The sequence below is a fragment of the Xenopus tropicalis genome, chromosome 1 (assembly GCF_000004195.4).
Source record: "Xenopus tropicalis strain Nigerian chromosome 1, UCB_Xtro_10.0, whole genome shotgun sequence".
NCBI classification, from domain to species: domain Eukaryota; kingdom Metazoa; phylum Chordata; class Amphibia; order Anura; family Pipidae; genus Xenopus; species Xenopus tropicalis.
In genome coordinates, this window is record NC_030677.2 from 211,568,154 (window position 1) to 211,820,839 (window position 252,686).

At 47.5% G+C, this 252,686-nt stretch overlaps 1 protein-coding gene across 2 annotated transcripts; it reads right to left on the reverse strand.

Moving 5' to 3' along the window:
• Positions 1-60,359: 60,359 nt before the first annotated feature.
• Positions 60,360-215,814, reverse strand: phf24 (PHD finger protein 24). 2 transcript variants are annotated; one of them, XM_031901705.1, is made up of 8 exons: positions 215,664-215,814; positions 139,629-140,032; positions 107,192-107,377; positions 98,659-98,737; positions 96,525-96,727; positions 72,566-72,732; positions 65,956-66,057; positions 60,360-61,441 (listed from the first exon to the last, which is right to left on the reverse strand). In XM_031901705.1, the coding sequence occupies exons 2-8, from the start codon at positions 140,022-140,024 to the stop codon at positions 61,345-61,347; spliced, it is 1,230 nt and encodes a 409-aa protein (XP_031757565.1). In that variant the 5' UTR covers positions 140,025-140,032; positions 215,664-215,814; the 3' UTR covers positions 60,360-61,344.
• Between the last annotated feature and the right edge of the window lie 36,872 nt (positions 215,815-252,686).

Sequence of the window (252,686 nt, forward strand, 5' to 3'; positions counted from 1 at the left end):
TGTCTCCATCTTGCCCTACTGTCCCAATCTTGTCCTACTGTCTCCATCTTGCTCTACTGTCTCCATCTTGCCCTACTGTCTCCATCTTGCCCTACTGTCCCCATCTTGTCCTACTGTCTCCATCTTGTCCTACTGTCTCCATCTTGCCCTACTGTCTCCATCTTGCCCTACTGTCCCCATCTTGTCCTACTGTCTCCATCTTGCTCTACTGTCTCCATCTTGCCCTACTGTCTCCATCTTGCCCTACTGTCCCCATCTTGTCCTACTGTCTCCATCTTGTCCTACTGTCTCCATCTTGCCCTACTGTCTCCATCTTACCCTACTGCCTCCATCTTGCCCTACTGTCCCCATCTTGTCCTACTGTCTCCATCTTGCTCTACTGTCTCCATCTTACCCTACTGCCTCCATCTTGCCCTACTGTCCCCATCTTGTCCTACTGTCTCCATCTTGCTCTACTGTCTCCATCTTACCCTACTGCCTCCATCTTTCTCTACTGTCTCCATCTTGCCCTACTGTCTCCATCTTGCCCTACTGTCCCCATCTTCTCCTACTGTCTCCATCTTGCTCTACTGTCTCCATCTTACCCTACTGCCTCCATCTTGCCCTACTGTCCCCATCTTGTCCTACTGCCTCCATCTTGCTCTACTGTCTCCATCTTACCCTACTGCCTCCATCTTGCTCTACTGTCTCCATCTTGTCCTACTGTCCCCATCTTGCCCTACTGTCCCCATCTTGCCCTACTGTCTCCGTCTTGCCCTACTGTATCCATCTTGCCCTACTGTCTCCATCTTGTCCTACTGTCTCCATCTTGCCCTACTGTCTCCAACTTGCCCTACTGTCTTCAGTTTGTCCTACTGACTCCATCTTGTCCTACTGTCTCCATCTTGACACCTAGACACCTACTGTCTCCATCTTGTCCTACTGACTCCATCTTGTCCTACTGACTCCATTTTGCACTTCTGTCTCCACCTTGCCCTACTGTCTCCATCTTGTCCAATCTCCACCCCTTCCAACAACTACTGCTCTGTCTGGGCCAGTCACCCTTATTGTAACACTTACCAATGTGTATAATGAACCATGCGACAGAGGAGGACTAGTCAGAAGACATTTGAGCAGCAGATTGAATGCTCTATTAACAGAAAAGATGGATAGTTACACAGAGTTAATAGGGATAATAAGACACCAGGAACACAGAAGAGCTTTATGCAGGATTGTTCTTCATGTCACAGCTGCAGAGTCAGCAACCAGATCCCCAGGCAAATCAGTTGTGGTTTCAGCCTTACTGTATCTCCTGTGCCCGTGGGGGTTCCACGCAGGAGTATCTTAACCCAATAACAGGGAGCAATTGCTTTAATCATATTTAGACACTAACACTCAAGGAAACTACAGAACAAACCACAAAAATGTTTAAAAAAATATATAAAATGAAATTTATAACTTTATCTCCTCAGTAGCAGCATTAACCCCAGGAAATCTCCAACTGTGTTTTATAAACATTAATATTCCCAGTTAATACTGTAACTTCTAAACTGCTTTTGCCATTTCCTCATTAATTCATCATTAACTCCGCGTTTACTGGCAGCGGCTTTGTCAGTTTCATTATCAGCCACTAATCACCCCCATTAATATAATTTATCTGACAGGTTTATGAAATCAGCGACCTTGTCTCACCTAATGAACTTGTCGGCCTGATACTAACAAACCAGCCACAATAATAGGGTTACTTTAACCCTTAAGCATGCCAGAGAATGTAGAATCCTGAGCTGGCAGAATGGAAACAGTAGGGCAAGATGGAGACAGTAGGGCAAGATGGAGACAGTAGGGCAAGATGGAGACAGTAGGGCAAGATGGAGACAGTAGGACAAGATGGAGACAGTAGGGCAAGATGAAGACAGTAGGACAATATGGAGACAGTAGGGCAAGATGGAGACAGTAAAACAAGATGGAGACAGTAGGGCAAGATGGAGACAGTAAGGCAAGATGGAGACAGTAGGACAATATGGAGACAGTAGGGCAAGATGGAGACAGTAGGGCAAGATGGAGACAGTAGGGCAAGATGGAGACAGTAGGGCAAGATGGAGACAGTAGGACAAGATGGAGACAGTAGGGCAAGATGAAGACAGTAGGACAATATGGAGACAGTAGGGCAAGATGGAGACAGTAAAACAAGATGGAGACAGTAGGGCAAGATGGAGACAGTAAGGCAAGATGGAGACAGTAGGGAAAGATGGAGACAGTAGGACAATATGGAGACAGTAGGGCAAGATGGAGACAGTAGGGCAAGATGGAGACAGTAGGGCAAGATGGAGACAGTAGGACAAGATGGAGACAGTAGGGCAAGATGAAGACAGTAGGACAATATGGAGACAGTAGGGCAAGATGGAGACAGTAAAACAAGATGGAGACAGTAGGGCAAGATGGAGACAGTAAGGCAAGATGGAGACAGTAGGGAAAGATGGAGACAGTAGGACAATATGGAGACAGTAGGGCAAGATGGAGACAGTAGGGAAAGATGGAGACAGTAGGGCAAGATGGAGACAGTAGGGCAAGATGGAGACAGTAGGACAAGATGGAGACAGTAGGGCAAGATGAAGACAGTAGGACAATATGGAGACAGTAGGGCAAGATGGAGACAGTAGGGCAAGATGGAGACAGTAAGGCAAGATGGAGACAGTAGGGAAAGATGGAGACAGTAGGACAATATGGAGACAGTAGGGCAAGATGGAGACAGTAGGGCAAGATGGAGACAGTAGGGCAAGATGGAGACAGTAGGGCAAGATGGAGACAGTAGGGCAAGATGGAGACAGTAGGGCAAGATGGAGACAGTAGGACAAGATGGAGACAGTAGGGCAAGATGAAGACAGTAGGACAAGATCGAGACAGTAGGGCGAGATGGAGACAGTAGGGCAAGATGGAGACAGTAGAACAAGATGGAGACAGTAGGACAAGATGGAGACAGTAGGGCAAGATGGAGACAGTAGGGCAAGATGGAGACAGTAAAACAAGATGGAGACAGTAGGACAAGATGGAGACAGTAGGGCAAGATGGAGACAGTAAAACAAGATGGAGACAGTAGGGCAAGATGGAGACAGTAAGGCAAGATGGAGACAGTAGGGAAAGATGGAGACAGTAGGACAATATGGAGACAGTAGGGCAAGATGGAGACAGTAGGGCAAGATGGAGACAGTAGGACAATATGGAGACAGTAGGGCAAGATGGAGACAGTAAAACAAGATGGAGACAGTAGGGCAAGATGGAGACAGTAAGGCAAGATGGAGACAGTAGGGCAAGATGGAGACAGTAGGACAAGATGGAGACAGTAGGGCAAGATGGAGATAGTAGGACAAGATGGAGACAGTAGGGAAAGATGGAGACAGTAGGACAAGATGGAGACAGTAGAACCAGATGGAGACAGTAGGGCAAGATGGAGACAGTAAGGCAAGATGGAGACAGTAGGGCAAGATGGAGACAGTAGGGCAAGAATGGAGACAGTAGGACAAAATGGAGACAGTAGGGCAAGATGGAGAGAGTAGGACAACATGGAGGCAGTAGGGCAAGATGGAGACAGTAGGGCAAGATGGAGACAGTAGGACAAGAGGGAGACAGTAGGACAAGATGGAGACAGTAGGGCAAGATGGAGACAGTAGAGCAAGATGGAGTAAGTATGTATGTAAGTATTTATGTATGTATGATTGATATATATACAACTTATATATTATATGATTATATAAGTTGTGCTCACCACTAAATTTTTAAACCAACAAGCGGAAGTGAAATGAAGCTGTGACCACAAAGTTCATACAGAGACGAGCTCTTCTGCAGCAGTAGAGCCAATAAAAGGGCAGCCATTTGGGGGTTTTAACCATGAAAGCAATTAAGTTGCAGGTAAAACTCAGTCCCTTTGTTAAATGTATATTGAAGCAGTAGTATTCTTAGTGAATCAGATAAAAGTGAGTGTAGGACAGGCCAGACCGGGGGTGAGTGAGTGTAGGACAGGCCAGACCGGGGATAAGTGAGTGTAGGACAGGCCAGACTGGGGGTGAGTAAGTGTAGGACAGGCCAGACTGGGGGTGAGTGAGTGTAGGACAGGCCAGACCGGGGGTGAGTGAGTGTAGGACAGGCCAGACCGGGGGTGAGTGAGTGTAGGACAGGCCAGACCGGGGGTGAGTGAGTGTAGGACAGGCCAGACCGGGGGTGAGTGAGTGTAGGACAGGCCAGACCGGGGGTGAGTGAGTGTAGGACAGGCCAGACCGGGGGTGAGTGAGTGTAGGACGGGCCAGACCGGGGGTGAGTGAGTGTAGGACAGGCCAGTCCGGGGGTGAGTGAGTGTAGGACAGGCCAGACCGGGGGTGAGTGAGTGTAGGACAGACCGGGGGTGAGTGAGTGTAGGACAGACCGGGGGTGAGTGAGTGTAGGACAGACCGGGGTGAGTGAGTGTAGGACAGGCCAGACCGGGGGTGAGTGAGTGTAGGACAGGCCAGACCGGGGGTGAGTGAGTGTAGGACAGGCCAGACCGGGGTGAGTGAGTGTAGGACAGGCCAGACCGGGGGGTGAGTGAGTGTAGGACAGGCCAGACCGGGGGTGAGTGAGTGTAGGGCTGGCCAGACCGGGGGTGAGTGAGTGTAGGACAGGCCAGACCGGGGGTGAGTGAGTGTAGGACAGGCCAGACCGGGGGTGAGTGAGTGGTAGGACAGGCCAGACCGGGGGTGAGTGAGTGTAGGACAGGCCAGACCGGGGGTGAGTGAGTGTAGGACAGGCCAGACCGGGGGTGAGTGAGTGTAGGACTGGCCAGACCGGGGGTGAGTGAGTGTAGGACAGGCCAGACCGGGGGTGAGTGAGTGTAGGACAGGCCAGACCGGGGGTGAGTGAGTGTAGGACAGGCCAGACCGGGGGTGAGTGAGTGTAGGACAGACTGGGGGTGAGTGAGTGTAGGACAGGCCAGACCGGGGTGAGTGAGTGTAGGACAGGCCAGACCGGGGGTGAGTGAGTGTAGGACAGGCCAGACCGAGGGGGTGAGTGAGTGTAGGACAGGCCAGGACCGGGGGTGAATGAGTGTAGGACAGGCCAGACCGGGGGTGAGTGAGTGTAGGACAGGCCAGACCCGGGGGTGAGTGAGTGTAGGACTGGCCAGACCGGGGTTTGAGTGAGTGTAGGACAGGCCAGACCGGGGGTGAGTGAGTGTAGGACAGGCCAGACCGGGGGTGAGTGAGTGTAGGCCAGACCGGGGGTGAGTGAGTGTAGGACAGACCGGGGGTGAGTGAGTGTAGGACAGACCGGGGGTGAGTGAGTGTAGGACAGACCGGGGGTGAGTGAGTGTAGGACAGACCGGGGGTGAGTGAGTGTAGGACAGACTGGGGGTGAGTGAGTGTAGGACAGACCGGGGGTGAGTGAGTGTAGGACTGGCCAGACCGGGGTTGAGTGAGTGTAGGACAGGCCAGACCGGGGGTTGAGTGAGTGTAGGGACAGGCCAGACCAGGGGTGAGTGAGTGTAGGACAGACCGGGGGTGAGTGAGTGTAGGACAGACCGGGGGTGAGTGAGTGTAGGACAGGCCAGACCGGGGGTGAAGTGAGTGTAGGACAGACCGGGGGTGAGTGAGTGTAGGACGACCGGGGGTGATGTAGTGTAGGAACAGACCGGGGGTGGAGTGAGTGTAGGACAGGCCAGACCGGGGGTGAGTGAGTGTAGGACAGGCCAGACCGGGGGTGAGTGAGTGTAGGACAGGCAGACCGGGGGGTGAGTGAGTGTAGGACAGGCCAGACCGGGGGTGAGTGAGTGTAGGACAGGCCAGACCGGGGGTGAGTGAGTGTAGGGACAGGCCAGACCGGGGGTGAGTGAGTGTAGGACAGGCCAGACCGGGGGTGAGTGGAGTGTAGGACAGGCCAGACCGGGGGTGAGTGAGTGTAGGACAGGCCAGACCGGGGGTGAGTGAGTGTAGACAGACTGGGGGTGAGTGAGTGTAGGACAGACCGGGGGTGAGTGAGTGTAGGACAGGCCAGACCGGGGGTGAGTGAGTGTAGGACAGGCCAGACCGGGGGTGAGTGAGTGTAGGACAGGCCAGACCGGGGGTGAGTGAGTGTAGGACAGACTGGGGGTGAGTGAGTGTAGGACAGGCCAGACCGGGGGTGAGTGAGTGTAGGACTGGCCAGACTGGGGGTGAGTGAGTGTAGGACAGGCCAGACCGGGGGTGAGTGAGTGTAGGACAGACTGGGGGTGAGTGAGTGTAGGACAGGCCAGACCGGGGGTGAGTGAGTGTAGGACTGGCCAGACTGGGGGTGAGTGAGTGTAGGACAGGCCAGAGTAACATGCTGCACACAAAGCCATGTTTGGACATTAAAGGCCAAGTAACAACACCAGACACACAAAGGGGACTTTCCTATTACAGTAATGGTTCTATGACTGGGGAATTGTGCTGATACAATTAATACAGATCTGATCACCATGAGGGTTTATAGAATGAGCAATAAATGGAGAATTTCATGTTTTTAGGAAATTACTCTTTTAGAAAGTTTTGGATTAAAGGGGCGGCCTAAGTTGGCGATACGGGAATGCTGGGAAACTATTAAAGGGGCGGCCTATGTTGGCTATACGGGAATGCTGGGAAACTATTAAAGGGGCGGCCTAAGTTGGCGATACGGGAATGCTGGGAAACTATTAAAGGGGCGGCCTAAGTTGGCGATACGGGAATGCTGGGAAACTATTAAAGGGGCGGCCTATGTTGGCTATACGGGAATGCTGGGAAACTATTAAAGGGGCGGCCTATGTTGGCTATACGGGAATGCTGGGAAACTATTAAAGGGGCGGCCTATGTTGGCTATACGGGAATGCTGGGAAACTATTAAAGGGGCGGCCTAAGTTGGCGATACGGGAATGCTGGGAAACTATTAAAGGGGCGGCCTAAGTTGGCGATACGGGAATGCTGGGAAACTATTAAAGGGGCGGCCTATGTTGGCTATACCGGAATGCTGGGAAGCTATTAAAGGGGCGGCCTATGTTGGCTATGCGGGAATGCTGGGAAACTATTAAAGGGGCGGCCTATGTTGGCTATGCGGGAATGCTGGGAAACTATTAAAGGGGCGGCCTATGTTGGCTATACGGGAATGCGGGGAAACTATTAAAGGGGAAGTGCAATAAAGCTGTGCAGTTATTTATTAATACAAATATCTATTAGCAGCTGACTGAGCTATAGAGAGACGGAAAGGAAGTCGGGATTATTCCGTTGACAAATAAATCGCTTTGTTTTGGTCTGAAAATCCAACTTGTCGCTATGAATCAAGAGAACATTTGCAGAAACAAACAGAATATATCCATGTAACTCCGGGGGCTCTGCTGGGAACATATGTGTTTGCTCTGCGGTATAACAATAGGTTTGTTTGGTTTCGTCTCATAGAGTGCATTTTATTTTACTATAACCTGCTGTCAGGTCATTATGTTCATCTTTACTGTCCAACTGTCTCTCTCTTGTCCAACTGTCTCTCTCTTGCCCTACTGTCTCCATCCTGTCCTACTGTCTCCATCTTGCCCTACTGTCTCCATCTTGCCCTACTGTCTCCATCCTGTCCTACTGTCTCCATCTTGCCCTACTGTCTCCATCTTGTCCTACTGTCTCCATCCTGTCCTACTGTCTCCATCTTGTCCTACTGTCTCCATCTTGTCCTACTGTCTCCATCCTGTCTTACTGTCTCCATCTTGCCCTACTGTCTCCATCTTTCCCTACTGTCTCCATCTTGCCCTACTGTCTCCATCTTGCCCTACTGTCTCCATCTTGCCCTACTGTCTCCATCTTGCCCTACTGTCTCCATCTTGCCCTACTGTCTCCATCTTGTCCAACTGTCTCCATCTTGCCCTACTGTCTCCATCTTGTCCTACTGTCTCCATCTTGCCCTACTGTCTCCATCTTGTCCTACTGTCTCCATCCTGTCCTACTGTCTCCATCTTGTCCTACTGTCTCCATCTTGTCCTACTGTCTCCATCCTGTCTTACTGTCTCCATCTTGCCCTACTGTCTCCATCTTTCCCTACTGTCTCCATCTTGCCCTACTGTCTCCATCTTTCCCTACTGTCTCCATCTTGCCCTACTGTCTCCATCTTGCCCTGCTGTCTCCTTCTTGTCCTATTGTCTCCATCTTGCCCTACTGTCTCCATCTTGTCCTATTGTCTCCATCTTGCCCTACTGTCTCCATCTTGCCCTACTGTCTCCATCTTGTCCTACTGTCTCCATCTTGTCCTACTGTCTCCATCTTGCCCTACTGTCTCCATCTTGCCCTGCTGTCTCCTTCTTGTCCTATTGTCTCCATCTTGCCCTACTGTCTCCATCTTGTCCTATTGTCTCCATCTTGCCCTACTGTCTCCATCTTGCCCTACTGTCTCCATCTTGTCCTACTGTCTCCATCTTGTCCTGCTGTCTCCATCTTGTCCTACTGTCTCCATCTTGCCCTGCTGTCTCCATCTTGCCCTACTGTCTCCATCTTGCCCTACTGTCTCCATCTTGCCCTGCTGTCTCCATCTTGCCCTGCTGTCTCCATCTTGCCCTACTGTCTCCATCTTGCCCTGCTGTCTCCATCTTGCCCTGCTGTCTCCATCTTGCCCTACTGTCTCCATCTTGTCCTATTGTCTCCATCTTGCCCTACTGTCTCCATCTTGCCCTACTGTCTCCATCTTGTCCTATTGTCTCCATCTTGCCCTGCTGTCTCCATCTTGCCCTACTGTCTCCATCTTGCCCTACTGTCTCCATCTTGCCCTGCTGTCTCCATCTTGTCCTATTGTCTCCATCTTACCCTACTGTCTCCATCTTGCCCTACTGTCTCCATCTTGCCCTATTGTCTCCATCTTGCCCTACTGTCTCCATCTTGCCCTACTGTCTCCATCTTGCCCTGCTGTCTCCATCTTGCCCTACTGTCTCCATCTTGCCCTACTGTCTCCATCTTGTCCTACTGTCCCCATCTTGCCCTACTGTCTCCATCTTGCCCTACTGTCTCCATCTTGTCCTGCTGTCTCCATCTTGTCCTACTGTCTCCATCTTGTCCTACTGTCTCCATCTTGTCCTACTGTCTCCATCTTGCCCTACTGTCTCCATCTTGCCCTACTGTCTCCATCTTGCCCTGCTGTCTCCTTCTTGTCCTATTGTCTCCATCTTGCCCTACTGTCTCCATCTTGTCCTATTGTCTCCATCTTGCCCTACTGTCTCCATCTTGCCCTACTGTCTCCATCTTGTCCTACTGTCTCCATCTTGTCCTACTGTCTCCATCTTGCCCTACTGTCTCCATCTTGCCCTGCTGTCTCCTTCTTGCCCTGCTGTCTCCATCTTGCCCTACTGTCTCCATCTTGTCCTATTGTCTCCATCTTGCCCTACTGTCTCCATCTTGCCCTACTGTCTCCATCTTGTCCTATTGTCTCCATCTTGCCCTGCTGTCTCCATCTTGCCCTACTGTCTCCATCTTGCCCTACTGTCTCCATCTTGCCCTGCTGTCTCCATCTTGTCCTATTGTCTCCATCTTACCCTACTGTCTCCATCTTGCCCTACTGTCTCCATCTTGTCCTATTGTCTCCATCTTGCCCTACTGTCTCCATCTTGCCCTACTGTCTCCATCTTGTCCTACTGTCTCCATCTTGCCCTGCTGTCTCCATCTTGCCCTACTGTCTCCATCTTGCCCTACTGTCTCCATCTTGCCCTGCTGTCTCCATCTTGTCCTATTGTCTCCATCTTACCCTACTGTCTCCATCTTGCCCTACTGTCTCCATCTTGCCCTACTGTCTCCATCTTGCCCTACTGTCTCCATCTTACCCTACTGTCTCCATCTTGCCCTACTGTCTCCATCTTGCCCCACTACCTGCAGTACATGATATTTTCACTGACCCTATTGACATATCTTGCTACATTATTTTACCTTCCAGTGACAGTTTCCTTCGGGAATATAGTTTCTAGCTGACATTTTCTGGAGAAGGAAACGGGATTTAGCAACGTTAGAGAAATAAATAGGGGCTGCCATGCAGAATACGTCCCTTTTGCCCCTCTATTAATGACACAAATGCCCCCACAGCCCAGCTAGGAGGAATCCAATGAGCGATGAGATTATTATTAATAAACGGAGCTGGAGATGTTAATAATATGATGATTTACAGTGAGTAATTACACGCTGCGCGGGGTGTAATTATATTACTGACGGGGTTATCAGCTCAGATCTCATTTTGAGTATTTCTGCTAAAAGCAACCCCCCCCCAGTAATTATCTCGTCATGTTTAACGACTCTCATCCCATTGCTCTCATTGCCTGGGAATCCAAATGCCTGTAAGCCCTGCTGGGAGCCGGCCAAGTGCTGGGGGGAAGAAGCAACTCGTCCCTACAAATTGCCGCGTACCTGCCCCAGTCGGGCGGGGCTAGAGAGAGGCGCTACGGAAGCTCCTGGGGGTCACAATCATGTGGGGTCATTTACCACTGGGAGGGCAAGGTGCAATGTTTCTATTTTTCCCTTTGCCTCATGCCTTCCTGCCTAAATGAATTGCTGCCGCTCTCTCTCTTGATTTCTCAGCACAGTGACTGGGCCGTCCCCATGAATACTGTGGTGCCTGAGTCTGGCAGTGCTGTATTCACTGGGGGGGGGGCGGTGTGGTTTTCTCCTAAAAAGAGCACTGGCCCAGGGTATAAGTAGGGTTGCCACCTCTACTGCCCGGGAACTCTGGGCAGGAAGCCGGAGGGCAGGCCGTGGGCCACATCACCATGAGGGCGGGGCTATGACATGTCCATTGGCGATTGGTCAATCTTCTAGAATCCTGCTCGGTTTTCCAAATTGGCAAAACCACGCAGTACTGATGTGCTAGACCCGCACCTGACCCTAACCCGCCCGCTCCCAGCCCGAACCCGACCCGGCTAATCCCTTCTATTTATAGACCCGTGCCCGACCTGCCCACTGCTGATGTCACAAAAGGGGTGGGGCGTGGGCAGGCATGTGCCTATGAATTAAAGAGCCAGAACCAGGAAACCAGCAGTGTAAGGTCACGGGTGGAGCAGGAAAGCAAAGGAGCTCAACCCAAACCCGCCTGCAACTCGAAAATGTAATGCGGAGGTCGGCCCACCCAACCCGGGGGGTAACGGGCGGTCCGCACATCACTACAGGGCAGGCAGTTTTTGTCCCAGACAGCCCTATGAAAAACCAGGCTGTCCGGACAGGTGGCAACCCTAGGTATAAAGAATACAATCACTGAGGGATACCTAACATATTGGCACCCCCCCCCCCAGTGATTGTGCCTTTCCTTCTCCTATGATCCCAGGGGGCGGTCCTTAATTCTTAAAATGGCAGTTTTCTATTTAGGATTACCCAATAGCACGTACTACTAAAACTGTATATTTCTATGAAAATTGTTTTTTAGATCAATCGGGGCTGGCTTACATATGAGCTGGTTTATTCAGTATATTTTTATAGAAAGCGACATTGTTTGGGGTATAGTTTCCCTTTAAAGCCAGAGTGGCCCTATCTAATTTCAAACGTTCCTTTTCTGGAAATGAGCGTAACAGCCAATCATTGTTCCTTGGTATTTGATGGGTTCACAAAGGGGGGGGACACAGGTGGAGATTTTGGCAAAAAGCACCCGAGAACAAAGCAGGTAAGTCAGAAAATGGCACTTTTGTGAAGCGGAACGTTATGGTTTGCTCAAGAGCTGTACCCAGTCCCATTAGGTAACACGAGAGGCTCCAGTAAAACCCCAGACAATAGCGCCGGGGAAATAGATTCATTTCTGTTCTTTTTTAACCTATTGATGTACCGGGAGCGAGTTGTGACGAGCAGAGCGCAGGGGGATCATCCCATCATCTCACTGACAGTCTAAACCCCATTAATTACAGTTAGAACCATTGTTCCTGCCGTGTAAAAATGGAAATTGCAATTATTTTTTAATCATTTTATTTATATTACACTTTTAATTACCTGGTTTGAAGCGGTTGTGCAGTCTGTCCGGCTGAGGAGCAGCCAATAGAACTTGTGTTCTGCCATAAACCTCCCTGGTTTCCTTTTCAGGCAGATCTGGAATGAATAATGTGGGCCGTGAATGTGCCAGGGCCTGTGTATCGCTGATACCGGGGGGGCGGGGGGAGTTGGCACCGAAGGTTCTTGGCTCCGGTTCTGTTTCATATCTGCCCGAATGATTGAAGAAAGATAAAGGAGAATTAAACGCTCCATTTGTTATAAATAGAAAGATTTTATCTACTGATTTCATGAAGGGGAATGCCAGGTTGAAACATTTTAGTCTTAATCTGAGGCTTGGGGATAAACTTCCACCCAGACTGGGTAAATAGATCAACTGTGCAAAGTAAAACATGTCTCTAATATAATTAGTTAGGCAAAAATGTAATCTATGAAGGCTGGAGAGGGCAGCTGTCTAACATAATAGCCAGAACACTACTTCCTTGTTTGCAGCTCCTTAAGATAGCAGTCAGTAGCCAATCAGTGACCTGAGGGGGGGGCATATGGGACATAACTGTCAGTTTGTGAGCCCGCAGGTCAGATTCAAATGCAAACTAAGTTATGGGAGAGCCGATGCCCATACACAGAGCCGGTCTATACTGATGGGGTTGCTGAGATGGGAAGAATCTGACTGCACAGAACCCCTGACCTCAACCCAACTGAACCCCTATGGGATGAACTGGTACCCCAACTGTGAGCCTGATCCCCAACATCACTGCCCAACCTCACTAATGCCCCTGTGGCTGAATGGGAGCAACTCCCAGCAACACTGTCCCAACATCTAGTGGGAACCTTCCCAGAAGGGCAGGGGCAGTTATAGCAGCAAGGGGAGGGGAAACCCAACTGCCCCCCTGTGGGATGGAACCCAGACTGTGAGCCCAGACTGTGAGCCTGATTCTCAACATCCCTGCCCAACCTCACTAATGCCCTTGTGGCTGAATGGGAGCAACTCCCAGCAACACTGTTCCACCATCTAGTGGGAACCTTCCCAGAAGGGCAGGGGCAGTTACAGCAGGTAGGGTTGGGCAACCCAACTGAACCCCTGTGGGATGAACTGGAACCCCGACTGTGAGCCTGACCCCCAACATCAGTGCCCAACCTCACTAATGTTCTTGTGGCTGAATGGGAGCAACTCCCAGCAACACTGTTCCACCATCTAGTGGGAACCTTCCCAGAAGGGCAGGGGCAGTTATAGCAGGTAGGGTTGGGCAACCCAACTGAATCCCTGTGGGATGGAACCCCGACTGTGAGCCTGATCCCCAACATCACTGCCCAACCTGACTAATGCCCTTGTGGCTGAATGGGAGCAACTCCCAGCAACACTGTTCCAGCATCTAGTGGGAGCCTTTAAGAAGTGTAGAAGTGTGTTAATGCCAAGTTCATGTAGAAGCCAATGGCAGAGGTCCCTTTCCTTGTAGACCCTTCTTTTGTAACAAAACTTTAGATGTTTCGGATTTTTGACGCTGTTTTTTTGTGAGATAACTTGAAAAGGTTGCAGCGACTGTTCCTTTTTAGGTAAATGTTATACATTCAGAGAAATGAGATTAGTTGAGTTTTTAAAAAAAGTTAGAAATTGTAATGTTTTAGTATATGTGCCCCTAAGAGCCAATAAGCATGGTTCTATTATTTTCCGTTTGGCATTTCATATCTGTTATTGCGCCGTGCGGAACAAGGCAGCTTGATAAATGGGATCATCCCAAAAGTAGAAAGCAAAAGAGAAAAACTCCCCAGAGAGCAGTGGTTCTATTCCCAGGGCTCAAGGTAAGGGTATCAAAGGAATAAAGAGGCAGAAGAGGAGAGTAAGAGATAGAATGGACCTTTAGAAACCTTCAAGGATAAAACAAGAAACACATAGGGGCCCATTTACCAACGTTTGGATTTTTTTGTGAAAAAACACATTGTTTACCATTTATTATCCATCAAAACCACTAAAAACACTAATACAAAACTTCCCATGTAAAAGCTATTGAGGCCATGTAGAAGTCAGCGGGAGTTGGTAAATCTAGGGCTTTCTCCTAGTAGTAACTACACATGGCAGGCTTAGTCACTTACACTAGTCCTGGTTACAGATCCTGGCAGATGAGTAGTAGGGGGCTCAACCTAAAGCCAAAGGTGGGTGCTAAGGGCAAATATCACCCCTAGAGCTGTGGGTAAGATCACTCTCTCTGCCATTTTATAGAGAAACAGATAAGAAGCCTTGGGTTCCCTTTGTCTAGGCCAATAAATCTCTTGGTTCCATTACTGCCACTTTAGCTTTTAGAGTCTGCCTAATGCGTGTGCAGAAAGGATTTGACACTTTCAAAATGAAAGTTATAAATCCTTTGAAGGCAAAGATGAGTGGTAATATCAATAAATAAGCCCTTGCGTAGAACCCCAAGGTGCATATCCTTCTCAAGACTTCAGACCCCCTGTCCCCAGAGGCAAATAGGTCTACAAATCATGACTTGAAAAGCCAGAAGGGCACAAATGTGCTGATTCCAATCATAAGATTTTTGCTCGGAAAGTCCCATTAAGCGTAATTAGGAGACCGATTATGTTTATACATGGTGGGATAAATAACCTCTTGAATTTCAATAGTCGCCTGTGGTCTCGCATTCCGAACATCATATGCTTTATAGCTCTTGTTTCCATGGAAGTGAGAAATATGGACCACCTAGTCCCGTGGCACTCATTGTCCAAAAGGACCTTATGTCTCAGTCTATGTAGTGTCTAAGCTTGGGTATGAGCCTAGTTAGTATCCCATCAGTTAATGAGAGACATCTAGGAGCTTCTTTGGGTGTTTTCAACCTCAACCAGCTTCTATTTGTCCATGGGTGCCACCTAATGATAAGGTACAGTGTCCAATAGTGACCACATGGATTTATGGGGGTGATTAAGGTGGAGTAGACAATGGAAAGGAGCAGAATGATTTACCAAGTTTTAAAGGTGAAGCCAAAATATAATTAGGTTCCATATTCTGAACAGAGGAGATTGTTATGTCACTGAGATGTGATGTTCCAGTTCCACCGACGCAGAAGCCAGACCAAGTGCCCCATAGACGATTCTGTCAGCCACAATGAATGTTTCAGCACAAGGAAACCGTTGGGTTCACAAAATCAAGGCTGAAAAACAAAATGGATGGAGCAAATGGCCCAATATTTGCCATTTGCAAGAGCCCCCAGACAATGGTTCTTTCCCCCTGAGAAGTGGGCAGATGCCTCAGCACAGGTCTACACAAGCTTATTACAGGTATAGGACCCATTATCCAGAATTCTCTGGACCAAGGGTATTCCGGATAAGGGGTCTTTCTGTAATTTGGATCTCCATACCTTAAGGCTACTAAAAAATTAATAAAACATTAATTAAACCCAATAGGATTGTTTTGCATCCAATAAGGGGTAATTATATCTTAGTTGGGATCAAGTACAGGTACTGTTTTATTATTACAGAGAAAAGGGAATCATTTAACCATTAAATAAACCCAATAGGGCTGTTCTGCCCCCAATAAGGGGTAATTATATCTTAGTTGGGATCAAGTACAGGTACTGTTTTATTATTACAGAGAAAAGGGAATCATTTAACCATTAAATAAACCCAATAGGGCTGTTCTGCCCCAATAAGGGGTAATTATATCTTAGTTGGGATCAAGTACAGGTACTGTTTTATTATTACAGAGAAAGGGGAATCATTTAACCATTAAATAAACCCAATAGGGCTGTTCTGCCCCCAATAAGGGGTAATTATATCTTAGTTGGGATCAAGTACAGGTACTGTTTTATTATTACAGAGAAAAGGGAATCATTTAACTATTAAATAAACCCAATAGGGCTGTTCTGCCCCCAATAAGGGGTAATTATATCTTAGTTGGGATCAAGTACAGGTACTGTTTTATTATTACAGAGAAAAGGGAATCATTTAACCATTAAATAAACCCAATAGGGCTGTTCTGCCCCAATAAGGGGTAATTATATCTTAGTTGGGATTAATTACAGGTACTGTTTTATTACTACAGAGAAAAAAGAAATCAGTTTTAAAATTTTGAATTATTTGATTAAAATAGAGTCTATGGGAGATGGCCTTTCCGTAATTTGGAGCTTTCTGGATAATGGGTTTCCGGATAAGTGATCCCATACCTGTACTGCAAAATTTCCATGGTAACGCCAGTATCTATAGTTTCCCATTGGAGTCATTTGCAATTTGCAAGTACCGTCAATGACATAGATATATCATATTATATATATTATAATCACAGTTTTGACAGATGTGTGAAATAATAAGCAGTGGATATCAGTGGGGTTCCGCCATAATAATAATAATAGTAACAAGGCAAATAATAGCAGCCATTGAACTGGATGAGTCTATTCAGTAAGAAAGTGACGTTATTACTAAATAACGGATTCAGACCGTAAGGCCTGATATAAACACTTGTATCCTGTCTCTTGGTCCCACAATGGCTGAATTATTAGGCCATTAGCTCTTCCCACCATTCTCTGCAGGAAGATTTATAAACATGTAGGTACAAATCCCAAAGTGGTTCTGAGAAATCCAATAGCCGCTATTCCCAATGGACTGTAGGTATAACTCCTTCAGAGCTGCTCAGGGAAGTATTTATTAACCCTGGTGATGTTGCCCATAGCAACCAATCAGCAATTAGATTTGAACGGTCACCTATAAATAATATATATATAAGTATAAATAATAGCAAATAATATAATAAATATAACCCTGAGGGGTGTATCTATTAACATTGGAGACAACCATCACCAGTGATATTGTTCGTACCATCAGATCCAATCAGATCTTTAATTTTGTTTAAATTTGTTTGCCAAAATAACGACTGGTCCCAGCTGTCAGATCTCATAGAAGGCTAAGGGTGCTCCATTCTTTTGATTTATTCCATTTTGATCAATATTTAATGATTTGCTTGCAGATCGTTCCACCATCAGTCTGAATCTGTCCGAAAGGATTCATTTTACATGATAAATTCCATAATCCCTACATGATCACTGACAGATCGGCTTTATATTTATTCACTAGATTCATCACTTTGGATTTATCACTATTGAATCTCTGCTATTTGAACCATCATTTTGCTAGAAAACCCTGTTGTGTAGAAACTGTGACCCCTAAGGTCTCCCACAGATTCATCACATCCAAAATAAAGTTGTAATTTCATAATATACAAAGGCATTTTGTCTAGCTAGTATTGGAATGAGATATACAGGTATTGTACTCCTTATCCGAAAACCCATTATCCAAAAGTTCCAAATTACGGAAAGGTCATCTCCCATAGACTCCATTTTAATCAAATAATTCACATTTTTGAAACTGGTTTCCTTTTTCTCTGTAATAATAAAACAGTACCTGTACTTGATCCCAACTAAGATATAATTACCCCTTATTGGGGGCAGAACAGCCCTATTGGGTTTATTTCATGGTTAAATGATTCCCTTTTCTCTGTAATAATAAAACAGTACCTGTACTTGATCCCAACTAAGATATAATTACCCCTTATTGGGGGCAGAACAGCCCTATTGGGTTTATTTCATGGTTAAATGATTCCCTTTTCTCTGTAATAATAAAGCAGTACCTGTACTTGATCCCAACTAAGATATAATTACCCCTTATTGGGGGCAGAACAGCCCTATTGGGTTTATTTCATGGTTAAATGATTCCCTTTTCTCTGTAATAATAAAACAGTACCTGTACTTGATCCCAACTAAGATATAATTACCCCTTATTGGGGGCAGAACAGCCCTATTGGGTTTATTTCATGGTTAAATGATTCCCTTTTCTCTGTAATAATAAAACAGTACCTGTACTTGATCCCAACTAAGATATAATTACCCCTTATTGGGGCAGAACAGCCCTATTGGGTTTATTTAATGGTTAAATGATTCCCTTTTCTCTGTAATAATAAAACAGTACCTGTACTTGATCCCAACTAAGATATAATTAATCCTTATTGGAGCCAAAACAATCCTATCGAGTTTTAATTACTGTTTAAATAATTTTTTAGCAGACTTAAGGTAGGAGATCTGAATTACGGAAAACCCCAGGAACCGAGCACTCTGGATAAGGGGTCCCATACCTGTACTAACATACATGCTGCAGGGTCTGCTAATCAGGGACCTGTGCGTTCTGTTCCTGCCATTTCTCTCTCGAGGCGAGTAGGACAGTAAAGTGGCGCCTCTTTATTCTCTATTCCACTCTGCAAACCTAAAATAGGCAGTTCTTTTCTTCTCGTGGCCTCTGTAAATACACGGCCCATTCTGTAATACGGAGTGCGAGGGAGGAAACTTTATGCGCCACGTGTAAATACTGGCTGAGAGGGGGCTTAGTACAAATTAAAAAAAAAAAAGGCATTTTAATCTACAAAGACAAGAGGTGCTGTTCCTGTTCTTCTGTATTAAGAGAAAGAAGGACAAAAATATGTGACGCGGGTAGTGCGGCAAAATGTTTTAGCCACGCCTGCTTTGTGGCCACACGCCCACATGCCACACCCACGTTACATGCCCCAAATGTGCCAGTATAATCACTAAATAAAAAGAATAAAGGGCATATTAACTTCAAATGTGCCAGCATGACTACATTAAATTGATAAAGGGCATATTAACCCCAGACATGCCAGTAAAATTACTAAATGAAACTGATAAAGGGCATATCAGCTTCAGACATGCCAATAGTTCTGTGCATTTGCCAAAGTTATAAACAGGGCCAATTCCAGTGGTAGATAAATCTATGTTATTTCCTTCCATTCTTATTCAGTTGAAAGCAAAACAATATTAATGTACCACTAGAATTTCTAGCCATATTAACAAGGCCTAAGGTTCCTAAACTTATAAGGGCCCCTTTCAAATGTCTGCTAGATTTTGTGAACGGATCAGCGATACCTCTGTTTTCTATTGTGCATGTTGTGCTCTGCCAGAGATTCCCAGGAGTAAGAGATATATGTTAGGGGTGGGAAGGGGAAACTGCAGGGGAGATTCAAGAGTTAAGGGGGGAGCCTGGAAAATGTGAAAAAACTGCTGAAAAATTAGTGAAACGCGGCTACTGTATGACTTTTTGGACACATCTGCGACTTTTCTAACGCAACCATGACTTATTTTAGACACCAAAACTTTTTTGACTTTTTCTAGGCTCCTGTGACTTTTTTTTGGCCCGACCCCAACTTTTTCCTCGCTCGCTGAATTTTAGTTGTGCCAGATTTTTGTGCCCCTTTCATCAATGCCAAAATGTGCATTTTTTTCTGCGAATCTGTGCCTGGGGAAAAATGTGCACAAAGGCAATTTTCAGTCCCATTGTGACTGTTTTTTCAATTAGAGACTTATATTCCCCCATATGGGGGCATCAAGTAGGTGCTGAATAAAATCAATTAGGGAACGAGGCAAATAATGCAAAGCCTTCAAAATAAAACATTATTTCCCTGTAAACTCAGAGTTTGTAAGTAAACACCCATCAACAAATATAAACACTAAAAATCATTTATATCAAAGTGATAAAATATAAAGATAAATGAGAATCTGCTTTAAAAACAAAGCAAAAAGTTATTAATGCAGCAGCTACACACACACAAACTATATATATATACACACACACACACAAACTATATATATATACACACACACACACACACACAAACTATATATATATATATACACACACACACACACAAACTATATATATATATATACACACAGACACACAAACTATATATATATACACACACATATATATATGTGATATATATATGTGTGTGTCTGTGTGTATATATATATATATATATATATATATAGTTTGTGTGTGTGTGTGTATATATATATATAGTTTGTGTGTGTGTGTGTGTATATATATAGTTTATGTGTGTGTGTGTATATATATATATATATATAGTTTGTGTGTGTATGTGTGTATATATATAGTTTATGTGTGTGTGTGTGTGTGTGTATATATATATAGTTTATGTGTGTGTGTGTGTATATATATAGTTTGTGTGTGTGTGTGTGTATATATATAGTTTGTGTGTGTGTGTGTATATATATATATATAGTTTGTGTGTGTGTGTGTGTGTATATATATAGTTTATGTGTGTGTGTATATATATATATATATATATATATATATATATAGTTTGTGTGTGTGTGTGTGTGTATATATATAGTTTATTAGTGATGAGCGAATCTGCGAAAATGTCGTGCGACAAAAAAAATTGTCGCCCGCGGCTATTATTTTGTCGCGCGGCTATTATTTCGTCGCGCAAAGCTCTTGTTTCGTCGCCCGCGGCTATTGTTTTGTCGCGTGGCTATTATTTCGTCGCGCGCGGCTCTTGTTTCGTCGCCCGCGGCTCTTGTTTCGTCGCGCGGCTATTATTTCGTCGCCCGCGGCTATTATTTCGTCGCCCGCAGCTATTATTTTGTCGCACGGCTATTGTTTCGTCGCGCACGCTCTTGTTTCGTCGCCCGCGGCTCTTGTTTCGTCGCGCGGCTCTTGTTTCGTCGCCCGCGGCTATTATTTTGTCGAGCGCTATTGTTTCGTCGCCCGCGGCTATTATTTTGTCGCCCGCGACTATTATTTTGTCGCCCGCGACTATTCTTTTTTTACGCCGGTGACAATTTTTGGACGTGCGGCGAAATTTTTCATCCGTTTCGCGAAACTATCTGCCAATGGCGAAACACGGAAATTCGCCGCGAATCCATGCCTGGCGAAACTTTTCGCCCATCACTATAGTTTATGTGTGTGTGTATATATATATATATAGTTTGTGTGTGTGTGTATATATATATATATATATAGTTTGTGTGTGTGTGTGTGTGTGTATATATATAGTTTATGTGTGTGTGTGTGTGTATATATATATATAGTTTGTGTGTGTGTGTGTGTGTGTATATATATATATATATATAGTTTGTGTGTGTGTGTGTGTGTGTGTATATATATAGTTTATGTGTGTGTGTGTGTGTATATATATATATATATAGTTTGTGTGTGTGTGTGTGTGTGTATATATATAGTTTATGTGTGTGTGTATATATATATATATAGTTTGTGTGTGTGTATATATATAGTTTATGTGTGTGTGTGTGTGTGTGTATATATATATATATATATATATACACACACAGACACACACATAAATATATATATATATATATACACACACACACACACACATAAATATATATACTCACTCACACACATACTATATATATTGTGAATGGGCTCATATATATAAGAAGAAAACAAGAAAGACAAACCGCAGAACATACGGTGCAGCTGATGTCCCTCCGGCGCTCACATTCCAGGGAAATATATTTATATAAGAGGTCGGCACGTGGGGATCAGCCGGAATGTTTGTGGCGCTGCCTTCGCTTCCAGTCAGGGGCTTATTTACCGACGGCGTCATTTATGGGGTGAATCTGAAGTATTTTGCGGCCTCTGGAATGAAAGGTCACTTTATGAGTGTAAAAATGGGATTTTAGCTTCACAAGAGAAAGTGAATTGTATCTAATGATGCAATAACCCCACTTTGGCATCATAATCCTGCTGACATCATTGTGACCACCTCTGATGTCATCATGCCCACATCCAACATCACTGCCCCACCCCCAGTGCCATTAGCCCCGCCCCCCATTGTTTGGGTTTAGCCTCTGGCAAAGGTGGCAACCCTAGCTGTAGTACTGCATATTACCTACAGGGGGGCGCTGCAAGCTCTCCAGCACCAGACCGCTGTATATTTATACATAACAAAAAGTCCAAAGACTGGGGGCCCAAAAGCTTTGTTATGTATAAATATAGAGCGGAAAGCTCCGGAACATTCTGTGATGTATCGTGACGATTGACTCTCTCCCATTTCACTTGCCAAAAATTTTGAGAAACTGCTGAAAAGTTTACAAAACAGTGGAAAATTTGCGAAATGCATTGAAAGTCAATTGGCGGTTTTCACGGCTACTGCGTGACATTTTTTTAAGTAGCCTTACAGGAGGCTCGGTTTGACAGTAACACATGGGGGCTCATTTACTAACCCACGAACGGGCCGAATGCGTCCGATTGCGTTTTTTTCGTAATGATCGGTATTTTGCGATTTTTTCGGAAAATTAACGCGACTTTTTCGTTACCAATACGATTTTTGCGGAAAAACGCGAGTTTTTCGTAGCCATTCCGAAAGTTTCGATTTTTTCGTAGTGTTAAAACTTGCGCGAAACGTCGCGCCTTTTAAGTTTTAACGCTACGAAAAAAGCGCAACTTTTCACGCAAGTTTTAACGCTACGAAAAAATCGCAACTTTCGGAATGGCTACGAAAAACTCGCGTTTTTTCGCGCAAATCGTATTGGTAACGAAAAAGTCGCGATAATTTCCGAAAAGTCGTAAAGGCGCCGAAAAAATCGCAAAAAATACGAAAAAGTCGCAAAACGTTCGTTTCCAATCCGAATTTTTTCCATTCGGACTCGGATTCGACCCATAGTAAATGTGCCCCATGGTCTTTATGCCTCCAAACTTGCCTTCAAGGCAGAAATTCAAAAATGAGCCCCTACTTTGGGACCCCTGGGAGCAACATCCAATGGGTGAGCAACATGTTGCCCCGAGCCCCGGGTTGGGTCACATGAAGCCATATTATCCTGTCCAAATTGCAGGGTTACTAACATGAAGTTGCCCCCCCATTGCTGCTATAACTGCCCCTACACTCCTTAAAGGTCCCCACTAGATGTTGGAACAGTGTTGCTGGAGTTGCTTCCATTAAGCCACAAGAACAGGTTGGGCAGTGATGTTGGGGGTCAGGCTGACAGTTGGGGTTCCATCCCACAGGGGGTCAGTTGGGTTGGGGTCAGGGCTCAGTCAGGTTCCTCCCATCGCAGCAACCCATTCTGTATGGACCTGGCTCTGTGTATGGGGGGCATTATTGTGCTGAAACACAGAAGGGCCCCCCCAAACTGTCCCACAAAGTAGAGTGCACGGAATTGTCAGGGGAGTCCCTGTAGCCTCTCAACTCTGTGTTTTGTTACCAGGCTGACAGATGCGTATCTGCTTTCCCACTATTTCTACATTTCATGTGACCTGCCCTTTTGAATTATTTGTTTTTTAATTATTTCCCTTCTTCTCCTGACTCTTTGCAGCTTTCTAATGGGGGTCACTGACCCCGGCAGCCAAACCCTATTGCTCTGTGAGGCTCCAGTTTTATTGTTATTGTTACTTTTTATTCCTTATCTTTCTATTCAGCCCCTCCCCTATTCATATTCCTGTCTCTCATCCAAACCACTCCCTGGTTGCTAAGGTAACTTGGAGCCTAGCAACCCTGCTGAAATTCTGAACTGCAGAGCTGCTGAACTGAAAATGAAATAACTAAAAAACTACAAATAGTAAAAAATGAAGACCAATTGCAAATTGTCTCAGAATATTACTCTCTACATCTTAATAAACATTAACATCCCGTTTAAGGTTTCACTGGAACCAGAGGCCCAAACCTTGAAAACAGCCCCAGTCCATTATTTGGTTTGAATAAGAGACTGGTATATGAATAGGAAAGGGGCTGAAAAGAAAAAAGTAACAGTAACAATAAAACTGGAGTCTCACAGAGCAATAGGGTTTGGCTGCCGGGGTCAGTGACCCCCATTTGAAAGCTGCAAAGAGGCAGAAGAAGAAGGCAAATAATAAATAAAAAATAAATAATGAATTGAAAAGTTGCTTGGAATTGGCCATTCTATAACATAATAACTTCCAGGTTAACCTCCCCTTTAAAACCCCATAACCACACACACACACACACACATACAGTATATAGTATAAGCCGATCCGAATATAAGCCGAGGTACCTAATTTTACCTAAGAAAACTGGAAAACCTTATTGACTCGAGTATAAGCCTAGGGTGGGAAATGCAGCAGCTACTGCTAAGTTTTAACAATCAAAATAAATACCAATAAAATTACTTAATTGAGGCATCAGTGGGGTAAATGTTTTTCAATATTTATTTCAAAGAAAAACAGTAAACTAGCTCTGTAAGCGGAGAAGAGGGTCAACAAAAACAATATGAGTACTACCCCACGCTCATTGCACATTGGCAAACTGGCAGCAGACCCGCTCCCGGAGGGATGTAAGGGGAAATAAGTGTTGCTAGTGGGAGCCTAGGCCAGGGCACTGGAGGGTCTGGTTGCGGGGGGCCTAATTTGCACACAAAGGACACAGGGTGCTAGTCTAGAGGGACCCATGGCACCCGACTCGAGTATAAGCCGAGGGTGACTTTTTCAGCACATTTTGGGTGCTGAAAAACTAGGCTTATACTCGAGTATATACAGTATATATATATATACACACACAAAGTATATATATTGTGGGGATTTAGCTGGTAGCAGCCGGTAGCGGATGGAAATCTGGGCTTCACAGATGAGACAGACAACTCTTGTTTGCAACCAAAATGATCAGGCTCCTGCCTGTGCTTTATTTTCCACAGTAAAGCAGTACATATCACAACTTGGTATTTTGCAAGTAAACAGTTCAAGAAAACAGAAGTCTCACCAGACTGTCGTTTCAACAAACGGGATTCCCAAACCCTCACTGCCAGTGCCCGGCAGTCCTTTTCTGGAGTCCCAGAATCAGGGGAGCTTGTCGTCAGTCCAGCCTGCCCCTCTCAGTCTCTCTCAGACACTGAACTATCTGGTCGTGACTCCCACTGCTCCCTCACAGTGGCAGGTGGCACCCCCAGCTCCTCTAGGGGTTCCCCAACACAGGCAGCCCCCCTGCTCTGTGCCCTGCTCTGAGAGTGACCTTCAATTAGACCAGGCTCAACCTCCAAGTCTCTCAGCAACTGACGCCTTGCTGCACACCCAGGCTCACCTTAAATGCTTCAGCTGTTGCCTAATTGGCTCCAGCATTCCCTAATTGGCTCCAGCATTCCCTAATTGGCTCCAGCATTCCCTAATTGGCTCCAGCATTCCCTAATTGGCTCCAGCATTCCCTAATTGGCTCCAGCATTCTCTAGCCATACTGCAGGGCACTAGCCTCTCCTGCCCTGGAGATTTAAAGGAGCCAGTACCTCGGCCTGGGTGCTATATACCTGCCATCCAACAGACAAGTCTCACCAAGACAAGCCTTTTTATCACATACCTCCCCCCTCTGTTCGAGCCCGTGGGTTTGGACACTGATTCCCTGGTGGAAACACACCAAATAACGATATTTTCCATTGCCTCTCTCACAATATACACACACAGTATATATATATATACACACGCAGTATATACACACACACACACACAGTATATATATATACACACACAGTATATACACACACACACACACACACACACAGTATATATATATACACACACAGTATATACACACACACACACACAGTATATATATATACACACACAGTATATACACACACACACAGTATATATATATATACACACACACAGTATATATATACACACCCAGTATATATATATATACACACACACACACACACACAGCATATACACACACAGTATATACACACACACACAGTATATATATATACACACACAGTATATACACACACACACACACACACACAGTATATATACACACACACACACAGTATATATATATACACACACACACACACAGTATATATATATACACACACACACAGTATATATATACACACCCAGTATATGTTTGCCTTTGCTGTTGCACAAAATGAATGGGGCTCACAGCAGGTTTGTGTTCCCTAAAGCTCTGATTTCGGTGAATGTTCCATAAAACACGGCGCAGAATTCCTGCCAATGAGTTAAATACACAGAGATTCTGCTTGTTGTTTGTGTATAAATCAGGCTTCTCTGCGCTTTTGCCAAACATTCTTCAGACCATAAACAAGGGAGCTGAATAATTTATGGAGAAAATGGAAAATAATAAATAGATCATAATTTGTATAAACACGGCGGCTTCCATCGATACAAGGGGCGCGACTGAACTGCACCGGGGGCAATTAGCGGGGCAACCCAGCAGGTTTTAGTGCAGAAACCACCAGGGGATAATCTTTCCTTCCATAAACCTGATGTTGAGATTTAATTGGATATTCCCATACACAGTGCTTCTGTGGCCAACGTGGCCCGAGGGATACAGTGTTTTATGGGACTTTTATAAACTAACCACTAATTTAACAGAAACACAGTACTTCAGGTTTCTTCCCTTAGGGACTGTTCCTGCTGAATTGTGCTTAGTACAGGGGAATCCCTATGTGCCATAGTTTTATGGTATCTCTGTACAGGCTATGAGCAAACTTAGGGGGATGTTCCTGCTGAATTGTGCTTAGTACAGGGGAATCCCTATGTGCCATAGTTTTATGGTATCTCTCTGTACAGGCTATGAGCAAACTTAGGGGGCTGTTCCTGCTGAATTGTGCTTAGTACAGGGGAATCCCTATGTGCCATAGTTTTATGGTATCTCTCTGTACAGGCTATGAGCAAACTTAGGGGGCTGTTCCTGCTGAATTGTGCTTAGTACAGGGGAATCCCTATGTGCCATAGTTTTATGGTATCTCTCTGTACAGGCTATGAGCAAACTTAGGGGGCTGTTCCTGCTGAATTGTGCTTAGTACAGGGGAATCCCTATGTGCCATAGTTTTATGGTATCTCTCTGTACAGGCTATGAGCAAACTTAGGGGGCTGTTCCTGCTGAATTGTGCTTAGTACAGGGGAATCCCTATGTGCCATAGTTTTATGGTATCTCTCTGTACAGGCTATGGGCAAACTTAGGGGGCTGTTCCTGCTGAATTGTGCTTAGTACAGGGGAATCCCTATGTGCCATAGTTTTATGGTATCTCTCTGTACAGGTTATGGGCAAACTTAGGGGGCTGTTCCTGCTGAATTGTGCTTAGTACAGGGGAATCCCTATGTGCCATAGTTTTATGGTATCTCTCTGTACAGGTTATGGGCAAACTTAGGGGGCTGTTCCTGCTGAATTGTGCTTCATAGAAGAAAACATAAATCAGGAGAAAGTAATTACAGTAAGAGTACATGTATCTTTCTATCCGCCCCCGGGGCAGCAGCCCTGGTGGCCCCTGCACCCCTCAGTCCAACCCTGCCCCCCCATTATATAGAGCACAGCTGGCTGCAGACAACAGGATGGGGAGTACAGATTTGGGGGGCTTCATGGCCAGTAAAAATGATGCTCGATTTCTATGTTATTGATAGATAAGAAGTTGGTGCTGGTGGGGTACAGGCTTGTAGTGTGTAGGTCGGGACATGATTGGGGGCCACTGCTGTTCTGCAGAGCTGGCAACCCCCCTATTTTTTGGGGAGTTACCCAGATTTACCTTCTTTCACCCAGTATTATTCTCACAATTATTTAGCCTTCCCCGTACTTTTAGGGCGTTTGCGCGTGGCGTCACCTCTGGGTGCGAGGAAAAAAATTCAGGCCCCCAACTTGCTTGTCTCAAGGTTGACAGCTCTGTTTCTGTGATGGAATCTTGGGGGGCCACTGACTGTCATCAAATTCTTTGGGGCCACATTGTATCATGAATTATTTGCAGCCCAACGTGTGTTAATGTGTGTTAACGTGTGTCATGGAATACTGGGGGCCACAATGTTGTTACAACCATGTAAATAAAGTGTGTGTGTTTTTGTTCATTTTGCACAGTATTTTATTAACTAAAAAAGGTACAAAATCGTTAATTGTAAATTGTGCCCCTTTTTAAGTTTTCCAGATGTTGCAGTTATACAGGTATCAATTATTCCCAACAAAATGCATGTTACAAAATAGCCACATCTGTCTCAGAATGGCTGACGTGTGCCGTGTGTGTATCAGATACTTCCAACAGAGGGGGAGACTGGTAACGTATACCCCTTTATCACTGAATTCCAGGGGTCCTGAATGTAATGGGAAGTGAGTCCCTTTTTCCTGGGTCAAAGCATGATGTCTGCAATTCTACAGTTCGGCCACAAGGTGGCAATATAAGGACGATATAAAAAGCTTAGCAGCAGGGCTACCAGGTTGGAGAGTTCTCTGCCAAATTGGCTACTAATTTAAAGCTCAGACAGGTTTTCAAAAGTACATTTTGGAGCCTTGGCTGGTTTGTACTTTGAAAACTAGCCAACTTTTTGCCCCCTGTGTTCCTGGTATGCCTCTCCCAGTGCCTGTTGGGTAATGTAGTTTGTATTGAACAATTAACCTACAGCCAAGGTTAATGTAAAACTACATTACCCAGCATGCAATGGGAAGGGGTAGCCAGAAGCTCCCTTTCTATTCTGCTTTGCTGTTGCTTCTAACCCCTTAGTGCCAAACTGTAAGTGTTACAACATTCTTTGTGTACAGTGATGTACTGGGGGGGGGGGGGGGGTTCGCTGTGGATATTGTGCTGTTTTTGGGCTACTTTTGTTTTGGGCTGGTCTAGGGACTGACGGGCTGGCTTGGCTGCTTAGAAGCCATTTTGTTAGAGATCTCCAGCTGAGCAGGCAGTGGGTAGTGAGAGACCTGGGTGCAAGGTAGGCCGGGTCAGCAAGTTCTGTTATAGGTGCCACTAGGTGCGACAGATAAATAAGCTACAGTTTAAGTTCATGAACCACTGGCACCCATATTTAATGTGAGTTACAGTTGCACAACACCCTGGCCTCCAACACACACAAGGGCTCACACCTGGGAGAAATAGGCTGTACTGGGTAAAGTTGCTGTATGGCAGCACAAGTGCCTAATTTACCATAAACTTACATGTGTTACAGCACAGACTCATAATACATTACATGCAACCAATAAAATGGCTGTGCCACATGTGTATGTGTATTGGATATTTCCAAAAAAAAACACAAGCTCGTAATACATTGGGTACAGCTAATAACATAGACAACGTGCACCCATGTGTCAAGTATGATAAATCTGTGTTATAAAATGGCTGAAGGGCTCCCTGTATCGGGCACAGATCCAAATTGTTGCAAAATGGCCGGGGGAGGTCAGCAAGTGTTACAAAATGGCCGGGGGAGGTCAGCAAGTGTTACAAAATGGCCGGAGGATTCAGTAAGTAATACAAAATGGCCGGAGGATTCAGTAAGTAATACAAAATGGCCGGGGGAGGTCAGTAAGTATTTATTACAAAATGGCCGGGGGAGGTCAGTAAGTGTTACAAAATGGCCGGGGGAGGTCATTAAGTGTTACAAAATGGCCGGGGGAGGTCAGTAAGTGTTACAAAATGGCCGGGGGAGGTCATCAAGTGTTACAAAATGGCCGGAGGATTCAGTAAGTAATACAAAATGGCCGGGGGAGGTCAGTAAGTATTTATTACAAAATGGCCGGGGGAGGTCAGTAAGTGTTACAAAATGGCCGGGGGAGGTCAGTAAGTGTTACAAAATGGCCGGGGGAGGTCAGTAAGTGTTACAAAATGGCCGGGGGAGGTCAGTAAGTGTTACAAAATGGCCGGGGGAGGTCAGTAAGTGTTACAAAATGGCCGGGGGAGGTCAGTAAGTGTTACAAAATGGCCGGGGGAGGTCAGTAAGAGTTACAAAATGGCCGGGGGAGGTCAGTAAGTGTTACAAAATGGCCGGGGGAGGTCAGTAAGTGTTACAAAATGGCTGCTGTGCATAAAATGTCTGTCATATAACTTTCATATACAGCTGACAGGGACAGGATAGGGGGAGGGGAACCTGATTTTAGCCATAAGTACTAATGTCAGCCCTGAGACTTATTATCTTACTTCTTCATGCTTCATTTTCTGCCAGCCAGGAAGTGGGCACAGTCACATGACTCTCAGGTTAGGAAATGGATTCCCCTCATGAAAGCCCAGAAAGGAACAATAAACTATGTATGTATGTATGTATAACTTTATTTATAAAGCGCCACAAGGGTACGCAGCGCTGTGCAATCTTACAATATACACAATTACACACAGGGAGGACGAGTGATATAATAAATAAATACAATAAATACATATATGTATATATATATATAAGTGCCATGGGGTATGAGACACAGTAGGAAGGGGGTCCCTGCCCCATAGAGCTTACAGTCTAAGTGGTTGGGTAACATACAGGCACAAATTGGAAGGTAAGAGGCACCAGGTATGGGCATTTGCCCTTAAGCGCAGATATGTGAAAATATTTATATATAAAATTACACTGGGGCCACATTGTTTTACCCTGTTCAGTTTTGACTTAAAATTGTGGTTTTCAAGCAGGTCAAATTTTATTATGAAAAGTCAAATACAATTTTGTGCATTTTTACAGCATTTTTTAACACAACCAAAACTTTGTTACAGATATTTCCCCCACTTGCCTTTCTGCTCTCAGCAAAAGACCCAAATGGCAAAAACCCCATCACAGGCCCAGTGGGAAAAAGGGCAGAAAAATGTCACATTCTGCCAGTGACCGTAATAAACTGCAAAAAATAAAGTAAAAACTCTCAAAAATATCTTGATAAATTTTCTCTTGATTGTATAAAACGTGACAGTAAACACATTTTAGTCTGGGTTTCTGACAATACATCGTAGTTAAGACCCACATTCAACAAATTCAGCTTTTTAAACCCAAATAACCTGTTTAACTGCAAAAATGTAAACAGTTACTACAGTTCATTAAGATAATTAAGTTTGCGCACAGACTTTATATCATTTCTGATAAAGAGACACAAGCAATAAGAAGTAGTGGAATGTTGCCATCTACTGGCAGTGCAGCAGAATGCGCCCCTGCATACAGATAATATAAGTGCGGCACGTCATAGCCCTGGTACAAGGTTATAGTTCTGAATCCATTACTTTCCCTTCTTGGCTCAGTACTGGGAAAACTGAATTAGACTTCTCTGACGTCTTCTCTTAAAGACGAATTGCCCGTGTCTGAAAGTCAATGCTAATGCCCCACATACAGCAGTAAATCAGATTTCTGAGAACAATACATTGCATTAAGCCTCACACTAACACAGGGGAAGAAAAGTGAATAGAAAACTCAGCTCCTGTAAAGATGAAAGATGGCTGCAATTTGTAAAGGAAAGCACAAATACACAGAATTCTGTATCTATCAATGGACTGTATCTATTTACAAAACTCATTAAAGGAACACTGTCAGGGAAAACATGTTCTTTTCAAAACCCATCAGTTAATAGAGCTTCTCCAGCAGAATCCTGCATTGTAATCTGTTTTTCCCATGGGGCTAGCCATATTCTTAATTTCCCAGGGTGCCACAGCCATGTGACCTGTGCTCTGATAAACTTCAGTCTCACTTTACTGCTGCGCTGCAAGTTGGAGTGATATCCCCCCCCCTCACCCCCAGCAGCCGATCAGCAGAACAATGGGAAGGGAGCAAGATAGCAGCTCCCAGTAGGTATCAGAATAGCACTCAATAGTAAGAAATCCAAGTCCGGCTTGGGACTCCTCCAGTTACATGGGAGTAGGAGAAACAATAGGTTAGCTGAAAGCAGTTCTAATGTGTAGCGCTGGCTGAAAGCTCAGACTCAGGCACACTTTACTGCTGCGCTGCAAGTTGGAGTGATATCCCCCCCCCCTCACCCCCAGCAGCCGATCAGCAGAACAATGGGAAGGGAGCAAGATAGCAGGTCCCAGTAGGTATCAGAATAGCACTCAATAGTAAGAAATCCAAGTCCGGCTTGGGACTCCTCCAGTTACATGGGAGTAGGAGAAACAATAGGTTAGCTGAAAGCAGTTCTAATGTGTAGCGCTGGCTGAAAGCTCAGACTCAGGCACAAGGCACTGAGATGGCGCCTACACACCAATATTACAGCTACAAATACATTTGTTGGTACAAGAATAAAAGGTTAAACGGCAGAGGGAATTTGCTGTGTAACAGTGTCATTTAGAGATAAAAAAATATACCATAAAATCATGGCAGTGTCCCTTTAAGCTACTTGTATTCCTCTTGTGATGATTGGAGCTGGGTGCATCAAATTGTTAACACACAAAGTTAATGCCCTCCAACAACATACAAAATGCACGATTGATCCCAGCAAAGCATTCTGGGAATGGGAAGATGCCTACTTTCATGGCTGCTTGGCTAATGCCATTGGAAGATTCACCATGGCTTTAATCTTTTCTCCTTCACTAAGGAACAGACTTAACGAGCTGCCTCGTTTATTCCTTGCTGATGAACCATCCCACGCAGGAGAGGTATCGGCCTATAGCAGCCATTTTCTCAGACAAACGGTGGGGGGAAGACCCAGGTGGGGTAACCTTTGGGCAGGTCAGAGCTGACTAAATGCCAACACTGGTCATTAAGCCGCTCAGTTTAATGATCTCAAGAGAGGAAATGTCTGGGACTGGGAAGCAAATGTCTCAGAGGAGGTTGATGGTCTCCGTATCGATACAAATGGCGTGAGTTTTGCTCATATCTTTAACCCTACAGAGATCTAGTTAGCGGGTTGTGTTCAGCAGTAAGGCTAGAACCTGACTAACCCGTGTCTGCTGGGAGGAAATGGGTTCCTAGGAGACTGGTTTTTACAAATAAATAGATCAGTATTGAGTTTGAATTAGTCACATGGGCCCTGTCAGGAGTATAGAGAGTCCTATGGCCTTTCAGGTATTGCAGAACTACATTACTCCATATCCACAGACAGCACTTTGTGGTTGCTAAGGTTGTATCTCAGTAATGGCTAAAGGGCCACAGGTTGGTCAGTTTTGGTATAAAATATTACTTCTGCCATCTTGCTCTGCTGCTGACATGTTATTCTAATGTAGTCCATTGGACCTACTTTTACCATCTGTTGCTATCTTACCCTACTGTTGCCACATTGCCTTTCTGTCACCATTTTGTTCTAGTGCCTCCATCTTGTCTTGGTTATGCCATCTTGTCTTGATGTTTCTCTGTTTGACATCCTGATGTACAGTAACAATCCTTCTTTATATTTGCCATCTTTCCCTGCAATAGTTACAATTTTGCCTCAGTCTTGCCCTACTGTCTCAATCCTATTCTACTGTCTCCATCTTGTCGTACTATTTTCCATCTTGCCCTACTGTCTCCATCTTGCCCTACTGCCTCCATCTTGCCCTACTGTCTCCATCTTGCCCTACTGTCTCCATCTTGTCCTACTGCCTCCATCTTGCCCTACTGTCTCCATCTTGCCCTACTGCCTCCATCTTGCCCTACTGCCTCCATCTTTCCCTACTGTCTCCATCTTGCCCTACTGCCTCCATCTTGTCCTACTGTTTCCCAACTTGTCGTACTATTTTCCATCTTGCCCTACTCTCTCCATCTTGCCCTACTGTCTCCATCTTTCCCTACTGTCTCCATCTTGCCCTACTGTCTCCATCTTGTCCTACTGTCTCCATCTTTCCCTACTGTCTCCATCTTGCCCTACTGCCTCCATCTTGTCCTACTGTCTCCATCTTGCCCTACTGCCTCCATCTTGCCCTACTGTCTCCATCTTGCCCTACTGTCCCCATCTTGCCCTACTGTCTCTATCTTGCCCTACTGTCCCCATCTTGCCCTACTGTCCCCATCTTGTCCTACTGTCTCCATCTTGCCCTACTGCCTCCATCTTGCCCTACTGCCTCCATCTTGCCCTACTGTCTCCATCTTGCCCTACTGTCTCCATCTTGCCCTACTGTCTCCATCTTGCCCTACTGTCTCCATCTTGCCCAACTGTCTCCATCTTGCCCTACTGTCTCCATCTTGCCCTACTGTCCCCATCTTGTCCTACTGTCTCCATCTTGCCCTACTCTCTCCATCTTGCCCTACTGTCCCCATCTTGCCCTCCTGTCTCCATCTTGCCCTACTCTCTCCATCTTGCCTTGCTGCCTCAAGAGCCCTACTGTTAAGTTGTCCTACTGCCTCCATCTTGCCCTACTTTTTTCCAACTTGTCTTACTGTCTCCCATTTTGCCCTAATAGTTACATAGTTACATAGGGTTGAAAAAAGACCTGTGTCCATCAAGTTCAACCCATCCAAGTAAACCCAGCACACCTAACCCACACCTACCAATCTATACACTCACATACATAAACTATAAATACACCCACTAGTACTAACTGTAGATATTAGTATCACAATAGCCTTGGATATTCTGATTGATCAAGAACTCATCCAGGCCCCTCTTATAGGCATTAACAGAATCTGCCATTACCCCATCACTAGGGGCATTCCCCAACCCCCTCACTGCCCTCCCCGTGAGGAACCCCCTACCCAACATCCCCCGGCAGGGCATTCCCCAACCCCCCTCACTGCCCTCACCGTGAGGAACCCCCTACCCAACATCCCCCGGCAGGGTATTCCCCAACCCCCCTCACTGCCCTCACCGTGAGGAACCCCCTACGCTGCTTCTAATCTAAAGGGGTGACCTCTGGTGCGTTGATTGTTTTTATGGGAAAAAAGAACATCCCCCAACTGCCTATAATCCCCTCTAATGTACTTGTACAGAGTAATCATGTCCCCTCGCAAGCGCCTCTTTTCCAGAGAAAACAACCCCAACCCTGACAGTCTCACCTCATAGTTTAACCCTTCCATCCCCTTTACCAGTTTAGTTGCAGTCTCTGCACTCTCTCCAGCTCATTAATATCCCTCTTAAGGACTGGAGCCCAAAACTGCCCCCCATACTCACTGTAACTGCCCCCCCCATACTCACTGTAACTGCCCCCCATACTCACTGTAACTGCCCCCATACTCACTGTAACTGCCCCCCATACTCACTGTAACTGCCCCCCATACTCACTGTAACTGCCCCCCATACTCAAGGTGAGGCCTTACCAGGGACCTATAAAGGGGCAAAATTATGTTCTCATCCCTTGAGTCAATGCCCTTTTTATACAAGACAGCACTTTATTTGCTTTAGTAGCCACAGAATGACACTGCCTGGCATTAGACAACTTGTTATCAACAAAAACCCCCAGATCCTTCTCCATTAAGGAAACCCCCAACACACTCCCATTCAGTAGATAGTTTGCGTTTATATTATTTCTACCAAAGTCTCCAACTTGCCTTACTAAAGACATCTCTACATGTTTCCAGCAATGGAGTAATGGATTTCCTTAGTTCCCCCTTAACACAATTAATCTATTCTCTGAAATTACTCTTCTCATTAGTTAAACCTTCCATAACAACCGGGAGTTACAGATTACAAAGGGATAGAGCATGCTGGGAGCTGCAGTTCAGCAACATCTGGGATGGATTCCCAGAAAATCACTGTTCTAACTTGCCCCTCTCTTTCCCCAGGAGTAATGGCTCTGACACCTCTTTATGGCCAATTTTCTATTGGCCCAAACGTTCTTATGAGCTGAATGGAACCTCTGTGTGAAGACTCCTTGCAGCCTGGATGCTGGTGCTTTCGGTATACGGATCCTATGGAGTTTGGCCTTGGTGTCCCCGACGTGATTATGAGAAGGTAGAACAAGAGTTGAGATATATTTATTATACAGCTCTGGCCCCTTTCCCACCTCCCAGTATTATTATCCTTCTCTGCCTCTCTCTCCCTTATTGTAACAGCAGAGACTCCCCCCCCCCCCCCCCCCCGGCTTCATTTCCCCTTTAATTAGTGTGTAATTGGATTGGGAGCCGGGGCGCTCTCTCCCTGACAGGCAATATCTGGGGAGAATGGGGCTGGAGAAGAGGACACGGCAGCTGATAATGAGGGAGCGACTGACATGGCTGCGAGGCACAATAATCACACATTGGGCAGCACGGGGCACACAACATGCACCTGCCCTTGTGGATATTGGAATTTGATTGGGCCAAAGGGAAAGCTGAACATATTGGGATTATCCTGCAATAAGATCAACCATACCAGTCTGAGCGACACTGTGCGGGGGTCCTGTCCCCCAGAGGCCTTTGTATTTAGCAATTTGCTCCTCCGGAACCTCACATTCGGCATCATTTTGCGCTATCATGTTACGCATTAGGCCTTTCATACTTCCATACACACATATATATATATATACAGATCTTTCTATAGACTCACATATATAAATACCAATTGTAACTAACTACACTATAGCCTTGTATATTCTGCTTGTTCAAGAAATCAAGCTCATTTATAGGCATTAATAGAATCTGCCCCGGCAGGGCATTCCCCAACCCCCTCACTGCCCTCACCGTGAGGAACCCCCTACCCAACATCCCCCAGCAGGGCATTCCCCAACCTCCTCACTGCCCTCACCGTGAGGAACCCCCTACCCAACATCCCCCGGCAGGGCATTCCCCAACCCCCTCACTGCCCTCACCGTGAGGAACCCCCTACCCATCATCCCCCGGCAGGGCATTCCCCAACCCCCTCACTGCCCTCACCGTGAGGAACCCCCTACCCAACATCCCCCGGCAGGGCATTCCCCAACCCCCTCACTGCCCTCACCGTGAGGAACCCCCTACCCAACATCCCCCGGCAGGGCATTCCCCAACCCCCTCACTGCCCTCACCGTGAGGAACCCCCTACCCAACATCCCCCGGCAGGGCATTCCCCAACCCCCTCACTGCCCTCACCGTGAGGAACCCCCTACCCAACATCCCCCGGCAGGGCATTCCCCAACCCCCTCACTGCCCTCACCGTGAGGAACCCCCTACCCAACATCCCCCGGCAGGGCATTCCCCAACCCCCTCACTGCCCTCACCGTGAGGAACCCCCTACCCAACATCCCCCGGCAGGGCATTCCCCAACCCCCTCACTGCCCTCCCCGTGAGGAACCCCCTACCCAACATCCCCCGGCAGGGCATTCCCCAACCTCCTCACTGCCCTCACCGTGAGGAACCCCCTACCCAACATCCCCCGGCAGGGCATTCCCCAACCCCCTCACTGCCCTCACCGTGAGGAACCCCCTACCCAACATCCCCCGGCAGGGCATTCCCCAACCCCCTCACTGCCCTCACCGTGAGGAACCCCCTACCCAACATCCCCCGGCAGGGCATTCCCCAACCCCCTCACTGCCCTCACCGTGAGGAACCCCCTACCCAACATCCCCCGGCAGGGCATTCCCCAACCCCCTCACTGCCCTCACCGTGAGGAACCCCCTACCCAACATCCCCCGGCAGGGCATTCCCCAACCCCCTCACTGCCCTCACCGTGAGGAACCCCCTACCCAACATCCCCCGGCAGGGCATTCTCTAACCTTGCCCCTTGCAAGCACCTTTTCTCCAGAGATACAACCCCAACCCTGACAGTCTAACCTCACTACTTTACAGCTGCCCATTGTCCTATTTCCATTTCTATATTCTCTCTCTTAAGAGCTCCTGGCGAGAAGGGTATAAACGCCCCTTCTAAGGGTTATTCTTTGGCTGTCACCCTTGTTTTCTTGCTTGTCTTTCCTCACTTCGCTACCTATGTGCCCTATTGATCCGAGCTCTCCTTCCAGCCCACTTGCCCACAAATTGGCATTCCCTGGGGTTCCTATTGTTGTCAGCCGTGTATTAGTCAATAAAAGCTAAGTATAATCTAATGCATTGCTGCGTATACATAACCAGAAAACAAAAACAAATAATCTTTGGGCTTCCATCAATACTGCCAAGGGCAGGCAGAAACCTGGGGGTGGCATGCCGCCCCGCCGCACCAAAATTGTAAAAGTTTTGTCCCCATACGGAGCAATGGGGACTTCTCCCCACTGCTCCGTATGCATGTTTGGCCTACAGCACATGCGTATGCGTGCGCACCCCCGCCTCCCCTTGTTCGCACACACATGCGCACTGCGGGGGGGGGGGCGTGCGAGCGGGGGCGGCCAATTGGTAAATCCGGCCCTGGCCAAGGGCTCTGTTCAGTTACCTCCAGAGAAAGGGGTAACGTAGCAATGGGATTAGTGTGTGGGATTAGTGTTATACATATTACTCAGACAGACCAGCAATACAGCGTATAAGATCTTTATAGATAGATGGCCCCTGTGGCCCCCCTGGTTCTGACGCCTATGTACAATTTGTTGAATCAAGCTCAGGGCTTCTTTCTATTGTTCATTAATAAATAAAGAATTATTCCTGCCCAGATTTACCTATGGGGTGGACTCACCTAGAAAAGTAAGAGGCCGAGGGACACAAGCCTCAAAACCTTCAGCTTACGGGAAAATTTCAGACCAAACTATATAATGAGAATAGAATGGCACAAAACTGGACCAAAAAACAAAAATTGTGGTCACGGTCGGACTGGGCTGCAGGGGCACCGGGAAATAAATGGTGGGCCCCGGCGGTCCACACCCAATGCCCGCAGGGCGACTCACTGATCTGCCGGTCTCCCTCCCCCAATGCACTGCAGGTACCCGCGTCAGGGGACAGAGTTGGACAGGTGTAAAGGCCTCTGTGAAGGCAGCAACCCCCCCAGTCCGACCCTGATTTTGGTACAGTTTCAACATGTTTAATTTTATTTAAAGAAAAAATATTTCAAACATAGACAGCTTGACGCGTTTCGTGCCAAAAAATGGTAATGATAATTAAGTGCCTTTTTTTGGCATGAAATGCATCAGCATGTCTATGTTTGAGATGTTTTTTCTTTAAATAAAATTAAACATGTTAAAACTGTAACACAATTTTTGTTTTTTTGCTGCAGTTTTGTGCCAGTTTATCTTTATCATCAGGTAATTTGGCCCTACCGTTCGTTGGCGCGCACCGCGCAGGAAATTCAGAAAGCTGAATGGTCCCGTGCTTAATGAAGGCGGAAGCGGCAGCGAGTGAAAGGCTCCATCAAATGAGATTTTTCTAATCCGCTGAATTACTGATACTGCCTTCCTTCTGGCTCGTGTGTCCCCATATTCCTTATTCCCATATTCCCTTTGGGGTGGGGGGGTTAGGAGGCCATTAAGGAAGTCGAGGAGCCATATACATACAGCTATAGAGCTTTCCCATTACATGACCTATTCTACATCATAATGTATGTAGCTAACATTTATGAAATAAAAACATGATTTATCTACTTATTTTATTTACATTCATATATCTTAAATATTAACCCTTAGTTACGCACAAAGCAGCACATACATCATATGCTTAATGCCTCGTGGGATGGCGCAGTAAAAGCAGGGTTGGACTGGGGGTGCAGGGCCCACCGGGGCTACCACCCCAGGGGCCCCGCACCCCCCAAGGTGCCTCCTCCGGCCATGTCCCCTGCAGGGGCCACCGCTGTGCACCTCTAAACCCCCCCACAGGGGCCCTGTCCAACATCCTCCCCTGATCGCGTATGTGAAATGCATCAGGGGAGGACATCGGAGGCCAGAGGAAGCAGCAATAGGGTCGGACTGGGCCGCTGGGGCCCACCAGGTATTTTCCCGGAGTCCCAGCGGCCCAGTCCGACCCTGAGTAAAGGCCATGTAATGGGGGCACTACATATCTGTATGATTTTACCTTTCCTGCTCCTTTAAGTAAAGAAGCAATGGCTGGGGATGGGTAGCACAGAAACTAAATCTATAGGGAGGCTAAAGCGTCCAATAGTGAAAGGACATAACACCAGTACCAGATGTAGGGAGTGTGTGGGGGCCATACCTTTATATTCTGCGCTATATTATAGATTTATATTATAGGGAATGGTGCTTGCTAATGTAACACAAGGGCTGCGCCACACAACCATTGACTTGCATTGCTGGGGGGGTTGCATGTCATTTGTTTATACGTAAAAAGCAGTTGGGGCTGTAAAACATAATAATACAAAAACACAAATACAAAAGTACTGTAGAAATGATCCCTATATTAACAATAACAATACATTGCAAGCTTTCCGAGCCCTAAGGCCCCTTCATCAGGCAAAATATTGTATTATGGGCACTTAGGGCTCGGAAAGTGCACAATGTATTGTTATATGGCCTTATGGCAGGGCAGGGGGCAAAACAGAACGGGGGCCCCTATGTATTCCCCTTTGTACCCCGCACTGTTGTTACCCGTCCCATAGTGCTTAGTGCTACATATCCGGGCAGGTACTAGTAAGCGAGGCTTATTTTGATGGCTTTTCAAGAATGAAAAATGTTATGATAATGTCACAACGCGCCCGTGATTAATGTCAGGCCCAGAAATAATTAGCAAATGTATTTTATTGATTTTTTTGAGGGGGTGGGTTTATTTAACTGACTTCTTTATGAAAGGAAAAGAAGGATAAATAGGGAAAGCAATACAATGGCTCTGTAGTAAAGAGCTGCGGGTTTTATTAGAGTCCCTGGGAGCGGAATTATGTTTGGCTTTACCTGTCCTTATAGTAATATGTTCATTTACAGGGGGGGTCGCATTTAAGTTAAAGTATGTTATAGATTGGCCAAGTTTAAGCAACTTTTTAATTGGTCTTCATTATTTAATTTTTATATTTTTAGTTTATTTTTAATTTTCATATTCATTTTTATTATTGATTATATTATTGATTATTTCCCTTCTACTTCTGACTCTTTCCAGCTTTTAAATGGGGGTCACTGACCACAACATCTACAACACAAATGCTCTGTATGTTACTTTTTATTACACATCTTTCTACCCAGGCCTTCTTCTATTCATATTCCAGTCTCTCATGCAAACAAATGCCTGGTTGCTAGGGTAATTCGATCCCTAGCAACCAGTATTTGAACTGGAGAGCTGGTAAGGGATCAGAGAGGCACAAACAGCTGCTGATGATGTCACAATGGTGCACTGCTGATGATGTCACAATGCGCCTGAAGCTGCTATAGAGCATTCAGTTACACACTGTTGATGATGTCACAATGGTGCACTGCTGATGATGTCACAATGCTGTTGCTCACATGACCTGGTTTCAGAGTTGGCAGCTGAAACATCGCTCATTCTGCTTTGAGAGTTCTTTCAGGCAGAATCTTTGAGCTTTTTCTATTTTGTATTTTGTATTTCAACTTTAAAATGGATAATAACAAAATTCAAATAAATCTACGTAGAAGTGAGAGAATAAAGGAAAGACGAGAAAAACAACAAACTGAGAGATCCGTTGAATGTGTCACCGACTACAGGATCTTCCGGCTCCCACAGAACCTCCATAGGAGCCAATGTCGTGCTACAGAGCCTATGGCAAGTGAGGAGAGCCGCTCTGCCGTATGTGTTACTGGCAAGTGGAAAATTCTGCTCACCCTAAGCCTCTTTATGTTGCTGCTTCTTGGCTACATGGGCACAAGGAAGCAGAGCGTCGGCGCTGAGTTTATCTCCAAGTTGGAGGAATATAAGAAGGATGATACAGTTGATATGCAGAAAGCATCAGAGAAGTATCTGCGAGGGCTGGAGATAATGACCAGTAAACTGACCCAAGGAGAGGGAGATGATGAAGAGGAGCTGAGGCAAACTCTTCTCATGATGATGCAGCTAAAAGAAACCATTAATGGGCTGAAGGCGCAACGACAGGAGGTCAGAGATACTATGCAGAACCTGCACCAGCAACTGGAGGGGTTAAAGGAGGAACAGGGCAGGAATAAAGATGGACTATTAAACCTCCAATGAACAACGAGGAATATGAAGGACAATACATTGCAGGAGAATATGTCAGTGACGTTAAAGAGAACCTGTCGATGGGCCCCGGCAGCCAAGACCCGACCCTTGCCGGCACCCCCCCCCCCTGTCCGACCGTTCCTCCCCTGATACGTTAAACTTACCCGCGCTCAGGGGAGCACAGGGGGGGGTTAGGGGACACGGCTGCCGGGGCCACGGGGATACCATACCGACACTGCATGTACCTGGGGAACGTCTGGGGAACCAGCTGACACTTTGGATCTTTCCAAGAAACATTTTTACTGACAAAACCTGCTGCGAGACCTTCATATTGATATAAAGACCTTTTGTCATTGTTCTTACAGTGTAATGCTGTGTATACGTACAGTAATAAATGATAATACATTGTTTTAAAAATTTAAATTGTTTAATATTTTGTCTCCTTTTTTTTACCAATATTTGTAATTTCGTAGCGTTTTTATAGTTTTGTGACTCGAGTTCCCCTTTAAAGCTGAACATATCATTAGGCCTCCCATTCCATCTGCTATCTAGCCACTGGGGGGATGTGTTTATTAAAGGATATTTCATCTGTGCCTGCACTCATTTATACACAATGATAATCAGACAGCAGGTGGTGCTATTTCAGTGTGTTACTTCTAATATTTCCCTTTATATATAGATATATAGTGGGAAATATAAGCTCTTCTACCCCACAGGTGTCAGTAAAGGGGACGGAAAGCCATTGTCATCCATGGAGTTACAGATTGGAAAGACTTCTATAGTAATTGTACTAATATCAATTATATACAGTATACAGGTATAGGCCGTGTTATCCAGAATGCTCAGGACCAGGGGGTTTTCTGGATAATGGGTCTTTCTGTAATTTGTATCACTATTCCCCAAGTATTGTAATTTAAACAATAGATAAACCCAATAGGGCTGTTCTGCCCCAATAAGGGGTAATTATATCTTAGTTGGGATCAAGTACAGGTACTGTTTTATTATTACAGAGAAAAGGGAATCATTTAACCATTAAATAAACCCAATAGGGCTGTTCTGCCCCAATAAGGGGTAATTATATCTTAGTTGGGATCAAGTACAGGTACTGTTTTATTATTACAGAGAAAAGGGAATCATTTAACCATGAAATAAACCCAATAGGGCTGTTCTGCCCCAATAAGGGGTAATTATATCTTAGTTGGGATCAAGTACAGGTACTGTTTTATTATTACAGAGAAAAGGGAATCATTTAACCATTAAATAAACCCAATAGGGCTGTTCTGCCCCAATAAGGGGTAATTATATCTTAGTTGGGATCAAGTACAGGTACTGTTTTATTATTACAGAGAAAAGGGAATCATTTAACCATGAAATAAACCCAATAGGGCTGTTCTGCCCCCAATAAGGGGTAATTATATCTTAGTTGGGATCAAGTACAGATACTGTTTTATTATTACAGAGAAAAGGGAATCATTTAACCATTAAATAAACCCAATAGGGCTGTTCTGCCCCAATAAGGGGTAATTATATCTTAGTTGGGATCAAGTACAGGTACTGTTTTATTATTACAGAGAAAAGGGAATCATTTAACCATTAAATAAACCCAATAGGGCTGTTCTGCCCCCAATAAGGGGTAATTATATCTTAGTTGGGATCAAGTACAGGTACTGTTTTATTATTACAGAGAAAAGGGAATCATTTAACCATTAAATAAACCCAATAGGGCTGTTCTGCCCCCAATAAGGGGTAATTATATCTTAGTTGGGATCAAGTACAGGTACTGTTTTATTATTACAGAGAAAAGGGAATCATTTAACCATTAAATAAACCCAATAGGGCTGTTCTGCCCCAATAAGGGGTAATTATATCTTAGTTGGGATCAAGTACAGGTACTGTTTTATTATTACAGAGAAAAGGGAATCATTTAACCATTAAATAAACCCAATAGGGCTGTTCTGCCCCAATAAGGGGTAATTATATCTTAGTTGGGATCAAGTACAGGTACTGTTTTATTATTACAGAGAAAAGGGAATCATTTAACCATTAAATAAACCCAATACAGTTTATAAGACCGGCCCTGACTACAAGGAGTAGAAATAAAACATAATGATTCTTGTGGAGAACGTGGAAAGAAAACAGCTTTGAAGAATGGAAAATTGCAAGGGGAATTGCATTAAAAAAGAAAAAGGAAAAGAAAAATGGAAAAGTAGTGGACTCAAGTTACCAGATCACTGGAAAATTCTGAGACAGGTCCAGAAAATCCAGGTAGAAGTGCTGCTGATGTGCCCGTAGCTTCCATGGGGGGTGGGATGGCATTGTAGGAAGTGTGCCCCCTGTCCTCTGCTGCCTATGGATAGATATACAGGCCAGGGGCTACGACATGAGCTTTATGCACATTACCCCACACAGATCAGTAATACAATGTATTTCATGCGCATTATGTACAGTATATTCCCTTGCAGCAATAAAGCACATACAATGGACTTTATACGAATAACCCCAGACAGAGCAGTAATAGAAGCATTAGATGGGCTTTGGATAATAATCCCCCAAATACAGTGGAGGAAATAATGATTTGACCCCTCACTGATTTTGTAAGTTTGTCCAATGACAAAGAAATGAAAAGTCTCAGAACAGTATCATTTCAATGGTAGGTGTAACAGTGGCAGATAGCACATCAAAAGGAAAATGGAAAAAATACCTTTAAATAAAAGATAGCAACTGATTTGCATTTCATTGAGTGAAATAAGTTTTTGAACCCTCTAACAAAAAAAGACTTAATACTTAGTGGAAAAACCCTTGTTTGCAAGCACAGAGGTCAAATGTTTCTTGTAATTGATGAGCAAGTTTGCGCCCATTTTAGGAGGAATGTTGGTCCCACTCCTCTTTGCAGATCATCTCTAAATCCCTAAGGTTTCTGTCTCTGTGCAACTCTGAGCTTGAGCTCCCTCCATAGGTTTTCTATTGGATTAAGGTCGGGAGACTGACTAGGCCACTCCATGACCTTAATGTGCTTCTTCTTGAGCCACTCCTTTGTTGCCTTTGCTGTATGTTTTGGGTCATTGTCGTGCTGGAACACCCATCCACCACCCATTTTCAGTTTCCTGGCAGAGGGAAGGAGGTTGTCGTTCAGGATTTCACGATACGTGGCTCCGTCCATTTTCCCGTTAATGCGAATAAGTTGTCCTGTGCCCTTAGCAGAAAAACACCCCCAAAGCAAAATGTTTCCACCCCCATGCTTGACGGTGGGGACGGTGTTTTGGGGGTCATAGGCAGCATTTTTCTTCCTCCAAACACAGCGAGTTGAGTTAATGCCAAAGAGCTCTATTTTGGTCTCATCAGACCACAGCACCTTCTCCCAGTCACTCACAGAATCATTCAGGTGTTCATTGGCAAACTTCAGGCCTGCACATGTGCCTTCTTGAGCAGGGGGACCTTGCGAGCCCTGCAGGATTTTAATCCATTGCGGTGTAATGTGTTTCCAATGGTTTTCTTGGTGACTGTGGTCCCTGCTAATTTGAGGTAACTAACTCCTCCCGTGTAGTTCTAGGATGCTTTTTCACCTTTCTCAGAATCATTGACACCCCACGAGGTGAGATCTTGCGTGGAGCCCCAGAGCGAGGTCGATTGATGGTCATTTTGTGCTCCTTCCATTTTCCAACAATCGCACCAACAGTTGTCACCTTCTCTCCCAGCTTCTTGCTAATGGTTTTGTAGCCCATTCCAGCCTTGTGCAGGGCTACAATTTTGTCTCTGACATCCTTGGGCAGCTCTTTGGTCTTTCCCATGTTGGAGAGTTTGGAGTCTGCTTGATTGATTGATTCTGTGGACAGGTGTCTTTTATACAGGTGACTAGTTAAGACAGGTGTCCTTAATGAGGTTGACTAATTGAGTAGAAGTGTCTAACCACTCTGTGGGAGCCAGAACTCTTAATGGTTGGTAGGGGTTCAAAAACTTATTTCACTCAATGAAATGCAAATCAGTTGCTATCTTTTATTTCAAGTTATTTTTTCCATTTTCCTTTTGATGTGCTATCTGCCACTGTTAAACCTACCATTGAAATGATACTGTTCTGAGACTTTTCATTTCTTTGTCATTGGACAAACTTACAAAATCAGTGAGGGGTCAAATAATTATTTCCTCCACTGTATAACACAAATTTTGCCTTCTGAGAGACCAGTAATGAGTGGCAAACTCTGGCCTTTGTGCCCCAGCCAGCAATAGACATCCTGAGCTTTATGTATTGAGCCCCAGAGAGCACGGCTATACGGCGCCTTATCAATAATATCAATATTACTCCCAGACAGAAAACAGTTCGATGCAACTGACTGAATGTTTCCAGAAAGACAATCAATAGAGTGCAAAGGGCCAACTGCCAATCTTCTTTTCTTTATAAACTGCCAGACTTTATTGTTCCACAACTGTCAGTAATTACGTGAGCACCCCCTGTACCTGTAACTCAGCCTGAGGAATACTACTGGGTCCCATGTTAGATTCTTACTCGGAGATTCCTCTTTGGTTCCTCTGTATCCTACACCCAACCCCAGTACCTGTAACTCAGCCTGAGGAATACTACTGAGTCCCATGTTAGATTCTTACTCGGAGATTCCTCTTTGGTTCCTCTGTATCCTCCACCCAACCCCAGTACCTGTAACTCAGCCGGATTAATACTACTGGGTCCCATGTTAGTTTCTTACTCGGAGATTCCTCTTTGGTTGCTTTGTATCCTCCACCCAACCCCAGTACCTGTAACTCAGCCTGAGGAATACTACTGGGTCCCATGTTAGTTTCTTACTCGGAGATTCCTCTTTGGTTGCTTTGTATCCTCCACCCAACCCCAGTACCTGTAACTCAGCCTGAGGAATACTACTGAGTCCCATGTTAGATTCTTACTCGGAGATTCCTCTTTGGTTCCTCTGTATCCTCCACCCAACCCCAGTACCTGTAACTCAGCCGGATTAATACTACTGGGTCCCATGTTAGTTTCTTACTCGGAGATTCCTCTTTGGTTGCTTTGTATCCTACACCCAACCCCTGTACCTGTAACTCAGCCTGAGGAATACTACTGGGTCCCATGTTAGATTCTTACTCGGAGATTCCTCTTTGGTTCCTCTGTATCCTACACCCAACCCCAGTACCTGTAGAGACCCATAGGGTTAACGGCCCCTACGTTTTCCTGTTGCTGGGCAGACACCCATGTATCTATTTCTCTATTTACATTTTTGTGTATTATTGGCCTTTAGGGTTATGACAACTTCCTGCCACACTGTAATATAGTCTTTAGCTGGGGTGTATCTTCCTTTGTGGCCTTCAGCATTCAATCTGTGTGGCTGTGCTTCACAGGGTCTGGGTTCCAAATGGCCTAGAAGTGTTCGGCCCTAGATAAGTAATAGCTATTAAGAGCAGCTCCAACCAGGAGAGATAGCAGGGAGTAGTCTCCTAAAAGGGACCACAGTAGTGACAAGGGAATCAGGCTATATTAAATGTGATCCAGGCCATTTTAAGTGGAAACCCTAAGGACATATTTTCCTTCCCGTGCTAGTCTGCGCAGTGGTGCCCCATTGCTTTGCTCTGGTTCACATCAATTGCCTGTACTCCATTACACTGACTATTGTGAGTATGGATTCTCTGTGGATGTTTTTCGTGGACAAAGTAAAGTACAGCTCACTATGTTTTCTTTACATCTGGCAGTGGAGAGGTCTGGTTCAACAACACCATTCTCGCTTGGTATAGCGAAGGCCCACCCTTAGAAAGAGAGTCCAATGTAGCCCATAGCTGGATATAATCTGTGTTACAGCCAATAGGGGGGGTTACAGAGCTCACAGAGCGTTGCGGTGCCTTTGGTTTGACTCATTGGTTTTACCATTAGTTTTCTCATCTTCTTCCTTTCTGATTTTACTTGTGGGGCCTACAACTTGCTCCCAGTTGGTTTTACATTATTGTTATTGTCTTATGGTGTGAAATGTCGCGCGTAGAAAAAAAAATTGTCGCCTGTGACCATTATTTTGACACTGCGACTATTCTTTGATGCCAGCGACTATTCTTTTGGCACGCTATTCTTTTGTCGCTATTTATTTTGATGCCGCAACAATTCTTTGAAGTCCGCGACTAATCTTTTGACACGCAACTATTCTTTTGGCACACACTATTGTTTTGTCGCTATTTATTTTGACGCAGCAACTATTTTTTTTGACGCCACAACAATTCTTTTGACGCCCAACTATTCTTTTGGCATGCTATTTATTTTGACGCCCGCGACTATTCTTTTGACGCAGCGACTATTTATTTTGACACCTGTGACTATTCTTTTGACGCCCAACTATTCTTTTGGCATGCTATTTATTTTGACGCCCGCGACTATTTATTTTGATGCCACGACTATATATTTTGAAACTCGTGACAATTTTTGGACGTGCAGCAAATTTTTTCATCCGTTTCGTGAAACAATACACAATGGCAAAACGCGGAAATTCGCCGCGAATCCATGCCTGGCGAAACATTTTGCCCATCACTGCTTATGGCGGCTTTGTGTCAGGCTGAGGCAGGCAGTGAGCGACAGGGTGGGTCCATATATTGATCTTTACATAAGCAGCTAATAGTAAGTAAAGCTAATGTTGCCTTTAGGATTTACTGTTCCCCGTTGCTGGCACTACTTTGTCTGTAAGTGATTTATTTGATAGCCATGAATGCGGTGCCAGGCCCTGTATATGTTGTTATTGTGCCAAGTAGAAGCACCTGCCTGGCACCGGCCAACGCTCGCTCTCCCCGGGATTTGTTATGATGTCTCTGAATATATTTGTCACCTCCAATTTTTCAATCCATTTTAATCTCCTTTAAATTGACAGTTTAATTTGAAGAACAAAAACACCTCGATAACACATGTTCCCCATCCCACTCACTGAATCTGCATCCAGCAGCAACTCGCAACTCGCAACTGTGGTAAACAAGTTTCCAGCCGGGACTCGAAAATATTCCATTCCGCTCCCATATCGCGGGGCTGGGTGTACTAAACAGCGGCACGGCTTTGGGATTCAGAGGGGAGAGGTGCCAAATCCATAGTGTATCCAACACAAAGTGTATCTCTGTATATGGTGCCCCTCGATTGCCGGATACCTGGGGGCTACAGGGCTCACACTCACTGCCCCAGGACAGGCACTAAATCATTCACATAGTGTGTGTTCCTGGCAGTGAACTAGTTAACTGATTTTGGGCTCATTAATTAGGCTGCAGATGTCAGACATCCCCAAATAATTGCTAATAAGCCAATGCAAAGGAAACGTCCCTGTAGGATTCTGTCTCCGACGGGCGGTTACAGGGCAGCCCACCCTGCTGGGGCTAATTGGTCCGATACAGGGGCAAGTGCCAGGGTTTGTCATTATCTGGCAAGGAGGGATTTTAACCTCTCATATGCTGTTCATGTGTAACAGAATTTTGGTCCAATCCCTCGTGCACATTTGGATGCTCAGGTTGCACCAATCTAGCCACTTGGGCCCCAGTGGAGCGGATCCATTACAAGGGGTCGTATCTGTCCTCCTTACATTCAGTACAGATGATGCTTTTGTGCCACGAGTCCGGATTCCCAGCGTTGGGTTTTACTGAACCATCTACATAGGTAGATAAGTTCTGCTGATCCATTATAGCTCGGTACAACAAACAGAGCCGGGGCAATTACAAGGCAGGGCCAGATGGGCCCAATGGGATACCAGGGACAATCACACTGGAGCCCAAGTCCAAGTGGGCCCTACTTGGTTACCCCAATACCAAGCTGTCAGTGCACTCATTGCACCATTGGCCCATACAGTACCGGCCGCCCAGCACAAATTTCCTTTTAGCCAAGCGCATGTCAGCAGTATGGGGTGGGCCAACCTGCCGCCTCTTAACTGCCTATCATGGTGGATTTTCCAAAATCTAGGCTGTCTGGGTCAAATTTCCCTGCCCAGTTTCCAAATTAGGGAAATTGGGCAGGACCCTCTTAGACTGAGAGTGGCAATCGGGCACTCGTCAATCACTACATATTGACTGATGTCAGTCGCCACGCCCCTGAGACGTTGATGTTCTGCTCTCTGTCCGGGTTTCCCTTCATCCGAAGGTGGTAAACCTAGCTTTGATATACAGGTATGGAACTTGTTATCCAGAATACTCGGGGCCCAGGGCTTTCTGGATAAGGGATCTTTCCAGAATTTGGATCTCCATACCTTAAAGCTACTAAAAAATAATTTATACATCATTTAAACCCAATAGGATTGTTTTGCCCCCAATAAGGGGTAATTATATCTTAGTTGGGATCAAGTACAGGTACTGTTTTATTATTACAGAGAAAAGAAAGGGAATCATTTAACCATTAAATAAACCCAATAGGGCTGTTCTGCCCCCAATAAGGGGTAATTATATCTTAGTTGGGATCAAGTACAGGTACTGTTTTATTATTACAGAGAAAAGGGAATCATTTAACCATGAAATAAACCCAATAGGGCTGTTCTGCCCCAATAAGGGGTAATTATATCTTAGTTGGGATCAAGTACAGGTACTGTTTTATTATTACAGAGAAAAGGGAATCATTTAACCATTAAATAAACCCAATAGGGCTGTTCTGCCCCAATAAGGGGTAATTATATCTTAGTTGGGATCAAGTACAGGTACTGTTTTATTATTACAGAGAAAAGGGAATCATTTAACCATTAAATAAACCCAATAGGGCTGTTCTGCCCCAATAAGGGGTAATTATATCTTAGTTGGGATCAAGTATGGATACAGAGCAAACGCTCCGTGCCAGATTGACTCTTAGATTCCAAATACAAACGGGGGGGGGGGGGGGGGGTTTCTTCTCTCGAGGTACAAGGAGCCCCCCAGCCCCATGCAGTCTCCAAACCTTCAGGATCCTGTTAAAGAACGAGTCCTGTATTTCCCCCCCATATAAACATTCCACCATGTCACCAACATAATGTACGAGAGGCGAGTAATTGGATTCTGTCCCTAGGGACTGGGCAGGGGGTATTCTCATTGAGCTCTACTGGGCAAAGGTCAATGTATGAAACATCATGGCCGTCCATCTCGGGGCCCCTTGCGTGTAACAGGCCCAGCCATTAATGTTCTGTGCTTTGTGCTTTGCCATTGCCTCAGTTCTGTAATTTCAGCCCTGCGGATTGCGATGCCATTATCAAAGCAAAATGTGTCTCCAGTCAATCAGAATGCATCTACATTTACACACACATATGTATAGGCATTGGCCCAAGGGAAATCCCTTTCTCAATAACATTGCTGTTACACTGTCTGTGCCAATTAATGGGAAATGGGTCCCATGTGGGTCTGGGCTGCTGCTATGTTTGCCTGCCTGTAATCTGCCCCTGGGGTAAACATGTTCTGCCTCCGGCTATGAGGGTTTCTTGCAAGTTTGTGTTTGTTTGTAAATTACCCCCGGGGCTGTTTTTAGAGCAGGGGGGAGGCAAAATGTCAATATGTTCTACCATTCAAATCGGGGATCTGCCACCTGTGGCCTCCATCTGTTGTTCAGAATCCCACCTGTAGCTCCTCCAAGCTGGAGTGTAGGGGTCAGTTATACAGGGAACTGTACCCCCTACTGTAAATGGTAAGGATATTAGCAGTCACTGAGGGGTTCTGTGCCCCCCATATAAAGGCACAAGGCTGCAGGCTGAGTTATACAGGGAACTCTGAGTATCACTCATGTATTATAAGGGATAATGTACCCCCTACTGTAAATGATAAGGATATTAGCAGTCACTGAGGGGTTCTGTGCCCCCCATATAAAGGCACAAGGCTGCAGGCTGAGTTATACAGGGAACTCTGAGTATCACTCATGTATTATAAGGGATAATGTACCCCCTACTGTAAATGGTAAGGATATTAGCAGTCACTGAGGGGTTCTGTGCCCCCCATATAAAGGCACAAGGCTGCAGGCTGAGTTATACAGGGAACTCTGAGTATCACTCATGTATTATAAGGGATAATGTACCCCCTACTGTAAATGATAAGGATATTAGCAGTCACTGAGGGGTTCTGTGCCCCCCATATAAAGGCACAAGGCTGCAGGCTGAGTTATACAGGGAACTCTGAGTATCACTCATGTATTATAAGGGATAATGTACCCCCTACTGTAAATGGTAAGGATATTAGCAGTCACTGAGGGGTTCTGTGCCCCCCATATAAAGGCACAAGGCTGCAGGCTGAGTTATACAGGGAACTCTGAGTATCACTCATGTATTATAAGGGATAATGTACCCCCTACTGTAAATGATAAGGATATTAGCAGTCACTGAGGGGTTCTGTGCCCCCCATATAAAGGCACAAGGCTGCAGGCTGAGTTATACAGGGAACTCTGAGTATCACTCATGTATTATAAGGGATACTGTACCCCCTACTGTAAATGATAAGGATATTAGCAGTCACTGAGGGGTTCTGTGCCCCCCATACAAAGGTACAAGGCTGCAGGCTGAGTTATACAGGGAACTTTGAGTATCACTCATGTATTATAAGGGATAATGTACCCCCTACTGTAAATGATAAGGATATTAGCAGTCACTGAGGGGTTCTGTGCCCCCCATACAAAGGCACAAGGCTGCAGGCTGAGTTATACAGGGAACTCTGAGTATCACTCATGTATTATAAGGGATAATGTACCCCCTACAGTAAATGATAAGGATATTAGCAGTCACTGAGGGGTTCTGTGCCCCCCATATAAAGGAACAAGGCTGCAGGCTGAGTTATACAGGGAACTCTGAGTATCACTCATGTATTATAAGGGATAATGTACCCCCTACTGTAAATGATAAGGATATTAGCAGTCACTGAGGGGTTCTGTGCCCCCATATAAAGGCACAAGGCTGCAGGCTGAGTTATACAGGGAACTCTGAGTATCACTCATGTATTATAAGGGATAATGTACCCCCTACTGTAAATGATAAGGATATTAGCAGTCACTGAGGGGTTCTGTGCCCCCCATATAAAGGCACAAGGCTGCAGGCTGAGTTATACAGGGAACTCTGAGTATCACTCATGTATTATAAGGGGTAATGTACCCCCTACTGTAAATAATAAGGATATTAGAAGTCAGTCATGTATTACAGGATGCAATAAACTGCATTAAACTGATTTTTACTTTGATAAGTTGATTTGTTTCCACCAGAAACTCTGCAAGGGGTTAAATAGCTGAATTTCTGCGCAGCCTGATGTTACAGGGGAGCGAGTGGAACGCGTGGTGTTTCTCTGTGCAGCGATGACTTCAGCGGCGTCTCCTCGTGACATTAATAACGCAGTCGGCGCAGTTTCTCATGCGTGCAGATGGCAGGCTGGGGGTTATTCCATCTAAAGGGAATAATGATTTCTCTGCATTACATCTCACTTCTGAATTTTAATGAGATTTTTTTCCTATAATATCTCTCTTTTTCCTGATTACGCCCCCTGGGGAGTCTTTATTGATATACATCGAGTGCATTGGCTTCGCTTTATTCCACCGGTCATTATACAGAATAACCTGAACCTCAGGATCGCGTTTGTATAGAAATATGTTCCAGATTTTGTTGAATTATGAAGCCCTAATGGGTGAATGTGATTATTAGGATTCCATCCCCCCCCCCCCACCTTCTCCTTGGTATAAGCCAAGTCTGTTTGAAGTGAGATAACGACCTCTGTCTAATTAACCCCTGCTTTTCCCTAATATCTAGTTCGGCCCAATGCCCAGGGAATATAACTAATGGCGTAACTATTACTCTCTGGGCCCAATAGAATATTTGTTCCATAGTCATATAGTGGAATCAGGGCCCCTCACATTCTTAACCCCTGAGATTCTAGGGGTTAAAATAGGGAGAATTTTATGAAATACCCTGTCCCCCTCCTGCAGTTGGTCTGAGGAGCCAAACCCATGGAAGTGCATTGTTCTTTACTCAATGGAACGGTAAATAACAGAGAAAATACAAAGTCCTAGTTAGCTGGGGCTTTACTTGGCCTTTAAACCTTCCCTTTCTCCTCGAGGCCCAATCACACGCGTTACTGTTGCTCCTCGGAGCCGATATCGGCAATTCAGAAATCAATGTTGGAAATGGAACGTACGGCTGGATTCCCCAACGCGCCGGTAACCCAGTAACTGATCTGCACGGTCAGTAAAGGCAAACGCGTGGGTTCCTTTATTGCTGCCGAATGCCCTACTTTATCTCTTGCTCCATCGCTTATCAATAGGGAGATTTAATTTGAAAATAAATATATTCCTTGCACCATGGCAACCCCGCGGCTGGTGAATCCTCCTCCCCACACTTACACACATATTATTCCTATTAGCCAGTGTACAAGGCACACTTACTGGGGCGCAGCCTGGCCATGGGCACCCACCCAAATCTCTCAACTCCCAGCGATCTGTTCCCTGTATAACTCAGCCTGCAGCCTTGTGCCTTTATATGGGGGGCACAGAACCCCTCAGTGACTGCTAATATCCTTATCATTTACAGTAGGGGGTACATTATCCCTTATAATACATGAGTGATACTCAGAGTTCCCTGTATAACTCAGCCTGCAGCCTTGTGCCTTTATATGGGGGGCACAGAACCCCTCAGTGACTGCTAATATCCTTATCATTTACAGTAGGGGGTACAGTATCCCTTATAATACATGAGTGATACTCAGAGTTCCCTGTGTAACTCAGCCTGCAGCCCTGTGCCTTTATATGGGGGGCACAGAACCCCTCAGTGACTGCTAATATCCTTATCATTTACAGTAGGGGGTACATTATCCCTTATAATACATGAGTGATACTCAGAGTTCCCTGTATAACTCAGCCTGCAGCCTTGTGCCTTTATATGGGGGGCACAGAACCCCTCAGTGACTGCTAATATCCTTATCATTTACAGTAGGGGGTACATTATCCCTTATAATACATGAGTGATACTCAGAGTTCCCTGTATAACTCAGCCTGCAGCCTTGTGCCTTTATATGGGGGGCACAGAACCCCTCAGTGACTGCTAATATCCTTATCATTTACAGTAGGGGGTACATTATCCCTTATAATACATGAGTGATACTCAGAGTTCCCTGTATAACTCAGCCTGCAGCCTTGTGCCTTTATATGGGGGGCACAGAACCCCTCAGTGACTGCTAATATCCTTATCATTTACAGTAGGGGGTACATTATCCCTTATAATACATGAGTGATACTCAGAGTTCCCTGTATAACTCAGCCTGCAGCCTTGTGCCTTTATATGGGGGGCACAGAACCCCTCAGTGACTGCTAATATCCTTATCATTTACAGTAGGGGGTACATTATCCCTTATAATACATGAGTGATACTCAGAGTTCCCTGTATAACTCAGCCTGCAGCCTTGTGCCTTTATATGGGCACAGAACCCCTCAGTGACTGCTAATATCCTTATCATTTACAGTAGGGGGTACATTATCCCTTATAATACATGAGTGATACTCAGAGTTCCCTGTATAACTCAGCCTGCAGCCTTGTGCCTTTATATGGGGGGCACAGAACCCCTCAGTGACTGCTAATATCCTTATCATTTACAGTAGGGGGTACATTATCCTTATAATACATGAGTGATACTCAGAGTTCCCTGTATAACTCAGCCTGCAGCCTTGTGCCTTTATATGGGGGGCACAGAACCCCTCAGTGACTGCTAATATCCTTATCATTTACAGTAGGGGGTACATTATCCCTTATAATACATGAGTGATACTCAGAGTTCCCTGTATAACTCAGCCTGCAGCCTTGTGCCTTTATATGGGGCACAGAACCCCTCAGTGACTGCTAATATCCTTATCATTTACAGTAGGGGGTACATTATCCCTTATAATACATGAGTGATACTCAGAGTTCCCTGTATAACTCAGCCTGCAGCCTTGTGCCTTTATATGGGGGGCACAGAACCCCTCAGTGACTGCTAATATCCTTATCATTTACAGTAGGGGGTACATTATCCCTTATAATACATGAGTGATACTCAGAGTTCCCTGTATAACTCAGCCTGCAGCCTTGTGCCTTTATATGGGGGGCACAGAACCCCTCAGTGACTGCTAATATCCTTATCATTTACAGTAGGGGGTACATTATCCCTTATAATACATGAGTGATACTCAGAGTTCCCTGTATAACTCAGCCTGCAGCCGTGTGCCTTTATATGGGGGGCACAGAACCCCTCAGTGACTGCTAATATCCTTATCATTTACAGTAGGGGGTACATTATCCCTTATAATACATGAGTGATACTCAGAGTTCCCTGTATAACTCAGCCTGCAGCCTTGTGCCTTTATATGGGCACAGAACCCCTCAGTGACTGCTAATATCCTTATCATTTACAGTAGGGGGTACATTATCCCTTATAATACATGAGTGATACTCAGAGTTCCCTGTATAACTCAGCCTGCAGCCTTGTGCCTTTATATGGGGGGCACAGAACCCCTCAGTGACTGCTAATATCCTTATCATTTACAGTAGGGGGTACATTATCCCTTATAATACATGAGTGATACTCAGAGTTCCCTGTATAACTCAACCTGCAGCCGTGTGCCTTTATATGGGGGGCACAGAACCCCTCAGTGACTGCTAATATCCTTATCATTTACAGTAGGGGGTACATTATCCCTTATAATACATGAGTGATACTCAGAGTTCCCTGTATAACTCAGCCTGCAGCCTTGTGCCTTTATATGGGGGGCACAGAACCCCTCAGTGACTGCTAATATCCTTATCATTTACAGTAGGGGGTACAGTATCCCTTATAATACATGAGTGATATGCACAGGTATTTAATGGAACAGGTCTATAAGGATATATAATGATGGGCAGTGGATGAGAGCAGGAGAGGGATGTTTATGAGTTGCGCACACAGTCACATGTGTGAATGTGAGTCGTTGGCAAATGGGAATTTTTTTTTTATTAATCACTGAATTCCCTTTATAGGAAAACAACTTCAAGATGCCTTTATAATGTTTGGTTTCTAAAGGCCAGACGTTGTGTGAAGCTGCCCGGGCAGGGGCCCTGTATGGGGAATGGCAATGAGGCCCGAGGCCGCCGCGCTCACCCACTAACTATTTGCAGCCGCCGCAATGTTTTTGTTAAAGGGCAGAAATCCAGCAGCGCAGGCTTCTCTAGCGGGGCTCACCCAATCATTTCCCAGGGGCCCCATTAGGGAGATGAGAGGTGCCCTGTATATATATTACATTGAAAGGTTACCATCAGCCTTATCTGAATCCTACCCAGCTCTGAGTATCACTCATGTATTATAAGGGATAATGTACCCCCTACTGTAAATGATAAGGATATTAGCAGTCACTGAGGGGTTCTGTGCCCCCCATATAAAGGCACAAGGCTGCAGGCTGAGTTATACAGGGAACTCTGAGTATCACTCATGTATTATAAGGGATAATGTACCCCCTACTGTAAATGATAAGGATATTAGCAGTCACTGAGGGGTTCTGTGCCCCCCATATAAAGGCACAAGGCTGCAGGCTGAGTTATACAGGGAACTCTGAGTATCACTCATGTATTATAAGGGATACTGTACCCCCTACTGTAAATGATAAGGATATTAGCAGTCACTGAGGGGTTCTGTGCCCATATAAAGGCACAAGGCTGCAGGCTGAGTTATACAGGGAACTCTGAGTATCACTCATGTATTATAAGGGATAATGTACCCCCTACTGTAAATGATAAGGATATTGGCAGTCACTGAGGGGTTCTGTGCCCATATAAAGGCACAAGGCTGCAGGCTGAGTTATACAGGGAACTCTGAGTATCACTCATGTATTATAAGGGATAATGTATCCCCTACTGTAAATGATAAGGATATTAGCAGTCACTGAGGGGTTCTGTGCCCCCCATATAAAGGCACAAGGCTGCAGGCTGAGTTATACAGGGAACTCTGAGTATCACTCATGTATTATAAGGGATAATGTACCCCCTACTGTAAATGATAAGGATATTAGCAGTCACTGAGGGGTTCTGTGCCCCCCATATAAAGGCACAAGGCTGCAGGCTGAGTTATACAGGGAACTCTGAGTATCACTCATGTATTATAAGGGATTATGTACCCCTACTGTAAATGATAAGGATATTAGCAGTCACTGAGGGGTTCTGTGCCCATATAAAGGCACAAGGCTGCAGGCTGAGTTATACAGGGAACTCTGAGTATCACTCATGTATTATAAGGGATAATGTACCCCCTACTGTAAATGATAAGGATATTAGCAGTCACTGAGGGGTTCTGTGCCCCCCATATAAAGGCACAAGGCTGCAGGCTGAGTTATACAGGGAACTCTGAGTATCACTCATGTATTATAAGGGATAATGTACCCCCTACTGTAAATGATAAGGATATTAGCAGTCACTGAGGGGTTCTGTGCCCCCCATATAAAGGCACAAGGCTGCAGGCTGAGTTATACAGGGAACTCTGAGTATCACTCATGTATTATAAGGGATAATGTACCCCCTACTGTAAATGATAAGGATATTAGCAGTCACTGAGGGGTTCTGTGCCCCCCATATAAAGGCACAAGGCTGCAGGGTGAGTTATACAGGGAACTCTGAGTATCACTCATGTATTATAAGGGATAATGTACCCCCTACTGTAAATGATAAGGATATTAGCAGTCACTGAGGGGTTCTGTATGCATGAAGGACAGTGGGGGTGGCAGCCTTGTGCCTTTATATGGGGGGCACAGAACCCCTCAGTGACTGCTAATATCCTTATCATTTACAGTAGGGGGTACATTATCCCTTATAGTGGTGGTGGGGGTTTATGATCTACAACTGTGGCTTTTTTGGGGGAACCATGTGACTGATGATTTCAATGGAGTTTTCTAGGACTGAGGGGCAGTTTCTTGCGATCTCCATGGTTAGCATTTTACCTGTGAATTCCACATGCATAATATGAACTAATTCCATTATTCTGGTTAGTCTACCCATGTGTTAGTTAACCTGATCATAACAAGCTATGGGCCCAACCATTTTTGGGATGGTTGATATAAAAGACCTATACAGTGGAGGAAATAATGATTTGACCCCTCACTGATTTTGTAAGTTTGTCCAATGACAAAGAAATGAAAAGTCTCAGAACAGTATCATTTCAATGGTAGGTTTAACAGTGGCAGATAGCACATCAAAAGGAAAATGGAAAAAATAACTTTAAATAAAAGATAGCAACTGATTTGCATTTCATTGAGTGAAATAAGTTTTTGAACCCCTACCAACCATTAAGAGTTCTGGCTCCCACAGAGTGGTTAGACACTTCTACTCAATTAGTCAACCTCATTAAGGACACCTGTCTTAACTAGTCACCTGTATAAAAGTCACCTGTCCACAGAATCAATCAATCAAGCAGACTCCAAACTCTCCAACATGGGAAAGACCAAAGAGCTGCCCAAGGATGTCAGAGACAAAATTGTAGACCTGCACAAGGCTGGAATGGGCTACAAAACCATTAGCAAGAAGCTGGGAGAGAAGGTGACAACTGTTGGTGCGATTGTTCGAAAATGGAAGGAGCACAAAATGACCATCAATCGACCTCGCTCTGGGGCTCCACGCAAGATCTCACCTCGTGGGGTGTCAATGATTCTGAGAAAAAGCATCCTAGAACTACACGGGAGGAGTTAGTTAATGACCTCAAATTAGCAGGGACCACAGTCACCAAGAAAACCATTGGAAACACATTACACCGCAATGGATTAAAATCCTGCAGGGCTCGCAAGGTCCCCCTGCTCAAGAAGGCACATGTGCAGGCCTGAAGTTTGCCAATGAACACCTGAATGATTCTGTGAGTGACTGGGAGAAGGTGCTGTGGTCTGATGAGACCAAAATAGAGCTCTTTGGCATTAACTCAACTCGCTGTGTTTGGAGGAAGAAAAATGCTGCCTATGACCCCCAAAACACCGTCCCACCGTCAAGCATGGGGGTGGAAACATTTTGCTTTGGGGGTGTTTTTCTGCTAAGGGCACAGGACAACTTATTCGCATTAACGGGAAAATGGACGGAGCCATGTATCGTGAAATCCTGAACGACAACCTCCTTCCCTCTGCCAGGAAACTGAAAATGGGTGGTGGATGGGTGTTCCAGCACGACAATGACCCAAAACATACAGCAAAGGCAACAAAGGAGTGGCTCAAGAAGAAGCACATTAAGGTCATGGAGTGGCCTAGTCAGTCTCCGGACCTTAATCCAATAGAAAACCTATGGAGGGAGCTCAAGCTCAGAGTTGCACAGAGACAGAAACCTTAGGGATTTAGAGATGATCTGCAAAGAGGAGTGGGACCAACATTCCTCCTAAAATGGGCGCAAACTTGCTCATCAATTACAAGAAACGTTTGACCTCTGTGCTTGCAAACAAGGGTTTTTCCACTAAGTATTAAGTCTTTTTTTGTTAGAGGGTTCAAAAACTTATTTCACTCAATGAAATGCAAATCAGTTGCTATCTTTTATTTCAAGTTCTTTTTTCCATTTTCCTTTTGATGTGCTATCTGCCACTGTTAAACCTACCATTGAAATGATACTGTTCTGAGACTTTTCATTTCTTTGTCATTGGACAAACTTACAAAATCAGTGAGGGGTCAAATCATTATTTCCTCCACTGTAAATGTGCTGATGGGGCCAGTTTTTGTGTTGTGTGATTGCAGTTTTAGAATTTCCCCACATGCTACATAATACAGGCAACTGATACAGAGCTGCCTGCAGTACATAACTGCTTTCTGCCCCCGCCTACCTCTTCTACTTCCTGGTTCTATGCTGAGCCAATCTCTGCTCTCCTGAAGGGGAGGGGACAAAGAGTAATTGGCTGGTTTCTGCTAATGGACGTCATTAGCTAGAGCAAATCCCATTGCTTCAAAGGGGTGGAACAAGGGTGGCTAGTCTTTGCCATTAGCTAGATCCGATCCCAGCTGTCCTGAAGACGGAGGGACAGTCAATGATTGGCTGTTGTTTTGTTACAGTGGTTGCCATTTGGTTACAATAAATACAGTGTAGATATTTGTTCCACCCAGAGCTGGGACGAATAGTATTGGGTGCCCAAGGCAATACAACTTGGAAAAGCCAAATAGACTTGCCCAAGTCTGTAGCCTTAGTAGTAACCTGGGCTTTCCAGTGGCCACCAACGCCATGTCTGAGATTTGTCTTCTAAAAGTCGGCACGTTGTGTCGTACAGCAAGAAACACTTCACTACACACAATTTATAGCACATATATCCCTTTTTAATTATATTATACAATTAACTTGAGTTTAAAACAAACATTACAGACCTAAAACTCTCATTTGAAATCAGAAAACCGCCATTCCCCACAGCATCTTTGGGCCAGGACTGGATTTGGGGCAGGGTAGGTTGGCCACGTTTAACCAGACAGGGCTGTTCTTTAAGAGTTGAGGGTTGTGTTTTTCCATTTATGACCACTAGTTGGTGCTGTGGCTATTCCTGTCTATGGGGAAATGTCATATTGTAATCTACCCCATGTAGTGTATCTGTTAGATATTGTTAGTTAATGGTGCTGGCGAAGATCAAACTGGAGGTGTCCGGCCGTCGGGGGGCTTCTGCTTAGTGACAGCATTAGGGGTACATTATAGGTAACAGTGTTATTTCCAAAGTGGGGGGGAACAGCAATGGTACAATGTATAGGGATAGGGGTTTGTGCTTATTAATGTGTCTTGGTGGAGAAGGATCAGACTCCCAACCAATTACAATCTGTTACTGAAACCCTTATAGGCAAAAAAGAAAACCCCTCATTTCATCCCAGGACGTCATTTTGTTCAAAATTCCCTAAAACATCAGCACAAAGCAACATCACAGAAGAAAAATAACCAACGTCGATGAAATAGTTCCACTGCTCTGTAGTCACTCGTCTCTCCTGCTTTGATTCTCAGCTCTTTGGCGTCTTCCAGAGAAGTCCCGACTCATGAAACTACGCGGCCTCTGCTCAGTTTTGGCTACGTTGGCTCCGGAACCTCATGGTCCACGTTCCATCTCGTAAAAACATTGTCCCGTAAAAAAGTCTTTTAGCAAAGGGTGGGGGAAAGCAAGACGTTTATTGAGGGGCATCAAGCTGTTGTGTCATCTCCAGATCATCTACAGCATCCAATGTAGGCATTCCTATCCCCACTTACTCCATCCTCCCCACATGCATCAGGCATCGGTGGGACCTCCCAAACTCTACCATTACATTTTATACTGATGGCTTCAGGTGGATGGCAGGACTATTTGGGCGAGCAGCGAGTATGAAGATGGCGTTCTCCTTTAGGAAAGTGTCCCAGCTGACTTGTCTGTAACACAAAGATAAAGATGGGTATTTGGTGTTAAAGCAAAGTCTTATCATGCAGGGGGTTCAAAGGGTTTCTGTTGAGGGGTCCAACCATTGTATTCTTATTGGCAAAGAAATCAGAATTATTTAATGAATTGACTTTTTTTTATATAGTACTCTGCAGGAGATAAGATGATATCCAATAAGGCTGGACGAGAGGGGATTTCACCATTGACATAGTCTTTATTGTAAGGGAATTAAGGTCCCCATACACCATAAGATCTGCTCGTTTGGCAATGTCACCAAGTGAGCGGAATTTTTCCCGATATCCCCCACCTACGGGTGGGCACATACACCTACGGGTGGGCACATACACCTACGGGTGGGCACATACACCTACGGGTGGGCACATACACCTACGGGTGGGCACATACACCAACGGGTGGGCGATATCTGGAGAATCCAGGGTAATTTGATCGTTTGGCCCTGGGGACAAACCACTGAATTATAACTACGGGTATAGGTAAAGTTGGCATCAACAAGCCGATGCGGTCCCCGATCCGACTAGATTTTCTAACCTGCCGATTGAGATCTGGACGATTTCAGGCCAGATGTCAGTCAGGCAAGCCTGTCGGTAGAGCCCATACACGGGCCGATTAGCTGCCGAATCAGTCCAAGGGACCCATATTGGCAGCTACTATCGGCCTGTGTATGGGGACCTTTAGGGTCATGCAAGTTCCCAATCAAGAAAGGTGGTTACGAGTAACTCATTGGTATGGTCCAAAAATGCATCGGACGCCATCAAAAAGGACATATCTCAGTTTGATATGCAGTAATCTGTGAATTTGAGGGTACATTTCCTGCTTTAATGTGGCCTTAATGTGTCTTTTTCTACCAAAATTGAACCTGCCTTTGATAGGTATAAGAGGAGGCCTTAGTAAGGTTATTACTTCAGGAGGCCTAACTTAGATTAACACTAGAAGGTTGGGTAAGTTGGGTAATTAGTGGAGGTGGAATAGCTTAGGGAAGTATAGGAGGAGGCCTAACACTAGAAGGTTGGGTAGGTTGGGTAATTAGTGGAGGTGGAATAGCTTAGGGAAGTATAGGAGGAGGCCTAACACTAGAAGGTTGGGTAGGTTGGGTAATTAGTGGAGGGGGAATAGCTTAGGGAAGTATAGGAGGAGGCCTAACACTAGAAGGTTGGGTAAGTTGGGTAATTAGTGGAGGTGGAATAGCTTAGGGAAGTATAGGAGGAGGCCTAACACTAGAAGGTTGGGTAGGTTGGGTAATTAGTGGAGGTGGAATAGCTTAGGGAAGTATAGGAGGAGGCCTAACACTAGAAGGTTGGGTAGGTTGGGTAATTAGTGGAGGGGGAATAGCTTAGGGAAGTATAGGAGGAGGCCTAACACTAGAAGGTTGGGTAAGTTGGGTAATTAGTGGAGGTGGAATAGCTTAGGGAAGTATATGAGGAGGCCTAGTTTACTTACACTATCAGCACATGATACAGAGGTAGGTTATGTGTGTAGCCGATGGTACAACAGGATTTATCTGGGGCCCCAAATTCAGCTTCTCTGCACTGTACTCAGGGTCAGACTGGGGGGTGCAGGGCTCACTGGGGCTTCTGAACCCCCCAATGGCCCCTGCCAACCCCCCCCCCCCTGCAGAGGCCCCCAACACCCTTAAACCCGCTCCTCCAATCGCTCCTAAAAGAAACTTGTGGGGCGCCGGGGGAGGGAGATGGTGGATCACAAGAGCGCCCTGGGGGGTTTGGATCTGAGCTGCCGGTGCCCACTGGGTTTTTTCCCATTTGCTGACTGTACTGTATCTGCTGGCCTCCATGGGCTAGCATAGGGAAATTATGTCCAACCCCATATTCTGAGACTGTTGAGATCTATTGTTTAAAACCATAGATGAATTAAGAACAACTGTGGCTCTAGTAAAGCTCTAGTAGTGGTTGGGGGCCCATTCTTTCCAGTACCAATACCGTAGCTCAGTAACTCAGCCACATACACTTTGGTTGCACCACCAGCATCAGAGCCATAGACCTAAAATCAGCGGTTCTCAACCTGTGGGACCCCTTTGGGGAGTCGCCTAAGACCATTGGAAAACACATATTTCCGACGGTCTTGGGAATAATTTTATGGTTGGGGGTCACCACAACATAAGGAACTGTATTAAAGGGTCTCGGCATTAGGAAGGTTGAGAACCACTGACCTAAATTGATCCAAACAGCTGATGTGTCAGGGGGTCTTCCACCCGTGGGGGTCCCTTGAGCGCTGATATGGCCACGGGTAAGTGGCTGAGAAGCCCTGTATATAACTCAGATCTGTTCAGAAGAGCAGCAGTGAAAGGGTCTTGGTGTTTATGAGACGCTGCCCCTTCCGCTGCCCTGCTGTCTGCCAACGGGGAGTAATTGCAGCGGAAGCCAGTGCCATTGCCCATATCCTGTTCCAGGGCCGCGGCCCATACGCCAACTCTGCGAGAGACACCGGCCTTTCCCTCTAATTTCTGTCAGAAACGTCTCATTAGCGGCTAATTTAGCGGCTCCTACATATCCCTACGCTCAGTGATAGATTGGCGCTCCTCCCGACGTTACATCTCGGCACTTTAATTACAGGCAGAAACAAAATGGATGGAAATGAGGTGTTAAATGTAATTACATGTAATGAGTTCCATCTAATATTCCAGATTTGATCTGGGGGCTCAGAACTCCAGAACCTTCTCCCAGCATGCCCTGGGCCGGAATAAAGGGAAAGTCACATTGATCGTCTCACAGTCCTGTTATTAACTGCGCGCTGACTGAATCTAACAGCAACACAAATCCGCTATTATCCTTTATTTACATGAGGGCCACCGTCAGTGTCGGACTGGCCCACCAGGCTACCAGGAAAACTCCCGGTGGGCCCAGGTGCCAGTGGGCTCTTCTGCTCCTGATCATTCAGACTGGCCCACCAGGCTACCAGGAAAACGCCTGTTGGGCCCAGGTGCCAGTGGGCCCTTCTGCTCCTGATCATTCGGACTGGCCCACCAGGCTACCAGGAAAACTCCCGGTGGGACCAGGTGTCGGTGGGCTCTTCTGCTCCTGATCATTCAGACTGGCCCACCAGGCTACCAGGAAAACGCCTGTTGGGCCCAGGTGTCGGTGGGCCCTTCTGCTCCTGATCATTCGGACTGGCCCACCAGGCTACCAGGAAAACTCCCGGTGGGACCAGGTGTCAGTGGGCCCTTCTGCTCCTGATCATTTGGACTGGCCCACCAGGCTACCAGGAAAACTCCCGGTGGGACCAGGTGTCAGTGGGCCCTTCTGCTCCTGACCATTCGGACTGGCCCACCAGGCTACCAGGAAAACGCCTGTTGGGCCCAGGTGTCGGTGAGCCCTTCTGCTCCTGATCATTCAGACTGGCCCACCAGGCTACCAGGAAAACTCCCGGTGGGCCCAGGTGTCAGTGGGCTCTTCTGCTCCTGATCATTCAGACTGGCCCACCAGGCTACCAGGAAAACGCCTGTTGGGCCCAGGTGTCGGTGGGCCCTTCTGCTCCTGATCATTCGGACTGGCCCACCAGGCTACCAGGAAAACTCCCGGTGGGCCTAGGTGCCAGTGGGCCCTTCTGCTCCTGACCATTCAGACTGGCCCACCAGGCTACCAGGAAAACTCCCGGTGGGACCAGTTGTCAGTGGGCCCTTCTGCTCCTGATCATTTGGACTGGCCCACCAGGCTACCAGGAAAACTACCGGTGGGCCCAGGTTTCAGTGGGCCCTTCTGCTCCTGACCATTTGGACTGGCCCACCAGGCTACCAGGAAAACGCCTGTTGGGCCCAGGTGTCGGTGGGCCCTTCTGCTCCTGATCATTCGGACTGGCCCACCAGGCTACCAGGAAAACTCCCGGTGGGCCTAGGTGCCAGTGGGCCCTTCTGCTCCTAACCATTCGGACTGGCCCACCAGGCTACCAGTAAAACTCCCGGTGGGCCTAGGTGCCAGTGGGCCCTTCTGCTCCTAACCATTCGGACTGGCCCACCAGGCTACCAGTAAAACTCCCGGTGGGCCTAGGTGCCAGTGGGCCCTTCTGCTCCTGACCATTCGGACTGGCCCACCAGGCTACCAGGAAAACTCCCGGTGGGCCCAGGTGCCAGTGGACCCTTTGCTCCTGACCATTCAGACTGGCCCACCAGGCTACCAGGAAAACTCCCAGTGGGCCTAGGTGTCAGTGGGCCCTCCTGCCCCTGACCATTTGGCCAGTTTCATGGCCATTCCCTTTTTCTGAATGGGAAGAAAGAGGAGAAATAGATGGAAGAATAGATGCTAGCATGTAAATAAAAGAGACTAGGAGAATAAAGAGGTTGGGTGAGGAAAGAAGGAAAAATAGTTTGGAGAGTGGGCCTATGGTCTATGGTTTTCTGGTGGCCCCTGGGGTCCCAGTTCTACTCTGGCCACCGTATTCCACAGCGCTGCACAGGGATTATGCGCCATTCCCACCAGTCCCGGCCTCAGTGGAGTCTACAAACAAGCGTTGGGTTTGAGCTTTCAGAAGATCTTACCTGCCCTCGTCTGGGTAGGAGGTCAGTGGTGTCTTGTCTTGGCTTTTCCCGCTGGTGCTGCTTGCGGGGCTACTTTCTGACATTGGGCCAACATGGCTTATACTGGGAAAGGAAACAAAAGCATCATATCAACTGGGGCAGTAATACCACCAAAGTATCGGCAACGTGGAACCTACCACTTGTTGCCTTTAGTGTTATCTGATGGGACCAGTTTTTTGTTACTGAAAAGGCCTTGACTAACCCTGTTTCCCTGGCCCATGGTCTGCATTTAGCTTACTGGTCACCCCAAACCTATTTTTTTGGGGTTCTGAGGTCTGATGTTTAATATATATATATGAACCACTGCTGTATAAGCCAATCAGATGTTATCCCATGAATATCTAAACAAGTAAATGAGGGTTTATCCCAAACCTCACTATAAGTTACCTTCTGGATTCCAGAGGTAAATAGATATTCTTCCCAAATCTCATTCTAAGTGGCTTTGGCCTTGGGTTTACCCTGAGCCCTACGGGTGCAGACCCATGGTGCTTGGGAACCAGTGCTTAAAAGCCACCCACAGTCCTCTTATTAAAGAACACATACCATAATGGCCTTTGTATCTACAATGGCATTCTCAGCTTAAAGACCAATTCTTTCTTCACATTTATACAATTAGCCTACAAGATTGTCTCTAGACCTATTGGTTTGTGTCCTCTATTGGTTCTTTGGCCTCGGCTGATCTGCTGGATCTTCTGAAACCTTTCCAACATGTCTTACTGAGCCTCCTGAAGCTCCTGCCTACCCTGATGGCTTCTCATTCATGGTGCAAGACTTGTGTCTAGGATTTAGGTTTAATAAAACAGAAAGGTGTCCAGGGAGATTTGACTGAAACCATTCATGATCTATGTAACGAAGCTCATCAGAAGATGATTAAACATGGACTTGTACAGCTTAGAGATAATTAAGTCCATACCTGGAAACAAAACATGAAGGTGGAGAATTATCTGACAAGATTGTCTCTAGCCCTATTGGTTTATGTCCTCTATTGGTTCTTTGGCCTCAGCTGATCTACTGGTTCTTCTCAAACCTCTCCAACATGTCTAACTGAGCCTTCTGAAGCTCCTGTCTACCCTGATGGCTTCTCATTCATGGTGCAAGACTTGTGCCTTTCAGAGTACTTGTCTTGGATATACTGTAGGTTTAATAAAACAGAAAGGTGTCCAGGGAGATTTGACTGAAACCATTCATGATCTATGTAACGAAGCTCATCAGAAGATGATTAAACATGGACTTGTACAGCTTAGAGATAATTAAGTCCATAACTAGAAACAAAACATGAAGGTGGAGAGAAACACTCCTTAATATAAACCCTGTTTCTAGGGTTAGTCTGTTCCATGTATCTATCTCTTGGGGATATGGCCAAGGAAGACCATAGTAGAGGCAGAAGGCAATGGAGTTGATTGGCAGAACAAAATGGAGTTGATTGGCCGAGAGCAAAACTCAAAAAAACCAGGAAAACAGGAAAGAAGCAGAAGCAGAAGGGAGTAAAACCTAAAGGGAAGAGAATGATAATCAAACAAATCCATTATAGATTCTATGATGATGTTCCTCAGCTAGTCAGCATTACAGGCACATAAACAGCACGGAGGCCATACTCCCCCTACAGCTGGATGGGCCCATCCCTCCCTTCTGAGCTGAATGTAGAGAGAAGCAATTCCCCAGGTACTGATCAGTTTAATTACACGGTGCTGGGGGGGGGGGGTGATTTGCTCTGCCGAGTCTCTATTGTGGCCTACAGTGTATAGTAATGCTGACACAGCATATCTACCCCCCCCCTCCCCAGGCAAGTGCTGGGGCTTCCAACTAAACATAATTCTCTCCCAGAAACCCCTGCAAGGGAACATGAGCTCAGCGGGAGCCCCGGGCGGGGGCAGAAGGGGGAGAGGTAAGGGCAGGTGATTATGGGGCCTGATAGCGATCAGATGTGACTTTTATGGGTCTCTAGCAATTTTCTGCTGCACTGAGTACTGAGTACTGCGAGTATTGCTGGAATGTGACTAGTTATAGGCAGATATACAGAGAGAGACTTGCAGAGACACACAGGGACAGGTAGGGACATAGAAAGAGACACACAGGGACAGGTAGGGACATAGAAAGAGACACACAGAGACAGGTAGGGACATAGAAAGAGACACACAGGGACAGGTAGGGACATAGAAAGAGACACACAGAGACAGGTAGGGACATAGAAAGAGACACACAGGGACAGGTAGGGACATAGAAAGAGACACACAGAGACAGGTAGGGACATAGAAAGAGACACACAGAGACAGGTAGGGACATAGAAAGAGACACACAGGGACGGGTAGGGACATAGAAAGAGACACACAGGGACGGGTAGGGACATAGAAAGAGACACACAGGGACGGGTAGGGACATAGAAAGAGACACACAGGGACGGGTAGGGACATAGAAAGAGACACACCGGGACAGGTAGGGACATAGAAAGAGACACACAGAGACAGGTAGGGACATAGAAAGAGACACACAGAGACAGGTATGGAAATAGAAAGAGACACACAGAGACAGGTATGGAAATAGAAAGAGACACACAGGGACGGGTAGGGACATAGAAAGAGACACACAGGGACAGGTAGGGACATAGAAAGAGACACACAGAGACAGGTAGGGACATAGAAAGAGACACACAGGGACAGGTAGGGACATAGAAAGAGACACACAGGGACAGGTAGGGACATAGAAAGAGACACACAGGGACAGGTAGGGACATAGAAAGAGACACACAGGGACGGGTAGGGACATAGAAAGAGACACACAGAGACAGGTATGGAAATAGAAAGAGACACACAGAGACAGGTATGGAAATAGAAAGAGACACACAGGGACGGGTAGGGACATAGAAAGAGACACACAGGGACAGGTAGGGACATAGAAAGAGACACAGAGACAGGTATGGAAATAGAAAGAGACACACAGGGACAGGTAGGGACATAGAAAGAGACACACAGGGACAGGTAGGGACATAGAAAGAGACACACAGAGACAGGTAGGGACATAGAAAGAGACACACAGGGACAGGTAGGGACATAGAAAGAGACACACAGGGACAGGTAGGGACATAGAAAGAGACACACAGGGACAGGTAGGGACATAGAAAGAGACACACAGGGACGGGTAGGGACATAGAAAGAGACACACAGGGACGGGTAGGGACATAGAAAGAGACACACAGGGACGGGTAGGGACATAGAAAGAGACACACAGGGACAGGTAGGGACATAGAAAGAGACACACAGAGACAGGTAGGGACATAGAAAGAGACACACAGAGACAGGTATGGAAATAGAAAGAGACACACAGAGACAGGTATGGAAATAGAAAGAGACACACAGGGACGGGTAGGGACATAGAAAGAGACACACAGGGACAGGTAGGGACATAGAAAGAGACACACAGAGACAGGTATGGAAATAGAAAGAGACACACAGGGACAGGTAGGGACATAGAAGGAGACACACAGGGACAGGTAGGGACATAGAAAGAGACACACAGAGACAGGTAGGGACATAGAAAGAGACACACAGGGACAGGTATGGAAATAGAAAGAGACACACAGGGACGGGTAGGGACATAGAAAGAGACACACAGAGACAGGTAGGGACATAGAAAGAGACACACAGAGACAGGTATGGAAATAGAAAGAGACACACAGGGACAGGTAGGGACATAGAGAGAGACACACAGAGACAGGTATGGAAATAGAAAGAGACACACAGGGACAGGTAGGGACATAGAAAGAGACACACAGGGACAGGTAGGGACATAGAAAGAGACACACAGAGACAGGTAGGGACATAGAAAGAGACACACAGAGACAGGTATGGAAATAGAAAGAGACACACAGGGACGGGTAGGGACATAGAAAGAGACACGCGTATATGGGTAGGTAGATAGAGAGAGACTCACAGAGATGGGTAGGTATATAGAGAGGGACACACAGAGATAGACAGACAGATAGATAGATAGATAGATAGATAGACAAAGACAGGTAGGTAGATAGAGAGAAAGACACACAGAGATGTATATGTAGGTAGAGAGAGAGAAGCAGGGATAGGTAAGTGGGTAGAGAGACACAAATAGATTCATAATAGATAGAGAGACACACACAGATGGGTAGGTAGAGAGACACACACAGAGATGGGTAGGTAGATAGAGAGCCATACACAGAGATGGGTAGGTAGATAGAGAGCCATACACAGAGATGGGTAGGTAGATAGAGAGACACACAGAGAAGGGTAGGCAGATAGAGAGACACACAGAGATGGGTAGGCAGATAGAGAGCCATACACAGAGATGGGTAGGTAGATAGAGAGCCATACACAGAGATGGGTAGGTAGATAGAGAGACACACAGAGAAGGGTAGGCAGATAGAGAGACACACAGAGATGGGTAGGCAGATAGAGAGACACACAGAGATGGGTAGGCAGATAGACACACAGAGATGGGTAGGCAGATAGAGAGACACACAGAGATGGGTAGGTAGATAGAGAGACACACAGAGATGGGTAGGCAGATAGACACACAGAGATGGGTAGGCAGATAGAGAGACACACAGAGATGGGTAGGTAGATAGAGAGACACACAGAGATGGGTAGGCACATAGACACACAGAGATGGGTAGGTAGATAGAAAGACACACAGAGATGGGTAGGCAGATAGAGAGACACACAGAGATGGGTAGGTAGAGAGACACACAGAGATGGGTAGGCAGATAGAGAGACACACAGAGATGGGTAGGTAGATAGAGAGACACATAGAGATGGGTAGGCAGATAGAGAGACACACAGAGATGGGTAGGTAGATAGAGAGACACATAGAGATGGGTAGGTAGATAGAGAGACACACAGAGATGGGTAGGTAGATAGAGAGACACATAGAGATGGGTAGGTAGATAGAGAGACACATAGAGATGGGTAGGCAGATAGATAGATCTATAGAGAGAGTTGAGAGACTGCTAAATTGTTATAATGAATGAGAGTGATATATGACATAGATAAATACATGAGAGACATATTAATCCCATTATTTGGGGGTCACTAGTTACCCTGGTGCCCACCCATTACCCAGAGGACAAGAGCACTATGGGGTCGTGCCACTCACCCCGTACCCCCATCCCACTGTTGCTGAGTGCTGTACCCCTGCCATTCCCTGCCATTGATCTGCTTCTCAGCCCATCAATCAGACTGGCTGCGCAAATGGGACATTTTAATTAGCCCACTTACTGCTGAAACCCCCCCCCCAGCCATCCATTTGTGCCAGCCAATAGCTTTGAGCCTGGAGAGTATTTATTGGTGGAGCAGCACACAGAGAATCTATTTGCCTCCCCTTAGGCCTCGCAGGGACTGGAGGGTTTGCAGTTGGGGACTTTGTTATATAACTATAGTTATAGGGAACCAAGCGCAATGGGATTCTTATATTTATGTGTATTTTTTTGCCATTAGCCCCTGTAGGAGATGCCCAAGCCGGACTTGGATTTCTTACTATTGAGTGCTATTCTGATACCTACTGGGAGCTGCTATCTTGCTCCCTTCCCATTGTTCTGCTGATTGGCTGCTGGGGGTGAGGGGGGGGGGGATATCACTCCAACTTGCAGCGCAGCAGTAAAGTGTGCCTGAGTCTGAGCTTTCAGCCAGCGCTACACATTAGAACTGCTTTCAGCTAACCTATTGTTTCTCCTACTCCCATGTAACTGGAGGAGTCCCAAGCCGGACTTGGATTTCTTACTATTGAGTGCTATTCTGATACCTACTGGGAGCTGCTATCTTGCTCCCTTCCCATTGTTCTGCTGATCGGCTGCTGGGGGGGAGGGGGGGGGGATATCACTTCAACTTGCAGCGCAGCAGTAAAGTGTGCCTGAGTCTGAGCTTTCAGCCAGCGCTACACATTAGAACTGCTTTCAGCTAACCTATTGTTTCTCCTACTCCCATGTAACTGGAGGAGTCCCAAGCCGGACTTGGATTTCTTACTATTGAGTGCTATTCTGATACCTACTGGGAGCTGCTATCTTGCTCCCTTCCCATTGTTCTGCTGATCGGCTGCTGGGGGGGAGGGGGGGGGATATCACTCCAACTTGCAACGCAGCAGTAAAGTGTGCCTGAGTCTGAGCTTTCAGCCAGCGCTACACATTAGAACTGCTTTCAGCTAACCTATTGTTTCTCCTACTCCCATGTAACTGGAGGAGTCCCAAGCCGGACTTGGAATTCTTACTATTGAGTGCTATTCTGATACCTACTGGGAGCTGCTATCTTGCTCCCTTCCCATTGTTCTGCTGATCGGCTGCTGGGGGGGAGGGGCGGGATATCACTCCAACTTGCAGCGCAGCAGTAAAGTGAGACTGAAGTTTATCAGAGCACAGGTCACATGGCTGTGGCACCCTGGGAAATGAAGAATATGGCTAGCCCCATGGGAAAAACAGATTACAATGCAGGATTCTTCTGGAGAAGCTCTATTAAGGTTACACTGTATCATTTCCAACTTGCCCTTTAACTGTTTCTTCCCCATCCCCTACCTGTGGCCCTCCTGCCATACCACTAGAGGGAGACACACCCACCTGACATTACAGGACACGGCCTCTTTAGACTGTTTGCGGAACCAGCCATGTTGGGCCCTCCGGCACTCGCTGCCGCTGATCACTTTGTCGTTGTCTTGGTCGAGAGACAGGAAGGTGGCCCGGGCCCGCTCTCGCTCCTTGGCTGTGAGAAGCCGCAGCAGGGAATTCTGGGAAGAACAGACAAGAGGCGCATGATTGGATCACAGGTTTGGGGAGAAATGGGTTTGTCTGGTAATAATATGTGTATAACCGTACAGCGGGTATATAGGGCCCATTTATGTCCGGCAATACATAGGCTATAATATGTGTAACCAGACAGCATCCCGCTTACCCTAGCAACCAAACAGCATCCCACTTACCCTAGCAACCAAACAGCATCCCGCTTACCCTAGCAACCAGACAGCATCCCGCTTACCCTAGCAACCAAACAGCATCCCACTTACCCTAGCAACCAAACAGCATCCCGCTTACCCTAGCAACCGGACAGCATCCCACTTACCCTAGCAACCAAACAGCATCCCACTTACCCTAGCAACCAAACAGCATCCCGCTTACCCTAGCAACCAGACAGCATCCCACTTACCCTAGCAACCAGACAGCATCCCGCTTACCCTAGCAACCAGACAGCATCCCGCTTACCCTAGCAACCAGACAGCATCCCTCTTACCCTAGCAACCAGACAGCAGCCCGCTTATCCTAGCAACCAGACAGCATCCCGCTTACCCTAGCAACCAGACAGCATCCCTCTTACCCTAGCAACGAAACAGCATTCCTGCTTACTCTAGCAACAAGACAGCATCCTGCTTATCCAACAAACGAAACAGCATCCCGCTTACCCTAGCAACCAGACAGCATCCCGCTTACCCTAGCAACTAAACAGCATCTCGCTTACCCTAGCAACCAGACAGTATCCCGCTTATCCTAGCAACCATAAAGCATCTCCCTTACCCTAGCCACCCAACAGCATCCCGCTTACCCTAGCAACCAGACAGCATCCCACTTATCCTAGCAACCAGACAGCATCCCGCTTACCCTAGCAACCAGACAGCATCCCGCTTACCCTAGCAACCAGACAGCATTCCCCTTACCCTAGAAACAAGACAGCATCCCGCTTATCCTAGCAACCATACAGCATCCCACTTACCCTAGCAACCAGACAGCATCCCACTTATCCTAGCAACCAGACAGCATCCCGCTTACCCTAGCAACCAGACAGCATCCCGCTTACCCTAGCAACCAGACAGCATGCCTCTTACCCTAGCAACCAAACAGCATTCCTGCTTACTCTAGCAACAAGACAGCATCCTGCTTATCCAACAAACGAAACAGCATCCCGCTTACCCTAGCAACCAGACAGCATCCCGCTTACCCTAGCAACTAAACAGCATCTCGCTTACCCTAGCAACCAGACAGTATCCCGCTTATCCTAGCAACCATAAAGCATCTCCCTTACCCTAGCCACCCAACAGCATCCCGCTTACCCTAGCAACCAGACAGCATCCCACTTATCCTAGCAACCAGACAGCATCCCGCTTACCCTAGCAACCAGACAGCATCCCGCTTACCCTAGCAACCAGACAGCATTCCGCTTACCCTAGCAACAAGACAGCATCCCGCTTATCCTAGCAACCATACAGCATCCCACTTACCCTAGCAACCAGACAGCATCCCGCTTATCCTAGCAACCAGACAGCATCCCGCTTACCCTAGCAACCAGACAGCATCCCGCTTACCCTAGAAACCAGACAGCATCCCGCTTATCCTAGCAACCATACAGCATCCCACTTACCCTAGCAACCAGACAGCATCCCACTTACCCTAGCAACCAGACAGCATCCCACTTATCCTAGCAACCAGACAGCATCCCTCTTACCCTAGCAACCAGACAGCATCCCTCTTACCCTAGCAACCAGACAGCATCCCTCTTACCCTAGCAACCAGACAGCATCCCGCTTATCCTAGCAACCATACAGCATCCCACTTACCCTAGCAACCAGACAGCATCCCGCTTATCCTAGCAACCAGACAACATCCCGCTTACCCTAGCAACCAGACAGCATCCCTCTTACCCTAGCAACCAGACAGCATCCCGCTTACCCTAGCAACCAGACAGCATCCCTCTTACCCTAGCAACCAAACAGCATTCCTGCTTACTCTAGCAACAAGACAGCATCCTGCTTATCCAACAAACGAAACAGCATCCCGCTTACCCTAGCAACCCGACAGCATCCCGCTTACCCTAGCAACCCGACAGCATCCCGCTTACCCTAGCAACTAAACAGCATCTCGCTTACCCTAGCAACCAGACAGTATCCCGCTTATCCTAGCAACCATAAAGCATCTCCCTTACCCTAGCCACCCAACAGCATCCCGCTTACCCTAGCAACCAGACAGCATCCCACTTATCCTAGCAACCAGACAGCATCCCGCTTACCCTAGCAACCAGACAGCATCCCGCTTACCCTAGCAACCAGACAGCATCCCGCTTACCCTAGCAACAAGACAGCATCCCGCTTATCCTAGCAACCATACAGCATCCCACTTACCCTAGCAACCAGACAGCATCCCGCTTATCCTAGCAACCAGACAGCATCCCGCTAACCCTAGCAACCAGACAGCATCCCGCTTACCCTAGCAACCAGACAGCATCCCGCTTATCCTAGCAACCATACAGCATCCCACTTACCCTAGCAACAAGACAGCATCCCGCTTATCCTAGCAACCAGACAGCATCCCGCTTACCCTAGCAACCAGACAGCATCCCGCTTACCCTAGCAACAAGACAGCATCCCGCTTATCCTAGCAACCATACAGCATCCCACTTACCCTAGCAACCAGACAGCATCCCGCTTATCCTAGCAACCAGACAGCATCCCGCTAACCCTAGCAACCAGACAGCATCCCGCTTACCCTAGCAACCAGACAGCATCCCGCTTATCCTAGCAACCATACAGCATCCCACTTACCCTAGCAACAAGACAGCATCCCGCTTATCCTAGCAACCAGACAGCATCCCGCTTACCCTAGCAACCAGACAGCATCCCTTTTACCCTAGCAACCAGACAGCATCCCGCTTATCCTAGCAACCAGACAGCATCCCGCTTACCCTAGCAACCAAACAGCATTCCTGCTTACTCTAGCAACAAGACAGCATCCTGCTTATCCAACAAACGAAACAGCATCCCGCTTACCCTAGCAACCAGACAGCATCCCGCTTATCCTAGCAACCATACAGCATCCCACTTACCCTAGCAACCAGACAGCATCCCGCTTATCCTAGCAACCAGACAGCATTCTGCTTACCCTAGCAACCAGACAGCATCCCTTTTACCCTAGCAACCAGACAGCATCCCGCTTATCCTAGCAACCAGACAGCATCCCGCTTACCCTAGCAACCAGACAGCATCCCTCTTACCCTAGCAACCAAACAGCATTCCTGCTTACTCTAGCAACAAGACAGCATCCTGCTTATCCAACAAACGAAACAGCATCCCGCTTACCCTAGCAACCAGACAGCATCCCGCTTACCCTAGCAACCAGACAGCATCCCGCTTACCCTAGCAACCAAACAGCATCTCGCTTACCCTAGCAACCAGACAGTATCCCGCTTATCCTAGCAACCATAAAGCATCCCCCTTACCCTAGCCACCCAACAGCATCCCGCTTACCCTAGCAACCAGACAGCATCCCGCTTACCCTAGCAACCAGACAGCATCCCGCTTATCCTAGCGACCAGACAGCATCCCGCTTACCCTAGCAACCAGACAGCATCCCGCTTACCCTAGCAACCAGACAGCATCCCACTTACCCTAGCAACCAAACAGCATCTCGCTTACCCTAGCAACAAAACAGAATCCCGCTTACCCTAGCAACCAAACCATCACGCCTACCCTAGCAACCAGAGAGCATCCGAATAACCCTGGCAACCAAAAAGCATCCTCCTTATCTTAGCAACCAAAAAGCATCCCGCTTACCCTAGCAACCAGACAGCATCCCGCTTACCCTAGCAACCAGACAGCATCCCGCTTACCCTAGCAACCAAACAGCATCTCGCTTACCCTAGCAACCAGACAGTATCCCGCTTATCCTAGCAACCATAAAGCATCCCCCTTACCCTAGCCACCCAACAGCATCCCGCTTACCCTAGCAACCAGACAGCATCCCGCTTACCCTAGCAACCAGACAGCATCCCGCTTATCCTAGCGACTAGACAGCATCCCGCTTACCCTAGCAACCAGACAGCATCCCGCTTACCCTAGCAACCAGACAGCATCCCACTTACCCTAGCAACCAAACAGCATCTCGCTTACCCTAGCAACCAAACAGAATCCCGCTTACCCTAGCAACCAAACCATCACGCCTACCCTAGCAACCAGACAGCATCCGAATAACCCTAGCAACCAAACAGCATCCTGCTTATCTTAGCAACCAAACAGCATCCCGCTTACCCTAGCAACCAGACAGTATCTCGCTTATCCTAGCAACCATACAGCATCCCCCTTACCCTAGCAACCCAACAGCATCCCGCTTACCCTAGCAACCAGACAGCATCCCGCTTACCCTAGCAACCAAACAGCATCTTGCTTACCCTAGCAACCAAACAGCATCACGCTTACCCTAGCAACCAAACCATCACGCCTACCCTAGCAATCCGACAGCATCCCGCTTATCCTAGGAACCATACAGCATCCCACTTACACTAGCAACCAGACAGCATCCCGCTTATCCTAGCAACCAGACAGCATCCCTCTTACCCTAGCAACCAGACAGCATCCCGCTTACCCTAGCAACCAAACAGCATTCCTGCTTATCCAACAAACGAAACAGCATCCCGCTTACCCTAGAAACCACACAGCACCCCCCTTACCCTAGCAACCAGACAGCATCCCGCTTATCCTAGCAACCAAACAGCATCCCACTTACCCTAGCAACCTGACAGTATCCCGCTTATCCTAGCAACCATAAAGCATCCCCCTTACCCTAGCAACCCAACAGCATCCCGCTTACCCTAGCAACCAAACCATCACGCCTACCCTAGCATTCCAACAGCATTCCACTTATCCTAGCAACCAGACAGCATCCCGCTTACCCTAGCAACCAGACAGCATCCCGCTTACCCTAGCAACCAAACAGCATCTCGCTTACCCTAGCAACAAGACAGGATCCTGCTTGTCCAACAAATGAAACAGCATCCCCCTTACCCTAGCAACCAGACAGCATCCCGCTTATCCTAGCAACAAGACAGCATCCCGCTTACCCTAGCAACCAGACAGCATCCCACTTACCCTAGCAACCAAACAGCATCTCGCTTACCCTAGCAACCAAACAGAATCCCGCTTACCCTAGCAACCAAACCATCACGCCTACCCTAGCAACCAGACAGCATCCGAATAACCCTAGCAACCAAACAGCATCCTGCTTATCTTAGCAACCAAACAGCATCCCGCTTACCCTAGCAACCAGACAGTATCTCGCTTATCCTAGCAACCATACAGCATCCCCCTTACCCTAGCAACCCAACAGCATCCCGCTTACCCTAGCAACCAGACAGCATCCCGCTTACCCTAGCAACCAAACAGCATCTTGCTTACCCTAGCAACCCAACAGCATCACATTACCCTAGCAACCAGAAAGCATCCCGCTTACCCTAGCAACCAAACAGCATCTTGCTTACCCTAGCAACCAGACAGCATCCCGCTTACCCTAGCAACCAAACAGCATCCCGCTTACCCTAGCAACCAAACCATCACGCCTACCCTAGCAATCCGACAGCATCCCGCTTATCCTAGGAACCATACAGCATCCCACTTACCCTAGCAACCAGACAGCATCCCGCTTATCCTAGCAACCAGACAGCATCCCGCTTACCCTAGCAACCAGACAGCATCCCTCTTACCCTAGCAACCAGACAGCATCCCGCTTACTCTAGCAACCAAACAGCATTCCTGCTTACCCTAGCAACAAGACAGCATCCTGCTTATCCAACAAACGAAACAGCATCCCGCTTACCCTAGAAACCACACAGCACCCCCCTTAACCTAGCAACCAGACAGCATCCTGCTTATCCTAGCAACCAAACAGCATCCCACTTACCCTAGCAACCAGAAAGTATCCCGCTTATCCTAGCAACCATAAAGCATCCCCCTTACCCTAGCAACCCAACAGCATCCCGCTTACCCTAGCAACCAAACCATCACGCCTACCCTAGCATTCCAACAGCATTCCGCTTATCCTAGCAACCAGACAGCATCCCGCTTACCCTAGCAACCAGACAGCATCCCGCTTACCCTAGCAACCAAACAGCATCTCGCTTACCCTAGCAACAAGACAGGATCCTGCTTGTCCAACAAACGAAACAGCATCCCCCTTACCCTAGCAACCAGACAGCATCCCGCTTATCCTAGCAACCAGACAGCATCCCGCTTACCCTAGCAACCAGACAGCATCCCTCTTACCCTAGCAACCAGACAGCATCCCGCTTACCCTAGCATCCAAACAGCATTCCTGCTTACCCTAGCAACAAGACAGCATCCTGCTTATCCAACAAACGAAACAGCATCCCGCTTACCCTAGCAACCAGACAGCACCCCCCTTACCCTAGCAACCAGACAGCATCCCGCTTATCCAAGCATCCAAACAGCATCCCACTTACCCTAGCAACCAGACAGTATCCCACTTATCCTAGCAACCATAAAGCATCCCCCTTACCCTAGCAACCCAACAGCATCCCGCCTACTCTAGCAACCAAACCATCACGCCTACCCTAGCAATCCAACAGCATCCCGCTTATCCTAGCAACCATAAAGCATCCCACTTACCCTAGCAACCCGACAGCATCCCGCTTATCCTAGCAACCAGACAGCATCCCGCTTACCCTAGCAACCAGACAGCATCCTGCTTACCCTAGCAACCAGACAGCATCCCGCTTACCCTAGCAACCAAACAGCATCTCGCTTACCGTAGCAACAAGACCGCATCCTGCTTATCCAACAAACGAAACAGCATCCCCCTTACCCTAGCAACCAGACAGCATCCCAATAACCCTAGCAACCAAACAGCATCCCGCTTATCTTAGCAACCAAACAGCATCCCGCTTACCCTAGCAACCATAAAGCATCCCCCTTACCCTAGCAACCCAACAGCATCCCGCCTACTCTAGCAACCAAACCATCACGCCTACCCTAGCAATCCAACAGCATCCCGCTTATCCTAGCAACCATAAAGCATCCCACTTACCCTAGCAACCCGACAGCATCCCGCTTATCCTAGCAACCAGACAGCATCCCGCTTACCCTAGCAACCAGACAGCATCCTGCTTACCCTAGCAACCAGACAGCATCCCGCTTACCCTAGCAACCAAACAGCATCTCGCTTACCGTAGCAACAAGACAGCATCCTGCTTATCCAACAAACGAAACAGCATCCCCCTTACCCTAGCAACCAGACAGCATCCCAATAACCCTAGCAACCAAACAGCATCCCGCTTATCTTAGCAACCAAACAGCATCCCGCTTACCCTAGCAACCATAAAGCATCCCCCTTACCCTAGCAACCCAACAGCATTCCTGCTTACCCTAGCAACAAGACAGCATCCTGCTTATCCAACAAACGAAACAGCATCCCCCTTACCCTAGCAACCCGACAGCATCCCACTTACCCTAGCAACCAGACAGCATCCTGCTTACCCTAGCAACCATACAGCATCCCAATAACCCTAGCAACCAAACAGCATCCCGCTTATCTTAGCAACCAAACAGCATCCCGCTTACCCTAGCAACCAGACAGTATCCCGCTTATCCTAGCAACCATAAAGCATCCCCTTTACCCTAGCAACCCAACAGCATCCCGCTTACCCTAGCAACCAGACAGCATCCCGCTTAACCTAGCAACCAGACAGCATCCCGCTTACCCTTGCAACCAAACAACATTCCTGCTTACCCTAGCAACAAGACAGCATCCTGCTTATCCAACAAACGAAACAGCATCCCCCTTACCCTAGCAACCCAACAGCATCCCACTTACCCTAGCAACCAGACAGCATCCCAATAACCCTAGCAACCAAACAGCATTCCGCTTATCTTAGCAACCAAACAGCATCCCGCTTACCCTAGCAACCAAACAGCATCCCGCTTACCCTAGCAACCAAACAGCATTCCACTTATCCTAGCAACCAGACAGCATCCCGCTTACCCTAGCAACAAGACAGCATGTCGCTTACCCTAGCAACAAGACAGCATCCCACTTACCCTAGCAACCTAACAGCATCCCACTTACCCTAGCAACCTAACAGCATCCTTTTTACCCTAGCAACCAAACAGCATCCCACTTACCCCAGCAGCCAGACAGTAGTAAGAATGGCAGATGAATGGGAGAAGGGCTAGAGATACAGATATGATACAATATAGCTCGCTTCATTTCTTCATACAATGATAACTGCCTCATACCATAAATACATTCCTCCACTGTAATTATAAAGTAATAACATAAACACGGAGCCGATTGGCTGCACTGTATAATCATTTATAGAGAAATGGGGGCAGGAATGATCCCAGAGACAGCCCCCCGCGCATAGGGAGCGGCACTGTATAATCATTTATAGAGAAATGGGGGCAGGAATGATCCCAGAGACAGTCCCCCGCGCATAGGGAGCGGCACTGTATAATCATTTATAGAGAAATGGGGGCAGGAATGATCCCAGAGACAGCCCCCCGCGCATAGGGAGCGGCACTGTATAATCATTTATAGAGAAATGGGGGCAGGAATGATCCCAGAGACAGTCCCCCGCGCATAGGGAGCGGCACTGTATAATCATTTATAGAGAAATGGGGGCAGGAATGATCCCAGAGACAATCCCCCGCGCATAGGGAGCGGCACTGTATAATCATTTATAGAGAAATGGGGGCAGGAATGATCCCAGAGACAGTCCCCCGCGCATAGGGAGCGGCACTGTATAATCATTTATAGAGAAATGGGGGCAGGAATGATCCCAGAGACAGCCCCCCGCGCATAGGGAGCGGCACTGTATAATCATTTATAGAGAAATGGGGGCAGGAATGATCCCAGAGACAGTCCCCCCGCGCATAGGGAGCGGCACTGTATAATCATTTATAGAGAAATGGGGGCAGGAATGATCCCAGAGACAGCCCCCCGCGCATAGGGAGCGGCACTGTATAATCATTTATAGAGAAATGGGGGCAGGAATGATCCCAGAGACAGTCCCCCGCGCATAGGGAGCGGCACTGTATAATCATTTATAGAGAAATGGGGGCAGGAATGATCCCAGAGACAGCCCCCCGCGCATAGGGAGCGGCACTGTATAATCATTTATAGAGAAATGGGGGCAGGAATGATCCCAGAGACAGCCCCCCGCGCATAGGGAGCGGCACTGTATAATCATTTATAGAGAAATGGGGGCAGGAATGATCCCAGAGACAGCCCCCCGCGCATAGGGAGCGGCACTGTATAATCATTTATAGAGAAATGGGGGCAGGAATGATCCCAGAGACAGTCCCCCGCGCATAGGGAGCGGCACTGTATAATCATTTATAGAGAAATGGGGGCAGGAATGATCCCAGAGACAGCCCCCGCGCATAGGGAGCGGCACTGTATAATCATTTATAGAGAAATGGGGGCAGGAATGATCCCAGAGACAGTCCCCCCGCGCATAGGGAGCGGCACTGTATAATCATTTATAGAGAAATGGGGGCAGGAATGATCCCAGAGACAGTCCCCCGCGCATAGGGAGCGGCACTGTATAATCATTTATAGAGAAATGGGGGCAGGAATGATCCCAGAGACAGTCCCCCCGCGCATAGGGAGCGGCACTGTATAATCATTTATAGAGAAATGGGGGCAGGAATGATCCCAGAGACAGCCCCCCCGCGCATAGGGAGCGGCACTGTATAATCATTTATAGAGAAATGGGGGCAGGAATGATCCCAGAGACAGTCCCCCGCGCATAGGGAGCGGCACTGTATAATCATTTATAGAGAAATGGGGGCAGGAATGATCCCAGAGACAGCCCCCCCGCGCATAGGGAGCGGCACTGTATAATCATTTATAGAGAAATGGGGGCAGGAATGATCCCAGAGACAGTCCCCCGCGCATAGGGAGCGGCACTGTATAATCATTTATAGAGAAATGGGGGCAGGAATGATCCCAGAGACAGCCCCCCGACCATAGGGAGCGGCACTGTATAATCATTTATAGAGAAATGGGGGCAGGAATGATCCCAGAGACAGTCCCCCGCGCATAGGGAGCGGCACTGTATAATCATTTATAGAGAAATGGGGGCAGGAATGATCCCAGAGACAGTCCCCCGCGCATAGGGAGCGGCACTGTATAATCATTTATAGAGAAATGGGGGCAGGAATGATCCCAGAGACAGTCCCCCGCGCATAGGGAGCGGCACTGTATAATCATTTATAGAGAAATGGGGGCAGGAATGATCCCAGAGACAGCCCCCCGCGCATAGGGAGCGGCACTGTATAATCCTTTATAGAGAAATGGGGGCAGGAATGATCCCAGAGACAGTCCCCCCGCGCATAGGGAGCGGCACTGTATAATCATTTATAGAGAAATGGGGGCAGGAATGATCCCAGAGACAGCCCCCCGCGCATAGGGAGCGGCACTGTATAATCATTTATAGAGAAATGGGGGCAGGAATGATCCCAGAGACAGTCCCCCGCGCATAGGGAGCGGCACTGTATAATCATTTATAGAGAAATGGGGGCAGGAATGATCCCAGAGACAGTCCCCCGCGCATAGGGAGCGGCACTGTATAATCATTTATAGAGAAATGGGGGCAGGAATGATCCCAGAGACAGCCCCCGCGCATAGGGAGCGGCACTGTATAATCATTTATAGAGAAATGGGGGCAGGAATGATCCCAGAGACAGTCCCCCGCGCATAGGGAGCGGCACTGTATAATCATTTATAGAGAAATGGGGGCAGGAATGATCCCAGAGACAGTCCCCCGCGCATAGGGAGCGGCACTGTATAATCATTTATAGAGAAATGGGGGCAGGAATGATCCCAGAGACAGTCCCCCGCGCATAGGGAGCGGCACTGTATAATCATTTATAGAGAAATGGGGGCAGGAATGATCCCAGAGACAGTCCCCCGCGCATAGGGAGCGGCACTGTATAATTATTTATAGAGAAATGGGGGCAGGAATGATCCCAGAGACAGTCCCCCGCGCATAGGGAACGGCACTGTATAATCATTTATAGAGAAATGGGGGCAGGAATGATCCCAGAGACAGTCCCCCGCGCATAGGGAGCGGCACTGTATAATCATTTATAGAGAAATGGGGGCAGGAATGATCCCAGAGACAGTCCCCCGCGCATAGGGAGCGGCACTGTATAATCATTTATAGAGAAATGGGGGCAGGAATGATCCCAGAGACAGTCCCCCCGCGCATAGGGAGCGGCACTGTATAATCATTTATAGAGAAATGGGGGCAGGAATGATCCCAGAGACAGCCCCCCGCGCATAGGGAGCGGCACTGTATAATCATTTATAGAGAAATGGGGGCAGGAATGATCCCAGAGACAGTCCCCCCGCGCATAGGGAGCGGCACTGTATAATCATTTATAGAGAAATGGGGGCAGGAATGATCCCAGAGACAGCCCCCCGCGCATAGGGAGCGGCACTGTATAATCATTTATAGAGAAATGGGGGCAGGAATGATCCCAGAGACAGCCCCCCGCGCATAGGGAGCGGCACTGTATAATCATTTATAGAGAAATGGGGGCAGGAATGATCCCAGAGACAGTCCCCCCGCGCATAGGGAGCGGCACTGTATAATCATTTATAGAGAAATGGGGGCAGGAATGATCCCAGAGACAGTCCCCCGCGCATAGGGAGCGGCACTGTATAATCATTTATAGAGAAATGGGGGCAGGAATGATCCCAGAGACAGCCCCCCCGCGCATAGGGAGCGGCACTGTATAATCATTTATAGAGAAATGGGGGCAGGAATGATCCCAGAGACAGCCCCCCGCGCATAGGGAGCGGCACTGTATAATCATTTATAGAGAAATGGGGGCAGGAATGATCCCAGAGACAGCCCCCCGCGCATAGGGAGCGGCACTGTATAATCATTTATAGAGAAATGGGGGCAGGAATGATCCCAGAGACAGTCCCCCGCGCATAGGGAGCGGCACTGTATAATCATTTATAGAGAAATGGGGGCAGGAATGATCCCAGAGACAGCCCCCCGCGCATAGGGAGCGGCACTGTATAATCATTTATAGAGAAATGGGGGCAGGAATGATCCCAGAGACAGCCCCCCGCGCATAGGGAGCGGCACTGTATAATCATTTATAGAGAAATGGGGGCAGGAATGATCCCAGAGACAGCCCCCCGCGCATAGGGAGCGGCACTGTATAATCATTTATAGAGAAATGGGGGCAGGAATGATCCCAGAGACAGCCCCCCGCGCATAGGGAGCGGCACTGTATAATCATTTATAGAGAAATGGGGGCAGGAATGATCCCAGAGACAGCCCCCCGCGCATAGGGAGCGGCACTGTATAATCATTTATAGAGAAATGGGGGCAGGAATGATCCCAGAGACAGTCCCCCGCGCATAGGGAGCGGCACTGTATAATCATTTATAGAGAAATGGGGGCAGGAATGATCCCAGAGACAGTCCCCCGCGCATAGGGAGCGGCACTGTATAATCATTTATAGAGAAATGGGGGCAGGAATGATCCCAGAGACAGTCCCCCGCGCATAGGGAGCGGCACTGTATAATCATTTATAGAGAAATGGGGGCAGGAATGATCCCAGAGACAGCCCCCCGCGCATAGGGAGCGGCACTGTATAATCATTTATAGAGAAATGGGGGCAGGAATGATCCCAGAGACAGTCCCCCGCGCATAGGGAGCGGCACTGTATAATCATTTATAGAGAAATGGGGGCAGGAATGATCCCAGAGACAGTCCCCCCGCGCATAGGGAGCGGCACTGTATAATCATTTATAGAGAAATGGGGGCAGGAATGATCCCAGAGACAGTCCCCCGCGCATAGGGAGCGGCACTGTATAATCATTTATAGAGAAATGGGGGCAGGAATGATCCCAGAGACAGCCCCCCGAGCATAGGGAGCGGCACTGTATAATCATTTATAGAGAAATGGGGGCAGGAATGATCCCAGAGACAGCCCCCCGCGCATAGGGAGCGGCACTGTATAATCATTTATAGAGAAATGGGGGCAGGAATGATCCCAGAGACAGCCCCCCGCGCATAGGGAGCGGCACTGTATAATCATTTATAGAGAAATGGGGGCAGGAATGATCCCAGAGACAGCCCCCCGAGCATAGGGAGCGGCACTGTATAATCATTTATAGAGAAATGGGGGCAGGAATGATCCCAGAGACAGCCCCCCGCGCATAGGGAGCGGCACTGTATAATCATTTATAGAGAAATGGGGGCAGGAATGATCCCAGAGACAGTCCCCCGCGCATAGGGAGCGGCACTGTATAATCATTTATAGAGAAATGGGGGCAGGAATGATCCCAGAGACAGTCCCCCGCGCATAGGGAGCGGCACTGTATAATCATTTATAGAGAAATGGGGGCAGGAATGATCCCAGAGACAGTCCCCCGCGCATAGGGAGCGGCACTGTATAATCATTTATAGAGAAATGGGGGCAGGAATGATCCCAGAGACAGTCCCCCGCGCATAGGGAGCGGCACTGTATAATTATTTATAGAGAAATGGGGGCAGGAATGATCCCAGAGACAGTCCCCCGCGCATAGGGAACGGCACTGTATAATCATTTATAGAGAAATGGGGGCAGGAATGATCCCAGAGACAGTCCCCCGCGCATAGGGAGCGGCACTGTATAATCATTTATAGAGAAATGGGGGCAGGAATGATCCCAGAGACAGTCCCCCGCGCATAGGGAGCGGCACTGTATAATCATTTATAGAGAAATGGGGGCAGGAATGATCCCAGAGACAGTCCCCCGCGCATAGGGAGCGGCACTGTATAATCATTTATAGAGAAATGGGGGCAGGAATGATCCCAGAGACAGCCCCCCGCGCATAGGGAGCGGCACTGTATAATCATTTATAGAGAAATGGGGGCAGGAATGATCCCAGAGACAGTCCCCCCGCGCATAGGGAGCGGCACTGTATAATCATTTATAGAGAAATGGGGGCAGGAATGATCCCAGAGACAGCCCCCCGCGCATAGGGAGCGGCACTGTATAATCATTTATAGAGAAATGGGGGCAGGAATGATCCCAGAGACAGCCCCCCGCGCATAGGGAGCGGCACTGTATAATCATTTATAGAGAAATGGGGGCAGGAATGATCCCAGAGACAGTCCCCCCGCGCATAGGGAGCGGCACTGTATAATCATTTATAGAGAAATGGGGGCAGGAATGATCCCAGAGACAGTCCCCCGCGCATAGGGAGCGGCACTGTATAATCATTTATAGAGAAATGGGGGCAGGAATGATCCCAGAGACAGCCCCCCCGCGCATAGGGAGCGGCACTGTATAATCATTTATAGAGAAATGGGGGCAGGAATGATCCCAGAGACAGCCCCCCGCGCATAGGGAGCGGCACTGTATAATCATTTATAGAGAAATGGGGGCAGGAATGATCCCAGAGACAGCCCCCCGCGCATAGGGAGCGGCACTGTATAATCATTTATAGAGAAATGGGGGCAGGAATGATCCCAGAGACAGTCCCCCGCGCATAGGGAGCGGCACTGTATAATCATTTATAGAGAAATGGGGGCAGGAATGATCCCAGAGACAGCCCCCCGCGCATAGGGAGCGGCACTGTATAATCATTTATAGAGAAATGGGGGCAGGAATGATCCCAGAGACAGCCCCCCGCGCATAGGGAGCGGCACTGTATAATCATTTATAGAGAAATGGGGGCAGGAATGATCCCAGAGACAGCCCCCCGCGCATAGGGAGCGGCACTGTATAATCATTTATAGAGAAATGGGGGCAGGAATGATCCCAGAGACAGCCCCCCGCGCATAGGGAGCGGCACTGTATAATCATTTATAGAGAAATGGGGGCAGGAATGATCCCAGAGACAGCCCCCCGCGCATAGGGAGCGGCACTGTATAATCATTTATAGAGAAATGGGGGCAGGAATGATCCCAGAGACAGTCCCCCGCGCATAGGGAGCGGCACTGTATAATCATTTATAGAGAAATGGGGGCAGGAATGATCCCAGAGACAGTCCCCCGCGCATAGGGAGCGGCACTGTATAATCATTTATAGAGAAATGGGGGCAGGAATGATCCCAGAGACAGTCCCCCGCGCATAGGGAGCGGCACTGTATAATCATTTATAGAGAAATGGGGGCAGGAATGATCCCAGAGACAGCCCCCCGCGCATAGGGAGCGGCACTGTATAATCATTTATAGAGAAATGGGGGCAGGAATGATCCCAGAGACAGTCCCCCGCGCATAGGGAGCGGCACTGTATAATCATTTATAGAGAAATGGGGGCAGGAATGATCCCAGAGACAGTCCCCCCGCGCATAGGGAGCGGCACTGTATAATCATTTATAGAGAAATGGGGGCAGGAATGATCCCAGAGACAGTCCCCCGCGCATAGGGAGCGGCACTGTATAATCATTTATAGAGAAATGGGGGCAGGAATGATCCCAGAGACAGCCCCCCGAGCATAGGGAGCGGCACTGTATAATCATTTATAGAGAAATGGGGGCAGGAATGATCCCAGAGACAGCCCCCCGCGCATAGGGAGCGGCACTGTATAATCATTTATAGAGAAATGGGGGCAGGAATGATCCCAGAGACAGCCCCCCGCGCATAGGGAGCGGCACTGTATAATCATTTATAGAGAAATGGGGGCAGGAATGATCCCAGAGACAGCCCCCCGAGCATAGGGAGCGGCACTGTATAATCATTTATAGAGAAATGGGGGCAGGAATGATCCCAGAGACAGCCCCCCGCGCATAGGGAGCGGCACTGTATAATCATTTATAGAGAAATGGGGGCAGGAATGATCCCAGAGACAGTCCCCCGCGCATAGGGAGCGGCACTGTATAATTATTTATAGAGAAATGGGGGCAGGAATGATCCCAGAGACAGCCCCCCGCGCATAGGGAGCGGCACTGTATAATCATTTATAGAGAAATGGGGGCAGGAATGATCCCAGAGACAGCCCCCCGCGCATAGGGAGCGGCACTGTATAATCATTTATAGAGAAATGGGGGCAGGAATGATCCCAGAGACAGTCCCCCGCGCATAGGGAGCGGCACTGTATAATCATTTATAGAGAAATGGGGGCAGGAATGATCCCAGAGACAGCCCCCCGCGCATAGGGAGCGGCACTGTATAATCATTTATAGAGAAATGGGGGCAGGAATGATCCCAGAGACAGCCCCCCGCGCATAGGGAGCGGCACTGTGTTATATTTGACAATGTTCATTGAATAATATTGGTGAAAAAGACATTGATAGGTATCCAATCAATCTTTGGAAATCAGCGACCAACTGTCACAAACAATAAACAAAGAGATGTTTGGGAAGACAGTGTCACTAAACAAACAAAGAAGAGAGTCACCTTCCCCAACTGAATCCATGTAAACAATATTGACCATCTCCCAGAAAACTGGTTTATCAAGAATATGGTAAGCTTGGAAATCCCATGGGACAGTGACAGCTATGTGTGACATTCAGTATAACAGGTCATTGGAAATGAATGGAGACCTATGGCAAGGGAAATATCCCTTGGTCTACAGCGACTACTACAGGGCAGTGTTTCATTCTAGTTACGGGATGTTTACATGCAAACATTGAGGGGCTGGGGCCTGGTTGTCATGGAGGGCAAGTGGATATAACTTGAAGCCCTTCCACTTGGTGGAGCAGCAGAAGAAGAAAGAAAGGAACAAGGAACAGGTGATGTATCTGGAAGAAACACCTTTAAGAATAGCTGCACAGACATCATACCTTATACATGCACACACAGACAGTAGCGCAGTATAGTTAGAATATATTTATTAGAAGCCTTGTATGCTGGATGCTTCTCTTCCTATAGGATTCAATGTAACTGTGATAATATTGTTTGATTGTACTGACTGTAGTAATTAAAGTTCTATGTTTATAAGATATCAGAGTCATGGATATGTTATCACAGGTTGATAGAATATATGTGTTATTAAACAAAGCCTGACAGGTTAAAGTCGCTAACCCGGTACTTAGGGGGGCTTATATACATATATACAGTGTTCAGAGTCAAGGAAAGCCTGACAAGTTATAGTCAATAACCCGGTATTTAGGGGGGCTTTTTACATTGGCGTAGCCAGGCAGTGAACCCTTCTTCTGAGAAGCATTAAAGAATCTAAGTCAGGATTCTGGAAATCAGATGTATGACCTTAAATTCTATATTTGGACCTAGATCAGCAAATTTAGGGATTTGAAATTAGCAGACGAGATGGAAGCTATAAGTTATTTTGCAGATAATGCTACAGTTAAATATGTGTGTAAGGAAAGTTTAAATGCATTGGAATTGTTAAATGATATGTTACATCAATATGAAAATGCAAACAGTAAAATAGGAAAATTAACATTGCATAAGAAAAGGAAATATGTTGGTAATTTAGCTCAACTTGTGTCTCAGTATAAGACATCATTAGAAAGTAGTAAAGATAACATTGTACCTAACAATAACAAACAAGACGTCTCTTCTGAAAAGTTTAAAGTTGAAGGTGTTTGTCCAATGTGTCATCTTAACAGAGAAGAAGTTGAAATTCTAGGGGAACAGTTTACACAGAGAGGACAAACCATAGCAGCACTTACAGAGCAGCTGGGTGAGGAGAGGTGTAAATATCAGAATAGTTTGCCTGCTGTGACAGAATGGGGAAGACAGTAAATGTTTTTTCCCTCTACATACAGCACAAGTGGCACATCCAGTGACCAGTAGTGTTAGACACTCACCCTCCAGCAACTTACATAGCTCTTCATTTACAGTGGAGGAGCCCCATAAAAGATATGCTAGGGAGATAAAATCCTTAATTACTCCCTTTAATTCCAGTGTTCACATTGCATATAACCTTGTAATATTTGAGCAATTTGTGGCTCAGTACAGTCTAGATGATCAGACTGCCTGCTATCTTTTAAGAATATGGCTACCTCCTCACTACAGTAATGCATTAGCACTTGGGCAGCAGGATAACAGGTGGGCTGATAAAGAGGAGCGCAGCAATCAGATTTTAGCTCTTCCAGGGGTAGATGCTATTGATATTTCGTTCTTAAATGATATTGTCCCTGGAGAAAATGAAGATGCATTTGCTTTCTGTACAACATACCATGCATTATTTTGTATGGTTACCCACAGGCAAGATTTAGAGATAGGAGACCCCAGAATGTTACGAATACTTGCAGGGAAATATGAGGGCATGGATTTCATTACACGCAACCTGCTTGCTAATGCACGCACTTTTCCTGAATTTCTCTATATTTTAAATGACTGGAGAAAGCATAATGCTGTTACATCTTCTTTAACCTTAAAAGAGGCCAACATACCCAAAACAAACCAGGTTTGTTTTGCTTGTAGGAAAATTGGGCACATAAAGAAAGATTGCAGATACAGGAGGGGTAATAATAGACGGAACAGGAAATATGTAGGGAACTGTGATCTCAGTGATCAGAAAAATTATGTAGCATCTAGTGAGGTATCTGACTATGCAGGGAATGATATAACCCATAGTTTCATGCCTCAAAGAATTCCTAGTGTTTCCATTGGCACAATAAGTCAAACAGAGAATTGCCCAATTGTGTTGGAGGAGGAAGTACTGCAAACGAAAATCATTACACAGGTAGCCCCTACAGTAGATATTGGTGGGGAATATGAAGCATTTTCACCAGTTACTCGTAAAAAAGATTTGTTATGCATGGAGGATGGTTTAATTTAGGAAGCAGCAATGAACTTACAAAGTTACCCCAAAATAAAATGAATTTGCAAGATTTAAACAGTCAGTCTTGTAAGGAAAGTGCAGAAAACAGACCAGCATTTTGCATGCAAAAATAATCATTTATAGAGAAATGGGGCAGGAATGATCCAGAGACAGCCCCCCGCGCATAGGGAGCGGCACTGTGTTATATTGACAATGTTCAGAATAATATTGGTGAAAAAGACATTGATAGGATATCCAATCAATCTTTGGAAATCAGCGACCAACTGTCACAAACAATAAAAAAGAGATGTTTGGAAGACACGGCACTGTATAATCATTTATAGAGAAATGGGGCAGGAATGATCCCAGAGACAGCCCCCGCGCATAGGGAGCGGCACTGTATAATCATTTATAGAGAAATGGGGGCAGGAATGATCCCAGAGACAGCCCCCCGCGCATAGGGAGCGGCACTGTATAATCATTTATAGAGAAATGGGGGCAGGAATGATCCAGAGACAGTCCCCCGCGCATAGGGAGCGGCACTGTATAATCATTTATAGAGAAATGGGGGCAGGAATGATCCCAGAGACAGCCCCCCGCGCATAGGGAGCGGCACTGTATAATCATTTATAGAGAAATGGGGGCAGGAATGATCCCAGAGACAGTCCCCCGCGCATAGGGAGCGGCACTGTATAATCATTTATAGAGAAATGGGGGCAGGAATGATCCCAGAGACAGTCCCCCGCGCATAGGGAGCGGCACTGTATAATCATTTATAGAGAAATGGGGCAGGAATGATCCCAGAGACAGCCCCCGCGCATAGGGAGCGGCACTGTATAATCATTTATAGAGAAATGGGGCAGGAATGATCCCAGAGACAGCCCCCCGCGCATAGGGAGCGGCACTGTATAATCATTTATAGAGAAATGGGCATAGGGAGCGGCACTGTATAATCATTTATAGAGAAATGGGGGCAGGAATGATCCCAGAGACAGCCCCCCGCGCATAGGGAGCGGCACTGTATAATCATTTATAGAGAAATGGGGGCAGGAATGATCCCAGAGACAGCCCCCCGCGCATAGGGAGCGGCACTGTATAATCATTTATAGAGAAATGGGGGCAGGAATGATCCCAGAGACAGCCCCCCGCGCATAGGAGCGGCACTGTATAATCATTTATAGAGAAATGGGGGCAGGAATGATCCCAGAGACAGCCCCCCGCGCATAGGGAGCGGCACTGTATAATCATTTATAGAGAAATGGGGGCAGGAATGATCCCAGAGACAGTCCCCCGCGCATAGGGAGCGGCACTGTATAATCATTTATAGAGAAATGGGGGCAGGAATGATCCAGAGACAGCCCCCCGCGCATAGGGAGCGGCACTGTATAATCATTTATAAGAGAAATGGGGGCAGGAATGATCCCAGAGACAGCCCCCCGCGCATAGGGAGCGGCACTGTATAATCATTTATAGAGAAATGGGGCAGGAATGATCCCAGAGACAGCCCCCCGCGCATAGGGAAGCGGGCACTGTATAATCATTTATAGAAGAAATGGGGCAGGAATGTCCCAGAGACAGCCCGCCCCGCGCATAGGGAGCGGCACTGTATAATCATTTATAGAAGAAATGGGGGCAGGAATCGATCCCAGAGACAGTCCCCCGCGCATAGTGGCGGCACTGTATAATTTTTATAGGAGAAATGGGGGCAGGAATGATCCCAGAGACAGTCCCCCCGCGCATAGGGAGCGGCCACTGATAATCATTTATAGAGAAATGGGGCAGGAATGATCCAGAGACAGCCCCCCGCGCATAGGGAGCGCACTGTATAATCATTTATAGAGAAATGGGGCAGGAATATCCCAGAGACAGCCCCCCGCGCATAGGGAGCGGGCACTGTATAATCATTTATAGAGAAATGGGGGCAGGAATGATCCAGAGACAGCCCCCCGCCGCATAGGGAGCGGCACTGTATAATCATTTATAGAGAAATGGGGGCAGGAATGATTCCCAGAGACAGCCCCCGCGCATAGGGAGCGGCACTGTATAATCATTTATAGAGAAAATGGGGCAGGAATGATCCCAAGACAGCCCCCGCGCATAGGGGAGCGGCACTTGCTATAATCATTTATAGAGAAATGGGGGCAGGAATGATCCCAGAGACAGCCCCCCGCGCATAGGAGCGGCACTGTATAATCATTTATAGAGAAATGGGGGCAGGAATGATCCCAGAGACAGTCCCCCGCGCATAGGGAGCGGCACTGTATAATCATTTATAGAAGAATGGGGGCAGGAATGATCCCAGAGACAGTCCCCCGCGCATTAGGGAGCGGCACTGTATAATCATTTATAGAGAAATGGGGCAGGAATGATCCCAGAGACAGCCCCCCCGCGCTAGGGAGCGGCACTGTATAATCATTTATGAGAAAATGGGGGCAGGAATGATCCAGAGACAGCCCCCGCGCATAGGGAGCGGCACTGTATAATCATTTATAGAGAAATGGGGCAGGAATTGATCCCAGAGACAGTCCCCCGCGCATTAGGGAGCGGCACTGTATAATCATTTATAGAGAAATGGGGGCAGGAATGATCCCAGAGACAGCCCCCCGCGCATAGGGAGCGGCACTGTATAATCATTTATAGAGAAATGGGGGGCAGGGAATGATCCCAGAGACAGTCCCCCGCGCATTAGGAGCGGCACTGTATAATCATTTATAGAGAAATGGGGGCAGGAATGATCCCAGAGACAGCCCCCCGCGCATAGGGAGCGGCACTGTAACAGAATGATACTTCAATTAAACTCATTATTATCCTACGAGGGGAACAAGCGACACTCGCTCTTCTGCTAACGAACAGAAAGAAAACCAGTCCTAATAATTAAAAAGGAAAAGAGGCACTTTATCTCTGCTAATTAGCCTTAATTATGAGAATCCGTGCTTCCCGTCCCTCCCCAGCCATTTGTGCCCCTCTCTCCGACAAACGCTGACTATCGGCCAATCAATTATTCATTCCCTGCATATGGCGGCCACTTACAGCTAAGGGTTTACAGGGTAAACATCTAATGTGTAATTAATCATCCTCCTCCATTAACATTAACGTAAATAGACTCTCAAGACTGTATAAAATTAGAAAAAAGGAGACGGTCAGTTCAGCTGGTTTATGCTACATTGTTTCAGGAGTCAGAAACAGCTTGGCGGTGCCAGGCGACTGCTGATTGGGTGCCACGGGATTTAAAGGGGTGGGTTCACCTTTAAGTTAAGCTTTAGAAGACCGTTTACTAAGAATGGAGAGTAATATTCTGAGAAAATTTGCTGTTGGTCTTCATTTTTTATTGTTTGTAGTTTTTTAGTTATTTCATTTTCAGTTCGGCAGCTCTCCAGGTTGGAGTTTCAGCAGCTATTTGGTTGCTAGGGTCAAAGTTACCTTAGCAACCAGGGAGTGGTTTGGATGAGAGACTGGTATATGAATAGGAGAGGGGCTGAAAAGAAAAGAAAGTAATAATAAAACTGGAGCCTCACAGAGCAATAGGGTTTGGCTGCCGGGGTCAGTGACCCCTGTCTAAAAGCTGCAAAGAAGGCAAATAATTAAAAATCTATGACAAATAAATAATGAAGACCAATTGAAAAGTTACTTATAATTGCCCATTTTATAACATACTAAGGGCTGTGTTTACTACGATTGGAGATAAATATCACCAGTGATGTTGCCCATAGCAACCAATTAGGTATTTACTTTGATTTCTAACTTGTAGGTGACTGTTCAAATCTTATTGATGATTGGTTGCTATGGGCAACATCACCGAAGATATTTATTTCCAATCTTAGTAAACACCCCCCTTAGTATGTTATAAAATGGCCTATTCTAAGTAACTTTTCAATTGGTCTTCATTATTTATTTGTCATAGATTTGATCTATTCACCTTCTTCTGACTCTTTGCAGCTTTCAAATGGGGGTCACTGACCCCGGCAGCCAAACCCTATTGCTCTGTGAGGCTCCAGTTTTATTGTTAGTGTTACTTTTTATTCCTTATCTTTCTATTCAGCCCCTCCCCTATTCATATATCAGCCTCTCTTTCAAACAGCTCCCTGGTTGCTAAGGTAATTTGAGCCCTAGCAACAGTATATCTGCCCCCGGCAGCCAAACCCTATTGCTCTGTGAGGCTCCAGTTTTCTTGTTATTGTTACTTTTTATTCCTTATCTTTCTATTCAGCCCCTCCCCTATTCATATATTAGTCTCTCATCCAAACCACTCCCTGGTTGCTAAGGTAACTTTGACCCTAGCAACCAAATAGCTACTAAAACTCCAAGCTGCAGAGCTCCTAAACTCAAAGTGAAATAACTAAAAACACTTCAAATAATAAAAAATGAAGACCAACTGCAAATTGTCCCAGAATATCACTCTCTACTAGTGACGAGTAAATCTGTCCCGTTTTGCTTCGCCATAAAATTTGCAAAACGACAAGAAAATTCGCGAAACAGCGGAAAATTTTCGAAACGTGTTTGTCGCATGTTTTTTTTTTTACCTGTGTCTATTTTTTTTTTGTTGTCCGTGGTTTTTTTTATGCGACTGCGTCCAATTTTGACGCGCCTGTGCCCTTTTTATTTATGCGACCGCGCCCGACTTGACATGGCCGCGCCCTTTTTTGACGCGCAACAAAATCATTATTGGTGCCCGTGGGTTTTTTATGTGATTGCGCCCCAATTTGACGCGTAACAAAAACATTTTTGGCGACCACGCCCAATTTTGGCGCAATGCACCCTTTTTTACGCGACTGACCCGAGTTTACACGGCCACGCCCCTTTTGCCATGACCACGCCCCTTTCGACGCCACCGCGCCCAATTTGACGTGCAGCAAAAAAAAAATAGATGCGCTACAAATTTTTCTGCAGCAAATTTTCACTGAAGTTTCGCAAAACAATTCGCCAATCGCGAAATTGGGAAATTCGCTGCGAATCCATGTCTGGCGAAAAAATTGGCTCATCCCTACTCTCTACATCGTACTAAGTACTCACACGTATGTTCCTTGGCGGCGGGAGCTGAAATGGTATAAAATCCACAGACTCACCTCTGTGCGCAGTTTTTGCATCAGGCAGATGGATTCATGGGAAAGGAAGTCCCCCCACTCCACCTGCCCCTTCTTCTCGGGGTCCATGGAAGAGAACTGGAGGGTCGCCTGCTCCTCGAGGTCGTCGCTCAGCTGCTTCTCCTGCAGCCGCCGGTTCACTAGGTGCTTGTAATGCAGGAAGTCGTCCAGCGTCAGGGGGCATTCTGGGTAAGAGCAGGGGCATTGGGGGAAATACCACTGTTATATTATTGGTAATAATTGGTTATTAATACTAAATACTAACATCTGATTATTTTCTATGTTTCGCCATTTCTGTGTTTTGGCGGTAAACGTTTGTTTCATTTTTGTCTCCAAAATGTCGAGATTTTTTTGTAAAAACCACGAATGTTTGAGATTTATAAAACTTTATGTGACTTTTTTTAGACTGACAGAAAGCGCGTCAGGGTTAATCTGCCGAGTACCATTGAGTCCTATGGGGACAGCCTGTCTTGCACACACTTTCAAGGGGAAGTCAGTCACATTATTGGTTTCTATTTCACACACTTTCAAGGGGAAGTCAGTCACATTATTGGTTTCTATTTCACACACTTTCAAGGGGAAGTTAATCCCATCATTGGTTTCTTTTTCACACATTTCAAGGGGAAGTTAATCCCATCATTGTTTTCTATTTCACACACTTTCAAGGGGAAGTCAGTCACATTATTGGTTTCTATTTCACACACTTTCAAGGGGAAGTTAATCCCATCATTGGTTTCTTTTTCACACATTTCAAGGGGAAGTTAATCCCATCATTGTTTTCTATTTCACACACTTTCAAGGGGAAGTTAATCCCATCATTGTTTTCTATTTCACACACTTTCAAGGGGAACTTAATCCCATCATTGGTTTCTATTTCACACACTTTCAAGGGGAAGTTAATCCCATCATTGTTTTCTATTTCACACACTTTCAAGGGGAAGTCAGTCACATTATTGGTTTCTATTTCACACACTTTCAAGGGGAAGTTAATCCCATCATTGGTTTCTTTTTCACACATTTCAAGGGGAAGTTAATCCCATCATTGTTTTCTATTTCACACACTTTCAAGGGGAAGTTAATCCCATCATTGTTTTCTATTTCACACATTTCAAGGGGAAGTTAATCCCATCATTGGTTTCTATTTCACACACTTTCAAGGGGAAGTTAATCCCATCATTGGTTTCTATTTCACACACTTTCGAGTGAAACTTATATATTCTCAAATGATCGGGGCTATTAATAAACACATCATTGCTGGGATTTTTCTAAGCAAAAAAACTCTTATTTTTGGTAAATCTGCCCCTTAAACAGCATTTTTAGTGCAAGTGGAATCCCTGCTCAGCCTGATATTGGCCTCACTCCCTAAGCTTAGGCCTGGAACCAAGCAGAGGAGGTGCCAGCCTTACTCAGTGCCAGCCTTACTCAGTGCCAGCCTTACTCAATGCCAGCCTTACTCTGTGCCAGACTTAGTGCCAGCCTTACTCAATGCCAGCTTTACTCGGTACCAGCCTTACTCAATGCCAGCCTTACTCTGTGCCAGACTTAGTGCCAGCCTTACTCAATGCCAGCTTTACTCGGTACCAGCCTTACTCAGTGCCAGCCTTACTCAGTGCCAGTTCTGATACCAGGGAAGTGGGCCAGAGCTCCTGGGCCGGTGCTGCTGTTTTTTTGGTGACACTTGGCCTTTACACAGGCCCCTCCTGCCCCTCCGTAATGGTTCCCTTGGGCAGGGGGGGGGCAGCTGTTATGCAGTGATTCTCGCCAGTGAAATGATTGTACTGTGCACGTTGAATGCCGGCTGGAACCCTATTGCCAACGCTAATGAGCAAACAGCAGAGCTTGGCAGCTGGGTTCATTATCAGGCTCATTATCATTCTATGAAATGACTATGATACCTACAATGTCCTAGCAGGGCTCCATGGGCACCGGAGGGCCGGGCACAAGGGCACAGGGGGCACTACAGTACATAGGCGCATTCACATGGGGGCAGTGGGGCCCGAACATTGTGGATACAACAGCCCCCTACTTACCCTTAACTGTAATGGTGCCACAATCCTTAGTGTTGGTTAATGGTCCCTGTAAATGCCCCAAACAGCCCCCAGTCTGAGCTACTCACCGGGAATCACCTTGCAGTGGCTAAAGGTCTCCATCAGGCTGTACATCTCCTCTTCTGTCAGCAGCAGGTTCAGGTTATCCTGGGGGTACAGAGAGATACAGAGAGACATCCAATGGGTGCAAATCCAACATTCCTTCTAATTCCCAAAGGCTGAGCAAATGGTTGGGCAAAACTGGGCAGAACAGTGTTCCGCAGCCCCAGTAACTTGTATGGGACATACATATACAGGCACAAACAGCCCCCCAGCCCAATAAATAGTGACTGTCTGTGGCACCTTACAGCCCCCCTGGCATTCCCAGTACCCAGAGGCACAAACAGCCCCCCCCCCAGCCCAATAAATAGTGACTGTCTGTGGCACCTTACAGCCCCCCTGGCATTCCCAGTACCCAGAGGCACAAACAGCCCCCCCAGCCCAATAAATAGTGACTGTCTGTGGCACCTTACAGCCCCCCTGGCATTCCCAGTACCCAGAGGCACAAACAGCCCCCCCCCCCCAGCCCAATAAATAGTGACTGTCTGTGGCACCTTACAGCCCCCCTGGCATTCCCAGTACCCAGAGGCACAAACAGCCCCCCCAGCCCAATAAATAGTGACTGTCTGTGGCACCTTACAGCCCCCCTGGCATTCCCAGTACCCAGAGGCACAAACAGCCCACCCCCCAGCCCAATAAATAGTGACTGTCTGTGGCACCTTACAGCCCCCCTGGCATTCCCAGTACCCAGAGGCACAAACAGCCCCCCCCAGCCCAATAAATAGTGACTGTCTGTGGCACCTTACAGCCCCCCTGGCATTCCCAGTACCCAGAAGCACAAACAGCCCCCCCAGCCCAATAAATAGTGACTGTCTGTGGCACCTTACAGCCCCCCTGGCATTCCCAGTACCCAGAGGCACAAACAGCCCCCCCAGCCCAATAAATAGTGACTGTCTGTGGCACCTTACAGCCCCCCTGGCATTCCCAGTACCCAGAGGCACAAACAGCCCCCCCCCCCCAGCCCAATAAATAGTGACTGTCTGTGGCACCTTACAGCCCCCCTGGCATTCCCAGTACCCAGAGGCACAAACAGCCCCCCCCCCCCAGCCCAATAAATAGTGACTGTCTGTGGCACCTTACAGCCCCCCTGGCATTCCCAGTACCCAGAGGCACAAACAGCCCCCCAGCCCAATAAATAGTGACTGTCTGTGGCACCTTACAGCCCCCTGGCATTCCCAGTACCCAGAGGCACAAACAGCCCCCCCCCAGCCCAATAAATAGTGACTGTCTGTGGCACCTTACAGCCCCCCTGGCATTCCCAGTACCCCAGAGGCACAAACAGCCCCCCCCCCAGCCCAATAAATAGTGACTGTCTGTGGCACCTTACAGCCCCCCTGGCATTCCCAGTACCCAGAGGCACAAACAGCCCCCCCAGCCCAATAAATAGTGACTGTCTGTGGCACCTTACAGCCCCCCTGGCATTCCCAGTACCCAGAGGCACAAACAGCCCCCCCCCCCAGCCCAATAAATAGTGACTGACTGTGGCACCTTACAGCCCCCCCGGGCATTCCCAGTACCCAGAGGCACAAACAGCCCCCCCCCCCCCAGCCCAATAAATAGTGACTGTCTGTGGCACCTTACAGCCCCCCTGGCATTCCCAGTACCCAGAGGCACAAACAGCCCCCCCCAGCCCAATAAATAGTGACTGTCTGTGGCACCTTACAGCCCCCCTGGCATTCCCAGTACCCAGAGGCACAAACAGCCCCCCCCCAGCCCAATAAATAGTGACTGTCTGTGGCACCTTACAGCCCCCCTGGCATTCCCAGTACCCAGAGGCACAAACAGCCCCCCCCCAGCCCAATAAATAGTGACTGTCTGTGGCACCTTACAGCCCCCCCGGCATTCCCAGTACCCAGAGGCACAAACAGCCCCCCCCCCCAGCCCAATAAATAGTGACTGTCTGTGGCCCACAGATTGACAGTTTGGCCCTGAAATGTGCCCCATTGTGTGTTCCCCATGCCATTGCTGTGCTAGACTCTATAGGCCCAAAGCTGTACGGTCAAAAACTTTTTGTTCTTTTTAACCCCTCGGTTGCTTCATTTGTATATGCAATTTGGGATTCGGATTCAGTTCAGTATTCTGCTATTCGGCCGGAGTCTCCCCCTGAGGGTGCCGAATTCCCCGGGGGGCTGAAGCCAATCACAGTAAGCCGCTGAGGGTACATTACGGGCTCATACATTGGGCAATAATTCCACAAATGTGTCTCTTATTAACAGACTCCGTGGGGCCCGGGCAGAGAATCATGTGTTTCATTAGAAGATTTAATTGGTTCAGAGCCTCCAGAATAGAACTGCCATAAAGATCCCCCACTTATCTGCTGTAATAACGTCTGTAGGGTTATTGTCACCCACAGTATATTGTATTTATCATTTAATAAATGGGAGTTTAGAGCTTGATACATAAAAACTCACCCACGTTCTATTCATTCCTATGGGGTTTGTAGAAGATTATAGGGTTAATAGATTAAAATCCCCGTTCAGCCGCATTCTCTAGATTGTTAGCTGTTTGGTGCAGTGATGCAGCGGCTGCTTGGTGTGTGGGCACCAATATGCCCCGTCCCTGCCGGCACCAGGGGAGATGAAAGCGCATGGAGCAACGTCTTGTGACGCGGGAGGGATAATTACTGGCAGGGAACAGACAGAGCGTAACCGCGGGGCAAGAAAACGACTTTAGTCACCCACCGCCGAGATCCTGCGTCAGGGGCTTCAAAGGCAGATCCAGCTCCCCGGGCTGAATACTGTATGTGTTAACCCTTCCCCGGGCTGAATACTGTATGTGTTAACCCTTCCCCGGGCTGAATACTGTATGTGTTAACCCTTCCCCGGGCTGAATACTGTATGTGTTAACCCTTCCCCGGGCTGAATACTGTATGTGTTAACCCTTCCCTGGGCTGAATACTGTATGTGTTAACCCTTCCCTGGGCTGAATACTGTATGTGTTAACCCTTCCCCGGGCTGAATACTGTATGTGTTAACCCTTCCCCGGGCTGAATACTGTATGTGTTAACCCTTCCGCGGGCTGAATATTGTATGTATGTGTTAACCCTTCCCCGGGGCTCTCAGAGCTTCCAGCACCCAACCTAATAAGCCTTTAATTTGATTATTCCATTCCAGCAGCCCAAGCAGGATCTAAGCACAGCACTGAGGCTTTAATAGCCAGAAGTTCCTACAGCTCTGGTGCCTTCCCCCCCTATCCATACACATGGCTCCCAATGCTATAGCTCCAGGGGTACCCAGGGCACAAATAAGCACTCACCCCAAATCCCCCCCTAACTGGCCTTCAGGCTGGGCCCCCTTAGCCCATAACAAGGTTACAGATATATAGAAACATTGGGGTAACAGTCACCCCGCTATAGTTCCAGGGGTACCCAGGGCACAAATAAGCACTCACCCCAAATCCCCCCCTAACTGGCCTTCAGGCTGGGCCCCCTTAGCCCATAACAAGGTTACAGATATATAGAAACATTGGGGTAACAGTCACCCCGCTATAGTTCCAGGGGTACCCAGGGCACAAATAAGCACTCACCCCAAATCCCCCCTAACTGGCCTTCAGGCTGGGCCCCCTTAGCCCATAACAAGGTTACAGATATATAGATACATTGGGGTAACAGTCACCCTGCTATAGTTCCAGGGGTACCCAGGGCACAAATAAGCACTCACCCCAAATCCCCCCCTAACTGGCCTTCAGGCTGGGCCCCCTTAGCCCATAACAAGGTTACAGATATATAGAAACATTGGGGTAACAGTCACCCCGCTATAGTTCCAGGGGTACCCAGGGCACAAATAAGCACTCACCCCAAATCCCCCCCTAACTGGCCTTCAGGCTGGGCCCCCTTAGCCCATAACAAGGTTACAGATATATAGAAACATTGGGGTAACAGTCACCCTGCTATAGTTCCAGGGGTACCCAGGGCACAAATAAGCACTCACCCCAAATCCCCCCCTAACTGGCCTTCAGGCTGGGCCCCCTTAGCCCATAACAAGGTTACAGATATATAGAAACATTGGGGTAACAATGCCCAAGTTTAGTATGGAGTCAGTGGGCAGCAGTATAATTACAGAATTGGGGATAAACGGGTAGAGACTTTTCCATTCAGCCATTGATGCCCCACATGGGGTGCCAGGCACAAGGGAAGGGTAGGTTTACTGCCCATAGCCCCTATATAGGCATAGGAATTGCAGGGGATCCTGGGTAATGCGGATAGATGAGTATGCAGTTAATGCGAGGGCAGAAGTGCAGCGATTACTGACAAATTGCCCCGTGAGTGCAGAGCCGAGGCTTCTGGTTAGGAAAGCTCTGAGGGGGGGTCTGGCTAATTATTTCCATGCAGAGTGACAGTGACGGCCCCCCCCTGTGAGTCCCCCCGATGCACAATTTCAGCTTTGGAACGTGGGGCCTTGTCTGCCCGTCAGCTCTCGGCATTGATTATTCCATCGCCTGTCAGCTCCGTCCCTTTAAGCAGAGACACTCCAATCTCAGCATGATAATGGCCCATTAATAATGAATCCGTGCAGCGGCAGAATTATCTTTTGGAAAGTGTAGGGCAGAATACTAACTGGGGCAGGCTGGGAAAGAACTGTGGCCCTATACGGACTGCGGCACGTGCCTCCCTAGCCAACACCTTATGGGTTGGGTATCCCCTCGGTATGCCATTCTGTGTAGCTGTAGGGCCCTAGTGAGGGGGGGGGGGGGCACCGCTCTATACTGTGTGTGGGTTGGGTATCCCCTCGGCATGCCATTCTGTGTAGCTGTAGGGCCCTAGTGAGGGGGGGGGGGGCACCGCTCTATACTGTGTGTGGGTTGGGTATCCCCTCGGCATGCCATTCTGTGTAGCTGTAGGGCCCTAGTGAGGGGGGGGGCACCGCTCTATACTGTGTGTGGGTTGGGTATCCCCTCGGCATGCCATTCTGTGTAGCTGTAGGGCCCTAGTGAGGGGGGGCACCGCTCTATACTGTGTGTGGGTTGGGTATCCCCTCGGTATGCCATTCTGTGTAGCTGTAGGGCCCTAGTGAGGGGGGGCACCGCTCTATACTGTGTGTGGGTTGGGTATCCCCTCGGTATGCCATTCTGTGTAGCTGTAGGGCCCTAGTGAGGGGGGGCACCGCTCTATACTGTGTGTGGGTTGGGTATCCCCTCGGTATGCCATTCTGTGTAGCTGTAGGGCCCTAGTGAGGGGGGGCACCGCTCTATACTGTGTGTGGGTTGGGTATCCCCTCGGTATGCCATTCTGTGTAGCTGTAGGGCCCTAGTGAGGGGGGGGCACCGCTCTATACTGTGTGTGGGTTGGGTATCCCCTCGGCATGCCATTCTGTGTAGCTGTAGGGCCCTAGTGAGGGGGGGGCACCGCTCTATACTGTGTGTGGGTTGGGTATCCCCTCGGTATGCCATTCTGTGTAGCTGTAGGGTCCTAGTGAGGGGGGGCACCGCTCTATACTGTGTGTGGGTTGGGTATCCCCTCGGTATGCCATTCTGTGTAGCTGTAGGGCCCTAGTGAGGGGGGGCACCGCTCTATACTGTGTGTGGGTTGGGTATCCCCTCGGTATGCCATTCTGTGTAGCTGTAGGGCCCTAGTGAGGGGGGCACCGCTCTATACTGTGTGTGGGTTGGGTATCCCCTCGGTATGCCATTCTGTGTAGCTGTAGGGCCCTAGTGAGGGGGGGCACTGCTCTATACTGTGTGTGGGTTGGGTATCCCCTCGGCATGCCATTCTGTGTAGCTGTAGGGCCCTAGTGAGGGGGGGCACCGCTCTATACTGTGTGTGGGTTGGGTATCCCCTCGGTATGCCATTCTGTGTAGCTGTAGGGCCCTAGTGAGGGGGGGGCACCGCTCTATACTGTGTGTGGGTTGGGTATCCCCTCGGTATGCCATTCTGTGTAGCTGTAGGGCCCTAGTGAGGGGGGGGCACCGCTCTATACTGTGTGTGGGTTGGGTATCCCCTCGGTATGCCATTCTGTGTAGCTGTAGGGCCCTATTGAGGGGGGGGGCACCGCTCTATACTGTGTGTGGGTTGGGTATCCCCTAATGAATAGGAAACACAATCCTATACTGAGCGCCAGGTTTCCCATTCTATCCCAGTAACACATTGGGAGGTGCCCCAGTAACACATTGGGAGGTGCCCCAGTAACACATTGGGAGGTGCCCCAGTAACACATTGGGAGGTGCCCCAGTAACACATTGGGAGGTGCCCCAGTAACACGTTGGGAGGTGCCCCAGTAACACATTGGGAGGTGCCCCAGTAACACATTGGGAGGTGCCCCAGTAACACATTGGGAGGTGCCCCAGTAACACATTGGAGGTGCCCCAGTAACACATTGGGAGGTGCCCCAGTAACACGTTGGGAGGTGCCCCAGTAACACGTTGGGAGGTGCCCCAGTAACACATTGGGAGGTGCCCCAGTAACACGTTGGGAGGTGCCCCAGTAACACGTTGGGAGGTGCCCCAGTAACACGTTGGGAGGTGCCCCAGTAACACATTGGGAGGTGCCCCAGTAACACATTGGGAGGTGCCCCAGTAACACATTGGGAGGTGCCCCAGTAACACATTGGGAGGTGCCCCAGTAACACATTGGGAGGTGCCCCAGTAACACATTGGGAGGTGCCCCAGTAACACATTGGGAGGTGCCCCAGGTCTGCCTGACTCCATTGCAATCTTTGAAGTTTTAAGGAAACAACTATAATAACAAAAAACCAACGCACCATATAAGCCCATCTATAAAAATCCCATTGTCCCTTTAGAAACCGAAGCAGCTGAAAAGCTTTGAGTCATATCATAATTCCATATAATCTGATTTCCATCCAGACAGGAACGGGGAGAGGTCATTGTGATCCAATTAGAGAGAAGCATCGAAGGGCAGCGAAACAAAATGGCAGAAAGATAAGTGACCCCACTGTTCCCTATCCCTTCCCGACCCCTAATAGATTTCCTTCCTATCTCGGCCTCTGCCCACGTTGGCGTAGGATGAGCGCTTTCGAATGAAACTCCCAGGGTGCCCTGTGGCCCTTTACGGCACATTCTCTCCTTGGGAAATGCATTGGGAATAGATAAAAATAGGCAGAATGTCTTTTCTGGAGAACATTACAGTCTGTGCGAGGATCTCTAATGATCCCGTAACAATGACGGCAAGACTTGCTTTATTCCTTTCTCTGTTCCGAGTACTAATTCCCCCAGTCGTTCCTTTCATTCCTACATTCCCCCCCCCCCCCCCCCGAGGATATTTTGCTCTTTGGCTCCGCTAAGGTTTTATCTACAGAACCAGGCACAGCACATAGTGTTCTCAGCCGCTGGCTCTTATATTATTTAATATGTGATATAAAGAGTGATGAGGAGACACCCCGGCCGTATTCCCATCATAGAGACCTCGCTACACTGCCATGATATTTGATATTGTAATAATAAAGATGTGCAACCCCCGGATAGGGTCCCCTCTAGCAAAACCACCAGCCGGGGCAGAACAGTAAGGGATGATGTAGAGGAAGTGACCATCTACCCTTTATCATTTCTCTTCCTGCCAATCTACATTGCCACCAATGCCCAACAGAGTTTGCTATGGTTCTTTGGTTCTGTAGAAGGAACATATAAACAGTCAGGAATATTGGTGGCTACGAGTTTGTAATTACTTTCCATCTTAAATATATGTAATCGTTAAGAATGGGAGGTGTTATCATTAAAGTGTGCATATCACTGTAAGCCTACTGATACCATGGGGCCTATGTGGAGACACATTGGATAAAGACCACATCAGTGTGTCAATGTGTTCTTTAACCAATGGGATTTTTCAACCCACCCAGCCAATTCTCAGCCAGTAGGCCTGCTCATACCATGGGCCTATGTGGAGGCCATTGGACGAAGACTGCATCAATGCGTCAAAGTGTTCTTTAACCAATGGGATTTTCCAACCTGCCCATACAGTTATTAGCCAGTAGGTCTGATCATAATACGAGTCTATATGGAGACCTGTTGGACGAAGACCACTTCAATGTGCAGGATTTTCTGATCTGACCAGTCAATTCTCAACCAGTAGGTCTGCTCATACCGTGGAGGCTCATACCTATGTGGAGGCTCGTTGGATGAAGACCACATCAATGCGCCAATGTGTTCTTTAACTAATGGGATTTTCTGACCTGCCCAGCCAGTTTTCAGCCAGTAGGTCTGCTCATACCATGGGCCTATGTGGAGACTCATTGGACAATGACTGCATCAGTGTGTAAATGTGTTACCAACGGGATTTTCCAATCTGCCTAGCCAATTTTTAGCCAGTAGGTCTGCTCATACCATGGGGCCTAAGTGGGACCGTTGGATGAAGACCACATCAATGCGCCAATGTGTTCTTTAACCAATGGGATTTTCTATTTACCAATGGGATTTTCCAACCTACCCATCCAATTTTCAGCCAGATATCGGTCAGGCAGGATCAGTCAGTGGGCCCCATGCACGGGCCCATAAACTGCTAGAGGGACCAAGTCAGCTGCTTCTATCAGCCCTAGCCCTTTATCTTTTACTTACACAATAGTAACAGCTCCAGCCGGTCTCTGTGTGTGCCATTTCCGTCACCTCCAGGGTGTTATCATTACGTAAATACCCCATCCGACGTAGGCAGCCATCGTGAAATACCCTGGAGCAGATTCGGCACGGATACAGACTCTCTGCTGTCCACACCTCACAGATCTCACACATTTCATCATTGGGGATCTGCAAATAAAAAGGGGAAAGTATTTAATACAGTAGGTGCCTAATGTATAGGGATAGAGACCAGAGAGAGGTTACTGGGCACCACTACAAATCCAATTTATTGTCCCAAAACATTGGTAAATTGACCTATTCTATCAAGATATATTGAAATTGCCCTGTAGTTAGGGCCTCACTGGACCCTCTACACTCTTCCTCTGTAGTTACACCCCTGTCCAGAGATGCTACTGGGCCCCCCAACAAATTATTGTCCCAAAACAGTGATTAGTTGACCTATTCTATCAAGATATATTGAAATTGCCCTCTAGTTAGGGCCTCACTGGACCCTCTACACTCCTGGGCCCACTGTGACCACAGGGTCTGCTTGCTCTGTAGTTACACCCCTGTCCAGAGATGCTACTGGGCCCCCAACAAATTATTGCCGCAAAACATTGATTAGTTGACCTATTCTATCAAGATATATTGAAATTGCCCTCTAATTAGGGCCTCACTGGACCCTCTACACTCTTCCTCTGTAGTTACACCCCTGTCCAGAGATGCTACTGGGCCCCAACAAATTATTGCCCCAAAGCATTGGTTAGTTGACCTATTCTATCAAGATATATTGAAATTGCCCTCTAGTTAGGGCCTCACAGGACCCTCTACACTCTTGGGCCCACCTGCTACTGCAGGGTCTGCTTCCTCTGTAGTTACACCCCTGTCCAGAGATGCTACTGGGCCCCCAACAAATAATTGCCCCAAAACATTAGTAAGTTGACCTTTTCTATCAAGTTTCAGGTTTAATAATCTGCCCGAATAACCATGTCTGTTAGTAAATCCCCGTTCCTTTATTTCATTGCTCTCCGGCGGGCAGCGTAGAACCAAGTTTTTCTCATTCCGAGTCGGGCATAAGGGGGCCCCTCCCAGAGAGGAGATATTAATGCCCTGCCTTGGGCCGACTTTGGTAATTGAATAGTATTTACTTTAGGCATCGAGTCCAAGCACCTAAATGGAATATTGAGCTTCCGCATAGAGTTATAAATGGCCGGGGTATTGATTCCTCCGATTTCGCGGAGGAAAGTGCAGCATATGGATCGGATATCTCGTGTCTGGGGGCTGCGGCGGAATTTAAATGTAACAAACAAAAGCTGCAACGATTTCCATGTTCCTTCAAAGAAGCGCGAGGCACGGAGCTAAAAGCCTCTTGGGATTGGCTGAGGGTTAGACACAGCTAGCGTTGGGTTCCTGGGGAGGATACATAGGCTTCAGCTTCCAGAGACTTCATGGTGCTTTCATGGCTGTCAGGCTGCACTACAAACTGTCTCTTATATCCAGCCAGCTGTCTCTTTCTCTCTTTGGGCTGGGGCCCTGCAGTCACAGAGTATCGGATACTGGTGGGGACTTATCCATTCTCTAGTGGGGATAATGGTGCATTCCAGGCCCCATAGATGTCCCTGTTGATGAAGTATCAACCTCATCATCATTCTCTCAGCCAGCCAGTAGCCTCCTGGGCAGAAACAGAACTAAGTGCCACACCCACCGTTTGGCAGGCCACTCCCACTTGTAAATTACAAATGTTAAGTAGGTTTTTAATTATCTGCCTTCTTTTTTGCAGCTTTCAGAAAGGGGTCACTGACCCCGGCAGTCAAAACCTATAGCTCTGTGAGGCTCCAGTTTTATTGTTATTGGTACTTGTTATACCTATTGTTTCTGTTTAGCTCCTCTCATTTTCATATATCAGTCTCTCATTGGTTACTAAGGTAATTTGGATCCTAGCAACAAGATAGCTGCTGAAACTCCAAACTCGAGAGCTGCTGAACAAAAAGTGAAATAACTAAAAAAAGCTACAAATAATAAAAAAATGAAGACCATTTGAAAATTGTCTCAGAATATCGCTCTCTACATCCTACTAAAGGTTAACTACCCCTTTAAGCAGTGGATGTCCCAATCAAAGTTGTTGGGTGCATGAAGTTTAGCCAGTCAAGGCGATGGGGTGCATTACATAAGGGTACTCATTGGCTATCCAATCAAAATATAGGATCAGTTGTCATTGGTTGCAAGGCCTACTGTAGTCAGTCAGGTCAAATTTTTATATAATATATATATATTTTATACACATATTCCAGGACCAATATATAATAATACAGTGCCAATTCCATGTATAATACCCCAGAACCCACAGCGGGATAAATACAGTGCCAATTCCATGTATAATACCCCAGAACCCACAGCAGATAAAAACAGTGCCAATTCCATGTATAATACCCCAGAACCACACAGATAAATACAGTGCCAATTCCATGTATAATACCCCAGAACCCACAGCAGGATAAATACAGTGCCAATTCCATGTATAATACCAGAACCCACAGCAGGATAAATACAGTGCCAATTCCATGTATAATACCCCAGAACCCACAGCAGATAAATACAGTGCCAATTCCATGTATATACCCCCAGAACCCACAGCAGGATAAATACAGTGCCAATTCCATGTATAATACCCCAGAACCCACAGTGGGCATAAAACAGTGCCAATCCATGTATAATACCCCAGAAACCACCGCAGATAAATACAGGTGCCAATTCCCATGTTATAATATCCCCAGAACCCACAGCAGGATAACTCAGTGCCATTCCATGTATATACCCCAGAACCCACCAGCCAGGATAAATACAGTGCCAATTCCATGTATAATACCCCAGAACCCACAGCAGGATAAATACAGTGCCAATTCCATGTATAATACCCCAGAACCCACAGCAGGATAAATACAGTGCCAATTCCATGTATAATACCCCAGAACCACAGCAGGATAAATACAGTGCCAATTCCATGTATAATACCCCAGAACCCACAGCAGGATAAATACAGTGCCAATTCCATGTATAATACCCCAGAACCCACAGCAGGATAAATACAGTGCCAATTCCATGTATAATACCCAGAACCCACAGCAGAAAAATAAATACAGTGCCAATTCCATGTATAATACCCCAGAACCCACAGCAGGATAAATACAGTGCCAATTCCATGTATAATACCCCAGAACCCACAGCAGGATAAATACAGTGCCAATTCCATGTATAATACCCCAGAACCCACAGCAGGATAAATACAGTGCCAATTCCATGTATAATACCCCAGAACCCACAGCAATAAATACAGTGCCAATTCCATGTATAATACCCCAGAACCCACAGCAGGATAAATACAGTGCCAATTCCATGTATAATACCCCAGAACCCACAGCGGGATAAATACAGTGCCAATTCCATGTATAATACCCCAGAACCACAGCAGGATAAATACAGTGCCAATTCCATGGTATAATACCCCAGAAACCCACAGCAGGATAAATACAGTGGCCAATTCCATGTATAATACCCCAGAACCCACAGCAGGATAAATACAGTGCCAAATTCCATGTATAATACCCCAGAACCCACAGCAGGATAAATACAGTGGCCAATTCCATGTATAATACCCCAGAACCCACAGCAGGATAAATACAGTGCCAATTCCATGTATAATACCCCAGAACCCACAGCAGGATAAATTACAGTGCCAATTCCATGTATAATACCCAGAACCCACAGCGGATAAATACAGTGCCAATTCCATGTATAATACCCCAGAACCCACAGCAGATAAATACAGTGCCAATTCCATGTATAATACCCCAGAACCCACAGCAGGATAAATACAGTGCCAATTCCATGTATAATACCCCAGAACCCACAGCAGGATAAATACAGTGCCAATTCCATGTATAATACCCCAGAACCCACAGCAGGATAAATACAGTGCCAATTCCATGTATAATACCCCAGAACCCACAGCAGGATAAATACAGTGCCAATTCCATGTATAATACCCCAGAACCCACAGCAGGATAAATACAGTGCCAATTCCATGTATAATACCCCAGAACCCACAGCAGGATAAATACAGTGCCAATTCCATGTATAATACCCCAGAACCCACAGCAGGATAATACAGTGCCAATTCCATGTATAATACCCCAGAACCCACATACAGTGCCAATTCCATGTATAATACCCCAGAACCCACAGCAGGATAAATACAGTGCCAATTCCATGTATAATACCCCAGAACCCACAGCAGGATAAATACAGTGCCAATTCCATGTATAATACCCCAGAACCCACAGCAGGATAAATACAGTGCCAATTCCATGTATAATACCCCAGAACCCACAGCAGGATAAATACAGTGCCAATTCCATGTATAATACCCCAGAACCCACAGCAGATAAATACAGTGCCAATTCCATGTATAATACCCCAGAACCCACAGCAGGATAAATACAGTGCCAATTCCATGTATAATACCCCAGAACCCACAGCAGGATAAATACAGTGCCAATTCCATGTATAATACCCCAGAACCCACAGCAGGATAAATACAGTGCCAATTCCATGTATAATACCCCAGAACCCACAGCGGGATAAATACAGTGCCAATTCCATGTATAATACCCAGAACCCACAGCGGGATAAATACAGTGCCAATTCCATGTATAATACCCCAGAACCCACAGCAGATAAATACAGTGCCAATTCCATGTATAATACCCCAAACCCACAGCAGGATAGATACAGTGCCAATTCCATGTATAATACCCCAGAACCCACAGCAGGATAAATACAGTGCCAATTCCATGTATAATACCCCAGAACCCACAGCAGGATAAATACAGTGCCAATTCCATGTATAATACCCCAGAACCCACAGCAGGATAAAATACAGTGCCAATTCCATGTATAATACCCCAGACCCACAGCAGGATAGATACAGTGCCAATTCCATGTATAATACCCCAGAACCCACAGCAGGATAGATACAGTGCCAATTCCATGTATAATACCCCGAACCCACAGCAGGATAATACAGTGCCAATTCCATGTATAATACCCCAGAACCCACAGCAGGATAAATACAGTGCCAATTCCATGTATAATACCCCAGAACCCACAGCGGGATAAATACAGTGCCAATTCCCATGTATAATACCCAGAACCCACAGCAGATAAATACAGTGCCAATCCATGTATAATACCCCAAACCCACAGCAGGATAGATACAGTGCCAATTCCATGTATAATACCCCAGAACCCACAGCAGGATAAATTACAGTGCCAATTCCATGTATAGATACCCCAGAACCCACAGCAGGATAAATACAGTGCCAATTCCATGTATAATACCCCAGAACCCACAGCAGGATAATACAGTGCCAATTCCATGTATAATACCCCTGAACCACAGCAGATAAATACAGTGCCAATTCCATGTATAATACCCCAGAACCCACAGCAGGATAAATACAGTGCCAATTCCATGTATAATACCCCAGAACCCACAGCAGGATAAATACAGTGCCAATTCCATGTATAATACCCCAGAACCCACAGCAGGATAAATACAGTGCCAATCCATGTATAATACCCCAGAACCCACAGCGGGATAAATACAGTGCCAATTCCATGTATAATACCCCAGAACCCACAGCAGATAAATACAGTGCCAATTCCATGTATAATACCCCAAACCCACAGCAGGATAGATACAGTGCCAATTCCATGTATAATACCCCAGAACCCACAGCAGGATAAATACAGTGCCAATTCCATGTATAATACCCCAGAACCCACAGCAGGATAAATACAGTGCCAATTCCATGTATAATACCCCAGAACCCACAGCAGGATAATACAGTGCCAATTCCATGTATAATACCCCAGAACCCACAGCAGGATAGATACAGTGCCAATTCCATGTATAATACCCCAGAACCCACAGCAGGATAGATACAGTGCCAATTCCATGTATAATACCCCAGAACCCACAGCGGGATAAATACAGTGCCAATTCCATGTATAATACCCCAGAACCCACAGCAGGATAGATACAGAGCCAATTCCATGTATAATACCCCAGAACCCACAGCAGATAAATACAGTGCCAATTCCATGTATAATACCCCAGAACCCACAGCAGGATAAATACAGTGCCAATTCCATGTATAATACCCCAGAACCCACAGCAGGATAAATACAGTGCCAATTCCATGTATAATACCCCAGAACCCACAGCGGGATAAATACAGTGCCAATTCCATGTATAATACCCAGAACCCACAGCAGATAAATACAGTGCCAATTCCATGTATAATACCCCAAAACCCACAGCAGGATAGATACAGTGCCAATTCCATGTATAATACCCCAGAACCCACAGCAGGATAAATACAGTGCCAATTCCATGTATAATACCCCAGAACCCACAGCAGGATAAATACAGTGCCAATTCCATGTATAATACCCCAGAACCCACAGCAGGATAAATACAGTGCCAATTCCATGTATAATACCCCAGAACCCACAGCAGATAAATACAGTGCCAATTCCATGTATAATATCCCCAGAACCACAGCAGGATAAATACAGTGCCAATTCCATGTATAATACCCAGAACCCACAGCAGATAAATACAGTGCCAATTCCATGTATAATACCCCAGAACCCACAGCGGGATAAATACAGTGCCAATTCCATGCCCCAGAACCCACAGCAGATAAATACAGTGCCAATTCCATGTATAATACGAACCCACAGCAGATAAATACAGTGCCAATTCCATGTATACCCAGAACCCACAGCAGGATAAATACAGTGCCAATTCCATGTATAATACCCCAGAACCCACAGCAGATAGATACAGTGCCAATTCCATGTATAATACCCCAGAACCCACAGCAGGATAGATACAGTGCCAATTCCATGTATAATACCCCCAGAACCCACAGCGGGATAAATACAGTGCCAATTCCATGTATAATACCCCAGAACCCACAGCAGGATAGATACAGAGCCAATTCCATGTATAATACCCAGAACCCACAGCAGATAAATACAGTGCCAAATTCCATGTATAATACCCCAGAACCCACAGCAGGATAAATACAGTGCCAATTCCATGTATAATACCCCAAGAACCCCACAGCAGGATAAATACAGTGCCAATTCCATGTATAATACCCCAGAACCCACAGCAGGATAAATAACAGTGCAATTCCCATGTATAATACCCCAGAACCCACAGCAGGATAAATACAGTGCCAATTCCATGTATAATACCCCAGAACCCACAGCAGGATAAATACAGTGCCAATTCCATGTATAATACCCCAGAACCCACAGCAGGATAAATACAGTGCCAATTCCATGTATAATACCCCAGAACCCACAACAGGATAAATACAGTGCCAATTCCATGTATAATACCCCAGAACCCACAGCAGGATAAATACAGTGCCAATTCCATGTATAATACCCCAGAACCCACAGCAGGATAAATACAGTTCCAATTCCATGTATAATACCCCAGAACCCACAGCAGATAAATACAGTGCCAATTCCATGTATAATACCCCAGAACCCACAGCAGATAAATACAGTGCCAATTCCATGTATAATACCCCAGAACCCACAGCAGGATAAATACAGTGCCAGTTCCAAATATAGTATATGCTATAGTTATTCCACCAATTAGAATAACGGTTTTGCTGTTATAGAAAATATTTAATTCAAAACTTATTGCAGATAAAGATTAAGAAAATAGGTTTACAAATGATTAATTGCAGTTCAACTTCACAACAATTGCAGCCAACAAGCAATTTTCCCTATGGGCTCAACAGAACCAGCGCCGGTATTGTGCAGCTTTAAAATGGATGAACTGCTGAGTGAAGGTGACGGGCGACATCTAATCAGCTCTATGAATATGAAACGTATGAAAGGTCACACAAACCCATTATATGCTCATTCTTTGCAATTGGTCTTCATTTTTTATATTAACAGTTAGCAATTGGTCTTTTTTTTTAATTGGCCGTTTTTTATAGTTGCTGCAATATGTAGATCTTTATTAAGCAGCTCTCCAGTGTGGAATTTCAACATCTATCTGGTTGCTAGGGTCCAATTTACCCTAGCAATCAGACAGAGGTGTAAATGAGAGACTGGAAGATGAACAGGAGAGAAAAGAAATAATAATAATAATAATAAAATGATCACCTCCCGGAGCAATAACTTCGCTTCGAGTGTCAGTGATCCCCTTTTAAAGCTGAAAAAGGCAGAAGAAAAAGGCAAATAATTCAAAAACTATAAGAATTGAAGATCATTTGAAAAAGTTGATGAGAAAATGATATTTTATAACATACTAAGGTCTGATTTATTAATGCACTGATCACAAGGGGCATTGCGCCACACTCGGCACCTTTGTACCCGTTACTCTCTGGCACCCCCTAACCTGCATGGCTGAATGATGGGCACATTGGGGAGCGGATAGGGAGGAAGATGGGGGGGCTTGGGCGCCTCTGGATTCTCTCACTTTGTCCCTCATCATGAATACAGCACTGCTGAACAAAGGCAGGGATACAGGGTCGGACTGGGCCGGTGGGGCCCACTGGGTTTTTTTGCCCAGACCAGTTCCCCATTGGGTGCTCCCCCTGGGCTTCCGCTCTCTCGTCCCCTACGCACCAAAGGTAAATTTAATTTACGCACACTCAGGGGAAGGAAGGGGGGTGCAGGTGGGTGGGGACCCTGCCAGAGGTGTGGGGGCCACAGCGGGGTGCCTGGGGCGGCAGTCCCGGTGGGCCCTGCAACCCCGAGTCTGACCATGCAGAGCTATTATTACGGGGGTGCAGACCTTTGTGGTGCAGTTTGGAGTTTGGATCTGCATCTGCAGGCACTCAGGGTGACAAGTGTGGAAAACATGGCTACTTGTGCAGCGGTGGAACTTGGTTGTGCTGGGCCCCCCTGCAGAAAAATCCTTTGATAGGGCCTGGCGTGACCAATCCCTCCTCCCCTGCCCCCCCCCTCCTGACGTGAATATGCCTGTATATTTAAGATAGGAAAGGGGCCAGGGACTAAGCTGGGTCGGACTGGGCTGCTGGGACTCCGGGAAAGATCCCAGTAGGCCCTGGCTCTAGTGGGCCCCAGTGGCCCAGACCCGACTCTTGCTGGCGCTCCCTCTGCCCAACAGCATACCTCCCAACATACCCCCCAAATTTTTTTGCCCACGCCCCCTTTTGTGGTCACGCCCCAATTACCACACCCCATTTTAAAAAAAATACCCCTTTTATATAGATCAAATGGCGGGAGCAGACGAAAATGTGCTATACCCTCATACTGAACGACCTAAGGAAAACAATACAGCAACTCCTACATATAAATACAAATATAGAGAGAAGGCAGTCAGTTATAAGTGAGTTCTAACTATGTACCAGTTTTTCCCCCAATACACAGTGCCCCAATACACAGTAGCCCGCCCCATACACAGTAGCCCGCCCCATACACAGTAGCCCGCCCCATACACAGTAGCCCCCCCATACACAGTAGCCCCCAATACACAGTACCCCCATACACAGTACCATCCAATACACAGTAGCCCCCAATACACAGTAGTCTCCCATACACAGTACCCCCATACACAGTGCCCCCTATACACAGTGTCCCCCATAGACAGTTCCCCTATACACAGTACCCCCATACACAGTGCCCCCATACACAGTGCCCCCTATACACAGTAGCCCCCTATACACAGTGTCCCCCTATACACAGTAGCCCCCAATACACAGTGCCCCTATACACAGTAGCCCCCAATACACAGTGCCCCTATACACAGTAGCCCCCAATACACAGTGCCCCTATACACAGTAGCTCCCAATACACAGTGCCCCCATACACAGTACCATCCAATACACAGTGCCCCTATACACAGTAGCCCCCAATACACAGTGCCCCTATACACAGTAGCTCCCAATACACAGTACCCCCATACACAGTACCATCCAATACACAGTAGCCCCCAATACACAGTAGCCCCCAATACACAGTACCCCCATACACAGTACCATCCAATACACAGTAGCCCCCAATACACAGTAGTCCTCCCATACACAGTACCCCCATACACAGTGCCCCCTATACACAGTGTCCCCCATAGACAGTTCCCCCTATACACAGTACCCCCCATACACAGTGCCCCCATACACAGTGCCCCCTATACACAGTAGCCCCTATACACAGTGTCCCCCTATACACAGTAGCCCCCAATACAACAGTGCCCCTATACACAGTAGCCCCCAATACACAGTGCCCCTATACACAGTAGCCCCCAATACACAGTGCCCCTATACACAGTAGCTCCCAATACACAGTGCCCCTATACACAGTAGCCCCCAATACACAGTGCCCCTATACACAGTAGCCCCCAATACACAGTGCCCCAATACACAGTAGCCCCCCAATACACAGTACCTCCATACACAGTACCATCCAATACACAGTAGTCCCCAATACACAGTAGCCCCCAATACACAGTGTCCCCCTATACACAGTAGCCCCCAATACACAGTAGCCCCCAATACACAGTAGCCCCCCAATACACAGTGCCCCACAGTGTCCCCCTATCACAGTGCCCCCCAGCACAGTAGCCCCCTAGCACAGTAGCCCCCTAGCACAGTAGCCCCCTAGCACAGTAGCCCCCTAGCACAGTACCTCCCATAGGCGCTCCGCCTTCGTTATGCCTCTCCTTGCGCTGCGCGACAGGCCCTTTTATAAGGTTGCGCCCCGTGCGTAATGACGTCACACCCACAGGCGCAACCTTATAAAAGGGCCTGTCGCGCAGCGCAAGGAGAGGCATAACGAAGCAGCCGACGAAGCGTGAACATCCGGCACAGCAAGCGCATCCCGCTGTGCCGGATAGTTCCATGAATGTTCCGCAATGCGGGACATTCATGGAACTATCTGGGACAGCGGGATGCGCCATAAAAAGCGGGACTGTCCCGCGAAAAGCGGGACAGTTGGGGGGTATGCAACAGTTCCTCCCCTGACGTGTTAAACTTATGTGCAATCAGGGGAGGACATTGGGTGGGGAACCCTGCGGGGGCTTAGGGGGGTCCCTGTGGGGGGGAACGGTGTGGGGATAGGGGACGCGGCCTGCAGGGACCCTGTGACAGGAGCCCCGGTGGGCCCTGCACCCCCCAGTCCGACCCTGGGACTAAGGTACAGTAAATCCCATGGTTGGGGCCCCCCTGCTGCCTGGGCCCCGTGACCACAGGTTCTGCTGTATATATTTTCTGCTCTTTGCACCCTTGCCCCCCTGCCTGATATATGACCCCATGAGCATGAGTTGTGCAGATAGAACAGCAATGTGTTGGTTCTGACTCAGTACTGCAATAGGGGAGTCAATGCAGTAATACAAGGGTCTGATAATAAATATATAACCATGTGAGAGCCGCAGGTAAGCGCAGAACTATAACGCTCTGAAGGGCAACTGTCTGGCTAAGTGGGGCAGTTACAGAGACACGACAGCCCCCCCCTCATTTGATAAGGTCACCGTCAATGGACCTGACACAAAAACGGTTTCTTTTTTGCCCTTGATATTTTAGTTACCCTTTAATTCCATCTTGATATCTATATTAGTGATGTGTCCTGTGTTTAATAATTCATTGACGTGAGATTCTCATTTGCTGGAAAGGTCGCTGTGACACTTCCTTTTATCAAACAGAAGAAAAGCGTCAGTTGCGCCAATCAGCGCCGTGACCCGCCGGAGCCCAAACCTTCCAGCTCAAACCTCTTGTGCCAATAATGTCCCCTGGGGGCTAATTAATCCAAATCACTGAGTGCTCTCAGTACTGTGTGGGGCCTGATTATACAGCCTGGGTTACCCTGCTCCAGGTAACAGCTTAACCAGCGGCCATTAGGTGTTCTGACAAGTTATGGGCCAACTTCTTTGTTTCCTGGGAATGAATGCACACTGTTATACATCATTCATACAGGTGGTTTTAAAGGAGAAGTAAAGCCGAACTAAAGAAGTAGGGCAGAAATGTTGCACATTATCTTTCGGGCTTCTGTACCAGCCCGGGGCAACCGCAGCCCTTTATCAGGGAAGATCTGTGCCCCCAAAGATGCCCCCAGTAGCCCCCATCTTCTTCTTGAATAATGAGCCCTGTAGCATCAGCCTATATGACAGGACAGACGTATTTTCATTTATGGAACTGGCACTGTATTTATCCTGCTGTGGGTTCTGGGGTATTATACATGGAATTGGCACTGTATTTATCCTGCTATGGGTTCTGGGGTATTATACATGGAATTGGCGCTGTATTTATCCTGCTGTGGGTTCTGGGGTATTATACATGGAATTGGCACTGTATTTATCCCGCTGTGGGTTCTAGGGGTATTATACATGGAATTGGCACTGTATTTATCCTGCTGTGGGTTCTGGGGTATTATACATGGAATTGGCACTGTATTTATCCCGCTGTGGGTTCTGGGGTATTATACATGGAATTGGCACTGTATTTATCCCGCTGTGGGTTCTGGGGTATTATACATGGAATTGGCACTGTATTTATCCTGCTGTGGGTTCTGGGGTATTATACATGGAATTGGCACTGTATTTATCTGCTGTGGGTTCTGGGGTATTATACATGGAATTGGCACTGTATTTATCCTGCTGTGGGTTCTGGGGTATTATACATGGAATTGGCACTGTATTTATCTGCTGTGGGTTCTGGGGTATTATACATGGAATTGGCACTGTATTTATCCTGCTGTGGGTTCTGGGGTATTATACATGGAATTGGCACTGTATTTATCCCGCTGTGGGTTCTAGGGGTATTATACATGGAATTGGCACTGTATTTATCCCGCTGTGGGTTCTGGGGTATTATACATGGAATTGGCACTGTATTTATCCCGCTGTGGGTTCTGGGGTATTATACATGGAATTGGCACTGTATTTATCCTGCTGTGGGTTCTGGGGTATTATACATGGAATTGGTACTGTATTTATCTGCTGTGGGTTCTGGGGTATTATACATGGAATTGGCACTGTATTTATCCTGCTGTGGGTTCTGGGGTATTATACATGGAATTGGCACTGTATTTATCTGCTGTGGGTTCTGGGGTATTATACATGGAATTGGCACTGTATTTATCCTGCTGTGGGTTCTGGGGTATTATACATGGAATTGGCACTGTATTTATCCTGCTGTGGGTTCTGGGGTATTATACATGGAATTGGCACTGTATTTATCTGCTGTGGGTTCTGGGTATTATACATGGAATTGGCACTGTATTTATCCTGCTATAGGTTCTAGGGTATTATACATGGAATTGGTACTGTATTTATCCCGCTGTGGGTTTCTGGGGTATTATACATGGAATTGGCACTGTATTTATCCCGCTGTGGGTTTCTGGGGTATTATACATGGAATTGGCCCTGTATTTATCCCGCTGTGGGTTCTGGGGTATTATACATGGAATTGGTACTGTATTTATCCCGCTGTGGGTTCTGGGGTATTATACATGGAATTGGCACTGTATTTATCCTGCTGTGGGTTCTGGGGTATTATACATGGAATTGGCCCTGTATTTATCCCGCTGTGGGTTCTGGGGTATTATACATGGAATTGGCACTGTATTCATCCCACTGTGGGTTCTGGGGTATTATACATGGAATTGGCACTGTATTTATCCTGCTGTGGGTTCTGGGTATTATACATGGAATTGGCACTGTATTTATCCTGCTGTGGGTTCTGGGTATTATACATGGAATTGGCACTGTATTTATCCTGCTGTGGGTTCTGGGGTATTATACATGGAATAGGCACTGTATTTATCCTGCTGTGTGTTCTGGGGTATTATACATGGAATTGGCACTGTATTTATCCTGCTGTGGGTTCTGGGGTATCATACATGGAATTGGCACTGTATTTATCCTGCTGTGGGTTCTGGGGTATTATACATGGAATTGGCACTGTATTTATCCTGCTGTGGGTTCTGGGGTATTATACATGGAATGGGCACTGTATTTATCCCGCTGTGGGTTCTGGGGTATTATACATGGAATGGGCACTGTATTTATCCTGCTGTGGGTTCTGGGGTATTATACATGGAATTGGCACTGTATTTATCCTGCTGTGGGTTCTGGGGTATTATACATGGAATGGGCACTGTATTTATCCCGCTGTGGGTTCTGGGGTATTATACGTGGAATTGGCACTGTATTTATCCCGCTGTGGGTTCTGGGGTATTATACATGGAATTGGCACTGTATTTATCCCGCTGTTTGTTCTGGGTATTATACATGGAATTGGCACTGTATTTATCCCGCTGTGGGTTCTGGGGTATTATACATGGAATTGGCCCTGTATTTATCCTGCTGTGTGTTCTGGGTATTATACATGGAATTGGCACTGTATTTTATCCTGCTGTGGGTTCTGGGGTATTATATATGGAATTGGCACTGTATTTATCCTGCTGTGTGTTCTGGGGTATTATACATGGAATTGGCCTGTATTTATCCTGCTGTGGGTTCTGGGGTATTATACATGGAATTGGCCCTGTAATTATCCTGCTGTGGGTTCTGGGTATTATACATGGAATTGGCACTGTATTTATCCTGCTGTGGGTTCTGGGTATTATACATGGAATTGGCACTGTATTTATCCTGCTGTGGGTTCTGGGGTATTATACATGGAATTGGCACTGTAATTTATCCTGCTGTGGGTTTCTGGGTAATTATACATGGAATTGGCACTGTATTTATCCTGCTGTGGTGTTCTGGGGTATTATATATGGAATTGGCACTGTATTTATCCTGCTGTGTGTTCTGGGGTATTATACATGGAATTGGCCGCACTGTATTTATCCTGCTGTGGGTTCTGGGGTATTATACATGGAATTGGCACTGTATTTATCCTGCTGTGTGTTCTGGGGTATTATATATGGAATTGGCACTGTATTTATCCTGCTGTGTGTTCTGGGGTATTATACATGGAATTGGCCCTGTATTTATCCTGCTGTGGGTTCTGGGTATTATACATGGAATTGGCCCTGTATTTATCCTGCTGTGGGTTCTGGGGTATTATACATGGAATTGGCACTGTATTTATCCTGCTGTGGGTTCTGGGGTATTATACATGGAATTGGCACTGTATTTATCCTGCTGTGGGTTCTGGGGTATTATACATGGAATTGGCACTGTATTTATCCTGCTGTGGGTTCTGGGGTATATACATGGAATTGGCACTGTATTTATCCCGCTGTGGGTTCTGGGTATTATACATGGAATTGGCACTGTATTTATCCTGCTGTGTGTTCTGGGGTATTATACATAGAATTGTCTGTATTTATCCCGCTGTGGGTTCTGGGGTATTATACATGGAATTGGCAACTGTATTTATCCCGCTGTGGGTTCTGGGGTATTATACATGGAATTGGCACTGTATTTATCCTGCTGTGGGTTCTGGGGTATTATACATGGAATTGGCACTGTATTTATCCCGCTGTGGGTTCTGGGTATTATACATGGAATTGGCACTGTATTTATCCTGCTGTGTGTTCTGGGGTATTATAACATGGAATTGGCACTGTATTTATCCTGCTGTGGGTTCTGGGTATTAAACATGGAATTGGCACTGTATTTATCCTGCTGTGGGTTCTGGGGTATTATACATGGAATTGGCACTGTATTTATCCTGCTGTGGGTTCTGGGGTATTATACATGGAATGGGCACTGTATTTATCCTGCTGTGGGTTCTGGGGTATTATACATGGAATTGGCACTGTATTTATCCTGCTGTGGGGTTCTGGGGTATTATACATGGAATGGGCACTGTATTTATCCTGCTGTGGGTTCTGGGGTATTATACATGGAATTGGCACTGTATTTATCCCGCTGTGGGTTCTGGGTATTATACATGGAAATTGGCACTGTATTTATCCCGCTGTGGTTCTGGGTATTATACATGAATTGGCACTGTATTTATCCCGCTGTGGGTTCTGGGGTATTATACAATGGAATTGGCACTGTATTTATCCCGCTGTGGGTTCTGGGGTATTATACATGGAATTGGCACTGTATTTATCCTGCTGTGGGTTCTGGGGTATTATACATGGAATTGGCACTGTATTATCCTGCTGTGGGTCTGGGGCATTATACATGGAACTGGCACTGTATTTATCCTGCTGTGGGTTCTGGGGCATTATACATGGAATTGGCACTGTATTTATCTGCTGTGGGTTCTGGGGTATTATACATGGAATGGGCACTGTATTTATCCCGCTGTGGGTTCTGGGGTATTATACATGGAATGGGCACTGTATTATCCCGCTGTGGGTTCTGGGGTATTATACATGGAATTGGCACTGTATTTATCCCGCTGTGGGTTCTGGGGTATTATACGTGGAATTGGCACTGTATTTATCCTGCTGTGGGTTCTGGGGTATTATACGTGGAATTGGCACTGTATTTATCCCGCTGTGGGTTCTGGGGTATTAATACATGGAATTGGCACTGTATTTATCCCGCTGTGGGTTCTGGGGGTATTATACATGGAATTGGCACTGTATTTATCCCGCTGTTTGTTCTGGGGTATTATACATGGAATTGGCACTGTATTTATCCCGCTGTGGGTTCTGGGGTATTATACATGGAATTGGCACTGTATTTATCCCGCTGTTTGTTCTGGGGTATTATACATGGAATTGGCACTGTATTTATCCCGCTGTGGGTTCTGGGGTAATTATACATGGAATTGCCCTGTATTTATCCCGCTGTGTCTTCTGGGGTATTATACATGGAATTGGCACTGTATTTATCCCGCTGTGTGTTCTGGGTATTATACATTGAATTGGCCCTGTATTTATCCTGCTGTGGGTTCTGGGGTATTATACATGGAATTGGCACTGTATTTATCCTGCTGTGGGTTCTGGGGTATTATACATGGAATTGGCACTGTATTTATCCTGCTGTGTGTTCTGGGTATTATCATGGAATTGGCCCTGTATTTATCCTGCTGTGGGTTCTGGGTATTATACATGGAATTGGGCACTGTATTTATCCTGCTGTGGGTTCTGGGTATTATACATGGAATTGGCACTGTATTTATCCCGCTGTGGGTTCTAGGGGTATTATAACATGGAATTGGCACTGTATTTATCCTGCTGTGGGTTCTGGGGTATTATAATGGAATTGGCACTGTATTTATCCCGCTGTGGGTTCTGGGGTATTATACATGGAATTGGCACTGTATTTATCCCGCTGTGGGTTCTGGGGTATTATACATGGAATTGGGCACTGTATTTATCCTGCTGTGGGTTCTGGGGTATTATACATGGAATTGGTACTGTATTTAATCTGCTGTGGGTTCTGGGGTATTATACATGGAATTGGCACTGTATTTATCCTGCTGTGGGTTCTGGGGTATTATACATGGAATTGGCACTGTATTTATCTGCTGTGGGTTCTGGGGTATTATACATGGAATTGGCACTGTATTTATCCTGCTGTGGGTTCTGGGGTATTATACATGGAATTGGCACTGTATTTATCCCGCTGTGGGTTCTAGGGGTATTATACATGGAATTGGCACTGTATTTATCCCGCTGTGGGTTTCTGGGGTATTATACATGGAATTGGCACTGTATTTATCCCGCTGGTTGGGGTTTCCTGGGTGGGTATTATACATGGAATTGGCACTGTATTTATCCTGCTGTGGGTTCTGGGGTATTATACATGGAATTGGCACTGTATTTATCTGCTGTGGGTTCTGGGGTATTATACATGGAATTGGCACTGTATTTATCCTGCTGTGGGTTCTGGGGTATTATACATGGAATTGGCACTGTATTTATCTGCTGTGGGTTCTGGGGTATTATACATGGAATTGGCACTGTATTTATCCTGCTGTGGGTTCTGGGTATTATACATGGAATTGGCACTGTATTTATCCTGCTGTGGGTTCTGGGGTATTATACATGGAATTGGCACTGTATTTATCCGCTGTGGGTTCTGGGGTATTATACATGGAATTGGCACTGTATTTATCCGCTGTGGGTTCTGGGGTATTATACATGGAATTGGCCCTGTATTTATCCTGCTGTGGGTTCTGGGGTATTATACATGGAATTGGTACTGTATTTATCCCGCTGTGGGTTCTGGGGTATTATACATGGAATTGGCACTGTATTTATCCTGCTGTGGGTTCTGGGGTATTATACATGGAATTGGCACTGTATTTATCCGCTGTGGGTTCTGGGTATTATACATGGAATTGGCACTGTATTTATCCTGCTGTGGGTTCTGGGGTATTATACATGGAATTGGCACTGTATTTATCCTGCTGTGGGTTCTGGGGTATTATACATGGAATTGGCACTGTATTTATCCTCCTGTGGGTTCGTGGGTATTATCGATGGAAATTGACTGTATTTATCCTGCTGTGGGGTTCTGGGTATTATACATGGAATAGGCACTGTAATTTATCCCTGCTGTGTGTTTCTGGGGTATTATACATGGAATTGGCACTGTATTTATCCTGCTGTGGGTTCTGGGTATCATACATGGAATTGGCACTGTATTTATTCCTGCTGTGGGTTTCCTGGGGTATTATACATGGAAATTGCCACTGTATTTATCCTGCTGTGGTTTTGGGGTATTATACATGGAATGGGCACATGTATTTATCCCGGCTGTTGGGGTTCTGGGGTATTATACATGGAATGGGCACTGGTATTTATCCTGCTGTGGGTTCTGGGGTATTTATACATGGAATTGGCACTGTATTTATGCCTGCCTGTGGGTTCTGGGGTATTATACATGGAATGGGCACTGTATTTATCCCGCTGTGGTTCTGGGTATTATACGTGGAATTGGCAGCTGTATTTATCCCGCTGTGGGGTTCTGGGGTATTATACATGGAATTGGCACTGTATTATCCCGCTGTTGGTTCTGGGGTATTATACATGGAATTGGCACTGTATTTATCCCGCTGTGGGTTCTGGGGTATTATACATGGAATTGGCCTGTATTTATCCTGCTGTGTGTTCTGGGGTATTATACATGGAATTGGCACTGTATTTATCCTGCTGTGGTTCTGGGGTATTATATATGGAATTGGCACTGTATTTATCCTGCTGTGTGTTCTGGGGTATTATACATGGAATTGGCCCTGTATTTATCCTGCTGTGGGTTCTGGGGTATTATACATGGAATTGGCCCTGTATTTATCCTGCTGTGGGTTCTGGGGTATTATACATGGAATTGGCACTGTATTTATCCTGCTGTGGGTTCTGGGGTATTATACATGGAATTGGCACTGTATTTATCCTGCTGTGGGTTCTGGGGTATTATACATGGAATTGGCACTGTATTTATCCTGCTGTGGGTTCTGGGTATTATACATGGAATTGGCACTGTAATTTATCCCGCTGTGGGTTCTGGGGTATTATACATGGAATTGGCACTGTATTTATCCCGCTGTGTGTTCTGGGGTATTATACATAGAATTGTCTCTGTATTTATCCCGCTGTGGGTTCTGGGGTATTATACATGGAATTGGCACTGTATTTATCCCGCTGTGGGTTCTGGGGTATTATACATGGAATTGGCACTGTATTTATCCTGCTGTGGGTTCTGGGGTATTATACATGGAATTGGCACTGTATTTATCCCGCTGTGGGTTCTGGGGTATTATACATGGAATTGGCACTGTATTTATCCTGCTGTGTGTTCTGGGGTATTATACATGGAATTGGCACTGTATTTATCCTGCTGTGGGTTCTGGGGTATTAAACATGGAATTGGCACTGTATTTATCCTGCTGTGGGTTCTGGGGTATTATACATGGAATTGGCACTGTATTATCCTGCTGTGGGTTCTGGGGTATTATACATGGAATGGGCACTGTATTTATCCTGCTGTGGGTTCTGGGGTATTATACATGGAATTGGCACTGTATTTATCCTGCTGTGGGTTCTGGGGTATTATACATGGAATGGGCACTGTATTTATCCTGCTGTGGGTTCTGGGGTATTATACATGGAATTGGCACTGTATTTATCCCGCTGTGGGTTCTGGGGTATTATACATGGAATTGGCACTGTATTTATCCCGCTGTGGGTTCTGGGGTATTATACATGGAATTGGCACTGTATTTATCCCGCTGTGGGTTCTGGGGTATTATACATGGAATTGGCACTGTATTTATCCCGCTGTGGGTTCTGGGGTATTATACATGGAATTGGCACTGTATTTATCCTGCTGTGGGTTCTGGGGTATTATACATGGAATTGGCACTGTATTTATCCTGCTGTGGGTTCTGGGGCATTATACATGGAACTGGCACTGTATTTATCCTGCTGTGGGTTCTGGGGCATTATACATGGAATTGGCACTGTATTATCTGCTGTGGGTTCTGGGGTATTATACATGGAATGGGCACTGTAATTTATCCCGCTGTGGGTTCTGGGGTATTATACATGGAATGGGCACTGTATTTATCCCGCTGTGGGTTCTGGGGTATTATACATGGAATTGGCACTGTATTTATCCGCTGTGGGTTCTGGGGTATTATACGTGGAATTGGCACTGTATTTATCCTGCTGTGGGTTCTGGGGTATTATACGTGGAATTGGCACTGTATTTATCCCGCTGTGGGTTCTGGGGTATTATACATGGAATTGGCACTGTATTTATCCCGCTGTGGGTTCTGGGGTATTATACATGGAATTGGCACTGTATTTATCCCGCTGTTTGTTCTGGGGTATTATACATGGAATTGGCACTGTATTTATCCCGCTGTGGGTTCTGGGGTATTATACATGGAATTGGGCACTGTATTTATCCCGCTGTTTGTTCTGGGGTATTATACATGGAATTGGCACTGTATTTATCCCGCTGTGGGTTCTGGGGTATTATACATGGAATTGGCCCTGTATTTATCCCGCTGTTGTCTTCTGGGGTATTATACATGGAATTGGCACTGTATTTATCCCGCTGTGTGTTCTGGGGTATTATACATTGAATTGGCCCTGTATTTATCCTGCTGTGGGTTCTGGGGTATTATACATGGAATTGGCACTGTAATTTATCCTGCTGTGGGTTCTGGGGTATTATACATGGAATTGGCACTGTATTTATCCTGCTGCGTGTTCTGGGGTATTATACATGGAATTGGCCCTGTATTTATCCTGCTGTGGGTTCTGGGGTATTATACATGGAATTGGCACTGTATTTATCCTGCTGTGGGTTCTGGGGTAATTATACATGGAATTTGGCACTGTATTTATCCTGCTGTGGGTTCTGGGGTATTATACATGGAATTGGCAACTGTATTTATCCCTGCTGTGGGTTCTGGGGTATTATACATGGAATTGGCACTGTATTTATCCTGCGTGGGTTCTGGGGTATTATACATGGATTGGCACTGTATTTATCCTGCTGTGGTCTGGGTATTATACATGAATGGCACTGTATTTATCCTGCTGTGGGTTCTGGGGTATTATACATGGAATTGGCACTGTATTTATCCGCTGTGGGTTCTGGGGTATTATACATGGAATTGGCACTGTATTTATCCGCTGTGGGTTCTGGGGTATTATACATGGAATTAGGCACTGTATTTATCCCGCTGTGGGTTCTGGGGTATTATACATGGAATTGGCACTGTATTTATCCCGCTGTGGGTTCTGGGGTATTATACATGGAATTGGCACTGTATTTATCCCGCTGTGGGTTCTGGGTATTATACATGGAATTGGCACTGTATTTATCCTGCTGTGGGTTCTGGGGTATTATACATGGAATTGGCACTGTATTTATCCTGCTGTGGGTTCTGGGGTATTATACATGGAATTGGCACTGTATTTATCCTGCTGTGGGTTCTGGGGTATTATACATGGAATTGGCACTGTATTTATCCTGCTGTGGGTTCTGGGGTATTATACATGGAATTGGCACTGTATTTATCTGCTGTGGGTTCTGGGGTATTATACATGGAATTGACACTGTATTTATCCTGCTGTGGGTTCTGGGGTATTATACATGGAATTGGCACTGTATTATCTGCTGTGGGTTCTGGGGTATTATACATGGAATTGGCACTGTATTTATCCTGCTGTGGGTTCTGAGGTATTATGCATGGAATTGGCTCTGTATTTATCCTGCTGTGGGTTCTGGGGTATTATACATGGAATTGGCACTGTATTTATCTGCTGTGGGTTCTGGGGTATTATACATGGAAATTGGCACTGTATTTATCTGCTGTGGGTTCTGGGGTATTATACATGGAATTGGCACTGTATTTATCTGCTGTGGGTTCTGGGGTATTATACATGGAATTGGCACTGTTTATCCTGCTGTGGGTTCTGGGGTATTATACATGGAATTGGCACTGTATTTATCCTGCTGTGGGTTCTGGGGTATTATACATGGAATTGGCACTGTATTTATCTGCTGTGGGTTCTGGGGTATTATACATGGAATTGGCACTGTATTTATCCTGCTGTGGGTTCTGGGGTATTATACATGGAATTGGCACTGTATTTATCCCGCTGTGGGTTCTAGGGGTATTATACATGGAATTGGCACTGTATTTATCCCGCTGTGGGTTCTGGGGTATTATACATGGAATTGGCACTGTATTTATCCCGCTGTGGGTTCTGGGGTATTATACATGGAATTGGCACTGTATTTATCCTGCTGTGGGTTCTGGGGTATTATACATGGAATTGGTACTGTATTTATCTGCTGTGGGTTCTGGGGTATTATACATGGAATTGGCACTGTATTTATCCTGCTGTGGGTTCTGGGGTATTATACATGGAATTGGCACTGTATTTATCTGCTGTGGGTTCTGGGGTATTATACATGGAATTGGCACTGTATTTATCCTGCTGTGGGTTCTGGGTATTATACATGGAATTGGCACTGTATTTATCCTGCTGTGGGTTCTGGGTATTATACATGGAATTGGCACTGTATTTATCTGCTGTGGGTTCTGGGGTATTATACATGGAATTGGCACTGTATTTATCCTGCTATAGGTTCTAGGGTATTATACATGGAATTGGTACTGTATTTATCCCGCTGTGGGTTCTGGGGTATTATACATGGAATTGGCACTGTATTTATCCCGCTGTGGGTTCTGGGGTATTATACATGGAATTGGCCCTGTATTTATCCCGCTGTGGGTTCTGGGGTATTATACATGGAATTGGTACTGTATTTATCCCGCTGTGGGTTCTGGGGTATTATACATGGAATTGGCACTGTATTTATCCTGCTGTGGGTTCTGGGGTATTATACATGGAATTGGCCCTGTATTTATCCCGCTGTGGGTTCTGGGGTATTATACATGGAATTGGCACTGTATTCATCCCACTGTGGGTTCTGGGGTATTATACATGGAATTGGCACTGTATTTATCCTGCTGTGGGTTCTGGGGTATTATACATGGAATTGGCACTGTATTTATCCTGCTGTGGGTTCTGGGGTATTATACATGGAATTGGCACTGTATTTATCCTGCTGTGGGTTCTGGGGTATTATACATGGAATAGGCACTGTATTTATCCTGCTGTGTGTTCTGGGGTATTATACATGGAATTGGCACTGTATTTATCCTGCTGTGGGTTCTGGGGTATCATACATGGAATTGGCACTGTATTTATCCTGCTGTGGGTTCTGGGGTATTATACATGGAATTGGCACTGTATTTATCCTGCTGTGGGTTCTGGGGTATTATACATGGAATGGGCACTGTATTTATCCCGCTGTGGGTTCTGGGGTATTATACATGGAATGGGCACTGTATTTATCCTGCTGTGGGTTCTGGGGTATTATACATGGAATTGGCACTGTATTTATCCTGCTGTGGGTTCTGGGGTATTATACATGGAATGGGCACTGTATTTATCCCGCTGTGGGTTCTGGGGTATTATACGTGGAATTGGCACTGTATTTATCCCGCTGTGGGTTCTGGGGTATTATACATGGAATTGGCACTGTATTTATCCCGCTGTTTTGTTCTGGGGTATTATACATGGAATTGGCACTGTATTTATCCCGCTGTGGGTTCTGGGGTATTATACATGGAATTGGCCCTGTATTTATCCTGCTGTGTGTTCTGGGGTATTATACATGGAATTGGCACTGTATTTATCCTGCTGTGGGTTCTGGGGTATTATATATGGAATTGGCACTGTATTTATCCTGCTGTGTGTTCTGGGGTATTATACATGGAATTGGCCCTGTATTTATCCTGCTGTGGGTTCTGGGGTATTATACATGGAATTGGCCCTGTATTTATCCTGCTGTGGGTTCTGGGGTATTATACATGGAATTGGCACTGTATTTATCCTGCTGTGGGTTCTGGGGTATTATACATGGAATTGGCACTGTATTTATCCTGCTGTGGGTTCTGGGGTATTATACATGGAATTGGCACTGTATTTATCCTGCTGTGGGTTCTGGGGTATTATACATGGAATTGGCACTGTATTTATCCTGCTGTGTGTTCTGGGGTATTATATATGGAATTGGCACTGTATTTATCCTGCTGTGTGTTCTGGGGTATTATACATGGAATTGGCCCTGTATTTATCCTGCTGTGTGTTCTGGGGTATTATATATGGAATTGGCACTGTATTTATCCTGCTGTGGGTTCTGGGGTATTATACATGGAATTGGCACTGTATTTATCCTGCTGTGTGTTCTGGGGTATTATATATGGAATTGGCACTGTATTTATCCTGCTGTGTGTTCTGGGGTATTATACATGGAATTGGCCCTGTATTTATCCTGCTGTGGGTTCTGGGGTATTATACATGGAATTGGCCCTGTATTTATCCTGCTGTGGGTTCTGGGGTATTATACATGGAATTGGCACTGTATTTATCCTGCTGTGGGTTCTGGGGTATTATACATGGAATTGGCACTGTATTTATCCTGCTGTGGGTTCTGGGGTATTATACATGGAATTGGCACTGTATTTATCCTGCTGTGGGTTCTGGGGTATTATACATGGAATTGGCACTGTATTTATCCCGCTGTGGGTTCTGGGGTATTATACATGGAATTGGCACTGTATTTATCCCGCTGTGTGTTCTGGGGTATTATACATAGAATTGTCTCTGTATTTATCCCGCTGTGGGTTCTGGGGTATTATACATGGAATTGGCACTGTATTTATCCCGCTGTGGGTTCTGGGGTATTATACATGGAATTGGCACTGTATTTATCCTGCTGTGGGTTCTGGGGTATTATACATGGAATTGGCACTGTATTTATCCCGCTGTGGGTTCTGGGGTATTATACATGGAATTGGCACTGTATTTATCCTGCTGTGTGTTCTGGGGTATTATACATGGAATTGGCACTGTATTTATCCTGCTGTGGGTTCTGGGGTATTAAACATGGAATTGGCACTGTATTTATCCTGCTGTGGGTTCTGGGGTATTATACATGGAATTGGCACTGTATTTATCCTGCTGTGGGTTCTGGGGTATTATACATGGAATGGGCACTGTATTTATCCTGCTGTGGGTTCTGGGGTATTATACATGGAATTGGCACTGTATTTATCCTGCTGTGGGTTCTGGGGTATTATACATGGAATGGGCACTGTATTTATCCTGCTGTGGGTTCTGGGTATTATACATGGAATTGGCACTGTATTTATCCCGCTGTGGGTTCTGGGGTATTATACATGGAATTGGCACTGTATTTATCCCGCTGTGGGTTCTGGGGTATTATACATGGAATTGGCACTGTATTTATCCCGCTGTGGGTTCTGGGGTATTATACATGGAATTGGCACTGTATTTATCCCGCTGTGGGTTCTGGGGTATTATACATGGAATTGGCACTGTATTTATCCTGCTGTGGGTTCTGGGGTATTATACATGGAATTGGCACTGTATTTATCCTGCTGTGGGTTCTGGGGCATTATACATGGAACTGGCACTGTATTTATCCTGCTGTGGGTTCTGGGGCATTATACATGGAATTGGCACTGTATTTATCTGCTGTGGGTTCTGGGGTATTATACATGGAATGGGCACTGTATTTATCCCGCTGTGGGTTCTGGGGTATTATACATGGAATGGGCACTGTATTTATCCCGCTGTGGGTTCTGGGGTATTATACATGGAATTGGCACTGTATTTATCCCGCTGTGGGTTCTGGGTATTATACGTGGAATTGGCACTGTATTTATCCTGCTGTGGGTTCTGGGGTATTATACGTGGAATTGGCACTGTATTTATCCCGCTGTGGGTTCTGGGGTATTATACATGGAATTGGCACTGTATTTATCCCGCTGTGGGTTCTGGGGTATTATACATGGAATTGGCACTGTATTTATCCGCTGTTTGTTCTGGGGTATTATACATGGATTGGCACTGTATTTATCCCGCTGTGGGTTCTGGGGTATTATACATGGAATTGGCACTGTATTTATCCCGCTGTTTGTTCTGGGGTATTATACATGGAATTGGCACTGTATTTATCCCGCTGTGGGTTCTGGGGTATTATACATGGAATTGGCCCTGTATTTATCCCGCTGTGTCTTCTGGGGTATTATACATGGAATTGGCACTGTATTTATCCCGCTGTGTGTTCTGGGGTATTATACATTGAATTGGCCCTGTATTTATCCTGCTGTGGGTTCTGGGGTATTATACATGGAATTGGCACTGTATTTATCCTGCTGTGGGTTCTGGGGTATTATACATGGAATTGGCACTGTATTTATCCTGCTGTGTGTTCTGGGGTATTATACATGGAATTGGCCCTGTATTTATCCTGCTGTGGGTTCTGGGGTATTATACATGGAATTGGCACTGTATTTATCCTGCTGTGGGTTCTGGGGTATTATACATGGAATTGGCACTGTATTTATCCCGCTGTGGGTTCTAGGGGTATTATACATGGAATTGGCACTGTATTTATCCTGCTGTGGGTTCTGGGGTATTATACATGGAATTGGCACTGTATTTATCCCGCTGTGGGTTCTGGGGTATTATACATGGAATTGGCACTGTATTTATCCCGCTGTGGGTTCTGGGGTATTATACATGGAATTGGCACTGTATTTATCCTGCTGTGGGTTCTGGGGTATTATACATGGAATTGGTACTGTATTTATCTGCTGTGGGTTCTGGGGTATTATACATGGAATTGGCACTGTATTTATCCTGCTGTGGGTTCTGGGGTATTATACATGGAATTGGCACTGTATTTATCTGCTGTGGGTTCTGGGGTATTATACATGGAATTGGCACTGTATTTATCCTGCTGTGGGTTCTGGGGTATTATACATGGAATTGGCACTGTATTTATCCCGCTGTGGGTTCTAGGGGTATTATACATGGAATTGGCACTGTATTTATCCCGCTGTGGGTTCTGGGGTATTATACATGGAATTGGCACTGTATTTATCCCGCTGTGGGTTCTGGGGTATTATACATGGAATTGGCACTGTATTTATCCTGCTGTGGGTTCTGGGGTATTATACATGGAATTGGCACTGTATTTATCTGCTGTGGGTTCTGGGGTATTATACATGGAATTGGCACTGTATTTATCCTGCTGTGGGTTCTGGGGTATTATACATGGAATTGGCACTGTATTTATCTGCTGTGGGTTCTGGGGTATTATACATGGAATTGGCACTGTATTTATCCTGCTGTGGTTCTGGGGTATTATACATGGAATTGGCACTGTATTTATCCTGCTATGGGTTCTGGGGTATTATACATGGAATTGGTACTGTATTTATCCCGCTGTGGGTTCTGGGGTATTATACATGGAATTGGCACTGTATTTATCCCGCTGTGGGTTCTGGGGTATTATACATGGAATTGGCCCTGTATTTATCCCGCTGTGGGTTCTGGGGTATTATACATGGAATTGGTACTGTATTTATCCCGCTGTGGGTTCTGGGGTATTATACATGGAATTGGCACTGTATTTATCCTGCTGTGGGTTCTGGGGTATTATACATGGAATTGGCCCTGTATTTATCCCGCTGTGGGTTCTGGGGTATTATACATGGAATTGGCACTGTATTTATCCTGCTGTGGGTTCTGGGGTATTATACATGGAATTGGCACTGTATTTATCCTGCTGTGGGTTCTGGGTATTATACATGGAATTGGCACTGTATTTATCCTGCTGTGGGTTCTGGGGTATTATACATGGAATTGGCACTGTATTTATCCTGCTGTGGGTTCTGGGGTATTATACATGGAATAGGCACTGTATTTATCCTGCTGTGTGTTCTGGGGTATTATACATGGAATTGGCACTGTATTTATCCTGCTGTGGGTTCTGGGGTATCATACATGGAATTGGCACTGTATTTATCCTGCTGTGGGTTCTGGGGTATTATACATGGAATTGGCACTGTATTTATCCTGCTGTGGGTTCTGGGGTATTATACATGGAATGGGCACTGTATTTATCCCGCTGTGGGTTCTGGGGTATTATACATGGAATGGGCACTGTATTTATCCTGCTGTGGGTTCTGGGGTATTATACATGGAATTGGCACTGTATTTATCCTGCTGTGGGTTCTGGGGTATTATACATGGAATGGGCACTGTATTTATCCCGCTGTGGGTTCTGGGGTATTATACGTGGAATTGGCACTGTATTTATCCCGCTGTGGGTTCTGGGGTATTATACATGGAATTGGCACTGTATTTATCCCGCTGTTTGTTCTGGGGTATTATACATGGAATTGGCACTGTATTTATCCCGCTGTGGGTTCTGGGGTATTATACATGGAATTGGCCCTGTATTTATCCTGCTGTGTGTTCTGGGGTATTATACATGGAATTGGCACTGTATTTATCCTGCTGTGTGTTCTGGGGTATTATATATGGAATTGGCACTGTATTTATCCTGCTGTGTGTTCTGGGGTATTATACATGGAATTGGCCCTGTATTTATCCTGCTGTGGGTTCTGGGGTATTATACATGGAATTGGCCCTGTATTTATCCTGCTGTGGGTTCTGGGGTATTATACATGGAATTGGCACTGTATTTATCCTGCTGTGGGTTCTGGGGTATTATACATGGAATTGGCACTGTATTTATCCTGCTGTGGGTTCTGGGGTATTATACATGGAATTGGCACTGTATTTATCCTGCTGTGGGTTCTGGGGTATTATACATGGAATTGGCACTGTATTTATCCCGCTGTGGGTTCTGGGGTATTATACATGGAATTGGCACTGTATTTATCCCGCTGTGTGTTCTGGGGTATTATACATAGAATTGTCTCTGTATTTATCCCGCTGTGGGTTCTGGGGTATTATACATGGAATTGGCACTGTATTTATCCCGCTGTGGGTTCTGGGGTATTATACATGGAATTGGCACTGTATTTATCCTGCTGTGGGTTCTGGGGTATTATACATGGAATTGGCACTGTATTTATCCCGCTGTGGGTTCTGGGGTATTATACATGGAATTGGCACTGTATTTATCCTGCTGTGTGTTCTGGGGTATTATACATGGAATTGGCACTGTATTTATCCTGCTGTGGGTTCTGGGGTATTAAACATGGAATTGGCACTGTATTTATCCTGCTGTGGGTTCTGGGGTATTATACATGGAATTGGCACTGTATTTATCCTGCTGTGGGTTCTGGGGTATTATACATGGAATGGGCACTGTATTTATCCTGCTGTGGGTTCTGGGGTATTATACATGGAATTGGCACTGTATTTATCCTGCTGTGGGTTCTGGGGTATTATACATGGAATGGGCACTGTATTTATCCTGCTGTGGGTTCTGGGTATTATACATGGAATTGGCACTGTATTTATCCCGCTGTGGGTTCTGGGGTATTATACATGGAATTGGCACTGTATTTATCCCGCTGTGGGTTCTGGGGTATTATACATGGAATTGGCACTGTATTTATCCCGCTGTGGGTTCTGGGGTATTATACATGGAATTGGCACTGTATTTATCCCGCTGTGGGTTCTGGGTATTATACATGGAATTGGCACTGTATTTATCCTGCTGTGGGTTCTGGGGTATTATACATGGAATTGGCACTGTATTTATCCTGCTGTGGGTTCTGGGGCATTATACATGGAACTGGCACTGTATTTATCCTGCTGTGGGTTCTGGGGCATTATACATGGAATTGGCACTGTATTTATCTGCTGTGGGTTCTGGGGTATTATTACATGGAATGGGCACTGTATTTATCCCGCTGTGGGTTCTGGGTATTATACATGGAATGGGCACTGTATTTATCCCGCTGTGGGTTCTGGGGTATTATACATGGAATTGGCACTGTATTTATCCCGCTGTGGGTTCTGGGGTATTATACTGGAATTGGCACTGTATTTATCCTGCTGTGGGTTCTGGGGTATTATACGTGGAATTGGCACTGTATTTATCCGCTGTGGGTTCTGGGGTATTATACATGGAATTGGCACTGTATTTATCCCGCTGTGGGTTCTGGGGTATTATACATGGAATTGGCACTGTATTTATCCCGCTGTTTGTTCTGGGGTATTATACATGGAATTGGCACTGTATTTATCCCGCTGTGGGTTCTGGGGTATTATACATGGAATTGGCACTGTATTTATCCCGCTGTTTGTTCTGGGGTATTATACATGGAATTGGCACTGTATTTATCCCGCTGTGGGTTCTGGGGTATTATACATGGAATTGGCCCTGTATTTATCCCGCTGTGTCTTCTGGGTATTATACATGGAATTGGCACTGTATTTATCCCGCTGTGTGTTCTGGGGTATTATACATTGAATTGGCCCTGTATTTATCCTGCTGTGGGTTCTGGGGTATTATACATGGAATTGGCACTGTATTTATCCTGCTGTGGGTTCTGGGGTATTATACATGGAATTGGCACTGTATTTATCCTGCTGCGTGTTCTGGGGTATTATACATGGAATTGGCCCTGTATTTATCCTGCTGTGGGTTCTGGGGTATTATACATGGAATTGGCACTGTATTTATCCTTGCTGTGGGTTCTGGGGTATTATACATGGAATTGGCACTGTATTTATCCTGCTGTGGGTTCTGGGGTATTATACATGGAATTGGCACTGTATTTATCCTGCTGTGGGTTCTGGGGTATTATACATGGAATTGGCACTGTATTTATCCTGCTGTGGGTTCTGGGGTATTATACATGGAATTGGCACTGTATTTATCCTGCTGTGGGTTCTGGGGTATTATACATGGAATTGGCACTGTATTTATCCTGCTGTGGGTTCTGGGGTATTATACATGGAATTGGCACTGTATTTATCCCGCTGTGGGTTCTGGGGTATTATACATGGAATTGGCACTGTATTTATCCCGCTGTGGGTTCTGGGGTATTATACATGGAATTAGCACTGTATTTATCCCGCTGTGGGTTCTGGGGTATTATACATGGAATTGGCACTGTATTTATCCCGCTGTGGGTTCTGGGTATTATACATGGAATTGGCACTGTATTTATCCCGCTGTGGGTTCTGGGGTATTATACATGGAATTGGCACTGTATTTATCCTGCTGTGGGTTCTGGGGTATTATACATGGAATTGGCACTGTATTTATCCTGCTGTGGGTTCTGGGGTATTATACATGGAATTGGCACTGTATTTATCCTGCTGTGGGTTCTGGGTATTATACATGGAATTGGCACTGTATTTATCCTGCTGTGGGTTCTGGGGTATTATACATGGAATTGGCACTGTATTTATCTGCTGTGGGTTCTGGGGTATTATACATGGAATTGACACTGTATTTATCCTGCTGTGGGTTCTGGGGTATTATACATGGAATTGGCACTGTATTTATCTGCTGTGGGTTCTGGGGTATTATACATGGAATTGGCACTGTATTTATCCTGCTGTGGGTTCTGAGGTATTATGCATGGAATTGGCTCTGTATTTATCCTGCTGTGGGTTCTGGGGTATTATACATGGAATTGGCACTGTATTTATCTGCTGTGGGTTCTGGGGTATTATACATGGAATTGGCACTGTATTTATCTGCTGTGGGTTCTGGGTATTTATACATGGAATTGGCACTGTATTTATCTGCTGTGGGTTCTGGGGTATTATACATGGAATTGGCACTGTATTTATCCTGCTGTGGGTTCTGGGGTATTATACATGGAATTGGCACTGTATTTATCCTGCTGTGGGTTCTGGGGTATTATACATGGAATTGGCACTGTATTTATCTGCTGTGGGTTCTGGGGTATTATACATGGAATTGGCACTGTATTTATCCTGCTGTGGGTTCTGGGATATTATACATGGAATTAGCACTGTATTTATCTGCTGTGGGTTCTGGGATAATATCCATAGAACTGGAACTACATTTATAATAAGTTAAACATTTAGAATTCCTCACCTCTTCCCGCTGCTCCAAACTGATCTCGAGGGGTTCATCATCATTCAGAGCTCGTTTAGGCCTAATGAAGGCGGGCGGAGTGAAGCGGCTGTTTTTATTAAACTCCTCCGGCTCCACCCCTCGCCCATCCCGTAGTCTTTCCCAAGCTGCCCGGTTAATGGGGTTTTCCTGACGAGGCTGAGACTGGCACGGGGAGCCGGGATTGGATCCATCCTCATCCTTTTCCTCCTCTAGGACCTGGTCCAACACATCAGCCTTACTGCCCTTCCTGATGCAGCCTTCAGATTTCCTCTTGCTGGGGGGCCGGTCCTTCAAGCCGTCCTTGAAAGCGGAAACAGCGATGCTGACTTTCTGCACCTGCTCGACCGTCTGCCTCTTGGACATTAGCACTCCCATCCTGCTGTCTGGGAAAGAGAGCAAAGGGGTATTAGGGCAAGAGCAAAATATGGAAAGAGTACACAGAGATACCAAAAAACTATGGCACATAGGGATTCCCCTGCACTAAGCACAATTCAGCAGGAACAGCCCCCTAAGTTTGCTCATAGCCTGTACAGAGAGATACCATAAAACTATGGCACATAGGGATTCCCCTGTACTAAGCACAATTCAGCAGGAACAGCCCCCTAAGTTTGCTCATAGCCTGTACAGAGAGATACCATAAAACAATGGCAGCATAGGGATTCCCCTGTACTAAGCACAATTCAGCAGGAACAGCCCCCTAAGTTTGCTCATAGCCTGTACAGAGAGATACCATAAAACTATGGCACGTAGGGATTCCCCTGTACTAAGCACAATTCAGCAGGAACAGCCCCCTAAGTTTGCTCATAGCCTGTACAGAGAGATACCATAAAACTATGGCACGTAGGGATTCCCCTGTACTAAGCACAATTCAGCAGGAACAGCCCCCTAAGTTTGCTAATAGCCTGTACAGAGAGATACCATAAAACTACGGCACATAGGGATTCCGCTGTACTAAGCACAATTCAGCAGGAACAGCCCCCTAAGTTTGCTCATAGCCTGTACAGAGAGATACCATAAAACTATGGCACATAGGGATTCCCCTGTACTAAGCACAATTCAGCAGGAACAGCCCCCTAAGTTTGCCCATAGCCTGTACAGAGAGATACCATAAAACTATGGCACATAGGGATTCCCCTGTACTAAGCACAATTCAGCAGGAACAGCCCCCTAAGTTTACCCATAAAATATTGAACTCGCGCTAGAGGTTGGGATGCACTGGGACACTGGGCCGATACACATAGCCTATGTTGGTTCTGATACAGCTTCTCACTGAGCAGTAGTGCATTTTAAAGTGACCACTTTCTGTACATTAAATGAAATGTTCCGTCAGCTTTAAGATTTCCAATCAAAAAGGGAAAAATACAAAAGTGAAGGTAGTTGCCCTTTAACCCTAGTACTGAGGGGGCCCCAGAGGCAGTGATTGGCTGTACAGCAGTATTACTGTTAGACTGGCGCCCCGCAGAGCAAAGCGTAAGTCATTATCGGTGGGGGCCGCACAGCCCGGCACAATACGTCTCTCTCTCTCGCTATATATATATATATATTCTGGCCGCGCTGCTTGTTTTCCATATGAATAAGGGAGAGATGTCAGGGCCGGGGGCTGCTATTGATTGGGCGAAGCTGAAACCTATTATCCCAGTGTGATTGGAACCTTGCATTCCCTTCCCTGCGTGCAGCCATCTTATTACTCAGTGATGGGGGGTCCCCGCTGGCCTGCGCCCCATTTATATACGGAGCAATATGGAGACTCGCCTGGGTGTCCCATTAGCACAGGGGCTCAGTTACTAACAAGGGCACCATTGCTTTACCCACAGTCATTTGCCAGGAATGCAGCGTAACCAAGGAGGTGCAAAAGTGAGTGAATTGGGTGCATTTAGGCAATCTTGCCCTAATACACCGAAGGGGCCACACAGGACAATGGCGAGCACTTACACCCACTTCAGTTGGCCTGTAGGCAAATGTACCTCGGAAACAGTGATGCGTACAAGAGAAACTGCCCATTGGTTGGTCTCAGGGCCGGAACTAGGGGGAGGCAGAAGGGGCAGCTGCCTAGGGTGCAACGTTTGGGGGGTGCCAGGTAGGAGCCTCTCCTGCCTACCCCTAGTCCTCATCCTTTGTCATTGCCCCCGACGCTTGTCATTACGCAATGGGGGCAATGACCCATCGAACCCCCCCAATCCCTCTGGAACTGCGCATGTGGGGGGAAAGTGCAGGGGCAAGGTGGCCGACCGGGTTGCCTAGGGTGCCCGGTTGGCTTGGCCCATCCCTGGTTGGTCTCATACATACAGTGCCACCTCTACACAGGCTTTTCCCACTGTAACTACTAGGCCTTGTTTGTGATTCCCGGTTTATTATGGGAGCAAGGTGCCCTCCATCATTTTATCCCTACTAACAAATAATTGGTAACGTTCCTGCCATTCCATTTCAGTCCAGGGACTGGTCCGATTGCCATCTTGGAGTCAGGAAGGAATTTTTTTCCCTCTGGGGCAAATTAGAGAGGCTTCAGATGGGGTTTTTGCCTTCCTCTGGATCAACTGGCAGTTAGGCAGGTTATATATAGGCATTATGGTTGAACTTGGTCTTTTTTCAACCTAACTTACTATGTTACTATGTTACCCCTACATATAAAAAGCTTTTCCTTGAAGTCCTGCCCCACTGCCCACATTGTATTCTAAGGAACCTTAGACTATACATGCCCATCAACTGCCCCCAAGAGCCCCACACTGGTACCACCGCACAGGTATACTCACAGTTGTATCACTGTTTGGACCGATACGCTGTTACTCTGAAACCTAGAACATTACCTTTTTTTACTATAACCTGCATTATAAGCAACTCTTACTCCGGGTTTAGTCCGATAGCCCACCTGAGTGCAAGGGTAATCCACGTTGATTGGGCCCCCGTGGTTCTTAAGGTTATTTTGGAGCAGTGACCCCCAACCAGTGACTCGGGGGCAACATGTTGTTCCCCAACCCCTTGGATGTTGCTCTCAGTGCCCCCAAACCAGGGAGTTATTTTTGAATTCCAGACTTGGGGGCAAGTTTTGGTTGAATAAAAACAAGATTTAGTACCAAATAAAGCCCCTGTAAGCTGATAGTGTGCATAGAGGCCCCTAATAGCCAATCACAGCCCTTATTTGGCTCCTCCATGAACTTTTATGGTGCTTGTGTTGCTCCCCAAGTCTTTTTACATGTGCTGAAAGGTTGGGGACCCCTGGGGTAGAGTATAATCAGTCAATAAAGCGGGTAACCCTGCGCAGAGATCTGTCCCTTTTCTCTTTGCCAAAAAATTCATGAAACTGCTGCAAAATTTGCAAAGGCAGATGTTTTTTACCCGCGACAAATTTTTTACGTGCAACTTTTTTTTTCTTACTCCAAATGCAAAGTCCAATAGGCATTTATGTTTTTGCAGTGACTTTTTTGTCAATAGCCTTTTCTACTCACTCCAAATGCATTAAAGTCAATGGTTGTTATTTTTGTAGCGACTTTTTTGTCTCAGTAACATTTTACTTCGTAACTTTTTTGTCTTGTTTTTTTCTCTGCAAATTTTTGCAGCGGTTTTGCACAATAGCCCAACCCTGTACTGGATTAACCCTTCCTAAACAGTAAGGAACTAGGGATGCAACGAATCCCGGATTCGGTTCGGGATTCGGGACGAATCCAGCCTTTTTTTGAAGGATTCGGTTTAGATTCGGTTCTGGATTTGGCAGAATCCGTCGGGGTGGGTTTGGGGGTTCGGTGCATCCCTATAAGGAACATTAACCCTTTCACATCCCTAAACAATTTCAATACCGAGAAGGGGGCTTTGACACAATTCCAGCATTAGTATGTGTAGATGTTTGTGGGCCGATTCCATTTCCCGGTTTGCTGATCCGTTAATGAGACGCAGAGAATCAGCCGCCCTGCGTGAGCCTTTGGGAATTAATATCCTTACTCAGCAATTCCGTGTCTCTTCACATAATCAAATCTAATAATCGTCATTATGTGACAGTGAAGCTGTGAGAGGCAACGTTAGGCCTCATTTACTAAGCCGCATAAATTGCAAAAATCCACAGGACTAAAGCTCTGTGTACGTTGCTCGGCGTATTGCCCCCCTATGGGGCATCTCTGTATGCGTCTGGGCCACAAAATGAAATGCCCCAGGGGTCACGGGGCACATTATTCCTTCCCTTCTGTATAGTATAAAGCAGGGATTCCCAAACTTTTTTACCTGTGAGCAACACTGAAATATAAAAAGAGAGTAACGCAAGCATGAAAATTGTTCCTGGGGTTACAAATAGGGGCTCTGATTGGCTATTTGGTAGCCCCCTATGTTTGGCAGTATGCAGGGTCGAACTGGGGCGTGCAGGGCCCACCGGGGCTCACGCCCCAGGGGCCCTGCAGGTGCCCCAGCCAGCCATGTCCCCTATACCCCCCAGGGGCCCCCCTAACCCCCCCCGCAGGGCCCCCGCCTGACGTCCTCATATTACATTTTACATTAACATTTATTTATAAAGCGCCAACATATCCCGCAGCGCTGTACAATAAGTGGGTTTCACACATTGGACATACAGAGTAACATATAAAGCAATCAATAACCGATACAAGAGGTAAATTGAACGCGTCAGGGGAGGAACAGTCAGAAGGGGGAGTGCCAGCAAAGGTCGGACTGGGCCGCCGGGGCCCACCGGGATTTTTCCCGGTGTCCCGGCGGCCCAGTCCGACCCTGGCAGTACGTCTTTTTATGCAACCAAAAGTTGCCCAAAAGCCAGAAATTCAAAAATAAGCACCTTCTTTGAGCAACTGGGAGCAACATCCATGGGACTGGGGAGCAACATCCATGGGACTGGGGAGCGACATCCATGGGACTGGGGAGCGACATCCATGGGACTGGGGAGCGACATCCATGGGACTGGGGAGCGACATCCAAGGGACTGGGGAGCGACATCCAAGGGACTGGGGTGCGACATCCAAGGGACTGGGGAGCAACATGTTGCCCCGGAGCCACTGGTTTGGGATAAGTACAGTCTGTTTTCACTTGGAATCAGATCCCTATTTAGTTGCACAGAAAGGGAAATAATAAACGCCATTTGGGAGCCGGGCGATTCTGTGTGTAAAACAGACACTTTCATTTTGGTAACTGATTTGCTCAAAGCTGAATATTTTTGCTCACAGTTCAGTTGGTTCATCTTCAATAAAGCGGTTCCATAGCATTTTTATGCACCAGTGATTAATATGCACCATGTGAGGTAATCCATAACTATAGCATCCCTTTAGCCCCCCGCTGGGCACGTAAGGAGACGGATGAGTGACGGAGACCTTTTAAAGGTGCCGAATACTGTCCTTATCAAGCCGGGGACAGGGGAAGGGGACCGATGTGATGAAGCCGTGACAGATAGGGGTGCCACCTTTTCTGGAAAAAAACAGCCTTCCTATATTTTTGCCTTTTTTACCTATTAATAACATTGGCATTAAGCATCATTTTTACCGGCCAGGCTGATATAATACCAACCCTAGTGACAGAGCGGCACACACAGCCAGACCGATAATGAGTGGGGAGGACCCGAGTGCTAAGCACCGGGCTAAGGCCCTGAGCAGTTAGACAAGGAGAGATTGACTGCTCCCATTGGGTGCCGAGGCCTCGCAGTAGGTTCCAACGTGACACAGCAGATGTCCTGTCAACATGGAAATACGGCATTAATTTCCCGCCTGGAGAGATCTATTAAACAAGTCTGACAAGCGGGGCGCTCGGAGAGAGCTGGGAGGGAGCCGCCGGCTCAATAGGGATGGGAGGGGGCGAATGGGAAAACAGGCGCGAAACTACGAGACCCCTCAACATGGAACGACGGCTCTCATATCTATATATATATATTGTATTTCTAGCTGGGCATTATTGCTCCATTTGTGTGAAAACATTTGAAATGCCCAGAAAGTGAAAAAGAGAGTGAGAAAAAGGCTGCTTTGAAGCCGGAGAGAGATTTTCTTCTCAAGTCAACAAAAGGAGCCCTGTGGGGCAATAGAAAATGATAGAATACTGAGGAATTTGTCTTATAATGAGAGAGATCTTATACACCGGCTTCAGTTCAGAGACAGGGCCCAGAGAAAGACAGATATAGGGGCCTGGCTGCAGCATATATATATATTAATATACATGCTATATATACAGCGGACCCTACAGTTGGGGGGGCTGGACCACCGTGTCTGATGTACCTTAGTCCTTCCTCCCAGCCCCTCTTCTACCATAAATATAGGTACAGTCAGGGCCAGGAGAGGGGCAGGGAAGAAGGGACTGGTCATGCCTGACCCTCACGAAAGATTTTTCTGCAGGGGGGCCCAGCATGACCAAGTTATGCCGCTGTCCCACCCCGATGGGCGTTGAGGCTTGGGGGCTAATGGAAAATCTGGAGAGAGAGGTAATAGCTTTAAAGTGGCCATACACGGTGCGATTGGTGCCGATATTTTGATATCAGGCCAATTATAGGCTAGGTGCCGGTCAGGTAGGCCCATCGGGGGGCCCATACATGGGCAGATAATCTGTCCAATCAGTCTGGAGAACCAGAATCAGCAGCTGAAATCTGCCCGTGTATGGGCACCTTTAGGTAAAATGGATCTCTGTGCTCTGAAATCCTCTGTATGAGAACAAAAGCAAAATGGTGGATCCCTGTATCCCTGAGCCTGGCTGTAACCATCAGCTGAAGAGTCGGTAGCGCCGGAACGTTTTTACAAACGCTCAGAAAGTCCAGAAGAGGAGCAAAATGGTGGTTCCCTGTATCCCTAAGCCTGACTGTAACCATCAGCTGAAGAGTCAGTAGCGCCGGAACGTTTTTACAAACGCTCAGAAAGTCCAGAAGAAGAGCAAAATGGTGGTTCCCTGTATCCCTAAGCCTGGCTGTAACCATCAGCTGAAGAGTCGGTAGCGCTGGAACGTTTTTTCAAATGCTCAGAAAGTCCAGAAGAAGAGCAAAATGGTGGTTCCCTGTGTCCCTGAGCCGGACTGTAACCATCAGCTGAAGAGCCAGTAGCGCCGGAATGTTTTTCGCTCAGAAAGTCCAGTTGCTTTAGACTCATAACTAGTGATGGGTGAAATGTTTCGCCAGGCATGGATTCGCGGCGAATTTCCGCATTTCGCGAAACAGATGAAAAATAATAGCCGTGCGACAAAATAAAAGCTGCGGACGACAAAATAATAGCCGTGCGACAAAATAAAAGCTGCGGACGACAAAATAATAGCCGTGCGACAAAATAATAGCCGCGGGCGACAATTTTTTTTGCTGCACAACATTTTTACAGTTTCGCAAATTTTTCGCTGTTTCGCGGATCTTTTGAAAGATTCGCACATTTTTCGGCGAAGTGAAGCGGAACAGATTTGCTCATCACTACTCATAACTACCAAGCACTGGATGTGCAACAGGAAAGGAAACCGATTGCCACCGTTCCTGGAATAAACCCTGCTATAAATACCGGCCGTCCTATCATTTTATTCCCTGCCCTATTAATAACATTGGCACGGAGCACATACTGCAGCAGGGCCGGGGAATTGTTCTATGCAGGATAAAGGGCTCCCTATACCAACAGCCAGAGGAGAGATAACAGTACAACCTGCTGGCACAGTGTGACTTGGGCAGGGTCCCTCTCGCTGGTGCCAGGGCACTATTGGCAGAAGTGCCAGGGAGCATCGTACAAACCCACTCACTGGGCTCCGCTGGCCAAATCTCTCAGCAATTTTAGTATTTCGGATGAGACAAATACAATAAACACCTGCAGGTTTCATCCAGATGATTCCGATGGGTTTGGCAGGTGGAAGGATGAGCGTGCCCACATGGCACAACTGCAACACACAGCTACAATGGCACAACTACAGCACAAAACTACAATGGCACAACTACAGCACAAAACTACAATGGCACAACTACAACGCACACCTACAATGGCACAACTACAACACAAAACTGCAACACAAAACTACAATGGCGCAACTACAACACACAGCTACAATGGCACAACTACACCACACAGCTACAATGGCACAACTACAGCACAAAACTACAATGGCACAACTACAGCACAAAACTACAATGGCACAACTACAACGCACACCTACAATGGCACAACTACAACACAAAACTGCAACACAAAACTACAATGGCGCAACTACAACACACAGCTACAATGGCACAACTACACCACACAGCTACAATGGCACAACTACAGCACAAAACTACAATGGCACAACTACAGCACAAAACTACAATGGCACAACTACAACGCACACCTACAATGGCACAACTACAACACAAAACTGCAACACAAAACTACAATGGCGCAACTACAACACACAGCTACAATGGCACAACTACACCACACAGCTACAATGGCACAACTACAGCACACAGCTACAATGGCACAACTACAGCACAAAACTACAATGCAACAACTACAGCACAAAACTACAATGGCACAACTACAACGCACACCTACAATGGCACAACTTCAACACAAAACTGCAACACAAAACTACAATGGCACCATTACAACACAAAACTACAATGGCGCAACTACAACACAAAACTACAATGACACAACTACAATAGCACAACTACAGCACAAAACTACAACACAAAACTACAATGGCGCAACTACAATGGCGCCACTACAACACAAAACTACAATGATACAACTACAATGCCGCAACTACAATGTCACAACTACAACACAAAACTACAATGACACAACTACAACACACAACTACAGCACACAACTACAATGGCACAACTACAACACAAAACTACAATACAAATCTACAATGGCACAACTACAACACAAAACTACAATGGCACAACTATTGTTATTATTATTATTATTATTATTTATTTATTTATAAAGCGCCAACATATTTTGCAGCACTGTACAACAACTACAACACAAAACTACAATGACACAACTACAATGGCACAACTACAATACAAAACTACAATAGCACAACTATTATTATTATTTATTTATTTATAAAGCACCAACATATTCCACAGCGCTGTACAATAACTACAATACACAACTACAACACACAACTACAATGGCACAACACACAACTACAATGGCAGAACTACTAATGAGCTGGATCATTAAAATATCAGAACACAAGAAGAAAAGCCCAGAGCAGGGAGTTCTGCATTAGCTGCTTCCCTCTTGCTGTCACTTTAAAGGGGACTTCCTGCTGCTTCCTGTCCCAGAGTGTGCAGGGGGGCCGGCGGCACTCATTCTGATTGGTCATTATGCCTATAAATAATTGGTACAGGGGTGAGACCGCTAGCCTATGAGTAAGTGCCCCATACGGCACAACAGATTTTCTGCCCGTTTGCAACTCAGTAGATTTAGGGTGTAACCCACAGACTGGGGTTTTTCTTGCAAACAGGATCATCTATAACTTTATTATTACAAGGACTTTATTCTATTGTTGAACTTCTTTTTTAACCAGAGCAGATACACTGTATGTATTTTATAGCATTCATTTTAGCCCAAACCAGCACCATATATTATTCATAATTGCCTACAGGATTAATTGTTAATTAATTGTTATTTGTCCTCAGCGTTACCGCATGTCAGGGTATGAAAGCCAAACCTTCAGTCTTAAATGCCTCCCAGCATTCCTGGCTTTTCCAATTATACCCCAGTTTCCCCTGATCCCCAAAGCCATTACCAGCCTGCGGCTACACCACCAACCGCCACAAACATTACAGCTTTGCACCCCGAATGCTATCCATGTCCCCAACCCATCCCAATCTCACTATTTTTTCAGTCCATGATTCGGGACGGTACCATTGAAATAGTGACAGCTGAGAAGTACGGAGGTGGGAAGGGGCATCATCCAATATTAGTGAAAGAAGCCTATATTGCTGCCTGGCCCACAAACCTGATATAGCACATGAGAGAAGGGGGTAAGGAACACAGAATTCTTTGTGGGATATTGTCTACATCAGATTCTGCCAATTCTTTCATGGACTATGTGGGACTTGGAGCAGCCGAGGATTGAGGAGCACCCGGATCTACAAGGAAGCGGTGGACAAAAGTTTGATTGTATTTAACTACAACCTTCTGACAAATACCCCTTACACATTTTCTACCTGCCCAATACCAACTTTATTTCTGTGTACTGGGCAGGACTTGATAGAGGGATATGGGAGACACCAGGACAACATGGAGACAGTAGAAGAAGGCTATCAGTAGGGTAAGCTGGACCCTACAGGCCAAGATGGGTCTGAACAGAGATAACACTTGTGGCAAGATGGAGACATCAGGACAAGATGGAGACAGTAGAGGAAGGATATCAATAGGGCAAGTTGAACCCTACAGGAAAATATGGGTCTGAACAGAGATAACGCTTGTAGCAAGATGGAGACATCAGGACAAGATGGAGACAGTAGAGGAAGGATGTCAGTAGAGCAAGCTGGACCCTACAGGGCAAGATGGGGCTAAACAGAGATAAAACTTGTGACAAGATGGAGACAGCAGGACAAGATGGAGACAGTAGAGGAAGGATGTCAGTAGAGCAAGCTGGACCCTACAGGTGAAATGGGTCTGAACAGAGATAAAACTTGTGACAAGATGGAGACAGCAGGACAAGATGGAGGCAGTAGGGCAAGATGGAGACAGTGGGGCAAGATGGAGACAGTAGGTCAAGATGGGGACAGTAGGGCAAGATGGAGACAGTAGGGCAAGATGGAAACAGTAGGGCAAGATGGGGACAGTAGGGAAGTATTCAGGAAAAAATGCAAGATGAAGACCAAAAAGAGAGAGGCTTTAGGACTAGAATGTGACAGCAGGACAAAATATTGACATTAAGGACCTTATGACAAGATAGAGATAGCAGGACAAGATGTTGACAGTAGGGAAATATATAGAAAAAGATGGATACCACAAGTGTTAAGTGATAAAGACTTTAGGACAAGATGGAGACAGCAGAGCAAGAGATGGAGTCAGTAGGACAAGATGGAGACAGTAGGACAAGGCAGAGACAGTAGGGCAAGATGGAGACAGTAGGACAAGATGGAGACAGTAGGGCAAGATGGAGACAGTAGGGCAAGATGGAGACAGTAGGACAAGATGGTGACAGTAGGGTAAGATGGAGACAGTAGGGCAAGATGGAGACAGTAGGGCAAGATGGAGACAGTAGGACAAGATGGGGACAGTAGGACAAGATGGAGACAGTAGGACAAGATGGAGACAGTAGAACAAGATGGAGACAGTAGGGTAAGATGGAGACAGTAGGGCAAGATGGAGACAGTAGAACAAGATGGAGACAGTAGGGCAAGATGGAGACAGTAGGGCAAGATGGAGACAGTAGGGCAAGATGGAGACATCAGACTGAGATGAACAGTAAGACACGTTGCAGACAGTAGGGAGACATGGAAGTACAAGTACAATGATAAAATCAGTAGATCAGGTGGGGACAGTGACAGTATTAGTTCTTCACTTGCTATTTAAATTCCTTTCCCAGCACCCAATGACACGCAGATATTGTGGGGAGGTGCTGACTGGCCAAGGTTTGACCATCCTTATATAACTTAAGGTTATACACGGGCCAATTATAGCTGCTGATATCAGTCCCTTAGCGCGATTCGACAGTTAATCGGCCAGTGTAGGGGCAGAAATGAGGGACCTGCCCGACCGATATCTGGCCTTAAATTGGCCAGATATTGATCGGGCAGGTAAAAAAATTTAGTCGGAGTGGAGACCTCATTGGCTCGTTGATGCGGTCCCCAAACCAATTGTACCTATTACCAGCGTTCTAACTCGATCGTTTTGCCCCAGGGCCAAACAACCGGATTAGCCTGAATTTACCCGATATCCCCCACCCGTGGCTGTATTTGCCCACCCGTAGGTGTATGTGCCCACCCGTGGGTGTATGTGCCCGCCCGTGGGTGTATGTGCCCTCCCGTTGGTGTATGTGCCCTCCCGTTGGTGTATGTGCCCACCCGTAGGTGTATGTGCCCGCCCGTAGGTGATGGAGACAGCAGAGCAAGAGATGGAGTCAGTAGGACAAGATGGAGACAGTAGGACAAGACGGAGACAGTAGGGCAAGATGGAGTCAGTAGGACAAGATGGAGACAGTAGGACAAGATGGTGACTGTAGGACAAGATGGAGACAGTAGGGCAAGATGGAGTCAGTAGGACAAGATGGAGACAGTAGGACAAGACGGAGACAGTAGGGCAAGATGGAGACAGTAGGGCAAGATGGAGACAGTAGGGCAAGATGGAGACAGTAGGGCAAGATGGAGACAGTAGGGCAAGATGGAGACAGCAGGGCAAGATGGAGACTGTAGGGCAAGATGGAGACAGTAGGACAAGATGGAGACAGTAGGACAAGATGGAGACAGTAGGGCAAGATGGAGACAGTAGGACAAGACGGAGACAGTAGGGCAAGACGGAGACAGTAGGGCAAGATGGAGACAGTAGGGCAAGATGGAGACAGTAGGGCAAGATGGAGACAGTAGGGCAAGATGGAGACAGCAGGGCAAGATGGAGACTGTAGGGCAAGATGGAGACAGTAGGGCAAGATGGAGACAGTAGGGCAAGATGGAGACAGTAGGGCAAGATGGAGACAGTAGGGCAAGATGGAGACAGTAGGACAAGACGGAGACAGTAGGGCAAGACGGAGACAGTAGGGCAAGATGGAGACAGTAGGACAAGACGGAGACAGTAGGGCAAGATGGAGACAGTAGGGCAAGATGGGGACAAGAGAGTAGCCCTTCAGTTGTTTCAGCCCAACTCTCATTAGCCACTAACACCCAAACCTGCTTGAAAAGCAGCTGAAGTGCTATAGGTAGGTAGGTAGGGCCATGAGTGCTCCATTTTTTTCAAAGTGTTTTTGCCTGGGTGGCCACTGCTACTGAAGAGATCCCAGTTTACCATCCCGTTGGCCCAGTAGTTTGGCTTCTGGTTCCCGGTATCCTCCCCCGGCTCCATTCCCAGCTCAGTGGGAGCGAGTGTCAGTAATGAGATCCAGACTGGCCGAGGCCTTTGCAGCTGGGAGAAGACATGACAGTTCCAGGCTCCCAGGAGCAGAAGGACGAGCGCGGCCTCTATGTAACTCACCCCTAATATTCTATTCCGCCATTACAGCTCCGCGCTTGTAATTGAGAGGAATATTTTGAATAAGCTGCGCTAGTGATGGAATATAAATAATGCAGCCGCTCTGTTGTCTCAACTCAGAGCCAAATGGGTTTTTTGGCCGAACGAATCAATGAAATGTGAGAGTGTACTGGATCTGGGCACAAACAGAAAACAGCGGACCCCCATGGGTAAATGGGAAATTGCCACATTCTGTTACCCCCTTACACCTGGGGTGTCTAAGGTGGCTTCAAACAGATGGCCGCTGCAACCACTGCCTCCACCCCTCATAGATAACACTGCCCCCCCCCCCACTATGTACATGCACAAGCAGGGCTGTCTCAGCAAAATACTGGGCCAACGGTGAAAGTGAAATTGCCAATGAGCACATTAACCTCAGGCATGCCAGTAAAATCACCACAGAAAATGGCCAATAAACACATTGATACCAGAAAGACAAGTGCAGAAAATGAACAATAAACACATTAACCCCAGACATGCCAGTAAGATTAGTGCAGAAAATGGAAAATAAACAAAAAACTCCAGACATACCAGCAAGTTCACTGCAGAAAATGAATAGATTGAAAACATTACCCACTTTTGCTCAATGCCTCCCATGCTCCTTGCCCTGCTCTGCCATATTTACCCTTTATCTTTTCCTTTCATTTCCTTTCAAAGGATAGTTGGTGGGGGGGGGGGCAGCAGTCTAGTGGGGAGGGCAGCGCAGTGGTCTGGAAGGATGGGGGCAGTAGGCCTAGCAGTCAGGCAGGGAGAGTAGTGAGGGGCCCAGCAGTCAGGCAGGGAGGATGGTGGGGGGCTAAGTAGTCTAATGGGAGGCTGGCAGAGAGGCCCAGTAGGGTGACAGAGAGGGTGGCCAGGGGCCCAGCAGGGTGAAGGGGAGGTTGGCTGGGGAGCCAGAAGGTTAATGGGGTTGGTGGGGGGGCAGCAGGGTGACAGGTCAGTGGGCGGGACAGAAGGAAGGCAACTGTGTGGGTTAAGAGCCTAGCAGGGAGGGAGATGACTGTGTGAAGTGAGTGGCACTGGGATCCCGTTGGGCCAGTCCAACCCCGGTTGGCCAGTCCGCAATAATTTTCTTATTCCATAATAAAACTTTTGTAATAAACAAATATTAAAACTGCTTCACTGGGTCTCCTATATCTCCTGGGCCCCCAAGTAAAACTGGAGCTACTGACACCCTAAACATGGCCATAATTCCAGGGTAAAAAATGTGAAAAAATGGACATTGTGGGTGAAAAACATGGTGTCAGGGACCTGAGCATCCCTGTAGATCTGATTAGGAAAATGGTGAAGACATTATTCCTCTATACAAAAGGACCATAGAGTCTTACTGTGACCTTCATAAAGGGCCTGCAGTCTCCCTATTATCTGCCTATGTAGCAGGTATGGAGGTTGTTCATTGTCCTGCCATAAAGGTTACATTGCTTGGCCACATAAAGGAAGAAAACAAAGAATGTTGTCTGTTAAAGTGATATCCCCCCCCCTCACCCCCAGCAGCCAATCAGCAGAACAATGGGAAGGGAGCAAGATAGCAGCTCCCAGTAGGTATCAGAATAGCACTCAATAGTAAGAAATCCAAGTCCGGCTTGGGACTCCTCCAGTTACATGGGAGTAGGAGAAACAATAGGTTAGCTGAAAGCAGTTCTAATGTGTAGCGCTGGCTGAAAGCTCAGACTCAGGCACACTTTACTGCTGTGCTGCAAGTTGGAGTGATATCCCCCCCCCCTCACCCCCAGCAGCCGATCAGCAGAACAATGGGAAGGGAGCAAGATAGCAGCTCCCAGTAGGTATCAGAATAGCACTCAATAGTAAGAAATCCAAGTCCGGCTTGGGACTCCTCCAGTTACATGGGAGTAGGAGAAACAATAGGTTAGCTGAAAGCAGTTCTAATGTGTAGCGCTGGCTGAAAGCTCAGACTCAGGCACACTTTACTGCTGTGCTGCAAGTTGGAGTGATATCCCCCCCCCTCCCCCAGCAGCCGATCAGCAGAACAATGGGAAGGGAGCAAGATAGCAGCTCCCAGTAGGTATCAGAATAGCACTCAATAGTAAGAAATCCAAGTCCGGCTTGGGACTCCTCCAGTTACATGGGAGTAGGAGAAACAATAGGTTAGCTGAAAGCAGTTCTAATGTGTAGCGCTGGCTGAAAGCTCAGACTCAGGCACACTTTATTTGGATTTCAGCAGTGACAGTAGAGTGTTTGTGAGGAGCTCGCGGCGGAGGAACCATTAGCAGATCCAGGAGGAAACTCAAGAATAAATGTCTCCTTGTCACTGAGCTGCACCACCAAGAAGCACGGATTGTATCTAATGAATCAGAATGACAAGACAATATTGTGTATAAGATCCGCGTTTCTTTATCTTGCGGGGGAACCTACTGCCATCAAGAAAACTTGAAGCTTTTGGACCGTTTGCGGCACATCGAAGAGTTTTTCATTAAGCTGAAAATCTGAGATATTCTGGGGAAAGTGAGTGATCTAAAGCCACAAGGAGAAGCCATAAGATGGGGAAGATCAATACACAGTTCTGTCTGTCTCGACTCTCCGCGTTTCATTCTGAAACTCCTGCCTGTCTCTGACAAACTACAACTCTTTGTATTCAGTGCCAGAGAGTCCCTGTGAGACCCTACGGGTGCCAAAGAACAATCTCCATGTTCCAAAAAGCTAAAGAGCCAAAGAGCAATCTCCATGTTCCAAAAAGCCAAAGAGCCAAAGAGCAATCTCCTTGTTCCAAAAAGCCAAAGAGCCAATAAGCCAAAGAGCCATCTCCTAGTTCCAAAAAGCCAAAGAGCCAATAAGCCAAAGAGCCATCTCCTAGTTCCAAAAAGCCAAAGAGCCAATAAGCCAAAGAGCAATCTCCTTGTTCCAAAAAGCCAAAGAGCCAATAAGCCAAAGAGCCATCTCCTAGTTCCAAAAAGCCAAAGAGCCAATAAGCCAAAGAGCCATCTCCTAGTTCCAAAAAGCCAAAGAGCCAATAAGCCAAAGAGCAATCTCCTTGTTCCAAAAAGCCAAAGAGCCAATAAGCCAAAGAGCCATCTCCTAGTTCCAAAAAGCCAAAGAGCCAATAAGCCAAAGAGCCATCTCCTAGTTCCAAAAAGCCAAAGAGCCAATAAGCCAAAGAGCAATCACCTTGTTCCAAAAAGCCAAAGAGCCAATAAGCCAAAGAGCCATCTCCTTGTTCCAAAAAGCCAAAGAGCCAATAAGCCAAAGAGCCATCTCCTAGTTCCAAAAAGCCAAAGAGCCATCTCCTAGTTCCAAAAAGCCAAAGAGCCAAAGAGCAATCTCCATGTTCAGGGTCATCAAAATGATTATGAAATACAACGTGGGCTATTTACAGCCACAAGTGCAGTTTTGTGAAGAAGGAAGGATTCAGTCAGCCCATGGCAACCAGGAAGGCACCAAAACTTTGGTAAGTTGACCTATTCTACCAAGATATATTTAAATTGCTTCTAATTTAGAGCCTTTTTGGACCCTACATATTCCTTCCGCCCCTGCAACTGCAGGGTCTCCTCCCTCAGTAGTTATGCTCCTGCTACTGGTGATGGTTTAACCGCAGGTAAAGGGCTGCAGCTTGGACATCCTTGAAAATATCTAACCAGGTTTGGACTGGGCTCGTGGGACACTGATGGGCCCTGGCAACTCAGACCCAATCTGTTTCAGCAACTTAACTGCCCATACATGTTACAATTACAATCTTTCCTGCAACCCTCTACTAACGTTCAGGGCTAAATCGTCAGATATGGAGGTACTATCCTATCTCTATCTGACAATTCAGCCCTAAATGCAGCTTTTGTCCTGCCCAACCGACGAGACGACCAATATCCAAGGCTTTTGCGATATCAGTCGTTTCATTGATCGACAATGGCCAGCTTTAGGCCCTCCACCCCCACACCCTAAGAACGTAACACATCGTGGGGGTGGAGGAGGATGCACTTGTACATTGAGAAGTCCGCAACTAGGGTGGGGGCCCCCCGGAGGTGGCTGCCCCAGTAGGCCCCAGACACCCCTGTCTGACACTGTATTGAACAATAGTTAAACTATATAATATATCCTTTATACTTATGCCCCCCGACCAAAGGGGCCCATCTGATGCTGATAGTCCAGTGCAAAATCCTTCCCCTTTGACCCTAAAACCCACACTTGGGCTATGGTTCTGCTTCGTCCGATTGTATCAGAGCCCAGACACAGTCATTGGAGGGCAGATAGACACCCCAACATTCAATACAAAATTACTTCACCAGAATACATCAAGCAGTAACCCATAGCAACCAGATTGACCCATATGATTGTTGCCCCCCTCCTATCTGTAACTGAGATGTCCCCCACCCCACATTAAGGCTGGTCACACTTGGGTGAGATTGGCCAATCGTATCCAAGCCGGGTTATTCCATCTCCGAGGGACCCGCCTCACCGCAAGCTGAAATATTCCAAATGATTTCCCAATTAGAAATGCCGCTCGTTATCACAGCTCTTCCAGTTCTCTGCTAATGACCTTATATTCAGCCACTTTGAATCAACTCTTTGGTAATGTCGTTAGTGACTCGCGCATTAACCAATTAGGATTGATTTGCATACGTCTCTGCGCGGCATTTACATTCCGCCTGATGCTGAGCCGCAGCCACTTGTTCCGCTGGAAGATCATTGAGGCAGAACTAACGGGCTGCAGCTTCTTTATTTACCCTTACTACCCCCCCCCCCACCCTGAAATCTGGGCAGTTAGCGCTCAGCCTTAGGGCTATGTGACTTGGCTCTTACGGATAAGGAGGAGTTCATTATATTAAAGTAGTGATGAGTGAAAGTGCCCCTTTTTTTTATAGAGTTGGGGTCTCCATTATGTACAGTTGGGGTTTCCATTATATACAGTTAGGGTCTCCATTATATATAGTTAGGGTCTCCATTATGTACAGTTAGGGTCTCCATTATATACAGTTAGGGTCTCCATTATGTACAGTTAGGGTCTCCATTATATACAGTTAGGGTCTCCATTATGTACAGTTAGGGTCTCCATTATGTACAGTTAGGGTCTCCCTTATATACAGTTAGGGTCTCCATTATGTACAGTTAGGGTCTCCATTATATACAGTTGGGGTCTCCATTATATACAGTTGGGGTCTCCATTATATACAGTTGGGGTCTCCATTATATACAGTTAGGGTCTCCATTATATACAGTTGGGGTCTCCATTATATACAGTTGGGGTCTCCATTATATACAGTTAGGGTTTCCATTATATACAGTTAGGGTCTCCATTATATACAGTTAGGGTTTCCATTATATACAGTTGGGGTCTCCATTATATACAGTTAGGGTTTCCATTATATACAGTTAGGGTCTCCATTATATACAGTTAGGGTTTCCATTATATACAGTTAGGGTTTCCATTATATACAGTTAGGGTCTCCATTATATACAGTTGGGGTCTCCATTATATACAGTTGGGGTCTCCATTATATACAGTTAGGGTCTCCATTATATACAGTTAGGGTCTCCATTATATACAGTTGGGGTCTCCATTATATACAGTTGGGGGTCTCCATTATATACAGTTACGGTCTCCATTATATACAGTTAGGGTCTCCATTATATACAGTTGGGGTCTCCATTATATACAGTTAGGGTCTCCATTATATACAGTTAGGGTCTCCATTATATACAATTGGGGTCTCCATTATATACAGTTGGGGGTCTCCATTATATACAGTTACGGTCTCCATTATATACAGTTAGGGTCTCCGGGACACTAGAAAGACACCAGCCAAGGACCTATTGGATCAGCAGATGGTTCTGCTTCATTGAGAGGCAAACACCGGCCAGCGCCTCCCACACTCCGTGCCTTGGCAGATGGGAGACTCATCAGACTCATGACAAGACCATATCATGGCAGACATTGATTCTCTCGTAGGCTCCTCTCAGTAGCCTCTGTCATGTCTTCATACACAGATATCAGTGCTTCCCGGCGTTGGCCTTACTGTGCCGCTCTCTCCCCTTCCAATTAACTGTCAGCTTTTCATTTCTCTTTAGCAGAACAGAGAGTTTCCTGCTACGGTGACACCGGCACATCGGCCCAACTACGGCCCGTCAGGAGCTCAGCCCTGGGCACAGGCTGTCTGGGTACAAACACACCGACATTTACAGTCTGATATTCCTGCTCCATAGGAAGAGTTTATGTTTCCCTAAGTGTCTGTTAAAGAACAGTTTCCAATCGTAAAGAGGAAGAAAAGCTTTATAAGAAAGGTCTATGTAAATATAGATATAAACACATACAGAACTGCGGCTCTGAGACCTCATATCTTTCCTTCTGTCCTGTATACATGGTCTTCTGTGGCACAATCCTTCATGGCATGGCACTAGTCTACTTAGTTTGGGCCTCTCTCCTGTCTCCCCCTCCCTTCTGCTCTCTCCCCCTCCCCTCTTTGCTGTAATCTGAGCTGAAAGCTATTCCATGCCTGCAATCTACTGCCAGAAAGTGCTCACACGAAAGTAAGTTATTTGTGCCCTGGGTACCCCTGGAACTATAGCAGGGTGACTGTTACCCCAATGTTTCTATATATCTGTAACCTTGTTATGGGCTAAGGGGGCCCAGCCTGAAGGCCAGTTAGGGGGGGATTTGGGGTGAGTGCTTATTTGTGCCCTGGGTACCCCTGGAACTATAGCGGGGTGACTGTTACCCCAATGTTTCTATATATCTGTAACCTTGTTATGGGCTAAGGGGGCCCAGCCTGAAGGCCAGTTAGGGGGGGATTTGGGGTGAGTGCTTATTTGTGCCCTGGGTACCCCTGGAACTATAGCGGGGTGACTGTTACCCCAATGTTTCTATATATCTGTAACCTTGTTATGGGCTAAGGGGGCCCAGCCTGAAGGCCAGTTAGGGGGGGATTTGGGGTGAGTGCTTATTTGTGCCCTGGGTACCCCCAAACTATAGCGGGGTGACTGTTACCCCAATGTTTCTATATATCTGTAACCTTGTTATGGGCTAAGGGGGCCCAGCCTGAAGGCCAGTTAGAGGGGGATTTGGGGTGAGTGCTTATTTGTGCCCTGGGTACCCCTGGAACTATAGCAGGGTGACTGTTACCCCAATGTTTCTATATACCTGTAACCTTGTTATGGGCTAAGGGGGCCCAGCCTGAAGGCCAGTTAGGGGGGGATTTGGGGTGAGTGCTTATTTGTGCCCTGGGTACCCCTGGAACTATAGCAGGGTGACTGTTACCCCAATGTTTCTATATATCTGTAACCTTGTTATGGGCTAAGGGGGCCCAGCCTGAAGGCCAGTTAGGGGGGGATTTGGGGTGAGTGCTTATTTGTGCCCTGGGTACCCCTGGAACTATAGCGGGGTGACTGTTACCCCAATGTTTCTATATATCTGTAACCTTGTTATGGGCTAAGGGGGCCCAGCCTGAAGGCCAGTTAGGGGGGGATTTGGGGTGAGTGCTTATTTGTGCCCTGGGTACCCCTGGAACTATAGCAGGGTGACTGTTACCCCAATGTTTCTATATATCTGTAACCTTGTTATGGGCTAAGGGGGCCCAGCCTGAAGGCCAGTTAGGGGGGGATTTGGGGTGAGTGCTTATTTGTGCCCTGGGTACCCCTGGAACTATAGCGGGGTGACTGTTACCCCAATGTTTCTATATATCTGTAACCTTGTTATGGGCTAAGGGGGCCCAGCCTGAAGGCCAGTTAGGGGGGGATTTGGGGTGAGTGCTTATTTGTGCCCTGGGTACCCCTGGAACTATAGCGGGGTGACTGTTACCCCAATGTTTGCCCAATCTCAGCCGGCTAATGAGCGCCTCGTCCCCCCAATTCCCCGGCTGCTACAAACCCTGTGAGGAGCGGATATAAAACATAAAATATGTATCTCTCAGATCTCTGTTCCTTTAGCAAAATAAGGAAATTGTCCTGTAACGCAGGGAGATGCAGAGACACGGAGCATGTGACAGGCTGCCTGGTCGCCTAGATACCGAGAATCCGGCGCAGCCGCCCGAGTGCAGATTTAGAATATTCAAGAAAAATACCGAGGATTTTATGTGTCTGAAGCCGAGCGAAGGCTCATTCCCTGCGCACTGCATGCTGGGAAACTCAAACAGAGCCGTAGGACTACAATTCCCAGCATCCTCCACTGCACTAAAATACCCGCCTCTCCCTGCAATAGTGGTTAATCAGCTGGTTTGTGCTACATTGTTTCCAAAGTCAGAACCCCCAGTGCAGGGAAAGGGACAGACAGATACTGCTTTCAATAGCAATTACATATACTGTATATAACTCAGAGTATATTAAAAAGATGCTGGGAATGACATTTTCCTTCACTCGGTAGAATCCAGTTTTGGGGGGGTGGTTACACCCCTACAATTTTATAGTTATTCTATTTATTCCTTTGCTACTTTATTCACTATTGCTCTTTATCCTTTTAGACCCTCTCCTGTTCATATTCCTGTCTTTCGTTTAAACCACTGCCTTGTTGCTAGGGTAAATAGGACCCTAGCAACCAGATAGCTGCTGAAATACCAAACTGGAGAGCTGCTGAACAAAAAAGCTAAATAATTGAAAAACTATTAAAAAAAAATGAAGACCAATTGCAAATAATCTCAGACTATCAATGTCTCCATTATAATAAAAATGAATTGAAAGGCTAACGACCCCTTTAATGATGGTAAGAATGAAACTTGTAGTTCCACCAATGCCACGCTCTGTACTCGGTGCCCCCCCCCCAGTAACTGGGAATTCAGCCTCATTTGTGTGCAACGGGGGGCACTAGGCTGGGTTTGTCACGCACCGGGGGGGGGGGGGGCAACAGAAGGAGCAGGGGAGGATGAACATAATGCAGACATATAAAGATATAAAGCTTCCTATGGATATTTAAATAGAGTGCAAGCATCCTACGCTCACAGCCGACATGGAACAGACTGGGGCTGGCAGTGACTACGGGGTATGTGACAGCTCCGGCGCTCAGGGCTGACAGCCCCACATGCTCTGTGACAGTCGGAAAGAACTAGAGATGCACCAAGTCCTCATTTTGTGATTCGGCCGAATCCTGAATGCTTTGTGAAAAATTCGGGCAAATTAAGCTAGGTGTATGTGTGTTCAGTTACATAGGGCTCTATGCGTCGAATTCCCAGACCTCTCTCAATGTCTATTTCACTCTAGGTGAGCTGTGAGACTGACCAGCCGGGGTTACACGGACTACTAAGTAGCTCCCTGAGGCTAATCAGACTCAGCTGGTCACCCAGTAGCCCTGACTCTGCTACAGAATGCTACATAAATCTATTTAAACAACAGGGGGGACAAGGCTTACAGCATTTAGGGGCACAATATTACTCAGCCAAAAGCACTGGCGTCCTGGGTCTTGCAATGGGGTACCAATTCCTCCTGCCATAGAGTCCCCCCATCATGAAATCAGCAAGCCCTGGGATTGGCTGTGGTTACTGGCAAGTACTCCCGCTATAGGTGGGCTGTGCATCTACCCGGGGGGCTGGCCGCCATGCAGTAGTACTACAGTATTGTACAGTAGTAGAAGAGTAAATTCACCCAAACAAATATAGGGACTCTACTCTTATTTAACTTACCCTTTGGCCAAATTGGGATTCCCTTTCTTGTGATTGGTGGATGGTTGGGGTATTTATTTATTAACATTTATTTATAAAGCGCCAACATATCCCGCAGCGCTGTACAATAAGTGGGTTTCATACATTGGACATACAGAGTAACATATAAAGCAACCAATAACCGATACAAGGGGTGAAGAGAGCCCTGCCCAAAAGAGCTCACAATCTACAAGGAGTAACATATAAAGCAATCAGTAACCGATACAGGAGGGGAAGAGAGCCCTGCCCAAAAGAGCTTACACTCTACAAGGAGTAACATATAAAGCAATCAGTAACCGATACAAGAGGGGAAGGGAGCCCTGCCCAAAAGAGCTTACACTTTACAAGGAGTAACATATAAAGCAATCAATAACCGATACAAGAGGGGAAGAGAGCCCTGCCCAAAAGAGCTTACACTCTACAAGGAGTAACATATAAAGCAATCAGTAACCGATACAGGAGGGGAAGAGAGCCCTGCCCAAAAGAGCTTACAATCTACAAGGAGTAACATATAAAGCAATCAGTAACCGATACAGGAGGGGAAGAGAGCCCTGCCCAAAAGAGCTTACACTCTACAAGGAGTAACATATACAGCAATCAGTAACCGATACAGGAGGTGAAGAGAGCCCTGCCCAAAAGAGCTTACACTCTACAAGGAGTAACATATACAGCAATCAGTAACCGATACAGGAGGTGAAGAGAGCCCTGCCCAAAAGAGCTTACAATCTACAAGGAGTAACATATAAAGCAATCAGTAACCGATACAGGAGGGGAAGAGAGCCCTGCCCAAAAGAGCTTACAATCTACAAGGAGTAACATATAAAGCAACCAATAACCGATACAAGAGGGGAAGAGAGCCCTGCCCAAAAGAGCTTACACTCTACAAGGAGTAACATATAAAGCAACCAATAACCGATACAAGAGGGGAAGATAGCCCTGCCCAAAAGAGCTTACACTCTACAAGGAGTAACATATAAAGCAATCAGTAACCGATACAAGAGGGGAAGGGAGCCCTGCCCAAAAGAGCTTACACTCTACAAGGAGTAACATATAAAGCAATCAGTAACCGATACAAGAGGGGAAGGGAGCCCTGCCCAAAAGAGCTTACACTCTACAAGGAGTAACATATAAAGCAATCAGTAACCGATACAAGAGGGGAAGAGAGCCCTGCCCAAAAGAGCTTACAATCTACAAGGAGTAACATATAAAGCAATCAGTAACCGATACAAGAGGGGAAGGGAGCCCTGCCCAAAAGAGCTTACACTCTACAAGGAGTAACATATACAGCAATCAGTAACCGATACAAGAGGTGAAGAGAGCCCTGCCCAAAAGAGCTTACAATCTACAAGGAGTAACATATAAAGCAATCAGTAACCGATACAGGAGGGGAAGAGAGCCCTGCCCAAAAGAGCTTACAATCTACAAGGAGTAACATATAAAGCAACCAATAACCGATACAAGAGGGGAAGAGAGCCCTGCCCAAAAGAGCTTACACTCTACAAGGAGTAACATATAAAGCAATCAGTAACCGATACAAGAGGGGAAGGGAGCCCTGCCCAAAAGAGCTTACACTCTACAAGGAGTAACATATAAAGCAATCAATAACCGATACAAGAGGGGAAGAGAGCCCTGCCCAAAAGAGCTTACAATCTACAAGGAGTAACATATAAAGCAATCGGTAACCGATACAAGAGGGGAAGAGAGCCCTGCCCAAAAGAGCTTACAACAGTAGGACAAGATGGAGACAGTAGGACAAGATGGAGACAGTAGGACAAGATGGAGACAGTAGGACAAGATGGAGACAGTAGGGCAAGATGGAGACAGTAGGGCAAGATGGAGACAGTAGGACAAGATGGAGACAGTAGGGCAAGATGGAGACAGTAGGACAAGATGGGGACAGTAGGGCAAGATGGAGACAGTAGGACAAGATGGGGACAGTAGGACAAGATGGAGACAGTAGGGCAAGATGGAGACAGTAGGGCAAGATGGAGACAGTAGGACAAGATGGAGACAGTAGGACAAGATGAAGACAGTAGGGCAAGATGGAGACAGCCCTGCCCAAAAGAGCTTACAATCTATGGGCTTTACATTAGGGATTCAGCCAAGATTTGGCCTTTTTCAGCTGGATTTGGTCGAGTCCTTAAAATCACGTGACATAAACAGGAAGTTGGACATTTTTCGCACGGCCCTCTTTAACCCTTCCATGTTTTAATTTACATATGTATTACGAAGCGGGATGCAATGAATCCAGGATTCGGTATTCGGGCAGGATTGGGGCTTTTTTGGACAGGGTTTGGCTTTGGTCGAATCCACGTTCCTGCCCGAACCGAACTAATCCTAATTAGTATAAATTAGCATATGCTAATTAGCATCAGCCAAACCCCAAAAACTGGGTTCGGTGCATCACGAAGGATTTAGGGTTCAGATTAGGTGTATCCCTACTTTACGTGGTATAAATATCCTGCTGGATTCTGTTCTGTACCAGCTTGATAAAAGCACCTAAAGGTAAAGGGTATTGTGTCCAGAAACCATTTCTTTCTATGTTTTTATACATATGGAGTGGGAGCTGCCATATTGGTTGTTATAGTGAGCATTGCATCACTGTATATCTCTCTATAGATATATATATATATATAAAGTTCCTGTTTAAGGTTGAGCACATTGTTGCTTATGGTTCTAACTAACAGATAGGTGTGATATAAAATCGCTTCAATATGGCAGAACACCAACGCCGCCTACACCCCAGCACCTGTTCCGCAGGATACGGCACCCGCGACGGCGCAGCAAGGTAGCAAAAAAGAAAAAAAAAAAGTATTCAGAAATTAACCCTTTAGTTACTGCTATTTCTCTTCCACTTATGGATTCAATCAGCCCAATGTTTTCTTTATAAGCATTTAGGTGCTGAAAAAAGATCCCACGCTATCTGTCTATTATACCTAAAACTGCCCCCCATACTCACTGTAACTGCCCCCCATACTCAGGGTGAGGCCTTACCAGGGGCCTATAAAGGGGCAAAATTATGTTTCACCCCTTGAGTCAATGCCCTTTTTATACAAGACAGCACTTTATTTGCTTTAGTAGCCACAGAATGACACTGCCTAGAGTTGCACAGCTTGTTATCCACAAATACCCCCAGATCCTTCTCAACTAAGAATGCCCCCGACACACTCCCACTCAGTGTATAAAGCACATTTATGTTATTTCAAGTACATACCCTTGCATTTATCAACAAGGAACCTCATTATTCAGTTTGCTGCTCAGTTCTCCTAATAAGTCAAATTGCTCTGCAAAGTGGCAGTATCCTGCATGGAACGTGTAGTTTAATTTAGTATGATCAGCAGAAGTTGTGACTGTACTTATAGTGCTCCCCCGGGGTCATTACTCAACAAATCCAAGCCAATATTCCTTTATTTAATCAGTAACCTTCTGTGTAGTACTGTATCCACATCTACGTATATCCCATCCACTGCCATCCCAGAGTCTAGGCTTCTCAGTTCCTCAAGAAGGCAATGAAATAAGTTTGACAAGATGGACTGCATATAAAGGCATGAAGCACAAACTCATAGTATTGTAATTTGCAATGTGTCCCTGTACTCCCTTGTTACCCCTTCCAAAAGCTTTCCTACCACTGATGTCAGACTAACAGGCCTATAGTTGTCAGGCTGAGAACGGGATCCCTTTTTGAATAACAGAACCACATTAGCGATTCACAAATCCTTTGGTTCCACGCCAGACCTCAAAGAATCTAGAAACATAAAGCAAAGTGGCTTGGCAATCGCAAAGCTCAGCTCTTTTTTCTTCCCTGGGGGGGAACCCTATTTGGTTTTGGACCTTTGTTTCACATGCGCTAGTTTCCTTTACATTCTCTCCTGCGTGACCCATGCATGAGTAGTTATATTATTAGAATTAACTCTATTAAGAAGAAAGACTTTATTATCTGGTTCCTCAGTGTAAACAGATGAGAAATAACAGTTTGGAATCTCTGCTTTTTCCCTGTTCTCGTCGACCAATTGACCTCCCTCTTATGTTCTTGTGTTCGGGGCAAATACTAAACCTTCATTCTTTATCAAGGAATCTGCTTTCTACCGGGTGTTTCTTGCTCCTTGTGATAGAATATAAAGTTTTTAATGAAGAATAAGGATCATGATTCTCATACCAGGAAAGAGATGCACACCAGACTGCTCTAGAACTGCTCTAGAATAAAAGTTATTGGGACTTGTTGAGCAACGTCCTTCCTGCTCTCTACACCCCCTACCTGCCATGTGTCCTCCCCCTGTCTGTACAGCTGCCCATAAATAAAAGCTTTCCTATATTTGGGCACAATGTGGCACTGCCCTTACTGAGGAAGTTAATGACAAATATAGATAAATATGCGTTCTCTGCCCCCACGAGAATGGTAGATGGATCGCCCTCTGCAGGTCACAGCTGGCACAATTCCCTTTTGTGTTGCCTTGTAAAAATAACAACTGCCCTGGGTTGGTAAATGATGTCCTATTCTTGTTCCAGCCGCTGCCTGCAGAACTGGTTCAAAGGGAAATTGAAAGTGGGTTAAGTACATTCTATTCTGAGGGGGGGTTACACACTACTCCTGTGCTCAATCAGCCCTAACTCGCTATCCTCTGGTGAGGGGCAATTGTTCTAATATCTGATCATGCCAGATGCATCATAGCCAGTCAGGGTAGGACTGGGCCACCGGGACACCGGGAAAATATCCAGTGAGCCCCAGCCCTAGTGGGCCCCAACGGCCCAGACCCAACTCTGTTGCCACTTTCCCTTGTTAGCGATGTCCTCCCCTAAATCATTTCACATACGCGCATTCAGGGGAGGACATCAGGCAGGGCCCCTGCAGAGGATGCATCAGTGGAGGTACCTTGGGGGGTGTGGGGCCCCCAGGGCGGTCACCCCGGTGGGCCCTTCACCCCACTAGTCCGACCCTTAGCCAGTGCCAAATAATTGTATTCCCTTTAGATACATGTACAGTTATGTGCATAATGTTGTAGCAGAGGTTGAAAAAGGAACCTTCTTTTTTCTTTTCTCACGGGACGGCCTTGGGTCCTACACTGGTGCATTTATTTTATGCCCCATTATATATTAATGTATAGTGAACCTATCTCCGTCATCCCCAATGAAAACAATCCCAACTTGGTCAGCCTGTTTTAATAGCTGAGCTCCTTTATCCCCTTTATTAATTTAGTTGCCTTTTTCTGTACTTTAGTTGTATAATGTGCATACTATATACTTACATTGGTGTAAGGGCTAATAAGTGACAGACTATACAGACATATTAGGGCACCTACAAACACCCCCCCAAGTGTCATTGTCCTATATAATTGATAAAGCACTATATTATGTAACAAGATACATAACCATTACCTATTCCCGCACTGGCCCAGTCAGCACACTCCAATAACCAATGGCCCATGAAGGGTCTTGGGAAATGTGTTTGGGCAGCAGCTGGCAAGTCACGGGTTAAGCTTTGGAAATTGGGCCCCCGGGGGCACACTCCGCACTCTGAGAACCTTATTCAACAGAAAACTAGAAGGGAGTAAATTATCTTCCATTTTCAGTGTGCGCAGCAGAACGCTCCGCTGGCTTCATGTGCCGCAGGCTCCGAGATTTCCTAAGGTTCTTCCACCGCTGACGTCAAGCGACTTTCCCTCGACTCTGGGAAACAATTCAGCGAAATTGAATTCTCTTACAAGGGGACCAAGTGCTGATCCAGAAGATCCCTTATATGAGAGAGACTCGGGCGACGTGCACAGAATGGAGCTCATTTCATGGTGGATTGGCTGCTCCATAGCCGAGAGCAACTCATTTGCTTCTAAATACAAGAGACGGGTTTGTACATAGAGAACTCCCATAAGCCTCTCCTCATATTCACTGTGGCCCCATGTACAAACCTATACCATTTGGCACTATATCTACCTGCGGAGAGGGAGTTGGGTTCTCTAGTGGCCCTAGGAGACCCAGTCCAACACTGCCCAGGAGAGATTAATGGTGGCCATACACCAGGGGTCCTCAAACTTCTGACCCAAGGGGCTGGATCAAGGGCCCCTCAGACTGTTGGGGGGCCAGACCACCATCACCATTGATGCCCCCGGGGGGTGCTGGTGAATTAGCCCACATCCTCTTTCACATCCCGCCCACCTCCGCCGCCATCAAACCAGACTGTACCAGACTGTACCAGACTGTTCACATTCCCTCCCAACTCCTCCCTCCCGGTGCTACATTCATTAACGATTAAGTCCTACCTGTACCAGTTCCAGGGTCGGACTGGGCCGCCGGGACACCGGGAAAAATCCCGGTGGGTCCCGGCCCTAGTGGGCCCCAGCCCCTGGTGCGGGAGCCCCGGTGGGCCCTGCACCCCCCAGTCCAACCCTGACCAGTTCCCCCCAGTCTGCAGTCGGTCCTCCATCTCAGCTCCCCTGTGCCGCTCCCCGCCGAGTCCTCTCTCTCCACTGCCAGGTGGGAGGACACAGCGGGGGGCCGGGTAAATTCCTCTGGGGGGCCGTAGTTTGGGGACCGCTGCCATAGGCCATAGGCAGTTTGGCTCTAGAGCCAATCTCATTGAATGGGATAGGAAAAGTCAGACCGAGGACCATGTCAATGAGCTGATCCCCGATCCAACAAGAAATCAAGCTTGTCTAATCGACATCTGCCCATCTTGCCCAAAAGGCAAAAAGTTTGACACGCGGCTTCCGAGTAACTTTTTTGACGTGACCGCGACTTTTTTTTGGAAGAGACAGCAACTTTTTTGACTGCCTGTGACTTATTTGACACAACCGCAACTTTTTACCCACTCAGCAAATATTGGTTGCAGTGAATTTTTGTGGCATGAAAAATTTCACCAATGGCAAATTGCAGAATTTTGCTGCAAATCCATGTCGGGAAATTCGCTCATTACTAGTCTATTCTGAAATGGATATGGGTCATGGGAAAACCTGTTTGTTACAAACCCATCAGTTAATAGAGCTTCCCCAGCAGAATCCTGCATTGTAATCTGTTTTTCCCATGGGGCTAGCCATATTCTTCATTTCCCAGGGTGCCACAGCCATGTGACCTGTGCTCTGATAAACTTCAGTCTCACTTTATTGCTGCGCTGCAAGTTGGAGTGATATCCCCCCCCCTCACCCCCAGCAGCCGATCAGCAGAACAATGGGAAGGGAGCAAGATAGCAGCTCCCAGTAGGTATCAGAATAGCACTCAATAGTAAGAAACCCAAGTCCGGCTTGGGACTCCTCCAGTTACATGGGAGTAGGAGAAACAATAGGTTAGCTGAAAGCAGTTCTACTGTGTAGCGCTGGCTGAAAGCTCAGACTCAGGCACACTTTACTGCTGCGCTGCAAGTTGGAGTGATATCCCCCCCCTCACCCCCAGCAGCCAATCAGCAGAACAATGGGAAGGGAGCAAGATAGCAGCTCCCAGTAGGTATCAGAATAGCACTCAATAGTAAGAAATCCAAGTCCGGCTTGGGACTCCTCCAGTTACATGGGAGTAGGAGAAACAATAGGTTAGCTGAAAGCAGTTCTAATGTGTAGCGCTGGCTGAAAGCTCAGACTCAGGCACACTTTACTGCTGCGCTGCAAGTTGGAGTGATATCCCCCCCCCTCACCCCCAGCAGCCGATCAGCAGAACAATGGGAAGGGAGCAAGATAGCAGCTCCCAGTAGGTATCAGAATAGCACTCAATAGTAAGAAACCCAAGTCCGGCTTGGGACTCCTCCAGTTACATGGGAGTAGGAGAAACAATAGGTTAGCTGAAAGCAGTTCTACTGTGTAGCGCTGGCTGAAAGCTCAGACTCAGGCACACTTTACTGCTGCGCTGCAAGTTGGAGTGATATCCCCCCCTCACCCCCAGCAGCCAATCAGCAGAACAATGGGAAGGGAGCAAGATAGCAGCTCCCAGTAGGTATCAGAATAGCACTCAATAGTAAGAAATCCAAGTCCGGCTTGGGACTCCTCCAGTTACATGGGAGTAGGAGAAACAATAGGTTAGCTGAAAGCAGTTCTAATGTGTAGCGCTGGCTGAAAGCTCAGACTCAGGCACACTTTACTGCTGCGCTGCAAGTTGGAGTGATATCCCCCCCCTCACCCCCAGCAGCCAATCAGCAGAACAATGGGAAGGGAGCAAGATAGCAGCTCCCAGTAGGTATCAGAATAGCACTCAATAGTAAGAAATCCAAGTCCGGCTTGGGACTCCTCCAGTTACATGGGAGTAGGAGAAACAATAGGTTAGCTGAAAGCAGTTCTAATGTGTAGCGCTGGCTGAAAGCTCAGACTCAGGCACACTTTACTGCTGCACTGCAAGTTGGAGTGATATCCCCCCCCTCACCCCCAGCAGCCAATCAGCAGAACAATGGGAAGGGAGCAAGATAGCAGCTCCCAGTAGGTATCAGAATAGCACTCAATAGTAAGAAATCCAAGTCCGGCTTGGGACTCCTCCAGTTACATGGGAGTAGGAGAAACAATAACCAAAACAAATATTAAATGGCAGAGGGAATTATTTGCTGTGTAACAGTGTCATTTAGAGATAAAAACCCCATAAATATCATGGCAGTGTCTCTTTAAGTTTGGAATTGGATTGCAGGTTGTTGGGGTGCATGAAGAAGAGTTTGGGGTCGAACCAATGAACTGAGCAGAGACAGAAGGAGAAGAACTAAGGGGAATGAAGGAGACAAGGGAGGCATAAATGCTGTGGGAAAGGCCATGATGAGAATCACAACTGAAAGGCAAACTTTGAGCTTATTTAGCGCAGATCTAATCTGTTATTCTCCTCGTTGCGTTCCGTCTCCCCCCATCAGTCAGAGCCTCGGCGCGGCCCATTGTGATCTGTTATTCCCAGCCTGTCACTCCTATTTATAGTGAGGAACCTCTGGCAGAGATAAACACGCCGGGGAATCCAATTAAGGGAGGCACATCTATGCGCTAAGGTGCGGGGGTGACACATCCCCCCAACACCCCCGGTACATCATTCACTATAGTCACTAACAGTCAGAACTGGGCCAGGCAGCACCTCCCGTTGTGCAAACACAGCAAAATACGTTCCTCGTATGGAAACCCGGGGAATCTTTGTCTTTTCCATCATAAAACCTCCTCATATTAAAGGAGAAGCAAAGGTATTAACGTACCAGACCCCCCCAGATTCAGATTCTTTTTTATAGGAGAAAAGATCCCCCCCATCTGCCTATAATCCCCTCTAATGTACGTGTACAGAGTAATCATGTCCCCTCGCAAGCGCCTCTTTTCCAGAGAAAACAACCCCAACCTCGACAGTCTCACCTCATAGTTTAACCCTTCCATCCCCTTTACCAGTTTAGTTGCACGTCTCTGCACTCTCTCCAGCTCATTAATATCCTTCTTAAGGACTGGAGCCCAAAACTGCCCCCCATACTCACTGTTACTGCCCCCCATACTCACTGTAACTGCCCCCCATACTCACTGTAACTGCCCCCCATACTCACTGTCACTGCCCCCCATACTCACTGTTACTGCCCCCCATACTCACTGTTACTGCCCCCCATACTCACTGTTACTGCCCCCCATACTCACTGTCACTGCCCCCCATACTCACTGTAACTGCCCCCCATACTCACTGTAACTGCCCCCCATACTCACTGTAACTGCCCCCCATACTCACTGTAACTGCCCCCCATACTCACTGTAACTGCCCCCCATACTCAGGGTGAGGCCTTACCAGGGACCTATAAAGGGGCAAAATTATGTTTCATCCCTTGAGTCAATTTTAGTAGCCACAGAATTACACTGCCTAGAGTTGCACAGCTTGTTATCCACAAACACCCCAAAATCATTCTTGGTTAAATGGGTTGTTCACCTAAAAATTAACTTTTAATATGACATAGAGCTTGATATTCAGAGACAATTTCCATTTGGCTTTCACTTTTTAATTCCCTGTGGCTTTTTCACCATTTAGCAGCTCTGCGGAGTGGAATTTCAGCATCTACCTGTTGCTAGAGTCCAAATTACCCTAGGAACCAGGCAGTGGGGTTTGACTGAGAGACTGGAAAATGTCTCTCATTTGAAAGCTTTAAAGAGAAGAAAAAGGCAAATAATTCAACAACTATAGGAAATAAGAAATGAAGACCAATTAAAAATGTGAACCGCTCCTTTAAAGAGGCCCCCACCACAGCACAAAGTGCATAACAATGCATTTATTCCCACTGAACCTCATTTGCCAGTCCATGCCATGTACGCTACCCAAAGGGAGCAGTTAGTGCCAGGGTCGGACTGGGCTGCCGGGAAAAATCCTGGTGGGCCCTGGCAGCCCAGACCTGACCCTTGCCGGCGCTCCCCCTCCCGAACGTTCCTCCCCTGAGGGTGGGGGCCCTGCGAGGGGGGTTAAGGGGGCCCCTACGGAGGGGGGGATTTGAGGACGCGCCCGGCTGAGTGCACCTGCAGGGCCCCTGGGATGGGAGCCCCGGTGGGCCCTTCACAGCCCAGTCCGACCCTGGTTAGTGCTCGGCCCGGACAGGCTTTAGGCCCAGGGCTCCCCTGCACTACAGTAGGTGCCCCCTGCTAGTTGGCACATATGCCTGGTACAGACAAGGAGTACGGACAAACTGGCTGCGCTCGTGCCTCCGCGTTGCTGTTCCATGTTCTTCCCACGGGCAGCGAGCATCAGAGCTGTATCTACAACGTGTCACGCCGAGTGCAATTTGTTTTCAGACACAGAGGAGGTACAAGGGTGCTCATATTACAGCAGCTTTTAATCAAGGGCCCTCCATGTGAATTATAGCAATAATATCCCACTGAGCTATTTCCTCTGCACTTTACAAGGAGCTCAGATATCAACATTCCCCACTCCTTTCATGCACTCAGCCGTCTCAGCCTTTGTTCTGTTCTATAGAAGGTTCCGCTTGCTGGCATGGTGCTCCTACCTTGGGCTGAACGTCAGAGACTCCACCGAGCATGCTGGGATGTCATTCATATCTCGTGACTACCAAGGTACTCCTTAAACAAATGCAGGTACTAGTGTGTAGCAGACCATTGCCACCTTGGTAGCCATTGCATTCAATTAACCTGGGCCTATGTGCAGTAACCACCAAAGAGGTCCTGCTCACTAGCCCTTCCTAAAATAGTCCTACAAACCTCTTGTCTAATAAGGGCCTTAAGCATCTGTTTGGAAGTAAATCCTAATCCCAGGGGAGAAGTAAGGACTTGTCCATCCATTGGACTTTAGGCATTCATGTTATTCTGGGCAACTGGATTTCCATGTTGGTCTAGTGAAGCTTCTAACCACACATTTTATAGGGGTCACCCATAATATCAGTAGTGTCCAAGGAGGTACAGGTATGCCCAATGTGAGTAGCAATGAGTTGAAGGCGGCAGCATATGGCCATGGTCAGAGCAAACACTCTCTCAAGGTTTAGGTGCATCATGATGGGGTTTTGTGGTCCAATCAAAAGGAAGGAGAAGAAGAAGCAGCAGGGAAGCCATGGAACCTATGAGAAGACTTCCTGTACCTTCTAGAACCTCATGTAAGCCCAACTTATACACCATAACCCATTATACCTTGAGAATGAACATTTTGTCTGCTTATAGGCGGATTTTCTCTGTTCGGCTCTTCGGCGCACACAAAGTAAGTCCACCTGGAGTCAGTTTGGGTCGGAACTGTTTGATTTAGTTTAATGCCAACCTTGGATTAACAGCTAATGTGAAAACCCTCCCCCCCCCCCCCCCCCCCCCCGGGTACTGTAAGGCCCAGGATCCCCCTGTGGTGCTAATAAGAGCAGCCCAACTTGGTCAGAAATAGTTCATCATAAAAAATGTCCCCCCTGGGCGGTGCCGCCGCCTTGTTAGAGGAGAGAGTGGCTGAGTCTCACAAAGTCACGGGTATTTTTAGAGAGGAGAGAGAAGGAGACCAGTGACCCAGATTTAAAGAAAAGAAAAGATTTACTTTATCCGCCGTTACCCAAACTGCCAGCCAGAGGGACAAAGAATAATTGCACACAGCAAGCCCCCCCAACCCCAACTACAATGGGGCCTGCAGAAACTCTATATATCACTGTAGGAGTTTGTTTGCTCTGGGAGAGAGTTCATAATAAGAAAGTCCATTGGGCCCATTGAGCTTTGCCAGTAGCCCCAGTGCCCAACCCCTGCCTGTATGGCCCTACACAAGGTTGGAAAGAGATATTGGCCCATTATGTTTAGTCTAAAGAACCTGCTGTCCAACAATATTTCCCTGCTCCAGTTACATCAGTTCCAAAATGCAGCACTGGTGGGTGCAAGGCCATAGGGCAGGGGGTAAGTACAGGGGGTAAGTATGGGGCTACATTGCGGCCTGTGCCTTTTGGTGCTCAGGCGCTTCAATAATGGGCAAGTCAGGGGGCGGGAGGGGGGTTTTCACCCCGTCAGTATTTTTTAGCGGCCTTGCTGGTAAAATACCAGCCAAGGCCAGGGCAAGTATTATAAATTTACCGGCAATGTACTTGCCAGTATATTTGTAATAACCAATCCTCTGGCCCTGCCCCAGTCCTCCTCTGAAACACCCCCCACCCGCCTCCACTCTGCCTCTGAAACACCCCCTCCCACCCCCACTCCACATCTGGGACCATTGCTGGGATCTCTTGGCCTCTCCCCACTTAGCTGTGGCCGGTAATGTCACAACTCCACCCCCATCACATAATGACCCCGCCCCTCACATCAATGACCCACCCTCTCATAGACACACCCCCATCCTGGCCAGCATTAAAAGCTACAGAAGGTGCCAACCCTACACCCAGTAAATGACCCCCACTGTGTCTGAGGCCACATTGTTTTTAATGCAAGCTGTAACCCTTTACATATCACTATACTACAACTCACAGCATGGGGGGTAGAGGTTGTAGTTCAACAAGAGCTTACTGTTGCAGCTCCTTCCACTAAAGAAATAAACCTGCAAGCCCCTGCGTCGCTGCCATTATTCGCCATGATCAGTGGGCCAGAAAGCAATGAATCCGACTCTCAGGGAGGCACTTGACCTCGGCTCTCAGTATGAATGGAAAACCCTCCAGAAATCTATCTGCGCTATTTACCCGGGCAGAGGAAGGCAATGGAGGAAATCAAGTTGCATTAGGAGTAATTTATGGCTCTGTGGCCTTCGTGCTAACGCTGCTCCAGCAGATGCCCGGCCTTAATGGGTTCCTGTAATAACAAAGGGCAAGCGAACCCGCAGCCATTAGGAGGCCTCGCTAATGCAAATCCCAGGGTCTAATGTAGAAAAACGCTAATGGTGATTTATGGGCGATTTCTGCAGCCACTGGGCCTGGCATGGGTCAGCCTTACTTACATGTAATATAATGTGCATTAGAGCTTCAGCTCACTCAGCCTGGAGCGTAGGGGGTCTCACTGGGGGGGGGGGTTATATTGTTATATTGTAAGGAGCCAAGTGCCCTATGGAATCTCCCATCATTACCTGGGCTGCCCTCAATGGAGGTAAAGTATGTCAGGGGATGCTGGGAGCTGGTACAGGGGACATTCTCTGCTACTGTCGGGCCCCGCGGGGTCCTAGGGATATCAGGGGTGTCTCACCTTTTAGTTAACTTTCAGTATGTTATAGATTGACTGATTTCATTTTTTATTTCATATAATTTTTGAATTATTTGCCTTCCTCTTCTGCTCCTTTCAGCTTTCAAATGGGGGTCAGTGACCCCGGCAGCCAAACCCTATTGCTCTGTGAGGCTCCAGTTTTATTGTTACTGTTACTTCTTATTATTTATCTTTCTATGCAGCCCCTCTCCTATTCATTTTCCAGTCTTTCATTGAAACCACTGCCTGGTTGCTAGGGTAATTTGGACCCTAGCAACAGATACATGCTAAAACTCCAAACTGTAGAGCTGCTGAACAAAAAGATAAATCATTAAAAAAACACAAAAAATAAAAATTGAGGACCAATTGCAAATCTGTCAACTGCTTTGAGTAGTTGCCCTCTAGTCTGTGCTCTGTGCTATGGGGAGCGGCGCTGAACTCTAACCCCCACTGAACCAATACGCCCTGGGAATGAAAGGGCACTGCAGCAGAATTAATGTAATGCCAGTTAATGGGGCTTATCAGATCCTATTGTGCAAGGGGGGTAACGCAATGGGCATCAGGCCCGGGGGCCGCTTAGCGTACGGAGCCAGTGTAACATGAATGTAACATCAGTATGATGGACACAGTGCTATTCCCACACAATGCTACGATGGGCAGTGGGAAAGGCAGGCAGGGATGGGCAAAGGGAAAGGCTGGCAGGGTACTGGGTACATGGGCAGAGGGATGGGCAAATGGAAAGGCTGGCAGGGTACTGGGTACATAGGCAGAGGGATGGGCAGTGGGAAAGGCTGGCAGGGTACTGGGTACATGGGCAGAGGGATGGGCAGTGGGAAAGGCTGGCAGGGTACTGGGTACATGGGCAGAGGGATGGGCAGTGGGAAAGGCTGGCAGGGTACTGGGTACATGGGCAGAGGGATGGGCAGAGGGAAAGGCTGGCAGGGTACTGGGTACATGGGCAGAGGGATGGGCAGTGGGAAAGGCTGGCAGGGTACTGCGTACATGGGCAGAGGGATGGGCAGTGGGAAAGGCTGGCAGGGTACTGGGTACATGGGCAGAGGGATGGGCAGTGGGAAAGGCTGGCAGGGTACTGCATACATGGGCAGAAAGATGGGCAGAGGGAAAGGCTGGCAGGGTACTGGGTACATGGGAAAATTCAATTTTCTATGCAGTGAGACTTGGCTTTTCTGAGGTGTGAAAATTGGCACAGTGTGAATTTCCACACCAGGAATTATCATCGCAATACGGCAAGTTATACCCTTGGGATGAATCTGGGGCTCGGGCAGTGCCGTCTCTAATGTCCTATCAAGGAAATATAAAGCCCCTAACGCAAACCCAAGCCATTGCCTCTGTTTGTCTCTGAACTGCAAATCTCAGCAGCTTTCACCATCAGAGGGATTTGTAGTTGGCACTTGGAACAAACTGGCAGGTTCTGGGGCAGTAACGGGTCCAATTAAGCAATAAAGACATGCGCGGTTGGAACATAATGGCAGAACCAGCTGATACAGTTGTATCCGCCATCAACAGCTGTGCCCAAGAGCCTGAGTCAGGAACAGACTCACTGCCCAGTGTCTGCCAGCGGGTTCAACCACTGCACTTGGCTGATCAGATTCATGTACCACTACGTTCCTATGTCACTGCATCTGCAGCCCGACCCCTGCAGCAAGGAAAAAACTGAAATATTTACCCTTAATGAGATGGGAGAGAGAAGTTGCAGCTCTCAAGTCAAGAGTTGTCAAGTCAAACAGTGGGGATCCTCAATACTCCATTAGAAGCACCCTTGGGTGCTGTTTCCTATCTGTCTCATCTTAAATCAACCCATGATCCTTCGGACACCTTCAAACTGATCCTCCCCCAACAACTGCAGGTCTGACCACCCTCTTATGGCAGCAAAATCTTGACTTAAATTGACCCATGATCTTTCACATGTTATCAAACTAATTCCCCTCAACAACTACATGTCTGACCACCCTCAAACCTCTTACAGTACCAAAAAATATTGATGTAAATCAACCTATGATCCTTCAGATGTCATCAAACGAATCCCCACCACCACTAAAAATAACTGCAGGTCCAACCACACATGGACCTCCTATGGTTACAAGAAATCTTGATGTAAATTAACCTATGATCCTTCAGATATCATCAAACAAATCCCCCCTCCCCATCACCACCATTAAAAACAGCTGCAAGTCCAACCACACTTGGACCTCCTATGGTACCAAGAAATCTTGATGTAAATCAACCTATGATCCTTCAGATGTCAATAAGTGAATCCCCCACTCAACAACTGCAGGTCCCACCACCCTCAGACCTCCCACAGTAGCCAGAATTCTTGACATAAATCAAACCATGATCCTTCAGATGTCATTCATCCAATCCCCCAACAATAACTCCAGGTTCCTCCACCCTCAGACACCTTCCCAGTTTCAGACTTTTCTGCATTCTGAGAATTTTCTCAATAAATACTTACAACCAATCTGGGATACATTATTACATGGAGAGCCAGGGGGGTTGAGATGATGTAAATGGCAGGATATAAAGTAATTTATGGGGCACCTCCTGACATTTATAGGCATTATCCAGAAACCCAATAACCTTTTCATGAGATCCTTAGAATAAACTAATCTGCATGGTTGAGGAGGCAACGGCATCTTGCTGTGACTTCTCCCAAGCTGGATTCAATCAATAAGAAAAACTTATCTCGCCATTAATCCCCAGATTTCCCTTTAGACTGTAATGGAGTTGGCAGAAGACAAAGCACAGACTGGTTTCCTTAGCAATCGCATCTGCCCCATTGGGTAAAATCAGAAGTTCTGGTCCCTCAGAGGGAAATCACTGCCCTATAAGTAATATCTTTCTCTGAACAACAAGAAGTTGAGACTTTCCCCCGGGGCAAACAAACAATAAATAACATTGTACCAAAACTTCCAGGGAGTACTTGGCTCTCGGTGAAGGTCAGGTTGGTCTCCTTACCCTTGGTGAGTTCGCTGAGTGTCTCTAACCGGAGGGTTTAATTAATCCAGGCTGCCTTTAGCCACTGCCATTGGATTGTCCTCTTCAAGAAGTAACCCAGTCCCCAGAAGGTGCCTTCAGTCCATCTTCCTTATGGCTCAACTGCTGCTCTCCGACAGAGACAAGCCAAGTGCTTGGGAAGGAGGGGTGAGTGTGTTTGGGGAGGGGTGGTCTAGGTGTCCGAGAGGGAGAGTCGGAGCTGCTAATGCTCTATAGATGGATAGCTGTGTGGGCAATGCAGCACAAGGGCTGCTGATACTGTTTGATCTGCCTCCTGGGAGAAGATGCTGCTCTACGCCTGCCTCGGTGCAGCTACCAACGGCTGATCATTCCCTTATGCAGACTGAATTTTAACCCCCTTTTTTTAAGCAAATGAGTCTACAGTGCTCTGCACGGATATGATTTACACTCCCTTCAGCTGTAAAGGGTGGGGGGGTTAATCCTGCTGACGTGAGCTGGAAAATACCAATAAAACCTCCCTATCACCCCCCCTAAAGCTTCCAGTCACTCAGAGTGCCCCTCCTATTCCCTTTCCACCCCTTCTCCCTACCTCCCTTCTCTCCTTGTGGCTGGATGTGTTGAGTTGCTCAGTCAGTAGCTGCAGTCTCGCTACTACGAGGGCAGTCGGTGCGTCTGAATAATGGCTGATTTGGCTCTGTGGGTCTGTGTTTCTCTCTCATGTGAATGGAACTGTGGGTGATGGAAGGGCACAAGGGGTATTTATTTGGGCAATGCATAGAACATGGGGTTGTTGCCTTCAGAAAATCCCAATTTCCTTCCTATTATGAGCTGGAAAGTCTTCAGCACCACGGAGAGAGGCAAGAACTCAATGGCCGATTCCTCTCGCTCGTAGCCTCTGCCTCCCCATAACCCTTTCTCTGCCAGTAAGACTGCTGTCTGTATGGAGAAAGGAGCAGAGCAGACACCACAAGCCCAATAATTAGCAGAAATTGGATGCAGTATAGGACTTTCTTGTGTCTCTGGATAGGGGCTGTAGCTGTGGTACTGTGTGTAGAGTAATGGAAGCCGGAGTCAGGGAAATGGACTGTACCTGTGGGATTAGAGATGGTGTCAGGGAAAGAGGGACATAGTAAGGGGAGATAGATGAGCAAGTCTAAGTATTACTGCCTGATGCCCACATCGACTGCCCCAATACCCTCCCTGCCCTTCTCGGCACACCACGTCCTATGCACATTGCGGTATCACCACTGGGATTGCACCCTCTCCAACATTGAGCTCTAGGCACATACTATAAAGCCTACATCTAGTTCCGACCCTGAAGGCAAATTGGTCAGGGCAAATAGCTGTACGATTGTGTGAAGGAAAGGTGTGTAATGGTGGGATAGCACCCATGCCTCTTTCACATGACACAAGTTCCTACCCCTTCTGCAGTCCCCATGCCTCTCTCACCTGCCCGTCTCTAGCCCCCCTGCAGCCCTCCTGCCCCATGCCTTTCTTACCTGCCCTTGACCCCTTCCCTCTCTGAAGCCCCCCTGCCCTATGCCTCTTTCACCTGAAACAGGTTCCTACCCCCTCTGCAGTCCCCATGCCTCTCTCACCTGCCCCCAGTCCCTACCCCCTCTGCAGTCCCCATGCCTCTCTCACCTGCCCCCAGTTCCTACCCCTTCTGCAGTCCCCATGCCTCTCTCACCTGCCCCCAGTTACTACCCCCTCTGCAGTCCCCATGCCTCTCTCACCTGCCCCCAGTCCCTACCCCCTCTGCAGTCCCCATGCCTCTCTCACCTGCCCCCAGTCCCTACCCCCTCTGCAGTCCCCATGCCTCTCTCACCTGCCCCCAGTTCCTACCCCTTCTGCAGTCCCCATGCCTCTCTCACCTGCCCCCAGTTACTTCCCCCTCTGCAGTCCCCATGCCTCTCTCACCTGCCCCCAGTTACTTCCCCCTCTGCAGTCCCCATGCCTCTCTCACCTGCCCCCAGTCCCTACCCCCTCTGCAGTCCCCATGCCTCTCTCACCTGCCCCCAGTCCCTACCCTCTCTGCAGTCCCCATGCCTCTCTCACCTGCCCCCAGTTCCTACCCCTTCTGCAGTCCCCATGCCTCTCTCACCTGCCCCCAGTTACTACCCCCTCTGCAGTCCCCATGCCTCTCTCACCTGCCCCCAGTTACTACCCCTTCTGCAGTCCCCATGCCTCTCTCACCTGCCCCCAGTTACTACCCCTTCTGCAGTCCCCATGCCTCTCTCACCTGCCCCCAGTTACTACCCCTTCTGCAGTCCCCATGCCTCTCTCACCTGCCCCCAGTTACTACCCCTTCTGCAGTCCCCATGCCTCTCTCACCTGCCCCCAGTTACTTCCCCCTCTGCAGTCCCCATGCCTCTCTCACCTGCCCCCAGTTACTACCCCTTCTGCAGTCCCCATGCCTCTCTCACCTGCCCCCTGTCCCTAGCCCCCCTGCAGTCCTCCTGCCCCATGCCTCTCTCACCTGCCGTCTCTAGCCCCCCTGCAGCCCTCCTGCCCCATGCCTTTCTTACCTGCCCTTGACCCCTTCCCTCTCTGAAGCCCCCCTGCCCTATGCCTCTTTCACCTGAAACAGGTTCCTACCCCCTCTGCAGTCCCCATGCCTCTCTCACCTGCCCCCAGTTCCTACCCCTTCTGCAGTCCCCATGCCTCTCTCACCTGCCCCCAGTTACTACCCCCTCTGCAGTCCCCATGCCTCTCTCACCTGCCCCCAGTTACTACCCCCTCTGCAGTCCCCATGCCTCTCTCACCTGCCCCCAGTTCCTACCCCTTCTGCAGTCCCCATGCCTCTCTCACCTGCCCCCAGTTACTACCCCCTCTGCAGTCCCCATGCCTCTCTCACCTGCCCCCAGTTACTACCCCCTCTGCAGTCCCCATGCCTCTCTCACCTGCCCCCAGTCCCTACCCCCTCTGCAGTCCCCATGCCTCTCTCACCTGCCCCCAGTCCCTACTCCCTCTGCAGCCCCTTTGCCCCCATGCTTCTCTCACCTGCCCCAGCCCATATCCCCTCTGCAGATTGTAGTTTCATAGTACTTATGAGCAGAATCCTCTCACAATCACAAAGCTGTTGTCTCTCAATAAAATCACATTATTTCTTTCTGACACTTCCGGGACAGACACGGTGGGGAAAAGGAGGGGGTTTGTTCTGTGTTTATTTGTGAAAGTGAGAAGCTTTGTACAGAGCATTGGAAGCCACAGGGAGGGCATTCTAAGCAGTAACATTCAGAGCCACGGGCAGATCTCTGTTCCCCGCCTGATAACCTTAATCTTCCAAGGGTAAGAACTGGGGTCAGATCTCCCTGATGTTCTTGAAAGCCCAAGGAGTATATTTATTAAAGTATGAAAAACAAGTTTCATTTGTCTATAATCATGCAATTTGGTAAGAAAAAAAAGAATTGGTTTTCAAATTGGGACTCAAAGCCAAAATATTTGAAAATCATTGCGCTACACCATTGTTAGTGTTGCACAAAGCCATCCACGGTGCAGTTTTCAGTACCACAGAGAACTCCTTGATAATGACTCAGTACCACAGACAGCCCCTTGGTATGTCTCAGTACCACACACAGCTCCTTGGTATGTCTCAGTACCACACACAGCTCCTTGGTATGTCTCAGTACCACACACAGCTCCTTGGTATGTCTCAGTACCACACACAGCTCCTTGGTATGTCTCAGTACCACACACAGCTCCTTGGTATGTCTCAGTACCACACACAGCTCCTTGGTATGTCTCAGTACCACACACAGCTCCTTGGTATGTCTCAGTACCACACACAGCTCCTTGGTATGTCTCAGTACCACACACAGCTCCTTGGTATGTCTCAGTACCACACACAGCTCCTTGGTATGTCTCAGTACCACACACAGCTCCTTGGTATGTCTCAGTACCACACACAGCTCCTTGGTATGTCTCAGTACCACACACAGCTCCTTGGTATGTCTCAGTACCACAGACAGCTCCTTGGTATGTCTCAGTAACACACACAGCTCCTTGGTATGTCTCAGTACCACAGACAGCTCCTTGGTATGTCTCAGTACCACAGACAGCCCCTTGGTATGTCTCAGTACCACAGACAGCTCCTTGGTATGTCTCAGTACCACACACAGCTCCTTGGTATGTCTCAGTACCACAAACAGCTTCTTTGTATGTCTCAGTACAACACACAGCTCCTTGGTATGTCTCAGTACCACACACAGCTCCTTGGTATGTCTCAGTACCACACACAGCTCCTTGGTATGTCTCAGTACCACAGACAGCTCCTTGGTATGTCTCAGTACCACACACAGCTCCTTGGTATGTCTCAGTACCACAGACAGCTCCTTGGAAGGTGTCAGTACCACAAACAGCTCCTTTGTATGTCTCAGTACCACAGACAGCTCCTTGGTATGTCTCAGTACCACAGACAGCTCCTTGGTATGTCTCAGTACCACAGACAGCTCCTTGGTATGTCTCAGTACCACAGACAGCCCCTTGGCAGGCCTCAGTACCACACACAGCTCCTTGGTATGTCTCAGTACCACAGACAGCCCCTTGGCAGGCCTCAGTACCACACACAGCTCCTTGGTATGTCTCAGTACCACACACAGCTCCTTGGTATGTCTCAGTACCACACACAGCTCCTTGGTATGTCTCAGTACCACAGACAGCTCCTTGGTATGTCTCAGTACCACAGACAGCCCCTTGGCAGGCCTCAGTACCACAGAAAGCTCTCCTGGAAGTTCTCAGTACAATAGACAGCTCCTTGACAATGTCTCAGTACCACAGACAGTTCTTTGGAAGGTCTTAATACAGAGGAAAGCTCTCCTGGAAGTTCTCAGTACAATAGACGGCTCCTTGACAATGTCTCAGTATCACAGACATCTCCTTGGCAGGCCTTAGTACCCCAGAAAGCTCTCCTGGAAGTTCTCAGTACAATAGACAGCTCCTCGACAATGTCTCAGTATCAGGGACAGTTCCTTGGAAGGTCTTAGTACCGAGGAAAGCTCTCCTGGAAGTTCTCAGTACAATAGACAGCTCCTTGACAATCTCTCAGTATAACGGACAGTTCCTTGGAAGGTCTTATTACAGAGGAAAGCTCTCCTGGAAGTTCTCAGTACAATAGACAGCTCCTTGACAATGTCTCAGTATCATGGACAGTTCCTTGGAAGGTCTTAGTACCACTGAAAGCTCCTTGGCAGGTATCAGTACCACAGACATCTCCTTGGCCATTGTCAGTACCAAGGAAAGCTTTTTGAAAGATTTTAGTACCACACAGAGATCCTGGGAAGTTTTCAGTATCACGGACATCTCCTTGACAATGTCTCAGTACCACAGACAGCTCCTGTACAATGTCTTAGTACCACAGACAGCTCCTGTACAATGTCTTAGTACCACAGACAGTTCCTTGGAAGGTCACAGTACCATGGAAGCTCCTTGGCAGTTTTCAGTACCACGGAAAGCTCTTTGAAAGATTTCTGCACCACAGACAGCCCCTTGGATGTTCTCAGTGCCATGGACAGCTCATTGGCAGTTCTCAAGTTCTCAGTACCATGGATATTTTCTTGGTATTTTTCAGTACCACAGACAGCTCCTTGAAAGATTCAGGACCACACAAAGCTCCCTGGAAGTTCTCAGTACCACAGACAGTTCCTTGGAAGGTCTCAGTACCACAGACAGTTCCTTGGAAGGTCTCAGTACCACAGACAGTTCCTTGGAAGGTCTCAGTACCACAGACAGTTCCTTGGAAGGTCTCAGTACCACAGACAGTTCCTTGGAAGGTCTCAGTACCACAGACAGTTCCTTGGAAGTTCTCAGTACCACAGACAGTTCCTTGGAAGGTCTCAGTACCATGGAAAGCTCCCTGGAAGTTCTCAGTACCACGGAAAGCTCTTTGGCAGGTATCAGTACCACAGACAACTTGTTGACAGTTTTTAGTACCACAGACATCTCCTTTGAAGTTGTCAGTACCACATACAGCCCCTTGGCTGTGAAAGCTCCCTGGATGCTCTTTGTACCACAGTCAGCTCCATTACAATGGCAGGCTCCTTGGCAGGCCTCAGTACCATGGACAACTCCTTGGCCTGTATCAGTACTACAGACACCTCATTGACAGGTATCGGTACCAGAGACAACTCGTTGGCAGTTTTCAGTACCAACAACAGCTCCTTGGGTAGTATCAGTACCACAGACAGCTCCTTGGCAGTTTTCAGTACCAGAGACAGCGCCTTGACAATGTCTCAGTACCACAGACAGCTCCATGACAATGTCTCAGAACCACAGACAGCTCCATGACAATGTCTCAGAACCACAGACAGCTCATTGGCAGGCCTCAGTACCACAGACACTTCATTGGCTGGTACCAGTACCAGAGACAACTTGTTGGCAGTTTTCAGGCCCACAGACAGCTCCATGACAATGTCTCAGTACCACAGACAGCTCATTGGCAGGCCTCAGTACCACAGACAGCACATTGGCTGGTACCAGTACCAGAGACAACTTGTTGGCAGTTTTCAGTCCCACAGACAGCTCCATGGCAATGTCTCAGTACCACAGACAGCTCCATGACAATGTCTCAGAACCACAGACAGCTCCATGACAATGTCTCAGAACCACAGACAGCTCATTGGCAGGCCTCAGTACCACAGACACTTCATTGGCTGGTACCAGTACCAGAGACAACTTGTTGGCAGTTTTCAGGCCCACAGACAGCTCCATGACAATGTCTCAGTACCACAGACAGCTCCATGACAATGTCTCAGTACCACAGACAGCTCATTGGCAGGCCTCAGTACCACAGACAGCACATTGGCTGGTACCAGTACCAGAGACAACTTGTTGGCAGTTTTCAGTCCCACAGACAGCTCCATGACAATGTCTCAGAACCACAGACAGCTCCATGACAATGTCTCAGAACCACAGACAGCTCATTGGCAGGCCTCAGTACCACAGACACTTCATTGGCTGGTACCAGTACCAGAGACAACTTGTTGGCAGTTTTCAGGCCCACAGACAGCTCCATGACAATGTCTCAGTACCACAGACAGCTCATTGGCAGGCCTCAGTACCACAGACAGCACATTGGCTGGTACCAGTACCAGAGACAACTTGTTGGCAGTTTTCAGTCCCACAGACAGCTCCATGACAATGTCTCAGAACCACAGACAGCTCCATGACAATGTCTCAGAACCACAGACAGCTCCATGGCAGGTATCGGTACCAGGCAAGCATTTTATTATCATTGTTTCCTTATACTTGCCCTGCTAAGACAGGGGGTTGTATGGCTGGAACCCAACATGTTAATCATATTGTCCAATGTTTCCAAGCAACAAGCCATTAATGTCCAACTTATTACATCCGGTTTGATTAATAAGTCTCATTTCTTTCTTCGGTCTAAATTCTGTTACCTGTAAAAAAAAGAACCTTGAGTGCTCGTTTCTATCTCAACGGCGACTATTATGGTCTGTGAGACAGAGGCCAGTTACTGACATAGCACATGCAATTCATTCCAGGCCATTAGTCTCCCCCCTCGAGTGACACATTCACTTGATGAAAATGATTTCGAAGACGCACGCAGTTTTATTTAGCTTTTACCTAAGGTTCAGTTCAATCAGCAGGGCTACTTGTCACCCAGTAATGGCAGCAGTGACAGCACTTTGGCACAGACAGGGGCAACACCTATTGGACTTGGATGTTACTGTGTAATAGGAAGACAGGGGCCCATACCTTACTCCATATTTAAGGGATAATCAATGGTTGATCCCATGTTCATTGAGTCTGCAATACAGTTGTACAGCCCACCCAATGATGTCCCTACAACTAGCACTCCATCAACGCATTTCGCACGTCTGTAAAATCCATAGCAAGTATAGATTGCATCTCTTGGATGGACGACTATTATGTTGCATGAATTTTAGAGAGAGCTTTTTCAAACAACATAAACAAGACGAGAGCGGCGTTCTGCCCCGAGGCTCGCGCTCTAATGTACACAGGAGGCATCACTTACAGATGGAGAGATGCGGAATTAAGGCATCAGGCTTGACTGATCCCTCAGTTCTGTTCCCTGTGCTGCGGATATGAAATATTAATGCCCCGACCATTTACACGTTTTTGCTTGTGATTCAGAGACATTCGGGGGAGTTCTTGTTGGCTGCGCTGGCTTCACGTCGGCCAAATATAAGGATAGAGCTGGTTATCACAGTGTTGGGAAGAATAAAAAAGAAGAGAAGAAATAGGAGCCTCTATCTAGTCAAGATAAGGGGAAACCTTTTGGTAGCCATGGTTGTCTTCTTCCAGTAATATCCCACTATAACCAGTTAGAAGGGTCAGTAAATACACAGTAAAGGTGAATATGATTTAAAGGGACAGTGATGTTTGTTTATAACAGCGTCCCCAAACTACCGCCCCCTAGGGGAATTTACCCGGCCCCCGCTGCATCCCACCCCCTGGCAGTGGAGAGAGAGGACTCCTTGGGGAGCGGGATGGGAGAGGCAGGACGGACGGCAGACCAGGGGGGAACTGAAACAGGTAGGACTCAGCGTTAATGAACGTAGCGCCGGTGGGGTTGGGGGGGAATGCGACCAGTCTGGGCCACAGTTTGATGATGGTGATGACAACAGGGGGGGGGTGCGGTGGGGTTTGGGGTGGGAGTGGAATGCGACCCGTTTGGACCAGTCTGCCGATGGGGGTGGTCCAACAGTCTGAGGGGCCCTTGATACGGCCCCTTGGTTCAAAAGTTTGAGGACCCCTGGTTTATAAGATACGCCCCAAGCTGCCCACAGTACTTACCTGCTTTCTATCGCTACCTACCCACTCTACTTCCTGGTTCTGAGTTGAGCTCAGCTGTCTTTAAGGCAGGTTTGGACTGGGTTAGGGGAACACTGGGAAAAAACCCAATGGGCCCCAGTGCGTGTTGGCCCCGCAGGCCCAGGTCTACTCCCTGCCTGGAACTTCACCCAGACGCTAAAAGTCATGCAACACATGCGCAGGGGGTGCGGGGTCCATGACTGGGGTGGGGGCCCTTGGGGTTGCACTCTATTAGTAGTGACGAACAGGTCAGAAAATTTTAAACCCGAACCCACCCTACGCCCCCGGCATTCAGGTCAAAAGGCTCGTGGCTAGCCATTGGCTACAGACAAGCTCAGCTCTGTTTATGAACAGCTAGAGCCAATCATAGCTCTCTTGAAGAGGGAGGGGACTGTCGGTTATGCTGATTTATGGTTATGAGCCAAGGGGCGGGGACTGTAATGAAGGGGATCAGAGACTGGCTGATTTACCCCGTGCTCCCCAGAACTTGTCTTTAGCCAATGGCCAATATAGAACTCTGTCAGTCATCACCTCTTTGAAGAGTGCTGAGCTTCGGCTAATGTTATTGGCTCATTAACCAGAAGCCAGCCAATCACCGTCCCCCTTACAGAGAGCTGAGGTCAGTAGAGCAGGTAGGTGGGGGTAGAAAGCAGGTAAGTACTGCAGGCAGCTCTCTATCATTTATTTAATGACATAGTCTTGACATGAATTCTTCCTACAGTTGTGTTGCCTATAAGCTGAAAGGGTTAGTGACTGAGCCCCCCACGTGCCGAGCCTGTAATTACCCCACACCGGCCGCTGGCAGACTGCACGGGGTATTTCACTTTCCTTCCAGCCCATTGGGCAGAGTGAATGTGGCAGCTACGAGCCGCTGCAGGAAAAGGGCATAACAGAGAGTGTATTTCATCCTGATGCGGTTGCTATGGTTATGGGGATACATGAAACATATCAGTCGGCGTAAGGAAGGGTATCCCTTCCCTGGGATTTATTGGGGTAAGTAAAGGAATATATCCATCCTTATGCTCTGTATACTATTCTGTATACTATTCGCTATTCGCCAGCCAATTGGCTGCAGGGAAGCGACTTACTGCTTACTTATTGACCGATCAGTGATTGGTCAATTGCCTTTTTTGGCAAATTGGGAAAACCATGCAGGTAGTTTTGACCCGGACAGTTCTTCCGAAAACTGGGCTGTACTTGTCAGGGATGTTTACCCAGCAAACTTCAACTGCAACTCCCAGCATCACCAATATAAGAATAAGAAGAATAATACGTCCTCTATACATTAACTAGCAGCCCTTCTTATGCTCAGGACCCACCCAGGGGTCCTCTCTGGCCCCTGACTTTCTACCCTGCCCCCCCAGCATTTATAGTATTAAGTTGGGGTTCTACAGACAGTTTCTGTTCTGTTAACACTGCACCCCGTAAGGTTCCACCATTAAGGATACTGAATGCTGCTGGCTCCACCGACAAATGAACTTGCGCAGCTGCAGTTTTCATGGGTCTTTGATGAGCAGCACCAAAGGGGCCTTCCGGGCCCATTAAATAAATAACCTTCCTTTGCACCACTTACAACAGACTGCTGCACTACTGCCTCCTAGGGGCTTCTACACGTCTGTGCGGGTTATTGGGAAATTGTATCCTTATTGCAATACAGAGCATTTATACTGCTGATTTATAGACATTCTGCTCCACTGGAACCAGATCCTGTATGTGCTGTAGGGAAGGGAATCAGATCTATAGCAATCTATAGTATATACTGTATCTGCATACATACAATCTATAGTATATACTGTATCTGCATACATACAATCTATAGTATATACTGTATCTGCATACATATAATCTATAGTATATACTGTATCTGCATACATACAATCTATAGTATATACTGTATCTGCATACATACAATCTATAGTATATACTGTATCTGCATACATACAATCTATAGTATATACTGTATCTGCATACATATAATCTATAGTATATACTGTATCTGCATACATATAATCTATAGTATATACTGTATATGCATACATACAATCTATAGTATATACTGTATCTGCATACATACAATCTATAGTATATACTGTATCTGCATACATACAATCTATAGTATATACTGTATCTGCATACGTATAATCTATAGTATATACTGTATATGCATACATACAATCTATAGTATATACTGTATCTGCATACATACAATCTATAGTATATACTGTATCTGCATACATACAATCTATAGTATATACTGTATCTGCATACATACAATCTATAGTATATACTGTATCTGCATACATACAATCTATAGTATATACTGTATCTGCATACGTATAATCTATAGTATATACTGTGTCTGCATACATACAATCTATAGTATATACTGTGTCTGCATACATACAATCTATAGTATATACTGTGTCTGCATACATATAATCTATAGTATATATCTGAATACAATCTATAGTATATATCTGAATACAATCTATAGTATATATCTGCATACATACAATCACTAGTATATATCTGGATACAGGGTTTTGCCCTCAGCATGTATTTGGGGGCCAGCCTGTGCCTGTAGGGGGGTTGGCAAGAGCTTTCGATCCGGGGATCTTGCCTGAACAGAAATCAGGGTAAAGGGAAGTAGAAAGGGGTTTAAAGGGGATGTTCACCTTTGAGTTGATGTAGAGAGTAATATTCTGAGGCAATTTGCAATTGGTCTTTATTTTTTTATAATTGTAGTTTTTTTAGTTATTTTATTTTCAATTCAGCAGCTCTGCAGTTTGGAGTTTCAGCAGCTATTTGGTCACTAGGGTCCAAGTTACCTTAGCAACCAGGGAGTGGTTTGGATGAGAGACAGGTATATGAATAGCGGAGGGGCTGAATAGAAAGATAAGGAATAAAAAGTAACAGTAACAATAAAACTGGAGCCTCACAGAGCAATAGGGTTTGGCTGCCGGGGTCAGTGACCCCCATTTGAAAGCTGCAAAGAGTTACAAGAAGAAGGGAAATAATGCACTTTGCACCCCACCTGTCCACATAGACCCCTAAGAAGTCCTAGGAGGAGAAGTCCCTGCGCTGCAATGAACCAGCGACCCCCTGGGGTTCAGCCTGGACCTGTCACTCACAGTATTCGGCACGGAGGCCGGGGATTCCCTAGGGGTCAATTGGATAATAAAACTCGCTGCTCTCTGTCATTAAGGAATAAATCAAGGACTGGGGAGCGCGGGGGGGGGGGTCATTCTGTTTAATGATAACAATGTCACTATTTGTGGCTATTAAACCACCAGCAGGGACTGACTTGTTAAATGGGTATTTCCCATAATACATTGGCCGCCGTCTATGTTCCCGATCTCCTCCGGCTGATTATTACAAGGGCCCGGATATTTCTAGCAGATGTCTCTTTTGGATTCTGGCATTGTTCTATGGCGGTGCTATGGGAAGACTCAGCCATTGGTTGGAAGTGTTACTGCAAGGGGCAAGCTATTAAATCCATCCAACATTTAATATAAAGTAGACATTGATATTCTGAGACAATTTGCAATTGGTCTTCATTTTTTATTTTGTATGGTTTTTCAGTTATTTAGCTTTTTGTTCAGCAGCTCTCCTTTCAGTATTTCAGCAGCTATCTGGTTGCTAGGGTCTTATTTACCCTGGCAACCAGGCTGTGGTTTGGATGAGAGACAGGAATATGAATAGAGGAGGGGCTAAATAGAAATATAAGGAATAAAAAGTAACAATAACAATAAAACTGGAGCCTCACAGAGCAATAGGGTTTGGCTGCCGGGGTCAGTGACCCCCAATTGGAAGCTGGAAAGAGGCAGAAGAGGAAATAAAATAATGGAAAAACTATGAAGAATGAATAATGAAAACTAATTGCAAAGTTGCTGGCAATAGGCCATTCTGTAATGTACTACCCTGTAGGATTCCCTATACTTTCTGTGTATGTTTCTAGTGACCATGTTATTCCCAGCTCAATCCATCAGCGCTCATTAAATAACTATTAATGATGCCCGCCGCCCCCCCGCCGTGATGCAGCCTTGCCCGCCACGATTAATGTAAAGCAGCCAGAGGTTCATCCAACATCAAATGCTTCCCATGGCTATGAAATCCCATTCGTTCCCAGTAATAAGCGCGGAATGAGAGTGGCGCTGACACAGGCACCGGGGGCTCTAGGAGCGCTTTAATTACAAATAGCAATATCTCTGCCCCACTTGTTGCTAAAAGCCTCAGGGTAAATACAGGCTTTTCTTTAGTTGGACTTTACTCATCCCTGGAACAGTAAAATTGCTTTAAATCCCTTGTGTCTTGTATTTGAATTAAACTCTAATCCTTTGATTCCCAGAGTGCTCCAACACTGTGATTGGTTGACGCGTTTCCCTAAAATCCCATGGGGCCGTGCAGCCTGATGTGCATAACGTGCGGCAACTGACGACGCCAAACGAATTCTGAAATGACATTTTTGGACAATAAAGACCCTTTTTCTGCTGTTCTACCATATCCTGGCTCTGTGGGGCGCAGGGAGTTGCAGTTCAGTAATATCTAATATCTGTGTGGGTGGCACGGCTACAAGTAGGGCAACACAGGGTTAATAACGCTGGGAATAATCTGGCGAATACAAATGCTGAGGGCTCGGTACTTTCTGGCCGAATCCCAGATCTCTTGTTCTGCTATAGAGGTGAGCGGCTTCTCTGGAAAGTCATAAGGATCCCCGAGCCGCAGGAATCAATTGGTTCTGGAATTTCCAGCCATTCTCATGCAACCCACGATCCAGTTCCGCTCCATGGGGATTCAATGCATAAACTGGAAGGTTCTTGAGTTCCACTCCATTCCTGTCCAGGAATTAACTTTTCCCAAGGGAGGACTGACGTGATTGGGACCCTCTGACCTCCTCCCCCCCCCAACACTGGGAGTAGAGAGACAGAACGAAAGGGGTCGGGGAGTAGAGAGACGGAAGGAAAAGGGGTCGGGGAGTAGAGAGACGGAAGGGAAGGGGGTCAGGGAGTAGAGAGACAGAAGGGAAGGGGGTCGGGGAGTAGAGAGACAGAAGGGAAGGGGGTCGGGGAGTAGAGAGACAGAAGGGAAGGGGGTCGGGGAGTAGAGAGGGAAGGGGGTCGGGGAGTAGAGAGACAGAAGGGAAGGGGGTCGGGGAGTAGAGAGACAGAAGGGAAGGGGGTCGGGGAGTAGAGAGACAGAAGGGAAGGGGGTCGGGGAGTAGAGAGACAGAAGGGAAGGGGGTCGGGGAGTAGAGAGACAGAAGGAAAAGGGGTCGGGGAGTAGAGAGGCGGAAGGAAAAGGGGTCGGGGAGTAGAGAGACGGAAGGGAAGGGGGTCAGGGAGTAGAGAGACAGAAGGGAAGGGGGTCGGGGAGTAGAGAGACAGAAGGGAAGGGGGTCGGGGAGTAGAGAGATGGAAGGGAAGGGGGTCGGGGAGTAGAGAGACAGAAGGGAAGGGGGTCGGGGAGTAGAGAGACAGAAGGGAAGGGGGTCGGGGAGTAGAGAGACAGAAGGGAAGGGGGTCGGGGAGTAGAGAGATGGAAGGGAAGGGGGTCGGGGAGTAGAGAGACAGAAGGGAAGGGGGTCGGGGAGTAGAGAGACAGAAGGGAAGGGGGTCGGGGAGTAGAGAGACAGAAGGGAAGGGGGTCAGGGAGTAGAGAGACAGAAGGGAAGGGGGTCGGGGAGTAGAGAGACGGAAGGGAAGGGGGTTGGGGAGTAGAGAGACAGAAGGGAAGGGGGTCGGGGAGTAGAGAGACAGAAGGGAAAGGGGTCAGGGAGTAGAGAGACAGAAGGGAAGGGGGTCAGGGAGTAGAGAGACAGAAGGGAAGGGGGTCGGGGAGTAGAGAGACGGAACGGAAGGGGGTCGGGGAGTAGAGAGACAGAAGGGCAGGGGGTCGGGGAGTAGAGAGACAGAAGGGAAAGGGGTCAGGGAGTAGAGAGAGGGAAGGGAAGGGGGTCAGGGAGTAGAGAGACGGAAGGGAAGGGGGTCGGGGAGTAGAGAGACAGAAGGGAAAGGGGTCAGGGAGTAGAGAGACAGAAGGGAAGGGGGTCAGGGAGTAGAGAGACAGAAGGGAAGGGGGTCGGGGAGTAGAGAGACCGAAGGGAAAGGGGTCAGGGAGTAGAGAGACAGAAGGGAAGGGGGTCAGGGAGTAGAGAGACAGAAGGGAAGGGGGTCGGGGAGTAGAGAGACGGAATGGAAGGGGGTCGGGGAGTAGAGAGACAGAAGGGAAGGGGGTCGGGGAGTAGAGAGACAGAAGGGAAAGGGGTCAGGGAGTAGAGAGAGGGAAGGGGGTCAGGGAGTAGAGAGACGGAAGGGAAGGGGGTCGGGGAGTAGAGAGACAGAAGGGAAGGGGGTCGGGGAGTAGAGAGACAGAAGGGAAGGGGGTCGGGGAGTAGAGAGACAGAAGGGGTGAGGAGAAGGGGGAGACGGAGAGTACTGGGGATAGGATCAGTTTTATTCTCCTGTTATAGTTAAGGTGCCACTTGCTATCTGTATGGCCATTGGCAGAGGTTGCACTCACTATAAGCCCAATGTGCACTGAAGGCTCTGGGCCCTATAATCACAGATAAATGACTACAGTTGTTTTATAGTTGCAGCTTCTGCTGCCTCTAACTGCAGAGACAATTATCCCCATGATTAGACCTGGGAACGTAATGAGCCGCCCCGCTGAGTGCAGGAATAACCCCCCTGTATGGAAATGGAAGAATCTGAACTAGCAGCCCCGCCCCCGCATTTAGGGATTAGCTCATTAAAGGAAATTAGTGATCCCAATTAGCAGAGACAAATTAGTTATTGTGCAAGTGAATGAAATCTCTAAATTGCAGTTTAATCTCTGTTGTTTGTGAGCAAGTCTGTGATTAATTGTGATTGGGCGCCCAGGCATGCAGGCTTGCAGAACTACAACTCCCACAGCTGTGCCAGCGCTTATGCCAGAACTGCCAGAACCAGAATTCTGAGAGTCCATCTTTAAGGTGAAATCAGAAGGAATTGAGGCCGCTCCTATATACGGGTTTCTTTGTAGGTTACAATGTCATTTAATGCAACCTTACAAGGGCAGCACCCATAGCATTATGGGAAGGGCTGCATGATTTGTGGGCAGGGAGCAGTGCCGGTGCCTGTGGCAGGGAGGGGGTTAAGCAGCACTCAGTGCCGGTGCCTGTGGCAGGGAGGAGGTTAAGCAGCACTCAGTGCCGGTGCCTGTGGCAGGGAGGAGGTTAAGCAGCACTCGGTGCCGGTGCCGGTGCCTGTGGCGGGGGGGGTTAAGCAGCACTCAGTGCCTGTGGCAGGGAGGGGGTTAAGCAGCACTCAGTGCCTGTGGAAGGGAGGGGGTTAAGCAGCACTCGGTGCCGGTGCCGGTGCCTGTGGCGGGGGGGGTTAAGCAGCACTCAGTGCCTGTGGCAGGGAGGGGGTTAAGCAGCACTCAGTGCCTGTGGAAGGGAGGGGGTTAAGTAGCACTCAGTGCCTGTGGCAGGGAGGGGGTTAAGCAGCACTCGGTGCCGGTGCCTGTGGCAGGGAGAGGGTTAAGCAGCACTCAGTGCCTGTGGAAGGGAGGGGGTTAAGCAGCACCCAGGGCCGGTGCCTGTGGCAGGGAGGGGGTTAAGCAGGAATAACCAGCGCTCCCTACGCTCCTGGAGTCCATAGCACAATCCCTTAGCTCAGAGGATAATTAGATAAAGAGGTTAATGTGCCCTTTCCTGGCCACAGGCTGCCGGTTGCTGGGAGTGCCACGCAGGGATTGGCCATTGCTCTGTGGCACAGAAGCTGCACAGAGAGACCCACACACTGGCGGCTTCCCATGAAGGTGACTGGAACATGAGGTTCATTCCAGGAACAGCCCTGGGGCCCAGGGGCAAAACAGCGGCTGCAACTGCCCCCCACAGTGTAACAGAGAACACTAGAGAATAATGCCCGTAGCACACACAGGGCACTCGCAGGGCACATGTGGGGGCACACACAGGGCACATATAAGGCACCCATATGGCACTAGCACCCCACACTCAGGGCACACATGGGGTACACACAGAGCATACAAAGGGCACATACAGGGCACACAAAGGGCACTTGCAGGGTACACAATAGGTACACATGGGGTACTCACAATAGGCACACACAGAGGGCACACATGGGGCACTCGCAGGGACAAAAAGGGCACACATAGGGCACACATAAGGCACTCACAGGGCACACAATAGGAACAGAGGAGGCACTCACATAGGCACACATGGGGTACACACAGGGCATGCAAAGGTCACACAATAGGCACACATGGGGTACACACAGGGCATGCAAAGGGCACACAATAGGCACACATGGGGTACACACAGGGCACACATGGGGCACTCGCAGGGCACACAAAGTGCACACAATAGGCACTCACAGGGCACACAATAGGTACACATGGGGCACATACAAGGCATACAAAGGGCACACAATAGGTACACATGGGGTACACACAGGGCACACACAGAGCACACATGGGGTACACACAGAGCCCACATGGGGCACGTACAAGGCATACAAAGGGCACACAATAGGTACACATGGGATACACACAGAGCACACATGGGGCACATACAAGGCATACAAAGGGCACACAATAGGTACACATGGGGTACACACAGAGCATACATAGGGCACATACAGAGAACAATTGGGGCACAAACAAGGCATACAAAGGGCACACATGGGGTACACACAGAGCACACATGGGGTACACACAGAGCACACATGGGGTACACACAGAGCACACATGGGGCACATAAAAGGCATACAAAGGGCACACAATAGGTACACACAGAGCCCACATGGGGCACATACAGAGAACAATTGGGGCACATACAAGGCATACAAAGGGCACACATGGGGTACACACAGAGCACACATGGGGCACATACAAGGCATACAAAGGGCACACATGGGGTACACACAGAGTACACATGTGGCACATTAGGACTCAGTAGGAAATGAAGGACTTATTGAGATGAGAAGATTAAAGGAATGTGACCCCAGCAGATACCCTGCCCTGTGTGAGGATTAGGCCTTTACTCCTCATTCCATGGGGGGGGGGGGGGGGTTTAAGTTCAGCCCAGTAGAAAATTAAAGCTGTTTAGGTTTAGTGGTGCCAACACCCCCGGGAGAGAATGGGCAGCGCTGGGAGTATAAAGGGGCCCATACACCCACGGGCGGGCACATACACCTACGGGTGGGCACATACACCTACGGGTGGGCACATACACCTACGGGTGGGCAAATACAGCCACGGGTGGGCGCATACACCTACGGGCACATACACCTACGGGTGGGCACATACACCTACGGGTGGGCAAATACAGCCACGGGTGGGGGATATCGGGTAAATTCAGGCTAATCCGGTTGTTTGGCCCTGGGGCAAAACGATTGAGTTAGAACGCTGGTAATAGGTACAATTGGTTTGGGGACCGCATCAACGAGCCAATGAGGTCCCCACTCCGACTAAATTTTAGGCCAGATATCGGTCTGGCAGGTCCCTCATTTCTGCCCCTACACTGGTCGATTAACTGTCGAATCGCGCTAAGGGACTGATATCAGCAGCTACAATTGGCCGGTGTATAACCTTAAGTTATATAAGGATGGTCAAACCTTGGCCAGTCAGCACCTCCCCACAATATCTGCGTGTCATTGGGTGCTGGGAAAGGAATTTAAATAGCAAGTGAAGAACTAATACTGTCACTGTCCCCACCTGATCTACTGATTTTATCATTGTACTTGTACTTCCATGTATCCCTACTGTCTGCAACGTGTCTTACTGTTCATCTCAGTCTGATGTCTCCATCTTGCCCTACTGTCTCCATCTTGCCCTACTGTCTCCATCTTGCCCTACTGTCTCCATCTTGCCCTACTGTCTCCATCTTGCCCTACTGTCTCCATCTTGTTCTACTGTCTCCATCTTGTCCTACTGTCTCCATCTTGTCCTACTGTCTCCATCTTGTCCTACTGTCTCCATCTTGTTCTACTGTCTCCATCTTGTCCTACTGTCTCCATCTTGTCCTACTGTCTCCATCTTGCCCTACTGTCTCCATCTTGCCCTACTGTCTCCACCTTGCCCTACTGTCTCCATCTTGTCCTACTGTCTCCATCTTGTCCAACTGTCTCCATCTTGCCCTACTGTCTCCATCTTGCCCTACTGTCTCCATCTTGTCCAACTGTCTCCATCTTGCCCTACTGTCTCCATCTTGTCCAACTGTCTCCATCTTGCCCTACTGTCTCCATCTTGCCCTACTGCCTCCATCTTGCCCTATTGCCTCCATCTTGCCCTACTGTCTCCATCTTGTTCAACTGTCTCCATCTTGCCCTACTGTCTCCATCTTGCCCTACTGTCTCCATCTTGCCCTACTGTATCCATCTTGTCCAACTGTCTCCATCTTGCCCTACTGTCTCCATCTTGCCCTACTGTCTCCATCTTGCCCTACTGTCTCCATCTTGTCCAACTGTCTCCATCTTGTCCTACTGTCTCCATCTTTTCCTACTGTCTCCATCTTGCCCTACTGTCTCCATCTTGCCCTACTGTCTCCATCTTGCCCTACTGTCTCCATCAGCAGATGGGCAGTGCTTTCAGAAGCAATGACATTTACTATACACCCAGGGACAGTGAGGAACAAATAAATATTGGGAAGGCGCATAGAATTGCCAAAATGTAACTGTTGGGTGTACGTGCCCTTTCAGCCCATATTTATTAAGGTGCTCGGATGATATGAAACATATAAGTTAATGTATATTTGAGGGGAAAATAAATAACAGACTCCGTCATAAGAAAGCACATACGAAAGTCCTGACTACATGAAATTGGAAGCACTGACATCAATGGGATTGATTATTTCTGTTGTTTTGGGAACATAATAATCCCCCCCCCCCCCCCCGGCTCAGCGAGCTCCTTGCAGAACTAATGCGTATTTGTACAGATATGTAAATCCCTGTATGAGACACACAGCGCTGCTCCCGGGGGGGTTATTGGGGTCCCAGCTGAACCCCGGTCCTTGTCCCGCTCTCTGTGCCGCCGGCTAAATATGCACAGTTTCCCTGTAATTATGTGTCTGCTTAATTTGTGCAGCTACCAATTAACTGCAATGCACTTGCCCAATGCTCATACTGACACCGAGATATAGTGGGGATGCAGGCTGCAATGCAGGCAGTAATGCGCCCGCTGCCCAGTTATCTCTTAGCATTGGTTACAAGTAGGGGAGCTTCGGGGCATGGGGAGACTGGGCAGGGGCTACTGCCCTGGGCCCCACACGTTATATGGCTTCAGTTTGGGGCACATAGAGTTGACAAACTAATGACATATCCCAACAATTCTTATTGTCAGTGCAGGGAGTCCCTATTGCACTTGAATGCAGTTCATTGGGCCCACACAGTGATGACTGGTTTGGGAACTGGGCATAAAAGGGCCCAAAAGGCAGATTTTGTATATAGAAAGTGAGAAGTAGCCGGTATAGCAGGGCAATATGGCATCAGTAGGCAGATGGTTACAGTAGGGCAAGAAATTATGGAAAGATGATGTCAATAGGGAAACATGAAGACAGTAGGACAAGATTAGGACAGTTGTTTACTGGGCAATATGGAGGCTGTAGGGTAGGTTGGGAAAAGTAGGATAAGATGGTAACAGTATGGCAGGAAAAAGGCAGCAGAGTAAGATGGAGACAGTAGGACAAGATGGAGACAGTTGGACAAGATGGAGACAGTAGGGCAAGATGGAGACAGTAGGGCAAGATGGAGACAGTAGGGCAAGATGGAGTCAGTAGGGCAAGATGGAGACAGCAGGACAAGATGGAGACAGTAGGGCAAGATGGAGACAGTAGGACAAGATGGAGACAGTAGGATAAGATGGCGAGAGTAGGGCAAGATGGAGACAGTAGGACAAGATGGAGACAGTAGGGCAAGATGGAGACAGTAGGGCAAGATGGCGAGAGTAGGGCAAGATGGAGACAGTAGGGCAAGATGGCAAGAGTATGGCAAGATGGAGACAGTAGGGCAAGATGGCGAGAGTATGGCAAGATGGAGACAGTAGGGCAAGATGGCGAGAGTATGGCAAGATGGAGACAGTAGGGCAAGATGGAGACAGTAAGGCAAGATGGAGATAGTAGGGCAAGATGGAGACAGTAGGGCAAGATGGAGACAGTAAGGCAAGATGGAGACAGTAGGGCAAGATGGTGACAGTAGGACAAGATGGCGAGAGTAGGGCAAGATGGAGACAGTAGGGCAAGATGGAGACAGTAAGGCAAGATGGAGACAGTAGGGCAAGATGGAGACAGTAGGACAAGATGGCGAGAGTAGGGCAAGATATCTAAAGGGCTAGTCCCGTATGCAGCTCCTGAGTGCCAGTGCTATTGTTTCTATTTGGAATGTTTGGGAGGGTGCCGATCCCTCCAGCAGTGCGCACCGAGCAGTGAAGTTTTTGGAGAGCTGAGGGTATAGTTAGTTGAGCATAGTTACATAGGGTTGAAAAAAGACCTGTGTCCATCAAGTTCAACCCATCCAAGTAAACCCAGCACACCTAACCCACACCTACCAATCTATACACTCACATACATAAACTATAAATACAACCACTAGTACTTAACTGTAGATATTAGTATCACAATAGCCTTGGATATTCTGATTGATCAAGAACTCATCCAGGCCCCTCTTAAAGGCATTAACAGAATCTGCCATTACCACATCACTAGGAAGGGCATTCCATAACCTCACTGCCCTCACCGTGAAAAACCACCTACGCTGCTTCAAATGGAAACTCCTTTCCTCTAATCTAAAGGGGTGACCTCTGGTGCGTTGATTGTTTTTATGGGAAAAAAGAACATCCCCCAACTGCCTATAATCCCCTCTAATGTACTTGTACAGAGTAATCATGTCCCCTCGCAAGCGCCTCTTTTCCAGAGAAAACAACCCCAACCTCGACAGTCTAACCTCATAGTTTAAATCTTCCATCCCCTTAACCAGTTTAGTTGCACGTCTCTGCACTCTCTCCAGCTCATTAATATCCTTCTTAAGGACTGGAGCCCAAAACTGCACTGCATACTCAAGGTGAGGCCTTACCAGGGACCTATAAAGGGGCAAAATTATGTTCTCATCCCTTGAGTCAATGCCCTTTTTTATACAAGACAGCACTTTATTTGCTTTAGTAGCCACAGAATGACACTGCCTGGAATTAGACAACTTGTTATCAACAAAAACCCCTAGATCCTTCTCCATTAAGGATACCCCCAACACACTACCATTCAGTAGATAGTTTGCGTTTATATTATTTCTACCAAAGTGCATAACTTTGCACTTATCAACATTGAACCTCATTTTCCAGTTTGCTGCCCAGTTATCTAATTTTGTCAAATCGCTCTGCAAAGCGGCAGCATCCTGCATGGAACTTATAGTTTTGCACAATTTAGTGTCATCAGCAAAAATAGAAACAATACTGTCTATGCCCACCTCCAGGTCATTAATAAACAAGTTAAACAGCAAAGGCCCAAGGACTGACCCCTGCGGTACTCCACTAACCACACTGGTCCAATTAGAAAATGTTCCATTTACAACCACTCTTTGTACTCTATCCTTCAGCCAGTTCTCTATCCAATTACAAATATTATGTTCTAGGCCAATATTCCTTAATTTGATCATTAACCTTCTGTGAGGTACTGTATCAAACGCTTTAGCAAAGTCCAAGTAGATGACATCAACTGCCATTCCAGCATCAAGGTTCCTACTCACCTCCTCATAAAAGGCAACTAAATTAGTCTGGCAAGATCTGTTACGCATAAAACCATGCTGGCACAAACTAATAGTATTGTGAACTGCAATGTATTCAAGTACCCTATCCCTTATTACCCCTTCCAAAAGTTTTCCTACTACTGATGTCAGACTAACAGGCCTATAGTTTTCAGGCTGAGAACGGGATCCCTTTTTAAATAACGGCACCACATTAGCAATCCGCCAGTCTCTTGGCACCATGCCAGACCTCAATGAATCCTGAAAAATTAAGTGAAGAGGTTTGGCAATCACAGCGCTCAGCTCATTTAATACCCTGGGATGAATCCCATCCGGCCCTGGACCTTTGTTTACCTTTACATGTTCAAGTCTCTTTTGAATTTCCTCCCGAGTGACCCATGCGTCAGTAGCTAAATTACTAGAACTGGGCATATTACAAGGGAAGCCTTCATTATCTGGCTCCTCAGATGTATAGACAGATGAAAAATAAGAGTTCAAAATTTCAGCTTTTTCCCCGTTCTCATCAACCAACGTACCCCCCCGTGATAATAAAGTTCCCACCCCTTCTTGCTTCATTTTTTTACTATTCACATAATTAAAAAATAATTTTGGATTCTTTTTACTCCTAGCTGCAATATCCCTTTCCATCTCTATTTTAGCTTGCCTGATAGCTTTTTTGCATGCTTTATTTGCTTCCTTGTACCTGATGAAAGTTTCCGCTGTCCCAGCTAACTTGAATGCCCTAAAAGCACGTTTTTTCTTACCAACCTCGACAATAACACTTTTATTCAGCCATAAAGGTTTTGCTTTGCGATGCCTCTCCTTGCTTACTAGGGGGATATACTGTTGTGTATACCTACAAAGCAATGTTTTAAAGATGTTCCATTTTCCTTCTGTGTTTAACCCCATGAAAAGCCTTTCCCAGTTGACACATTGCAGAGATGCCCTTATACTGGCAAAGTCTGCACGTCTAAAATTGAGTGTTTTAGTTACTCCCTTATAGCGCTGTCTCTGCAGCATTATCTCAAAGGAGACCATGTTGTGATCACTGTTCCCCAAATGCTCACCCACACAAATGTTAGAGATGAGTTCATTATTATTAGAAATCACCAGGTCCAAAATAGCGTCATTCCTAGTGGGTTCTTGAACCGCCTGAAATAAAAAGTTGTCATTTAGCATATTTACAAACCTACTAGCTTTTTCTGACTTAGCCACCCCATTACTCCAGTCAATGTCCGGATAATTAAAGTCCCCCATAACAACAACTTGACCCAATTTTGAAGCCTCCTCCATTTGCAACAATAGCTGGGCCTCATCCCCCTCATCTATACGGGGTGGTTTGTAATATACACCAATGATCATTTTCTTTGTGACCTTCAGCCCTACTGAAATTTCTACCCAAAGAGATTCGACGTTTTCATTGGTAATGTCTTTATTACATGGCTTTAAGTCTGACTTTATGTAAAGACAAACCCCTCCACCCTTTTTAATCTCTCTGTCCCTCCTAAAAAGTGTATACCCATTTAAATTCACAGCCCAGTCGCATTTATCATCCCACCAGGTCTCAGTGATACCTATTAAATCATAATTTTCAATACATGCAATAGCTTGCAGCTCCCCTAATTTACCCGACAAGCTACGCGCATTAGCCAGCATGCAGCGGAGATTATTACTTCTCCCCCTGATGTTTACATTAGCTAAGGGAGAATTAGAGCTAAGGCAATTATGAGACTGCTTTCCTTGTAACGGAAGCTCCTTATCTGATAAACTATATGCCCCCCCCACTCCTCCCCCACAACCCTTTGCTAGTCCCCCTACCCCGTCTACACTAATTTTCCCATGGAATTCTAGCTCACCCACCCCCCCCTTGTCTAGTTTAAACACTCCTCCAACCTCTTAACCATTCTCTCCCCTAGCACAGCAGACCCCCTTCCATTGAGGTGCAATCCGTCAGGGCTGTATAGATTGTACCCCAAGGGTGTGCGAATACAAGGTCTTTTTGTTCAGTTACGTGAGAGTAGGGCAAGAGACACAGTAAGGTAAGTGAGAGAGAGAGAGAGCAGGGCAAATGGAGAGTGAGACGAGGCAGATTAGGACAGATGGGGTAAGACGATGACAACAAGACACTGAATTCCTATAAATGTCCCTTGTGGTGTCAGTGAGAAGGTTCTGTGTATGAGGCAAGGTGGCAGTGAGACATATAACTGTATATAAGTGACAGTGGGGTAATTAAAAAAACATCTCATTTCTGTATGACAGCCTGTTGGCATGTAGAGAGCCAGGCTATGTGGCCCCTAATGATTACATTATTAAGGATAAAACCTGAGGCGTCTGGTTAATCTGCTGATCGGTGGGATTAGTGGCGACGTTACAATTACTGCACTCACATCTGCCGGGGGATTTGCACTCATGGAATCTGAACACGAAATGGGAGATGTCCGGGTGATTCTAGGGCTCCCAGCTAAGCACCCACCCCAGGGGCCACATCATTCACTTAACTATGTGCAACGTTTGTGTTACTGGGCACCGAAGCTGCCATAATGCAGGTTATTGTTATCCGCAATACTGTTTACTAACCAGCAGGGGGAATACACGCACCACCACTATTGTAATGACCCTTAGCCAATTGCTCGCTGTTCCACCCCTTTCAGTATATCCGAGGGTGTCTCTATCTAATGGCAATAGTTCCATGAACTTAAAGACTGCACGGGGGCACCCATGAACCCACTGACAGGGCACAAAGGGTATCACTGTCCCTGTCACAGTGGGAGATTATAGGCAGTCGAGCAGTGGGTGGCACCTTACAGTGGGAGATTATAGGCAGTCGAGCAGTGGGTGGGACTAGAACCCTGTAATGGCACCTTACAGTGGGAGATTATAGGCAGTCGAGCAGTGGGTGGCACCTTACAGTGGGAGATTATAGGCAGTCGAGCAGTGGGTGGGACTAGAACCCTGTAATGGCACCTTACAGTGGGAGATTATAGGGAGTCGAGCAGTGGGTGGGACTAGAACCCTGTAATGGCACCTTACAGTGGGAGACTATAGGCAGTCGAGCAGTGGGTGGGACTAGAACCCTGTAATGGCACCTTACAGTGGGAGATTATAGGCAGTCGAGCAGTGGGTGGGACTAGAACCCTGTAATGGCACCTTACAGTGGGAGATTATAGGCAGTCGAGCAGTGGGTGGGACTAGAACCCTGTAATGGCACCTTACATTGGGAGATTATAGGCAGTCGAGCAGTGGGTGGGACTAGAACCCTGTAATGGCACCTTACAGTGGGAGATTATAGGCAGTCGAGCAGTGGGTGGGACTAGAACCCTGTAATGGCACCTTACAGTGGGAGACTATAGGCAGTCGAGCAGTGGGTGGGACTAGAACCCTGTAATGGCACCTTACAGTGGGAGATTATAGGCAGTCGAGCAGTGGGTGGGACTAGAACCCTGTAATGGCACCTTACAGTGGGAGACTATAGGCAGTCGAGCAGTGGGTGGGACTAGAACCCTGTAATGGCACCTTACAGTGGGAGACTATAGGCAGTCGAGCAGTGGGTGGGACTAGAACCCTGTAATGGCACCTTACAGTGGGAGACTATAGGCAGTCGAGCAGTGGGTGGGACTAGAACCCTGTAATGGCACCTTACAGTGGGAGACTATAGGCAATCGAGCAGTGGGTGGGACTAGAACATTTGAAAGAACAATGTATTTTAATATTAATCAATCAGTATCTTAATATATAAAGATGTTTATGAGTCAGTTTGTTCCCCAGCAACGCTGGCTACAGGCCCACCTACCTATCTGACCAATGACAATGTGCCATTCCATAGCACTAAAAATTTCTTACAGATGCAGTGCGGGGGCAATGGCAGCCAATCAGATTATAGGAATTCCAAGAGGGCTGCTCAGTGAGAGAGGTACAACTATTCCCCGGGATTATTAATTACTAGGCAAGCTGCTATTAATGGGCTCAGCAGAGCAAAGTGACTTTGTGATGCTAATTACAGTACAGGAAGAGTCTGACCCACTCGGGCCACCGTACCCAGGGCACACAGATCAGTCAGGAGATAAACCTGGAGATTTGGTTCTGGAATAAAGTGGATTTCCTGATCCATAAAACAATATTCTCCCACTACAAAGATTCGCATTGCATTGAATCTCCAGAGATGCAGCTGTAGAGCAACATAGTTGCACGCTGTAGTTATTAAGGTTGACCAAAGGCCATCCATCAAGTTCAACCCTTCCACTACTGAGTCAATCAACAGCCGATTCTGACAGATTCACATTAAGGTCTGATTGACCTGCAGGCAGGAATTGCTGGTGTCAGCTCTGCTCTGTGCAGCAGTGGGACGGGGGAAAGGAAGTACTTACAGTAGCATCAGCTTCTATGGCTTCCTTATAATATATAGTGAATAAAGTACCCCCTATTGTAACATATAGAGATATTATAAGCCCCCGAGGGGTTCCTTATATTATATAGTGAATAAAGTGCCCCCTATTGTAACATACAGGGATATTATAAGCCCCCGAGGGGTTCCTTATATTATATAGTGAATAAAGTGCCCCCTATTGTAACATATAGGGATATTATAAGCCCCCGAGGAGTTCCTTATAATATATAGTGAATAAAGTGCCCCCTATTGTAACATATAGGGCTATTATAAGCCCCCGAGGAGTTCCTTATAATATATAGTGAATAAAGTGCCCCCTATTGTAACATATAGGGCTATTATAAGCCCCCGAGGAGTTCCTTATAATATATAGTGAATAAAGTACCCCCTGTTGTAACATATAGGGATATTATAAGCCCCCGAGGAGTTCCTTATAATATATAGTGAATAAAGTGCCCCCTATTGTAACATATAGGGATATTATAAGCCCCCGAGGGGTTCCTTATGATATATAGTGAATAAAGTGCCCCCTATTGTAACATATAGGGATATTATAAGTTACAGATGAGTTCCTTATAATATATAGTGAATAAAGTACCCCCCTATTGTAACATATAGGGATATTATAAGTTACAGATGAGTTCCTTATAATATATAGTGAATAAAGTACCCCCTATTGTAACATATAGGGATATTATAAGCCCCCGAGGGGTTCCTTATAATATATAGTGAATAAAGTGCCCCCTATTGTAACATATAGGGATATTATAAGTCACAGAGGAGTTCCTTATAATATATAGTGAATAAAGTGCCCCCTATTGTAACATATAGGGATATTATAAGTTACAGATGAGTTCCTTATAATATATAGTGAATAAAGTACCCCCTATTGTAACATATAGGGATATTATAAGCCCCCGAGGAGTTCCTTATAATATATAGTGAATAAAGTGCCCCCTATTGTAACATATAGGGATATTATAAGCCCCCGAGGAGTTCCTTATAATATATAGTGAATAAAGTGCCCCCTATTGTAACATATAGGGATATTATAAGTCACAGAGAAGTTCCTTATAATATATAGTGAATAAAGTACCCCTTACTTTATTCACTATATATTATAAGGAACCCCTCGGGGGCTTATAATATCCCTATATGTTACAATAGGGGGCACTTTATTCACTATATATATATTGCAGCCAGAATTCACATCAGATATATTCGCTAAGCTGGCCTATTGAGTTAAGGACCCCCACTTCCTTGCGTGAGTCTCATTAAAAAGCTTCCCTATTGACTGCTACCGAGCTGCATTATACTTTCCCATGTACGCCGGCCGTCCCCGGCACACTGCTGGCTTCCTACAAAGGCTTTGTGTTGGCTGAGTGGCACAGCGGCACCGGCTCGCTCGGGTCCCTCCTCCCCACAGCACTGATCTTGGGCAGCATGTTTCTTAGGAAAGTTGCACTGACAGGCTGCGGCACAATAGCCCCCCTCGGAGCTTTGTCCATGGGGCATTGTGCTAAACCTCCCCATTGTGAGGTTGGAAATGGACCGGATTGATCTGTATGTTTGTAGCCCAGCAGAATAGAAAGCCGCACACACAGCGAGTACAAAGCAGCCGGCAGCCGTATCATATGTACAAAGCAATAAGTGCACAGTCGGAATCTCTCAGAGCCCCAGCCTGCAATGTGCTATGTAAGGACAGCTTCTGGGGCTATTTATTATATATATCTTTATTCTCCTATTGTTTTATTATTACATGCTAGCAACTATCCTTCCATTTATTGTTCTTCTTTGTTACCATTCAGAAATAGGGAATGACCATGAAGCAGGCCAAATGGTCAGGAGCAGGAGGGCCCCCTGACACTTGGGCCCACCGGGAGTTTTCCTGGTATCCCTGTGGGTCAGTCCGACCCTGCCCCCAGTTGTGGCAAAGTGAGTATAAGGACCACACACAGAGGGGGAAGGGGCTGGAGGTGGGGAAGGGGCCCATGGGGGCTGTTGGGGGGACCTGTGGGGTAGTATCCCCAGAGGGCCTCACACACCCCAGTCAGCCGCTGGGGTCCGGTGCCATTGGAGCTTACCGTAGTTGGTGAGGGATAGGGGTAGGCCGGCTATCTTATCAGTTCGCTCCACCGGGGAGTGAGGAGGGGTCGGTCCCCCAGTGGCACTTTGCCAGTACAGGTCTAGGGTCGGGACCAGCTAACTACTTATAGTCATCAAGACCCTTCCATGAGTGCCCATCCTGGGCTAAGAGGGCCCCTGGGCAGACTGGGGCGTGAGGAATTATTGGGGGTCGTCTCAGCCGTCTGAGCACTGAGCTGGGTTCCCTGAATGGAAAAGAGGTTTTGAAATCTTTTTTTTCTTAATATTGAGGAATAGAAAGTACAATGGAATGAAAATGTGCCCTTAACCCTTTTAGCCATATTTGCTAACTGCCCACCCCAAGCAGCATGCTCTGCATTCTCATTGGTGCCATTGTGTTGCCACAAACGCTGGATAAACACTCCTGGCGGCTCACATTCACAGTGCGACCCTGCAGGCATCACGGGGGCAATAACCCAAATGAGCACCTTTCTATAAGTGCCGGGTTGGCTGGTAAAGTATCACTCCTAGAGGCTCCTGGGGCATGTATATGTGTTGGGCCCTTGGGGGACACGGAAAGGAAACAGTTCATCCATTTTCTTTGCATTTCAGTGACAGTTTGGGCAACACATAAAATGTAACACTGTCTCCTACTGTCTCCATTTTTTCCTGCTGTTCTGCCTTTTTGCCCTACTGCCTTATCTTTGTCCCAATGTTACCACCTTGTTCTCCTGACTCCATTGTGTCTTACTGTCACCACTGCTTAAGGGCCAAACGTTGTTGTAGTCACTACCTCATTCTCCATTCACCTTCTTGTTTTACTGTGTCCGTATTTGTCTCCATCTTGTCCTAGTCTTTCCACCTCTCCCTACTGCCTTCATCTTACTCAACTGTCTTCATATTTCCCTACTGTCTCCATCTTGCCCTACTGTCTCCATCTTGCCCTACTGTCTCCATCTTGTCCTACTGTCTCCATCTTGCCCTACTGTCTCCATCTTGCCCTAATGTCATCGTCTTGTTCTACTGTCTCCATCTTGCCCTACTGTCTCCATCTTGCCCTACTGTCTCCATCTCACCCTACTGTCTCCATCTTGCCCTACTGTCTCCATCTTGTCCTACTGTCTCCATCTTGTCCTACTGTCATCATCTTGCCCTACTGTCTCCATCTCACCCTACTGTCTCCATCTTGGCTTAATATCATCGTCTTGTCCAACTGTCTCAATCTTGCCCTACTGTCTCCATCTTGCCTTAATGTCATTATCTTGTCCTACTGTCTCCATCTTGTCCTACTGTCTCCATCTCACCGTACAGTATTCATCTTGCCCTACTGTCTCCATCTTGCCCTACTGTCTCCATCGTGTCCTACTGTCTCCATCTTGTCCTACTGTCTCCATCTCGCCCTACTGTCTCCATCTTGCCCTACTGTCTCCATCTTGTCCTACTGTCTCCATCGTGTCCTACTGTCTCCATCTTGTCCTACTGTCTCCATCTTGTCCTACTGTCTCCATCTCTCCAATGTCACCATAGCTTGAGGGCTATACATTATCCTAGTTTATATAATTGATCAGGACCCATATTTTTGTATTTCCCAGGGCTCCTACCATAGCTAAAGATGGCCATGTTTTTAGAAGTATATCATGGGTGGTCTGTGCTCATCTTGTTTCATTTAATTGTTGAATGTTGTATAGAATTACAGGTAAGTGCATCAATCTGGATTTTGTCTTCACTAATTTGGTTATATCATGTGACACATACAGATAGAATAATGAGTAGGTGGGTGGGGCCTGTAAACAGCAGTTCATATTTAGGAAAATGTTGCCTTCTTGGCTCCACAGGTTTTATCTCTGTATCTTTAAATATAAAGACGTAAGATTCCTCAACGTCAGACTTTTGAAGGCCCTCGTTACCTAAGGGCTTTAATGTTTCATATCTAATGGAACCTTTGGCTTCTAGAAGACGTTGCTTGTGGCTCGTTAAAAGGCTCCGTGAGCCAAACTCGTGGCTTGAAATGTCTCAGTTTGATGCCTTTGGGTTACAGTTGCACAACGCAGCAGAAAAGTAATGTAGCGAGTCTGACAGATCGGCCAAACAACACACCGGCCGCCGCAATTAGACATTAGCCACGAGGTAGGCTGAGCAATTGTACCGGCCACAAGATAACAGATCTCTCAGTCCCCCAGAACATAAGTGCAGTAAGTGAAATATCATTATCTAAAGTGCCCCACGCTGTGTGTTATCGACAGTGTCTTCAGCTCTTACTGAGCGGGTTTAGAGGAGAGTATAATTATCTAATGAGCTTCTCATTAATGGCACCGTCCCTACTGCCGGCACTGCACAAGCACAAAGTAGCGCAGGAAAAACTGTCTCCGTCATACCCTGTTCTCTCCGTCTCACCCTGCTGTCTCCATCTTGCCCTACTGTCTCCATCTTGCCCTACTGTCTCCATCTTGTCCTACTGCCTCCATCTTGCCCTACTGTCTCCATCTTGCCCTATTGTTCCCATCTTGCTCTACAGTCTTCATCTTGCCCTACAGTCTCCATCTTGCCCTGCTGTCTCCATCTTTCCCTGCTGTCTCCCATACTGCTCTACTGTCTCCATCTTTCCCTACTGTCTCCATCTTGTCTTACTGTCTCCGTCTCACACTACTGTCTCTATCTTGCTCTGCTGTTCCCATCTTGCCCTACTGTCTCCATCTTGCCCTACTGTCTCCATCTTGTCCTACTGTCTCCATCTTGCCCTACTGTCTCCATCTTGCATTACTGTCTCCATCTTGCCCTACTGTCTCCATCTTGCCCTATTGTTCCCATCTTGCTCTACAGTCTCCATCTTGTCCTACTGTCACCATCTTGTCCTACTGTCTCCATCTTGCCCTGCTGTCTCCCATACTGCCCTACTGTCTCCACCTTGCCCTACTGACTCCATCTTGTCCTACTGTCTCCATCTTGCCCTACTGTCTCCATCTTGTCCTACTGTCTCCATCTTGCCCTACTGTTTCCATCTTGCCCTACTGTCTCCATCTTGCCCTACTGTCTCCATCTATCCCTACTGTGTCTATCTTTCCCTACTGCCTCCATCTTGCCCTACTGTCTCCATATTGTCCTACTGTCTCCATCTTGTCCTACTGTCTCCATCTTGCCCTACTGTCTCCATCTTGCCCTACTGTCTCCATCTCACCCTACTGTCTCCATCTTACCCTACTGTCTCCATCTTGCCCTACTGTCTCCATCTCACCCTACTGTCTCCATCTTACCCTACTGTCTCCATCTTACCCTACTGTCTCCATCTTGCCCTACTGTCTCCATCTTGCCCTACTGTGTCTATCTTTCCCTACTGTCTCCATCTTGCTCTAGTGGCTCCACCTTGCACTACATTCCATTTTGCCACTATAAATATACAAGGGTATTCCTGCTGTCCCCTCACTCTTACTATCTTTATATGAGGCTCAGTGCAAGTGCCCCTACCCTGTACCCCTGTGCTTGTGAGGTATCAGCTGCCCAGGAGAATACTCGTAATGTATGATTTTGCACAGGATTTTAATGGTAATATGATATTATTTAATAATATCTCTTGCCGGCTCAGGATCAGATATCTGGGAGTAACGTGATCGTTCCCAGAGGGACAAATCTGCTCAGGAACAAAACCCAAGAATCGGCCATTAATTGCCTTGTCTGGAGTGGAAATGATATACTGTTCCGCGTGTCCCGGCGCAGTCTGCTAATTAAACTGTGGGCTCGGAATGCAGTCTGACGAGATCGGAGAGATGTGACCCAATTAACAGATACATGGTCGGTGGCCACATATGTATTGACTGGTCTGTGTATGGGCCAAAAATGAGTGCCCAGTTGATATGTGATAAGGGTTTGATATCAATTGATCTGGAGGGAGACGTGGGCTACACTGGGGCTGCAGTCTATGGCCGAGGGCTCTACCCAAGCGCTCCGTGTCATCTTATCATTGGCCCAAGTGCCCTGTGTCATCTTATCATTGGCCCAAGTGCCCTGTGTCATCTTATCATTGGCCCAAGTGCCCTGTGTCATCTTATCATTGGCCAAGTGCCTTCATCTTATCATGCCAAGTGCCCTGTGTCATCTTATCATTGGCCCAAGTGCCCTGTGTCATCTTATCATTGGCCCAAGTGCCCTGTGTCATCTTATCATTGGCCCAAGTGCCCTGTGTCATCTTATCATTGGCCCAAGTGCCCTGTGTCATCTTATCATTGGCCCAAGTGCCCTGTGTCATCTTATCATTGGCCCAAGTGCCCTGTGTCATCTTATCATTGGCCCAAGTGCCCTGTGTCATCTTATCATTGGCCCAAGCGCCCTGTGTCATCTTATCATTGGCGCAAGGGCCCTGTGTCATCTTATCATTGGCGCAAGCGCCCTGTGTCATCTTATCATTGGCGCAAGGGCCCTGTGTCATCTTATCATTGGCCCAAGCGCCCTGTGTCATCTTATCATTGGCCCAAGTGCCCTGTGTCATCTTATCATTGGCCCAAGCTCCCTGTGTCATCTTATCATTGGCCCAAGCGCCCTGTGTCATCTTATCATTGGCCCAAGCGCCCTGTGTCATCTTATCATTGGCCCAAGCGCCCTGTGTCATCTTATCATTGGCCCAAGCGCCCTGTGTCATCTTATCATTGGCCCAAGCGCCCTGTGTCATCTTATCATTGGCCCAAGTGCCCTGTGTCATCTTATCATTGGCCCAAGCGCCCTGTGTCATCTTATCATTGGCCCAAGTGCCCTGTGTCATCTTATCATTGGCCCAAGTGCCCTGTGTCATCATTGGCCCAAGTGCCCCGTGTAATCTTATCATTGGCCAAAGTGCCCTGTGTCATCCAAGTGCCCTGTAGTCCAATCAGTTTGCCCACTGTGGACCTTTGGCAGCTATGAAAGAGGGAAAAGTTGGGGATTTTAAGAAAGACAATGGGATTAAAACTGAAACAATGTATTTGAGATATTGTAGAGGCCCTAGCCCCCAACACTAGCCCCCAACCCTGGCCCCCAGCCCTAGCCCCCAACCCTGGCCCCCAACCCTGGCCCCCAGCCCTGGCCCCCAACCCTGGCCCCCAACCCTGGCCCCCAGCCCTGGCCCCCAGCTCTAGCCCCTCGGGTAACTTGCAAGCTGGGAGCTGTGATGGCTGCACTGAGGTGCTGTACTTACCCCTGACCTACCCCGGGGGCCGGCAACCTGGTTCCTTGGCCCATTTATTAGGAGCCCCCCCAATCAGATTGTGCTTAGTGTGGGATTCATCGCATTAAAGTCAGTCGCATGTGTTGGCGCAACCTGGGATTGGTGCATAATGTATATGGGGGGGGGGGCTGCTGTACAAGGAGAGTAAACATCAGCAACACACGTTGTACCTTTCATTCTATAGTCATTATTGCCCTTTAATTATTCACGGACTCTCGTAAATTTGCAGTTCTTCCCCCCCGTGACCTCCTTTATGAGCCGAGACATCGCTGATCACTTCTGAGAGAAAAGGGACACGATAAGAAATGACAATTAAAACAGTAAAATTGTAGCCTCACAGACCAATAGTTTTTATGGATAATTCAGACCAATTGAAAAGTTAGAATAGTTATTAAAAATACTAACGTAAAGAGGCGGTTCACCTTGAACTTAACTTTTTGTTATAGAATGGACAATTCTTAGCAAGTTTTCAATTGGTCTTCATTATTTATTTTGTATAGTTTTTTAATTATTTGCTTTCTTTTCCAGCTTTCAAATGGGGGTCACTGACCCCGGCAGCCAAACCCTATTGCTCTGTGAGGCTCCAGTTTTATTGTTATTGTTACTTTTTATTCCTTATCTTTCTATTCAGTCCCTCCTCTATTCATATACCTGTCTCTTATTTAATCCACTCCCTGGTTGCTAGGGTAATTTGGACCCTGGCAACCAGATAGCTGCTGAAACCCAAAACTGCAGAGCTGCTGACAAAAACTGAAATAATTAAAAAAACTAGATTATACTCACACTCACGTGAGTGAACCTAAACGACTCACAAGAACTTGCTCTTTCCTTGGGACCTGATTGTCCCCCGACCCATCCCCTTAACTGCAACATCTTATTGTTGCTAATACTTCTACGCTACAGATACCCCTCACCTGGGCAACTTCTGACTAGGCCACCATTTGCCATTATCTCCAGGTTCCTTGCGCTCCCACCATCTATAAATCATCTTCTCAATCCAGTATTTTGTGTAGAACTTTTCCTGAAACTGGAAGAGGAAGGTCAATGTTCCAAGTGCATCGCAGGAAGCCCTTTTTGGATGAACCCCATTGGCTGAGAAATTCCCTGGGGTTGTCCATTAAACCACTTGGTTTTGTATTCAAGCTCTATGGCCATTTGGTGAGTTACCCGCCCTTCCCCATCCAATGGTTGCTATAGAAGCTACAGGGGGTTGTGGCCTGGACTGGTTTAGAGGTGGCCGGGCCATAGTACTTGATATGACCACATCATCCAGGCCAACCAGTAGATAAAATGGCGGCACAGTACGAGTGGGATGAGAATGGGTCAGGAGAGGCAAGAAGCAAGTATTTACGCACTGGGGATCTAGGTCAGGTGAGATGTTCCCTGTTAACTGTAGGTCATGGCCAACATGGAGTGGAACCCCCTATTCTAGGTCCCCACAGCCAAGTCAAGTTTTGCCTCGCAGATCTCTTATTCTGCCCATTAGCCCCTGACTGACAGCCAATGTGAGAGCTCCGTTCCTTTATGGATCGGCGGAATTGTTGTTTAGTAACCGCAAGTTCTCCCATTTAATCCATAAAGCAGTCTCTTTTGCTCCATTAACAGTTGGTAAAGTGTTTAATGATAACAAAGACACGAGGAGGAGGAGGCTTATTTAACTGACGGTAAAACAAGGTTTCTTTGCCTTTTCTCTCAGGGCGGAGGTGCCAAGGCTTTAGCACTGAAAAACCCCTGATTGTCCCATAGGTTCTCCTGCTCCTCAGGCCAAGCCCTGGCAGCCTCAGGGCAGTGGAACATGGGGCATATTTTGCCCATGGAAATATCCCAGTGATTAATGGGCAAGAGATGCGTCCGTCATGCAAATCAGGTTTCTCAGTATGGCCAGGGGCTGAGCCCAAATGGACTGATTTATAACCACGCACAGCAGTACCAGCTGCTACTTCTTTGTGGATCCAGTTTTAAAAAAGACCAACCTGAGTTCAAGACTGTACATAGCAACTGAGAGTTTTACTTCAACAACTGCTCATGAAAATGTTACTGTCTCCATCTTGCCCTACTGTCTCCATCTTGCCCTACTGTCTCCATCTTGCCCTACTGTCTCCATCTTGCCCTACTGTCTCCATTTTGCCCTACTGTCTCCATCTTGTCCTTCTGTCTCCATCTTGTCCTACTGTCTCCATCTTGCCCTACTGACTCCATCTTGTCCTACTGTCTCCATTTTGCCCTACTGTCTCCATCTTGTCCTACTGTCTCAATCTTGCCCTACTGACTCCATTTTGCCCTACTGTCTCCATCTTGTCCTTCTGTCTCCATCTTGTCCTACTGTCTCCATCTTGTCCTACTGTCTCAATCTTGCCCTACTGACTCCATTTTGCCCTACTGTCTCCATCTTGTCCTTCTGTCTCCATCTTGTCCTACTGTCTCCATCTTGTCCTTCTGTCTCCATCTTGTCCTACTGTCTCCATCTTGCCGTACTGTCTCCATCTTGCCCTACTGTCTCCATCTTGCCCTACTGTCTCCATCTTGTCTCAAGATATTGAGAATATACATCTGTACTGTAAAGGGTTAACAGGTCGCTGCTATGTGCAGTATTATATTTACACATTTATATGGAGCTTCACAACATTCTGTAAAGACCAAAACAAATCTTTTACCTTATAACATTATCCGGATCACATCCTGCCATCGTCTCCATGGGGACCAATACTGTGATTTTTTATTGTGGAATTAAATAGTCATTTCTTCCAGTTTCCTAGTTTTCTGTACTAGGTGTACCCATCCCTAGATGGAAATGTGTTCAGCAGCGAAACATTTGTCCTTGTGCCCTAGGGGAAGAGAAGGAGAGAGAAATCCGTACGAGATATTATAGTGTTATTTACTAATGAGAGCCCATATTTAGACCCAGTCTGGTTTATTTGCAGGATGTAAAAACCAAATATGTTTAAAAGAGCCATTGCGCCCCCCCCCCCCCCTTTGTCCTCTAAAACTACTAAGGTTACAAACTGTGACCGACTAGCTGAGCATGTTGGGAAACGTAGTTCCTAATAAATAGGCTATAGGGCTGGCTGCAGTCAGTGAGAGTTACAGTGTAAAGCAGTTGGAGTATAAAGAGATGGACCTATTGTATAGTGTAATGGGAAGCTGCCACAGCAATGTATCATGGAGCCACAGCCTCCCCTAGTGACTAAATACATGTACTGCAGGGTGCCCAAGCAATGCAAGGCCTCATGTAACAATCAGCCTGATCTCTGCACATTGCCCCGTGCTATAGCTTTGCATTGCTTGGGTGCCTTGCAGTACATGTATTTAGTCACTAGGGGAGGCTGGGGCTCCATTAATTTAACCTGCAACACAGAATACCCTCCTATTTATGTCTGTAAGTTACCCTCCAATTTAGATTGTAAGCTCTACAGGGCAGGGACCTCCATTCTCTTGTCTCTTTGATTCTTAACTTATTGCAACCGTTCCTTGTATTTATTATCATACTTTGAATTTATTGTAAAAACCCGGTTGTATTTATTTATTGTTCTACTGTACAGCGCTGTGTATATAAGTAGCTTTATAAATAAACATATACATACATACTGTACATACATACATATGGGCAAGGTCGGACTGGGTCACCGGACACTGGGTAAAATCCCGGTGGGCCCCTGTGGCCCAGAACCAACCCTTACCGGCGCTCCCCTGCACGACCGCTCCTCCCCTGACGTGTTAAACTTACGCGCTCTTAGGGGATGACGTTGGGTGAGGGACCCTGCAGGGGGGTTAAGGGGGCACCTGCGTGGGGGGGGTTAGGGGACGCACCCAGTGGGGGCAAGATGGAGACAGTAGGACAAGATGGAGACAGTAGGGCAAGATGGAGACAGTAGGGCAAGATGGAGACAGTAGGGCAAGATGGAGACAGTAGGGCAAGTTGGAGACAGTAGGGTGAGATGGAGACAGTAGGACAAGACGATGATATTAAGGCAAGATGGAGACAGTAGGGTGAGATGGAGACAGTAGGGCAAGATGGAGACAGTAGGGTGAGATGGAGACAGAAGGACAAGATGGAGACAGTAGGGCAAGATGGAGACAGTAGGGCAAGACGATGATATTAAGGCAAGATGGAGACAGTAGGGTGAGATGGAGACAGTAGGGCAAGATGGAGACAGTAGGGTGAGATGGAGACAGAAGGACAAGATGGAGACAGTAGGGCAAGATGGAGACAGTAGGGCAAGATGGAGACAGTAGGGCAAGATGGAGACAGTAGGGCAAGATGGAGACAGTAGGGCAAGATGGAGACATTAGAGCAAGATGGAGACAGTAGGGCAAGATGGAGACATTAGAGCAAGATGGAGACAGTAGGGCAAGATGGAGACAGTAGGGCAAGATGGAGACATTAGAGCAAGATGGAGACAGTAGGACAAGATGGAGACAGTAGGACAAGATGGAGACAGTAGGGCAAGATGGAGACATTAGAGCAAGATGGAGACAGTAGGACAAGATGGAGACAGTAGGACAAGATGGAGACAGTAGGGCAAGATGGAGACAGTAGGGCAAGATGGAGACAGTAGGGCAAGTTGGAGACAGTAGGGTGAGATGGAGACAGTAGGACAAGATAGAGACAGTAGGACAAGACGATGACATTAAGGCTAGATGGAGACAGTAGGACAAGACGATGATATTAAGGCAAGATGGAGACAGTAGGGTGAGATGGAGACAGAAGGACAAGATGGAGACAGTAGGGCAAGATGGAGACAGTAGGGCAAGATGGAGACAGTAGGGCAAGATGGAGACAGTAGGACAAGATGGAGACAGTAGGGCAAGATGGAGACAGTAGGACAAGATGGAGACAGTAGGACAAGATGGAGACAGTAGGGCAAGATGGAGACATTAGAGCAAGATGGAGACAGTAGGGCAAGATGGAGACAGTAGGGCACCCATTGCACCCAATGCTTCCAGTAATTATTAAATAATTGCCCCCTGCCTAGGAACAGCAGTGACCCTGTGGATTCTGACACCCCTATTGCCAGCACTGAGTTACAAAGTCCGTAAAAAGAATGAGCATATTGTTCAGTTAATGTGGGGCAAGTCCATCGGGGGCTCAGCGAGTTGTTAGAAATGAGCCCCTTGGTCTGACTGTGGAATCAGCTTCATAAAGATGAATTTATTCAAATGGGGGTCACTGACCCCGGCAGCCAAACCCTATTGCTCTGTGAGGCTCCAGTTTTATTGTTATTGATACTTTATATTACTTATTTAAGCCCTCTTCTTTTCATAACCCTGTCTCTCTTTCAAATCACTCCCTGGTTGCTAGGGTAATTGGACCCTAGCAACAAAATAGCTTTTGAAATTCCAAAGTGGAGCGCTGCTGAACAATAAGCAAAATAATTCAAGAACCAAAAATAATGTAAAATGCAGACTAATTGCACTCTATATTATACTAAATGGGCCCCTTTAATGGCATTGGTTTACCCAGAAGACCCAGCGACCCAGTTACAGCTTTACAAGTTCCTCCTGACCCAGAAAGGACAGTGGGTATCAGACCTGCCTTTGCCCTATTTACGCCCATAGAAGGGGCAAATCCTCCGCCGAATCTCATTGTTTTCAGACAGTGCCCCACAAATAATAATAAATATTTTTTAGTTTCCCGTTTTTTTTTGTCTAGAATTAATGTTTTACAAGAACTTCAGTCCCATTAGGATCCATTTGGGTCGCCATCTGACAGACCTGGCATTCTGAGTGCCCCCGCCCTTACTGAGCATGCCCAGAATTAGTGGCCCCTATGGCCGATACTCCATGGCCTTTTGTTGCTCTTTTCACCTCTCTGCTGTTTGTGTAGGGCAGAGTGGCTGGAACTGGAACTGGAACCGGCGGGTTCTACACAGCAGCCCGGCTTGGTGCTTCAGGGCCAGATTCCTGGGCACAAAAATCTCGTGTTTGGTGGTGTTGGGATATTTTGTGCTTCTTCACAGACCCCTGGCAGAGCGAGTGCTGCCCCCTTGCCTGGCCCTCATTGGCCTCCTTTAGCCACTTTATTTACCAATAATACAAACCAACCATGATGCCCAGTAGAACCAAGGACCCTGAATCTGACCCAGTAACATGGCAGTAACACCAACCCTTCCAGAATATTCTGCTCATAATCATTTGTTTTTTAACCTCATTTCCCCCTCTGCTCTGTTCCCTATCTAATGTACCCATAGGCCCCTCTGCTCGGTTCCCTATCTAATGTACCCATAGGCCCCTCTGCTCGGCTCCCTATCTAATGTACCCATAGGCCCCTCTGCTCGGCTCCCTATCTAATGTACCCAAGGGCCCCTCTGCTCGGTTCCCTATCTAATGTACCCATAGGCCCCTCTGCTCGGTTCCCTATCTAATGTACCCATAGGCCCCTCTGCTCAGTTCCCTATCTAATGTACCCATAGGCCCCTCTGCTCGGTTCCCTATCTAATGTACCCATAGGCCCCTCTGCTCTGTTCCCTATCTAATGTACCCATGGGCCCCTCTGCTTGGTTCCCTATCTAATGTACCCATAGGCCCCTCTGCTCGGTTCCCTATCTAATGTACCCATAGGCCCCTCTGCTCTGTTCCCTATCTAATGTACCCATGGGCCCCTCTGCTCGGCTCCCTATCTAATGTACCCATGGGCCCCTCTGCTCGGTTCCATATCTAATGTACCCATGGGCCCCTCTGCTCGGTTCCCTATCTAATGTACCCATGGGCCCCTCTGCTCGGTTCCATATCTAATGTACCCATGGGCCCCTCTGCTCGGTTCCCTATCTAATGTACCCATAGGCCCCTCTGCTCGGTTCCCTATCTAATGTACCCATGGGCCCCTCTGCTCGGCTCCCTATCTAATGTACCCATGGGCCCCTCTGCTCGGTTCCATATCTAATGTACCCATGGGCCCCTCTGCTCGGCTCCCTATCTAATGTACCCATGGGCCCCTCTGCTCGGTTCCATATCTAATGTACCCATGGGCCCCTCTGCTCGGTTCCCTATCTAATGTACCCATGGGCCCCTCTGCTCAGTTCCCTATCTAATGTACCCATGGGCCCCTCTGCTCGGTTCCCTATCTAATGTACCCATAGCCCCCTCTGCTCTGTTCCCTAACTAATGTACCCAAAGGCCCCTCTGCTCGGTTCCCTATCAAATGTACCCATGGGCCCCTCTGCTCGGTTCAATATCTAATGTAACCATGGGCCCCTCTGCTCGGTTCAATATCTAATGTACCCATGGGCCCCTCTGCTCTGTTCCCTATCTAATGTACCCATGGGCCCCTCTGCTCGGTTCCCTATCTAATGTACCCATGGGCCCCTCTGCTCTGTTCCCTATCTAATGTACCCATAGGCCCCTCTGCTCGGTTCCCTATCTAATGTACCCATGGGCCCCTCTGCTCGGTTCCATATCTAATGTACCCATGGGCCCCTCTGCTCGGTTCCCTATATAATGTACCCATGGGCCCCTCTGCTCTATTCCCTATATAATGTACCCATAGGCCCCTCTGCTCGGTTCCCTATCTAATGTACCCATGGGCCCCTCTGCTCGGTTCCATATCTAATGTACCCATGGGCCCCTCTGCTCAGTTCCCTATCTAATGTACCCATGGGCCCCTCTGCTCGGTTCCCTATCTAATGTACCCATGGGCCCCTCTGCTCGGTTCCCTATCTAATGTACCCATAGGCCCCTCTGCTCGGTTCCCTATCTAATGTACCCATGGGCCCCTCTGCTCGGTTCCCTATCTAATGTACCCATAGACCCCTCTGCTCTGTTCCCTATCTAATGTACCCATGGGCCCCTCTGCTCGGTTCCCTATCTAATGTACCCATGGGCCCCTCTGCTCGGTTCCCTATCTAATGTACCCATAGGCCCCTCTGCTCGGTTCCCTATCTAATGTACCCATAGGCCCCTCTGCTCTGTTCCCTTTCTAATGTACCCATGGGCCCCTCTGTTCGGTTCCCTATCTAATGTACCCATGGGCCCCTCTGCTCAGTTCCCTATCTAATGTACCCATAGGCCCCTCTGCTCGGTTCCCTATCTAATGTACCCATAGGCCCCTCTGCTCGGTTCCCTATCTAATGTACCCATAGCCCCCTCTGCTCTGTTCCCTAACTAATGTACCCAAAGGCCCCTCTGCTCGGTTCCCTATCAAATGTACCCATGGGCCCCTCTGCTCGGTTCAATATCTAATGTAACCATGGGCCCCTCTGCTCGGTTCAATATCTAATGTACCCATGGGCCCCTCTGCTCTGTTCCCTATCTAATGTACCCTGTACCCATGGGCCCCTCTGCTCGGTTCCCTATCTAATGTACCCATGGGCCCCTCTGCTCTGTTCCCTATCTAATGTACCCATAGGCCCCTCTGCTCGGTTCCCTATCTAATGTACCCATGGGCCCCTCTGCTCGGTTCCATATCTAATGTACCCATGGGCCCCTCTGCTCGGTTCCCTATATAATGTACCCATGGGCCCCTCTGCTCTATTCCCTATATAATGTACCCATAGGCCCCTCTGCTCGGTTCCCTATCTAATGTACCCATGGGCCCCTCTGCTCGGTTCCATATCTAATGTACCCATGGGCCCCTCTGCTCAGTTCCCTATCTAATGTACCCATGGGCCCCTCTGCTCGGTTCCCTATCTAATGTACCCATGGGCCCCTCTGCTCGGTTCCCTATCTAATGTACCCATAGGCCCCTCTGCTCGGTTCCCTATCTAATGTACCCATGGGCCCCTCTGCTCGGTTCCCTATCTAATGTACCCATAGACCCCTCTGCTCTGTTCCCTATCTAATGTACCCATGGGCCCCTCTGCTCGGTTCCCTATCTAATGTACCCATGGGCCCCTCTGCTCGGTTCCCTATCTAATGTACCCATAGGCCCCTCTGCTCGGTTCCCTATCTAATGTACCCATAGGCCCCTCTGCTCTGTTCCCTTTCTAATGTACCCATGGGCCCCTCTGTTCGGTTCCCTATCTAATGTACCCATGGGCCCCTCTGCTCAGTTCCCTATCTAATGTACCCATAGGCCCCTCTGCTCGGTTCCCTATCTAATGTACCCATAGGCCCCTCTGCTCGGTTCCCTATCTAATGTACCCATGGGCCCCTCTGCTCGGTTCCCTATCTAATGTACCCATGGGCCCCTCTGCTCTGTTCCCTATCTAATGTACCCATAGGCCCCTCTGCTCGGTTCCCTATCTAATGTACCCATGGGCCCCTCTGCTCGGTTCCATATCTAATGTACCCATGGGCCCCTCTGCTCGGTTCCCTATCTAATGTACCCATGGGCCCCTCTTCTCGGTTCCTTATCTAATGTACCCATGGGCCCCTCTGCTCGGTTCCCTATCTAATGTACCCATGGGCCCCTCTGCTCGGTTCCCTATCTAATCTACCCATAGGCCCCTCTGCTCGGTTCCATATCTAATGTACCCATAGGCCCCTCTGCTCGGTTCCCTATCTAATGTACCCATGGGCCCCTCTGCTCGGTTCCCTATCTAATGTACCCATAGGCCCCCCCTGCTCGGTTCCCTATCTAATGTACCCATGGGCCCCTCTGCTCGGTTCCATATCTAATGTACCCATGGGCCCCTCTGCTCGGTTCCCTATCTAATGTACCCATGGGCCCCTCTGCTCGGTTCCCTATCTAATGTACCCATGGGCCCCTCTGCTCGGTTCCCTATCTAATGTACCCATAGGCCCCTCTGCTCGGTTCCCTATCTAATGTACCCATAGGCCCCTCTGCTCTGTTCCCTTTCTAATGTACCCATGGGCCCCTCTGTTCGGTTCCCTATCTAATGTACCCATGGGCCCCTCTGCTCGGTTCCTTATCTAATGTACCCATGGGCCCCTCTGCTCGGTTCCCTATCTAATGTACCCATGGGCCCCTCTGCTCGGTTCCCTATCTAATGTACCCATAGGCCCCTCTGCTCGGTTCCCTATTTAATGTACCCATGGGCCCCTCTGCTCGGTTCCCTATCTAATGTACCCATAGGCCCCTCTGCTCTGTTCCCTATCTAATGTACCCATGGGCCCCTCTGCTTGGTTCCCTATCTAATGTACCCATGGGCCCCTCTGCTCGGTTCCCTATCTAATGTACCCATAGGCCCCTCTGCTCGGTTCCCTTTCTAATGTACCCATAGGCCCCTCTGCTCGGTTCCCTATCTAATGTACCCATGGGCCCCTCTGCTCGGTTCCTTATCTAATGTACCCATGGGCCCCTCTGCTCGGTTCCCTATCTAATGTACCCATGGGCCCCTCTGCTCAGTTCCTTATCTAATGTACCCATAGGCCCCTCTGCTCGGTTCGTTATCTAATGTACCCATGGGCCCCTCTGCTCGGTTCCCTATCTAATGTACCCATGGGCCCCTCTGCTCGGTTCCCTTTCTAATGTACCCATGGGCCCCTCTGTTCGGTTCCCTATCTAATGTACCCATGGGCCCCTCTGCTCGGTTCCTTATCTAATGTACCCATGGGCCCCTCTGCTCGGTTCCCTATCTAATGTACCCATGGGCCCCTCTGCTCGGTTCCCTATCTAATGTACCCATAGGCCCCTCTGCTCGGTTCCCTATTTAATGTACCCATGGGCCCCTCTGCTCGGTTCCCTATCTAATGTACCCATAGGCCCCTCTGCTCTGTTCCCTATCTAATGTACCCATGGGCCCCTCTGCTTGGTTCCCTATCTAATGTACCCATAGGCCCCTCTGCTCTGTTCCCTTTCTAATGTACCCATAGGCCCCTCTGCTCGGTTCCCTATCTAATGTACCCATGGGCCCCTCTGCTCGGTTCCTTATCTAATGTACCCATGGGCCCCTCTGCTCGGTTCCCTATCTAATGTACCCATGGGCCCCTCTGCTCAGTTCCTTATCTAATGTACCCATAGGCCCCTCTGCTCGGTTCGTTATCTAATGTACCCATGGGCCCCTCTGCTCGGTTCCCTATCTAATGTACCCATGGGCCCCTCTGCTCGGTTCCCTATCTAATGTACCCATAGGCCCCTCTGCTCGGTTCCCTATCTAATGTACCCATGAGCCCCTCTGCTCGATTCCCTATCTAATGTACCCATAGGCCCCTCTGCTCTGTTCCCTATCTAATGTACCCATGGGCCCCTCTGCTCGGTTCCCTATCTAATGTACCCATGGGCCCCTCTGCTCGGTTCCTTATCTAATGTACCCATGGGCCCCTCTGCTCGGTTCCCTATCTAATGTACCCATGGGCCCCTCTGCTCGGTTCCCTATCTAATGTACCCATGGGCCCCTCTGCTCGGTTCCTTATCTAATGTACCCATGGGCCCCTCTGCTCGGTTCCCTATCTAATGTACCCATGGGCCCCTCTGCTTGGTTCCTTATCTAATGTACCCATAGGCCCCTCTGCTCAGTTCCCTATCTAATGTACCCATGGGCCCCTCTGCTCGGTTCCCTATCTAATGTACCCATGGGCCCCTCTGCTCGGTTCCTTAACTAATGTACCCATGGGCCCCTCTGCTCGGTTCCCTATCTAATGTACCCATGGGCCCCTCTTCTCGGTTCCTTATCTAATGTACCCATGGGCCCCTCTGCTCGGTTCCCTATCTAATGTACCCATGGGCCCCTCTGCTCGGTTCCCTATCTAATCTACCCATAGGCCCCTCTGCTCGGTTCCATATCTAATGTACCCATAGGCCCCTCTGCTCGGTTCCCTATCTAATGTACCCATGGGCCCCTCTGCTCGGTTCCCTATCTAATGTACCCATAGGCCCCCCTGCTCGGTTCCCTATCTAATGTACCCATGGGCCCCTCTGCTCGGTTCCCTATCTAATGTACCCATGGGCCCCTCTGCTCGGTTCCCTATCTAATGTACCCATGGGCCCCTCTGCTCGGTTCCCTATCTAATGTACCCATATGCCCCCTCTGCTCTGTTCCCTATCTAATGTACCCATAGGCCCCTCTGCTCGGTTCCCTATCTAATGTACCCATGGGCCCCTCGGCTCTTTTCCCTATCTAATGTACCCATAGGCCCCTCTGCTCGGTTCTCTATCTAATGTACCCATGGGCCCCTCTGCTCGGTTCCATATCTAATGTAACCATGGGCCCCTCTGCTCGGTTCCCTATCTAATGTACCCATGGGCCCCTCTGCTCTATTCCCTATCTAATGTACCCATGGGCCCCTCTGCTCGGTTCCCTATCTAATGTACCCATGGGCCCCTCTGCTCGGTTCCCTATCTAATGTACCCATGGGCCCCTCTGCTCGGTTCCCTATCTAATGTACCATAGGCCCCTCTGCTCGGTTCCCTATCTAATGTACCCATAGGCCCCTCTGCTCGGTTCCCTATCTAATGTACCCATGGGCCCCTCTGCTCGGTTCCCTATCTAATGTACCAATGGGCCCCTCTGCTTGGTTCCCTATCTAATGTACCCATAGGCCCCTCTGCTCTGTTCCCTTTCTAATGTACCCATGGGCCCCTCTGCTCGGTTCCCTATCTAATGTACCCATAGGCCCCTCTGCTCGGTTCCCTTTCTAATGTACACATAGGCCCCTCTGCTCGGTTCCCTATCTAATGTACCCATGGGCCCCTCTGCTCGGTTCCTTATCTAATGTACCCATGGGTCACTCTGCTTGGTTCCCTATCTAATGTACCCATGGGCCCCTCTGCTCTGTTCCCTATCTAATGTACCCATAGGCCCCTCTGCTCGGTTCCCTATCTAATGTACCCATGGGCCCCTCTGCTCGGATCCATATCTAATGTACCCATGGGCCCCTCTGCTTGGTTCCCTATCTAATGTACCCATGGGCACCTCTGCTCGGTTCCCTATCTAATGTACCCATAGGCCCCTCTGCTCGGTTCCCTATCTAATGTACCCATAGGCCCCTCTGCTCTGTTCCCTATCTAATGTACCCATGGGCCCCTCTGCTCGGTTCCCTATCTAATGTACCCATGGGCCCCTCTGCTCGGTTCCCTATCTAATTTACCCATAGGCCCCTCTGCTCTGTTCCCTTTCTAATGTACCCATGGGCCCCTCTGCTCGGTTCCCTATCTAATGTACCCATGGGCCCCTCTGCTCGGCTCCTTATCTAATGTACCCATGGGCCCCTCTGCTCGGTTCCCTATCTAATGTACCCATAGGCCCCTCTGCTCGGTTCCCTTTCTAATGTACCCATAGGCCCCTCTGCTCGGTTCCCTATCTAATGTACCCATGGGCCCCTCTGCTCGGTTCCTTATCTAATGTACCCATGGGCCCCTCTGCTTGGTTCCCTATCTAATGTACCCATGGGCCCCTCTGCTCTGTTCCCTATCTAATGTACCCATGGGCCCCTCTGCTCGGTTCCCTATCTAATGTACCCATGGGCCCCTCTGCTCTGTTCCCTTTCTAATGTACCCATAGGCCCCTCTGCTCGGTTCCCTATCTAATGTACCCATGGGCCCCTCTGCTGGGTTCCCTATCTAATGTACCCATGGGCCCCTCTGCTTGGTTCCCTATCTAATGTACCCATGGGCCCCTCTGCTCGGTTCCTTATCTAATGTACCCATGGGCCCCTCTGCTCGGTTCCCTATCTAATGTACCCATGGGCCCCTCTGCTCGGTTCCCTATCTAATGTACCCATGGGCCCCTCTGCTCGGTTCCCTATCTAATGTACCCATGGGCCCCTCTGCTCGGTTCCCTATCTAATGTACCCATAGGCCCCTCTGCTCGGTTCCTTATCTAATGTACCCATGGGCCCCTCTGCTCGGTTCCTTATCTAATGTACCTATGGGCCCCTCTGCTCGGTTCCCTATCTAATGTACCCATAGGCCCCTCTGCTCGGTTCCCTATCTAATGTACCCATAGGCCCCCTTGCTCGGTTCCCTATCTAATGTACCCATAGGCCCCTCTGCTCGGTTCCCTATCTAATGTACCCATAGGCCCCCTTGCTCGGTTCCCTATCTAATGTACCCATAGGCATGGGAATTCTAATTCTGTGTGTCACATTGATTTCCTTCTAATATCTATTTAATTGTTTCCTCTGATCCTCCTGTAATTTTATTGTAATTACAATCCCGCATCCCTCTGTACTGTGCAACCTCTTTCCTAATAACTTGATCCACATGATCCTGCAATTCCACTACTTAACCTGTCTGATAAGTACAAAATCCCTTCCAGCAAAGTCCGACCAGAGAAACTCCCCTGGACACTGGGAAACTCCCGTCCTTCCTGCAAGTCATTCATTTAGTGCCCCCAGTGGGTCCAGCCTTCATTTTATAAAGGGTTAAAGATATATAGAAACATTGGGGTAACAGTCACCCCGCTATAGTTCCAGGGGTACCCAGGGCACAAATAAGCACTCACCCCAAATCCCCCCTAACTGGCCTTCAGGCTGGACCCCCTTAGCCCATAACAAGGTTACAGATATATAGAAACATTGGGGTAACAGTCACCCTGCTATAGTTCCAGGGGTACCCAGGGCACAAATAAGCAGTCACCCCAAATCCCCCCCCTAACTGGCCTTCAGGCTGGGCCCCCTTAGCCCATAACAAGGTTACAGATTTATAGAAACATTAGGGTAACAGTCACCCCGCTATAGTTCCAGGGGTACCCAGGGCACAAATAAGCACTCACCCCAAATCCCCCCCTAACTGGCCTTCAGGCTGGGCCCCCTTAGCCATAACAAGGTTACAGATATATAGAAACATTAGGGTAACAATCACCCCGCTATAGTTCCAGGGGTACCCAGGGCACAAATAAGCAGTCACCCCAAATCCCCCCCTAACTGGCCTTCAGGCTGGGCCCCCTTAGCCCATAACAAGGTTACAGATATATAGAAACATTAGGGTAACAGTCACCCCGCTATAGTTCCAGGGGTACCCAGGGCACAAATAAGCACTCACCCCAAATCCCCCCCTAACTGGCCTTCAGGCTGGGCCCCCTTAGCCCATAACAAGGTTACAGATATATAGAAACATTAGGGTAACAGTCACCCCCGGTATAGTTCCAGGGGTACCCAGGGCACAAATAAGCACTCACCCCAAATCCCCCCCTAACTGGCCTTCAGGCTGGGCCCCCTTAGCCCATAACAAGGTTACAGATATATAGAAACATTAGGGTAACAGTCACCCCGCTATAGTTCCAGGGGTACCCAGGGCACAAATAAGCACTCACCCCAAATCCCCCCCTAACTGGCCTTCAGGCTGGGCCCCCTTAGCCCATAACAAGGTTACAGATATATAGAAACATTGGGGTAACAGTCACCCGCTATAGTTCCAGGGGTACCCAGGGCACAAGCACTCACCCCAAATCCCCCCCTAACTGGCCTTCAGGCTGGGCCCCCTTAGCCCATAACAAGGTTACAGATATATAGAAACATTGGGGTAACAGTCACCCCGCTATAGTTCCAGGGGTACCCAGGGCACAAATAAGCAGTCACCCCAAATCACCCCCCTAACTTGGCCTTCAGGCTGGGCCCCCTTAGCCCATAACAAGGTTACAGATATATAGAAACATTGGGGTAACAGTCACCCTGCTATAGTTCCAGGGGTACCCAGGGCACAAATAAGCACTCACCCCAAATCCCCCCTAACTGGCCTTCAGGCTGGGCCCCCTTAGCCCATAACAAGGTTACAGATATATAGAAACATTGGGGGGTAACAGTCATCCCGCTATAGTTCCAGGGGTACCCAGGGCCACAAATAAGCACTCACCCCAAATCTCCCCCTAACTGGCCTTCAGGCTGGGCCCCCTTAGCCCATAACAAGGTTACAGATATATAGAAACATTGGGGTAACAGTCATCCCGCTATAGTTCCAGGGGTACCCAGGGCACAAATAAGCACTCACCCCAAATCCCCCCCTAACTGGCCTTCAGGCTGGGCCCCCTTAGCCCATAACAAGGTTACAGATATATAGAAACATTGGGGGTAACAGCCACCCCGCTATAGTTCCAGGGGTACCCAGGGCACAAATAAGCACTCACCCCAAATCCCCCCTAACTGGCCTTCAGGCTGGGCCCCCTTAGCCCATAACAAGGTTACAGATATATAGAAACATTGGGGTAACAGTCATCCCGCTATAGTTCCAGGGGTACCCAGGGCACAAATAAGCACTCACCCCAAATCCCCCCCTAACTGGCCTTCAGGCTGGGCCCCCTTAGCCCATAACAAGGTTACAGATATATAGAATATATATATATACAGGGCAGAGAGTTGGAGAAGCCGGATATTCGGGGGGAATCTGAGGAACCCACATACGGTGCAAGTACAAACCTGTCACACTGAGTCACTGAGTGAATGTGGGGGGGGGGAGTGAATGTGGGGGGGGGGGGAGTGAATGTGGGGGGCACACCCTGCCGGAACAGGAACAGTATAAATGTAATATCAGTGGGTGCCCTGACTGTAAATACAGTAACAGCAATGGCCTGGGGTAACTAATCAGTGTTGATAGCAGCAGGACTGTATTACTCAGTGGGTTTCTGCTCCATTGCTTCAGGAGTCAGAACCAGCAGTGCAGAGAATAAAACCAGACAGGCAGGTGCTGTTGCCATAGTAATTACATATACAAATGACTTTCCTAGGAACCATGGAGACCCGGTGGGACCCGGGTACCTCTTGCGCTTCCCACTGACTCCCAGGGATACTGCACAAAAGTGCGGGTGGGGGTGTTTATTTTAACCCTAAAATGCTTAGAATGTAAAAGTATCCATACAGGCACTTCTTTTAGGGGTTCTCTATTCATTTGTGTTTGGGATCAGTTAGCGTAAAGGGGTAGTTCACCTTTAAATTAACTTTTAATATAATGTAGACATTGATATTCTGAGACAATTTGCTATTGGTCCTCTTTTATTCTTAATGCTTTTTCAGTTATTTAGCTTTTTGTTCAGCAGCTCTCCATTTGGTATTTCAGCAGCTATCTGGTTGCTAGGGTCTTATTTACCCTAGCAACCAGGTAGAGGTTTAAACAAGAGATGGGAATATGAATAGTTAAGGGGCCTGCATGGAAAAATAAAACGGGAGCCTCACAGAGCAATACTTTTTGGAAGCCGGGGTCAGTGACCCCCATTTGAAAGCTGGAAAGAGGCAAAAGAGAAATTATAGATGTCAGGTGACAAAAAACAATTTGATTTCAGCTACTGGGTCAGCCTTTAGAATATATACAGTATAGTACCTGTGTATAGTGCCTGTGTATAGTGCCTGGGTATAGTGCCTGTGTATAGTGCCTGTGTATAGTGCCTGGGTATAGTGCCTGGGTATAGTGCCTGTGTATAGTACCTGGGTATAGTACCTGTGTATAGTGCCTGTGTATAGTACCTGTGTATAGTACCTGGGTATAGTACCTGGGTATAGTGCCTGTGTATAGTACCTGTGTATAGTACCTGTGTATAGTACCTGGGTATAGTGCCTGTGTATAGTACCTGTGTATAGTACCTGTGTATAGTACCTGTGTATAGTACCTGGGTATAGTGCCTGGGTATAGTACCTGTGTATAGTACCTGTGTATAGTACCTGGGTATAGTGCCTGTGTATAGTACCTGGGTATAGTGCCTGTGTATAGTACCTGGGTATAGTACCTGTGTATAGTACCTGTGTATAGTGCCTGGGTATAGTACCTGGGTATAGTACCTGGGTATAGTGCCTGTGTATAGTCCCTGGGTATAGTGCCTGTGTATAGTACCTGTGTATAGTACCTGGGTATAGTACCTGGGTATAGTGCCTGTGTATAGTCCCTGGGTATAGTGCCTGTGTATAGTACCTGGGTATAGTACCTGGGTATAGTGCCTGTGTATAGTACCTGTGTATAGTGCCTGTGTATAGTACCTGTGTATAGTGCCTGTGTATAGTACCTGGGTATAGTGCCTGGGTATAGTACCTGCGTATAGTACCTGCGTATAGTACCTGGGTATAGTACCTGTGTATAGTACCTGGGTATAGTGCCTGGGTATAGTGCCTGTGTATAGTGCCTGTGCATAGTGCCTGTGTATAGTGCCTGTGTATAGTACCTGTGTATAGTACCTGTGTATAGTGCCTGTGTATAGTGCCTGTGTATAGTGCCTGTGTATAGTACCTGTGTATAGTACCTGTGTATAGTGCCTGTGTATAGTACTTGTGTATAGTGCCTGTGTATAGTACCTGTGTATAGTGCCTGTGTATAGTGCCTGTGTATAGTACCAGTGTATAGTACCTGTGTATAGTCCTGTGTATAGTGCCTGTGTATAGTACCTGTGTATAGTACCTGGATATAGTGCCTGTGTATAGTACCTGTGTATAGTGCCTGTGTATAGTACCTGTGTATAGTGCCTGTGTATAGTACCTGTGTATAGTGCCTGTGTATAGTGCCTGGGTAGTTGCCTGGGTATAGTACCTGCGTATAGTACCTGCGTATAGTACCTGGGTATAGTGCCTGTGTATAGTACCTGGGTATAGTGCCTGGGTATAGTGCCTGTGTATAGTGCCTGTGTATAGTGCCTGTGTATAGTGCCTGTGTATAGTACTGGGTATAGTGCCTGTGTATAGTGCCTGTGTATAGTACCAGGGTATAGTACCTGTGTATAGTGCCTGTGTATAGTGGCCTGGGTATAGTACCTGGGTATAGTGCCTGGGTATAGTGCCTGGGTATAGTACCTGGGTATAGTGCCTGGGTATAGCCTGGTAGTACCTGGGTATAGTACCTGTGTATAGTGCCTGTGTATAGTGCCTGGGTATAGTACCTGGGTATAGAACCTGTGTATAGTGCCTGGGTATAGTACCTGTGTATAGTGCCTGTGTATAGTGCCTGTGTATAGTACCTGGGTATAGAACCTGTGTATAGTGCCTGGGTATAGTACCTGTGTATAGTGCCTGTGTATAGTGCCTGTGTATAGTGCCTGGGTATAGTACCTGGGTATAGTACCTGTGTATAGTGCCTGTGTATAGTACCTGGGTATAGTACCTGTGTATAGTGCCTGTGTATAGTGCCTGGGTATAGTACCTGTGTATAGTGCCTGTGTATAGTGCCTGTGTATAGTACCTGGGTATAGTACCTGTGTATAGTACCTGTGTATAGTGCCTGTGTATAGTGCCTGTGTATAGTGCCTGGGTATAGTACCTGGGTATAGTACCTGTGTATAATGCCTGGGTATAGTACCTGGGTATAGAGCCTGTGTATAGTGCCTGGGTATAGTGCCTGGGTATAGTACCTGGGTATAGTACCTGTGTATAGTGCCTTGGTATAGTACCTGGGTATAGTACCTGTGTATAGTGCCTGTGTATAGTGCCTGGGTATAGTACCTGTGTATAGTGCCTGGGTATAGTACCTGTGTATAGTGCCTGTGTATAGTGCCTGGGTATAGTACCTGTGTATAGTACCTGTGTATAGTGCCTGGGTATAGTGCCTGTGTATAGTGCCTGGGTATAGTACCTGGATAGTACCTGTGTATAGTACCTGTGTATAGTACCTGTGTATAGTGCCTGGGTATAGTGCCTGGGTATAGTACCTGGGTATAGGACCTGGGTATAGTGCCTGGGTATAGTACCTGGGTATAGTACCTGTGTATAGTACCTGTGTATAGTGCCTGGGTATAGTGCCTGGGTATAGTACCTGGGTATAGTGCCTGGGTATAGTACCTGGGTATAGTACCTGTGTATAGTACCTGGGTATAGTGCCTGTGTATAGTGCCTGGGTATAGTGCCTGTGTATAGTACCTGTGTATAGTGCCTGTGTATAGTGCCTGTGTATAGTGCCTGTGTATAGTACCTGGGTATAGTGCCTGTGTATAGTACCTGGGTATAGTACCTGGGTATAGTGCCTGTGTATAGTACCTGTGTATAGTGCCTGGGTATAGTACCTGTGTATAGTGCCTGTGTATAGTACCTGTGTATAGTACCTGGGTATAGTGCCTGGGTATCGTACCTGGGTATAGTGCCTGTGTATAGTACCTGGGTATAGTACCTGGGTATAGTACCTGGGTATAGTGCCTGTGTATAGTACCTGTGTATAGTACCTGGGTATAGTACCTGGGTATAGTGCCTGGGTATAGTACCTGTGTATAGTACCTGGGTATAGTGCCTGTGTATAGTGCCTGGGTATAGTACCTGTGTATAGTGCCTGGGTATAGTGCCTGGGTATAGTACCTGGGTATAGTGCCTGTGTATAGTGCCTGGGTATAGTACCTGGATAGTACCTGTGTATAGTACCTGTGTATAGTACCTGTGTATAGTACCTGGGTATAGTGCCTGGGTATAGTACCTGGGTATAGTACCTGGGTATAGTGCCTGGGTATAGTGCCTGGGTATAGTACCTGGGTATAGTACCTGGGTATAGTGCCTGGGTATAGTACCTGGGTATAGTACCTGGGTATAGTGCCTGTGTATAGTGCCTGGGTATAGTACCTGGGTATAGTACCTGTGTATAGTGCCTGGGTATAGTACCTGTGTATAGTACCTGTGTATAGTGCCTGGGTATAGTGCCTGGGTATAGTGCCTGGGTATTGTGCCTGTGTATAGTGCCTGGGTATAGTACCTGTGTATAGTACCTGGGTATAGTACCTGTGTATAGTGCCTGGGTATAGTGCCTGGGTATAGTACCTGGGTATAGTGCCTGGGTATAGTACCTGGATAGTACCTGTGTATAGTACCTGTGTATAGTGCCTGGGTATAGTGCCTGGGTATAGTGCCTAGGTATAGTGCCTGTGTATAGTGCCTGGATATAGTACCTGGATAGTACCTGTATATAGTACCTGTGTATAGTACCTGTGTATAATGCCTGTGTATAGTACCTGTGTATAGTACCTGGGTATAGTGCCTGTGTATAGTGCCTGTGTATAGTGCCTGTGTATAGTGCCTGTGTATAGTACCTGGGTATAGTACCTGGGTATAGTGCCTGTGTATAGTACCTGTGTATAGTGCCTGGGTATAGTACCTGTGTATAGTGCCTGTGTATAGTACCTGTGTATAGTACCTGGGTATAGTGCCTGGGTATAGTGCCTGGGTATAGTGCCTGGGTAAAGTGCCTGTGTATAGTACCTGGGTATAGTGCCTGGGTATAGTACCTGGGTATAGTACCTGTGTATAGTACCTGGGTATAGTACCTGTGTATAGTACCTGGGTATAGTGCCTGGGTATAGTGCCTGGGTATAGTGCCTGGGTATAGTGCCTGGGTATAGTGCCTGTGTATAGTGCCTGGGTATAGTACCTGGATAGTACCTGTGTATAGTACCTGGGTATAGTACCTGTGTATAGTGCCTGGGTATAGTGCCTGGGTATAGTACCTGGGTATAGTGCCTGTGTATAGTGCCTGGGTATAGTACCTGGATAGTACCTGTGTATAGTACCTGGGTATAGTACCTGTGTATAGTGCCTGGGTATAGTGCCTGGGTATAGTGCCTGGGTATAGTGCCTGTGTATAGTGCCTGGGTATAGTACCTGGATAGTACCTGTGTATAGTACCTGTGTATAGTGCCTGGGTATAGTGCCTGGGTATAGTACCTAGGTATAGTGCCTGTGTATAGTGCCTGGATATAGTACCTGGATAGTACCTGTATATAGTACCTGTGTATAGTACCTGTGTATAATGCCTGTGTATAGTACCTGTGTATAGTACCTGGGTATAGTGCCTGTGTATAGTGCCTGTGTATAGTGCCTGTGTATAGTGCCTGTGTATACTGCCTGTGTATAGTACCTGGGTATAGTACCTGGGTATAGTGCCTGGGTATAGTGCCTGTGTATAGTACCTGTGTATAGTGCCTGTGTATAGTACCTGTGTACAGTGCCTGTGTATAGTACCTGGGTATAGTGCCTGTGTATAGTACCTGTGTATAGTACCTGGGTATAGTACCTGGGTATAGTGCCTGTGTATAGTACCTGTGTATAGTGCCTGGGTATAGTACCTGTGTATAGTGCCTGTGTATAGTGCCTGTGTATAGTACCTGGGTATAGTGCCTGGGTATAGTGCCTGGGTATAGTACCTGGGTATAGTACCTGGGTATAGTACCTGTGTATAGTGCCTGGGTATAGTACCTGGGTATAGTGCCTGTGTATAGTACCTGTGTATAGTACCTGGGTATAGTGCCTGGGTATAGTGCCTGTGTATAGTACCTGGGTATAGAGCCTGGGTATAGTGCCTGGGTATAGTACCTGTGTATAGTGCCTGTGTATAGTACCTGGGTATAGTACCTGGGTATTGTGCCTGTGTATAGTACCTGGGTATAGTACCTGGGTATAGTACCTGAGTATAGTGCCTGTGTATAGTGCCTGGGTATAGTGCCTGGGTATAGTGCCTGGGTATAGTACCTGGGTATAGTGCCTGTGTATAGTACCTGGGTATAGTGCCTGGGTATAGTGCCTGTGTATAGTACCTGGGTATAGTGCCTGGGTATAGTGCCTGTGTATAGTACCTGGGTATAGTGCCTGGGTATAGTACCTGGGTATAGTACCTGGGTATAGTGCCTGTGTATAGTACCTGTGTATAGTGCCTGTGTATAGTGCCTGTGTATAGTGCCTGGGTATAGTACCTGTGTATAGTGCCTGGGTATAGTACCTGTGTATAGTACCTGGGTATAGTGCCTGTGTATAGTACCTGGGTATAGTACCTGGGTATAGTGCCTGTGTATAGTGCCTGGGTATAGTACCTGGGTATAGTACCTGGGTATAGTGCCTGTGTATAGTGCCTGTGTATAGTGCCTGTGTATAGTACCTGTGTATAGTGCCTGTGTATAGTGCCTGGGTATAGTGCCTGGGTATAGTACCTGGGTATAGTACCTGGGTATAGTGCCTGTGTATAGTACCTGTGTATAGTGCCTGTGTATAGTGCCTGGGTATAGTGCCTGTGTATAGTGCCTGGGTATAGTACCTGTGTATAGTGCCTGTGTATAGTACCTGTGTATAGTACCTGGGTATAGTGCCTGTGTATAGTACCTGGGTATAGTACCTGGGTATAGTGCCTGTGTATAGTGCCTGGGTATAGTACCTGGGTATAGTACCTGTGTATAGTGCCTGTGTATAGTGCCTGTGTATAGTGCCTGTGTATAGTGCCTGTGTATAGTACCTGTGTATAGTACCTGGGTATAGTACCTGGGTATAGTACCTGGGTATAGTGCCTGTGTATAGTGCCTGGGTATAGTACCTGGGTATAGTGCCTGTGTATAGTGCCTGTGTATAGTGCCTGTGTATAGTGCCTGTGTATAGTACCTGGGTATAGTACCTGGGTATAGTACCTGGGTATAGTGCCTGTGTATAGTGCCTGGGTATAGTGCCTGGGTATAGTGCCTGTGTATAGTACCTGGGTATAGTACCTGGGTATAGTACCTGGGTATAGTGCCTGTGTATAGTACCTGGGTATAGTGCCTGGGTATAGTACCTGTGTATAGTGCCTGGGTATAGTGCCTGTGTATAGTACCTGGGTATAGTACCTGGGTATAGTACCTGGGTATAGTGCCTGTGTATAGTGCCTGTGTATAGTGCCTGGGTATAGTACCTGGGTATAGTGCCTGGGTATAGTGCCTGTGTATAGTACCTGGGTATAGTACCTGGGTATAGTACCTGGGTATAGTGCCTGTGTATAGTACCTGTGTATAGTGCCTGGGTATAGTACCTGTGTATAGTGCCTGGGTATAGTGCCTGGGTATAGTGCCTGTGTATAGTACCTGTGTATAGTACCTGGGTATAGTGCCTGTGTATAGTACCTGTGTATAGTACCTGGGTATAGTGCCTGGGTATAGTACCTGTGTATAGTACCTGGGTATAGTACCTGGGTATAGTACCTGGGTATAGTGCCTGTGTATAGTACCTGGGTATAGTACCTGTGTATAGTGCCTGTGTATAGTACCTGTGTATAGTACCTGTGTATAGTGCCTGTGTATAGTACCTGTGTATAGTACCTGGGTATAGTGCCTGGGTATAGTACCTGTGTATAGTACCTGGGTATAGTACCTGGGTATAGTACCTGGGTATAGTGCCTGTGTATAGTACCTGGTATAGTGCCTGTGTATAGTACCTGTGTATAGTGCCTGTGTATAGTACCTGTGTATAGTGCCTGGGTATAGTACCTGTGTATAGTACCTGGGTATAGTACCTGTGTATAGTACCTGTGTATAGTACCTGGGTATAGTACCTGGGTATAGTACCTGGGTATAGTACCTGGGTATAGTGCCTGGGTATAGTACCTGTGTATAGTACCTGGGTATAGTACCTGTGTATAGTGCCTGGGTATAGTACCTGTGTATAGTGCCTGGGTATAGTACCTGGGTATAGTACCTGGGTATAGTGCCTGGGTATAGTACCTGGGTATAGTGCCTGGGTATAGTACCTGTGTATAGTGCCTGGGTATAGTACCTGTGTATAGTGCCTGGGTATAGTACCTGGGTATAGTGCCTGGGTATAGTACCTGGGTATAGTGCCTGGGTATAGTACCTGGGTATAGTACCTGGGTATAGTACCTGTGTATAGTGCCTGGGTATAGTACCTGTGTATAGTGCCTGGGTATAGTACCTGTGTATAGTGCCTGGGTATAGTACCTGTGTATAGTGCCTGTGTATAGTACCTGTGTATATACCTGGGTATAGTGCCTGGGTATAAGTGCCTGGGTATAGTGCCTGGGTAAGTGCCTGTGTATAGTACCTGGGTATAGTGCCTGGGTATAGTACCTGGGTATAGTACCTGTGTATAGTACCTGGGTATAGTACCTGTGTATAGTACCTGGGTATAGTGCCTGGGTATAGTGCCTGGGTATAGTGCCTGGGTATAGTGCCTGGGTATAGTGCCTGTGTATAGTGCCTGGGTATAGTACCTGGATAGTACCTGTGTATAGTACCTGGGTATAGTACCTGTGTATAGTGCCTGGGTATAGTGCCTGGGTATAGTACCTGGGTATAGTGCCTGTGTATAGTGCCTGGGTATAGTACCTGGATAGTACCTGTGTATAGTACCTGGGTATAGTACCTGTGTATAGTGCCTGGGATTAGTGCCTGGGTTATAGTGCCTGGGTATAGTGCCTGTGTATAGTGCCTGGGTATAGTACCTGGATAGTACCTGTGTATAGTACCTGTGTATAGTGCCTGGGTATAGTGCCTGGGTATAGTACCTAGGTATAGTGCCTGTGTATAGTGCCTGGATATAGTACCTGGATAGTACCTGTAATATAGTACCTGTGTATAGTACCTTGTGTATAATGCCTGTGTATAGTACCTGTGTATAGTACCTGGGTATAGTGCCTGTGTATAGTGCCTGTGTATAGTGCCTGTGTATAGTGCCTGTGTATACTGCCTGTGTATAGTACCTGGGTATAGTACCTGGGTATAGTGCCTGGGTATAGTGCCTGTGTATAGTACCTGTGTATAGTGCCTGTGTATAGTACCTGTGTACAGTGCCTGTGTATAGTACCTGGTATAGTGCCTGTGTATAGTACCTGTGTATAGTACCTGGGTATAGTACCTGGGTAATAGTGCCTGTGTATAGTACCTGTGTATAGTGCCTGGGTATAGTACCTGTGTATAGTGCCTGTGTATAGTGCCTGTGTATAGTACCTGGGGTATAGTGCCTGGGTATAGTGCCTGGGTATAGTACCTGGGTATAGTACCTGGGTATAGTACCTGTGTATAGTGCCTGGGTATAGTACCTGGTATAGTGCCTGTGTATAGTACCTGTGTATAGTACCTGGGTATAGTGCCTGGGTTATAGTGCCTGTGTATAGTACCTGGGTATAGAGCCTGGGTATAGTGCCTGGGTATAGTACCTGTGTATAGTGGCCTGTGTATAGTACCTGGGTATAGTTACCTGGGTATTGTGCCTGTGTATAGTACCTGGGTATAGTACCTGGGTATAGTACCTGAGTATAGTGCCTGTGTATAGTGCCTGGGTATAGTGCCTGGGTTATAGTGCCTGGGTATAGTACCTGGGTATAGTGCCTGTGTATAGTACCTGGGTTATAGTGCCTGGTATAGTGCCTGTGTATAGTACCTGGGTATAGTGCCTGGGTATAGTGCCTGTGTATAGTAACCTGTGTATAGTGCCTGGGTATAGTACCTGTGTATAGTGCCTGGGTATAGTACCTGTGTATAGTACCTGGGTATAGTGCCTGTGTATAGTACCTGGGTATAGTACCTGGGTATAGTGCCTGTGTATAGTGCCTGGGTATAGTACCTGGGGTATAGTACCTGGGTATAGTGCCTGTGTATAGTGCCTGTGTATAGTACCTGTGTATAGTGCCTGTGTATAGTGCCTGGGTATAGTGCCTGGGTATAGTACCTGGGTATAGTACCTGGGTATAGTGCCTGTGTATAGTACCTGTGTATAGTGCCTGTGTATAGTGCCTGGGTATAGTGCCTGTGTATAGTGCCTGGGTATAGTACCTGTGTATAGTGCCTGTGTATAGTACCTGTGTATAGTACCTGGGTATAGTGCCTGTGTATAGTACCTGGGTATAGTACCTGGGTATAGTGCCTGTGTATAGTGCCTGGGTATAGTACCTGGGTATAGTACCTGTGTATAGTGCCTGTGTATAGTGCCTGTGCTGTGTATAGTGCCTGTGTATAGTACCTGTGTATAGTACCTGGGTATAGTACCTGGGTATAGTACCTGGGTATAGTGCCTGTGTATAGTGCCTAGGTATAGTACCTGGGTATAGTGCCTGTGTATAGTGCCTGTGTATAGTGCCTGTGTATAGTACCTGGGTATAGTACCTGGGTATAGTACCTGGGTATAGTGCCTGTGTATAGTGCCTGGGTATAGTGCCTGGGTATAGTGCCTGTGTATAGTACCTGGGTATAGTACCTGGGTATAGTACCTGGGTATAGTGCCTGTGTATAGTACCTGGGTATAGTGCCTGGGTATAGTACCTGTGTATAGTGCCTGGGTATAGTGCCTGGGTATAGTGCCTGTGTATAGTACCTGGGTATAGTACCTGGGTATAGTACCTGGGTATAGTGCCTGTGTATAGTGCCTGTGTATAGTGCCTGGGTATAGTACCTGGGTATAGTGCCTGGGTATAGTGCCTGTGTATAGTACCTGGGTATAGTACCTGGGTATAGTACCTGGGTATAGTGCCTGTGTATAGTACCTGTGTATAGTGCCTGGGTATAGTACCTGTGTATAGTGCCTGGGTATAGTGCCTGGGTATAGTGCCTGTGTATAGTACCTGTGTATAGTACCTGGGTATAGTGCCTGTGTATAGTACCTGTGTATAGTACCTGGGTATAGTGCCTGGGTATAGTACCTGTGTATAGTACCTGGGTATAGTACCTGGGTATAGTACCTGGGTATAGTGCCTGTGTATAGTACCTGGGTATAGTACCTGTGTATAGTGCCTGTGTATAGTACCTGTGTATAGTACCTGTGTATAGTGCCTGTGTATAGTACCTGTGTATAGTACCTGGGTATAGTGCCTGGGTATAGTACCTGTGTATAGTACCTGGGTATAGTACCTGGGTATAGTACCTGGGTATAGTGCCTGTGTATAGTACCTGGGTATAGTGCCTGTGTATAGTACCTGTGTATAGTGCCTGGGTATAGTACCTGTGTATAGTGCCTGGGTATAGTACCTGTGTATAGTACCTGGGTATAGTACCTGTGTATAGTACCTGTGTATAGTACCTGGGTATAGTACCTGGGTATAGTACCTGGGTATAGTACCTGGGTATAGTGCCTGGGTATAGTACCTGTGTATAGTACCTGGGTATAGTACCTGTGTATAGTGCCTGGGTATAGTACCTGTGTATAGTACCTGGGTATAGTACCTGTGTATAGTGCCTGGGTATAGTACCTGGGTATAGTACCTGGGTATAGTGCCTGGGTATAGTACCTGGGTATAGTGCCTGGGTATAGTACCTGTGTATAGTACCTGGGTATAGTACCTGTGTATAGTGCCTGGGTATAGTACCTGTGTATAGTACCTGGGTATAGTACCTGGGTATAGTGCCTGGGTATAGTACCTGGGTATAGTACCTGTGTATAGTGCCTGGGTATAGTACCTGGGTATAGTACCTGTGTATAGTACCTGTGTATAGTACCTGGGTATAGTACCTGGGTATAGTACCTGGGTATAGTACCTGGGTATAGTGCCTGGGTATAGTACCTGTGTATAGTACCTGTGTATAGTACCTGTGTATAGTACCTGGGTATAGTACCTGGGTATAGTACCTGGGTATAGTGCCTGGGTATAGTACCTGTGTATAGTACCTGTGTATAGTACCTGGGTATAGTACCTGGGTATAGTACCTGGGTATAGTGCCTGGGTATAGTACCTGTGTATAGTACCTGTGTATAGTACCTGGGTATAGTACCTGGGTATAGTACCTGGGTATAGTACCTGGGTATAGTGCCTGGGTATAGTACCTGTGTATAGTACCTGGGTATAGTACCTGTGTATAGTGCCTGGGTATAGTACCTGTGTATAGTACCTGGGTATAGTACCTGTGTATAGTGCCTGGGTATAGTACCTGGGTATAGTACCTGGGTATAGTGCCTGGGTATAGTACCTGGGTATAGTGCCTGGGTATAGTACCTGTGTATAGTGCCTGGGTATAGTACCTGTGTATAGTGCCTGGGTATAGTACCTGGGTATAGTGCCTGGGTATAGTACCTGGGTATAGTGCCTGGGTATAGTACCTGGGTATAGTACCTGGGTATAGTACCTGTGTATAGTGCCTGGGTATAGTACCTGTGTATAGTACCTGGGTATAGTACCTGTGTATAGTGCCTGGGTATAGTACCTGGGTATAGTACCTGGGTATAGTGTCTGTGTATAGTACCTGGGTATAGTACCTGTGTATAGTGCCTGGGTATAGTACCTGTGTATAGTGCCTGGGTATAGTGCCTGGGTATAGTGCCTGGGTATAGTGCCTGGGTATAGTACCTGGGTATAGTGTCTGTGTATAGTACCTGGGTATAGTACCTGTGTATAGTGCCTGGGTATAGTGCCTGGGTATAGTGCCTGGGTATAGTGCCTGGGTATAGTGCCTGGGTATAGTGCCTGGGTATAGTACCTGGGTATAGTGTCTGTGTATAGTACCTGGGTATAGTACCTGTGTATAGTGCCTGGGTATAGTGCCTGGGTATAGTGCCTGGGTATAGTGCCTGGGTATAGTGCCTGGGTATAGTACCTGGGTATAGTACCTGTGTATAGTGCCTGGGTATAGTGCCTGGGTATAGTATCTGTGTATAGTACCTGGGTATAGTACCTGGGTATAGTGCCTGGGTATAGTGCCTGTGTATAGTACCTGTGGGAGGGGGATGAAATCTGCAGCAAAGGTTCAGAGTTGGTTCTGAGGTAAAGTTACAGCTGCAGATTCCTCTCTTCAGCCATCAGTTTATAATATCTCCTGAGCCATGACTGCATCTGTGCTTTGATTGGTCAATTGTACTGTCTGTCAAGAAAGCTGTGCTCCGATAGGAGAATTCACAAGAAGAAAGATCCAATCAGAGCACCACTTATTTCAGCAGAACCCGGAGCTTAAAGTAACAGGAGAAGATTTCCAGGACAGTGCAGAAACAGAGGGAGGTTATTTTTGTTTTTTCCAAGGTGCCAAGCAGGTTTGGGGAGGCTTAGCCTCACATAGCCTCCCATAGCCTCCCATAGCCTCATTGGGCCCCGGGGCACTTGGCCTCTCCCATATCAGCTATCAAATGAACCATGAGAGATTGGGAGCAGATTAAACAGGGAGTCGGATTGCACAAAATTCACATTTTATTCAAGTACTGACAGAGATCTGGCACCTCCCCCAATGGCCAAACAGGGGCTGATTGTGCCCAAACACTGCGTTATACAGCAGGCCTCTATATTACACAATACAGTCAGTAAGCATTGTCTCATGTACAGAAATACATATAAACTACAAGAGAATCCCCAGGCTCTACTGTAAATTGCGCAATAAGTACAGGAATATGCTGGGGGGTGTATATCCCCGGGTGTATAAGGATTAGATTGTAAGCTCTACGGGGCAGGGACCTCCTTCCTACTGTGTCTCATACCCCATGGCACTTATATATATATATATACACATATATGTATTTATTTATTTTATCACTTGTCCTCCCTGTGTGTAATTTTGTATTCTGTAAGATTGTACAGCGCTGCGTACCCTTGTGGCGCTTTATAAATAAAGTTATACATACAAGGCGTATCCCCGGGTGTATAAGGGAAGGCGTATCCCCGGGTGTATGAGGGAAGGCGTATCCCCGTGTGTATGAGGGAAGGCGTATCCCCGGGTGTATGAGGGAAGGCGTATCCCCGTGTGTATGAGGGAAGGCGTATCCCCGGGTGTATGAGGGAAGGCGTATCCCCGGTGTATGAGGGAAGGCGTATCCCCGGGTGTATGAGGGAAGGCGTATCCCCGGGTGTATGAGGGAAGGCGTATCCCCGGGTGTATGAGGGAAGGCGTATCCCCGGGTGTATGAGGGAAGGCGTATCCCCGGGTGTATGAGGGAAGGCGTATCCCCGGGTGTATGAGGGAAGGCGTATCCTTGTGTGTATAAGGGAAGGCGTATCCCGGGTGTATGAGGGAAGGCGTATCCCCGGGTGTATGAGGAAGGCGTATCCCCGGGTGTATGAGGGAAGGCGTATCCTTGTGTGTATAGGAAGGCGTATCCCCCGGGTGTATGAGGGAAGGCGTATCCTTGTGTGTATAAGGGAAGGCGTATCCCCGGGTGTATGAGGGAAGGCGTATCCCCGGGTGTATGAGGGAAGGCGTATCCCCGGGTGTATGAGGGAAGGCGTATCCCCGGGTGTATGAGGGAAGGCGTATCCCCGGGTGTATGAGGGAAGGCGTATCCCCGGGTGTATGAGGGAAGGCGTATCCCCGGGTGTATGAGGGAAGGCGTATCCTTGTGTGTATAAGGGAAGGCGTATCCCCGGGTGTATGAGGGAAGGCGTATCCCCGGGTGTATAAGGGAAGGCGTATCCCGGGTGTATAAGGGAAGGCGTATCCCCGGGTGTATGAGGGAAGGCGTATCCCCGGGTGTATAAGGGAAGGCGTATCCCCGGGTGTATGAGGGAAGGCGTATCCTTGTGTGTATAAGGGAAGGCGTATCCCCGGGTGTATGAGGGAAGGCGTATCCCCGGGTGTATGAGGGAAGGCGTATCCCCGGGTGTATGAGGGAAGGCGTATCCCCGGGTGTATAAGGGAAGGCGTATCCCCGGGTGTATAAGGGAAGGCGTATCCCGGGTGTATGAGGGAAGGCGTATCCCCGGGTGTATAAGGAAGGCGTATCCCCGGGTGTATGAGGGAAGGCGTATCCTTGTGTGTATAAGGGAAGGCGTATCCCCGGGTGTATGAGGAAGGCGTATCCCGGGTGTATGAGGGAAGGCGTATCCCCGGGTGTATGAGGGAAGGCGTATCCCCGGGTGTATGAGGGAAGGCGTATCCCCGGGTGTATGAGGGAAGGCGTATCCCGGGTGTATGAGGGAAGGCGTATCCCGGGTGTATGAGGGAAGGCGTATCCCCGGGTGTATGAGGGAAGGCGTATCCCCGGGTGTATGAGGGAAGGCGTATCCCCGGGTGTATGAGGGAAGGCGTATCCCCGGGTGTATGAGGGAAGGCGTATCCCCGGGTGTATGAGGGAAGGCGTATCCCCGGGTGTATGAGGGAAGGCGTATCCCCGGGTGTATGAGGGAAGGCGTATCCCCGGGTGTATGAGGGAAGGCGTATCCCCGGGTGTAGAGGGAAGGCGTATCCCCGGGTGTATGAGGGAAGGCGTATCCTTGTGTGTATAAGGGAAGGCGTATCCCGGGTGTATGAGGGAAGGCGTATCCCCGGGTGTATGAGGGAAGGCGTATCCCCGGGTGTATGAGGGAAGGCGTATCCTTGTGTGTATAAGGGAAGGCGTATCCCCGGTGTATGAGGGAAGGCGTATCCTTGTGTGTATAAGGGAAGGCGTATCCCGGGTGTATGAGGGAAGGCGTATCCCCGGGTGTATGAGGGAAGGCGTATCCCCGGGTGTATGAGGGAAGGCGTATCCCCGGGTGTATGAGGGAAGGCGTATCCCGGGTGTATGAGGGAAGGCGTATCCCCGGGTGTATAAGGGAAGGCGTATCCCCGGGTGTATGAGGGAAGGCGTATCCTTGTGTGTATAAGGGAAGGCGTATCCCGGGTGTATGAGGGAAGGCGTATCCCCGGGTGTATAAGGGAAGGCGTATCCCGGGTGTATAAGGGAAGGCGTATCCCCGGGTGTATGAGGGAAGGCGTATCCCCGGGTGTATAAGGGAAGGCGTATCCCCGGGTGTATGAGGGAAGGCGTATCCTTGTGTGTATAAGGGAAGGCGTATCCCCGGGTGTATGAGGGAAGGCGTATCCCCGGGTGTATGAGGGAAGGCGTATCCCCGGGTGTATGAGGGAAGGCGTATCCCCGGGTGTATGAGGGAAGGCGTATCCCCGGGTGTATGAGGGAAGGCGTATCCCCGGGTGTATGAGGGAAGGCGTATCCCCGGGTGTATGAGGGAAGGCGTATCCCCGGGTGTATGAGGGAAGGCGTATCCCCGGGTGTATTGGTTTAATCAGTAAAAGGTGAACTCTGGGTAATAGTGCCCTGGGTATAGTACATGGTATAGTACTGTGTATAGTGCTGGGTAAGTACCTGGGTATAGTACCTGTGTAATGTACTGTGTTGTACCTGGGTATAGGTAACTGGTATAGTACCTTGGGTATAGTACCTGGGTATAGTGCTGGTATAGTACCTGTGTATAGTACCTGTGTAATAGTAGCCCGTGTGTAATAGTACCCCTGGGTATAGTACTGGGTATAAGTACCCCTGGGTAATAGTGCCTGGTTAGTACCGTGTGTTAGTACCCTGTGTATAAGTACCTGGGTATAGTACTGGGTATAGTACCTGGGTATAGTGTCCTGGGTATAAGTATGTGTATAGTACCTGTGTATTGTACTGGGTATAGTCCTGGGTATAAGTACCCCTGGGTATAGTAACCCTGGGTATACGTCCTGGGTATTAGTACCTGTGTATATGTACCCTGGGTATAGTACTGTGTATATAGTGCTGGGTATAGTTACCTGTGTATAGTACCTGGGTTATAGTACCTGTGTTATAAGTGCCTGGGTATAGTTACCTGGGTATAAGTACCTGGGTTATATGTGGCCTGGGTATAGTACTGGTAATAGTGCCGTGGTATGTACCATGTGTATTGTGCCTGGGTATAGTACCTGTGTATAGTGCCCTGGGTATAGTACCTGGGTATAGTGCCTGGGTTAAGTACCTGGGTATAGTGCCTGGGTTATAGTACCTGGTAATAGTACCTGGGTATGAGTACCTGTGTATAGTGCCTGGGTTAGTACTGTGTATAGTACCTGGGTATTGTACCATGTGTATTAGTGGCTGGGTATAGTACCTGGGTAATGTATTGGGTATAAGTGTCTGTGTATTAGGTTACCTGGGTATAGTACATGTGTTAGTGGCCTGGTATCAGTCTGTTGTAACTAGTGCCTGGGTATGTGCTGGGTATAGTGCCTGGGGTAATAGTGCTGGGTATAGTACCTGGGTATAGTGTCTGTGTATAGTACCTGGTATAGTATACCTGTGTAATAGTGCCTGGGTATGTGTGCCTGGTTATAGTGCCTGGGGTTATAGTGCCCTGGGTTAATAGTGCCTGGTATAGTGCCCGGGTTAGTACCTGGTATAGTGCTGTGTAATAGTCCTGGGTATAGTACCTGTGCTATATGCCTGGGTAATAGGCCTGGGTATAGTGCCTGGGTATAAGTGCCTGGGTATAGTGCCTGGGTGATAGTACCTGGGTAAGTACTGTGTATAGTGCCTATGGGTTATAGTGCCTGGGTATAGTATCGTGTATAGTACCTGGGTATAGTACCTGGGTATAGTGCCTGGGTATAGTGGCCTGTGTATGTACCTGTGGGAGGGGGATGAATCTGCCGCAAACAGGTTCAGAGTTGGTTCTGAGTAAAGTTACAGCTGCAAGATTCCTCTCTTCAGCCATCAGCTTTATAATTCTCCTGAGCCATGATTGGCACTGTGCTTTGATTGGTCATTGTACTGTTTGTCAATGAAAGCTGTGCTCCGATAGGAGAATTCACAAGAAGAAAGATCCAATCAGAGCACCACTTATTTCAGCAGACCCGGAGCTTAAAGTAACAGGAGAAGATTTCCAGGACAAGTGCAGAACAGAAGGGAGGTTATTTTTGTTTTATTCCAAGGTGCCAAGCAGGTTTTGGGGAAGGCTTAGCCTCAACATAGCCTCCCATAGCACTCCCATAGCCTCATTGGGCCCCGGGGAAATTGGCCTCTCCATATCAGCTATCAAATGAACCAATGAGAAGATTGGGAGCAGATTAAACAGGGAGTCGGATTGCACAAAATTCACATTTTATTCAAGTACTGACAGAAGATTCTGGCACCATCACCCAATGGCCAAACAGGGGCTGCGATTGTGCCCAAACACTGCCGGTTATTACCAGCAGGGCCTCTATATTACAACAATACAGTCAGTAAAGCATTGTCTCATGTACAGAATACAATATAACTACAAGACGAATCCTGCCAGGCTCTACTGTAATGCGAATAAGTAAGGATATGCTGGGGGGTGTAATATCCCGTGTATAGGAATTAGATTGTAACTCTACGGGGCGTGGGGACCTCCCTTCCTACTGTGTCTCATCCCATGGCACTTATATATCATTATATATCATCATATATGTATTTATTTATTTATCACTTGTTCTCCCTGGTGTGTAATTTTTGTATTCTTGTAAGATTGTACCAGCGTGCGTCCTTGTGGCGCTTTTATAATAAAGTTATACATACAAGGCGTCTCCCGGTTGTAAGGGAAGGCGTATCCCGGTGTAGAGGGAAGGCGTATCCCGTGTGGTATGAGTGGAAGGCGTATCCCGGGTGTATGAGGGAGGCGTATCCCGGTGGTATGAGGGAGGCGTATCCCCGGGTGGTATGAGGGAAGGCGTATCCCCGGGTTGTATGAGGAAGGCGTATCCCCGGGTGTATGAGGGAAGCGTATCCGCCGGGTGTATGAGGGAAGGCGTATCCCCGGGTGTATGAGGGAAGGCGTATCCCCGGGTGTATGAGGGAAGGCGTATCCGGTGGTATGAGGGAAGGCGTATCCCCGGTGTATGAGGGAAAGGCGTATCCTGTGTGTATAGGGAAGGACGTTATGAGGGCGTATCCCCGGGTGTATGAGGGAAGGCGTATCCCGGGTGTATGAGGGAAGGCGTATCTTGTGTGTATAAGGGAAGGCGTTCATCCGCGGGTGTATGAGGGAAGGCGTATCCTGTGTGTATAAGGGAAGGCGTATCCCCGGGTGTATGAGGGAAGGCGTATCCCCCGGGTGTATGAGGGGGAAGTGCGTATCCCGGGTGTATGAGGGAAGGCGTATCCCCGGGTGTATGAGGGAAGGCGTATCCCCGGTGTTATGAGGGAAGGCGTATCCCCGGGTGTATAGGGAGGCGTATCCCGGGTGTATGAGGGAGGCGTTCTTGTGTGTATAAGGGAAGGCGTATCCCGGGTGGTATGAGGGAGGCGTATCCCCGGGTGTATAGGGAAGGCGTATCCCGGGTGTATGGGGACGGCGTATCCCGGTGTATGAGGGAAGGCGTATCCCGGGTGTATGACGGGAAGGACGTATCCCCGGGTGTATGAGGGAAGGCGTATCCTCCGGTGTATAAGGGAAGGCGTATCCCCGGGTGTATGAGGGAAGGCGTCATCCCCGGGTGTATGAGGAAGGCGTATCCCGGGTGTATGAGGAAGGCGTATCCCCGGGTGTATTAGGGAAGGCGTATCCCCGGGTGTATGAGGGAAGGCAGTATCCCCGGGTGTATGAGGGAAGGCGTATCCCCGGGTGTATAAAGGGAAGGCGTATCCGGGTTGTATGAGGGAAGGCGTATCCCGTGTGTATATAGGGAAGGCGTATCCGCGGGTGTATGGGAAGGCGTTATCCCCGGGTGTTGAGGGAAGGCGTATTCCCCCGGGTGTATGAGGGAGGCGTATCCCGGGTGTATGAGGAAGTCCGGGTGTATGTGGGAATGGCGTATCCCCGGGTGTATGAGGGAAGGCGTATCCCGGGTGTATGAGGGAAGGCGTATCCCCGGGTGTATGAGGGAAGGCGTATCCCCGGGTGTATGAGGGAAGGCGTATCCCCGGGTGTATGAGGGAAGGCGTATCCCGGGTGTATGAGGGAAGGCGTATCCCCGGGTGTATGAGGAAAGGCGTATCCCGGGTGTATGAGGGAAGGCGTATCCCCGGGTGTATGAGGGAAGGCGTATCCCCGGGTGTATGAGGAAAGGCGTATCCCCGGGTGTATGAGGAAAGGCGTATCCCCGGGTGTATAAGGGAAGGCGTATCCTGGTGTGTATAAGGGAGGCGTATCCCGGTGTATGAGGGAAGGCGTATCCCCGGGTGTATGAGGGAAGGCGTATCCCCGGGTGTATGAGGAAGGCGTGTGTATAAGGTCCCGGGTGTATGAGGGAAGGCGTATCCTGGGTGTATAAGGGAAGGCGTATCCCGGGTGTATGAGGGAAGGCGTATCCCCGGGTGTATGAGGGAAGGCGTATCCCCGGGTGGTATGAGGGAGGCGTATCCCCGGGTGTATGAGGGAAGGCGTATCCCGGGTGTATGAGGGAAGGCGTATCCCCGGGTGTATAAGGGAAGGCGTATCCCCGGGTGTATGAGGGAAGGCGTATCCTTGTGTGTATAAGGAAGGCGTATCCCCGGGTGTATGAGGGAAGGCGTATCCCCGGGTGTATAAGGGAAGGCGTATCCCCGGGTGTATAAGGGAAGGCGTATCCCCGGGTGTATGAGGGAAGGCGTATCCCGGGTGTATAAGGGAAGGCGTATCCCGGGTGTATGAGGGAGGCGTATCCTTGTGTGTATAAGGGAAGGCGTATCCCGGGTGTATGAGGGAAGGCGTATCCCGGTGTATGAGGGAAGGCGTATCCCCGGGTGTATGAGGGAAGGCGTATCCCGGGTGTATGAGGGAAGGCGTATCCCCGGGTGTATGAGGGAAGGCGTATCCCGGGTGTATGAGGGAAGGCGTATCCCCGGGTGTATGAGGGAAGGCGTATCCCGGGTGTATGAGGGAAGGCGTATCCCCGGTGTATGAGGGAAGGCGTATCCCCGGGTGTATGAGGGAAGGCGTATCCCCGGGTGTATGAGGGAAGGCGTATCCCCGGGTGTATGAGGGAAGGCGTATCCCCGGGTGTATGAGGGAAGGCGTATCCCCGGGTGTATGAGGGAAGGCGTATCCTTGTGTGTATAAGGAAGGCGTATCCCCGGTGTATGAGGAAGGCGTATCCCCGGGTGTATGAGGGAAGGCGTATCCTTGTGTGTATAAGGGAAGGCGTATCCCCGGGTGTATGAGGGAAGGCGTATCCCCGGGTGTATGAGGGAAGGCGTATCCCCGGGTGTATGAGGGAAGGCGTATCCCCGGGTGTATGAGGGAAGGCGTATCCCCGGTGTATGAGGGAAGGCGTATCCCGGGTGTATGAGGGAGGGCGTATCCCGGGTGTATGAGGGAAGGCGTATCCCCGGGTGTATGAGGGAAGGCGTATCCCGGGTGTATGAGGGAAGGCGTATCCCCGGGTGTATGAGGGAGGGCGTATCCCCGGGTGTATGAGGGAAGGCGTATCCCCGGGTGTATGAGGGAAGGCGTATCCCCGGGTGTATGAGGGAAGGCGTATCCCCGGGTGTATGAGGGAAGGCGTATCCCCGGGTGTATGAGGGAAGGCGTATCCCCGGTGTATGAGGGAAGGCGTATCCCCGGGTGTATGAGGGAAGGCGTATCCCCGGTGTATGAGGGAAGGCGTATCCCCGGGTGTATAGGGAAGGCGTATCCCCGGGTGTATGAGGGAAGGCGTATCCCGGTGTATGAGGGAAGGCGTATCCCCGTGTGTATAAGGGAAGGCGTATCCCCGGGTGTATGAGGGAAGGCGTATCCCCGGGTGTATGAGGGAAGGCGTATCCCCGGGTGTATGAGGGAATGCGTATCTCCGGGTGTATGAGGGAATGCGTATCCCCGGGTGTATGAGGGAAGGCGTATCCCCGGGTGTATGAGGGAAGGCGTATCCCGGGTGTATCGGGAAGGCGTATCCCGGGTGTATGAGGGAAGGCGTATCCCCGGGTGTATGAGGGAAGGCGTATCCCCGGGTGTATGAGGGAATGCGTATCCCCGGGTGTATGAGGGAAGGCGTATCCCCGGGTGTATGAGGGAATGCGTATCCCCGGGTGTATGAGGAATGCGTATCTCCGGGTGTATGAGGGAAGGCGTATCCCCGGGTGTATGAGGAATGCGTATCTCCGGGTGTATGAGGGAATGCGTATCCCCGGGTATATGGGAAGGCGTATCCGGTGTATAAGGGAAGGCGTATCCCCGGGTGTATGAGGGAAGGCGTATCCCCGGGTGTATGAGGGAAGGCGTATCCCCCGGTGTATAAGGGAAGGCGTATCCCTGGGTGTATGAGGGAAGGCGTATCCCCGGGTGTATAAGGGAAGCGGCGTATCCCCGGTGTATGAGGGAAGGCGTATCCCCGGTGTATGAGGGAGGCGTATCCCCGGGTGTATGAGGGAAGGCGTCCCCGGGTGTATGAGGGAAGGCGTATCCCCGGGTGTATGAGGGAAGGCGTATCCCCGGGTGTATGAGGGAGGGCGTATCCCCGGTGTATGAGGGAAGGCGTATCCACGGGTGTATGAGGGAAGGCGTATCCCCGGGTGTATGAGGAAGGCGTATCCCGGGTGTATGAGGGAAGGCGTATCCCCGGGTGTATGAGGGAAGGCGTATCCCCGGGTGTATGAGGGAGGGCGTATCCCCGGGTGTATGAGGGAAGGCGTATCCCGGGTGTATGAGGGAAGGCGTATCCGGGTGTATGAGGGAAGGCGTATCCCCGGGTGTATGAGGGAAGGCGTATCCCCGGGTGTATGAGGGAAGGCGTATCCCCGGGTGTATGAGGGAAGGCGTATCCCGGGTGTATGAGGGAAGGCGTATCCGGTGTATGAGGGAGGGCGTATCCCCGGGTGTATGAGGGAAGGCGTATCCCCGGGTGTATGAGGGAAGGCGTATCCCCGGGTGTATGAGGGAAGGCGTATCCCCGGGTGTATGAGGGAAGGCGTATCCCCGGGTGTATGAGGGAGGGCGTATCCCCGGGTGTATGAGGGAAGGCGTATCCCCGGGTGTATAAGGAAGGGTGAATATATCTGCCAGCCCTCTGTGTATCCTGGTAGCACAGAGCCCCATTCCCTGACCCCCCCCCCCCCGGCTCACTTGGTCCCTGTCCCTCCTCCATTGGGTCCAACGGGGACTTTCCACTAAATCATATCACAAGCTGACAAGGAAATATTGGATCAATGTTGATATGAGAATATAAAGTTTCAGGTAGTTATTGGGGGGGACATTAGTTGTAGGGTTAGGGGCTGGAATGACAGTAAGATTTGGGGGTATCGGGTACTTTATTAGGGGGACATTAGTTGAAGGGTTAGGGGCTGGAATGACAGTAAGATTTGGGGGTTCAGGTACTTTATTAGGGGGACATTAGTTGTAGAGTTAGGGGCTAGAATGACAGTAAGATTTGGGGGTATCGGGTAATTTATTAGGGGGACATAGTTGTAGGGTTAGGGGCTGGAATGACAGTAAGATTTGGGGGTATCGGGTAATTTATTAGGGGGACATTAGTTGTAGGGTTAGGGGCTGGAATGACAGTAAGATTTGGGGGTATCGGGTACTTTATTAGGGGGACATTAGTTGTAGGGTTAGGGACTAGAATGACAGTAAGATTTGGGGGGTATCAGGTACTTTATTAGGGAGACATTAGTTGAAGGGTTAGGGGCTGGAATGG

Coding starts and splice junctions, on each gene's coding strand:
- phf24 (XM_031901705.1), bottom strand. CDS start 140,024: ATGGGAGTGCTAATGTCCAAGAGGCAGACGGTCGAGCAGGTGCAGAAA. Junction 72,733..96,524: donor TGCAAAAACTGCGCACAGAG/GTGAGTCTGTGG, acceptor TGTTCTTCCCAG/AATTCCCTGCTGCGGCTTCT. Junction 66,058..72,565: donor GCCGTGTCCTGTAATGTCAG/GTGGGTGTGTCT, acceptor TTCCTTTCCCAG/TATAAGCCATGTTGGCCCAA.